This window comes from Canis aureus, chromosome 12, assembly GCF_053574225.1.
Source record: "Canis aureus isolate CA01 chromosome 12, VMU_Caureus_v.1.0, whole genome shotgun sequence".
In the NCBI taxonomy this organism is placed as follows: domain Eukaryota; kingdom Metazoa; phylum Chordata; class Mammalia; order Carnivora; family Canidae; genus Canis; species Canis aureus.
The window spans coordinates 12,236,575-12,485,811 of NC_135622.1; the positions used below are offsets into that span (position 1 = coordinate 12,236,575).

Consider the following 249,237-nt stretch of genomic DNA (forward strand, 5'->3'; position numbering starts at 1 on the left):
AAAAAAAATAAGAGCCCTCCCTGTCTGGTCAGGGAAAGAAAATTAGACCACAAAAAAGTAATCTTATGGGTAGAGATAATATGGACATATTCAAAAAAAGAAGAGCTAGATGAGGTCAAAGAGACAATAGTGGGAGAAAAGGCTGCAAGAACTAGACAGATTGACTACAAGTCAAACAATTAGACATGAAAGCTTACAACTTCTGATAAGGAACAATTCTTGGTGAATGATCAAGGGTATGACCATGAGAGCACCTAGGTGGTTGAGTGTCTTCCTTTGGCTCAGGTTGTGATCCTGGGGTTCTGGGATCCAGTCCCACATCGGGCTCCCTGCAGGGAGCCTGCTTCTCCCTCTGCCTGTGTCTCTGCCTCTCTCTGTGTGTCTCTCATAAATAAATAAATAAAATCTTTTATTTAAAAAAAAACGAGGGGTATGACCATGAACATCCAAAATAAGTTCAATGTCTCTAGAAATGAGGAGGCCAAGGAAGACTATTAGATAAATTATCCACATGGACGTGAATGTCACACAAAGCATGAAGAATTAAAAAGACTGCATGCCAATTCCTCAAATCTATGAATAAAGGAGAGTACCTAATGCAGAAGGTCAGTAATTGATTGCAATAAGGAGGAATAGAGGATTCTTCAGCTGGAAGATACAAACTTCAAATAAAGTAGAGGTTTTACAGAGTAGTGGGTATGAGTAATTGTCTGGCAGTGTCATTGGGGAATTAGAATGACCAGTGTAGTTCTCAGCCCTTATGTGGGCAGAGAAGAATAATTATCACCACTGAAAGGGCAGCAGCACTTGTGGTGTCCTTGTGGGAGAGCTATTAGAGGAGAAGGTGATTTGAGGTAGGGAGACCAGTTGGGAGACTGTTATTGCTTCATTTGGATGAGAAATGATGATGGCCCAACCTACCCAGTAGCAGTGAGAATACAAAGAAGGAAATATGTCCTAAAGACATAAAGGACATATATTGCTTTGATAACTAATTAAGTGTGAAGAATAACTAGAAAGAATAAAGGACAACTTTCAGGATTCTGTTTTGGGCAAATGGGTATGAATGTGCTCTTTACTGAAACAGATGGAGGAGCAGGTTTATAAACAACAATAATGAGATCAGGTTTTGACCTTGTTGTCCTTCTACAAATACCCTATAAGCAACCAAAAATATATACTCTAGGCTCATGAAAGAGGTTGGGGCCACAGAGATGGATTTGAGAACCACCATCCCTGAATGGAAGTCAAAGACAAGTAAGGGAAAGACATCACTTAGGGAAAGTGTTTTGTTTTAATGATTGAATGAAACCTCTTTATATCTGTGGTTCTTTGTTAATCTTTTCCCTGTTGGTCTGTAGTCCTGATTTGTTATTTTTGTTGAACTTGTTCCTGATCTCCATCTTGAGAAACAGTTATTGAATGTCTCCATTGTGCCAGCTATTGGGAATACAAAAGTAAAATGCACTGTTCTTTTCCTGCTGCTTCTCTAAACTCTCACTACTGCTCTGAGGCTCTTGCCCCCTAATCCTGTCATTACCTTCAATTATTTGAGTATGAACTCTTTCTCCCATTAGAATATTAATTCCTTAAGTGCAGATACCCTGTGTCATTGTCTGCCATGTTCTAGACACTAAACAGTGCCTGTAACAAAGCAGATCCTCCAAAAATACTTATTAAAGTAAGAATGAAAAAGGATGAAGTTTGATATACAAGCTTGACAAAGTAAACTCTTATAAACCAATATAACAAATAGTACAAAGGTCATTGCCTTTTTGGTTAATTTATTTTTTTAATATTTTATTTATTTATTCATGAGAGACACAGAGGCAGAGACCCGGGCAGAGGGGCAGGTTCCCTGCAGGGAGCCCAATGTTGGACTCCATTCCAGGACCCTGTGATCACGCCCTGAGTCAAAGGCAGACGCTCAACCACTGAGCCACCCAGGTGCCCCCTGGTTAATTTACTTTTAAGTTATTAATTGAATTAAGAGAGAAAAAATAGGCAAGTAGAAAATAATGACTATCTCACACCCATTAAGATGATCATCATTAACAACAACAGAAAACACCAGGTGTGGGCAAGGACTTGGAGAAATTAGAACCCTTGCGCACTGCTGCTAAAAAATGTAAAATGGTGCAGCCACTGTGGAAAACAGGATGATCTTTTCTCAAAAAATCCAAGGTAGATTTACCATATGACCCAGCAATTCCACTTTTGGGTACATAGCCAAAAGAACTGAAAGCTGGGATTCCTTCAGTGGATGGATAAACAAAACATACCATAGACATACAATGGGGTATAATTAATATTTTATATCCCATATAATGGGATATAATTCAGTCTTAAACAGGAAGGAAATTCTGATGTGCACGGACAGAACTCGAGGACACGTTCTGTGAAATAAGCTAGTCACAAAACAACAAATATGATTGACAGTGGCACCACTCACTGTATATAAGGTATCCGAAATAGTGAAATTCCTAAAGGCAGAAAGCAGAAGAGTGGCTGCCAGTGGCTGGGAGGAATAAGTAGTTAATATTTAACGGGTTAAGAGTTTCCATTTGGCAAGGTGAAGAGAGTTCTGGAAATGGATGTGGGGACGATTGCGTAACAGAGAAAGCCCCTTAATACTACCGGAGTGTACGTGTCAAAATGGTTAAGATGGTGCATTTTATTGTATTTTACCGTAGTTTTTAAAATTAATTTTAAAAAGAGACTAAGCACCAAAAAAAGATTTTAAAATCCGGTGACTGAAAAACAATCCCCATCAATCAAAACCCACAGGGAAGGAAGAAACCCGGGTCGCCCAGCCACACGCCACCTCGATCACCGCGGGAGCCGGAAGCCGAGGGCGGGGCCAGCCGGGCTGCCGGAAGCCGCTGGTTCAAGTAGGGCCACCCGCGGACTAGGCCCCACTGCGCAGGCGCATAGGGCGGCCGGAAGTGACGTCGATAACGCTGAGCCAGGTTCAGGGAAGAGTAGTGTAGGTGAGCAGGACGGGAGCAAGGATCCGGGGCCACTATGAGCTGCACCATCGAGAAGATCCTGACAGACGCCAAGACGCTGCTCGAGCGGCTACGGGAACACGACGCGGCCGCAGAGTCGCTCGTGGATCAGTCCGCCGCGCTGCACCGGCGGGTGGCCGCTATGCGGGAGGCGGGGACGGCGCTTCCGGACCAGGTCGGGCAGAGAGTAGGGGTCGGTGCCCGCAGGATCTGTGCACCCGAGGGGTGGAGGGCAAAGGAAAGCGGGAACTCGGCCTTAAACGTATGCCTGGTTTCAGAGGGTGGCGGTGAGACTTTCCTTCGGGGTCGGGGCTGAGCGTGCTGCCCTGGAGCTCCGACTCCTTCTTCAGTTGCATCCGCGGCTGTTCTCCTGTTAACGGCGCGCTTAGTCTGTCTCTGTTTGTCCAGTATCAAGAAGATGCATCCGATATAAAGGACATGTCCAAATTCAAACCTCACATTCTGCTGTCCCAAGAGAATACACAGATTAGAGACTTGCAGCAGGAAAACAGAGGTTAGTCAGGACTTTTTGTGTAGTTATGATTTTCTAACATCCAGTTATATTTCAAAAGTTCTTGCCAAACGAACTATTCACATCCTATATGTATCTCCAGATCAGTACTTTTAAAAGCGTTATCCTGCGATGGCCCAGTAACGATAAAGTTTGTTACTTTAAGGTCATCTGACTGACTTTGCATATATAGGCAAGCTTATCAAAGGGGAGCTTAGTGGAGTTGAATTGTTGCATGGTTTACTTTTTTATCCCCATATGGATACTTGCATAACAAGGTGTTAATATCCTCAAGGGCTTGGATTTTTTTATGTTCAAATATTAATTGAAATAAGCACTGACGCTAAGATTGAAGAGGGTTTTTTTTTTTTTAATGTTCTTGTGCAGGGTGGAAGAACTGAATTTTAGCCTCGGGGTATATATTCTCAGGCTTGATGTGTACATTATTAATAATAGCGGTATGAAGTTATTTGTATAGTAGTTTACAGTGCGCTTTCATTTATATTATCCCATTGTATTATCATATCTTCATTTTGAGGTAGATAAGCTGGTACTTAATATTACAGTGCAGTTAAGAAATAGGCTCAGAGAGGGTAATAATTTGCATAAGAGTAGTAGTAAGCTAGTAACTCACAGAACTGAACTGAAACCCTTGTCTCCTGATTCTACATCTCATGTTGTTTATACCAGATGAAGCTGCCTCTGCCTAGAAAGTTATTTTTCACATAGACCTAACTGTTGAGTTTTGTGGACTTAAACACTGATTTATAATTTTGCATTCATGGTATTTCATGGCGTGTCATAAAATTCTGTTAAAAGAGTTTTGGTTTTGGGAGCTATCTCTCAGACATCACTGCCAAGTGATTTTATTTTTTTTGGTAGAGCTATGGGTTTCCTTGGAGGAACACCAGGATGCTTTGGAACTCATCATGAGCAAGTACCGGAAACAGATGTTACAATTAATGGTTGCCAAAAAGGCTGTGGATGCTGAGCCTGTCCTGAAAGCTCACCAGTCTCACTCTGCAGTAAGAAACTTTAGTGAATAAATTCTGAATGAATGAGATTGAAATCTCTAATTATTTTAAATTGTTCACTTGTTTTTGAAGAAAACTAAGCTTGTCTTTCATATTTCTCACATTTGCTGTTGATTTTGCTGTATCTTGTAAGGATATGATTAGAAAGCAGGGGGTAAGGGGCTGCTCAGGAGCTTTTTTTCTTTGAGTGGGACTAAGGTAGGTTCCTCACCCCACCTGCCCCAAGATGTCTTTGCAAGATTAATGGATGCCTAGTTTTTCCACCAAACATAATGCAAGGTAGTGCTGAAGGTACTCAGTAAATACTTGGTTGGTTATTATTGTACTTTCACTAAACTATAAGCTCCTTGATTATAGGGAGCATGGATTCTTCTTTTATACCTAACACAGTACCTGGCATGTAGCAGACAGAAACCTTTATTAAACTGAACTACGGGGATCCCTGGGTGGCGCAGCGGTTTAGCGCCTGCCTTTGGCCCAGGGCGCGATCCTGGAGACCCAGGATCGAGTCCCACATCGGGCTCCCGGTGCATGGAGCCTGCTTCTCCCTCTGCCTATGTCTCTGCCTCTCTCTCTGTCTCTCTCTCTCTGTGACTATCATAAATAAATAAAAATTTAAAAAAAAAATAAATAAACTGAACTACGTAGCATCATATTATGTTAGAAGTATGGTTTTAAAAAAAATACATGGCATAGTTTCTACACTTTGATTGCTTATGCTTTAATTTGGGAGACCCAGTTATTGTGCTTATGTTTCTAGAGTGCTTCATGGGTGGCATTGTACATTTACATGTACTATATCATTTAAACCTGGATTAATGAATTGGCACCTCACTATTTGTTCCATGGAATTTATGAAACATAAACTTCATCTTAGAATCCTTTGAAAGCATTTTGCTGACTTAACAAAAGTCTTAGGGAACAGGAATACTTTCAATATGTGAGCAGCTCTCAAACATTTCTCATCTGGAAGAGAAAAACTATTTTTCTGTAATCTGGAGGAAAAAACTTTAAGATTAAAAGAGACAGTTTAGCTCATGTGAAAAACTTGGGAAGAGATATATCCAAAAAAAGAATAAAGTACCTTGGAAGCTTTGGTAAGCTGTGGTAAGCTTCCTGACAATAAAAGTATTCAATTTAAGTTAAACAGCCACATAGAGATATTGTCCATTGTCCAGTGGGTGGTTAGACTAGAATCAATCTTGAAAACAAATTGTAAATACTACAAGATAACTTTATTATAGCTTTGCCTCTAAGGACTCGGATTACAGTGAAATGCCTGTGTAATTTCTGTAGCATAGATTAAATGAACTTTCTAACATCATCATGCACATGTTCTCATGAACTTCATATCTGCCAAAAAGATAACTTTTTCACCTTTTTCTCTTTTCTTAATATCTTCACAGGAAATTGAGAGTCAGATTGACAGAATCTGTGAAATGGGAGAAGTGATGAGGAAAGCAGTTCAGGTGGATGATGACCAATTTTGTAAGATTCAGGAAAAACTAGCCCAATTAGAGGTAAGATTGTTGCTCACAATACTCAGGGAGTTTTCTCAGAGTCTGGAAGGTATGCCATCACTATCCTAGGCAGTATATTGATGTTTTCTGTGTATTCATGATTTAAAATTAAAACTCCCCCTCCAGGGGCATCTGGGTGGCTCAGTTGGTTGATTGTCCAGCTCTTGATTTCGGCTCGTCATGATCTCAGGGTTGTGAGATTGAGCCCCAGGTTGGGCTCCACACTCAGCCTCTTTCTCCTTAAGATTCTCTCACTCTTCCTCTGCCCCTTCCTTTACTCTCACACTCAGTCACTCCCTCCTTCTCATTCTCTGTCTAAAAAATAAGTCTTAAAGAAAAACCAACTCTTCCATACCCTTTTCAGGAAAGTAAATCTAATCAGCAACAAACAATGAAAATTTCAACTATGTATAGGCTAGAAATTGAGATATTGTCATATCAAGAGGGTAGAAAGAGTAGAAGAGACAAATTACATGTGAGTTAAAATCCCTCTGTCATAAAAGGAAATCAAATAGGTAATGTAAGAAATTGATAAGAAATAGTAGTTTAGGCATTTTAATAATTATTATTCCTCTATTAATTATGTAAGTAAGTACCTAAATAAATAGGTAAAAGTGGGTAGCCCAGCTGGCTCAGCGGTTTAGCGCCGCCTTCAGCCCAGGGCCTGATCCTGGAGACCTGGGATCAAGTCCCACGTCAGGCTCCCCGCATGGAGCCTGCTTCTCCCTTTGCCTGTGTCTCTGCCTCTCTCTCTCTCTCTCTGTCTCTCATGAATAAATAAAATCTTAAAAAAAAAAAAAAAGAAATAAGTAAAAGTTTTAAAAGTGGTTGCCTTTGGGGAACAAAACCAAGGGCCTGCTGTTTATTTTATAAACCTTATAGTCTTTATTTTTTTTTAAGTGATTTCGTGTAATATTTTGATTATAGCAGCAAAAATTTACCCAAAGAAGGCCTGGTGGTATTATTATGCCCAAAAATTATTAAGGAAACACAAAACAATAGATGGTTTGAATGTCGCTTATTATGAGATGCTAACTTGGGCCCTTTGAGAAATACCACAGAGAAAAAGAATATCCCTGCTCAGAGTCTAGTGAAAGGAGTAAGTCTAATACTTACATGATATGAAATGGTTTATACATACCAGGAGAGATGCAAAATACTAAGAGAAGTGGTTTATATGGTAGACAGTTTAATGACTATAGGCCCAAACTATAGATGAAGCCTAAAGATGCTGTGGTTTTACCAGAATTTCCTGCAGAATAAGGATGGAGAATGCAAGCTGCCCTACCTGGAAATCAAAGGGAGTGACAAGGTCCCAATTAGGAATTAGTTAAAATGATAAATGACCTTATCTACACTCTCCCTGATTTACTCAGATAAGAAAACAAGCCCTTAGGAAATGGACAAATTTTCCTTAATATTTTAAGTGGAGGGATGCCTGGGTGGCTCAGTGGTTGAGTGTCTGCCTTTGGCTCAGGTCATGATCCTAGGGTCCTGGGATCGAGTCCTGCATCGGGCTCCCTGCAGAGAGCCTGCTTCTCCCTCTGCCTATGTCTCTGCCTCTCTCGTTCTCTATCATGAATAAATAAATAAAATGTTTAAAATATATGTATATTTTAAGTGGAAAGAACACAGGCATCAGATTGAAACCCCAGCAATACCACATCCAAGTTGCCTGAGTTTGGACAAGTCTTTGGACTTTTGTGAGCCACAGTGTCTTCATCTTAAAAAGAGCATGGATGTGAGCAGTGATACCTGCCCTACAGGTTGTTTTGAAATGACAAATGTAAGACACCCAGGGGTACCTAGCTATGTCCCTAGTGAGTAGTTTCTTCCCCTTTTCTTCCTTTCTCCAAAACTGAAGGACATCCAGGAGAGAAGACTGAGCAAAGTGAAAATATTATTAGGAATTTAAAAGGTAGAAGAAATAGTATAACTTGAGGGAATCACAAAACGTATGACAAGTAGTGAATTCCTCAGGTGGAGAGAGGCTTCGTATTTTTCCTTGTTGTCCTAACACATGGCATATAGAAATTACTTAGTAATGAATGTATGTTAAATGATTAACAATTAGTGTTTTAGGAAATTCTTATTTTGTTTCCGTAAAATATTTAAAATTAAAATAACACGCCTTCTGTTCCTGGCCCAAAACAATTATTCTGATGCAGTTTAATGGTCAAAATACCTAAAATAAATGAACCTTTTTTTTTTTTCCAGCTTGAAAATAAGGAACTTCGAGAATTATTGTCCATCAGCAGTGAATCTCTACAGGTCAGGAAGGAAAACTCAATGGACACTGCTTCCCAAGCCATCAAATAACTCAACTTACAAATGACAGCTGGAGATTGTTTATCAAGGAAGGAAGTTATTATCTTTCTGTTCGAGTATTGTCCATTTAGTGTCTTGCCTCAGACTTGATATATTGTGGATTAAAGGTATCAGGTGGCAGTTTAGAATTTGCAGTCAAATTGGCTGTCCACAAAACAGTTTTTGGGTGTGTTTGTGAAAATACACACTGAGTTTCACCATTCCTTTCTCTAAGAGACTGTTTTTAATTTTCAGTTCTGGGACCTCAATTTATATAAACTGTGGTATCAGATCCTTTTTGTTTCTTCACATCTCTCAAACTTAGATCCTTTATTATAAGCCAGCAATTTTTATTTATATAGGATTGTAAGTTACAAGTCTAAAAAAAAAAAAAAGTCTAAAAATTTTTTTAAAGATACTAGCTTTTTAAATCTATTTGGCATAGCCTAGATTTTTTTTTTTCCCATTTGAGAAAAGGAATACAATTCCACAGAACTAGATTGGCAGATTCTCTGATTTGTAATGTCATTCACCTACTATGAAGTTTTAGGTCTCTGGTGCTAAGAGTTGGCACTTTATGACGTGGTGTCTTTACTCTTAATTTGAGAGAACCTACTGCTAGTGCCCAAGAAATATACTTGAAAATAGATCACCCTTTTCTTCTAGCGATAGTAGAGTCAGCATATTGTTCAAAGAATCCTGAGAAGTTTGTCCTGTGTGTGTGCACATACATTTGTACCCTTAGTTCAACTGCTGAAAGTAGCTGTTATTTATTCTATTAGATATTAGTAGTCAACTTTTCAATATTGTCCTAGGAAATCTTCAACTTGGGTGGTTTATTCAGTGGAAGAGCATACAATGGGTTTATTCACATCATAGTTTTTAGGTACTACATTCTATTTAATTTATATATAACTTCTGTCTTACAGTTAAGGACCATCACTTACTTAGATGTCTTTCATTATTAGTATGGATAGTTGGCTTTATTTTTAGATCCATTTTTCACGAGGCAGCAAAGTTTTATTACCTAATGAGAGTTATTACATTCATTGTGCTGTGTAGACAACAAAGCAATGTTGAGATTCAAATGCTGAGCGGTCAACTAGGCTCATTTATCAACCCATTTGCCCATCTCAGTTTAGTCACACATGACAAATTTACAAATTACTCCATGTAATTAATCAGTTTGGGTTTGCCCAAAAATAACTGAAATGATGAATCTTAAACCTATCCGTATTTTCCAGTAGCACTAAGCACCATACTGCATGGGAGAGACACAGTATTAAAGTTTTTGTTAATGCTTTGCGTGATGTAAAATTTCTTTAATACTGCCATAAAGAAATAACTCCAGTTAAAACAATAGAACCTCACTAAGATATCCTAAAAACATCTGATCCTAGTAATATTGAAAGAACTTTGCCAAAGTTCTTTAATGGTGGTCTTTAGTGATTAAGTATATGTCATTTTAGAAACTCGAATTTCTATTCAAAGTCCTGCATAGAATCTGAAAAACACTTTCACCCCCAGTGCAGGCATTTTTATCTTGTTTCCCAAGAGTAAGTAAAACTTTAGTCCAGCCATTTAGCTTGAAGTATATGCCCTAAGTGTCTCTGTGTGTCCCACGGTTCCACTTAGAACACAGGTACCCTTGTACAATATGTCAGCTGCCATAGCCAGTTTTCAGTAAAAATGATAGTCATCAAATGGCCCATTAAAGTATGACATGGTGTCTCCTTATCTACCTTCTGTTCCTTTAAAGTCATAAAGTTGTTTATGTCTTGGATATGAGGATAAACCTATATGTTAACTTTTCCCCTTGGCAAATCAAAAGCTTGGAGTTTGAGTTTAAAGAGCTCTCATTGCCCTACATAATGTAAATTCTGGCTAGTGTTAATACAAATACATCATTTCTAATAAAAACCTCACTTTGAGAATAACAGTTAATTTTACTCAGTAATGAGTCTTAATTAGGAAATTCAAAGGTTTATTTTTCATATACATATCAACCTGTCAGGTAGACAGGGCTTTTCATAAGTATCTTGTAATTAGCATAATGTAGTCAGCAGCATAACTAAAAATAGTTGTTTCTAAAATGGTAGTCTCATGATTAGAAATCCAAAATTATACAATTACAAATCAAATTATAAAATTAAGACTGAGTTTGTGAGTACCTTGAAAAATCTTTTATTATCGATTTTTACCTTAATAATACCTTACCTTTTACCTTGACTTATATTAATACATTATCTACAATTTGATTCAGATGTTGGAGGACTACTTCAGTGTTCCCCAAAATGGCTTGCAGACTACTAAAATAGAAATTTGGGAGTGGGATCCAGGAATTTGTATTTTAATAATCATCCCAGATAACGTCTAAGGTACTAGCTTGAGAATTCATCTAATCTATGTACCAGGCACTTCATTTGGAGTTATGAATAGAAAAAAGGTGGGGGAAAGGCCTTGATACTTTTTGAAGAAAAATTTGGTAGAGGAGATAAGTATACATATAATTACAGTGCAGTGATACATCCAATATGAGGATGAATACGATACAGAGGAGGGGCTATATGGAGGAGAAAGCTTGGTGCTTTTCATTTACCATATAATCTCCATTTCAGCTGTACCTCATTTTATGCATTCTTGTGCACAAGGAGGTTATGCTGTATGTCTAAACTGGAACTAAGACTCCAATCCAGAGAGACTCTTAAACATACTCTTAACCACTACATTAAGATGCCTTTAAATGCCAAATACTGGTCAGAGTTCAAGTGGTTCTTGATTAGCAAAATCTATTTTTACTAATAGTGCAAAAGAAACACCACAGCCCATTTATTAGAAAATATGAATTCAATAAATGGAGTCTTAACTAATGAGACGTATTTGTCATCTCTTTTCTAGAATGATGTAGCTGAGAGCATGTAACTGACATGGACAATATTTAATCAGTGGTCTTACCTATGTACAGAAGAATGCAGTTCTGTCTTTCACATCTGCCGTTTCTCATCCTTCATGTTCTTTTCTTGTGGTTACAAGAAGGTTGGTGCTGTACCAGATGTCTTGGCCATATTGAAGGCAGGAAGAAAAAGGGAAATGTCCTGTGCCAACTGTATGTACCCTCTTTTACGAAGAAAAGCAAAGCTTTCCCAGAAATTCCAGACATATTTCCCTGTCTTGCTTGCCTCTTTAAATTCGTACTTCTATCTGCAAAAGCTGGGTACATAGTTGCCTCAAATAAAATCAGTATTCCGTTAGCAAGGAGGAAAGAGTATTGAGAAAGCAATTAACAATGTCTGACAAGTCCTTTTATGTTGAAAGTTTTAACAAGTGAAGGCATTAGCTGAAGGTGTTGGGTAGTCAAGCGCAATATCCTTGTTCCTATCCTGTTTAGGGAATCCCTCACCTAATGAGGCAGAGCCTGCCTCCCTCCTAAGAAATTTGAAAGTGTCAGATACGTTTTCCCAGCCTCTTTTCAGCTAAGGAACTTGCAACCACCTTCAACTTTAAAATTTAGGCAAAGAAGCAAGAAACTATGCAGTATTCTCTGCGTAAAGGCCTACAACACTGGCTACTCTACGCAGTTTCACAAAGAAGCAGCAAAAGTGGCTTTAGTGACACTCAGTATCCAGTGTCAGCAGGGTCGCTGGTATAAGCTGCAGTGTCTCTGCCACACAGTGGGATCTTCACTGAAGCAATTATCTGAAGTAGATAATAGATTATCTGAAGTAGTAGTAGAGGCTCTGTAGCCTCTAATTCTGGTTTTTCTGGCTGTCTTAGACATCCTGAGGATGCTGATTAGCCTTTTTAAAAAACACTTTTTTGTTAAAGTTAACCTGAATTGCCTATAATTAAGAACACTGACTGGTAAAATAAGTATAGTTTTGAAAACAACCATGCAGCATGTGCTGTGGCTCAGTCAGTTAAGTGCCTAACTCTTGATCTCAGCTCAGGTCTTGATCTTAGAGTTGTGAGTTCAAGCCCCATGTTGGGCTTCATGCTGGGCATGGAGCCTACTTCAAAGCAAAACCAAAGGCAACCATGCAAATACAGATTTTGCCAACACTTTATACATAGTGTTATATTTTAATATTTAACACTTATAAAAGGATGTGTAACATACAAATAGATTATCAAACAATCATTTGTCACCTCACTTAAGAATTAGAACATTACCTGTACTTTGTATTTATCAATTTGAGCTCCTCTCCTGTCTCTCCCCACCTCCCTTCTCCCTTTTTGATAGTTTACCACATGCAAAAAAGACATAAAATATGTATGAATCCCTAAAGTGACATGTTCTAGATTTGTTCCTTTTTGAGCTGTATAAAAATGGTATATTTTACATAGTCTATAGGGATATGATTTTTTTCACTCAACATTATGTTTCTAAGATCCTTTTGTTACACATAGCTATTATTTATTTCCACTGGTCCATTATATTTCATTGTGACTATATAATAGATTATGATACATAAAGTACAATTAATGCATTTTTAAAACCCTTGCTGATATCGGACTTCTTAATTTTTAATTCTCCATCTAACTCATTTAGATTAGATATATTTCACAATAAGCAGTCATATTGCACATTTTTCAGTTATTTCATTTGCAGTTGTCTAAGCAACTTTCAGAGGGAATTAAGGACTATTATCTGTTAATACAATGGAAAGCAGATAATGCTTTTTCTTTTATCGCTCAACTAAAGAGGCAGAACCTTCAGAGCTTCTAAATGAACTACAATTCATTGAACATTTCATCTAGCCTCCTAAAAATACATGAGGAATGGATGGAAGTGGACTTCTGCATGATATCCTAAGATTCATTTATTTCATATTTTAACATATCTTACACATAAGTCTTACACATGTACAGGTTTGTGGTGTGGTTGATTCTAAGCATATGCAAAATTGGCTATGTTCCTGATGGCATGACTGGACAAAGGTAAGCTCTTGGTGTTTTGGTCAAGAAACTTTTAAGCACTATTTGAGAAGGGAGTTGAGGTTTAGCTGTTGTCTGAACTTTTCATTCATGTGAACCTTCTTGTAAGATCAAAAGAGTGTCAGTATAAGCACTTGGGAGTATGGCTATATTCATTCTCTACTGCTATGTAACATTACCACACATTTAACACTTCGAAGCAATGCCCATATATTCTCTTACAGTTCAGAAGTCAGAAGTCAATGCAGAGTTTAACTAGGTTCCCATCTAATGATCTCACAAGGCTGAAATCAAGGTGTCAACATAGGTTAGCATCTCCTCTGGGGCTCTGGGCCCTCTCTCAAGTTCACATGGTTGTTGGTAAAATTCATTTCTGTGCAGGTGTAAAACTCCTAGGACTTCAGGGCCAACAGGAGATCATCTCTCTGACCTCCCTTGTCTCCCACCTCTAGGCTCCCTTTTAAAAGCTCACCTGAGGGGTGCCTGGGTGGCTCAATGTTAAGTAACCAACTTTGGTTTCAGCTCAGGTAGTGACCTCAGGGTCCTGAGATCGAATCCTGCATCAGGCTCCACACTCAGCAGGGAGTCTGCTTGAGATTCTCTCCCCCCCGCCCCTCCCTTCAAACCCTTTCTCTTTCCCCTCCTCTTTCTCTAAAGATAAATAAAATCTTAAAAATAAATAAAAGCTCACCTGCTTAGGTTAGGCCTAACCAGAAGAATCTCCCTCTTGATTAACCCAACTGATTTGAGATCTTAATTAGAACTGCAGTAATCTCTTTACCATAAAGAAGGTATGAGGTAACCTCTAATACTCACAGGTCCAGCCTATGCTCAAGAACAGGGGATTATACACAGCATGTACACCAGCTGGTGGGATTCTTGGTAGCCATCTTAGAATTTTGCCAGCCACATGGCTCTTAGCAGGAATAAAATCCTGGATAAAACAATGAAGCACTCTTAGGAAATCCTGCATTACCAGTATTCTTGGTGGCCCAAGAATAATTCTGTGAGGAAAAACCTGCACAGCGATGAGTCAAAAAGAGATTCAGCAAGATCTATTAATGTAGGCTAAAACTAAAGTTCAAGCAGAAAAAGATTTGCCTAGTCTCTGTTAGTTTCCTAGAGATACCGTAACAAATTACTACAAACCAGATAGCTTAAAACAACAGACCTTTATTCTCTCACAGTTCTGGTGGCTAGAAGTCTGAAATTAAGGTGTTGACAAGGTTGATTCCTTCTGGAGGCTTGAAGGGAGAATGCGTTCCATTCCCTTTTCTAGCTTCTGGCAATTCTTGGCATTCATTGGCTTCTAGATCTATTACTGCAATTTCTGCCTCAGTCTTCACGTGATATTCTCCCTGTATGTCTGTGTCTGTGTCCAAATTCCCCTCTTCTAAGAAAATCAGTCATTGGATTAGTGTTTACCATAATCCAGTTATGACTTCATCTTAATTTGATTACATCTGCAAAGACCCTATTTCCAAACAAGGCCACATTCTAAGCTTCTGAGTAAACATGAATTTTGAGAGGACAATTCAACTAAGTATAGTCCCAAAGTATCTCCCTCCAAACATCAGTAATTGTAAAGGAAAAATAACAATTTTACTATGAATAATCCTGGCCGACTGCACTTTAACCAATTGATTAAGGTAAACATCACTAATACATTTCAACATCTTATGCATCCTGGTATTTTGCAGTGAGAAGGGTACATCATCACTGTAACATTCTTCAAAATAATGCATAACCTCAAACTAAGCAAGAGAAACATCAGATAAAAACAAGTTCAGGGATGTTTACAAAATAACTAACCAATGTTGTTCCAGAGTGTCCAGGTCATGAAAGATAAGGAACAGCCACAAAATGGAGGAGAGTAAGAAGACCTAACAACAGTGGACCAATCCATGGTGGGACCCAGATTTGATTCTGGAAAATAAAATGGATATTAGGGGGAAACCTGAATTAATTTTGTAATTTAGTTAATATTGTGTCAAGGTTAATTTCCTAGTTTTAAATATTGTTCTATGGTTAGGTAAGCTTAACATAAGGGGAAGGGACACCTGGGTGGCTCAGTGGCTGAGCATCTGCCTTTGGCTCACGTTGTGATCCCAGGGTCCTGGGATGGACTTCTGCGTCAGGCTCCCCATGGGGAGCCTGCTTCTCCCTCTGCCCATGTCTCTGCCTCTCTCTGTGTCTCTCAAGAATAACTAAATCTTTAAAAAAAAAAAGGCGGGGGGGGGGGGGAACTGGGTGAAGGGTTTATAAGAACTTTCTATACAATTTTTCTAATTCTTTTGTAAGTCTAAAATTAAATTATGTCAACAAATACACATTCCCTTGCTTACTGAGGCATAATTTCAAAAGTTTATTTGCCTATAAAATTTTTATTTTTTTAATTTTTAAAACTTAAAAATTATTTGAGAGAGAGCACGAGCAAGGGGAGTAGCAGAGGGAGAGGGAGAAGCAGGTTCTACACTGAGGAGGGAGCCCTAGGTGGGCTGAGCCGAAGGTAGATGAGCCGACGGCAGATGCTTAACTGACTGAGCCACCTAGGCACCGCTACACGGTTGTTTGTTTTTTTTAATGTATACACTCAAGTTGTTCTCTCACTTCTTTTCCTTGACTTTTTCTTATTCATATGTATTGATTTAGTATATAATCATGATACTATTACATTGTCAGTTTTAAACATGTTACAAACATAATTCTCCTAGTTTGTTGATTTTTAATTTTTAATGCTGTCTGTTGATCAATGACTATATTAAAATATAGTCAAATTTATTACTACAAAGAAAGAGATTCAGAAAAGTTAAGTTTTGTGAAGAAGTTTTAGGAATACCTTCACCAATTTACTTTTTTTTTACTTTTTACTTTTTACTATATACACATGAATGACACATGATAAAAACATTTTAAAACTTTTATCTAATTAGACCTAAACTATATCTAAATAAGTTTTAAAGAGCTCCATTCATAAATACAAAAATTCTAAGTAATAACAGTATTATGTCAGAGTGAAAATGGCAACATATTTTCTTTTTGCTGGTGCACAAATAATGATGTACAATCTATACTGTTTTAGATTTAATGAAATGTATAATTCATTAATTCATGAATATTTATTAAGTACTTAGTGTTATATTAGTCCCTGTCCTAGGTTTAGGAGATGCAATGATGAACCAGAGAACTGAAGCTTGGGCTATTGTTTAGGAAGAAGAGGAATTAACAAACCCATAAATGTGTTAATTTTGGATGGCAATACATGTTATGAAGACAATAAAGCCAGCTAATATTATAGAGAATGATGGCAATAATGGCTACTTTTACTTTAGAGAAGACTTTTGTGAGACTGTAACATTTGAGCTAAAAACTGAATGATGAGAAAGTCCCAAAAAGTGATGATGGGGTGGGGGTGCGTGCAGGGCACCTGGCTGGCTCTTGGCTTCTGCTCAGGTCATGATTTCAGGGGCCTGGAATTGAGCCCCAGGTTGGCCTCCACAGTCAGCAGGGAGTCAGCTTCAGGATTCTATCTCTGTTCCTCTGCCTCCCCCCCCGCCCCCCCACTCACCCACCCAGGGTGCACTCTCTAAAATGAATAAAATAAATCTATTAAAAAAAAAAAAAGGTGATGGTTTTAGGGAAAGAGCATTCCAGATGGAGGCAAAAGTAAATGTAAGACTTCTGAGTAGGAACAAATTTACAATGTTGGAAGAACCAAAATAGCAATGGAATTAAATCATGGTGAACTAGGGTTAGAGATTTAGTGGGAACTAAGTCACTTAGGGCCTTGTAGGCCATGGTAAAAGACTTTGGATTTTATCTTAAGTGCAATTGGTTTTCATTAGGATTTAATTTAAGTTGAATTGACAATATTATTTTGCTCTATCCTTCCCTATGGCTGATTCCCAGAGCTAAAGTGTTAAAATGACTACCTTTATAGTGCAGCAGCTTAGCATGTCCACATAATTCTTGCCTTACATGCAATGTTGACACTTTAAAGGGAAGCATTATAGTTTTTGCATTATTCTTATTTAAATTCTAACATTTTTATTACATATTGCTATTATATCATTCTTATTTACACAATGCATCTTAACTGTTGGGGGCTTATTAATGAATACAAAGTTTTGGAATGCATGGTTCTAGGACTAAATCTTAATTATTTCTTAATAATAAGAAATGATTATTCTTTATGAAAGTTTCTGCTCTAAATGTTTTCCTGTTCTAAAATCTTGAATGTGGATCCCTTTACCATCCACTATTACCAGAATTTTACAAAAGAAGTTCCCTTTACTTCCCTTAAATAGGAAGAACATAATGTCAGAGTAAAAACAGTCCTTAAAATTTTGAATAAATTTAGCCTTATTTTTAAAAAATCTCCACATTGACCTAATTTTTCACATTTCAATGAGAACTTACAAAAATCTCATCCTATACAGTTGCCATCCATCACTGCCCAAGAAAATCTTACGAATGTGTAAGAATGCTTACTTTCAATCTCAAATATATCCCAGAGATATGTGCTTATTGATAATTGTAGAGAGGAAAAAAAGCCCCACAATCATAATTAATTTCATTGTCTCTTTAAGTTTCTCAGAGAAGAAAAATTAGTATGATAAATACCAAAAAATAATGTATGCATTTTTTTGTTTCAGGTTATTCCTTTTTTTAAAAAAGATTTTATTTGACAGAGCGAGCGAGCAAGCAAGCAAGCACAAGCAGGGGGAGGGCCAGAGGGAGAGAGGGAGAGAGAGAGAGAGAGAGAGAGAGAGAAGCTGACTCCCTGCTGAGCAGGGAGCCCAATACAGGGCTCAATCCTAGGACCTGAGCCAAAAGCAGACACTTAACCGACTGAGCCACCCAGGAGCCCCTCAGGTTATTCCTTAATAGACTAAGTATCTCCTCAAAATCCAAGACTACCCCATGGTATAGGAGAAGGTTTCCCAAATGACTTCACCAGTTTCTGCTTTAACTTCTGTTTAAAATAATAAACATAACACCATAAGTATATTTTTTCATAAGTATATTTTTATAGCTTTTAAATTTGACTTCAAAATTAATCTGAAAAAATTGCCTTAAAATGTAGTGATCTTCTAAAAATGAAACCAACTTCTAGTTATGAGTAGTACTTGTAGAAAGAATAAATCACTTACACTAGTGATTTAAATCAAATAATTCCATCTTTTGCTTTCTTGAATGCATTGAAAGCTAAAATGTATGCCTCAGGATGTATGCATATTTGTATTTTGTATTAAGTGTAAACTGATAGTAATTATGGACTGAGGAGGAATTTATTTTTTTTAAGTTTTATTTATTCATGAGAGACAGAGAGAGAGAAAGAAAGAGGCAGAGGCAGAGCAAGAAGCAGCCTCCCCACAAGGAGCCGGATTTGGGGCTGGATCCTGGACCCTGAGATCACGCCCTGGGCTAAAGGCAGACACTCAACTGCTGAGCCACCCAGGTGTCCCCTGGGAGGAATTTAAAGGCAATTGAGACAAAATCAGAATGATGAGGATGAAATGATTATATGATTTAAGAAAGTATTTAGAAACTATGTGTAATGGTAGAAATCAAGACCCATTCTTCTGAATTAATTGCAATTGTATAGATAGAATTTAGTGAGACTATTATCTTTTTACATTTCCCATTACTGTGATATTTGAGAATGTGCACTCTTAGACCTAATTCTACTTTTAGCCCAGCTTCACATGACCTTGTTTCTAGTGCAAGAGCCCTGGGCAGTTTCTCTGTAACATTAGATTGGAATATCCAGACTAGATCTATTGCTGAGAAGAGATCTCAATTTAGGAAATGGACAAAGGAAACAAAACAGCTGGTTTGATATATCAAACGATTTGTACTGCCCCCAACAGAACATTCCAATTTCTAACAACTTCCTACACTGTTGTTCAGTGCTATTCATTCTACAAACTTTTGAGAGTTGTCTATGCCAAGCACTGCCAGGACCAAGGATACAAAGATGAATGTCACAGGCCCTGTCCTAAAAGTATCACTACCGAGTATAAACTAATAATTACAATTCAGTGAGCTAGGAAAGCATTGAAAGCAAATATGAAGCAAATATCTTGTGCCTAGGAAAACAGGGGAAGTCATTAAAGGGAACAAAGAGGCAGCTTGGAGGTGGAATGGAATTGGACCAATACCAACAGAGGTAAGAGAAAAAAATCTTTCAACATCCTAAATAGGATACTGCCTCCTCTTAGAATTCAAGATAATTTGCTGAGAATTGGAGGGTATTTACTCTCTTAACACTGCATTTACTTTGCTGTACACGTTTAAACTTGTTTTTGCGATTACTGAATGATGCTAGACTGAAAGTTCCTTGAGGACAGAAACATCCATTTATTTTGAGAACTGTACACACCCCAACGATGACATATAAGAGATGCAGGATAAATGTGTTGAAAGCGAAAATAAAGTGGGTAGCAGAGTTCTCAAGAGCATGACCGGTCATTGTTTACCCAATACTGTCAAGAGAGAGAGCCATGGAATCTGGGAAAAGCATTCCTCTCACCAGAGGGTACTGCTCCATTGTTTGACAAGGGATAATTCATTGAACTTTTCTGTGGACACAATTAACCATTTTCCTCCTTCCTCTTACCTCGTTGGATTAATCATCCATTTGCCCTGATTTCCACCTTTTGGTTACTGATTCAGCTTCTTTGATTACGGGATACAACACAAATATCTTCTGGTGACTACAAAGGTCAGTTGAAGGAGTTGTGGGGTTTTTTGTTTTGTTCTTTAATGATTATGCCGCTTTGCTCACTCTTGTCCATCTGTTGCAACCAATATAGTTTCTGGCAAACAAAGGTCTCGCGTAAAAGTTCCGAATTACCTTACTGAAAACCTACTCTATACTAATGAAAACTCCAGTGTATTATAGCAGACAGAAAAAAAAAGCTTGCACTGTGAGGAGAATCTGGGTCTGGGGCTTCCGGATTATCGCTGAGAAAAGCGAAATCCTTTATAAGACATTCCTTGATAAGTCCTCCAAATTGTTCGCCCTTAAAGTTTACCCTGGCCTCGCTGCTTTAGGCATATTCAGGTTTGCAAAGAGCAGAGACGCCCAAAGTTACCCGCCCCCCCGCCCCCGGCGTCCCAGCGGAGTCAGTAAACACCGAAATTGCTTCCCGCAGCTCCCAGGGGAGGGAACGTAGGGCTAACAGTGGCACCATCTTGGTTGTGGTTAGGCGCAGGGCACCGGTTGGCGTCACTCAACCCTCATGCGCAGGCGTATTAGGAGTACCTCCCCCCCCCCCAACACCCCGCCCCGCTTCCCGTGCACGCGCTCGGAGCCCGCAACTCTCGCGAGAGAAGCGAGATTTATTCCTACGTACCGGGCCGTGCTGCTTATGGCGGCGCTGGAGAGGGGGCGCTGAGCTGTTGGGGTGAGTACGACCTCGGGGTCCAGTTGGGGGTAGCAAGAAGCCAGTCTAGGGACAGATGAGAAGACCAAGACTAACGGGAGAGACTTCTGAGTCAAGGTGGGCACTCCTAGAGCTCCGGGCAGAGAAGATTTCCCCCTGAGTCTCTACCCTGGGCTTTTCCACCTGGCCCCCGTTTAACTGTCTAAGCTTCACGTCAGGCCTCAGAGCAGAAACGAAGAGCCTAGGCCAGGCAGCCGCGCGTGGTGGTGGTGGTGTCTACAGTGGGGGGAGGGAGCGAAAATGGAGGCTCCGACCGCAGCCAAGATGGAGGCAGGGGTGCGGGGCTCGGGCGCGGAGGCTGCTGGGAATTGTAGTCTAGCCACTTCCTCCTCTGCGGCTTGGTGGGGGAAACGGGAACTACAAGTCCCGGCGGGCGGGGCGAGGGGGTGGTGGCGCGGTCCTTTGTGTGAGACTGGAGGAGCCCGAGGCAGAGGGTGAGGGGCCTACTCTCACTGTGGACCGTATAGTTTACTGTCTTGTCACCTGCTCGAGGATCTGACTACGAGTATCAGAGCGCAGTGCGGTACTGGCGCCTCCTTCGTGTATGGACCGAGACCCTGCTCCATCTAAATGCTCAGAGCCTTTTCCCCGGCCACGTCTGGCACAGTAGCACACTCGAAGTGTCATCTTTACTTAGGCTCACCTGGAGCTGTCTGTCTTGAGTCTCAGCACCCAGCCTTCCCTTCTTGCTCCCCCTTCGGCTTCTTGAGAAAGGGAACCAATCTCTAATCTTAGGCACGTGGCTCCCTCTCTAATATCCTGGGATTAGGGCGTGCTGTTAGAGCTCAGTGGAGTCGTCCTTAACACCGTCTCTGGTTCTTTGGTGCAGGAGCCTGGCCTACATTGAGCAATGAACGACTTGGCTTCGTCATTCTTTGTAGTTTTTTAGAGCCCTGGTTGGAGACACTTGAGGTTTTTAACCGATATTTTATCAGTATAAAATTTTAGAGTCACAGTTCTTTTGCTTTAAGATTTTCCTTTAGAAACACCCAGACTGCTCCTTTCTTGCTTGACTCAAACGTGAGGCAGGGAACGCTCCCTAAAACAGCCTTCAGTCTGCAAACACAAAAAATCTGAACATTGTAGGATGAAATTATTTTGCACCTCAAATGAGTGAAAGAATGTGGGCCTTTTTAAAAGAGTTTGGAGACAGGGCTGGAGATGGAGGGAGGACGCCCAATGGCACTGTAAAAAAATTTCCTTTGATAGACTTAGTTTTTTATAAGGATGCTATATGAACTGGCAGCTCTTGGCCAGAGCCACCGGTTTATAAAACGTAGGTACTAAGCTATAGCTCATGAGTTATTCTATATCAAAATGCTGAGTAATTTTCGAGTTTCTAGAAGATAAGCATTCTCAATACTACATTGAGGGGCAGTATAATAGCTTGGTGCTTTTTGGGTACTAGTGAATAATAGATGTTCTTGGTGTGGATAAGGAGAGGGTTTTTATGCCTGAATGGGCATATGCCTGAGTCATAATATCTAGATAAATATTCAACCTTGTTTCTATTTGTTTCCTTTTAGCCTTAGGCCTGAAATAAAAGAGATGGTAGTGGTTTGAGTGATTTTGCAGCTGCTCTGGATGTTTACCATTGAGATGAGTATTTATAGCAGCTGAGTTGAAAAGTAAAGTATTTGAGGCGCAGAAGATAGGTTTTCTTTTTTTGTAAATAAGTTCTGACTTCCCAAGTATGACCTTTAGAGTGTGGTTCTAGTAAATTCCTGCGAATCAAAAATGAGAGCATGAAAGCTGGCATATAGTAGTCCTGCTTTATTCCATTCCTGCTTTCCCCTCCACCCATCTGAAGACACACTGTTTGGGGGCATCCAGCATTTTTTAAAAATTACTTTATTTTAAATTGTGGTAAAATATACATAACATAAAATTTACCATTTTAACTTTTTTTTTTAAGTGTATGGTTCAGAGTTACTAAGTTCATTCATGTTGTTGTAAGGACCATACTTTTGACAAGGTAGTTGAAACATGGAAATGCTGTTTTGACAGACTTTAAGGAGCTGAATTTTAAGACTGTATTACAAAATAATAGTATTTTGATTTTGTTAAATAAACACCAAAAGAATTGATGTGTCTTCTTAGCTTTGTTTTTTTTTTTTTAATTTTTATTTATTAAAGATTTTATTTATATTTCATGAGAAAGAGAGGCAGAGACACAGGCAGAGGGAGAAGCAGGCTCCCTGCAGGAAGCCCGATGTGGGACTTGACCCCAGGACCCTGGGATCACTCCCTGGGCCGAAGGCAGGCTCTAAACCACTGAGCCACCCAGGAATCCCTGTTTTGTTTTGTTTTGTTTTGTTTTGTTTTTTAAAACAAAAGGGAACCTACTTTGAGATCTTTGACTCGAACTATCTTATGGAGAGCTGTAAAACTTAGATTTTTCATAATAGAGAATTATGGCCACAAAAATTAATACTTTTGAAAGACTTAATGGCTAGAATGTCTCCAGGGTGAAATTGCTTTGGTAGGAATGATTTGTTTTCTTGTTTTCCATCATTTCTCGATGTTAAATTCTTTCTTGCCAAGTCAGGATTTTAAAAATTCCTTTGTCTACAAATTGGAATGTTTCCACTTTGATGTAGTTAAAAACCATGCAAAACTTTTTTTCAGTTAATCCTGCCATGTGCTACATTTTTCATTAGGGTTATTAAGCTCGAATATGATGTTCTGTAGGCAGCATTCTGTTCAGAAGTATTGAATGATAATTTTATTTTGGGGGTGCTTTTATATTATGTCCTTTAATGCTGAGGTAAAACTGTGTAGTTGAAAATAAACTGATTAGCAGTTTCTTCACAGTTACCATGTAGGCTGTCCATTGCTGTATCAAAAGGCCAGAAGATAACAAGTTTCTTATTTTCATTTCTGCTTCTCAAATGTAAGTTTAAGCTCCTGCTGTGGTCAGGTTTGCTGGATACTGCTCCTTTCATCTGTGAGAGTGTCTGCCCAAGAGCCTTTTGTTTGCTATTTATTGGGCATGCCAGTGCCTTTTGCCTTCCTGAGCCTATACTTGCTGTGACCAATACAGTAGACATTAGTTAGCCATGTGTGGCTGTTGTGCATTTATACTGTGAACATTCTGAAGTGAAATGTCTGTAACTGTAAATTAAACATTGGATTTCGAAGAAAACTTTTTTAAAGATTGATTACATACGGAAAATAACATTTTGGATATATTTCGTTAAATAGGAGACTTAAAGTCAGTTTCACCTGTTTCTTTCAATGTTACTTTGATTACCAGAAAAATTTTAATTATATGGCATGCACTATATTTCTGTTGGACAGTGCTGGTCTACACTATTTTCTTGTGTTTGGAGCATTCAGCTTCTTCCTACACTGGCATCTGTCCCATTTCAAAGTATTAGTATATTGTAAAAAACAGTTAAATAATAGATGGATATAGAACTTTAAATATCTTAGTAGCTGTTCAGGTAACTCAACCCATCATAATAGCTATTACTAAACATACAAAAAGATAGTTGCAACAATTTTTAATTTCTGCCTGACATGTTGCTGACTTTAATTATCTAAACTTTATCATTTTTGTAGATTCTAAAGTAAAAGTGAATTAAAGCCGATTAAGCACTTCGGTATACAAGTTATAGCAAAATATGACATACTTGTCTTGAGTTAAAGCATCAAGAAATAGGAATGGGGAAGTTAGGGTAATAATAATATTCATATACAACAGCAATAGAGACCTATGCTGCTTAATTGGATCTTTGCTCTTCTCAAAAAAAAAAAAAGTACTTTCTGAAGAAAGTGGGTTAGGTGGGGAGACTATAGACTGGTTTAGCCTTTCATTACCCTTCTTCCCAACTAAGTGTTGTACAAACTCTGAAAATAATTTGTCAAAATGACAAACTGGGTTGTGATACATTTTAGATGGATTGCTGGCCACATAAGTTTTAGTTCAACATATATTTAGTGCCTCATATGTGCTTGGTTTCTACTAGTCCTTTTGAGGTAAAGCAGCAAACTGGGGGGAAACTGTAAATAACAAAACAGGTGAGGATAATTTTGAGACAGGTGAAATAAGGAATAACTATTTGGGTTATCAGTGTAAGTAAAGGAATTAGCTTTAACTCCTAACTAAAACATTGACATAATAGTTGATTATTTACTAGGGATGCTACTGGGTGCAAACTGAGCAAAGGGAAAGGGAGTAGATTACTTAGCAATCAGAGAGACTCTCAGATCAACATTTAAATTGCCTTAGTATTTTGGTTGGTACTCTATTTCATGTGACTTGTGTCTAGCCTTTAAGGGTTACAGGGAATGCACTGTGTTTAGAGGGTTAAGGCAGAAGAGTTGTCAGCACCACTATGAATGTTAATAATCTTGGCATAAGTGCATAGCCAATTTTATTAAAATGCCCGGTGGGTACTTTTTAAGTGTTTCATTAAGCGTTAATTTGAATGAAAAGTGTTTAGTTAACCACAGAAATCTCATAGCTGTGAAGGTACTAATGAAGTGAAATTCTGCCACTTTCAGTTTTTCATGATAGTTGATGGGTTTGTTTGAGCTTTAATAGATCCTAATAGGCTTCATTAGTGCCCAAGACTGGCTCTGCAGTACTCCAGATTTAGATTCTGGAAGTCTCATTTCTGTGTTACTAAGTGACAGTACAGTTCTTAATACAATACCCTGGACTGGGTTCATCCAATTCAAGTTTTTCAAGATAGGTGGTTTTTCTTGATTTTTTCCCCCCATGATATATTCAGTATTGTCCTTAGCAGTTTGATAAAAATTTTTGCCTGTTTTATTAGATAGCAGTTTTGAGGTCTTTCGTTCATATATGGGTGTAAGATAGTAAAATTAAACCAGTGTATCGAATCTGTATTTTTAAAAGAAGAGGTTACTTCTTGATGTGATAAGTAAGACTTTATACAGTTAACCAAAACAAGAATTTCAGAAGTTGGTAGAACTGTCTGCACTTAAATTGTGGTATCTTTTTCCTATTATGGATTAACTACCTTTTTGCTTTTGTAGTTTTTGTTACGGTTAAGTTTGGTGGTGCTGAGGGGGCCTGTGATAAATAAACTTGAGTTTGTTTCATAATTGGAGGAACAAGATACATAGAAATATGAAGTCAGCAAAGGGCAGAAATGACTTGGTATCAGAATAATGAATGGGAGGTACTGCCTTACACAGTGGAAATTAGTAATAATGGAAGGGTCAAGACTTTTTTGTCACTTGGAAGATGGTAAAATTATCTTTTGGGAAGACTCATATGCATGAAGAAGACTAGAATTCAGGAATCTCGCAAGGGTTATATTTAAGGATTAAGCAGGAAAACGCACCTATCTAGGAGAACTGGAGAGCAGTCAAAAAAGTAAAAGAAGAAAAGGTAGAATAGAGAACATCTTAAATAATGGTTCTTAAATCCTGGCTGCAAGTCAGAAACACAGGGGCCCGAGTTGGAGGGAGGATAATAAACCAACTCCTGGGACCTAACCCTAGTGAAATTAAAATAGAATCTCGAGGTAGGATCCAGGCTTTGGTTTTGTTTTTGTGTTTTGTTTTGTTTTTTCACTTAAAGTAATCCAGGTGGTTGGGTAGGACATGCAGCCAGGATTAAGAACTTCCTATCTAGGATGCTGGAAAAACGACTAAAGATTTTGGACAAAAAAATGAGGTGAAATTGGGATTTTATATCGATCAGTCGGGCAGTGTTATGTGAAAGAAAATGGAAAGGATTGACAGTGGAAGTTAAAGATGCGTTAGATACTTGGACTAAAATATGGCATCATTTAGGACATAAGATCTCTTGAAGGAAATACTGATAAGACTTGAAACATTGGGGGTGGAGATGGAGTGGGAAGAATTAAAGATAACAGAAGTGGCCCTACTTCATCCAGTTAAATTATTCTTTAAGTGGGGACTGGGCATAAGTATTTTTTAAAGCTTCCCATATAATTGGCAACCATTGCTCTAAGAAGTCTTTAGTCTGGGAAATGGAATGATCCAAATAAAATTTGAAAGATGGGCAAATGTAGTATTTGATATTTGAAGTAATCTAAAGTCAGGGAATGTTAGGTATAGCCATAAGAAAATAAAACCCAGCCACCTATCTACTGTTGATAAGTTTTCATTTTACATAATGTGAAATTGAAATTTTGAGAGATGAAGTGACTTGTTTGTGGCATTTTACTAGGTTGTGTCAGTGAATGGACTTGAGCTCCCCTGGTCTAGACTATTTCACAAGCTCTAGCCTCTCACCATATAGTCATTTTTATTTCTGATTTTAAAATAAATACACTGTTCTTTTTTTTTTTTCATTTCTGAAACTAAGTCTATCCTTTTCTTCTCCCTGTGTAAATCATTTAGCTAATGGCACCGGTTTAGTTAATACTTGAATCAGTGCAAAAGAATCGTTTTTATGGTCGTATAAAACACAGTTCTGTGGCTTATGTATTTCACTTCCCTGTCTTTTCTCATCTTGTTTCTTTTTTATAGATATTTCTCATCTATTTCTGGCAACAGCTCAAACGAGATTTCTGTTTCCTTCACTAAATTATCTCCCATAGGATTTCAAGACTTAATACCCTTTCATCAAGAGCTAAGACTATTTCCTGTTGTATCAAGTTGAAATACTTCATAATCTGGCTCCACTACACCTGTCACACCGCATATCCCATTTCACTTAGAGCCAGCCCCTCTGTTCTGGCCAGACTAGCCTATTGATTCCTCTGAAACAACAAGCCACACTTGTTGTCACAGTCTTTCACATAATAAACCTCCCTTGATGTCAGGCATAGAAAATCATGGGACGCCTGAGTGGTTCATGGGTTGAACGTCTGCCTTCCGCTCACAGGATCCAGGATCGAGTCCTGTGTCGGGCTCCCTGCGGGAAGCCTGCTTCTCCCTCTGCCTATGTCTCTCCCTCTCTCTCCTTCTCTCCCTCGCTCTCTGTCTCATGTATAAATAAATAAATCCTTTAAAAAAAATCATATACATGGTCCCTGCTTTCAAGAACCTTAGAATTTAGTGGCATACCTGTGTTTGGCTTATGTGACATGCCTAGAATACTCAGCTGTTTTAATTCTCTTAAAAATTTACCTGTTTCTCCAGATTAAGCCTCCACTTCTGATTAAAAGTCTTCTCTGTGCTCACCATGTTGCTTCAATGTACATACAGTGGTGAATAATTAGTAGTTCTAGGAAATGGTATATGACACAGTACTTAGATATTGAGAAAATGAATTTTTGGCATTTTCTGTATTTTATATTCTGGTTTTTCTCCACCTGTAACTCTTGTCTTTTCAACAAGAGCGTAAATTATGCGATGACAGGAACTTCTTTTATTTTTCCTGTGTGGTAGCACGCCTACCACAGTGCTAGGTGCTTATAAAACATTTGCGTTAAGCTGAATATTATGCTGTATAACTTAGAATTTATGGTGTGGTGGTGTCACCAAGGAGTGTGAAATAATTTCCCATTCTGAGTGTGTGATACCAAAGGAGGTAGTATCCATTAGCACTTGAAAGATTTCTCAAATAACATCAAATGAATGTGCCTCCAGGTTTCCTGCATTACTTGTTTAACCAATGATACTAAGTTTATGAAGAAGTGAGCTTATCCCTCTACCAACCCTCTGTCCTGGTTTTTTATGTAAATTATACTTAATGTCTTCATTTTGTATCTCTAGTATGAAGTGTAACAGAACAGACTTTACCACCTGAAACTTGCTGCTTCAAGTTCAGATCAGACAAGGAACAAACCTCGAAACAACAAGACCAAAGAAGAGTACACTTAAGTTGAAGACACAACACTTGATCTGAAACAAGAAGTTTGTGCCTACTCAACAGCTTTGAAAGAGCACTTCCCAACGCTGCTAGTAGTCTTTGTTTTCTTCAGTGCTGTACTGTGAGATTGCCCGGTGCAGCAGCAGTTGTATTCTTTATTAGCTTGATAGATCATTTTCTCTCGCTCTTTTTTTTTTTTAATACTAGCAACTTTCATCCTTTGAAACGTGTGCTGAAAAAGAAGAATCAGCAAATACTACTGAAAGTGCAATATTTGATTATCACTGCGAGGTAGGTTTTTCGTTTTTTTTCCAGCAAGAATCAGTTTGTAAATTTTTAATTTCCTAATTGTTTTGGTCAAATATAAAATCTTTTTAATCTGTTCTCTTCTAACGGTATTCTAACAGTTTATATTCTCAACTAGTCTGAAAATATCAAGACTGGATTATTTAACTTATTGTCTTTTTATTAAACTAAAACAATATTTATGGCCAAACTATGGGATTTTTCACACAGGATTACATTTGTTAATATGTGTGTATCTCTCTTAATTTACTGGTCTCAGAAAGAAAAACTCACATCTGTACTGTTTCAAAGTTAGGGTTTCAGTTATGGATGCCCTTCACAGTCTGTGTTCAGAGGTCTCTCTAAAGGGATAGAGAAAGCTTAGAGAGAAGGGACATTTAAGAGGGAGAAGACTCCTCTGGTAGCAGCAACAGAATGACCAGATTCAGGGAGATCTGAAAGCATGTAGTATATAGTGAGTATTCCATTATAAACAGTAGGAAATACAGTTTTGTGGGTAGAGAGAGTAATTAGAAAGGAAAGTTTACTGGAGGCAGGCTCTGAAGGCCTAACTGTATTTGACTTTGTGGAGAAGTCATCAGATGTTTATATTTATAAACAAGGGCTTAATGGGCTTTTTAAATTTCAAAACTGATATCATTTAGTTGCTTCAGATTTTAAAGATACACTTAAAGTTAGATATTCAGAAGTGTATCTTTAAAAACATGGTGCAACTTTTAAATGGATACGCTAAAGACAGGAAGGCCTGTTGAGAGCAGTGGATAGAATATAAGGAGGATAAAGGCTAGGGTATAGGCAGAGAAAGAAGCAATAGATGTTTTGGTAGTAGAAGTAATAGGACTTGGTAACCAAGTAATTGAATGTGAAGATGAGCCTGGGGGGAATTGATCTAGTCTATCCAGTTGTACAAGCTCGAAACCTCTGTTCATAGGAATAGGGAAATTTAATAGGGCCTTGCTGAAAGCTTAAATATATTGTGGAAATCTATTGCATTGGTTAGTTAGTAATCTGAAGTTGAGAAAATGTACTAGCAGGGAATGCTAAACTGGTTATTTGGGGAGGGAGGATTAAGAAAGGTAATTTTCCTTTTTAATCTTTAGTTTTGATTTTCTAAATTGGATAGAAATAAAGGCTTGAAATTCAGAAAGGAGTCCTCACTTTATAGGTTATAAATGAAGTGCCAGAGAATGTTGAAAGAAATAGAGGTGGCCAGGAAGGAATACCAAGGAAGATAATTTCAAGGAGAATTTGGTGGTAAACCTTTTTTAAAATGTTGTAGCAATCAAATAGAATGAGGAATGAAAATAGTAGGTTACTCCTAGGTTGTTGTCTTATAAAAGCCTTATCACCATTTCAGGAAGCACTTGGGTCTTTAATCTGCAATTTATTTAAAGGTTGATGAGCCTACTATGGTAATGACCTTACTGTGGACCAAAATTACTCCTTAGCTGAAAACTACCAATAATACCAATTTACTTAAATGATCTCTGTTCTCTAAACAGTCATATACTCAGTTTTAAGGCTGTTTTATTGTTTGCTTTTTCTGTTTGTTTCTTCTTACCTCATCTGATTTTTAAAAATAATTTTAGCCTGTCTCTAATTGTGCTGGGTTAGATGAGATAATGCAGATCGAAACTGTACAAGTTTTTTTGTTTATTTTTTTAAGGTTTATTTATTTGAGAGAGAGCACAGGTATGGCTGGGAGGGTCAGAGGGAGAGGGAGAAGCAGACTTCCCACAGAGCAGGGTGCCCTGCTCTCAGGACCTGGGATCAGACCTGAACCAAAAGCAGATGCCTAACTGACTATGCTACCCAGGTGAAAACTGTACAGTTTTATCTTGACTGTTCAAATGGATAAAAAAGACTGGAACTAAAGCTTCCATTTCATTTCATTGAAATGAATTGTAGAAATGGATTTAAAGTAGAAGTGCTTTTTTTTTTTAGCCTAATCATCTCTTCGTGGAGTCTGCTTGTCCATGCAACCACCCCCAACCCCACACGCTCACACACGTGCACGTACACGCTTGCTTTCTCTCTCTCTCTCTCTCTCTCTCTCTCTCTCTCTCTCTCGGTCTCTCTCTCATTGAAATAAGTCTTGGGAAAAAAGACTGTGAGCCATGAAGTGAGTACTGGATTCTGTCCCCAATTACCATTTTAATATACCTTCCAAGTGTTTTCTTAAATCTGTGAGCATTAAACCAGATTTTTCTGGTCTTTTTTTTTTTCTAATACATTTAAAATCATACTGCATAGATATCTCTTTTGTCATTTCCTATTGTAGCATAAGCATACATCCTTTCTAATGACTGCAAAGCATTTATATAAATTAGTGTGATTTCTTGAACCAACTTTAGACTAGGTTGTTTTCAGGTACTTTTCTGTGAATACATTTGTGCATGAAGTGTTGTCTAGGATTGCTCCAGGATCGGTTTCCTGCATTGGGATTATTAAGGAAAACAACACCACATTTTGATAAATGTTGCTAAACTGCATTTTCAGAAAGGTTGCACCATTTTACCACCATAAAAATATTTGAGCATATTCTTAACCTACTTTCTCACTATTTTTAAATCTTTAATTTTGGGGCAGCCCAGGTGACTCAGCGGTTTAGCACCACCTTCAGCCCAGGGCCTGATCCTGGAGACCCAGGATTGAGTCCTACATCAGGCTCCCATCCCGGAGCCTGCTTCTCCTTCTGCCTGTGTCTCTGCACCCCCCCCCTCACCTCTCTCTCTCTCTCTCTCTCTCTCTCTCATTAATAAAATCTTTTTTTTTAAATCTTTGATTTTTGTTGGTTTGATGAATGATTGATTTGCTTTATCAAAATTTTTTATTGCCAGAACTTGAAGTTTTTCTTGTGTTTTGTGTATAATGTTTAATGAATGGTCTTTAAGACTAATTTGTCTTAATACTTTGAGTATTAAACAAATGAGTGCCTAATATGTGCCACTAAGTGTTTGTCTAGTAGACTTTAGGGATTTAGCTTTGAACAAGAAGTCCTTGCCTGCATGGAGCTTCTATTCTAGTACAGTTCAGACTCCCTCATACACAGGGTCTATGTTCTAAGACCCCCAGTGGATGCCCAAAACTGCGAATAGTATCAAACCCTGTATAGACTGTATTTTTTCCTATACCTTCATACATGTGATAAAGTTTAACATAAATTAGGTACAGTAAGATATTAATATAGAGCAATAATAAAAGTTATGTGACTGTGTCTCAGAATGTCGTATTGTACTGTACTTGCCCTTGTTGTAAGAAAGTAAGGTGCCTACATGATGAGATGAAAGAATGAATGACATACAAATAGTGATGTAGTGTGAGGCTGCTGTTGGCCTTCTGAGGTATGTCAGGAGGAATCACCTGCTTCCAGACTGCTGTTGGGGGGAAGGGGATAACAAATTGCAGACAGCAAAATATGGAAAGGGGCAACCATTAAGGAGTTCTTACTGATTTACTTAAATTTCTTTAATAATACGCTGAGGTATTTGTATTAGTTTTCCTTAAGTTTGAATATAAAAGCTTGTACTTTTCATATAATCAGTTATTTCAAATTTAGAAAGTCTTCCAAAACTTTTATTAGTAGATTTTTATTTGATATTTGTTGGAGTATTTAACTCTATCTTGAATATATATTTGTATGCTAAGGTGAGCAAATAAATTGATTTTTTCCCCTATTAAAAAAAAAGCCAAATAACGTTTATATTACTAGTCCTTTCCCTTCCACCCTTTTTTGTGGGTATATGTGCATCTTGATTTTTTTATAAAGAAGCGTCTGTTGAGCCTTCTACTTTTTCCATTGGAGTTACACTTTTATGTAATTGATGGTGCTATTTATTTGTTTATAGATTTCATTTATTTATTCATGGCAGAGATTGAGAGAGAGAGAGAGAGAGAGAGACAGGCAGAGGTTGAAGCAGGCTCCATGCAGGGAGCCTGACATAGGACTTACCCTGGGTCTTCTAGGATCACACCCCAGGCCAAAGGCAGCGCCAAACTGCTGGGCCACTGGGGCTGCCCTGATGGTGCTTTTTAAATGAACTTTCATTTGTTTAGTGGTGCTTCTTTAAAGTTTTAGTGGTACTGGTTAAGAAAATTTTACAGTACCATAGAAATGTAGTCTAGCCTGAATTGTGAGGAATTCTTTGAAGGGAAGGTTGTTAACCTATTGTTTTATCTGAAATTGCTTGAGTAATAGGTTTTTCCTTAAAGAAAAGAACCCCAAATGGATAAAGGCTAGAGAAAGAAACATCAATCAGCAAAGATGCTAGGAGAAAGGAAATGCCCTTTTTCAGTTGTGTTTTGATGTTCAGTTAGAGGTGAAGTGAGACTAGAGAGCAATACAACCTAAGTTCCAGAACCTTTGTTGGGAAACAATTTAATCTTAGAAGGAAAGGATAGCTCTAATTCCTTGTAATTCTGTCTCATTTTCCCTTAGAAAAACAAGAGTCTTACCTTATGCCTGCAGGAATGTATGGTAGGACTTGGAGACTTGAGATTTTGTGTGACTTCATGGCCTGTTATAAATCACAGTATTGTGTTCTTACCTGTATGGTAATTAGAACTGTCATCCAAATAAGAGAAAAGCCCAGCTTGAAAAAGTCATGATCCAAGATATATCTTAGACCTAGAATAGTATTCAAATTAATTTGATCAAATTGTTAGTAAATCTAATAGCATGTACAATGTGTACATGTGTATGTACTTAGAAATCGTGATTATACTTGTGTTGTAAAATCTAGTGATACAAATAAAGATGAAATAAGCAATATAAAGTTTACCTGTTAACAGTGCAGAAACTTTCCACTTTCACTTAAAAATACTATATCTAAATGCTTAGCTTTTTGTTTTTGTTTTTTAAAAGATTTTATTTATTCATGAGAGACACACAGAGAGAGAGGCAGAGACATAGGCAGAGGGAGAAGCAGGCTCAATGCAGGGAGCCTGATGTGGGACTCAGTCCTGGGACTCCAGGATCATGCACCCTGGGCCGAAGGTAGGTGCCAAACCGCTGAGTCACCCAGGTGGGAACCAGGTATCCCTAAATGCTTAGTTTTTAAGTGTTTAAAAACTTTATGCCATCATGAATTATTGTCTGAGGAACAGTATATACACATGTAGTGTGTTTTATTTTTCCTAGTATCCGTCTGTATCATAGTCTTGATATTAACATTTTGGCAGACTTGTTGAGATCTTATTAAATGGTCGTTTTATGTTAAGATTGGAGGTCAAAGAACTAGTACTAGGATTAGAAGTGTCTGGTCCATTCATTTTCTTTGCATGTGCTTGCCTTATTAGGATTATTTTCTATCTCAGATTCTTCAGTCATTTGCCTGTTTGTTAGGGCAATTTAGCTAAACTAGCTAAATCTGTATGTCCACTTAATTGGGCAAATACCAGTTGTAATATGCTGAAAGTAAATGAGTGAGGCTTTCACTTGTTGTCAGCCTCTTGTGGAGTTCTTCACCCTTCCTCACAACACCCAAGTAGTGTGTGTGATATGTGATGTGATCTCACCCACCAATTCAGTGAGTACTCTCTCGGAAGTGCATGGTAATATTTATAAAAGGTAAATTTTTTTATCTCTGGGCAAAATGAATACAGTTGTAATATTTTCTTCCCACACCCCCATTGGATTACCTTGTGTATACTCTAGGGAGACAGGTAATTGAGAATATTGGATTCTTTGTTAAATTGTGAGATGTTGAGAAGAAATCGGGCTGAATTGTGTCACTGTAGCAACCACCAGAGAATTTTTATGGCATTTAAAAAATTGTCAATGTTGTGGATTAGGAATTGTGAAAAGATTTTTAAAAATGTATTTCATCTTGACCTTTTAATGTTAACACAATAATTTCTTTCATCAATAGAAATCTGATTGAATGAGTTATATTTTTTTTTTTTTTTTTTTTTTTAAATTTATTTATTTATTTATTTATGATAGTCACAGAGAGAGAGAGAGAGAGGCAGAGACACAGGCAGAGGGAGAAGCAGGCTCCATGCACCGGGAGCCTGATGTGGGATTCGATCCCGGGTCTCCAGGATCGTGCCCTGGGCCAAAGGCAGGCGCCAAACCGCTGCGCCACCCAGGGATCCCTGATTGAATGAGTTATATTTTTGTTAAAGTAACCTGGTAAATCCGAAAAGATAAAGTTGATTGTCAAGTGTGTGCTAAATTGTTCTTGATCATAGTTATAAACATTGTGCTATGTTATCACAGCTGTTTGAGATGGAGAACGTTTTTACTGTATCATCAGATCCTCATCCCCCTCCTGCAGCCCCTCCTTCACTTTCTTTACCTTTATCTTCATCTTCTACCTCATCTGGGACTAAAAAACAAAAGAGGACCCCTACGTATCAGAGATCTGTAAGTCAGGAAAACAGTCATCCCAGCTTATTTTGCTTTGTGTTAAGAGCATGATTTAGGAGGACCACTCATTTTGGTTGAAATAACCTGCAAACTCACTTTCTAACGTCCCTTGCCATTTCCTTCACCTTCAGTCAGGAAAGTTAAGTTTAATCGTTTAGGGTCTTGCTACTCAAAGTGTGTCTGAGAACCTAAAGCATTGGTATCCCCTTGGGAGCTTGTTAGAAGTGGGGAATCTCAAACTCCTGCCCCTACTAACATCAGTATTTCGTATTTTAACCAGATTGCCAGGTAGTTGAAGTTTGAGGAGCCCTAGTTTAGAGCTCAGATTGTAGATAGGCCTTCCTAGTTTGAATCCTCTACCATTTGACTTTAGCAAATCATTTAACCTTTCTGTGTCTGTTACCTCATGGGTAAAATGAGGATAATACTACTTTCTCATGGGCTTTGTAAGTATACTATGTAAGTATATTCAGTGTTCAGAACGATGGCTTTGATTTGCATGATTTGGCCATCCCATACACTGTTTACTCATACTTGAGTTTATAGTTCCAGAATTTTAGTCATTCTTTTTTTTTTCCTGATGAAAAATATTTATATTAACGTCCAACATCACACTTAAAATGTTTAATAAGTCAAATTTTTAATGAAAGGGTCTAAAACTGATAGAGATGCGGATATGTTGCTGTCATAATAAATTAGTTGCACACCTAAACTTTGCTAGGGATTTTTCCTTTTGTATTCATCACTTACGTTAATAATTTGTTTTTATAATTTTACTCAAATAAGGCAAAATGAAATATCCAATGTGATAGACAATATTTGATGATATAAACAGGTTCCACTGCATTGTGTTTAAATAGCTCTTTTCACTAAAGGTTGTTTTCTTTTGCTTTATATGATCATAGAAGCAAATGGCAGTATTTAGAGATTTCATCAGCATCTGAAATAGATGAAAAGATTTCTTTCAATATACTTGTGAAATGATTAAACAGTTTTAGATTTGAAGAGCTTTTGTTGTCTTGGAATTTTGTCTTAGAAAAATCCTGTTTTACAGCTCACTTTTGTTGTCTTTCATTGAAGAATCTAAGTATACATTACTCTGATATTTTCTAGTTTGAAATAAGTGTTGCATACAAAGTTTCTTTTGTTTTCTTCTACTAATTTAAATAATTGCCTTAGGATGCATGGCTTACCAGATAATACTAAGGTTTCTATTTAAGTTTCAAAGTCATAAATCTTAGTTTCTTAAGTATTCTAGTAGTTTGGGTTGCCATCCCTTGAATATCAGTTACCTTTGTTCTAAAATTATTGTTTTAGCAATTTAAAGTTAACATAAAAGCAGTTTTTGCTTATGTGGTTGCTTTACCTTAACACTAAATTCCAGAAATCCTATTTGCTGGTAAGTGAAAATTCTATCATAAATTGGGGCAGTTCCCTAAAATAAATGCAATTATTATGTCTTCTGAAATGTTTTATTAGCTAAATTAATATTTCAGTAATAAAAGCCCATAAACTTCTTTACTTTTTTTAGTTGTTTTGTTGTTTTGCCCTTTTACATTAAAACTTTAGTGATTTGTTCATCAGATTTAGTATGCTATGGAGATAATGTACAGATCTGAACGTCTATTAAGTTCTTTTTCTTTTTAAAACAGATGAGCTTTGATCCAAACCTTCTCCATAACAATGGACACAATGGGTACCCTAATGGTACTTCAGCAGCACTGCGTGAAACTGGGGTTATTGAAAAACTGCTAACCTCTTATGGATTTATTCAGTGTTCAGAACGTCAAGCTAGACTTTTCTTCCACTGTTCACAGTATAATGGCAACCTGCAGGACTTAAAAGTAGGAGGTAATCTGTAATTGATTATCCTTTTTAAAGTAATTAATGACACATTTCTCTTCTGTATCAACTTGCTCATGACAGTGTCATAGTTTTGGTCTTTAAATTGTCCCAATTACAGAAGTGTGTTTCCATAAATTAGCAGAATCCTGTTTCTATTGTGGTGGGGTCTTCTTGGTTGGTGAAAGACTCATTGACCTAAAGATAATTGGAATATTTTTAAAAATACTTTTTAAATAGATGCTTGTAAGATCTAATTATTTTCCCCTATATTCATGACTTTAGTTATATTTTTGATTTTAAGCCAATGAAAATATTAAACTTTGATAATGTTAGCTTTGACTATTTTACCGGGTAGCATTTTTGGTTAGTACCTTAAAAAAAAAAAAAAAAAAACTTAGAATATCACCAGATGGACTATTCATCTTGGCAGACACCATCAAAATCATTTTCACATGTGAAAATGTGTGGCTTAGTAGAAGACTGAAATTATAAGCTCTCAGTGTTTGTTTTTTAGAATATCTTTGGGGGAAAAGTCAGAACAATATTTAACATGAGTATTTGGCATACGAAATACTCTAAATCCCACGAGCATTTTGGTTAGTCCTTATTTTGTGCATGAGGAAACTGAGATATAGAGAAGATTTTTAAGCTTTTTAAGATAAAAGAAAACTTGCCAGAAGTCATGATCATTATATTGCTTCATTTGCAGTATATGTAAATGCTATGAAAGTTAAGACTAAGATATTCCTATCTCACTCTAAAGCAGTGGTTCTGAAGCATTAGTATGTATCAGAATAACCTGGAAGGCTTGTTTAAACAAAGTGCTGTACCTGGTACCTAGAGTTTGTCTTTGAATAGGTTCTGGAGTGGGGCCCAGGAATTTGCATTTCTGCTAAGCTCCCGGGTGATGCTGCTGTTGCTGCTGCCGCTGCCGCCGCTGCTGGTCGAAGAACCACACTTTGAGAAATCACTGGTCTAAAGCAATTCAAATACTACATTGTTTGGCTTGAAAGTGAGATACCATTTTGTCAAAACTAGTCCAACAAATACAATACTTTATTTTAGATGATGTTGAATTCGAAGTATCATCTGACCGGCGGACTGGGAAACCCATTGCTGTTAAACTGGTGAAGATAAAACCAGAAATTCTCCCTGAAGAACGAATGAATGGACAAGTTAGTGGCTTTGATGCTTTGTGTTTTCTTAGGGCCCTGCATTTGCATATCTTTCACATTAGAAAAGGAAGATTCTCCCCATCTCCTCAGTTTGCACGCAAGAGAGTTGTAGTATATAAAGATTATTATTTTAAGATTTTATCAGAAGCACTGGCATTCTTGACCTGAAATAAAATATGGTCAAGACTCAATTTGGGTTTTTACATATAACCCTAAGTCTGTACTTACAGTCGATTTATGTACTGTAAGTTTGAAACTTGGCAGCATGACATCCTCTTGTGGATCATATTAAAATGCATCCCTATGTATAGTATAGAGGATATTAAAATTCAGTTAATATTGCACAGTGCTGCTCCTGAAATGATTAGCAATGGAAATTTTTTTTTTTTTGACTGGTAGGTTGTGTGCGCTGTTCCTCACAACTTAGAGAGTAAATCTCCAGCTGCCCCGGGTCAGAGTCCAACAGGGAGTGTATGCTACGAACGTAATGGGGTAAACTTGTGTATTTTTCTTAAACCTTTGCCTGATCCACCATGTGATCTATAAGCGTACTTTAAAATTCAAAATCGAAAACGTAAGCTGCAGTTAATAAATTCAGTTTTAAATTTGGTTTCTAAGAGGCTTTGAGTGCAGCATAATCAAAAACTTTAAAAAGAAAAAATCCTTAGAACTTCCAAGTGTCTTAGCTTGCCCAAGTGTGACCTTAGTTAGAACATTAAGGTAAAATGTTCTTTTTACTCACTTTTTTTGGGGGTGTGGGAGGGGATCTTTTTTCTGGTTCTTTTTAAGCACTAACTCCATCTTTTTTGTTTGGAATGCCTTACATAAAAATTGGTTTTTTTGAAATGTAACTACAGTCTCTGGGCAAATGCTTCCACGTGTGTAAGCTTTTTGAAGTTGGATTGCTGCTCAGCTGTGGACTCGCAGAAGTCATCAGCATCATGGAGGGGAAGTGTGTGTTTATATGAATAAAATGATGTATTTGTTATAAGGCATTTTTAAGAAATTTGGCTTAAAATGCCAGTTTAAGAGGTACTTAATGAAGTAAATCACAGTATACAGAGAACATGCATCCTGCCAATATAGTAATAACAACTTATTAATTCACAGGAAGTGTTTTATCTGACTTATACCCCCGAAGATGTCGAAGGGAATGTTCAGCTGGAAACTGGAGATAAAATAAACTTTGTAATTGATAACAATAAACAGTAAGTTCTCTTTTTCCACCTAAGATGGGAGGGTTTGGTTTCTTTTGTCCACCCCCTCCAGTAAGAAATTTGAAGTGAATTAAAACAAAACAAAACAAAAAACCTAACTTGTGAATCTGGATAATTTTCATGATATTTTCATGATCTTTTAAACTTCATTAGCTAAGCATTTGAGGGTCTATTCTATGCTGGGCACTTTATGGATGTCAAAAATAGGAATATAATTAAAATATGGTCAGAGCTTTCAAGGAGCTGTTCTAGAAGTCAGTGAAGGTTTTGTAAAAGTAGCAGTGCTAGAGAGAAGGTATTTAAAGTCACTGGGGAGACTGAGCGGTTGGAAGCATTCTAAGTAGAAATATCAGTTTGAGGAAATGGCTATAAGTTTGAATTGATTGAATTGACTGGATCATAGGAAGATGAAGTTTGAACTTTATCCCCTAGTCCCTAAGGACTCTGAAAGATTTTAAATGGGAGATAGGAGCAGGGTTGGAGGTGTGATCAGTGTAGATCACTGGAAGTGGTGGAGATGGTAGACTTTTGGAGAAGGGGGTACTTTAGAGTCAGTGACATGAGAGTTAATATGCAAGATGAGGGTCTAATATGCTAATGTGGTTAGGCCAGGGCTGTTCAGGTGGAGAAGTCAAGCTACACTGAAAAGATAATACCAAGTTTTGTGATCGATTAGGTAGAGGTGTATGTTGGAATTAATAACAGGGGAGTCCCAAATGCTACTTCTCTGGCTACTGGGCAGATGGTGATACTATTAACCAGACTAAGAAGATATTCTTAATATTAAGAAAGTATTAAGTGTGGAAAAATAATTCTCTTTACTTTGGCATTTTGAATTTGAGGTGTCTGGGTATGTCTAGATGAAGATACTGAACATGTAGTTGTATGTATAAGTCTGAAACAAGCTAGTAATAGGATGTATAGGTGTCAAATTCATCAGCATAAGCAGTTTAAGGAAAGTATAGTTAAGAAAACCTAGGGATAATTATTTTTATACAAGTACAGAAGGAAGTTAAAAGTAGGAAGTTGGAAAAATGCTAGGAATGCACCTTTGACAGCACAGAGAAAGCAGAGTCCCAAGAGCATGTGCAGAATTATTAGCCCTGAACCTTACCTCTTGTAAGACTTTATAGTCTTCATTTTAAGGAATCCGATTCAGAGGCACCTGCGTGGCTCAATCGGTTAAGTGTCAGACTCTTGATTTCATCTTGGGTCATGATCTCAGAGTTTTGGGAGCGTCACATCAGTCTCCATGTCAGCTTGTGTGCTCATCGGGGAACCGGCTCCTCTCCCTCTTCCTCTACCCCACAGGCTCTCTCTTGCTCTTACTCTCTTTCTAAAATAAATAAATATCTAAAAAATAAAAGGAATCAGATTGAGTTGGCGGATATACTAATAGTTCTAGTCTAAAGGCCTCAATCTGATCTCAAGAAATGAGCAGATAGGGCTTGAGTTTAAAAGTGGAGCCAGGGGCGTGATCCTGGAGTCCTTGGGATCGAGTCCCTGCCTTCGGCCCAGGGTATGATCCTGGAGTCCTGGATCGAGTCCCACATCGGGTTCCCTGCATGGAGCCTGCTTCTCCCTCTACCTGAGTCTCTGCCTCTCTGTGTGTGTGTGTGTCTCTCATGAATAAATAAATAAAATCTTTAAATAATAAAAGTGGAGCCAGTGAAAGTGCTTTATTTGACCTTTATTTAGTTCCTGTGTGTGCCAAGCAGTTGCATTAAATACTTTATGTATAGTTGTTAATCCTGAGAACAGCTTTACCTGACATCTTTTAGCTTGTAAAATTAAAGTATGTTCTCATAAAGTGAGTTGCCTAAAGTTATGCATCCTTGAAGTAGCAGACATTTGAGCCCCATTCTGTCTCTAAAGCCTTTCACTATAGCAGGTTACGAAGGCAAGTAGAATTTTTCCAGCATCTTCATTATTCTATATTTTTGAAGTAAAAAGCACAATTGGGCTACAGTTTGTCCATGAAAAATTAAGGGAAGTAATTGCTTAGTCTGCAGTTTTTCTTAAACCAATTACACCAACCAATTGCACCATCTTTAAAATGAAGTCTGGGTAGCCCTAGTGGCTCAGGTTTAGCGCTGCCTTCAGCCCAGGGCGTGATCCTGGAGACCCGGGATCGAGTCCTGCGTCAGGCTCTGCATGGAGCCTGCTTCTCTCTCTGCCCCCCCCCCCCCTCTCATTAATAAATCTTTTTAAAAAATAAATAAAATGAAGTCAGATTTACATTGCTTCCCACAGATGAGGATAGGATGACATAGTGCCTACCTGGTTTTCAGTGAAGGTGAATGTCATTTTAAAAAATGTAGCAAATTTCTCCTTTAATCACTGCATTTACTCAACTTTCTTTTATGTCTGTTTAGTCAAAAATAATTGATGGGATAGCTACTAAATATAGCACTCATTGAAAACAGGGACCATCTCTGTATCCCCAGGGCTTTTTGTTTGGTTGGTTTTTTTGGGGGGTTTTGCAGCATATAATACCTACTCAAATGTTTACCTAAGAAAATTACCTTCCTGAAACTTTAGATTCCCCATCTTTGGTTGCATTCAGCTTGTGACTTTATTTCTTCTGTTGGAATAGAAAAAGCTTACAGTGTCCATGATACTCCTTTAAGAGTATAAGAGAAAAATGATGTGTGTGCACCCAGTTGAGAAGGCTATGCATATGAAGCCATAAGAAACGGATCATGTGCCATAAACTACATTTGCTCTTCATGTTGACATAAAATTCTTCAGGCCTCAGAAAACTAGTTATTGTTTCTCTAGATTCATCATATCTAACCAAACCAATGCATTTTTCACCCCTCTTTGAATCCCCTCCCTCCCGTCCCTACCCAATTATTCCTTTCTAGTACTGGTGCTGTAAGTGCTCGTAACATTATGCTGTTGAAAAAGAAACAAGCCCGCTGTCAGGGAGTAGTTTGTGCCATGAAGGTAAGTGTCCTCAAATACGAGAAACTTGAGGTTTTTGCTTTGACTACTTTTAGTCTATACTTCATATCCAACCGTGGTTTTTTGTTTGTTTGTTTGTTTGTTTTAAATCATTGTCTTCCCTTTAAAAATATTTTACTGTTGGGATGCGTGGGTGGCAGTGGTGGAGTGTCTGCCTTTGGCTTGGGTTTTGATCCTGGAGTTCTGGGGTTGAGTCCCACATCAGGTTCCCCGCAGGGAAACCTGTGTGTCTGCCCCTCTCTCTCTGTGTCTCTCACAAATAAATCTTTATTAAAAAAAACAAAAACAAAAAACAAACAGGGCAGCCCTGGTGGCCTAGCGGTTTGGTGCCGCCTTTGGCCCGGGGCCTGATCCTGGAGACCCAGGATCAAGTCCCGCATCAGGCTCCCTGCGTGGAGCCTGCTTCTCCCTTTGCCTGTGTTTCTGCTCTTCTCTGTGTGTCTCTCATGAATAAATTTAAAAATACATATATTTCACTGTTAACATCAAAAGTAATTTCTTAAAATACCTTGGTTACTAATTCATTATGTCCTTTAAAATGGGCTATGAAATTTATACTGTTAGTATTAGAGCTAATCAAATATATTGTTTCTGGTACACTATAATTTTATGAAAAGACTTTTAATTGATTGCAAATTGTAATCATAAACATGTACACTGAATAAGTACCTAATGTTCCTATAATTTTTTGGGTTTTGCTTATTTTTCTTTAGGAGGCGTTTGGCTTTATTGAAAGAGGTGATATTGTAAAAGAGATATTCTTTCACTATAGTGAATTTAAGGGTGACTTAGAAACCTTACAGCCTGGAGATGACGTGGAATTCACAATCAAGGACAGAAATGTAAGATGGTTGACTAACTTGATTTTTGGCCGCCTTTTAAGATCAAAATGAATTATATTTTTCGGAAACACTTAAAATTACATAATTCCCCCCCTTCTGATTTAGGGGAAAGAAGTTGCAACAGATGTGAGACTATTGCCTCAAGGAACAGTCATTTTTGAAGATATCAGCATTGAACATTTTGAAGGAACTGTAACCAAAGTAATCCCAAAAGTACCCAGTAAAAACCAGGTAAGTAGTCTTTTTCAGGAGAAATTTGTCTCATCAGTAGTAGAATAATTTGGTATACAGAAATTTTACTTAATGTAATCTTACAGTGGTGGAACAATTGAATATTTCTTGATATATGTAATTAAACCAAATGAGAAACCAATGATTAATGTATCCATGAATATGTTTTCTTTTTTACTGGGTGATAAGGAGAAAGGAACAAAAATGCTGGCTAAAATTGGGGGGAAACAAGTTTGGGTGTGTGTTATTGGGGTTCTCCTACCCCCCCCCGCCTCCACCATCCCCCACCCCCATTTATTTCATTTGTGTCAGAAGTAAGGTGAGGAGAGGAGACTAATGTATCTCATTGCTAAAGAAATGTGAAACATAAAAAAGACTTGAAGTTCTTTTCCTTAAATAAAATATCTCTGTCAGAATGCAGGATCTTTACTGCAGTATTGTGATTTTATGGTTGTATCCTATGACCATAGAACACAAAGCTTTCAAATTGGACTTATGTTATCAACATCTTTTTTTCCCTGTAGGGAACTGTTTATTATAAATAACATGGGTTTGCTGTGTGTTCTTCTTGTTTGACTTAGAACTAGGAAGGATGAGAAATCTTCAGCTAAAATAGTTTTTCCTTCTCATCAGAATGACCCATTGCCAGGACGCATCAAAGTTGATTTTGTGATTCCTAAAGAACTTCCCTTTGGAGACAAAGATACAAAATCCAAGGTGACCCTGCTGGAAGGCGACCATGTTAGGTTTAATATTTCAACAGACCGACGTGACAAATTAGAACGAGCAACCAACATAGAAGTTCTGTCAAACACATTTCAGTTCACTAATGAAGCCAGAGAGATGGTAAGTGTTGGATCTGATTAGGTACTTACCTTGTATTCAGTTTGGGGTGAGTGTTATAATCAAATTTGTAATGTTCTACTGAGAAGTCTTTAAGGTAATTGCCCAAATGACATTGGGCAATTACCCTGTTAAGTGATTAAGAACACAGATATTTGAGTCAGTCTGGGTTTGATATCTGACTCTGGCAATCAGCTGGGAATAGATGTGAAAAATTTTTAGAAAAGAAAATGTGTACAGGATGAGTTCTAAGATCTTGGAGAGCCAGTGATTCTCTGGATCTTAAATAGGGAGACAGAAAATTCAAATGTCTCATTGTAGTAAATAGATTTTCCCAAACTGTTCCATAAGATGTTTAATAAACACTAGATAAAACCAATAGGTTTTGGGTTTGTTTTGTTTTTTGTTTTTTGGAGGTCTTTTTGGTTTTTACAGCAGGACTTTGCAAATTGTTTTTAGTGGATATAAGTCCAGGAATGACATATACCAGAATATTTCCCAAACATGTTTTACAAGCTTGGTTTTCATAAATTAACTTTCTTAGATATAATTTATAATTTATAGTTAATTCTGCTGGGAATTATAACGTGTGATGTATCTCAGTGCTGGCAGTGGAACTGTACATTTTAATGAAAATTTTAAGTTTCTTGGGACTTCGCTCTTGTTTGACACTTGTACTTTAAAAATCTTGAGAATCGAATGATTGTTTTTTAAAACTTCTCAGGTAGGATCTATTTTGCTTGACGGTATGCACTACATTGTTGAGTTGCTTGGCTGCCGTTAAGATTTATCAAGGATTAAATGTCAGAATATTATTTATACTGTGTTCAAAACTGGTTATGGAATAGTTATCATTGATAATGTAAATAAATATGCAATATATATAAGTCATTGGTAGGTTGATAATAATTATTTCAGTAAGCATTTGATTACCTGCGATGTGCCAGTTAACTCTGTATATAATGCCCTCACAAAGCTGATAATTAGTAAGAAGGGAGAAAAAAATCAGGAAAGGATTTCCTATATTTTATTCTTGAGACCTAAATCTTAAATTAAGCCTTTCTTTTGCCTAAACTCACAAAAAAATTTTGAGGTAAGAGACTATAAAGTTGCCTTTAGTTGACTTTGGAAGTATGTGAAGTATGTGTATAGATTTTTAAAATATCTGTATGTTGTGATAAAGCTTAGGCCTTATTTGGAATCTTTCTACCACTTAATTAAACTGTGTGCTTTGGACAAACTGCTTAACCTCTCTCAGCCTTGATTTCCTGATTTTGTAAAACAGGATAATACCAAATTCACAGATTTTTGAATTAAAAGGAATACATTTTATACATGTGTTTACATTCAAGTGAGATAAATTTTTTTGTGCATCCTGACCAAGAAGCAGCATCTCACACAATTGCTCAGAGGTTGACTTACTACTGAAAGACTGAAAGCATGAGTTTGTATTTAAATGGACAAATTAAAATGTAGATACAGAATTTGGGTCATTAAATAGAATTCCTAGTGAATTCAACTTGATGCTTCCATATTTGAGTGTTGTTTTCTTGGCAAAATTCACAGTCAGTGAAAATATTATCTGGATTTCAGGGTGTAATTGCTGCCATGAGAGATGGTTTTGGTTTCATCAAGTGTGTGGATCGCGATGCTCGTATGTTCTTCCACTTCAGTGAAATTCTGGATGGGAACCAGCTCCATATTGCAGATGAAGTAGAGTTTACTGTGGTTCCTGTGAGTACTTTTTGAGAAAAGAATTGGATGGTTTCTTGGTGCTTCCTTTTTCAGTTTAAAGTTACTTTTGTTTATCATTTGTAGGATATGCTCTCTGCCCAAAGAAATCATGCTATTAGGATTAAAAAACTTCCCAAGGGCACGGTTTCATTCCACTCCCATTCAGATCATCGTTTTCTGGGCACTGTTGAAAAAGAAGCCACTTTCTCCAATCCTAAAACCACTAGCCCAAATAAAGGCAAAGAAAAGGTAAGTTTTACATGATCAAAATGATATACGTAGGTTTTTTTTTTTTTAAGATTTATTTATTTTAGAAAGAGATGCACACACGAACAGGGGGAGGGTCTGAGGGGGAGAGGGAAGGAGAGAGAGAAGCAGACTCTGCGTTGAGCATGGAACCTGATGGGGGCTCAACCTCAAGACCCTGAGATCATGGCCTGAGCTGAAATCAAGAGTCGGACACTTAACCGAATGAGGCACCCAGGCGCCCCTGATATATGTAGCTCTTTGTCTTCTGCTTCAAGGAAACTACTGTCCACACAATAATGGAGTTGAGTAACGTCTCTTTTGAAATTCTCTGTGATATTAACAGTGGTGAACTAAACTAAAAGGATTTTTAACCCCAGCATTATTGACTTCTGTGTGGAGGTGGTGGCCATTCTGTGCATTGTTGGATGTTTGGTAGCATCCCTAGTCTTTACCCACTAGAGACCAATATGTGTCATCTCCCCCCTTTGTGACAGCTAAAAGTGTTACCATATACTGCCAGGCATCCCCAAATCACCCCTAGTTGAGAGCCGCTCATCTAAAATGGTAGTACTTGTCTTCCCAAGCAGTTTAATAGTTTCATATTTGAGTAGATTCCATTCACACATTTTAACTCCATTTATTGAATAGTTCACTGAATAGAAATACAAAGCTGTCTAGTCTAACATGGTTTTTGCTCTCAAGTAAATAATAAACTGAGGGCAGCCCCGGTGGCTCAGCGGTTTAGCGCCGCCTTCCACCTGGGGTGTGATTCTGGAGACCCAGGATTGAGTCCCGCGTCAGGCTTCCTACGGGGAGCCTGCTTCTGCTTCTCCCTCTGCCTGTGTCTCTGCCTTTCAGTGTCTCTCATGAATAAATAAAATCTTAAAAAAAAAAAGTAAATACTAAACTGAGAGTTGCGTAGAAGCAGGTAATTCATGCAAAATGTCTCCATAAAAGGTCAGTGAAAGTGCTATGGTGTAAATGAATTCTAGACTGTCTGGATCTGGGATGGTTTCACTAAGGCACTGACATTTAAATAGGTAGAGATAGGGCAGCCCAGGTGGCTCAGAGGTTTAGCACCACCTTCAGCCCCAGGTGTGATCCTGGAAACCCGAGATTAAGTCTCATATCAGACTCCCTGCATGGATCCTGCTTCTCCCTCTGCCTGTGTCTCTGCCCCTCTCTCTCTCTCTCTTTCTCTCATAAATAAATAAAATCTTTAAAAATAAATAGAGATAAATGAGGAAAGGACATTCCTCACAGAATAGATGTACAGATGAGAAAAATTCAGGGTTTCTTTAGAAAGCACTAAGTAGTTAAATAGGAAGATAGGATTTTCTTTGGTAGGGTTGAGTAGGGGAAACAAGGATGAAAAATCAGGATACAGCTAGATTGAGAAAGTTTGATTGCTACTCTGAAGAATTTATTTTTAAAAAATTTTATTTTTTTAAAGATTTTAAATATTCATTCATGAGAGACAGACACAGGCAGAGGGAGAGAAGCAGGCTCCATGCAGGGAGCCTGATGGAGGACTCCATCCCGGGTCCCCAGGATCCCACCTTGAGCCGAAGGCAGATGCTCAACCCCTGAGCCACTCAGGTGTCCCACTATTCTAAATAATTTAGACGTTATTCTGTACTCAGATTTCTTTTAGAAAGTGGCATTTGGTATGCACTTTAGGAAGAAATGGCAATAGATGAACCCTAGATGGGGGTGGAGAAAGACAAAAGATGAAGAGGCCTGATAGGAAATTTAGGTAGTCCTTGAACTGGGGAAGAGATCATGGATGTAGACAAGAGAAAGGTGCATGAGAGAGAAGGTAATTTTAGAAATAACTATTTAGGAGCCGATAAGAGTGGAATATCCTCGTTTACCATTTATTTTGTAGCCTAGGAAATCACCTCCAAGCCTAAGTTTTTAAACAAAAAAAATCATAGACACCTGGGTGGCTCAGTTCTTGAATGTCTGCCTTTGGCTCAGGTCATAATCCTGGGGTCCTGGGATTGAGTTCCACATCAGGTTTCCCGAAGAGAGCCTGCTTCTCTCTCTGCTTTTGTCTCTGCCTCTCTCTGTGTCTCTCTCATGAAGAAACAAATAAAATCTCTAAAAAAAAAAAAAAAGAAAAAATCATAGTCTCCTATTTCTTTGAAAAAGCTCTCACAGGGCCTGGCCCATAGTAGGAATTTCACAAGTGTTGCTGTTGACAATAATCATAAACAGAAGAAAACCAATGGGACTTATTTTTAATGGTTTTTAGCTCTTAGAATGCCCTGCTTTCCAAATGGCTGTGGCAAAATTGACTTGATCAAGACAGCCTTTGTATAAGATTTTTCCTGCCTTTCTATTGTTCTTTTCTTCACCAACACTGGACTCTAGTGAGTCCTTCTGTCATTGTTTACTTACAACAATGTGTTACGCTTGTTAATGAATCTGTTTTTGCTAAGCTGGGCTCTTCATAAGCAGGTATTGCCTTATCTCTATTTCCTATACTTGGTGTGTAGTACATTGTCAGATGTTGACTGAATATTGAGGTTAATGGCTGAGTTGAGAGCAAATTCGAATGCTGAGATTTTGAGTGTGGTTGACTTGCCAAAGAGTGTCAGTAGAGTCAGACCTGAAATCACTGACTTCCTTCTTCGTTTACCAAAGTCAGATCCTTAGCATTTTGTACTGACTATATAACCTTGGTCATATTTATTTTAGCTTCCTAAGACTTTCCTAATAGGGATAGGAGTAACTTTGGAGATGATTTTATCATAACATTAAATTTTATAATATAAAGTAAAATAATATCTGATAGTTTTAATGTTCAGTATGATTGCATAGCAGTTGTATAAGGAATATGAATGAATGGTAAGAGAAATTAATCGGTTTTGAATATTAATAATTAGTAATGTGTTCTGGAGCTTAGAAAAGGAGTTAGCTAGATTAGGGATGTGGGCAGTAATTCCCATAGGAATGATATTTAAGGGATCCCTGGGTGGCTCAGCAGTTTGGCTCCTGCCTTCGGCCCAGGGCGTAATCCTGGAGTCCTAGGATCGAGTCTCACATCCGGCTCCTTGCATGGAGCCTGCTTCTCCCTCTGCCTGTGTCTCTTCCTCTCTCTCTCTCTCTGTGTCTCTCATGAATAAGTGAATAAAATCTTTAAAAAAGAAAGAAAGGAATGATATTTAAAACCATAGGGGCACTATGATTTATGTAGTTGCTGTACAGTGTCACTGTTTATGATCCTGTGTGGCATATCCGAAATTTCTTAAGACTTTTGAAGAGCTAATCTTTCTGGTATTCAAAAATGTTTTAAAGTGTTACTATGGAAACATTTGGTGTATCATAATTTAATCTCCTATTTGAATATCACATTCTCTGAACTGTGCTAGATCCTATCAAAATTAAGTTCGCCTTCATTGGGGGTGCCTGGGTGGCTCAGTGATTTGAGCATCTATCTGCCTTTAGTTCAGGTCAGTGATCCTGGGATCAAGTCTCATATCAGGCTCCCTAAAGGGAGCCTGCTTCTCCCTCTGCCTGTCTGCCTCTCTGTCTCTCATGAATAAATAAATTTAAAAATTAGTTTTGTGTTTTGTTTTGTTTTGTTTTGTTTTGCAAAATAAGTAAATAAATTCTCATTTATTAGTTAAATATGTTTCACACAAAACACTGCACAGCACAATGGGAGATTCAAAATAGGTGATATAAAAGCTTCTTGCCCTGTAGAATTTCTACTTTGTTAAAAATACATGCTCAGTTTAGTTTCTGACTGGCTAAAGTATAGAGTAAGTGTGTGGTAAATTTTCAATTAGCTTACCCTCCTCAACAAAAAGATTAGGTTCTTGAGACTACGAGACCAAATTAACAGCAGATAGAGGTAAGACCACCTTTTATTCATATGAAAAATCTGTTACTGTTAGGGAACCCTAGAATAGGGTTTCTTTTTTTATAAGACCTTATTTATTTATTTGTGAGAGACATAGAGAGGCAGAGACATAGGGAGAGGGAGAAGCAGGCTCCCCATGGGGAGCCCGATGCAGGACTCGATCCCAGAACACTGGGATCACGCCCTGAGCTGAAGGCAGACACTCAACCACTGAGCCACCCAGAATAGGATATTTCTATAGCTGTGCCAGTTCTTAGCTCAGGGGTCTATAAAAATTATAGCTGTTAATTGCCTTTTTGTTCTTGATTCTTTTCATTGTATTCTTTTTTTAGGAGGCTGAGGATGGTGTTATTGCTTATGATGATTGTGGGGTGAAATTGACTATTGCTTTTCAAGCCAAGGATGTGGAAGGCTCTGCTTCTCCTCAAATAGGAGATAAGGCAAGATAATTCTGCTTATTTGAGAGGAGGGTTAAAGGTTGTCATCTTAATCATAAGTTTTTTACAGTGGTTTTTAATTTTACCCAAGTTTTGCTAAAATTATTTTGTGCTTAGGAGTTTAATACAGGAACATCTTCCCATTTGAAAACAGCTCATTGAATTAGAACAGGGTCTAGGAAATCCTTTATTAAAGCTTTTTTAAGGAGTTAGTATTTAAACACTAAGATATGCCTAAATCAATTAACTTAGATAAAAGTAAAAGTATTACAAACTAAAATAGCCACTGAAACATTATCAGAGTAAAATCACACCAAAAATTGTATAATGTGCATTTTTCTCATGCTTATTATGTCTGGTTTTCTGATAGCCCTGCTTTAGAGAAATTGAGATTTTGGAATAAATACACACTGGAGAACAAATCTTGAATCCCCCATGAAAAATGAGATGAGACCTAGAAGTGTTAGTTTTGATGAAAATCTATTCCATCAGAATATTTAATACAAAGGATATTTGGAGTACAAAGCATGGTCTGGGGAAGTTGTAGGTCCTGAGGTAAGGGACTTGGTGTGGAAAAGACATGGTATTAATGAGCATCCTTATATTTCACAGGTTGAATTTAGTATTAGTGACAAACAGAGGCCTGGCCAGCAGGTTGCAACTTGTGTGCGACTTTTAGGTCGTAATTCCAATTCCAAGAGGCTCTTGGGTTATGTGGCAACTCTGAAGGATAATTTTGGATTTATTGAAACAGCCAATCATGATAAGGAAATCTTTTTCCATTACAGGTAAGGAATGCCCTGTAGGAACTTAATACCTTAACATTCGTTGTTTGGTTTGAGAGTCCAAAACATTTAGTATGAGGTGATCAATATATTTTTTGATCCACATCTCATGTTAGTAAAATTATGGCAATATATAAACAAAACTTATATAGAGAACATGTGGCCAATAGATAAAGGCCTGTACCTGCTTTGAACATTGGACAAGAACTTTTCTGTTTCAGTGAAAGAATACAACAGAGTGTTGTACAATTGATTTGGTGTTGAGTGTAGGCTCTTAGGTGATTCACGTTTAAATCCAGTCTCTGCCACCTAACTCTTGGTATCTTAGCTCCATTGTCTTGAAGCTGGGGATAATCATACCTCCAAACGAATAGTTTCTGAGGATGAAATGAGTCAGTGCCTATAATGTGTTTAAAACAGTATCTAGCATAAGTAAGCACTCCATGAATGTTACTATAGAAGAAATAAAACTTATTTGCTACTATTATCTGTAGTGATTTCTTATTCAAATGTTTCCTTTCTTCCCAGTGAGTTCTCTGGTGATGTTGATAGCTTGGAACTGGGGGACATGGTCGAGTATAGCTTGTCCAAAGGCAAAGGCAACAAAGTCAGTGCAGAAAAAGTGAATAAAACACACTCAGGTAATGAATTGTGATTTTTACTTAATCAGTCTTTGCTTTTGGTGGAAAATACGGGGTAGGATGCAAGAGGAAGTGAAAACCAAATTGTTCTGGATTAGAAGATCCCCCAGGTATGATCCAGCAGCATCAGCTGGCCACAAGTTCTCTGATCCCACCCCAGACCTACTAAACTCAGAATGGGCGATCTGTCTTAACAAATCCTTTAGATAATTATGATGTACACTCAAGTTTGAGAAGTAGAACTAGATAGATGGTTTAGGTCATTTGTTTTATGCTTATTTTCAATTTAATATCTCTCTTTTTTTAAGATTTTATTTATTCGTGAGAGACACAGAGGCAGAGATATAGGCAGAGGGAGGAGAAGCAGGCTCCATGCAAGCAGCCCGATGTGGGACTTGATCCCAGGACTCCGGGATCACACCCTGAGTCAAAGGTAGATACTCAACTGCTGAGCCACCCAGGTGTCCCTGATATCTCTTTCTTAAAAAATAATTCTAAGATGTGGGATCCCTGGGTGGCTTAGCGGTTTAGCGCCTGCCTTTGGCCCAAGGCATGATCCTGGAGTCCCGGGATCGAGTCCCATGTCAAGCTCCCTGTATGGAGCCTGCTTCTCCCTCTGCCTATGTCTCTCTGCCTCTGTTTGTGTGTGTGTGTGTCTCTCATGAGTAAATAAATAAGATATTTAAAAAATAATAATAATAACTCTTAAGGTGTAATATCCATGGGGATGGAGAGAGATCCATTCCTCTAGGAGACTATTTTGGAAAAGAATGAAAAGCATTGGGAACTTGGGACGCCTGGCTGGCTCAGCAGTTGAGCGTCTGCCTTTGGCTGAGGGCAGGATCCTGGGTCCGGGGATCAGGTCCCACATCGGACTTCCTTGAGTGGAGCCTGCTTCTCCCTCTACCTATGTCTCTGCATCTCTCTCTCTCTCTCTCTCATGAATAAATAAATAAAATCTTTAAAAAAAAATAATGGGAACTTCAGAAAATTATTGCTATTTATGATCTCTAACTTTTATAAAACCTGCAACTTTGGCTTTCATTTCAACTCCCCAAATAATACTTTCTCTTGGTGAGACCTAGAGACAGGACAGCCAAGAATATTCATTTCAGTTCAGTAAATATCTAAGTGCATGCTGTGTTTTAGGTACTGGGGATATAGCAGTTAAGAAATTAGATCCTGCCTTTGTCAAGTTTATTTTTTAGTTTGTCTGTATTCACAGGCAAGTAAGATGATTGATGTTTAGAAAGATAATAAACTATATTATTAAGATTAAAATATAGGGAAGTATATATAAGAGTTGAGGTTGCCGTTTTAGAGACCAAGGAAGGCCCCTGCTAAAAGTAATATTTAGTCACCTGGAAAACGTGAAGAGAGCAAGACGTGTTTCAAATGCAAATACTTGCTAATTCCTTAAATTAAGGAATAATTTATTTTAATGGTAGTTTAGAAAAATTTCACAAATAGCAGACAAGCAGTCAGCCCTCTTAATATTTCTTGTGATGATCTTTGCTTTTTTTCCTCTGGAGTAGTTAAAAATTATTGAGTAAGAGGTTTATGTTTTATTGTTTGTTTTTTGTGGGTTTTTTTGGTAGTGAATGGCATTACTGAGGAAGCTGATCCCACCATCTACTCTGGTAAAGTCATTCGCCCCTTGAGGAGTGTTGATCCAACACAGACTGAGTACCAAGGAATGATTGAGATTGTGGAAGAAGGTAAGAGCATCCCTGTTAGATTTTGGAAATTTGTTTGTACCTTTACATGAGTACTTGGAACATTTTTAAGCATTGTTGGTGTTTGTTGCAGTTGTTTTCAGATTCCTTAAAAACTGAAATTAAGGAAAAGTGGCTCTTCCTCACCCCCCCCCCCCCCCCCATCCCCTGGCTTTTATTTTTATATGCTTTGGAAATTAGAATAGCCTGGGTTTATGTTGTGAACAGATGACTGAAAGGTGAGCAACTGAATGATATTAAAATAGACTGAAAACACAGTCTCACTCACTCTTAATAGGCATCTAGTGTGTGATAAGCAGATACTCATATTGGCTGTGTTTCGTACAACTTTATAGTTTTCCTGTATTATTCTCTGGTTATTTACATCAGTATTAACAAATTTTCCTAGCAGCTTTCACTTCTATAAACATTTTTCCTTTCTGTAAAAGTACTTTATTTATTCCTTAATAGCTAGGGTTCCATGTGGATCCTACTACTTGTCTCTGGGCCAGAGCTCTATTTTTCATTTTCTGCCTTTTTCTCCCCATCTTTAATAATTCCCTGAGTTCTGGTACCACCCCTAACCCCCCCACCACCACCACCACCAATTAGCACCAAAAAGACAACTTTGGGGTGCCTGGGTGGCACAGTTGATTGAGCATCCCACTCATGATTTCAGCTCAGGTCATGATCTCAGGGTCGTGAAATTGAACCCTGTGTGGAGTCTGCTTGAGCTTCTCTCTCCCTTTTTCCCCTTCTGGCTCTTAGTGTGCGTGCGCGTGCGCGTGTTCTCTCTCTCTCTCTCTCTCTCTCTCTCTTTCTCTCTCAAATAAATAAATCTTTAAAAAAAAAAAAAGACTACTTTGTACATAAGATAAGTTTGCATTAGGAATGCTAGTAGGAACCACTGGGTGATTAGTATAGTTGAACTATATCATACTGATGGGGTTGAGAGGTTTTGAATTTCCAACCGAAGATAATAGCTTGGTTCATAAAGAGAATAAATCTTGTGTCCTTTAGGACTCAAAGAGAATGAAGTAAGGAAGAACAGATCATTTGAAAGAAAGAAATAAACCTTGTTCACATGTTCCTTTTACCACATGATGTTCTTAGGAGTTTATTTTACATGGTACTCCCATCTCCCCCTTCCCTAGCCCCCCACACCCCTCCCAAGAGAAATAGATGTTACAGCAGATGAGTCCTTTAATCACCCCTTTTGGTAATTCAGATCTAATTCATATTAATTTAAAATGAACTTTTTTCTGCTTTTCCATCTTTTACGAACACTGGTGGTTAAACACACAGTGGTTAAAAAGAAATTCACTCAGTACAAACCTGGCCTTTTTCAAACCTAATATTCTAGATCAATGCCATGATTACACCATACTCCTAAAAGGGCCATGGAAGCTGGGCAGCTAACTCTTACAATACTGAACTGCCCTTCTTCCTTCTCTGTAACATGCCACTTCTGTTTGTGTTCCAATCCCCAATCCACTTATTCTTTAATACTGGCTCTAGGATACAGCCCAAAGCAAGGGTCTTATGGAAAAGGAAACTTTTCTGAAATCTATAAGCCTAGAGGTTTTTGAGACTAGACAGGTCACACTTTCCCACTTTGGTGAGAACAGCTGTTACTCAAGAATACAACAGCTCCATATAAGACCGTGGTCTTTGAAGTAGGGTAGGCCTAGACCTGAACACCAGCTTTTCCACTTCCTAGCTATATAATCTTAGATTACTTAAACCTCTCCTAGCTCGGTTTCTTCATCTTTTGAAATGAGGATAATATCTTCAATCTAAGAAGATTCTGGAACGATTAAATATGAATCTGTAAGGGTTTAATAAATGGTAGTATTAACACTGCATCGGACCAGGTGTTTCTAATCCTGCATGACTTTATCTGTTGGAAGTATCTCCTTAAAAGTTTGTGGTTCTTGTATGTTTGGCAAGAAAACCTTCACTTACCCTATAATCCTGAAGAGAATTGTTAAAAGCATTTTCAGTTCTGAAGCTTCCACTTCCACCTGGTTTTTCCTCTTAATTTTTTTTGATTCAGTGGCTTCACCATCCAGGTGAACTGAGAAGCCACTGAACCTTTGGCACAGTTTTTATTCATAGCCTGTGCTGACTTCCAGCCAACTTTTTTTTTTGTATTTAATTTGAAAATTTTCATTATTTGTTCATTTATCTTTTTAAGTAGGCTCCACACCCAGCATGGAGCCCAATCAGGACTTGAACTCAAGACCCTGAGATCCAGACTTGAGCTGAGATTAAGAGTTCGACACTTAACTGACGGAGCCACCCAGGTGCCCCTAGGGAAGAGTGCTACAAAAAATACGGTGGCTTGTTTCTATAAATAAAGTTTTCTAGAAACAGCCATAGCCATTCTTTTATATATTATCTTTGGTTGCTTTCTCACTACGACAGCAAAGTTGAGTAGTTGTGACAGAAATAGGATGACCTACAAGCCTAAAGTGTTCACTGTTTTTTTAAGAAAAAGTGTGCTGAGCTCTGAACTAGGAGAAAAGTACCTGTTGGTTTGGGGGAGCCACAGACAAAAGAGGTAGAATGCCAAAGAAATTCACCCACCCATGCCTGACTTGTTTAGTGCCCAGTTAGGTGTGGGTCAGAAATATTTTGGACTGGTTGGCTCATATTGTGAACTAGAGAAGAAGATAATCCAGTGGGTCATGTTAGCACCCTGTTCTGCTTAAAATGCCCAAATATTTAGATAGTAAGATTGTGAGTGCTATTATTTTTAATTTCATAACTGTGGTTTAAAACTGTTTATTAGGGGTCCCTGGCTACTAGTTCAGTCAGAAGAGCATGCAACTCTTAATCTCTCAGGGTCATGAATTTGAGCCCCATGTTGGGTATACAGATTACTAAAAAAATAAATTTTAAAACTGTTCATTAGCAAGTGTAGTATTACAAGTTCTCACTTGTTTTAATGATAGTATTTCATTGAAGCTTTTATAAATTTCTTAGGACCATCAGCATTAGAACTATTGTGAAAATTAGACTTTGTGCCTGTTTCTCCTTACAGGGGATATGAAAGGTGAGGTCTATCCATTTGGCATAGTTGGAATGGCCAACAAAGGGGATTGCCTACAGAAAGGAGAGAGTGTCAAGTTCCAGTTGTGTGTCCTGGGCCAGAATGCACAGACTATGGCCTACAACATCACACCCCTGCGTAGAGCCACAGTGGAGTGTGTGAAGGACCAGGTAAGTGGTAGTATCTCTGGACCTGAACTTGATTCTTTTAGGAGTTGGTATAGATGTTACCCAAAACTTAAAAATTTTTTCATCCAAAGGAGAACTGTCAATATTCACTTGGTTTTTATTTTCTACTCCACCCCTTTTCAATGATTGGAGGTAGCTTGTAAAAATGTGAAGAAAACCATCTGAAAAGACAGTGGCAATATGAGCTAAAAGGAAAGTTACAAGTACTATTGATAACATTACATGATAGGGAAAGTAAATTTGGAGTGAGCTTTTTCAGAATAGAAAGACAAAGATGTTGTGTATTACTTTAGCTCAGAGTTTCTTTTGCAGTGATTTCAAAGATAGATTTCTTCCCTTGCAAGTTTTTCAGAAGCATATGCTGTTACATTCTAGCACAAGCAGCTAAACTGGAGCATCATCGGCATTAACACCATGTTTTATAAATCGACTTCTAGTTAGGGTCAGGCATTGTGCTTCATTCAGAGCGGAGTACTTTTCTGCCTTGTAATATGTCCCTGTTTTTAGCTGTAGTTTTTTTTTTTTTTTTTTTTTTTTTTCCTCCTCCTCTTCCCCCCAGTTTGGCTTCATTAATTATGAAGTAGGAGATAGCAAGAAGCTCTTTTTCCATGTGAAAGAAGTTCAAGATGGCATTGAGCTACAGGCTGGAGATGAAGTGGAATTCTCAGTGATTCTCAATCAGCGCACTGGCAAGTGCAGTGCTTGTAATGTTTGGCGAGTCTGGTAAGTTGGGTTGGTAAACTCCCTGGACTGACTGTCTTTAAACTTCTGTAAACTCTGGTTTATCACACTTCTTCATTTTTCATGACTGCTTTTATTATCCTGCCACTTTCTGGTTATTTCTTGATCTTTCCTGTATCTTTTTTTTTTTTTTTTTTTTACCTCTAGTCTTCATTGTCTAAATTTTAGTCTTCATTGTCTAAATTTTAGTCTTCTAAATGTGGCCCAATGAAACATTAATTGGGTACATTGTATGTATTAGAACTTAAATATAGTAAAAAAAAAAAAACAAAAAAACAAAACAAAAACTTAAATATAGTAAGATTATATAGTCCTTGTTCTTAAAGGACTCTGTGTAGCTTTTTCTTCCATTAAACCATTTAAATGCTGCTTAAAATTCTAACTATATAGTTTAGCAATACTTTCTGTTTTAAAAATTTTTTAAATCCATAATGTTACCCTAAGAGGAGCTGGGAGTCTCCTGAAAATATTTCTACATACTTTTGTTCTCTAAGGTTTTTCACATCTACTACCTCATAAAGTGTCTGTGAAACTGGTTCTTCTAGTTGTGGACCAGTTCAGGAATGACCCTCACCCAAATGATCCTTCCAGTTCCTCCATAGTAATAAACCTTGAGTTAGTAATAAAAACATAAACAAAACTTGTCTGTCCTGTCTTGCTAGCTAGCTGGCTTGATGAGGCAAGAGTCCCCTCATTAAAACTGAGTCATTTCGGTAGAGAAAACACCTCTGCAAGTACTTGCTTTCTTCCCACCAAGAGTTCTTGCCTCTTGATTTCATTATAGCGAGGGCCCCAAGGCTGTTGCAGCCCCACGACCTGATAGGTTGGTCAATCGCTTGAAGAACATCACCCTGGATGATGCCAGTGCTCCTCGCCTAATGGTTCTTCGTCAGCCAAGGGGACCAGATAACTCAATGGTATGAGGGACATATACAAGGTGCTGGGATAGGTGGGGGCAGCTGATAGACCATTATGCTACTCAGGGTCCTATTTTGGCATAGCTCAGCATTCAATGAAGCAGGGAACTTAAGGATTCTTTTTCAGTATTCAGTATGCTTAAAACTAGTTAAAACATCCTACACATTGGTTCAGACCCTAACAATAATTGTTCACAGTGAAAAGCACATTTCATGGCCTTCCTGATACTCAGATTTTACGTAATAGATCAGGAGGGCTTACTATGGATTTCCTCATCTGGGAAAGAAACGGTCGTGGTTACGATGATTAAAAGTAATGCTTGTATAGCCATTAACTACAGTTTTACTTCTTCACAGGGATTTGGTGCAGAAAGAAAGATCCGTCAAGCTGGTGTCATTGACTAACCACATCCACAAAGCACATCATTAATCCACTATGATCAAGTTGGGGGGATTCTGGTGAAGGGTTCTGAATATCTCCCTCTTCATCCCTCCCAAAATCTGGAATACTTATTCTATTGAGCTATTACACCAGTTTTAACACCTTCCTCGTGTTATGTTTAAAAAATAAATAAATTTAAGAAAACCATTTTAAAAATTATGCACAGTTGCAGCCTGGAAAACTTAAGGTGGCGCCTTATAGTATCAATTTTAGGAGCTTTATTTGGTGCATTTAACGCAACTGGTAATTGCAAAATCCACTTCGCCTGTGTAAGTGAAAATATAGACTGTTATCTTGTTGGCCCTATGAAATTCTGCACTTGGTATTTAGCATATACTCTACCTTCATTACTATCTGGCACGATGTTCTGCCTTAGCACTCAGTTGCATTCTTTTCCTTTTCTTTCCTGTTCATTATGCTTTAATTCTGAGGACCATATGAAGGTAGAATATATTAAAAATTAACAAAAATTATAAAAATTTGTATAGGCAAACCATTTCCTTAAGTTGATGGCCAAATGTTAAAATGTTATTTTTCATATCATTTATAATCTTGTCACAGTCCACTTAACGAAGTTTGGTTAGATTTCAGTGAAAATTATCTTCCAGAGTAGTTTCTTTTTTCCTGGGATTGGGGAGGGGGGGTAACTTTACTACAATTAGTATGTATGGTGCAGAATTTCATGCAAATGAGGTGTGCCAGCAGTGTGGTAATTTAATCGTATTTAAACAACAACAAAAAAAGAATGCACAAACTTGCTGCTGCTTAGATCACTGCAGCTTCTAGGACCCAGTTTCTTTTACTGATTTAAAAACAAAACAAAAAAAAAAATAAAAAAGTTGTGCCTGAAATGAATCTTGTTTTTTTTATAAGTAGCCGCCTGGTTCCTGTGTCCTGTGAAATACAGGCACTTGACCCTTGGTGTAGCCTCTGTTCGACTTTATATCACGGGAACGGATTGGTCTGATTTCTTGGCCCTCATCTTGAATTGGCCACATCCAGGGCCCCTGGCCAGTGGACTGAAGGCTTTGTCTAAGATGACAAGGGCAGCTCAGGGGATGTGGGGGAGGGCGCTTTTATCTTCCCCGTTGTCATTTGAGGTTTTGATCTTCTCTGGGTAAAGAGGCCGTTTATCTTTGTAAACACGAAACATTTTTGCTTTCTCCAGTTTTCTGTTAATGGCGAAAGAATGGAAGCGAATAAAGTTTTACTGATTTTTGAGACTCTAGCACCTAGCGCTTTCATTTTTGAGGCGTCCTGTGTGGGAGGGGCGGGAATGGGTGCGGCCCGCCGCGTGACTCCTGGGTCGGGGGCCCACGTGGCCGGGGCGGGGACTCGGGCGCCCGGGGCGCCGACTGATTACGTAGCGGGCGGGGCCGGAAGTGCCGCTCCCTAGTGGGGGCTGTTCATGGCGGTTCCGGGGTCTCCAACCTTTCTCCTAGTTGTGGTCCTAAATACGTCGGAAGCGGAGGCGGCGAAGCTTGAGGTAAGGTTCTGCGGTGTGTAGCGTTCGTCTTTGGAGCATACGGGCGCCTCCTTGTTGCCCGGAATCGAACGGAGTCTGCAGACCGGAGACAAAGGCCCTTGGGCGGGGGTCCTTCGTTTTAAGCCCTATGGGGGAGATTTTTGAAGACTGGTGGGGGTGGAAGACGAGGGGCCGGGCTGGAGGCTTCCCCACCGGAGCTGAGAAGACTTGCGGGAGGTGGAGGAAGGGGGGGGGGGTTCCTTTACCTTAGGCTGAGGGCGGGGCCCACGGACTGTTGAAAAATAGAGCAGGGTGGGGGTAGCCAGGCGACTAACCACCATTCGGAGGCCCGCAGTAACCTGCGAGGGTTTCTGCGCTCCGGAATCACCTTGAGAGCCGAGTGGAAGTTCACGTGTATGCAGCCGATACATTTCAAACTCAACGTTTTAGTTACTATTGATTATAGAAAGCTTTTGAAGTTCTCTAGTTGTGGCTCGCCCATTAAACCTAATTGCTGCTTTCCCACAGGTTCTTGCTGGTGTGAAATGACTGAGTACAAACTGGTGGTGGTTGGAGCAGGTGGTGTTGGGAAAAGCGCACTGACAATCCAGCTAATCCAGAACCACTTTGTAGATGAATATGATCCCACCATAGAGGTGAGGCCGGGTGGTAGTGTGCTGACTGACCCTACCTCTGGCTTTTGGTTCCCCCCTGCACGTATCCTTTAGCCAAAGTAATCATCAAGAGAGAAAGTAGAAGTTATTTGGGGTGCTGCATTCAGGAGTACAATAACGAAGCTTTCCATGTTTGTGGAGAAGAGCTCATTTTTATTAATTGGTAAAGATTTTCTTAAAAATCGGCAGTTTAGTAAACTGTTGCATATTCATTGTTGAACTCATGACAGCTCTATTGAAAAGAAACAGGCCATACGTAGTAAGAGTGACTGAGTAATAGGATGTAGATAAAGATTCAAAAATCTAGGTGTTCTTCAATTTTAATTAGCTGGTTGAAGCAGCTGAGACTGGGCTGAAGTGGAAAGAACATGAGATTTTGAGTCACTGCCTAGATTTCTTTCAGTCCCTGTTTGTAGTTTATTTCATTTTGTTATATTGAGCAAATCACTTAAACTCTGAGCCTCATTTTCCTCATTTTTTTAAAGTACCATAAACATGTCCTGCCTATCACACACACAAGAATGTTGAGGAAAAATCAGTATAAGTTTTTGTGTGCGTTCATGTTATATATTGGCTTGAATAAATGGCATCTTAGGTCCTTTAAATAGAAGATTTATTCAGCTTAGAAATGTCTGACTAGAGATTTATTTTAATCCACACTGTGGTCTTTCTACTGCCTTGCCACTGAGTGTTTAATAGAAGCTAGCTATCATGGCAATTATTAAAAATTAATCATTAGTCCTTGGCAGAAATTTCATTTTAAGCTTAGCAGCTTTAGCATTAATAATTAGGACCTTTTAATATTCTTCTGAGTTGTGTTTATTGAAGGGTAATATACAGTAAAATACACAAATGGCGTAGCTATAGCTCAAGAACCAAAATTTTTTAAGTCCACAACTCAGAAATATAGACCATTTCCAGTGCCCCAGAGAGTTCTCCCATGCCACATTCCAGTCAGTAAACCCCCACCTTGCCAGGAAATAACCACTTCTCTGACTTCTGTTATTGTACATTAGTTTGACTAACACCCACCTATATCATTTTAATTTTGCTCGTTTTCTTGGAACACTCATACACTTTATCATATTTTGTGCTTCCAGTTTTGGCAATGTGAGTTCTATGTTAATTTGAAAGTGTATTACAGTCCAATAGTGAAGTTGAGTTACAGACACCAATCAGTAAACTGGGAAACCAAGTCCCATTCTGTTTCTGGAGCCAGATCTTTACCAAGTGTGATGGGTTTTCTTTGAATTGAATTCCCAAAACATAACTATTAAAATACAAGTAAAAATTTTGTCTTAGGGCCAAATTGAAAACTTTTGAAACATGGGATCCCTGGGTGGCTCAACGGTTTGGCATCTGTCTTGGCCCAGGGCACGATCCTGGAGACCCAGGATAGAGTCCCACATCGGGGTCCCTGCATGGAGCCTGCTTCTCCCTCTGCCTGTGTCTCTGCCTCTCCCTCCCTCCCTCCCTCTCTGTCTCTCATGAATAAATAAAATCTTTAAAAAAACAAAACGAAACACCTTTGAAACATAAATATGTATGATCTATGCATGTTTTTCTTCCTGAAGAATTATAATTATATACCTTATTTGAAACCTTTAGGAATTTGATTCAGGAATATTTCCCAAAGGTAAAAATCCACCATGATTAGAAAAAGATTTTTATGGTATAATCTTGTTCAAAATAAAAGGTATTTGTATATTTAGTCATAAATGTAAATGACACTGTGCCCAGGGCCAGGTATAATTGGTGGAGGTATGTTTAGAATTTTAAATGTATAATAATTAAGAAAAGTCCAGTTCATACCTTAGTAAAATACATTGTGAAACCTAATCCCGAGTCTAACTTTAATAGAGCTGTCTGAATTACCACATTTTTTTCTCTTTCCAGGAACAGAATGGCCACATTTTCCTTTCTGCAGGCATATAGGATTTGGGGATTTTTTTCCTAGGGTGACATTAAGTATGTTCTCTTGTGATTATATATTAGGAGTTTGAGGGACAAATTCCTAATAGAGATGGAAAGAACTCAGCTAGGAGCTTATCTAACCTTGGCAATAGCATTGCATTCCCTATGGTTTCTAATAAAAATGAAATTTTCCTCTCTCATTGCCATCTCCTACCCTCCACACCCCCAGGATTCTTACCGAAAACAGGTGGTTATAGACGGTGAAACCTGTCTGTTGGATATACTGGATACAGCTGGTCAAGAAGAGTACAGTGCCATGAGAGACCAATACATGAGGACAGGCGAAGGCTTCCTCTGTGTATTTGCCATCAATAATAGCAAATCATTTGCAGACATTAACCTCTACAGGTACTAGGAACATTTTTCTGAAAGAATGATCTATAAGTGTATTCTGAAGCTTTGTGGGGGAACAGGAAATGAGGATACCGCATTAGGGAATATAGCGTTTTTAATCATGAGAAGAGTTGGTTTCAGATTGTTTAACATTGAGGATCTGGGGTTATCACTGAAAGTTAATATTGGAATTTATTTTATATAATACACTATGGCTAGAATGTGTGATAATACTTAAATTAAGCTTACTAATGAGATAATTCAGAACTAAAGGTATTGGTATGAGAGGTCACAAAGGAATTTCAGAGAGGAAAACGTGTCTGAAAAATAGTTGTCAGTCATAGAAAAGAGAAAATGATAGGAAGAAATGGATGGGAGTAGATAAAGAGGAAAGATGGTCTTTCTCAATAGAACCATAAAGTTTCAAAGCTCACTCAGACCATAAAAAATTCTAGTACAACATCCTTGTTCAGATTCTGATAGAGTTGCAGGAAGTGGTTTGTTAGGTTTTCAAAGTCATAGTTGTTACTAGTAGCAGAGCCAGCACCAAAAACCCAGGGCTCCATTTTCTTAGCTCTATGTTCCTTGAGCAGAATAATATAATGGGTTGAAATTTGGCCCCATCATCTGTTGCCCATGGGACTTTGGGGCAAACTCTCAAATGTATGTGCCTCAGTGTCATTATCTATAATATGGAGAGAATAGTACCTGCCAAGAGTTGTAAAAATTACAAGTTAATAAACATGTTAATAACCCAGAAAAGTATCTAGCACATAGTAAATGCTATGCAAGTGTTTTCCTGACAGCCTGCAGTCCTGGCTTGTGCTCTGTCGGTATGGTATGATGATGTCTGCTCATGGAAACAAGCTAGTCCAAAACTTCAGTGAGGTTTTTTCCTGCCTAAACCTGCTCTATTCTTCATTTGCTCTCTGGAAATAATAAACAATATGTAAGAAAATGTCCCAACACTTGTCAAGTGTCCAACACTTGTCAAACATCTAATATTTGTTGAATTTCTAGAAGTCTTTTTCCCTCTTAGGTGGTCTTAAATTATGCTTTATAATAGGCCACTGCCATTACACCAAAGGTCAGTTCTGCAGACAGCCATTGTAACACAGGTTCAGCACATGACTTTGTAATCCAAGGGTAGGGTCTGGAACAGTACTGTGCAGTATGGTAGCCACAACCTTATGTGATTATTTCAATTAATTAAAGTTAAATAAAATTGAAAAATCAGTTCCTTGACCATATAGCAAATGACTTCTCAAGTGTCCAGCAGCTATACATATGACTAGTGGATATAGTTGGACAGTGCAGATAGAACCTTTCCATCATCGTGAAAAGTTCCATTGGACAGTATTGGTCAAGAGGATCTAGAGCAAAGTTTCCAAACTGCTGTATGGTATGTCTTATATGTTATTGAGGGGAGTGCTGTAAATTGGGAGTTCCAGATCCTTTAGTTACCCTTTAATAACAGTTCTGGTGTTTTCTATTTGGTATCTTGGACTTCCAGCTATAATATTGTTGGAAGAAAATGTTTGGATACCACCTACCTAGAGAAGTGGATAGACTGCCTTTGATTAAATATGGTCATTCTCAAGAAAACCTCAAAAAGTTATTTTGAGGCAGTAAGCTTTACTTTTTATACTTCAGATCTTAATCTAGAGTGTGATTTCAAATTGCCAGTTAAATCCAGAGCCAAGCTCTTTGGAGAATCAAGGAGCCTAACAAGGGTGTGTGTCAAAAAAGAATAGAATAGGGGCGCCTGGATGACTCAGATGATTAAGCGTCTGCCTTCAGCTCAAGTCATGATCCCAGGACCTGGAATTGAGCCCTACATCAGGCTCCCTGCTCAGCCAAGGGTCTGCTGCTCCCTCTGCCCCTCCTCCCCATTTGTGCTCTCTCTCTCTCTCACTTAAATAAAATCTTTAAAAAAAAAAAAAAAGAACAGCCATCCATTTCCACTAGAAGGTGAACCAGAACTTGGCTTCCCTATGGCTGCTGCATCAAACCTAAACCAGTCTACCTAGTATGCATGGTCCCTTATAATTAGGGAAAAAAGTGAAACTCCATACTAGACAATAATAGGGCTAAATAAAATTCATTAGAATCTTTTTTTTTTCTTACCTGCTCATGCTTTCCTAAAAACCTACTCTTACGTTATGATAACATAATCCTTTTTTTTATTTTTTAAGGGAACAGATTAAGCGAGTAAAAGATTCAGATGATGTACCTATGGTGCTAGTAGGAAACAAGTGTGATTTGCCAACAAGGACAGTTGACACAAAACAAGCCCATGAACTGGCCAAGAGTTATGGGATTCCATTCATTGAAACCTCAGCCAAGACCAGACAGGTACAGCAGAGCTTTGAGCATCTGGCGTGGGTTTGTTTAATGCAGAAAAAGTGTTAATACAGAGATAGGATCCATAGTCTTTGTTCTTACGGATTTTCAATATTCTGTTTTTAATCTTCTGTTTAAATGCAAAATGAACTGATGAATATTCTGGTGTGGTATCTTACTCATTAACATGCTAATATTACTAAATATTACTAAGATGAAGACTCTTGATTAAAGATACTTAGAAATATTAGACATTTCTTCATCAGCACCAGCCAGTGTTTAGGGCTTTTGCTCTCCTGAATCGATTATTTAGATCTGATAGTTCAGTATGACCCATGTTACCCATCTCCCTGTACTTGAATGTTATTTTTGCAAAATAGGCCATTCGTATATTAGTCTTTTAATGTGATTCAATAAGAATGCTAAATTTGGTGTCCTCTTCTTAAATCACCCTATCTTCATCAGCTAATTGGAATTTTAAAGCCACATAAAGAAGTACAAAAGAAAGAGCTTACAACTCGGATTGTGTCTATTAAGCCGTCATTATTATGTTCTTTTATAGGGTGTCGAGGATGCCTTTTACACACTGGTAAGAGAAATACGTCAGTACCGAATGAAGAAACTCAACAGCAGTGATGATGGGACTCAAGGTTGTATGGGGTTACCATGTGTGGTGATGTAACAAGGTGAGCATGTGGTCTCCTGACACAATTATGAATTTTATGATTTAGCATCGGACAATTTGGAGGATTTGCTGTTATATTTTCTATGTTGCTATTTAACCAAGAGTGTCTGCTCATTTACAGTTGTAAAATATTTTCCTGATGGCATGCTTTCTGAGAGTACTGAAGTCTAAATTTTTTAAAGCATTGATGTGTTTTATAGACATTATTAAATAATATTGGACACTAGACGGTGTTATGAAAAGTATGCTACCTTACCACATTCTTGGCACAGATTAGGAGTTGGAAGAATCACTACATCAAATCCCGATTATAATGACGTGGTATGTGTTCTTTTCTTATAGACACTTTTAAAGTTCTAGCATCAGAAAAGAGCCACTGTCAAGGTAGGACAGGTTTGGAAATGAATATATTATCATTCCTGTTGATTTCTTAGCCTTGTTTTTCTTATATTCTCTATGCTACTTACACAAATCCTGTCTTCATTTTAGCTGCACTGACACCCTGGTCCTGACTTCCCTGGAGGAGAAGTATTCCTGTTGCTATCTTCAGTCTCACAAAGAAGCTCCTGCTACTTCCCCAACTCTCAGTAGATCAGTACAATGTTCTCTATTTGAGAAGTTCTCCGAACAACTACCTCCTCACTTGGTTGTCTGACCAGAGAAATGAACCTCTTGTTCCTTCCCGCTGTTTTTCCACCCTGAATTCTCCCCCAACACACATAAACAAACCTCTGCCATCCCAGGTTTTTCATCTGAAAAATAATTCATGCTCTGAAACAGAGAACAAAACTGTAGACATGAAATTCTGTAGGAAACAAGGTCTTGAGCTCAAAAGTAGCAACTGCTGGTGACCTTTTTTTCCCCCCTTTTTACTGTTGAACTTGGAACTATGTTGGTTTTTGGAGAAATGTCATAAGTTACTGTTTTCCTGAGAATATAGTTAAGTTGACATTTGGTTTGTTTGTAATATCATTAGCTATTTTCTATAAATTGGCATCTGCTCTGCATTCATAAATACACGAGTGAATTCTGACTTTTGAGTCTATTCTAGTGTTCTTGACTTTCACATAATTAAATCTAACTCTTGCAGCAAAGTGCCTTTTTCTTAGAAGTGGTTTGTAGACTTGCTTTATAATACTTCAGTGGAATAGATGTCTCAAAAACCATAATACATGGAAATGAATGTCTGAGACACATCTATAACCTGTCTACCTTTGAGGGAAAGACATACCGATGTGATAGCAGATGCCATTTCTTATGTGTATGAAGTTGGATTTCCAGAGACCTGATTTGGGTCTCTTCCAAGAGAAAGGTGAAACTGGAAACAATTATGAATAATTTCACTTAATTTTTACTTAATCTCTACTTTGGGGGAGGGCAGGGGGTAGGTTACCACTTAAAAATGTATGCAATTTGTTTCTTCTAGCTTACTGATAATGAACTTCCATTCATATTTAAATTTAGGTCATATATGAAAGCTCTGCATTTGCTGCAGGTGTTCAAAATTGAAACACTTTAATGCAGTTTTATTTAATAGCTATGATTAATGATTTTCAAGCCTCAGATGTATTAACACAAATTTTCACAGCATATCATGGTATTTTAATTATGTATATAATTGCCCTCATTCCCTTTCTCACCCCACCCTGTCCCTCACCCCACCACAGTGGCGGCTTGGTGTTTCAGTTGAGTAAAGCATGGTGCTAAGAGCCCAGGGTCACAGTTTCAAAACTTGAGCAAGCCAATTAGCATCACAGAGAGAGAAATCCTTCCATGTTTGCTTATTGCACCAATAACTCCAGCTAGTAGTTTTGCCAGATGCATAATGTTAGTCCTGTAAGGAAGGAAGAGGTCAGTTAGCACAAATCCTTTACCATGCATGACTGGAAAACTTGCCATCTTGAGGAGGGTCAACCTAGAGGTTTTTATATATAAAGTATTTAGACTTTTTTCAGCCATGTGGAAACTCTGAATTAAACCAATTCTTTTTTCGTTATTTTGAAAATGAGGATGCCTCAGATCAAAAATTTTTTAATTATCTCTATTCATAATATTCTTTGAAGGGCTCAAAACAGGATGTTGATGAATTAGTCTGTGCATACCAGATAATAAGCTGATGAGTTTGTTCAAAACAAGGATAGCCTTTCTATTGAAATTGCTGTTTGAGAAGGCAATGGAAAATAGAATTAATTGCTAGTTATGAGGATTTGGAGGTAGAGCTTTTCTGTTTACAGATAATTTCATGGTAATTCTAATGAAAAATAGACTTGGAAAACTTTTGGTAAAAAAGACTAGTTCCAAAATGGCTACTTTCTGTTCTGGTCTTCTGATGTGTAAATATTTAGTGAGGTCCTCCATCTTCTAAAATGAATTTTCCTATAAGTAAACTCCACATTGCCTTGAAATGAATTCTGCAGAGGGGAAGAAACATCAACTGTGCCCAGAGTGGAATAAATCCAGAGAGTTGTATTCCTCAGTAATTTTGAGAGCTTTCACATAATAGTCAACACCTGTAGACAGAAACTCGGCTGCTCTGTTTCCACTTCTCGTGGAACCTAGATTGAGGCTTATCACCTCTGTCCTTGTCCTTGTCTTCCACCTCTTCCTCCTCTGCTCTGTGTGACTGACAGTAGGATTCTTTTTTTAAATATCAAATTTAGGGGAAAAGATACTCATTTTAGCCCTAATAAGGATGTACTTTACGGTTTTTTTCAAGTATGTTCTAAGCACAGAAGTATATAAATGGGGCCAAGATTCAGACTTCAAAATGTTCTTTTAATAGCTTCTTAAGAAGTTAGGTGTAGGTGTGAATTTTGGCGCAATAGAGTGACAGACTTATAAATGCTGAATGACTTCAGTTGGTGTGAAATAAAGTGTTGTTTTTAGAATATGTTTGTAATTGCTGAAAACAATTGCAGTTTACCTCAAAATCTGAAGAGTCTCTTTCCCCCAAGTTAAGTGCCTGGCCAGCTGTTATGAATTACATACTACTTTGTGTGTGTTTGTGTTTTAAAGGTTGCACCTTCAAGAGTGTGAAAATAAGATGCTCTGTCTAAAGGCTACCATGCCTAATCTGTAAATGAAACTGTTAAGTGCTGTATTTGCTCCAGCAGCATACTCTAGAATGTTACTTGCTAATATAATATCATACTTATTACAGTTTTCACTTTGGTGTAATAGATAAAATTATTCCCGGTATGTATTTTAGTGGGCCCATGTTTAGTCTTTCATCATCCTTTAAACTGCTGTGAATTTTTTGTCTTGACTTGAAAGCAAGGATAGAGAAACACTTTAAAGAGATATTTTGGTTTTTTCCCATTCCAGAATTTGTGAGCATAGTCATATTTTGCTTTGCATTTACAGTCATAAACTCTCAAGCTGGCAGCTACAACCAAGAACCAAAAAATGGTGCATCCTGCTTCTTGTAATTCATCTCTGCTAATAAATTATGAGAAGCAAGGATAATTAATTAGGGGAAATATGTTATTTAGGTGGTTTCTATAAGCAAGGGACTATAATTCTTGTACATTGTTTTTCATCTTTGCTGTTTCTTTAAGCAGTCTAATGTGCCACAAAATTATTTTTTAAGGTGTTTCCTGTAAGGATTGTTTTAAAGGTGTTCTCATTATGAGTAGTTGTAGATATGTTTCAAAATATAACTGGTGATTTTTAAAGGCCTGAGTACTGACCTAAGAAGCAATTATATGAATTCTACTCTGGAGGGAAGAGAGGATGTTAATGGAAATTGTTTGACTTTTACATTTCTGTGCCATCGAATATAGGTAAAAATACCAATTGTGCAATTCTGCTGTTTAAACAGAAACTATTGGCCTCCTTGGCCCTAAATAAAAGGGGCTGATATTTTAAGTTGACTATTTTATTGTAAATTAATCCATCCTAATTTTTAAAAATTGATTGAATGTTTTTCTTGTTATATGTTGAAAAATAAAAACTGGAAGTTCTTTGCTTAGTCATAATTCTTTTTTCGACTGAAGTGCCTGTATTGAAAGCTAATATCAGTTTTAGACTTTGGGATATGACATTTGGACAATGTTTGGAAGACCCACGTTTGTAAAATATATCAAAACCTGCTTTTAAACTATTACCTTGGGGGTGATTCATAGCCATGATCCATAGCTATGATCCATAGCTATATGTACTAATATGAAGTGCTTGAAACTATCTTTGGAAATCTTTTGTTCTATTTTTGCATTACTGTACAATCTGCCAATCTTAGTATCATTAGAAGAATGTTGGTATAGGAGTCAAAGAACGTGGGTTCCAACTATAATTTTACTACTCTGGCCCATAGTTTCCTCATTTGCGGAATAGTAAAGTTGAATTAGTATATCTCCGATTCCCAGCCCTAATTGAGATGTAATTACTTAAAAAAACAAAAAACTTCATACCTAGTATTTTCCACCTAATACTGGACTACTGTGATTACGAGGATTTTGGTTTATTCTACCAAAAACATTTTTACTTTCACTTTTTCTTTAAAAGAGGACAAGGAAGGAGGATATCATTAATATTTGGCTGAATTAAGCGCAAAAATAAATGTAAATGACAAAATACTGTTTCTATATAGGACTAGTAGGAACTACAAACATTTTAGATTATAAAATGTAAGTGAAACACAGATTATGGGCTTTGTATATCTAAAATATTTCCCCCTTAAATCAATCACCTGTGCCTACTATCATTTATTTTCTGCTAATATTTGATCCCTTAGTAGAGAAAAAAGAAAGAAAAGGATGTTTTCTGGCTTCTGCTGATGGCTGCTATTCTGTTTGTCAAAATGAAGCTACAAAGAGACATGATGAAAAGGTAGCTTAGGAAGCTTGTTTATTTGTAATATGTGGAGACCTTCCATGCATCTTCTGTGTTGTTAAGATTTCTGTTCTTAGAAAAGCAAAACCCAAGGTCATTAAAAGGCTAACATAGTTAGATGAGCTATTTGATATCCCTAAGTATGGATAAAAGGGCCAAGAGGCCATGCTAGTGACTGAGCATTTTGCAAAACTGCTAAAGAGACATTTCAGAGTGTCTAACTTCATGACTTAAGAGCACAAGATCGGTGTCCATTGTATCCAAGTGGGTAAATATGCCTTGTATTGCTTTAAAAATAACTGAGCACTGAAATGTGGTAAGAGCAAACTGGAACTCTAGGAACATAGGAAGTACAGGAAACAAATCCCTTTTGCAGTGCCAAAAGGAGCACTAAAAAGGTTCAGATTCATGAACTGGAAGTAAACCTCACAAATGGATCATTCTTACCTGGAGATTCTGTATTCGTGATTACTTCACACTTGTGCCAAAACAGTTTATTAACCCACCACATGTAATTTTTCAACTTAAAAGACTTAAAGTAGTATAAATACTCCAGTATAAATACAGTGTACCACCAATTTGTGGGAGTGTAGAAAGAGAACAAGAAGTAGCACTCACCCCGTTGGGAGTTAAAGTGATATTAAATGTTTCTCAAATGTTTCTAAAGATAGAGGTGGCTACCAGCCTGACTGCCTACCAAGGGAGGACTAGGTTGGGGCCTAGCACTTGCCTCCTAGAGCCTTTAAGCACAGGAGCCTGAAATACTATCCAACTTAGGAAAAGAACTCTAGAATGGCTGCTGTGAAAGGGATACAATTTGGCACTATTGACCCTTTCTCTAGACTCTACAGATGTGTGAGTTACATCTAAGTCCCAAAGAAAACTTGCACATCGTTTTAAAACATCTTAGTACAAGTTGATTCTCTACATTTATAGCTGAGACCTGACAGCCCTGATTTTTTTTTTTAATCAATGGAATGAAATTTAAAGACACCTTCAAAGTTAGATCAAGAACTCTCATAAATGTATGCTTGTTTTGCCTGTGAATTTGAGGAGTTTGACATTTAATAAAGTCCAAAATGAAACTCTAGTATATGAACTAAAGTTACCAACACCTGTGCCTGTGCCACCCCACTGTACCTGGTGTGACACTTCCTCTCAGAGAACCACATTTGGATCCCCACTGTACGGCAGAGCCACATGCCCTAGCAAAATATATTTGGTTCAGTGGCTCACTAAATTTTCCCTATAACTTTCCTTCCTAATTCCTTTAGCAAGTTTTTATTGAATATCTATTATGTGCTTGGACGCACAGTAGCGAACCAGATAGACATTGGTTCCTTATTCATCTGTTATGTTCTATTGAGAGATCACTAAAACAAAACTTCTTAGTTGGAATTTGGTGGTCATTTCAAAGACTCTACCCAGTTTTCCTGACTCCTTCCCAGTCTTTCTCAGAATGCTGAAGGCTACCCAAGACACACAGAAATTTTTCATGCCTCATTGCCATTTGGGCCTCTCCGTTTCAAATCAGGGTTCTGTAGAAACACAAACTACTATATAGCTACACGACTTCAAAGTGCTCTTACGAACCTCATCTCACATACTCCTCAACAGCAAGGTGATACAGAAATGGTCTCCATTTCACTGCTGGGAAAACCAAATCTCCTAAAAATGGATGGATTTATTTAGATTTGAGCCCAGGTCTCCTGATTTCAGGTCCTGTGCTCTTTTTGGTTCACTTAATGTTGAAACCATGCTTCTCAAAGCCCTTGAAGTCTCATAAAGAAGACTTCTGAGGAAGCCTGAGTGAATGGAGCCTGAGTGAATGCTCTCTCTCCTTTGTCCCCCTAATTCAACCAAAGCAGTCCACTTTCATCCATTTTTCATGTTGGGCTTTCATTCAAGATTTAGTTTGAAGATTTCATAAGAAAAAGTTCAAACACCACTTGACTTCACCAATCTACTTCTACAAACATCTCTCAGTGGGGAATCACTAGGTCACATCCTCATATCCAGTCCAGAACACAGTACCCTCTAGGCACAGTCATGGTCATTGCACAACTAAGCAATAGTGAGGCAGGATATAACACCTGGTTCAGAGCCCCCACTCGAGCCAGAATACCTGAACTACTGCTTACCAGTAACTGTAAGCTTTTGGGCAAGTCAACCTCTCTATATCTAAATTTCTTCCACTGTAAAACAGAGGTAATAATAGTTCCTCAAAAGACGATCGTAAAGGGGCACCTGGGTGGCTCAGTTGGTTAAGTGTCTGACTCTTGATTTCAGCTCAGGTCATGATCACAGGGTTGTGAAATCAAGCCCCACAGGGGGCTCCATGCTGGGCATGAAGCCTGCTTAAGATTCTCTGTGCCCACCCTCCTCCAGGCGCATGTGCACATGCACTCGCTCTCTCCCTCTCTGAATCTCCCTCCCTCTCTCTCTCAAAAAAAAAAAAAAAAGACTATTATGAAAATTAGATTAGTTAATACATGTTTAAGGAAAAAAAAAAAAAAAAGCTTGGAACAGTCCTCAGTGCAATTCCCATCGCAGGAACCCCAAAGGATGCCTCCCTCTCACTTCCAACAGAACACTCTACACTGTTAGGTTTAGATTGTTATGTTAAAAGCAAATTGCTAAATTTAGCATTTACAATTCCATTCAAGAGACAGAAAACAAAGTTTGTCTCACGGAAAAGGATGAGTCTTATACATTTGACTTCTTTATTTTTAGGCATGTATGGGAAATTATTACGGACAGGAAAATGAGGCTGAATCCAGTAGAATTCCACAGGTTTTGTTATACTCCAAACGAAAACTGATTACTTAGATATTAAGTAACTCTTACATACTTCTAACAGGGTGACAAAAACAGTCCATAGATGCTGCTGGCAAAAGAGTTGTGTTCCCAAACCAGAACTTGTAATGAACTCAGAACCGCTCCCACTAAGGCGATGGAACAGAAGGTGCAGTTAGTTGATCCTGAGAGCACACTTAGGGCCCCCCCCCCTCCAGCCCCATTGGCAACTTTGGCATCTCTGAGCCGATGAGTAATGGGGGACACGGAGAAGGGTGGGGTGAAAGGCAGGCTGGAAAGGGGTGGGAGCTAGCTCCCAGCGGGTTCCACAGCAGGAAGGGAGACCTGCTAAAGCAGAAGGGCTCTGTATAGATCACAGCTCCCAGCTGCCATGCCTTTTTGTCTAACCCTGAAGCCATGGTCAGTACCCATCCTCCCTATCTGACAGTGACTGAACATAGTAGGGTACTAGAGTTGGGCCAATTCTGCTCCCTACATGACTCCTTGAATGGGCAGTCCTTGTGAGGAACTCCCCATGGGCCTGGCCAAAACTTTCCCAGACTACAATCTGAGGCTCTTTCTATTTATCCTCCTCCTTTCCCTCTCTCCTCTTATACCTGTCAGATCGCATCGCACTATGGTCTGAAGACTTTCCCTGCTGACTACTGCTCCCTCCTCTTTTATCTTTCACAGGCGTTACCCCAATAAATTTCTTGTATGTCTCACTTCTATCTCCAGTTCAGGATTCCCTTCTGAGCTCCAAAGCCAAATACCTAACTGCTGACTGGACATTTCCACTTTGATGAGTTAAGCCAGATATTATTGGTTTTGGCCTTAATCCTAACTATCCTGTTGTATTATCTTCCTACAATCACAAGAAAACTTGAGACTTATTCTTGACAGCTCCTCTTCCATCACCATCCATATCCAATTTGTGGTTTGATGGTCTTGTCCTCAAAATAGGTCACATCTGTCACTTCCACTGCAGTTCTACAGTGATTGTCTCAGTTTAAGCCTTTCTCATCTTCAACCAAAATTTCCAAAAATGACCTTTTAATGGTTTTCCTTCCTCCAGCTTTTCTCCCTTCCTAACCATACTGTCACCAAAGGGATCTCCTGAAATGCAATTTCCTGCAATGCAAATAGGTCATACAAGAGACAGGAGACAATACAATACAGAAGCAACACACGAAGGCTTTGGCTTAGAATGAATCTAAGTTCAAACCCTGACTCTGCCTCTCTTGATTAGCCTCAGTTACTTCATTTGAAAAATGAAGATTGGGGATGGCTCAGTGATTGAGTGTCTGCCTTTGGCTCAGGTTGTGATCCCGGGGTCTTGGGATCAAGTCCTGCTTTGGGCTCCCTGCAGGGAGCCTGCTTCTCCCTCTGCCTGTGTTTCTGCCTCTCTCTCTCTGTGTCTCTCATGAATGGATAGATAAAATCTTTATTTAAAAAAAAAGAAAAAATGAAGATTAATAATAATAGCTACCACATAGAAACGTTGTGAAGATTAAATGAGATAATAAACATAGGTTAATTGGGGAAAGTTATATGGTCAAAATATATTTTAACTCATTTTTTATTCATTGGTTTTTTTTTTTTTTTAGTAAGCTCACACCCAGCATGGAGTCCAACATGGGGCTCAAACTCACAACCCTGAGCTGAGATCAAGAGTCAGACACTTAACTGAGCCACCCAGATGCCCCTGTTATTACTTCATATTGTTCCTGAAAACTTTTCAGTGGTTCAGCCCCAGGGCTATAATGATTACATTCAAAATCCTTAGTATGGGGCACCTCCGTGGCTCAGTTGGTTAAGCATCCGCCTTCAGCTCAGGTCATGATCTCAGGGTCCTGGGATTGAGTCCCATATCAGGCTCCCTGCTCAGCAAGGAGTCTGCTTCTCCCTCTACCCATCCCTCTGCTTGTGCTCTCTCTCTCTCTCTCTCTCTCTCAAATAAATAAATTAAATCTTTAAGAAAAAAAAAAAAAAAAAAACATGGTACGATTTTGCCTCAGTTTTCTCCCTGTATCTTGGCAGGAATCTTCTCAAACTCTATCCTTCCATCACAACCATACTGAACCTATTGCAATTCCACAAATGAGTCATGAATTCTTGAAAATAGTGCATTTTTAAAAAAGGGTCTGGGCCCTGCAACAGATTGGTATATAAGCCTTTGAAGTTGGGTGATGGGGAATGCTGATAGGATAAGAGCATGAAGTAACTAGGGCAATCCCATAAATTTGAGGAAATCTGTTTTCTCTATAGCATTACACAGTCATGGAAATTTACTCAAGAAGTTCTTAAATTATCTTTTTGAGGGGAGAGTGGGCAATTTTCTATAAGTGCATTATAATATTTATGTGGAAAGAGGTCTTGGTGACCCACTAGAGACTTGTATGAGGTATCTAAATATCTACCGAAATCTAAACAGTTCTGAGAAGAGATCTACTTCTGTCCTCTGTTCTCAGTTACAGAATTGCTTGAAAACCATCTCCCATCATTAGAAATCATGTCATTTTGTTCTCTTCATAGCACCCATTACTACCTGAAATTACATTGCCCATTAGAATATAGAAAGAGGCCTTGTCTTTCTTGTTCACTATACATATGCCATTGCCCAGGACAATATCTGGTTAGGTTTTCAAAAATTGAGGCCACACAACTAGTAAGAATTGAGATATGTCTAGAACCGAAGTCTCTCTGACCTTACCCACTAAACTTGAGTGTCCTTGAGTATCCAAGAAATACTTATTGATCCAATAAATGAAGAGTCAATGAATGGGCTTTTTTTAAAAGATTTATTTATTTATTTATTTGAGTGAGAGAGAGAAAATCTCAAGCAGACTTGGCACTGAGCATGGAGCCCAATATGGGGCTCAATCCTATTACTCTGAGATCACGACCTGAGCCGAAACCAAAAGTCAGACGCTCAACCAACAGAGTCACCTCAATGAATGTTTTTAAGTGGTGAATATAAGGATCAAAGTAGTGTTTTATAAAGATATAATCTGGTAGTATTACAATATGGTTTGGAAGCAGGGAAAATAATTAAGAATCTATTGCAGTCATCTGAATTTGAGGTGACTAATGACTTCTCAGAATTACATTAGCTGCCAGTAGCCAAAAACCTGACTAATCAGTGCCAAAAACAAATTTATTTTTCTTATATACAGTTAACTCTTGAGCAACATGAATTTGAACTGCCCACATCCACTTATACACAGATTTTTTTATAGATACTGTACTGTAGATGGATTTCCTTTGCTTTATGATTTTTCTCTTCTTGAGCTTACTCTTTATATTATATAGAGTATATATTACATATAACATATATGCAATATAATGTAATTATAGCACATATAATTGTATATATGTATATATAATTATATATGTATGTATTATATTACATATAACACACAAAATATGTGTTATCAACTCTTTATGTCATCGGTAAAGCTTCTGGTCAGCAGTAGGCAATTAGTAAAGTTTTGGGGAAGTCAAAAGTTCATGTGGATTTTCGACCACGCAAGGGGGTGCGAAGAAGGCTATCAGTACCCCTGACTCCAGCACTGTCTGAGGATAAACTGTATTAGGAAGTCTGCAGGTGTGTTGTCCGGAGCTAATATGGTGACTTCTGGGTGTCATCAGGGACTCTGGCTCTTTCTTTATGCTCAGGCATTCTTTACATCTGGCCTTTGTCCTGTTTGTCATTTGTGCTACAACAATGATTGATTTGCACCCACACCAATTTTTAAAATTTCAGACAGGAAGAAGAAGCAAAAGGACAAAAGGCAGAACATATGCCAGCTAAGCTGACCTCTTTTAAAAGAGCGTTTTTAGACATGCCACGCAGCAATTCTGTTTATATCCCATTGGCCAGACTGTGCTATGTGGCCACCTCTAGTTGCATGGAAGTTTAGCAAATACAGTTTTGCTGAGTACCTTAGTGTCCAAACCAAAGAAGGTTTTACCAATAAGAAAAAAAAGGGAAAATGACTTTTGCATAGACAACCAGAAAGGGAATGGGAAAATTGGAGGGTAACATATAAAGATAAAAATCACTAAGGAGACATGAGATTGGGGAAGGAAATGTTTGGTTTGGATATATCAATTAGTAGATACCACTGGGAAATCCAGGTGGAAATATTGCCCCCAAAATTGGAAAAGGATGAAAAAATGTTTTGGTTCAGTAACAGCATTGTAATATGTTCTGATGTTGTCAGTTAAAAGGAGATGATTACCATAAAGGTGGGCAACAATTCAGTTTTGCCAACAGAGAGGCTTGTCCCAATTTTTAATAGGAAATACTAGTAGAAAAATCACCCAGTCTATGTCCATTCAGTCTATTTCAAATCTGAAGTTCCAATCTTTGCTACTTTTTTTTTTTAAGATTTTATTTATTTATTCATGAGAGACACAGAGAGAGAGAGAGAGAGAGGCAGAGACACAGACAGAGGAGAAGCTCCATGCCGGAAGCCTGATGCGGGACTGGATCCTGGGACTCCAGGATTACGCCCCGGGCCGAAGGCAGGCGCCAAACCGCTGAGCCACCCAGGGATCCCCTTTACTACTGTCTTTAATAAAAACTGTTACAGAGGTGCCTGGGTGGTGCAGTTGGTTGGGCATCCAACTCTTGGTTTTGGCTCAGGTCATGATCTCAGGGTCGTGAGATCCATCTCCTCTTCTCTGTGCTCAGCGGGGAGTCAGCTTGGGTTGCTCTCTCCCTCTGCCCCTCCCCCTCAAATAAATAAATACATCTTTTTACCTGGCAGTAATTATCACTTTGCTATAATTAGCCATAGCAAAGACTATATATTATTGTGGAAAGATCATGATATTTTGGTCCAGAGAGCATCAGCTTTGCCATTTATGAGCAGAATGGTTCTGGGAAGGTCACTTCACTTCTCTGAGCCTCAGTTTTCTCATTTTGGGAAGCAGGGACAAAGTACTTCCAAGATTGTCATTAAGATCAAATAGATTGGGATCCCTGGGTAGCGCAGCGGTTTGGCGCCTGCCTTTGGCCCAGGGCGTGATCCTGGAGACCCGGGATTGAATCCCATATCGGGCTCCCGATGCATGGAGCCTGCTTCTCCCTCTGCCTGTGTCTCTGCCTCTCTCTCTCTCTCTCTCTGTGACTATCATAAGTAAATAAATAAAAATTAAAAAAAAAAAAGATCAAATAGATTATGTCTGGAAAATACTCTATGTACTATAAAATGCATCCTTAAAAGAAAGAAATTAGTCCTTTTGTAACAATATACAGAGTAGAAGTAACTGCACTCCAGATGGCAGTTGACTTTTCTCTAAGATTTGAAGTAAGTTTACTACCTAATTTATTGAATAAATTCTGTTGGGTGAATTTTTGTTAAATATAGGGTATCTCTAATGAAAGTGTGTGCGTGTGTGTGTGTGTGTGTGTACGTGTGTACGTGTGTATGTGTGTGAGCTGAGAACTCAATGAATACACTAGCATATTCATCAACCACAGAAAGCTTTTCTCATGACTGAAATTTTGAGGGCTTTGACATTCAGACCCTGGAAGACTTCACTGTATTTCATGGGGCAGGAGGCGGGGGGGTGGTGAAAAATAATCATCAGTGGTGAGATCATGCAAGAAAACTACACTTGAGGAGAATCCAGTCTGTAGGAAGATTTAGAAAGTAATGAAGAGCAGTTCCTGACCGAGCACATATCTTCTCTGAAATCCCTGAGTAAAGACTGGAGGCTTCACCTGTTTTTCACTGTCCATTGCCTAAAGCTATAAATAGGACTGAAACTCATCTCTCTCTTTTTAGCAGAGAAGGGTCAGATTACAGGTGCAAAGCAAAATCATAAAATGACTGTCAGGGTATTTTATAGTCAGGCAGTCATCCCCACAGCCTCCTCTCTCCTCCTTCCTACTGTGCTATCCTAGAATCAAGGACCCCGGCAACAATGCCTCTGTTGAAACTTCCAGGTAGGTGTGCAAAAGTGTTTGGAGAGCTCAATTCTTTTAAATGCAACCATTCCTTTAAGTATCTTGACAGCCTTGACGATCCTTTACTTAGGATCAGAGTAGCTTTGATAATACTTTTCAGGAAGAAGCATGACATGATTTTCAAGGATTTTTTTTTTCTTTTTAGTTCTGGAAGGGAGGCAATTTCCTAAAACTGTGTCATGTGGTAGCATTTTTGATGATCCCAGTTTGAAAACTGGAAGATATTTAAAATCTACTCTGCTCGTCTAAACAAAGCCTGTGCCAGTCACTGTTCTGCGAAGGGTCCCGTACATGTCTCTAGCTATAGGATTAGTTGACAACCATGAGCATAGTGGAAATATTAACCCAATCATGATCCAGGTTTGTACGCATAGTAATTTTTTAGACTAATAATGTCTTTTTCATTATGAAAGAAATACATGTCTCCTGTGAAATACGAAAGAGAAATTACACTGAAAATAAAAGTAGTAACACTCATGTAGAGAAAGTGGGAAATCTAGGAAAGTAGTAGTAAGAAAAAAACAATTACAGTCCCATTATCCAAAGATACCACTTTTCACATGTCAATCTATTTTCTATGCAAACTTAATGTATGTTTAAAAACATTGTTGTGATTATACTATATATGTCACTTTATATCTTGCCTTTTTTTTTTTTGGCTTACCATTATGACTTAATATTTTACCATGGTATTTTAAACTCTTCCTAAACACCATTGTGAATGGCTGTGTAATAATCTAGTTTTCTTAACTAATCCCTTAGGTCCTTTACAGTTTGGGTAAGTATAATTATACTTTGAGAACAATATTTGCACCTAAAGCTTTTTCCTTTTTTAAGGATGAAAATCAGTAGGATAGATTCTCAGTAATGGCTGTTTAGTAGGTGTTACTAAGTTGTTTACCAAATGGGCTATTTTAGTTTACCTGCAACCAGCATTGTAAGAGTATCCATTTCTCTAGATCAGATTTCTTTAAAATCACATATTACAAAGAGTACCTCTTTAAGATTATAAACATAAATTTAAAAAAACACATTAGAAAGGGAAAGAAGTGAAAGGGAGTGTTATGGCCATACTCCTAAGATTATTTTATGGCAGCAAACTGTAGGTGAGTGGAAGAATGAGCTATGATAACACACTCCATCACACCCTTTTCTTGTACCAGTCTATATGTTTCTATTCCAAAGCACTGATTAACAGCCACTATGACTTCTGAAGGTTGTTTATATTTTTTACCTTGTTTTATTTTACTTTATACAGCTAAAGAAAAACGTGAGTATGTTGGACTATTTTTCCTGCTATTTGCCAAAGTATCGATTTAAAAAATGATACTATTCATTAATTCAGAAACATGAGTATTTTTCAGCAGTGTTTATTAAATGATACCATTGAAAGCCAACAAAGATTAATAATGACTGGGGTTCCTGGGTGGCTCAGTCGGTTAAGCATCTGCCTTGGGCTCAGGTCATGATCCTGGGATAGAGCCCCTGGCATAAGGCTCCCTGCTCAGCGGGGAGTCTGCTTCTCCCTCTGCCCCTCCCCCTGCTTATGCTCTCTCTCTCTCTCTCAAATAAATAAAATCATTTGAAAAGAAAAAGATTAATAGTGACCATAGATATTACATAGAATAGCAAATGAACTCACAGATTTTCTGGACTCCCCCCAAAAAAACCATTTTTTAAAGAGAACTTCAGGGGATCCCTGGGTGGTGCAGTGGTTTGGCGCCTGCCTTTGGCCCAGGGCGCAATCCTGGAGACCAGGGATCGAATCCCACATCAGGCTCCCGGTGCATGGAGCCTGCTTCTCCCTCTGCCTGTGTCTCTGCCTCTCTCTCTCTCTCTGTGACTATCATAAATAAATAAAATTTAAAAAAAAAATTAAAAAAATAAATAAATAAAGAGAACTTCATGGGGCATTCGTTTGATTTTTTAAAATAAAATAAAATGATGTTCTTCTTTAGATATAGATTAGCCAAGGGGGTCTATTGGATATTGCCTTAGGAAATCCTCAGCTCCAAGGCAAAACATTTCATGGTCAATTTTTGTGACCAGATAAAATAAAATCTTGCTTTAGATAAAACCATAACTCTATGTTCCCCTCCATCCTTTAGCTAACGGATAAGTAGGTCTGCCTTGGAATTCCTCTCTGAGATGAAATGTAGCAGACAAAACACCTACGACCTGTCTTTCCCACACCCCTGAAGCACTGCTGGGAAATAAGCATGCTTTTCTGGATTTGCTGAGTGAAGAGGCAAGCATGATACTTTTTTTCTCAAGAATCTTGCACTTCCCATGTTGGTAATAATAATTCCCAACTTCTTAATAGTACTGTGTAGTTTTTACAGTATTTCTTGTTTAATTTTTATAACAGTTCTCTGAAGTTGACATTATTATTATTAGCATTCTCCTGTTATGATGATGAACATCAAGGCACCCTGTGATTATGTGGTTTGCCCAAGATCACACAGCCGCCACAGGCACGTTTTCTCACTCCTTGTTTAGTGTTCTGGCTCAATCTTTCCATATGTAAATCTAGATGTCCTATCCTCAAGACATTTCCGCTTAGATGTTCCATTCTCTCAAATGCAATATGTTCAAAAAAGAATTCAACAATTATCTATCTATACAGACCCAAGGGAGTCATCTCTCCTTTATTATCCCATGGATTCAGATTGTCATCAGATCTTATCTACTCATCTTGGAAATACCAGTTTCACTCTTTCCTTCCCACAGTCATCACCACTCCCTGAAATATTTTTGAAAGGCAGAATTCATGAATTAGGAGTCAAATTTCAGCTGTGGTTTCATGAAGTCCAAACAACTGGTTGATTCAGTGGAAGGAAACGTCAACCATATAATTTGGGGGCATCATGTAAACCACTTCTTGAGAGAAGAGTTTCTAGTTTTCAACTGTCTATAGTGGCCTAGGGAGATGCAACCTTAGTAAAAATAGTAATGTTTAAAAATATGAAACAAATGAATATGTGCAGTCTTAGGTAATTACTTCTTGTTCCAGAAGAGCCAGATCTCAAGCAAGTAGGATTTGGTTTCTGGGCATCCATTTCCCTACTGTCCCTGAGACTTCCAACAGCATTGCCACAGACCCACTATGACAAGCCAGTTGTGTTCTCATCCTCATCCTCATCCTCATCCTCATCCTCCTCATAATCATCATAACCAACTAGCCTAATTTTATTTGCCTTTCATGGTGCATGAAGCCTCCTCTGACTTCTGCTTGCTATTCATCCTTGAGGTGCATGTGCTTGCTTGTGATTCTCATGGACGAGTGATATTAATTTCTGGGGATCAGTTAGTAGTGGGATTGGGAGGCATTCTCAGGCTATCAAATGTATCTACGTGGGGTTCTATTTGGTCCTTTGTGGATTGTGATACTTATCAAAGAACCACTCCATAGCATCCAAAGATAATTTTCAGCTTCAGGCAGTGCTTGAGTTTAATGAGGCAAATAGACACATGAAGTTCAGCCAGTATAGTGGATTTCTGTTATTCTCCTGTGACAAGTCAGGTTTTGAAAGCAGTCTGATTCGACAGTGTTGGTGAAGTTATGAATCAATTGCTATAATTTCCAATGTATGCTTCAGCCTACACTAAATCATATCATTTATCCTTTCCTTAATGGCCCAAAGCTAATCCCGAATATCTGTCTGACCAATGCTATCAAATTGCACTATTCAGTTTGAGCTGGTGCTTTTTCCTCTGTAAAGCATTTTCATGTACATTGCAACAGCCTATGAGTGAGGTTTTGTAGGTATTAGTATTACCACTTAACAGATAAGGAAACTAAGACAGAGGAAGACAAAGGTGTTGGTAAGTGCAGAACAGGGACTTGAGCATATCACACTTGGTTAAAATTGAAAATGTGGCACTTTGGAAATCTGTATAGATATTAATGGGGCGGAATTGAAGGGATCTTTCTTTTTGCATGCAGTTTGCTTTGTCATTTTATGAAGAATGTTCCATCCTCTGTTGTTTCAAATAGATAGCTGTTTGCCATCCTCATTATTTGCTTCCGGCTCTTTTCTGAAAATGTCAAGAGATTTTTAAGTATTAGAGGTAATGACTATTCAGATGAAAACAACTGGGTATGTGGAAAATGCAGTGGAACCTAACAGAAGAGCAGATACTTGATGGCCATCATGACCCTAAGTACTGAAATTAGTACATCTTGAGAGTCTTGGGGCTAGTCATTGCCACACTAAAGGTCACTCCTCCACCCATTCTAAGAATGGCACCTCAGTTGGAAGAGCTTGCAACTCTTGATCTCAGGGTTGTGAGGTCAAGTCCCACAGTTGAGTGTAGAGATTACTTAAAATAAATGAATAATTTTAAAAAAAAAGGATGGAAAATTAAGGCATATAAAAGTAAAATTGGCTTTCTAAGGGCTATGTGTCCACAAGAAATGGATCTGAGTAGTAAATTTCTGAGCCTCCCTTTCCGCACATACCAGCATATCAAGTTGTCAGGATTTGAAATTATGTGTGAGAGAAACACAGTATGTGTTCTATGGGGAAGAAAGACCCAAAGGACACATTTATTTCTCAGAACTACCTACTTCCCTGATTCTATTTATGAAGAAAAACTCCAAGGACTGACTGACAATCCTATTCACATCTTCACAACCATCAGACTCTGCCAATCTGATGAGAAGGACTATGTTGCGTGGTTACTATGAAGTCAGATTTAGCCCTGCCAGAGGCAGGTGATCTTATATTAAGTGCTAGTCCCACAAGAAGCCAATCCCATCTTTAGGACCTCTTGAGATGTGCTATAAGAATCTGCCCTGTGTCTCTGAGAATGGATTTCCAAGATACTCGCCCAGAAACCTCTAAAGAGAGAGCAGGCATTGAGCTCCAACACGTTTCTGAGACACTAGTTAGAATATAGGAGACCCACACCCCCAGGGCAGTCGTTAACACTGTGCCTTACACACAGCAGGAACTCTCTGACGATTTCTGACAAAGGGCTTACATGCTAATCTGTGAAAACTTCTTTTAGAAATTGATGACACATTACGCAGCTTTGCTGAAAAAGTGTTTGCCTCTGAAGTCAAAGATGAGGGAGGCCGGCATGAAATTTCCCCCTTTGATGTGGATGAAGTCTGCCCAATTTCTCATCATGAGATGCAAGAACACATATTCCACCTGGAGGCCATGTCCACCTCTGTAGAAGGCAGGAGGTAAGCAGTATAAGGGGCTTGTTGGGACACAGAGACACCGGAAGGGGAAATGTCAGGGCAGATGGTTCAGTCTGAATGATGATTCAATATGGAGGAGAACCTCTGCTAGAGCTAAAAACTCCTCCTCACTCTCCCCAATACCCGCCCCCCAGCCCTGTATAAGCTATGACAAGGTTAACAATGACTACAAAGAAGACAGTAGACCTCTTGTGCTCATCCATCTTCCTTTCGTTGAAACCTCCCTCTCTACCTAAGCAAGAGGACATGAGCTCTTATGCAATTGTTCCAAACCACAATGGGCTGATGGCGGCTGGGCAGACACTCAGTTTACACACAACAGGTATAGAAACCAGAACTCAAGAGCCTCATCTTCAGAGTTCGGTTTGAGCCAAACTTAGCATTGTGCTGTCTGATATGAATATTGCCCTCCAACCAGTCTGACACCCTCCAGGCGATAGAACACTCATTTCTGCCCTCCTGCCCTGGCCATCCTTTGCTTTTATGTCTTTAAGGAAAGAACAACAATCCACCTTCTTGGGCATGCCCCGTATGACCTAACTAAAGTCTTGGGTCAAAGCAGAAACTCAATAAATACTTGTTGATCTGAGAAAGTAATACTAATTAAGCAACTTATAAGTTCCACACACTAAATCTCACCAAGTTCTTATAAGGTAGGCATTATTACACTATTTTTTCAAACGAGGCAACTGAGGCGCACAGAATTTAGGAATAAACACAGAATGACACAGGTAGTAACTGACATAACCTATCCTAATGGTGGTGCCCAGTCTGCCCATCTGCTAAGAGCAGATTGCCTGTGAAGAACAAGATCATGCTGAAAGCCTTCTAGCATGTTCCCGAAGGCCCACTGTTCCAAGGGGTACCAGGAAGAAGGGAATAGTCATATAGATACCTCTTCCCATATGGCTGGATCCTGTTTCTGATACCCCACTGACATTTTAATTTTCACATTTTGTCCCGAAAATGAAATTGGAAAGTGAAATATCAATCTATTACAATGAAACTCCCAAGGAGGACAAAGTTAAATCCTTTTGTTTTTGCATTTCAAACCCAGAAAAAGGCGTTTCAAAGGACGAAAGACCGTTAATTTGTCCATTCCACAAAGTGAAGCGTCTTCCACCAAACTGTCCCACATCGATGAATACATTTCTTCATCTCCAACCTACCAGACTGTGCCTGATTTCCAGAGAGTGCAGATCACTGGTGATTATGCCTCGGGGGTGAGTTGCTCCTTGCCTCTCAGATACAGCTGCTGGGAAGACACAGCTGGATTGTTTCAGCTTCCTTCCCTTTCTCCCCTTCCTACTGAGGAAGGCGAGAACTAACTTGTCCTTTGTTATACTTCCTAATTGCCTCTCAATACCAATAAGCTATAACTGATATTTGTTTTACATCATTTACCCTCCTTATCTCATTTGCTCATTTACCAACCACATGGAGAATATGTGGTAAAATGCAGAATAGACAAATTCTGGCACAGGAGGCAATGTGAACAACTGGTGGACTAGTCTCACTGAGGATATGACAAAGACAGAGAGTGAGCCTTGGGAGGCACAGAGCTCTTGGGAAAAGATGGGCCCTAGTATAAAGAGAAGGGCTGCTGGTAGCATAAACCAATCAATGAAAACCGATTGGAAGAAAGACAGGGAAATGAGACAAGAAGAGTGGAGAGCTCCGAGAAAAGAAGGAAGATGAGAGAGAATCTAGAAAACTCTAACTGGGCTATTGTTTTGTTTTTTGTTTTGTTTTTATTTTGACCAACGGTCATCTCCGATTTCATTGCATATGCTTACACAGTAGATGATTGCCTGGAATAGACTTGAGTTATGCCACAGGGATAGTAAACTCATGTCACAAATAACTTGACCTGCCTGTCCTATCCAGAACAGTTGGCAATTAATAAATCTCTGCCACATGGACTTGCAGAATCAGCATCATATTGGTGAAACTGATGGTTAGCTATCAGTCTCTGCTCCAAATATAGTTTTAATGACCAGTCCTAAGCCCCCTTCTCATGTAACTGACCCACTTTGGGTCAGTCCCAAGATACTGAAAAGTGACAGAGCAGGGAAATGAACATGATTCTTGTTTGTTCACTTTCTGTATGATAACATGGGTGCTCTGTATATGACAGGTGTTTTCTATGGTACATAACTGAAAGGAGATGTTTAATAAAGAGACAGGGAAAACAAAGTTTGGAGAACTCTGGAGTTTAAAAAAAAATAACATAAAGACGAAGAGACAAACAGGTACCTCTGTGCTTGATAGAAAAAAAAAATGAAAAGAAAGAAGAAGGTTGGAAGGACAAGGTTTACAGAAACCAAGGAGTAGCTGCTTCTCCTCTGAAAGCTGGAGGGCACCTGAAACCTGGCCTGGAGTCTTTGAAGAACTAATGTGTTGCTATACCTGTTGGCTGAATGTGACTGAACTGATGAGCAACACTCTACCACACTATAGCCTGTGCTGCATAGGTCTTCTCCCTTGTAATTGAACAGAGAGGCAGAGGGATCAGAACTAAGTTTCCAAAGCCATTGATCCCTGATAATCAAATGATTCCATTTAACCAGGTCTTATCGAGCACCTACCCTGCGCTAGGCATTGTGTGCTAAGTGCCGAAGACACCTAGGTGAATAAGATCCAACTCTTATTCTGGAAAAGATAGATTGGTGGTCCCTACATGGCAAAGGAAAATGCATGCCACATTGAAAGCAGAACTCTAACTCTAGCACCTGTGCCAGACTCTCTTGGTCAAGGTCAGCAGGCCTTTAAAGAGTTCAACTGATTAAGATAAATATCTGGACCTCAAACACTGGGAACACGCTTATATTGGTCCCAGAAGGTCTTTGGGCTCTGATGATGAGCATTCAATGATTTCAAGTTAGGATTCCTTGGGCATGCCAGGCCCAGCCAGGACTTGGGGATGAGGCATGGGACATGCCAGTTTAGGAAATTTCCAGCAATTCTAAGAAAATGTTACTCTAGAATCTTGCTATTTTTAGCCGCTGATAAAAATCTCCTTAAAACCATCTGGAGGGGATCCCTGGGTGGCTCGGCGGTTTAGTGCCTGCCTTTGGCCTAGGGCACGATCCTGGAGTCCCGGGATCGAGTCCCGCGTCAGGCTCCTGGCATGGAGGCTGCTTCTCCCTCCTCCTGTGTCTCTGCCTCTCTCTCTATCATAAATAAATATTTTTTAAAAATTAAAAAATTAAAAAAATAAAACCATCTGGAAGAGGGGTGGCCAAGTAGTGAAGTTGGTTAAGCGTCTGACTCTTGGTTTTGGCTCAGGTCCTGATATCAGTGTCCTGGGAGCAAGCCCCATGTCAGCTTCTGTGCTCAGCGGGGAATCTGCTTAAAGATTCTCTCTTCCTTTCCCTCTGCCCCTCCCCGCTCTCTCCTAAATAAATAAATAAATAAATAAATAAATAAATATTTTTTTAAAAGTTTAAAACCATCCAAAAGAATAAATGATGCTCTGATCCATCTATAGCTACAGAAGGCAGGGCATGACAGGGTTGGAGGGATGTGTGATACTTTATTCATCCCTGAATATTGCCCTCATTGCCCAAAAAGTAGTTTGAATTCTCAAATTAGAGTCATATCATCATCTTTCAGTTGAAATATTGTCTTCAGAAGCCCATACGTAAAACATCCAGATACTACCTAGAAGGAAGAAAGTACTCTCCATGTTAGAATGGGATCTTTTCATCACATTTGCTAGATAATCATTGGTTTCTGGCAAAAGCCCCAAACAAGACAAGTTGTAAAGAATTGTAGAACAGGTGAGTTTTAGTGGAAATGGAAGAATTGGACAAACTTCAAGACCTGCTCCTGGAGGAGGACCCAGGGCCCAAGTCAAGTAGGAAGCAGCCGGGTAGGCAGGCAACGCTCGGCATGGGCAGCGACAGCCAGGAGAGAGAGGACCTACCAAAGACAAACTGCACTCACTTCTTGGATTTTCACAGGAACAACTCTGATACTCTGACATTTTCTTGGCAGGTGACAGTTGAAGACTTCGAAGTGGTTTGCAAAGGTCTATATAGGGCATTGTGTATACGGGAGAAGTATATGCAGAAGTCATTTCAAAGGTTCCCTAAAACTCCTTCCAAGTACTTACGGAACATTGAGGGTGAGGCTTGGGTAACAAATGAGAGCTTCTATCCAGGTAAGTAATTTTCTTATGAGGTGTATGAAATAGATCTTTAGATTTAACTACTAAACATCAAATATGCCCCTAGATTGTGGTAGTGCCCCCTCCCCCTTACCCATGGTTTGGCTTTCTGCAGTTTCAGTTACCCAAGGTCAACTAAGGTCCATAAGCAGATGGTCCTCCTGATTTATTGTCAGGTCAGTAGTAGTGGTCTAACACTTCACAATGCCTATTTCATGCACCTCACTTCATCTCATGTAGGCATTTTACCACCTAGCATCGTCATAAGAGGAAGGGTGAGTATGGGGCAATAAGATATTTTGAGAGAGGCACCTGGGTGGCTCAGCTGATTAATCATCTGACTCTTGATTTTAGGTCAAGTCATGATCTCAGGAGTCGTGAAATTGAGTCCCACGTTGGGCTCTGCGTTCAGCAGGGAGTTTGCTTGAGATTCTCTCTCTCCTTCTCCCTCTGTCCCTCCCCGCACTTACACTCTCTCCCTCTATCTCTCAAAAGAAACAAAATCTTAAAAAAATACATTTTGAGACCATATTCTCTTAACTTGTATTATAGTAAATTGTTCTAATAGTTCTTTTTTTTTTAATTTTTATTTATTTATGATAGTCACAGAGAGAGAGAGGCGCAGAGACACAGGCAGAGGGAGAAGCAGGCTCCATGCACCGGGAGCCCGATGTGGGATTCGATCCCGGGTCTCCAGGATCGCGCCCTGGGCCAAAGGCAGGCGCCAAACCGCTGCGCCACCCAGGGATCCCTGTTCTAATAGTTCTATTTTATTATTTGGTGGTGTTGTTAATCTCTTACTGTACCTAATCTATACAAAAATGAGTAAGTTGATAGACCAGGAGCCCATTAATAGGTATATGTGTATGTAGGAAAAGGCATAGTATATACAGGGTTCAGTACTATCCACAGTTTCAGTCATCCACGAGGGGTCTTGGAACATATATCCTACGGATAAAGAGGGATTATTGCATAAATAATCAAGTCTAAAAATAGTCGTCTTTGGCTCCATTGCCTCTCTTGCCCACATGCATAATCACATGATTAATTCCATATAAATTCTCTCAAAATGTGCCCTCTTGGCTATTCCCCAAACTCTGATTTAGGCCTCTATTTCACCTTGTCCAGATAATTTCCATCGTTTCTGACCTACTCTGTTAAATTTTATCTCACTCCCTTTTGATTCATTTTCACTTTAGTGCCAGTTATTAAAACACAGATCTGAGCATATCCTTCTCCTAACAAAAACCTTAATTGCTGCCCATTACCCACAAAAATAAGTCCAGTCTTTACCCTGGCAGTCAAGGCCTCCCATCAGCTGCCCTCCGAACTCCATTTTATTTATTGATTTTTGGACTTGCACCCTAAACCTATTTATAAACTGACCTTACCTCCCCCACCTCTGTTCTGGTTGGAAGTATTTCCTGTTCTCCATTTGGCTCAGAACTTTCCTAACCCTGGACTGTTGTCATGGCATTCCCCATGCCCGAAAAGGGGAATAGTACGTTTTTTCACCATATGTCCAAATATTCAGATACAACGTCATCTTTCAATGTACAGCCCAGATCCTATCATTTCCTGCTTTCCTCTTACCTCTGAATAAATCTAAACTATATGTTTTCACTTTCCATAGTACTTTGTTTGCATACCTCACTTTTTACTTCCTGCTTACATTATAAAACCTTATATAATCAGGTTTTAATAATTATACAGATTTCTATTGTATCACTGTATTATAATTTGTTTAACCAATTCTCATTTTAAGGCATTTAGATTCCTAACTTTTAAAAATTTACTTCCAATAAGACTACAATAAACAGCTTTGTATAAACATCTTTGTGCAGTTGCTTTACATCTTTCAGATTATACTTCTAGGATTGAAATTTCAAGGGAGGCAAATATTAAAGTATTTCTGACCTTCAGATTGTTCTATCATTAAAGATTTCCAGTTCTGTAACTTCTTCTCTATAATTCCTTTTAATATTAAAATCATATTAAACATGTATCCAATTTGGTAATGTGTATAACCAGTTTACCTATTTTCTATAATATCGACACATAGGATATCTGTTTTGCCTCTGTTTCTAATAAATTATGCTTTACTTCTCTAGGAAGTTTAAGTGTAAAGTTTTGAAAATTAAGATTTGACACAGCAACATATTGTTTCACTTCTTTCATGTACCTTAGGTCCCAGTTTTGAATAGAAAATACATGACTTTTTCTTTCTATACTATTTTTCCCATTCTGGCCATTAGTCATCCCTTGCAAACTGGAGACTTTCCGATGCCTTGGGCACATACTTGTTGAAAGTAAAGGCTAAGTGCATTACAGGCCATGACAACATAAAATTTGTTCTTGACTTTTTTTTTTTAATTTTTATTTATTTATGATAGTCACACGGAGAGAGAGAGAAAGAGAGAGAGAGGCAGAGACATAGGCAGAGGGAGAAGCAGGCTCCATGCACCGAGAGCCCAACGTGGGATTCGATCCCGGGTCTCCAGGATCACGCCCTGGGCCAAAGGCAGGCGCTAAACCGCTGCGCCACCCAGGGATCCCTGTTCTTGACTTTCTTAGACTGAAATTGTTAGCACTGGAAAGAAGGGGATATTTACACAAAATCCCATCTCAATTCCTTTGGTAGAAATTGTATGTGCTTTAAAAGGTGGGCAACATGTTATAGTTATAATAAGAACTATGATTCTTATGGTAAGAATTTATTTTATATTTCCATTTAAACCACTCTAGGTGGAGCACAAAAGGTCTTTAGTGAGACTATTCTGTATGATACTATTAGAGTGGATACAGGGGCACCTGGGTGGCTCAGTGGTTGAGCATCTGCCTTTTGACTCAGTGCATGATCCCGGGGTCCCCGTAGGCAGCCTGCTTCTTCCTCTGCCTGTGTCTCTGCCTCTCTCTGTGTGTCTCTTATGAATAAATAAATACAATCATCAAAAAAAAGAGTAGATACATGTCATTATACATTTGTCAAAACCCACAGCATATACAACCCCAAGAGTGAACTCTAAGGTCAACTATGGATTTTGGGTAATTAGAACCTGTCAGTGTCTGTAACAAATGTACCACTCTGGTGGAGGGTATGGATAGTGGGGAAGGCAGTGCCTGGGGTGGGGGTGATTAGGACTGTGTACTTGGTGCTCAATTTTGCTATGAATCTACAATGCTCTAAAAAACAAAGTCTATTAAAAATAACCACTCTAAATTAAATCTTGCAGAGAAGGTTGGCTTTATTAAAATTCTTTTTAATTCTACTTTTTAATTGTAGTTTGAATTTTACTTCTATGCAATTATTATAAGCTAATAAAATGTTCTAAACAAGAAGTCTTTGATAACCTATTTTAATAAATAAAATTATTTGTGAGTTGTATATGAATTATGTGAACAGTACTTCTAAAAAACTGGAAAATCATTCTTACACTACATAAAATCTTATAGTTATTTTACACTACTAATTTAGTCACCTTTGAAAATAATATAAAAATAAACTCTAGCTTAGCACTGGATAATTATAACTTATGACATACAGGATTCCAAACGAATGAGCTCTTACAGCATTTCATATTTTGGTTCTTTTTATGTGGCCATTTATCATATTTCTTGATATATTACTCTGTGTTCTATTGAAAAAGTCTTTACCCCTCCTACGAAGAATGGAGAAGACCCCTTCCGAACAGATGACCTCCCGGAAAACCTCGGTTATCATCTCAAAATGAAGGATGGTATAGTGTATGTCTATCCTAATGAAGCAGCAGCCAGCAAAGATGAGCCCAAGCTACTTCCTTATCTAAATTTGGACACCTTCTTAGATGACATGAATTTTTTACTTGCTTTAATTGCCCAAGGACCTGTGTAAGTGTTTAATGATGCCTGAACTACTCCTCCTACCACTACTACCCCCATCCCTACCACTAGCACTACTACAACTCCTAGTAAGAATGAATATATACTATGTTCAAACACTATGTTAAAGCGTTCGTGCACATTATTTCCTCCCTCCTCACCATGATTCTATGAGGCGGGTATTTTTATAATTGGAGTTTTATAAGCTGAAACTTTGATGAGTTAAGTGATGTGCCCAAAGTTACACAGCTGGCTGAGCCAGGATTCAAGCCCAAATCCTCCACCTCCAAAGCCAGGGCCCTCTGCTCTGAGCAACATTTTCTTTTGCCTGGCCTTTTATTTTTATTATTTTATTTATTTATTTTTATTTATGATAGTCACAGAGAGAGAGAGAGAGAGGCAGAGACATAGGCAGAGGGAGAAGCAGGCTCCATGCACTGGGAACCCGACGTGGGATTCGATCCCGGGTCTCTAGGATCGCGCCCTGGGCCAAAGGCAGGCGCTAAACCGCTGCACCACCCAGGGATCCCTGCCTGGCCTTTTATTATGATGATGATTATTTAAGTAATCCCTACACCCAATGTGGGGCTCAAACTCACGACCCTGAGATCAAGAGTTGCATGTTCGTCTGACTGAGCCAGCCAGGCACCCTTCTCCCCTGGCTTTTCAATGCCTTCCCAAACCCCCCCTCATTATTTTGTCCAATTTTGATGAAAAAGATTGAGCCCCCCAGGAGCTCAATACTCTTCAAATGAGATTAGCTGCAAGCTGAAATGTTTGTTCCCATAATTATTTCTTGTAGGTCATAAGGGTCGTGATGGTTTGAAATTGTGTCTATCTCCCTTCAGTGTCTGAATGTTTCAGAGTTACATGATTTAATTTTTCACAGTAAGACCTACACCCACCGGCGCCTGAAGTTCCTCTCCTCTAAGTTCCAGGTCCATCAGATGCTCAACGAGATGGATGAGTTAAAGGAGCTAAAGAACAACCCCCACCGAGATTTTTATAACTGCAGGAAGGTAAAACACTGTCACTGCTCAGAGGTCCCTGCTGGGCAAAAACACGAACCCAATTAGTTCTTGAGTGGGATGAGAAAGATAGTTTCTCTGTAATAATTGTAAGATTCCCAGAGGTCCAGTGGATTTAGCAAAAGCAGATGAATTATTCTAAAAGGTTAAAATGCCATTTCTGCTGTTTTCCACACAGACAGGTGTGCTACATTCTTGCCATAAAAAGTTACAATGATTGTGAACAACAAAAATAACAAAACAAATGAAATCTCAAAAACTGCTGTTTTAGGATTTGGAAGATCTTTATTCTTGTCCTTTTCCTTCTACTTCCTGACTCTAAGATATTGGGGGAAGTGATGAAATATTTCTGAGTTTCAGTTTCCTCATTTGTAAAGTTGGGAAATATATCTGCTCAGTCTAGCTCACGAGGACTATGAGAAGAATCAAATGCGCTAAGGATATGGAAAACTAATCAACTTAGAAATACTTGCGAGATGTGTTCTGGGCATGTAAGTCACTGCAAGTGAGGACAGACCATACACAAGCAGATACTTGGGACCAAATCATGGCTCAGCCACCTGCATAACCTTGTGTAATCTATCAAATGTCCAGCTTATAAAATTGCAATCATAAATATATTCAACTCCTAAATGCCACCACCAGGCCATGGCTTCATCATTTCGATTCTTTCTCCCTTTGGGGCTGACAGCTGTGGTAGTTATTTCATTTGGGGGGTGGAGAATCGTCCTCAAGAATTTTCTGTGGATCAAATGTGGGGAGTAAATTGGACGTACAGATATATCCAAGAGAAATGGGTATTACTATTACATCCACCTAACTGGTCACATTCTCTCAACCGTAAAAAAAGGTGCTATGGGTTCTTTTCTGCTGGGACACCTTCACCAGCTGTCAGGTCACACCCCACTATTTATTCCTTTCTCCTGCCTTAGTGGGGTTTGCAGGCGCCATAGCCTCTAACAGAGCAGGGTAACTAAGGCTGATTGCTGGTTTTCTTTCTCTGAATGTACATGCAGGTAGACACCCATATCCATGCAGCTGCTTGCATGAACCAGAAACATCTGCTGCGCTTTATTAAGAAATCTTACCACATTGATGCTGACAGAGTGGTCCACAGCACGAAGGAGAAAAATCTGACCCTGAAGGAACTTTTTGCCAAATTAAAAATGCATCCCTATGACCTGACTGTTGATTCTCTGGATGTTCATGCTGTAGGTTGAAAAGATCATGCCAGTTTCATGCTCATACCCATACCCCACATGCCTTTCTCCTAAAAACTACCCCCTTCTCAGAGCCTCCTTAAACCATGTTGGCTGACCATGCTGGCTGAAAGCACCCACAGACAATTTTGAGGTTCACTCATTGTCAAATGTCCCAGACTCCATTCTTGGAGCCCAACCCCTTGCCCTGTTCCCAGGCCCCTGCTGCTTGTGGCCATTCCCCAGCTCTCTATGTCCTAGCAGCTCTGATAATGATACACTTGCTTTCCAATCCAGGGACGCCAGACCTTCCAGCGTTTTGATAAGTTCAATGACAAATACAATCCTGTAGGAGCAAGTGAGCTAAGAGACCTCTATCTAAAGACAGACAATTATATTGATGGAGAATATTTTGCCACTATCATCAAGGTGAGGAGGAACCAACCAGATCTCTGGTACTTGGCCTGGTTCTTGAGGAGGGGGAGGAAGGGAGGGAGGGAGAGAAGGAAGGAAGGAAAGGTAGGAGACAAAGGAAGGGGGAGGTGTGCTATCCCTGAGGCCAAGCATCACAGACATGAATATAAGAATGGAAATGCCCACTGTAATGATTTTTAAAAGACTTCTGTTCCGAGGCTAGAGAAGCTGAGGGTGTGGACTTGGGCTGATTAAGGACTCTTCTGGGCTCTGGGAGTTGTAAGCCTGGAAAGAGGTGGGATCGGAATTCACTCTCATCTTCAAAGCCCGAGCACTAGGACACAGAAATGACATGGTGGGCTTGGGAGATGTGTGCTTCGGAAAATAGAAGGCATAAGAACAACTGAACATCTTTTGCAAGTGCCATGGATAGGATACCTCAGCATCCTTTGTCTGACGTTTTTACTTTCTGGACTCCATTACGTCTGATCAATCCCTCACTGATTAGATTCCCTTCATCTCTCAATTTCCTTAGATCTTAACGTGGAATAGTTTCCCTCTGACTTCCTTTCCACATCCTCTGATCTCCTTATTATCTACCTCCTCTCCCCAGACCCCACAGGTTGAGATCCCTGAGGGACTTGTGCGAATTCCTGGCTTTGGACTATTCTCTTGGCTTTGCAGGAAGTAGGTGCAGACCTATTGGAGGCCAAGTACCAGCACGCAGAGCCCCGCCTGTCAATCTACGGCCGCAGTCCTGATGAGTGGGACAAACTGTCCACTTGGTTCGTCCGTAACCGCATCTACTGCCACAACATGACATGGATGATCCAGGTCCCCAGGATCTAGTATGTATCTTCCCATTGGAACCCCTAAAGCCTGACTTCATCCCACCTGTCTCACCTCCTCCACCCACACAAAGAATAGGCAGCAGCACCTGTAGACACAAACAAGCTTTGTTAAAGTGGCACTCGCTGCCGGGCCCTGGGTGCCTGCTTTTGTCCACTCTGGGTTCAGCACTCTTGACCAGAGACAGGAGTTAGGAAGATCATTTCAGTTCAGTTTTCTAACCAGAAAGTTTTTGGGTTTTGTGGTTTTGAAACACAGGACTTGGGCATCTGGGTGGCTCAGTCGGTTAAGCCCCCATCTTTGGCTCAAGTCATGATCCAGGGTCCTATGATCGAGCCCCACATCAGGCTCCCTGCTCAGCAAGGTGTCTGCTTCTCCCTCTGCCTCCACCCTGTTTGTGTTCTCTCTCGCTCTCAAATAACTAAAGTCTTTTAAAATATTTTAAAATAAATAAAACACAGGACTTTAGGCAGAGCACAGAATAACTTAGAATATTTAAAACTTAGCTAGGATAAGAACTATGTACATTTTATTATATTTTTTCTTTCTCTTGGTCTTCCTCTTGGTACCCCATTCATTCTTTCCCATGCTTCTCTGGACTGGGATGTAGCCTTCTTGTATCAGAATCTCTACTACCGGGATCCCTGGGTGGCGCAGCGGTTTAGCGCCTGCCTTTGGCCCAGGGCACGGTCCTGGAGACCTGGGATCGAGTCCCACGTCGGGCTCCCAGTGCATGGAGCCTGCTTCTCCCTCTGCCTGTGTCTCTGCCTCTCTCTCTCTCTCTCTCTCTCACTGTGTGCCTATCATAAATAAATAAAGTAAAATTAAAAATTAAAAAAAAAGAACCTCTACTACCATCTGCTGATTGTCTCATGCCCAAGTGTTCAAGATCTCCATAACCAATGAGTATTTATCAATGGTATTACCACCTGCTAATTGCTCAGGGATGCTCAGTGTCATTGATCTTTTATCCAACTTAAGGGTTTATATATTTTCTGGTCACCTGCCTCTGTGTTCTATGTTTCCTGGCAATGCAAGAATTTTTTTCCTGTTTCTTTAGGCAAAAAAGTAACTTTTTAACTGGAGTAGAACTTCCTGTCTAGTATCATTAAAGCAGAGAGGCAGTAGTTGTGGTAGTGAGAAGCATGGACTCTGAACCTAGGCTGGCTGTATCCGAATCCTGGTTCTACTACTTATTAGCTGTGTGACCTTAGGCAAGTTTCAGGAGCTCTCTCTGCCTTTGTTTCATCATCTTTAAAATGGGGGTGCCTGACTGGCTCAATCAGTAGAGCAAGTGCCCCTTGATCTCTAGATGGTGAATTCAAGTCTCACATCTGGCATAGAGCTTATTTAAAAAATTTTTTAAAATAGAGTCATAATGGTACCTAACGTATTGAGTTGTTATGAGGATTTAATTCACCAATATTTCTGGCCACTTAAAAGAGTGCATGGCATATATTTGAGTGTTGTATTAGTTTCTTAGATTGCCCCTGACTTCAGGACATCAGAAGTATTTTTTTTTAATATTTTTTATTTTATTTATTTATGATAGTCACACAGAGAGAGAGAGAGAGAGAGAGGCAGAGACACAGGCAGAGGGAGAAGCAGGCTCCATGCACCGGGAGCCCGATGTGGGATTCGATCCCGGGTCTCCAGGATCGCGCCCTGGGCCAAAGGCAGGCGCCAAACCGCGGAGCCACCCAGGGATCCCAGAAGTGTTCTTAATAACTAGTTCATGCTCACCATCTTACACACCACAAATAAATCCCTGAATCTTCTGTGACATAGTTCCTATACTCTTCATTTTTTATCTGGACTTAGCTGGGAAGGTTAATGTTTTTACCACAGAGGGTCTGTAGAAGAGAGGGGAACAACTGGTACAGCAAGAAATTTGTATCTCTATGCCTATTCTAAACTGAATCCCTCCTATGGCTAACCAAGAAGTGTGTACCTAGAATGGACACAGTCTTTTCCTGAACATGGCATTTGGCCTTGTGATTCCCTCATCCAGGGGCTATCAATACGAAAAATATTTTTCTCCTAAATTCTCTTCATTCTTGCCTCTAGTGATGTGTTTCGATCTAAGAATTTCCTTCCACACTTTGGAAAGATGCTGGAGAATGTTTTCATGCCGGTGTTTGAGGCCACCATCAACCCCCAGGCTCATCCAAACCTCAGTGTCTTCCTCAAGCATGTAAGCATGACCCATTAGGCCTTCCGATTGCTGTGCATGAACCCATACTCCCACCTAGCTGTGATTCATTTTTGCTGCCTTTGGGAGCTGAAAGCTTGTCTGAGGAGTTGGATTGACCCCATTACATGGCTCACTTTTCTGGACAGATTACTGGCTTTGACAGTGTGGATGATGAATCCAAACACAGTGGCCACATGTTTTCCTCCAAGAGCCCCAAGCCCCAGGAGTGGACAATGGTAAAGAATCCATCTTACACCTACTATGCCTACTACATGTATGCAAACATCGTGGTGCTCAACAGCCTGAGAAAGTAAGTAGACGAGAACTGGAGCTGGAAGGAGAGGATTCTATTTGACACATCTCTTTGCTCAGACATTGGTCCCTGGGTGGTCATCCCACTGTCCTGATGGGATGCTTCTGACTGGCCCAAATCAGACATTTCTTTCCCTTGTCTTTTTTGTTCAGTTTCTTTATTTAGTAGCAGGAATGGACATTTTGGAGCTGTCAGTAACTTTCACAGTCCCTTTTCTTTGGAAATTTGGGAATTGATACTAATCACTGTACAATTATAAAACTCCACACATTACCCTTCTTGATAAACTTGGGTAAGGAATAGAAGACTGTTATAACAGGGTTTTCTGGAAACATTTCCCCCTCAAAAGTGTGAGTAGGAGAAATGAGAACATGGTAATATTGGTAAATTTCCTGCTGAAACTGAAGGTAATCAGATCTTGACTTTCCTCCATACCCTCATATCCTTCGCTGCCTCTTTTTTCATAAGTCTGTGTTCAGGAAGAATTAAGATTATGATTTGGAATTGTCCATTTTACTGAATCCTTTAGAGGCCCCCACTTCCTTTTAGAATGTTAATTTTTTTCAACCAGATTTTCTTGTAAATCACTCCATGCCCAGAATTGCTACCAGGTCCTAGTCAGCCACCTGTGATTACTATGCCAATTCCCTTTCCCTAGGGAACGAGGCATGAATACATTCCTGTTCCGACCTCACTGTGGGGAAGCTGGGGCTATCACCCATCTCATGACAGCATTCATGACAGCAGATAATATCTCTCATGGCCTGAATTTAAAAAAGGTGAGTTGGAGACTCTCTTCCGAATATTAACTTTCATATTGGAGCTAGAGGAGTAATTTTTTTTCCCTTATCATTTTGTCACAAGTCATTATCAACACCAGAATCAAAGCAGAGCAAAAAAGATTTTTGAGGTTATGAAGTACAGTTCATTTTACAGAGAGGCCAGAGAAGTCAAAGGAGCTGCTCAAGACTACCTAACCAGTTAATGGCAGAGATGAATTAATGCAGGTCTTTGGATTTTCATTTTAGAACTCTGACAAGGGATAATTCAGAGGCACTTGGCTTACCTTAAACTGGTTTTTGCCAGATTTCTTGTTATATCATGTTTTCAAACGCCTCTTTTGAGAGTCAGAACTTTCTTGTAGAGAAAAAAAACAAAAAGCAAAAAACAATTGAGGGCATCCCAGGTGTCTCAGGGGTTTAGCGCTGCCTTCAGCCCAGGGCGTGATCCTGGAGACCGGGGATTGCGTCCCACATCGGGCTCCCTGCATGGAGCCTGCTTCTCCCTCTGCCTGTGTCTCTTCCTCTCTCTCTCTATGTCTCTCATGAATAAATAAATAAAATCTTTAAAAAATAAATTAAAAAAATAAAAAGTAAAGGTTGAATAAGCTCTGAGTTAAAAAAAAAAAAGCAAAAAACGTTTCAAGGTGAAGTCTTTTCCCTGAGACAGACCATCTAACTTAGGCAAGTAAAAAAAACATTTGGTTTGACCCAATGCTTCTGAAAGCTGATGATCCCAAATAAATTTATTCTAACTAGTGTTTATATTTAAAAAAAACTATTATTCTTCTTTACTAAGGGATTTAAAGAACATGTGATCATTCCGTTCAAAGCTAAAACTTGAGGGAATAACATTTCTAGTTTGTATCCCTTTTTCAACACCCTTAAATATTGTTTTTCACTTTTCCTTTTCAGAGTCCTGTGTTACAGTACTTGTTTTTCTTAGCCCAGATTCCCATCGCTATGTCGCCATTAAGTAACAACAGCTTATTTCTAGAATATGCCAAAAATCCTTTTCTAGATTTCCTCCAGAAGGGATTAATGATCTCGCTGTCGACAGATGACCCAATGCAATTCCACTTCACCAAGGTAAACATATGGAATCTTGAGTAATACAAGCATATTTGGTGGGATTGTTGTTGCCCATCCAGAATTTTAAAGTCAAATCAAGGGATTTCATTATAGTTTTTCTGCAGGACGCATGCTATTTAAAAATATATATGTTTGTTCTTTTCTTTCATTCATTCATTCATTCTTTTTCTTTCCTTCTTTTTTTTTTTTTTTGCCTCGTTTAAATATCAATCCAAGGAGCCCCTAATGGAGGAATATGCCATTGCTGCACAAGTGTTCAAGCTTAGTACCTGTGATATGTGTGAAGTGGCAAGAAACAGTGTTCTGCAATGTGGAATTTCTCATGAGGTAGACCTGTCCTTGACTGGTTGCCCTTCTGTATACGGGATCTGGTAACTGAGTACTGAAAAGACAGTACTGAACATGTAGAAAAATTATTCCACAAATCATATGCCATTACTATGGATACACTGGAAAGAATTCTTCTATTGCTCTGGCTGTGCCTTTGGCAAGGCAAAGAAAATACACTTGACTTCTCAGCAGACCATGCACATTGAGGCACTGGATGAGTGCTCTTAATGTTTTATTTTTTCCTTTTGTCAGCAAGCAGTATAGGGGAGGAAGAAGATATAATTATAGTCTGTATCAGGATAAAGGGACAACAATCATTCTGCTTCCTTTTTTCTCTTACAGGAGAAAGTAAAGTTTCTGGGTGACAATTACCTTGAGGAAGGCCCTATGGGAAATGATATCCGGAAGACAAATGTTGCCCAAATCCGCATGGCCTATCGCTATGAAACCTGGTGTTATGAACTTAATTTAATTGCTGAAGGCCTTAAATCGGGAGAATAAAATAAATAAACCAAGTAATAATGTGGGTGAGATTTTCTTTAGAGACTATGAATAATAACAGTTACCAGTTATTGAATCCTTACTATAAACCAATGATTGTACTAGATATTATTCCACTGACATTATTTCATTTAATCATTTTCACTTTATGAAGTAGATAATATTATCCTCATTTGGGGGAAGATGAGTAAACTGAGGTTAATGAAGTTAATAACCTGCACAGGGACACATCCATTGAGTGATAGCAATGGAGACATGGGTTTGGTTGCCTCCAGAGTCTCCATGACTTTCAGGCAAAACATTTGCTGGTATTTTTGCCTCATCTTAAAAACTATAAATAACTATGGAGGTGGGGCAAAAAATTGAGCAAGTGACTTTGGGAGAATGTAGGCTTTTGGTTTATAGAATGAAATGTGCTTAAGGCACTTAGGCCATTGAAAAGTCCTTCTGATAGGATGCAACAGGAGACTGGCATTCTTAGACAAACACAGGTGTTGCTCAATATAGAAAAATCTGTACTTAGGGAGAATTTATCTTACAAAAAGGATTCTTAGTTGTAAGGATATAATTGGCAATAAAGTTATAGTCATCTGTTCTTGTAGGTTCTAAATAACTTCACTTACCAAAATAAGACGTACACATAACTTTTTAGAAACCTGCCTGTTTACTCAAGGCCAGGTAGAATTCCAATTAGCTAGACTATACTTCTACACATACAACTGTGTTGCCATCTAGTGGCTGGGCTGATAGTAATTATTAAAGAACTACTGATTGAACAGCTCAAGTATCAGGTACAATTTACACAACAAAGGTATCAAGAATAAGATTTCATTTCTACTCTCAAGTTGTTCACAGTGTGAAGTGGTAGGATGGGTGGATACAAATGTGAAAAAGAAGATTTTAAAACATCTCAGTGGGTAAAGACTTTTCAAATGGAAAAAAATTTAAAGGCAAATTCCTGCTTGTTTCCACATTCTATACAAGTAACCCTAAGCATGGGTGTGATCCTGACTGCGTGTTTATACTAGTCCTAGTGTAAGAATCCTCTCTCTGGTTTCTGAAGTTGAACTCTGTTTACTGAGTATTTAAGTCCCTTAGAGAACCTGATTTGATTTTACCTTGTCCTCTATGTCATCAAAGTAATACAGATTGCTAAGACTTAAAAGGCATTCTATTCTCAGACTTAAAAGGCATTCTCAGACTTAAAAGGCATTAACTACTGTCAGTTATATCTCCATCTTACCCATGAGGGGGCAGTAGAATACATACATCTTAATTCTTTTATTACAGCCATAGAACCTAGGCCAGATTTGATTTTATATTTGGGTACTTGGAATTCATTTGGCCTCATTTTGCCAAATAATTTTCCTGAATGCAAAGTCTGAACTCTGAAATCAATTTGAATTTTGAAATAAGTTTTAAAATCACACCATTCTAGTTTAAAAGTTCATCTTGAACAACTGTTTGGGAAGTTTTCTAAATATAGGAAGATTTGGGGAGGCTGAGGGGGGTAGTCCATGAAGATCATTGTTCAGAATTTACTACAAACAATATTGACATTCATTTCCTCATCAAGACACGATTTTTTAAATGTCTTGTCAATACTTTTTTTTTTTTTTTCTCTCCCATCATAGAAGGCAATTCCTGTTGCATTGTCCACAGCTCATAGTTTCACAATGGTGTGGGGCATGCGGCTTTTACTGCTTTGGCTAAGTTGGCTTGTGACAGTCATCTGTGATGTGTAACTAAACACCTCTCTTCCTGGCAGGCAGTCTTCTATTTTGGTACCTCTCTGTGAACAGATGTAGGAAGATTTTGGTCATCAGACCCTAGAGACTCTGGTGGGGTGCGGTGGGGTGGGGTGGGGTGAGGTGGAATGGGGCGGGACGAGGTGGGGTGGGGTGGTTACCGAGTGCCTGGGAAACAGGCTCAACGCATCCGGACTCGCAGCCTCAGTGAAACTGGGCTGCCGCTCGCGGTGGGCACCGCGCCATGCACATACCTGAGCAAGAGCGTGTAGGAGGCGTAGTGCCTAGGCGTGTGTATCGCAACAGGGCGTGGGGGCCGACCTCAGGCACTGGGAGTATCAAAGGCCTCCCAGTGCTGGGGCTTCAAACCTCAGGCGTTCGGAGCGTTATTTGCATCTACTTTCCAAGGTGGCACTGGACTGCAACTGCGGTGGCAGGAGAGAGTTTTATGGTTTCCTTGAACGAGGTGCCATTTGGATTCCTCGATCAACTAGGTGGCTGTGGAGCGTCAGCTTTCATGTGAAGTTCAGGTCCATCGCCGTGGGGCTAGTAGGGCCGCAGGCACGGCGACCCCATGGGGCTCTGGCTTGAGGCCTCTGCCGGCGGCGGGGCGGCGGGGGCGTCCGGGGGCGTCCGGGGTCCGGGGCACGGTTCCGGCTCCGCGCGGGCTCGCACGGGGAGGTCCGCCTCTCGACGGTTCCCGGGCGGTGCCGGGGGCGGGCCGAGGCGTGGGGGCGCAGAGAGGAGCCAATAAGAGCCCGGGTGGGCCGGGCGGGGGCGGGGCCTCGGCGGGGCCTGCGGGGGCGGGACGGAGCCGACCGCGAGTGCGAGCGCGGGGACCTGGCGCCTCGGCGGAGGGACGGGAGCTGCGCGGCGCGGCCGCGGGGGCGGCGTGGACGCCGAGGGCAGGTAGGCGCGGGGCGGCGCGGGGCGGGCTCTGCTGCGGCCGGGGGCCTCGCTCCCTCGCGGCGGTGGCGGTCGCTCGCCGGGCGTCGGGCGTCGGGCGTCGGGCGCGCGGAGGGGTCGGCGCCGAGGTGTGGGGTCTGGGCTCCCCTGGCCCCGGGGGACCGCGACGACGGGCCCCGGGAGCCCTGCGGGCGGGCCGCGGCGGCTGTGGCGGAGCCCGCGGGGCGTCTCGGCGCCGCTCACCCACCTCGGGGGCCGGGAGTGCGCTGCGGGGCGGGGGCGCCCTCCACGAGGAGCCGCGCTGGGCGCCTGAGCGTCCGCGGGCTGAGGCGGTGCACTTTTACGCGTTTCTTGCTTTTTTCTGAGTTTTGATTCTTAACAGAATCTGACGAGCACAGCATGGAAAGTCGGTAGAATTTTGATCTTACAATCGGACAATGGAAACTCCAAGAACTTTTGAGTAACTGGGATCGCGGATGGTGATTCGATGAGTCAGGGGCCGGAGTGGCGGCCAGGACCACAGAACAGATGCGATACCTCGGGCGGGTCGGCTTTTCTGGGCCTCTTTTCCTCAACTGGAAATCTGGGATGCTCACGCCCAGGGGTGTTCTGAGGGTCAAAGGAGATAAATGAGAGCAATCCGTAAATAAATGTTAGGTTTTGTCATTTGTGCACCGACAGCAGGCATATTCTGTAAAGCAACTACTAAATGCCGGGCGCACAGTAGGCACTCTGTAAACCTTTATCCCAAAGCTAGTGTTTCACCTCCGGTGTTTTAGATAAAGCCCAAAATCTCTGTTACTGAGTAAATAAATTGTTTAACCCCCCCCCCCTCATCACCATTGTTCGGAGTGTGGTCCATTTTTAACTGATCAATGAACTTTTCTAGAATGGCACATATTATCCACGCACTGTTACTGAATTATTTATCCTTAAGTTCGGTACCAATCAAATAATCTTTTTTTTTTTTAAGATTTTTAATTTATTTATTTATGAGACACACACACACACAGAGACAGAGACACAGAGGGAGAAGCAGGCTCCATGCAGGGAACCCGACGTGGGACTCAATCCCAGGTCTCCAGGATCAGGCCCTGGGCTGAAGGCGGTGCTAAACTGCTGAGCCACCCAGGAATCCCCTCAAATAATCTTTTTTGCTTTAAGTAATTATACTTTGTTACCTAGTAAAGTAAGCTGGGAGTATTGCTTCAAATCAAGACTTTCATAAGATTTTAGTCCTTCAAAACAAAATTAATGTGTAGCTCTTTTTTTTTTTTTTTTTGGTACAATCTTTATTATAGATATTTGCTTTCTTTTCCTTGGGTATGAAGGAGTGAGGGGTTTTAGGGAGAAAGTGGAAATAAAAAAGGGAATAGCAGTTTGTAACCAGCAGACATTTACTGGGGATACTTGTAGGTGTGTTCTGAAGTAGTTTCCCAGGCAGAAACCAGGAAATGTAGTAATTGTGTCTGGTGGCCTTTCGTTAGCGTTTTTATGTTGACGGTGGCAATAGATTTCTTAAGATGCAGATCTAAAGGAACAGTGTTAGTGTTTTTGATGTGACAATAATAGAATTTTCTAAACCTGGGAATTGCATTTTAAATGATCTATAACATGTCTTCTAGACAAGAATTTTAGACCATTGGATAGATACCATTGGTTAAGAGCAAATCAGATGGTGTAGAGGGAAAGTTCCTAGTGAATATAATTTTTGTGTTGTCTTAAAAGCTTTACGTTTCAGCAGTTCAGTGGAAGATGAGTGTTTTGAAACTACTTAAAACATCATTTTAAATATGTACTCCATATATAAATTTTGCTGTAATTTAAATTTGCCGCTCTTGGAGGTCTGAAGCCTTTATGGTCACATTGTTTATTGAGCATCTGTTATATTCGAAGGCACAGTTTTAGCGCTTCCCTAGTATTCCTGTATGAGCAGAATACAATTCCTTCCTTCTAGGACATTAACACTACCAAGTGGGCTAAAATAAGTAGCAAGAAAACTGTTTTTAAAACTGATGATTACACCAGTCAGTATTTATTGGGACCTACTCTGAGCCAGGCAGTATTCTAAATTCTCTACATGGATTAGCTTATTTAATCCTTACAACAGCACCATGAGAGGTGTCATTATTTTGGTGTCCTCATTGAGAGACATGAGGTTGAGTAACACCCCTATCAAACAGCCTAGGCAGCAGAGCTAGTATTCAGACCAGTTAGACTCCAGAAGTCCTAATCCAAACTTTTGCATTATACTGAATTTCAAGTTCTGTGAGTGAAATACTAATAAAATCCAATGTGTATTTAAAAGAGAGTTCTAGAAATAACTTCTTCACAAAGGAGAGAAAGAGACATAGAAAGAAACTGGTGTTGGGGATCCCTGGGTGGCTCAGCAGTTTAGCGCCTGCCTTTGGCCCAGGGCATGATCCTGGAGTCCCAGAATCAAGTCCCAGGATCCAGTCCCAGGATCCAGTCCCAGGTCAGGCTCCCTGCATGGAGCCTGCTTTTTCCCTCTGCCTGCGTCTCTGCCTCTCTTTCTCTTTCTCTCTGTCTCTCATGAATAAATAAATAAATAGAATCTTAAAAAGAAAAAAAGAAAGAAACTGGTGTTACAAGATGTGGATGGAGGTTTGTCCAAGCCACAATTTAATTATATTTTGTATAGAAGACTATTACCCCACCCCCACCCCCACCACCCATGAATGACTTGGGATTCTTTCTGTTTCTAAACTTGCAGTCACAGTGCTCCTGGGTGGCTCGATGGTTAAGTGTCTGCCCTTTGGCTCAGGTCATGATCCCAGGGTCCTGGGATCGAGTCCCCTATCAGGTTCCCTGCTTTGTGGGGAACCTGTTTCTCCTTTTCCTCTCTTCTTGTGCTCTATCTCTGTGTCTCTCTCTCAAATAAAATCTTAAAAAAAAAAAAAAAAAAAAAAAAAAAACCTCAGTCACTCATACTACAATTATGGCATTATCTTATCAATAGAAGAAGTGATTATTTTTCAACAAGAAGTTTAAAATGTCTGTTCTCAGACCATAGGTTAAATGTTAGATTCAAGAAAAGACGCTTCCCTGCCTTCAAGAAGCTTATAACCAGACATGTAAAGGAGTCCCTGCAATTTTAGTGTGCTGAGTTATATAGAGATAGAATTTAGTGGGAACAATGATGAGGGAAAATAATTCTATATATGATAAGGAGGAAGATTAGAGAGAAGATACCATAATTGAATTTGGCTTTGAAGGGTGAATAAGAGTTAACTGAGTCAGGGAAGGGAGCAGAAGATATGGATGATGTGAAAGTATATGGCATTTGTGAGGAATATGTTGTAGTTTATTGACTAAAGGTCAGAGTTTATGGAGGTGAGAAGCTGGGCTAGAGGGCATGGTGCCTGGAAATAACCTAGAAAAAGAAATATGCTGAGCTTGCTTGCTAACTGGGTTAGGATCACTGAAATTGCTAGAAATGAGGTAAGCATTGGGGTTTTGGTGCCTCTCATTTGGAATAATGAAGATTTGTCCAGTTTGGCAAAATCTCTCACTATAGAATGTGTTAAAGGTGGTTTTAAAACTTTAAAATAGGGGCAGCCCGGGTGGCTCAGCGGTTTAGCGCCGCCTTCAGCCCAGGGCCTGATTCTGGAGACCTGGGATTGAGTCCCACGTCAGGCTCCATACAGGGAGCCTCTGCCTTTGCGCCCCACCCCACCCCCCCCCCCCGTCTCTCATGAATAAATAAATAAAATATTTAAAAAAGAGAGAGAGAGAGAGAGAGAGAAAAGTCTGCTGGTGCCACAGAGTAAAAAGCTTGTGTTTCATGCTGGGAACTTTGGACTTGATTCTAAAGACAATAGAGAGCCAGGGAAGGATTTGAGGTAATGAAGACAGATAACATGGTGGGGTATGGATGGAGGCTGGACTGGATGGAGACAAGCAAAAGGTAGAGAGATAAGTTAGGAGGCTAATGGTATTGAAATGGTCCAGATAAGAGAGGATAAATAAGGGCCTGGAGCGGAAAAATCCTCATAGAGGTGAAGAGGAGAGGACAGGATGATCAAGATACAGAATTGACTCTGCTTAAAAAGTGATTGGCTTTGGAGGTGAACAGAAAAGTAAATGACTTCGTTTCTTGGCTTGGGAAACTGGATAGAGGAACTTGTTTTATTTTTTTTCTTGTGGGAGGAAGAGCACTGTTTCAGTTTTGAACATGCTGAGTTTGAAGTGCCTCTGGACACTTAAGGTAGAAATGTCAGGGGGGATCAAGAGCCTAGGAGGAGGCTGAGATTAGTGATGCAAATTTCAGAGTTAGCCAGTAAAGTGGTCATTGAAACCTTAAGAGCAGATGAAATTGCTCAGGGAAAGCATATGGAATTAGAAATGAAGAGGGCCAGGGATAAATGGTTTGCTTTGTTTGAGTGAAAAGAATTATTGATTGATTTATTGATGCTAATTTTGTCTTCTAAATTGTGATTATAAATCAATAATATGGGTTTTAATTGAAGGATTAAGCAGCAATTTTTACAACCCAATGAATCCTGTTCTTTTAAAACTTTATTTGGGGGTCATGCCTGGCTGGTTTGGGATTTTGAGTTCGGGCCCCATGTTGGGTATAGAGATTACTTCAAAATAAAATATAAAAGTAAATAAAAAATAAACTACATAAAATAAAATTTTATTTGGGAGTCACTCATTAATTCCAAAAGCATATTGCCTGAAGTATTATCAGAGTTCCTCTTTGTAAAAATAACACAACTTTACAGCATATTCACAGCCACACAGGAAAGTAGATCTTCTAGTTTTATTACAGAATTACTTTTCCTCCTCTGTTCTTTCTTCCTTCCTTTCTTCCTTTCTTTCTTTCTTTTTGACTCACGACCCTGAGACCAAGACCTGAGCTAGGATCAGAAATCTGATGCATAACTGACTGAGCCACCCAGGTGCTCCCCTTCCTCTGTGCTTTGTATTTCTATGCCTATATAGCTTATATACCTTTAGTCAAAGCTATGAAAACATGACTATACCTTCACGTGATTGGAAGTCAGAGATACTGCTTTTTTTTTTTCAGAAGAGATCTTCACTTCCCATAAATATATACATATTTTTTAAGATTTCATTTATTTATTCATGAGAGACACAAAAACACAGGCAGAGGGCAGCCCTGGTGGCTCAGCGGTTTAAGCGCCGCCTTCAGTCCAGGGCGTGATCCTGCAGACCCGGGATCAAGTCCCACATCGGGCTCCCTGCATGGAGCCTGCTTCTCCCTCTGCCTGTGTCTCTGCCTCTCTCTCTCTGTGTCTCTAATGAATAAATAAATAACATCTTTAAAAAAAACACACACACACACATACAGGCAGAGGAAGAAGCAGGCTTCTTGTAGGGAGCTCCATCTGGGACTTGATCCAGGGACTCTGGCTGGGATCACATCCTGAGCTGAAGGCAGACACACTCAACTGCTGAGCCACCCAGGCATCCCAAATATAGATTTTTTATTAAAGATTTTATTTGTCCACGAGAGACATAGAAGGAGAGAGAGGAGGCAGAGACACAGGCAGAGGGAGAAGCAGGCTCCTTGCAGGGAGCCCGACTGTGGGACTCAATCCTGGGTCTCCAGGATCACACCCTGGGCTGAAGGCGTCGCTAAACTGCTGAGCCACCCGGGCTGCCCCCAAATATAGATTATTAATAAATGTTTGTTGGTTGATTCATCTTGATAACCAATCTTATTCAACTTTGGCTCCAAGTGGCTTACCCATCTCCAAAATTCATACTCACTTTCAAAGAATGAAGATTTGCCATGACTGAAGAGACTCAAAAGAATGTGTTATGGCTTTGAAAGCATTTTCAAAAACAGACTCAAAAATATTTTCCTAATTTGTAGTATCATTCAAATAAATGTATGGTCTCTTAAGGCAGGGAATGGCAAACTTTTTCTGTAAAGGGCTAGATAGTAAATATTTTAGACTCTGTGGGCCATACATCTCTCTAAGTACTCAATTCTGCTGAAAAGAGCCAGAGACAATACTTCAATAAATGAGCATGGGCTGTGTTCCAATAAAAATTTATTTACGGACACTGAAATTTGAATTTCATATAATTTTCATGTGTCACAGAATATTATGCTTTTTTAATTTTTTTTCAGCCGTTTAAAAATCATAAAAACCAGTCTTTTCTCAGAGACCATACAAATACAAGTGGTGGGCCACATTTGGCTGATCCTCTCATAAGGGGTGTTCTTTTCAAGTATTTAGATTTGTAAGTTGAGTTAAAAAAATTTTAAAAAGTTCTTCAATGTTGCACCTCCTGCAGGCAACATGAAAATTTTAAATTCATCCCTCCATATGTCATATAGAGTAGGTGGAATGTATTCCCTTTATTGTTTTGGGACCTGAGATACAGAGAAATAGACTAAGTTGTACAATGTCAGGACCAAAACTATGTTTGAAAATATATTTCAGTATTCAGTGCTCCTCATTAAACCAGTAAAATAGTGATCTGTTTGCCTCAATTAAAGTGGGGAATATTGAACACTGCGTGGAATAAAAAACCAAAACTTGAAGGAGTGCCTGCACTGGGACCCAGAGGGTTAGACAGGATGGAATCTTTTTTGTCTTTTTCCTCTCTGACTTAAATGAGTAATTTTTATCCTAAGGAAAAGAAAACATGAAGTTTTCCTCTTCACTTCTTAGGCATTATAGCAGATTGTAAGATTGAAGGATTAAGTAGTAAATCATGGTGAGATAGGAGAAGGAAATACAAAGGACTTACTTTGTAAGCTAGATGTATAAACATCTAGCTATCCCAGATGTTTCTCTTGCATTCTCTATTTTTGAGGAAGAAATTCAGTATTTTTTTCCTTATTAGATTCCTGGATAGCAGCCTGAAAATAGACTTTTTGGCATTCAATTCAGGTAGCATAAAGCCACTTATATTAGTTAAAGGTTATCATTTATGCTCTATTTTTTTAAAAAAGATTTTATTTATTTATTTGAGAGAGAAAGCAAAAGAACACAAGCAGAGGGGAGGGGTAGAGGAGAGAGAGAAACAGACTCCCCTGCAAAGCAGGAAGCCCAACCCTGTGCCCAGGACCCCGAGACCCTGACCTGAGCCAAAGGCAGACATTGAACTGACTGAGCCACCCAGGCACCCCATGCTCTATTTTTTTAAGTTATATTTTGAGGTTTTTATAACAGTGATAAACGTTTTTACAACAGATATAGAGGAAAATTATCAATTTTCCTTTGAAGTTTAAATTCATAGAAATGGCATGTGTCTGGATTTTTTGCTTTGTGGATGTTAAAATTTAGAACAGATTGGGTTATGTGTGTATGATTCTTGCAGCTACTTAGATGTGCTTTTTCTTCTCTTTCTTTTTTTCCACCAGAGTGAAAAAACAAAAAACTCTGGTTATCTAGGATATGTCTGAATTGGTTACTTAGCAATGTGAAGTATAATTTTATTTTGAAATATTTATCTGTATTCTTTAATACTCTGATTATATAAGGGTCTGTTAAGGCCAATGATAAGATGACCTGCTGAGAGGAAATGCCACAGCCTGCTCTGCAACAGTGTTTATTGAAACTCCATTTTCTCTGGTTCCTACTTCAACTGTAAGGGGTAACATGGAACAAAAGAGGAACGTTATGTGAATTAAAGGGATGGTCCATTTGCACATGATCATAATGCAGTGGTTCTCATTGCACCGTTCATTTAGACTAGCATAATTCAAGGTCAAGCAAAATGTAGCAAAATCGTAAAATTAAAAAGATACTAGACTTTTCAGTAAGCCTTTTCAAGTATTTTCAAAGAAAAAAAGTAAAATTTTCTCAGTTTTCTTTTCCCAGGACCATTCCTGGGAAAGATTCATTATTGTTTTATTTAGTTGCCTATCACTGGCATAAGAGAAAAATGGCTACATACCTGTTGGAAAAAAATATTCATCTAGAATGCATGGATGTTATGTTTATTACTTTTGATGATAAATCAACTGAACACTAAGATTTCACCTCTTAGCGATGATATACCTCCATTCTGTACCATTATGGGATGTTTCATCAATGCTGATAAGGTGGCTGTAGTCTGGTACAGATACCACAGTCCAAAGTGGTGTGATCACAGATATTCTAAGTTGCACGGGGCTTTTAGTTTGTCAAGAAAATGAATTTTTGTGGCTTAGATCTTCAACTACTCTGAAGAATGATTATATGACATTGCTTATCATCATTTTCTATTAAGACCAAAGAATCCATTGCAAAGTAGAAAGAATGTAGTACTATTTTTGCCATTCACATCAACTTATTGTTTCAACTAGGATTTTCAACCCTGACCCAATTTAAAGCAAAAGAATAAAAGACTCTGTAGTGAACCTGATAAGTATGTACTGTTTTTGTGTTTTTCAGACTGTAATTAATTTATGAACAGGAAAGGTCACTTGTTGCATTACATTGAATCTTTTCTAATTTTAATTTTTATATTACTTATTTTGGAATTTTAGATGTATTTGTATCATGGTAACATAATATTTTATGTTAACTTTATGTTTTACTTTATCGTATTGTAGTAAGGGTAATTGTTTTGTGCAACTTCTGTTTCTGAGGTGTGTGTGTGTGTGCGCGCGCGCGCGTGTGTGGTGACAACAAATGTATTTCTTGCCCTGGGTTTGGTTAGGACAGTTCATTAAACATTGACCTATAGTGCAGGAGGAAGGACTCGATTCAATAGGCAGTCCTCTCTCACTAAGCAGGCTCCAGAATCTTGGGCATGGTGTGTGCCTAGTCTGTGAAGCCAGGTCAACATATGCTTCTGCTGTTCCTGCCCTTAAATGATCCCTCTTTGATTCCCCCGACCCCAAAAATTTATGATCATTCACCCTATCTCTTCTCCTGTTAATATTATGTGTTCCTACTTTTCTTGTGTTTGTTGATTCCCTTAAGCCCAGTTTCTCCCCAACAAACATGCCTCTCCCCCACAAACATGCCTCTCCTTCACCTGGTATCTGAGACTTCAGTTTTGCCCTCATCATATCACCAGATTGCTTGGCTCCACTGATCTTCCATTATGCACACCAAGAAGCGAGTCTTTCCCCTGAGTGGAGAAAAATCCTAGTTTTCCTGTCTTTGGCCCCAGCTTATTTTGTTCACTCTCATGTCCAGCTTTAGGAGGGAGATGAAGAATCACATAGGCCAGACCCTCTATGAATCATGCTATAACTTCAGTCCAATGTCCAACCATTAAGCAGCTCTTAAAGACTTTATCCTCAAGTAGCCAGGCTTTTTTCTCTAAAATAGCCAGGCTATTTTATTTTCATAGATTAAGGCCTAGTACCTCATGAGCAAGCTTCTCTGACTTGGTATGAGAGAGTTTACCTGACTTGGTCTGAGTCTTCATTATGCTACACACACCCTCTTGTCTTTCTTCCACTTCCATCAGAGCTGCCATCCTTCTCCGACTCCTAAGCCTCTTTCTTCCATGAAGAAGCTTCACTGAACTTTCCCCAAGCCCTCTTCCATGTATTTATCCTTCTTTTTTTTTGGCTGCACTTTTTAAAAATATATAGGTTTCTTCCCCCAACTTAAAAACATTGTGTTTGAAGTTAATTAGTCCTTTTGTCTTTAATCTTCTCACTGACTTTACAGTAGATGTTGTATCAGTCGTTGCTCCATTTGCTCACTGATTATCTTCCTAAGCTTTAGCTACCTGTTATCTGTCCTTGCTGACCTTTCTCAGTCTTTAGTCTTCTTACTTAGAAGACACTGATGTGCCTCATCCTTTTCTTTTTAGGACATTTTCCTTCCATGGTATCTGTGGTCCACATTATCCTGATCCTGTTAGCTCTCCCTAGGCTTTCGCCCAGTCATTACTTGGTTTTGTCCTTTCTGCTCATTTAGTTTCCCATCAGGATGCCTGGGTGGCTCAGTGGTTGAGTGTCTGCCTTGGCTCAGGTCATGATCCTGGGGTCCTGCGATCGAGTCCTGCATTGGGCTCCCCACAGGGAGTCTGCTTCTCCCTCTGCCTGTGTATCTGCCTCTCTCTCACTGTGTCACTCATGGATAAATGAGTAAAATCTTAAAAAAAAAAAAAAGTTTCATGTTCTCAAAGGTTTAGTTCCTAACTCTTCTTTTTAAGAACTCTCTGCTTAGGGAACCTGGAGATTCTTGCTTCTTTTTTCTACACCATGCCTATCTTAAACTTTCTCTACCTCTGTTTTTTCCCCTCTCAAGTTACTGTCAGCAGGTAATCTCACCTGTAATTTCAAAGGGAGAAGAGCAGTCATCAGAGGGGACATTCATCAGTGTACAGCCCTTCCACCTTCAAATGCACATCCTTACCTTTCTTTCCTCATTCCCTTCTGTTCCAGTGGAAGAGCTGTCCCTCTTCCTGTCACATGCTAATCCCTGCAGCTCCAGTCGGGTGCTGCACCCTCTCTCCCTTTTTGGCTTAGCTCTCAGACCTTTGTTTTTCTCTTCTCTCCTGACTCCTTTCTACTAGTGTTTAAACAAGCTTAATTCTTCTCTATTCCCACCCCAAAAAGCTTTCCTGAACCGTGTGTTCCTGGTTAGCTGAACCCTACTCTGTTGTCCACTTGCCTAACGTGGATAAACTCCTTGAAAGGATTGTATCCAGTTGCTGTTCCCATTCTTTTTTTTCCCCATCCACTTCTTAGTTCCTCATGCCATTGACCCTGCTCTTGCCCAGATCCTAATGACCAATAGACACTCAAGTCTTTACCTTTTTAAAAAAATTTTTTTAAAAGATTTTATTTATTTATTCATGAGAGGCACAGAGAGAGAGAGAGAGAGGCAGAGACACAGGCAGAGGGAGAAGCAGGCTCCCTGCAGGGAGTTGATCCCAGGACCCCCGGGATCATGACATGAGCCAAAGGCAGACATTGAACCACTGGGCCACCAAGGTATTCCTTTTATAAAATGATTCTTAAAAACCTGTCTTATGGATGTCTTACAAACCGAACTTGGCCGCGCACATGCCCACCGCCTCCCTCAGCGCCGCTGGGAGTGTCCACCCACCCTCCACCAGTATGGCCACATCCTCCCAGTACCGCCAGCTGCTGAGTGACTACAGGCCACCATCTCTAGGTTATACTCAGGGAACTGGGAACAGCCAGGTACCCCAAAGCAAATATGCTGAGCTGCTGGCCATCATTGAAGAGTTGGGGAAAGAGATTAGACCCACCTATGCAGGGAGCAAGAGCCCCATGGAGAGACTAAAACGAGGCATCATTCACGCCAGAGGACTGGTTCGAGAGTGCTTGGCTGAGACGGAACGGAAGGCCAGGTCCTAGCTGCCTATCAGCGTGGAAGGTTTTCCATCTTCTTCCAAGACCAGAAGTTACAGCTCATCTCCCATGTTCAGATGAAACTCTTGTTTTCAAAACGGTAACAGTTTGGTTTCTCCTTCCCGTGTCCCTCCCATGGTTCATGAGTCTCTGAGATTGAGAAATACTTTGCAGTTGACTAGGATTTACATTTTAAATAGGAATTACCCAGGGTTTTTTGTTTTTATTTTTATTTTTATTTTTGAAGCATTTTTATTTTTTTGTTTTCTTTTTTTTAAGCATTGATTTAAAAGATGCACGTAAAAGATCCCTATCTCACAGCAGATATCCCAGCTCCTTTCATCCTCTTTTTGGAGTAGACTTAAGTTACTCAGATTGTTTTACATTATCTTTCATAAGCTAATACAACTCTGAGGGTTTTGTTTTGAGTGCATACGTTTGCCACATGGTGTGGATTCTGCTTAATGTAACTTCTTTTGAGCTTAATTAAGCATTTGCTTGCATGACTATTAGTGCTTTGAGGTCAATTTAAAAAATGCACAAGTTATAAATACAGAAGAAAGAGCAACCTACCAAACCTAACCTAACAAGAACCCCCCTCCCCCACCAAAATTTTCCTACTAAGACTGTGGATTTCAGTTCTGCTTTTCCTGTAAGTTGATCCAAACATCTGGAAGAAAATGACTAAAACTGTTTGCATCTTTGTATGTATTTATTACTTGATTTAATAAAGCTTATTTTCATTAAAAAAAAACTGTCCTATCTATCTATCTATCTATCTATCTATCTATCTATCTATCTATCAAGAGAATGCACACTCACATACGCAAGCAGGGTGAGGAGGGACAAGGGGAGAGAGAATCCTTAAGCAGACTCCCTGCTGAGTGGGAAGTCTGACACAGAGCTGAATCCCAGGACCCTGAGGTCAAAACCTGAGCCAAAACTGAGAGTCAGTTGCTCAACGACTGAGGCACTCAGGTATTTCTATCTTATTGGACCTTTTGATGGTGTATCTGTCACTATTAACCATTCTTTTCTGTTTGAAGGATTCTCTTCCTTTGGCTTCCATGATTCCACACACTCCTGGCTTTTCTGTCATCTTTTATTTATATTTATGACTGAAATTGCCATCTATAGTGGAAGAGGACTGACCTAGAATGTTCTCCAACTGACCTGTTTTGGATAGTAATGTTTTTGGAATTTATTATGCTTAATTCCAAGAGAGCATGATGATCTGTAAAAGTCACTTTAAAAAATAAAGCATGGAAAAAAAATAAATAAAGCATGGGGCAGCACCTGGGTGGCTCAGTCAGTTGAGTGTCTGCCTTTGGCTCAGGTCATAATCCTAGGGTCCTGGGATTGAGCCCTGCATTAGGCTCCCTGCTCAGCAGGGAGCCTGCTTCTCCCTTTCCCTCTGCCTGTTGCTCCTCCTGCCTGTGCTCTCTTGCTCTCTCTCTGTGTCAAGTAAATAAATAAAATATTCTAAAAATTTTTTTAAAAAGACAGAGTATGATTCTATGGTGATAGAGGATGTGTGGCATGGCATGGTAAGAGATAAATGAGTTTGTAAAGTTTACATGGAAACCACAACGATATGCCACTGCATAACAGAGTGGCCAAAATGGAGAAGACTAACAGTGTAAGTGCTGGGGTCTGAGATTGTGGCAGTCTCTACCACTTAACCATGTGACCATCTCAGCCTCCAGCCACCATGACTTTGCACTGCATCTGTAAGCTTTAGCTCAGTTTATTTTGTGCATCTGTTAGCAAGATGTGTCCTAAGGTATCAGAAAAGCCTAACAGGTTATTTTTGGGGGGTCTGGGAAAGCTCAATTTTCCATGTACATTAATGATAAGTGAGTCTTCACTTGACACCAATTTGGGTTATGAAAGGCTTCACAGAAAGGTTTCCCACTGTGCTTGGGACACCTGAGTGGCTCAGCGGTTGAGCATCTGCCTTCTGCTCAGTGTGTGATCCTGGGGTCCTGGGAGCAAGTTCCACATTGGGCTTCCTATGAAGAGCCTGCTTCTCTCTCTGCCTGTGCCTCTTCCTCTCTTCCTCTCTCTCTGTGTCTCTCATGAATAAATAAATAAAATCTTAAAAAAAAAAAAACAAAAAAACAAAAAAACGCTCTACTTTCAGCTGGGGGGAAGCCTGGATTCAGTCAAGGTGTTCTGTTTGAGTAGCTTGTCTGTTACATGTTGGCACCCAGCTAATGGGCTGAAGTCCAGCGTGAGGTTCACTTGTCAATACCCTGTGCCGGTGTGCCCAGCTCTGATGACCCACCAGGCTACCCGTCAGCCTGGCTACCCCTTCACTTTGCTCAGCGCTAACATCCTGTGGTGGGCTGTGCTTCTGCAGGGCCTGCCCTCTTGATCTCATTCAGGCCCCTGCTGGCCACACCAACCGCACTCCTACACGGATGCTGCCCTGGCTTCTCAAGCTCTGGTGCCTCTGATCCCCTGCTCTGGTCTCTCTCGGCTCCTGAGCATCAGGCATGGGTGCCTGCCTTACTCTGTTCCACCAAAGGGCTTTAGGGCTGAATTGTCCAGGGAAGAAGAGGGGAAGGGAAGTAACTTTGTTGCTTCTAAGTGATCATTGTTGGGCCTGAAGGTTAATATATTACAGACCTAATACTTCATGTGTTTTAAATGGCAATTTGAGGAATAAGAGACATGTTTAATAACTATGTGAAAGTAGTTTTACTTTCTGCTGCTTTTATATCATCAAGGGAGATAAAATAACAGTTGAATGTATAATTTGGGGATGATTTGAAAACTTGAGAAATGGGTCTTCTGGCTATTTGGCTTTAGAGTTAGATTGGAAGTTACATTATTCAGTGGATGCGGATGTATGTTTTTAGGAGAGCTTGTTATGTCTATACTTTTAAACCCCTGAAAAGTGCTTTTTTTTTTACTTAACACTAAAAAAGGGCAGGATGTGAATACATATATACTGTAATTGCTACTATATAAAAATATACTTATGAAAAAAGACAGGGAGGAAATAGACCAAAATACACCAGTGATTGTGCTGGAGGTGGTAGACTTAGAAGTGTTTTCCCCTCATTTTCTCTATTTTCAAAATTTCTAAAAAGTAGTAGTAGTTTATAGTATTTAAAACTTAAAAACAGGGATCCCTGGGTGGCGCAGCGGTTTGGCGCCTGCCTTTGGCCCAGGGCGCGATCCTGGAGACCCGGGATCGAATCCCGCGTCAGGCTCCCGGTGCATGGAGCCTGCTTCTCCCTCTGCCTATGTCTCTGCCTCTCTCTCTCTCTCTCTCTCTCTCTCTGTATATCATAAATAAAATAAAATAAAATAAAAATTAAAAAAAAACAAACCTTAAAAACAATTTTTTTTCTTTTTACTTTCTGGAATTTTTTTCCAACATTTGCACACTATAAGAAGTAAGAATTTTGCTACTAAGAAGAACTTAGCTAAGCATGAGTTTGTGGTTTAAAAACTATGTTACTGGAGCACCTGGGTGGCTCAGACAATGAAGCATCTGCCTTCTGCTCAGGTCATGATGCCTAGGTCCTGAGCCTGCTTCTCCCTCTCCCAATGCCCACCCTCATGCTGGCTCTATCTCGAATAAATAAATAAAATATTTTAAAAATAAAATTAAATTAAAACTATGTTACTATAGAGTTATTTTGAAGCTATTTTGTAAAGTTTAAAAGTTCTAATTTGGGACAGTTATTTCTTACTATAGAAGAGGTTTCAAAAAGGATAATTAGATCAAAAAGTTAAGATACACTTCATGTGATTATATGGACTAACACTGCATTAATTTAATGAAATTGTGAAGTTTCGTGTGATTAAAGTTACTTTTATATGTCATTTTCCACATTCTGGAGTTTCATAAAACTTCCTCTTCTGCCGAAACATTTAATTTGACTGTTTACCTAAGCAATCTTTAAAATTCAGCAGCACCTTTTCTCCCCCTGGATGGGAGTGGTTCCCAGTCCCTGTGTCTCTCCTGTTCTGGGTATAAGTTAAGCACTTGGGAGTGATTATTCTGAGCTCCTAGTCCCTGGGTTTGAGATAGGCAGGAAGTACCTCCTCCTTTTCCCTTGGGAGGCAAGGAAATACACACCGCCTAATTTTTTAAAAGAAGTTGTCTATATTGTCCCTTATAATCCTTATAATGAATGAACTAATTATGATTCTTTTTACACTGTTGTGACAAGGGTAATGAACTGATGTTAGCAGAGCCTATTTTTGGCTGCCCCACTTTATAAGCCTTGGAGTTCTCTATAGAATATGGAAGTATTTGACTCCTATTGTTTTGATCTTGGCCTATGAGGCCCCTGCTGAAACCCTGAGAGGACAGGAAAAGTTGCATTTGACATCCTGTTATATTGGTTGATATTATTGTTATGTCTACCCACAGACAAGTAATGCATACGGGTTAAATGCAGAAGCTTTGGAGTAAAGAGGAACTAAGCTTGTGTTACCTGGGTAACTTACCGAACCAGTTCATTCTCAGTTTCCTCATCTGCAAAAGGAAGGTAATAATACCGTCAGAGCTGTTGAGAATTAAATGTAATAACGAATGTAGGGACTAAGCACAATGCTTGGCATCTGGAGCACTTAAGAAATGATGATGATTGTCATTTAGATATCCCATGAGTATGCAAACAGACTTCTTCTGTGCCACCTGGACTTTTTTCCTCTTTACTTTTTTTTTTTTTTCTGAACGTATTTGGGTCGTGGGAATTAGGTTCTACTGCAGATGAGAAATAGAAGAACTAACTTAAGTCAGAGAGGACTGATGTGACCTTAGTCATGCTATTACATGACATTAAATACTCTCCTGTTAACTTATAGCTGTCTTTATGGGACAAGGACGGTGGTATGGATAACGAACAATATCATTAGCTTATTTGGAAGATATCTTGTAAAACTTAGGGGTAGTATTATGTTGGTTTTTTTTTCAAAGTATCTTTTGAAATTTATTTTTCTTGAGTAAATCTAGTTGAATGTCTTTAAAATATATTTGGTGGGCAGCCCCAGTGGCACAGCGGTTTAGCGCCGCCTGCAGCCCGGCGTGTGATCCTGGAGACCCAGGATTGAGTCCTACATCCGGCTCCCTGCGTGGAGCCTGCTTCTCCCTCTGCCTGTGTCTCTGCCTCTCTCTCTCTCTCTCTCTCTGTATGTGTGTGTGTGTCTCTATGAATAAATAAAATCTTAAAACAAATAAAATAAATTTGGTAAAACATTACTTTATAGGCTAACTGCATTATACCACTCTTTCATTTTGTATTATGTTTCAGTCCTAGAATATGGTCTCAATAGTGTGCTAATTAACATGTATAACAGGGGCACTACATTAAGAAAATTAGTTTTCATTCTTTTCAGAAACATCACCTACTAGCAGGAAGAGCTGATGTAGAAACCAATGAAATGCCTTGACAAAGTCGAGCGAATATTAGAGATTTGAACAGGGCGTTGTCATATTGTGGGTCAACTAGACAGTCGTCATCTGGTTTTGACTGTTAAGAGTCCTCACTGTACAAATTAAATTGTCCTCATCCTCTTTGGCCTGAACAATATTTTATGTCTCTGTTTTGCTACCTCTAACATCTACATCTCTGTTTTGCTCCATATGCGTTTCATCCATGAATGAAACATTTTTACACTTTTCACGTCAAAATTTGAAGAGCATCCCAAGGAGATTTCAAGGTTTATAAAGGAGACATTTAGGAAAAGGTAAGAACTGGGCAGCCCGGGTGGCTCAGAGGTTTAGTGCCTGCCTTCAGCCCAGGGTCTAATCCTGGAGCCCCGGGATCAAGTCCCACATCCGGCTCCCTGCATGGAGCCTGCTTCTCCCTCTGCCTCTCTCTCTCTCTCTCTCTCTCTCTCATGAATAAATAAATAAAATCTTTAAAAAGGAAAAGGTAAGAACTGCTGAGAACTTGGCCCCTGGACTCCTGATACAGAAATCAGATAAGGATTTTTAGTGTACACAGCACTCTTGGCTCCTGTGAATTGAATTTCCAACTCCATATTGGAATCTGTGCTCCAGAGTAACTCTTTGGAAATCAGAATTGTCTCCTAAGTTTTAAGAGGTTTAGTTAGCTGAAGAGACTGCTTCTATACTCCTAGGGACTTAGGATTCTTCCGTAAGTCCTGATATAAACTTGGCTAACTATGCAGTATAAGATGCTAGTTTGGGAAGTTAGTTCTACTTTTTGTAAGGCCTGTTTTACCAGGAGCCCATCTAGCCTCTTAGGACTGGAACATTTCTGGATATAGTCCAATGTACAGTTAACCATACCCAGCTTGCTTTTAACTAGATTATTAGCTGGAGCACTAGATTAAAGTCTAGCTGCAACAGAAGCACAGCTACTAATGGTTTTGTCAGCCTCCTTGTTATTTAGTCTGAGGAACACTTTTCCTAAGTACCATTCTTCTTTCCTCCTGCCTCTAGTGCATATCTCCCCGGCTTCTCCTAGGCTTCTTTTGTGTTTCCCAGTCATTCAAGAAAGCCTAAGGGCTGTCCAGATATAAATGACCTCTGTAAGGCATAAGTATTTCCAGCCTTTTAAAAAATAGTTCTTAAAAATAAAATAAAATAATAAAAAAATAAAAATAAAAAATAGTTCTTGGTGGGGCACCTGTGCCTCAGTCAGTGAAGCAGTCTGTCTTCAGCTCAGGTCATGATCTCAAGGTCCTGGGATCAAGCCCCGCATCAGGCTTCCTGCTCAGCGGGGAGCCTGCTTCTTCTTCTTGTGCTCCCCCTGCTTGTGCTCACTCTCTGTCAAATAAATAAATAAAATCTTTAAAAAAAATAGTTCTTGATAATTAGTTAACAATGTTGTTGCTAAGAGAGTGGATCTTAAATATTCTCACTACAAAATAAAATAGTAGTAGTGAGGTGATGAATGTGTTAACTAACTTTATTGTGGTAATCATTTCATAATATATATACTTCTCAGGTCACATTGTGCTTCTTAAATTTATACAATGTTATATGTCAGTTATATGGATAACTTTATTTCATGCTCAGTTCTAAGGGTGTTATGAGCCAAATTGTGTCTCCCCACCCATTCATATATTTATAATAAGTAAACAAATAATGGAATTTCAGGTAAATGATAAGCTCTGTGGAGAAAATATAGTGGAGTGAAGGCATATGTAGGGAAAGAAACCTTATTTATTTTTATTTTTATTTTTTTAAAGATTTTATTTTTAGAGAGAGTGGGAGTGTGTGTGACCAGGAGGAGGGGTAAAGGGAATGGGAGAGAGAGAATCTGAAGTAGGTTCTGTGCTCAGTATGGAGCCTGATTTGGGGCTCAATCCCATGACCCTGAGATCATGACCTGAGCTGAAATGAAGAGTCAGATGCTTAAGCAACTGAGCCACCCAGGCAACCCAAGAAGCCTTATTTTAGGTAAGATGGACAGGAAAGGTGAATATTGAATAGAAATTTAAAAATGAGAGAGGGAGAAATGATGCGGTGGCGTTGATTAGTGTGGTAGCCGTGAAGATGGTAAGTGGTTGGAGTTAGAGATATGTTTTGAAGGTGGAACTACCATTTGTCTAGTCAGTTCATGCTGCTATAACAAAACTAGCATAGACTGGGTAGCTTAACAAAAATTTATTTCTCATAAATTGGCTGGAAAGTCCAAGACCAAGCTGCCATCCAGTTTGGTTCCTGGTGAGAGCCCTTTTCCTGGTTTGCTTATGGCCATCTTGTTGTTGTATCTTCTTGTGGAAAGAGAGCTCATCTCTCTTATGTCTTTTCTGATAAGGGGACTAATCCTGTTCATGAGTCCTCCATCCTTATGACTTCCCAAAGGCCTCGCCTCCAATACCATTGCACCGAGGATTGTGGCTTCAACATAGAAATGGAGGGGGACGGCATGTGAGCATTCAGCCCATAACATCGGGTTAGTTGTGAGGATAGCTCCAAGGGTCATGCAGCTTTGTTAAATAAAATCTCCAGCAAAGAAGAATCAGTGAACAGCAAAGAAGAATTGTCATTTGGAAGTTTTTAAAATAGGGGATCCCTTGGGGGGGGGGTGTCAGAGATTTAGCGCCTACCTTCGGCATGATCCTGGGGTCCCGGGATCGAGTTCCACATCAGACTCCCTGCATGGAGCCTGCTTCTCCCTCTGCCTCTCTCTCCTCTCATGAATAAATAAATAAAATCTTTTTAATAATAAATAAAATAATGTGAGTAACCAACCATGTAACACAATTATGAAATTAGTGTTATTCCAGTTCTTTGGCTTGTGCATCAAAACCTTGAATATATTGTATTTCATTCTTTCATTAAAGAAAAAAAACCTCAGAAAGTTTCCATGACAGATGTCTTAAGAGAGTTGACAGACCTGGTAAAGAATTAAATATATTTTTTAAAGAATCCTAGTGCTTGCTTTGCAGTTAGGCGCAATAACTGCTGAGCAGTTTATGTTGTCTATTATTAGTAATATTAGGGTGTGTGTTTTTTTTAAGTTTCTGTGCTATTTTGGGAATCATTTTTAGTTACCTATAAGGCTGTTTCCTCTGATAGGACTGAGATAAAAGGCTGATATCCTGTATGTGCTTGCTTTGAAGATTTGTTATTCAAAGAACAGTTAACAAGATGATAAAAGTTTGAAAGGTAGAAACCAGTTCGACATTTTTTTTCTCTTTTGCTTTAAAATTTTTTTAAGCAAATTCAGTTAAGAATTTTATTCAGGATTTATTTCTATGGCCTTTATTAAAAATTTATCCAGAGGCAAGGCACCTGGTGGCTAAGGCGGTTAAGTGGCTGACTCTTAGTTTGGGCTCAGGTCATGATCTCAGGGTTATGTGTTGGGCTTTTCCATACTCAGCGGGGAGTCTACTTGAGATTCCTTCTCTCTCTAAAATAAATAGATAAATGTTTTCAAAAAATTATCCAGAGGTTTACAAATTAAATACTATGTTAGTATTTTTAAAAATTATTTTATTTATTTATGATAGTCACAGAGAGAGAGAGAGAGAGAGAGAGAGGCAGAGACACAGGCAGAGGGAGAAGCAGGCTTCATGCACCGGGAGCCCGACGTGGGATTCGATCCCGGGTCTTCAGGATCGCGCCTTGGGCCAAAGGCAGGCGCCAAACCACTGCGCCACCCAGGGATCCCCACTATGTTAGTATTTTAATTAAATATACCTACTAGAAAATTCCGAAAAGCAAATAATGTGAGCAGTTCAAATTCCTACCCATCTTCCTGAGCAGATTTTATTATATTCCATGTTTCTCTCTCTCTCTTCTCTCTTTTTAAGATTTTATTTACTTATTTGAGAGAGAGAAAGAGAGAGAGAGAGCCTATGAGCAGCATTGGTGGGGGAGGGAGAGGAAGAGGCAGACTCCCCATGAGCAGGGAACCATGCAGGGCTTAGTCCCAGGAACCTGAGATCATGACCCGAGCCAGAGGCAAATGCTTCACTGACTGAGCCACCAGGCGCCCCTGCATCCAATATTTCTGTAACACATGTCTTAGCATCCTCTGCAATAGCAAATAGAGGAGTTACATTCTGAGATTTAGGTTTACTTTAGGGCTTTCAAGACAGCATTGCAGAAGCATTTATTCCTCTCTGGCTGTCAATGTTACCTCTCTTCATTTTCGCCCTTAAGCTTCCTGTTTTTCTAAGTATTCCCAGCAAGAATGACTCTAGAGCACTGAGATTCTTGAGGCCATGGAAAATGTATGCAGAAGTATTTGTTGTAAGAGGAATTTAACATTGGAAAAGGATTACAGAATATTAACAGGTGTAATGGGAGCACCCAGGAGTAATTAACTCAGGGTCAAAGTCTAAGGAAGGTTTCACTGAAAAATTTTGAATGGGTCTTGAAAGTACATTGTGTGTTCAGGAAATAATTAATAGCTGTCTTTTTTTTTTAAAGTAAACTCCACACTGAGCATGGAGCCCAGGGCAGTGGGACTTGAACTCATGACCCTAAGCTAAGATCAAGAGTCGGACGCTTAACTGATTGAGCCATCCAGGTGCACCGATAGCTATAATTTATTGAGCAATTACTATATGCCAGCAATTGTCTCAAGCATCTTTTTTTTTTACATCATTTCATATTTAATTGTTACAACAACCTTATAGGATGGATACCTGTGTCCTTTGTGGCAGAGAGTAGCAAGAGCCGTATCAGTTATACTTAACCTCTTTGTGCCTCTTCATCTGCAAAACAAGGATAATGACAGTATATACATACCTTATGGGTTGTTTAAAAAAAATGAGATGAGTTCATATTGGTAAAATGATTAGAATTATCCCTGACTCATAGTAAGTGCTTGATAAGTGTTATCTATAATATGATTCATCCTATAGCTCAGGAAGCAGGCTTAGAAGGATTAAGTAATTTGACTGAGATTGCACAGCCAGGAACCAAGTCCGGTGGTATTTGAACACTGTAACTCCAGTATGCTAGTTCTGAACCACTGATAGATGCAAATTATTTGATGTTTGTGGAATGTAGCATGCAAGCAAGGCAAATCACAGGAATCAAGTGGAATCAGAGACCTTATGTATCATGCTAAGAGGTATGGACTTGATCTTGCTTGTCTCTGGACACCATGAAATACGTACTTGTTTGCTTTTATCATTTAAACCAAAAACTATTTGAGTAGCAAACTTATGACCATATTTTGTGTATGCACTATAAAAGCACACACATATGTACGTATGACATTTTTAAAAAGCTTTAAAACTCTTCATGATTGGCTTATCCCAATTTTTTTTGCTAATTTTTGTTGGCCATGTGTTTATTTGTTTTGCCATTTTGTTAGAATTGACCAGTACCACAAACAGTAGCAAGGGTGAAATGTTTAAGGTATATTTGTGGAGGAAAAAAACTTAGTATCAAGTAAATTTTATCCACAAACTTAACTTCTTTCTGAAAACTAGTGTGTGGAGGGTATTATTCAATTTTTATATCAGATCTTCATTCAGTTCTTGGAAGTCCATTGTTCCTTGGGAGTATGTTTTGATAGCCACTTTGGCAATGTATGAAGCACCAGAAACCAGCAAAGGTTTTCACTGGTTTATGATTTGATCATATCTAAATTTTAGAAATATCATTTTGGCAACAGTATGGGAACGGAGTTGATATTAGAGGCAGAGAGGCCATATAGGAGCCTATATTTTATGGTAATTCTAGGAAAAGAATGGTAAGTACATAAGGTGAGGTTGTTGTAATAAGGATAGAAATAAAGAGAGACATTCAGGAGGTTAGATTGGTGAGGATGTATACTGACAGTTATATGCATATAATATTTAAATAGGTTGTGACAGTAATGTCATAACTATTCTTGGGCACTTACCTTATACAAGAGACTTTATATATTATTTCACTTGATCCTTCTAACAATAACTCTACTGGTGTGTGTTATTCCCTTGTTTTGGAGTAAGGTTTGGATTGGTTAAGAGTACAAGGCCCACTGCTAAGTAAGTTGCAGAAGATTAGAATCCAGGTGTCTGGCTCCAGAACCTGCACTCTTTGTATCCTGTACCATGATGCCTTCCTTATAAATACTATGGTCTCTACCTGTGTTTTATAACATGCCTTTTCAATGGTTTGTTTCATTTATGCTGAGTAAAAGGTGATTTATTCTATTCACCTAGGAAAGCTTTCTTACATTCAGAGAATCTTCTCATCTCTTACCCCAACTCCAAAAAAAGAAATTTTAAAAATACTTTTGTAAATAAATAAATTAAATAAATAAATAAATAAATAAATAAATAAATAAAATAAAAATACTTTTGTTAAAGAAGCCAGATATAAAAGGAGACATTTTTCTCTCCAGAATCTTTCTTTGCAGTCTTAATCTAATAATAACAATCAGTAAGCAGCACATTGAATTATAGCACATAGGCCCAGGGAACTGGCTTTAATAAAAACGAAAGGATGTTTTTGTTATTAAAATATCTGGATGTATTTTATTCTCTTCTAACAGCAGTTGCCTACTGTGATAATATATGCTTTGTGTACTTCTACAGGGACTTACTTTGTTCTGTGTTGATATGTAAAAGCCTGTATGTTTCTGAACTGTTTCATGCCTGAAATTCAGGTAGCAGTAAACAATTCTCTTTAAAGATTAGTATCCTGATAGCCTTTCTCTAAACTCCTTGCCTGCACTGAAGTGGACTTCACTGTCTCTAGACAGACTTTCCAAAATTTTTTTACCACACCTCACCATAATAAATACATTTACAATCCATTACACATACATACACACACACACACACCTGAAACAGTCTGAAGCAATACCTGCCCTTACCTTCATGCAGTGTATTCTGATTTGTACTATTGTTCACTATTCTATTTCACCAAAAACATTTTAAGACTTCCCCTTCCAGTTAGGGTGTAGGACTTGAAAAACATTTGTTCCCATAGTAACAAGAAAATTCTGGACAAAATAAAAGTCATGTATTTCTCTGGGGCTAGTGAATAGTGGATGCAAGGAAATTTTGATGAACTGAATTCCAAAGTGAATTCCTTTATAAGTGAGCAAAGAGCCATAACAGCTTTCATACCTGAGGACAAGCATATAGTCTGGATACAAGTAGCCCTGGCAAAGATGATGAGGCTTTACAGAGGGAAGGAAAAATCTGCCAAGTCTTAGTTATCTGTATGCACTGTTGGAATTGGAGTGTGGTGCTTGCTTCGGCAGCACATGTACTAAAATTGGAATTGGAGTGTGGATTGGAATCTGGAAGAATCTCAAATGCATAAACAAACTGCTTGGCCCAATAATTATCTGCTGTTCCAGTTTTTACTAAGACAGCAGCATTGCAGGGGGTATGGGAGGCACAAAGAAGTTTTATAATCCCACATATTTGTGCAGTGATATCCTGCCAGGGTTGAATCCAGAGTTGAACCAAAAATAATTGAAACTGTAGCCATGCTTTTTCCAGCTCAAATATTGACAATATATAAAAGGTAGCAGCAGCTTGGGGGGTTAGAGGTTGAACTAATCCCAGGTGAATTCCATGTAATAAGACCTACTACCCAGCCTCAGCTCAACTTGACTCTAGGAGGAATCTGAATGATCAGCCCCTCACTCTAATTACTAGAGAGAGGAATGTTTATAGTCTCAGAAATAATATAAAGCAAAATAAATACAAAGTATATTATCTTTTCCTCTACTGTTCTTTTACAGGTAGTGTCAAGATTATGATTAAAAATTACAAGGCACAATAGGATGCCTGGATGGTTCAGTTGGTTAGGTGTCTGCCTTTGGTTTAGGTCATGATCCTGGGCTCCTGAGATTGAGCCCCACATTGGACTCCCTGCTCAGCGGGGAGCCTGCTTCTCTCTCTCCCTGCCTCCCTGCCCATGCTTTCTCTCACTATCTCGCTCTCCCTCTCAAATGGATAAATTAAATTTTTTTTAAGTTACAAGGGACTAGGGGTGCTTGGCTGGCTCAGTGGAAGAGTGTACAACTCTTCATCTTGGGGTCATGAGTTCTAGCCTTACTTTGGGGATAGAGATTGCTTAAATACATATATATATGCATAAATTAAAATTACAAGGCTCTAGAATAAATAGAAACTGTGAACCATAATGAAGAGAAAAAAGAGTCAATAAAAGGAAACCTAAAGATAACCCAGTGGTTAGCATTACCCAACAAGGACTTTAAGATTATTGTAAATAGGGACGCCTGGGTGGCTCAGCAGTTGAGTGCCTACCTTTGGCTTAGGGAGTGATCTGGGAGTCCTGGGATCGAGTCCCGTATCTGGCTTCCTGCATGGAGACTGCTTCTCCCTCTGCCTATGTCTCTGCCTCTCTCTGTGTGTGTGTGTGTCTCATGAATAAATAAATAAAATATTTTTTAAAAAGATTATTGTAAATAAATTATATACAATAAGAAAATATAATGGGTGAAGGGATGGAGTATTTCAGAAGAGGAATGGAAATGTTAGAAGAACCAGATAGAAAATTTGAAGCTGAAAAATACAGTATCTGAAATAAGAATTATTAGATGGGCTTAAAATCAGATTGGACTTTGCTCTGTAGAATGTTTAGTGAACTTGAAAACAAGTCAAAAGAATTTATCTAAACTGAAGCAGAGAAAGAAGGAAAAAGTAAAAAAATAAATGAATAGAGCACAAGTAACTTGTGGAATAGTATTAAATCATCTAACATATGTGTAATTAGAATCTCAAAAGGAGAAGAGAAAGAATCAGGCAGAGGTAAAAATGGATTCAATGGAAAAACATCAGCTCACCATCTAAGAAGCTCTACAAACCTCAAGCAGGATAAATACAAAGAAGACCACAGTTAGAATTAGCATAGTCAAATTGCTGAAAAGTAAAGATAAAGAGTAAATCTTAAAAGCAGTTAGAGAAAAGAAGCTACATAACATACAGGGGAACTAAACACAGAATGACTGCAAACTTCTCATTAGAAACAATGCAGGGGTTGCTTGGGTGGTAGAGTTGTTTGAGTCTCCAACTCCTGATTTCTGCTTAGGTCGTGGTCTCAGGGTCATGAGATCGAGTTCCACACAAGACTCCAACACTCAGTGGGGAGTCTGCTTGAGATTCTCTTTCTCCTTCTCACCCCACCACCTGAGCATGTGTGCTCTCTCTTTCTCTCTTAAATGCATAAATAAATCTTTTTAAAAAAAGAAGCTATGCAAACTTCAAGCCAAAAAATAACGACCTTAGACTAAAGAAAATATTATCAATCTAGAATTCTATGTCCAGCAAAAATAACTTCTAAAACTGAAGGTGAAATAAAATTATTTTATTTTATTTTATTTTATTTTTTTATAAAATTATTTTAGATTAATAAAAGGAGAAAATTTCTTGACCACAGATCTGCACTACAAGGAATGTTAAAGGAAGTACACAGAAATCAATGATTAAAGAATTTTCAGATGAGAAAACTGAAACCCATAAAGGTAAAATGACTTTCCTATGATCACACAGCTAGTAAATTGCAGGGTTAGGACTTAACTCCATTTCTTCTGATTTCTAGTCCAGTGTACTTTGTTTGGGGGACAGTATAGCATAGTGAGTAGGAAAAGCAAATGACTTTGGAGCAGTCATACTTAAGTCTGAATCTCATCTCCACTGGCTGTTAGAACCTTGGACTAACAGGGAAGTCACTCCTCCCCATTTTTCAGATGGAGAATATGGTACAGAGAGATTAATATATACACGATATAGTTGAGAAGAAAAGTATAGTGTTTGTTAAAGTACCTTGCACAGTGTAGGCATAAAATAAATGAGAATTATCTTCCCTTCTTAGTAATGCTACCTTTTTTTTTTTTTTTTTAATCAGTAGCAGTTTTTTGGGGAAGGGAGGATGGAGGTGGTTATCTTTCCTAGAGATTTTATCTTTTGTCTGTATCTTTCCTGAATTAAGTCACCCTTATGACACATATAGTGATTCTGATTCCATTTGGTTGTGTTCCTTCTAGTAGATTAGTAATTTGAGTCCTTTTGGCACCCATTTTTTTTCGGGTAAACAGGCACTAAACCTGAAACTTGCATTTTATTTTATTTTGTTAAGATTTTTATTTATATGAGAGAGAGAACACATGCTCAAGTGGGGGGAGGGGCAGAGAGGAGGGGTGGAGAATCCTAAGCAGGCTCTGAGTGGAGCTCAGAGGAGCCCTACACAGGGCTTAAGATCATGACCTGAGATGAAATCAAGAGTCAGATGCCCAACTGACTGACTGAATCACCCAGGTACCCCCTGAAATTTGCATTATTTTATTTTATTTACTTATTTTTTAAATATTTTATTTATTCATGAGAGACACAGAGAGGCAGAGACATAGGCAGAGGGAGAGGCAGGCACCCTGCAGGGAGCCTGATTCAGGACTCAATCCTAGGACCCAGGATCATGATCCTGGCCGGAGGCAGACGCTTAACCACTGAACCACCCAGATGCCCCTAAAACTTGCATTTTAAACATAGGCATTTATGCAGCTCTTCACAAAAGAACAGCTAAGAGCTTAAAGTAAATCTGCAATGGATAGTGTAATATTCTTGGGGGTTAAATTCATTGAGGAAGAAATCTCAGATTATTTATCTGGTTAAGAATATGGTGGTATGAAAAAAAAAAAAAAGAATATGGTGGTATGATAACTTGTTTTAGATTTCCTGATCAAAATCTGTTGTTCAGAGAAAGGTGATACTGGTTCTACAGAATGTAGACTAGAATACAAAAAGTGATTTTTGTTTAAAATAATTAACATAGGGATGCCTGGGTGGCTCGGCGGTTGAGCATCTGCCTTCAGCTCAGGGAGTGATCCTGGAGTCCTGGGATCAAGTCCCACATCAGGCTCCCCATAGGAAGCCTGCTTCTCCCTCTGCCTATGTCTCTGCCTCTCTATCAGTGTCTCTCATGAATAAATAAATAAAATCTTAAAAAAAAAAGATTTCTCTCAATTTCACTACGTGATATAATGTATCTAAGATGAAAGAGGAAGAGATGCCTGCGTGGCTCAGTTGGCTGAATGTCTGACTCTTGATTTAAAAAAAAAAAAATTTAACATATTTTATTCAGCCTATATTCACTGTTCCCAAAAGTTCTGGAATTCATACAAATATGGACCCTTGTTAAGTCCTTTGTCCCCAAGCATTTAATCTTACTTGAAAATTAAATAGAGCATTGTTTTTGCTGAAAGATAGTTGAATTGTCCCCAAAGTGAAATTCACTTTTGGATTTTGTTTGTTCAGTAACAAATTTATTAATGCTATTTAATTAAATGATTGTCACTTGTTATTAAGGGTACAGAAGACCAGTAGCACCTACTTTGAGGGGGTGCTTCAACCAAGGAGACCATTTGTTGTTGTTTTTTTAAGATTTTATTTATTTGAGAGAGAGAGCACAAGTGAGGAGGAGAGGGAGAAGTAGAATCTCCATTGAGCAGGGAAACCAGTGGAGGGCTCAATCCCAGGACCCTGGGATCATGATCTGAGCTGAAGTCAGATGGTTAACCAACTGAGCCACCCGGGTGCACTCGCCCTTTGTTTTTAAATTTGCTTTTAGCATTGTTTTCCCTTAAAGGTTCAGATTCAGGAAATCACATCCTGTTGCCTTTTGTTTTTTGTTTTTTTTCTTTATTGCATGGGAAACAATTAGAATACTCCTTGGCTCTGGCTCTGGCAGAGGAAAAAGTTGAAATTATTGTCAAAATTTTTAAAGTAGCTGTGATATAGAAGAAAACTTTGGGCTTTGTATCCTAGGCCATTCATTTATCTTCTCTGAGCTTAAGTAGCCTCACCTTTAAAAACAGATACAATAATATGTATCAAGGTTGTTATGAAAAAGAGAAGAGATGGATTAACTGAAATTGCTTTGTAATTGAAAATATTATACAAATCAATGCCAAAATTACATATTTTAAACATTTAAAAAAAATATTCTATTTTTTCATGAGAGGCACAGAGAGAGGCAGAGACACCGGCAGAGGGAGAAGCAGGCTTCCGGCAGGGAGCCTGATGCAGGACTCCATCCAAGGACCCCAGGATCATGCCCTGGGCTGAAGACAGAAACTCAACCACTGAGCCACCCAGGTGCTCGTTTTAAACCTTTTTTTAAATTTATTGTATTTATTTTTTTAAAGATTTATTTATTTATTTATTCATGATAGACAGAGAGAGAGAGAGAGAGAGGCAGAGACTCAGGCAGAGGGAGAAGCAGGCTCCATGAAGGGAGCCCAACACAGGACTCAATCCCGGGGCTCCAGGATCGCACCCTGGGCCAAAGGCAGGTGCCAGACTGTTGAGCCACCCAGGGATCCCCCTTAAACCTTTTTTTAAAAGTCAGGTTGATTTTCTCATTTGTCTTAAGAGCAAAAATGCATAGAATTTTCAGAGTGTACTAGGTATTTTACCTTTTATCATTTTTTTTTGCGTTAATTTATTGAGATATAATTTATCTTTATTTTTTAAATTTATTTTTATTTTTTAAAGTAATCTCTGCACCCTACATGGGACTTGAATTCAAAACCCCAAGGTAAAGAGTTGGATGCTCTTTTGACTGAGCTGCCCAGTTGCCCCAGGATATAATTTCATACAATAAAATGCACCCATTTTAAGTGTATGGTCAATTACTTTTGACAAATGTATACACTTGGAACTACCATATGTAATATTTTCATCACCCCTAAAAGTTCCCTTATACTCTTTTGTGATTAGTTCTCACCCTCCTGGCCCTAGACAACCACAGATCAGCTTTCTTTCTTTTAGATTAGATTAATTAATTAGATTAATTTTGGCTGTTCTTGAATTTCATATGAGTGGGATCATACTGTATGTACTTTTTTGTTTCTTCATGTTTTGGGGAGATGTCTGCATTGTGCGTATTGTTGGTTTTGTTTCTTTTTATTACTGAAAAATATCTGATTGTATGAATATATTACACTTTGTTTATGCATTCAATGTTGATGGCCTTTTGGTTTCTAGTTTGGGCTATTCTGAATAAAGATGCTGTGAATATATTCATGTAGAAGTATGTGTGTAAACATAACACTTTTCTTTCATATTAAATACCTGCAAGTGAAATTGCTACTTCATATGGCAATTGTATGTTGAATTTTATAGGAAACTGCCAAACTGTTTTCCAAAGTGATTGTACCATATTATAGCAGCAGTGTTTGAGAGTTCTAGGTTCTCCGATACTTAGTATTCTTTTAAATTTTAGTCATTCTAATGGGTATGTAGTGGTATCTTGTGTTTTAATTTCAGGTTTTTAATGACTAATGATAGTCATTTTCAGGTGCTTTTCAGGTGCTTAATGATACTTACTGGCTACCTATAACATCTTTTGTAAAATGTCTGTTCACATATGATGCATATTTTCATTGTATTGTTTACCATATCATTGATTTATAATAGTTCCTTATATCATGGAATTAAGTGCTTGTCAGATATATATATTTTGAATATTCTCTCCCTGTCTCATTTTTAAAACATCTTAAGAAAAGCACAAGATCTTAACTTTGAAGTCCAATTTGTCAGTTTGTCTCTATAGATTAGTTCTTTTTCGTGTCCTAGTAAATCTTTTCTTCCTCTACAGATATTTTTGTCTATTTTTTTCTTCTAGGAGGTTTGTAGTTTTATCTATTAGATTTAGGTTTATGATATATTTCAAGTTAATTTTTGTAAATGATGTGGGTGAAGGTCGAGGTTAATTTTTTCCATATAGATATCCATTTGTTCCAAAGCCATCTACTGAAAAGATTATTTTCCCCCAAAATGGGACATTTTTCCATTTTGTGGAAATCAATTGATACTATAAGTGTGGGTCAGTTTCTAGACTTTGTACTGTTCCATTGATCCATTTGTCTCTAATACGCATTGTCTTGCTTACTATAGCTTTATAGTGTCTTGAAATCAGTAGTATATGTTCAACTTTCTTATTATTGAAAAAAATTAGGCTACTTGAATTCCTTTGCATTTCCAGATAAATTTGAGAATCAGTTTGTCAATTTCTGCAACAAAGCCTGCCGTGTTTTTTATTAGAACTGTGTTGAATCTATAGATCAATTTTGAGAGAATTTGATGTCTTAACAAAATTGAATCTTCTAGTTCATTAATGTGATGGATCTCTTTGTTTATTTAGTAGTTCTTTAATTTTTTTTCTTAGCAGTGTCTTGTAGTTTTCAACGTACAAATTTTGTACCCCTATGTATTTCATGATTTTTGTGTGACTTTTTGAATATTATTTTACATTTCATTTTCCAATTGTTTAAAGAGATTGCACCTCTTAAATGCTCCTTTTCACATCTATTTAATGGATTAATTAAAATATCCTTATTTCTTAAGCAGCTGGGTCTTACTATAAAAAAGAAGGTGCAGCAAATCCAGATCCAAAGTACACAGTCATCAAAATTAGTAACGCTATTTGTTTTCCATTGAAAATGACAAATTCTTCCCTAGGCCCTCCTCATGCTGGCTCTTACAGACCACATACATTGTGAACCTCTGGATGCTCTGTCCCAACATAGTGCTGTTGGAAGTTCTGCAAAAGGTGCAGAGTCCCAAGACATTAGAAATGGCAGCACCACACCAAGCCCTCCTTTTTTCATGACCTTATTTCTCAGTGTTAACAAGCCGAAAGGGCACTTTGCCAATCTAAATACCTTTTATTTAATTTGTCATGCCCTATTGCATTGATTATGACTTCTCATACAGTGTTGTTGAATAAAAGCAGTGAAAGAAAATATCCTTGCCCTTTTCCCAGTCTTAAGGGAAAGGTGTTAAATCTTTTACCTTAGTGAGATTTTGCAGTAGTTTTTTCATAGTTGCCATTTATCAGATTGTGGAAATTCAATTTCCTATTTGCTAGAGGGTTTTTTTTCCCCCAATAATGAATGAGTACATTTTTTTTAAAGATTTTATTTATTTACTCATGAGAGACACAGAGAGGGAGAGAGAGAGAAAGAGAGGCAGAGACACAGGCAGAGGGAGATGCAGGCTCCACATAGGAAGCCTGACATGGGACTCCATCACAGGTCTCTAGGATCACGTCCCGGACTGAAGGCACTGAGCCACCCGGGCTGCCCAGTAAATTTTTTTCAAATGCTTTTTTGCATCTACTTAGGTAATTACAAGTGGTTTTTTAATTATCTGATAAATATGATGATTTTTAATGTTAAAGCTACTTTGCATTTTCTTATAAACTACTTAGTCATGACTTAGTACCTTTTATATTTATCTATGAATTTTATTTGCTAATATTTCTAAAGGACATTCACATTTATGTTCATGAGTTCTATTCTATATTTTTCTTCTCTTATAGTGTCTTTGGTTTTCTAACAAGGTAAAGTTGGTCTCAGAAAATGAATTGGAAAATATTTCGTCTTCTATTTTCTGAAAGAGTTTGTGTAAGATTAATATTATTTCTTTGGATGTTTAATAAAATTAACCAGTGAAGCTACATGGACCTGCAAAAGCTTTTACTTAAAATTTTAATTTAAAAAATAAATATAAAGATACTCAGAATTCCTGTATCTTCTTGTGTTTCTTTTGGCGATTTGTATCTTTCAAGGAATTTGTCCATTTCATTTAAGTTGTCAAATTTACTAAAACAAATTTATTCATAATCATACTTTATATCCTTTAATGTAAGATCTACGGTAATGGCCCCTTTTTCATTCTTCATATTGCTAATTTGTGCTTTTTCTTTTTTTATTTGTTCAGTCCACCTAAATTTATCAATCTGTTGATGTTATCAAAAAACTTTATGTTGCATTGATTTCTCTGTTCAGTTGTTGCTATTTCATTAATATTTATGTTTTAGTATTTTCTTTCTTCTATTTGCTTTGAGATTAACTTACTTTTTTTTGCTTCTTAAGAAACAACCTTAAGTCATTGAGGTTTTTTTGTTTGTTTGTTTGTTTTTTAGATATTAAGTGATATAATGACATTCAGATTTCACTATAGGATTTAGAAGGATGTAATATTGAAAAGGATGGTTTGTTTTGTGCAGAATTGGCAGTAAGATAATTTAAACAGATGTTAACCTAGAGCATTTAATCTGAGGGATAATTTAAAACAATAACTTGGGCACCTGGGTGGCTCAGTGGTTGAGTGTCTGTCTTTGGCACAGGTTGTGATCTTGGGTTCCTGGGATCAAGTTCCCCATCAGGCTGCTCATAGGGAGTCTGCTTCTCCCCTATGTCTCTGCCTCTCTCTGTGTCTCTCATAAATAAATAAATGAAATATTTTAAAAAAATAAAATAATAACTTGAAATTTAATAGGATAAAATGTGTTTCAATTTAAAACACCAAGATATAGTGTCCTCATTCATTGTTTCCAAACTTTTTTCTTTTATAGCATAAGCATTATTTCCAAATATTTTGGCATTTGCCAGATGTCTTTTGACAATTTATTTTTAGTTATGTTCCATTGTGAGTTAGAGAAACATTCTCAGAATGACTTTAATCATTTAAAACTCATTAAGTTTTATTTTATGGCCCAACATAAAGTTTACTGGTAAATATTCCATGTATACTTGAATATATATTTCATTTTTTTGAATATATATTTTATTGTTGGATATAGAGTTCTAAAATGTTACTTAGGTCAAGTTAATTACTGGTAGTATTCAATTCTTTTATATATTTCCTGATTTTCTGTCAATTTGGCTATTACTCATGAAGACTGATGAAATCCTCAGAAAAATTACAAACTTGTCCATTTGTTCTTTTGGTTCTGACATATTTTGCTTCTTACATTTTGAAACTCTGTTTTTAGGTACATGAACATTTAGGATTATTCAATCTTCTCAATGAATTGACTCCATTTTTGTTTAAAATGTCTTTATCTCTGCTAGTATTTCTTGGCTAGAAGTCTGCTTTGTCTGATATTAATACGATTAATCCAGTGTTCTTTTTTTGTTTTGTTTTGTTTTTTTTTTTTTAATCCAGTGTTCTGATGATAATGTTTACTTTAGTGTTTGAACCTCTTTAACAGATCTGTATCTTTAAATTCAAGGCATAGATTTTAAAGAAGTGCAGAGTTAGATCTTGCATTTTTTATCAAGTATGATCATCTTTGCCTTTTATTTAGAGTTTAACTTCATTTACATTTAACATAATTATTGGTATGGTCAGATTTAAGTGTACAGCTTTGCTATTCATTTTCTGTTTCTGTTGGTTTTACGGTCGTGATGGTGGTTGTTCTTGTGGTTCTTCCTCCTCTCCCCCAACCCCACTTTTTTCTACACTGACTATTTTTAAGAATTCCATTCTTTTAGTGATTGCTTTAGAGTTCACAACATACAACTTTAATCTTTCCCCTTCAAATAATGTACTACATTGGACTCCTGGCTAGCTCAGTCAGAGGAACATGCAACTCTTGATTTTGGGGTTGTGAGTTGAAGCCCTGTGTTAGGTGTAGAGATTACTTAAAAATCTTAAAAAAAATAATGTAATACTTCATATATAAATTTATGGTACTGTATTTCCATTTTTCTTTCCCTCCTTTGTGCTCTTCTTACATCTCATTACCACATTGTTATAAATTCCACAATATATTATTATGTTTAGTTTGCAATCATCTTTTTCTTTTAAAGATTTATTTATTCATGAGAGACACAGAGAGACAGAGACAAAAGCAGAGGCAGAAGTAGGCTCCATGCAGGGACCCTGATGTGGGACTCAATCCCGGGTCTCCAGGATCACAGCCTGGGCTGAAGGCAGCACTAAACCGCTGAGCCACTGGGCTGCCCCAATCATCTTTTTAAAGAAATTCATAATGAAAAAAGTATGTTTTTAAATTTACCCATGTGTACCATTTTTGGTTCTCATCATTTCTTTGTTCATATCTAGATTTCCATCTGGTGTCATTTTTCTTCAATTTGTATAACTTTCTATAACATTTTGTATAGTGTATATAGGGCCAACTTAATGAGCAGACAATCAGTGTATAGGATCCTGCACTCAGAAGGGCCCTGTGAGGTTTTATGCTCTGTGGTAGCCATCTTGAAATTCTGATAACTTAATCTTTGAATTTGTGAGGGTTTTTTTAAAGATTTTATTTATTTGAGAGACAGTGCATGCATATGCACATGAGGTAGGGGGAGGGGCAGAGGGATAAGGAGAAGCAGACACCCCGCTGAGCAGGGAGCCCAATGCAGAACTCAATGCCAGGGCCCCAAGAGCATGACCTGAGCTGAAGGCAGACACTTAAATGACTGAGCCACCCAGGGTCCCTAAAGATTTTATTTTTAAGTAATCTCTACACCCACTGTGGGACTTAAACCCACAACCCTAAGATCAAGAGTTGCATGCTCTACCAACTGAACCAGCCAGGCACCCTTGATTTTGTGTTTCGTATGTGAAGTCTGATTGGACAATACAGTGTACCAGGATTTGAAGTCTCAATTCACACGGGGCCCTGCCTCCTGCCACCTCCTGAAGTTGGGTTCTCAGCTGCCCTCTCTCTTTTTTTGTCTTTTTCTTTTTAAGATTTTATTTATTCATGAGAAACAGAGAGAGAGGCAGAGACACGGGCAGAGGGAGAAGCAGGCTCCATGCAGGGAGCTGATGCGGGACTCAATCCCGGGTCTCCAGGATCACACCCTGGGCTGAAGGCGGCGCTAAACCACTGAGCCATCCCGGCTGCCCTCAGCTGCCCTCTCTCTAGCTAGCCCTGCGTGGCCCTTCCCTACCTACAGTCTGTGACCACTGTCACTCTGTTCTTAGCAAAAGCCTGGCCTGTCAGGGTTGAAGTTGCGCATGTACACTCATGGTGTCTTGAAACAGGGCATGACAATGGCTACCTCACTCCACATTGTCAGCACCATGGTATATCTGGTGAACAGCCAAGGGGAGGCCTTGGTTTTAGAGAGGTGAGCCTATCACCCACCCGATCCCGATTATCAAGTGTGTTCTGGGCAGAGGTTTATAGATACTTGGGGGTTACCTGTCTGGCACAAGTTGGGGAGGTGTGCCTGTTGGATGTCATTTTACCTTTCTGGGTTTCAGTTTTCTCATCTGAAAATTCTGATTAATCATTGCTTTCTGTGTACTTCCTTTAACATTCCTTGTAGTGCAGATCTGTGGTCAAGAAATTTTCTCCTTTTATTAATCTAAAATAATTTTATTTCACCTTCAGTTTTAGAAGTTATTTTTGCTGGACATAGAATTCTAGATTGATAGTATTTTCTTTAGTCTAAGGTCGTTATTTTTTGGCTTGTAGTTTGCATAGTTTCTTTTTTTTTTTTAAAGATCTATTTGTTTATGCATTTAAGAGAGAAAGAGAGAGAGAAAGAGGGACAGATATCTGGCTGTACTTCCCCAGACCCTGCCTCAGCCAGCGCCTGGCATGTTGTGTGGTGGCTGGCAGGAGGGGCATTCTGGCAGCCATTAGGCCCAAGGAAGCCTGGGCATGCCCCACACTGCAGCTAGGCTTCCAGGTTCCTGGGAGAATCTGTGCTCATTCCACAAATATCCCTAGATCTGACAGCTTCCTCTTGGCTGGTTCCAGGCCTGAACAAACCCTCCCTTGTTCCTTCCAATCTTCTGAATCTGGCTATTTCTCTCTTTCAGCCAGCCTTGAAGCACCCTTCAGGACAAGCCAAAAATAGGAATTGTTTTATTTTCAGTGATTCTGCATATAAGTTAAATGCTCTGATATTTAAAATGGCATTGCACACATGAATGGGAAAGTCATGCTAATTTAAATTTTTAAACTTAGAACTTTAGTAAATTAAAGAACACTGTGATGAATTCAAAGAGACTGCAGGAAAAAAGGAAAAAAAACTTCATATCTACCTTTAAAGCACTTTTCCTGCATTTTGAACAAGGGGCCCCACATTTTCAGTTTGCACTGGGACCCACGAATTATGTCACTGGCCCTGTCTGCAGGTCTGCTGCTCACAAATTTTCACAGCTTTTGTCAGTTGAAAATGTGTTTATTTCAACCCTCATTTTGAAGGATAAGTCTAGAATTCTGTATTCACAGACCTGTCCACCTCCCCTGTCAACACTTTAAATATTTTCTGTTGTATCCTGCTTACCCTTTTCTCTATATGTGATATGTAATTTTGTTGTTGTTGTTCTAGCCACTTAAGAATTTTCTCTTTGTCACTGATTCTCAGCAGCTTGATTATGGTTTGACTTGAAAAGGCTTTCTTTGTGTTTATCTTGTTTGAGATATGTTGACTCTTTTAAATCTACAGATTTAGAATTTTCATGAGATTTAGAAAAATTTCAGCTATTATTTTTTTAAAGATTTTTATTTATTTATTCATGAGAGACAGAGAGAGAGACAGAGAGAGAGAGAGGCAGAGACATAGGCAGAGGGAGAAGCAGACTCCATGCAGGGAGCCCGACGTGGGACTCGATCCCGGGTCTCCAGGATCACGCCCTGGGCTGAAAGTGGCGCTAAACTGCTGAGCCACCCAGGCTGCCCAGCTATTATTTTTTGAAATATTGTTCTGTCTTCCTTCCCCCTTCATGTGTGGGATTCCAAATGTATGTAAGGTAAACTGCTTGATACTGTTTTAGGAAGAACCTGGTTTGGGGTTTTGTTTTAGCATTAGCTTTTCTTCTCTCTGTGCTTCACTTTTGTTTTTAACAATTTCTATTGGTCCTTATTTTACTTCATTGATCATCCTTCTTCAGTATCTAAAATCTGCTATTCAAGGCACCTGGGTGGCTCAGTGGTTGAGCGTCTGCCTTTGGCTCAGGGCGTGATCCCGGGGTCCTGGGATCGAGTCCCACATCAGGCTTCCCTCAAGGAATCTGTTTCTCCCTCTGCCTGTGTCTCTGCCTCTCTCTGTGTGTCTCTCATGAATAAATAAATAAAATCTGGGATGCCTGGGTGGCTCAGCGGTTAAGCCTCTGCCTTTGGCTCAGGGCGTGATCCTGGGGTCCCAGGATCAAGTCCCACATCAGGCTCCCTGCGTGGAGCTTGCTTCTCCCTCTGCCTGTGTTTGCCTTTCTCTTTCTGTGTCTCTCATGAATAAATAAATAAAATCTTTAAAAAGAAAAATAAATAAATAAAATCTTTAAAAATAAAATAAAATCTGCTGTTCAGCCCATCCAGTGAATTTTTCATTTCAGATAGGGCATTTTTTTTTTAAGTTCCAGAGGCTCTGTTTTTCCTTTTTTCTTATATCTTAATTTCACTACTGATTATGTTCATGTTTTCCTTTAAGTTGATGAATGTATTTAAAGTATCTGACCTGAGATTTTTGTCTGCCAACTCTATTGTGTCTGTCATTTTTGGTTCTGTTTCTCTTGACTGATTTTTCTCCTGATTTTTCTCACTTTTAGGCTTCTTTACATGTTTTGTAATTTTGAATGGATGCTTCACATTGTGAATGTTACATTGCTGAGTGTCTAGATTTAGTTTTTAGTAAAAACTACTGAGTTTTATTTTGGTGGGTACTTTAGTTCCTTATGAATCAGCTTGATTGTTTTAAGACTTTTTAAAATTTTTTATTTATCTGAAAGAGAGTGTGAGCAAACAAGCATGAGCAGGCAGGAGAGGGGCAGAGGGAGAGGGAGAAGCAGACTCTCTGCTGAGCAGATAGCCCAATGCAGAGTTCGATTCCAAGAGTCTGAGATCATGACCTGAGCCGAAGGTCAGGTATTAAGATAAGCCATTAAAGCAGGGAAAAGCAGGCCCCATGCAAGGAGCCCGATGTGGGACCCCATCCCAGGACTCTGGGACCAAGCCCTGGGCCGAAGGCAGGCGCCAAACCGCTGAGCCACCCAGGAATCCCCCTGGAAATTGTTCTTTTCCCAGTAATTTGTTTCTACCCTTGTGAAGTGTTACCCTGTGCAGTATTAAAAACTTAGTATTCAAACAAGACTCAAGGGGATCCTATGTAGATTTCTAGAGCTTTTTCCCTGTTGCTCCCTCCTTTATGATATGCTGCCCTGAAAATTCCATCTTTCCTAACCTCTTCAAACTCCGATCTCTTAATCTGTAATTCAGCAAAGTTATCTTGTTCTCGGCTGTTTTCTGGAAAGAGCCTCCAGCATGAAAACTGAGCCAGCGTAGTGCCAGCCTCATTTGTTTTCCTTTATTCAGAGATCACAGTCCTGTATTACCTGTTATCCAGTATCTGAAAGCATTTGTTTTATTTACTATATAAGTAAAGTTTTATAGTTATATTGGGAAGACAAGTCTAGTTCAATGACTCTATTGTAGCCAGTAGTGAGTCTTCCTCATCCCTTTCATCAATATTCTAATTGAGGTATAAAATGCACATTAAAAATATTAATCATTTAATAGCATATCCTTGGGACGCTGGGGTGACTCAGTCAGTTGAGTGTCCAACTTGGTTTCAGCTCAGGTCTTGATCTCATGGTTTGTGAGTTGAGCCCACACCCTCCCACCCCCTGTCTGGGCTCCACACTCAGTAAGGAGTCTGCTTGAAGATTCTCTCCCCCCCCGCCATTTCTCACGCATGCCCCCCCAAATAAATATATCTTTAAAAGCATATCCTTTCATCAGTTTTTAAATCAACTTTTAGAATATTACACATTCTTCCTGTTTTGTCAGATATTTAATGTTTGATCAAATAAAATATTTAAAGGATTTGGAGTGAGAAGCTTTCCATGTAAGGCTTGAGTTAGTGAAATAGAGCATCAGCATTCTCTTTTCCAAAGAGAATTTCACCTACCCAGATGGACTCAAACTGATTTCTTTTCATATGCTAAAAACACAGAATCCTATATATAAGTTATATGATGCATTATATTTTAAGCTGATAAAACTTCTATTGATGTGTTTCTTGGATGAAAGTAAATACTAAGAAAATAAAAACCAGGAGACAGGGCAGCCCAGGTGGCTCAGTGGTTTAGCGCTGCCTTCAGCCCAGGGTGTGATCCTGGAGACCCAGAATCAAGTCCTGCGTTGGGATCCCTGCATAGAGCCTGCTTCTTCCTCGGCCTGTGTCTGTGTGTGTGTGAGTCTCTCTCTCTGTCATGCTCTCTCTGTGTCGCTCATAAATAAAGAAAGAAAAAAATTATTAAAAACCAGGATACATGATGAAGGATCACCTCTTTGGGAACAAAGAATAGAAAAAAAAAAAGTTTGGTTAGTGCTCTTTATTCCAGTCATGCTGTTTTATTATACTTTTAAAAGCATGCTTGATTTTTCAGATTTGTTCATCTTTTGTTCACTCAAGGACCTGAATGACTGTTGCTGTTGTTTTGTCTGTTGAGATGTCCACTGTGGTTATTGAGTGCTCTCCTGCCCCTTTAAATTGTGAGTCCTGCCTGCCTTAGTCATCTTTAATGGGTAGGGAAGTCTGACTCATTTCGTGGTATTAAGTTAGAGAAAAAAATTCTAAAAATTATTGAAGTTGTCATATTTTCTCAGTCTATGTTTTTGTTTGAACTGTTGCAGCAAACTTGAAGCAGTCTCTAGGAACAAATGTATGAGTTGGCTTTAGGAGTTTTCAAAAGATGCAGCTGTGGAGAGATCTAGGACTTGAAAACTGGGCCAGAACTTAGGGCTTAGAATGTTCATGTTCAACTTAGAACTTAGTAGTGGAGGTCAACCCAAGAAACTGGGGAGGTGGGAAGTGGGATATAAAGTATCTCACAGACCAGGAGAGCCCTTGGAGGTGGTGTTGGGGAGCAAGGTACCTCCCCAGTTGGACATGAGATACCTATAAGAAAACAATGGATGCAAATCTTGGTTTGGTGAGTGATTCTGATTTTTTAGATGGAACAGAATCAGAGTTTGTATATAAGAATAAGCAAGCCACATTATGAAGAGTTTAATCTGTCAAAAATTGGAATTGTGCAATCAGATAAAAGGTAAATTCTCTGTACTACCTATGTAGGTAATCTATCTAGTTAGGTGCATTAAAACTTTCCTGTTTCTGAAATCCTTTGTCCATGTTTTGAAAGCTACAGTATATTAATACATACATGTAGGAGCAAGTAGCATTTCTGTTTATAATGCCTGCTTATGTTAGGAGTGTCTTATGTTGCTATGCTACTCCATTGCCCCTGAAACACCATCAATACACATCATTCATCTTTGTGTGTGAAGTCCATAAATTTAGCATTTGTGGCTAGTGATTTTCAAGTTAAAAATTTTTTAAAAATATTTTATTTATTTATTCATGAGAAACACACACAGAGAGGCAGAGACACAGGCAGAGGGAGAAGCAGGCTCCATGCAAGGAACCAGATGTGGAACTCGATCCCGGGTCTCCAGGATCACTCCCTGGGCTGCATGCAGGAGGCGCTGAACCGCTGGGGCACCAGGGCTGCCCTCAAGTTAAAAATTTCTTTAGCCCTAGCAAATTTTATCTTTTTTCCCAGTTCAACACATTCATACCTTACATTCACATATTAATTTTTCCTTTTAACAAAGGAAAAGTAAAGAAAGCATTAACAATGACGGCTAGAAACCTCTACTAGGCTCCTAGGAGAGAGAAAAATACAGTTGACTCTTGAATGGCACAGGTTTGAATTGTTTGGGTTCACTTATAGGTGGATATTTTGCGATAAGTACAGTACAGCACTAAATATATTTTCTCATCTTTAGGATATTTCTTAATATTTTCTTTTCTCTAGTTTGATGTGAGAGTACAGTATATTTTTAAGAAACAGTATATAATACATAAAACATACAAAATATGTGTTAATCAGCTGTTAATGTTATTGCTGAGGCTTCCTACCATCTGTAGGCTGTTGGTAATTAAATTTTGAAGGAGTCAAAAGTTATACACAAATTTTCAACTGCGGGAGGAGGTCAGCACCACTCACCCTGGCCTTGTTCAAGGGTCAACTGTACTCCCATGTTGTCTGTAGTGAGGAAAATGTGAGTCTCAAGGACACCCTAAAATCCTTAGGAATCCTCTATAAACATCAGAAGCAACAAAATGATTTAAAGTTTTAATAATGAGCAGTAGCTGATTGTACCTTCAAACTGTATGCATTAATCTTTTTTTAATTTTTAAAAAATTTTTATTTATTTATGATAGTCACAGAGAGAGAGAGAGAGGCAGAGACACAGGCAGAGTGAGAAGCAGGCTCCATGCACCGGGAGCCCGACGTGGGATTCGATCCCTGGTCTCCAGGATCGCGCCCTGGGCCAAAGGCAGGCGCTAAACCGCTGCGCCACCCAGGGATCCCATTATGCATTAATCTTTTATCGAAGGCACTGTGTGGCCCAATGGTTGAGTGTCTGCATTTGGCTCAGGTCATGATCCCGGGGTCCTGGTATCAAGTCCCACATTGGGCTCCCCACAGGAAGCCTGCTTCTCCTCTGCCTGTGTCTCTGCATATTCTCATGAATAAATAGATGATAGATAGATAGATAGATAGATAGATAGATAGATAGATAGATAATCCACAAAAAATCTTTTATTGAGAGTTCTGGGCCTGGGTGCCAGATAGTGCGGGCAGGTCATGCGGAGCAGGGGCTGGGAGCTGTGGTGACGGTGGCAGCAGCCAAAAAACAAAAACAAAAACCAGGGTTCTGCAACAACAGTTTTGGTATTTCAGGGCTTTGGGGTTTTTTTCCACCCACATTAGTTTAATTTCTTATGATTATTTAGAATGGTTTTTTGTTTTTATTTTGTTTTTTTTTTTGCCTTAGATCCTCATCAAAGTTTATTTGCCAGCAAAGCTGGTTTTCCTACTGACTTGTAGGAATGGTTTAAAAGAAAGTTGGTATAACTCTGGGAAACGAACTAGGGGTGGTGGAAGGGGAGGAGGGCGGGGGGTGGGGGTGAATGGGTGACGGGCACTGAGGGGGGCACTTGACGGGATGAGCACTGGGTGTTATTCTTCTGTATGTTGGTAAATTGAACACCAATAAAAAATAAATTTATTATAAAAAAAAAGAAAGAAAGTTGGTAGAAGTCCTGGTTAGCAGTTGCCCTGCCTAGAATAAATTTTGAGTGTGAACTGTGTAGCAGTTTTGGTCAGCTGCTCTGACAGAACCCGGCCAAGATATTTTCCTGCCTGTTAATCAGGGTCCCACAGACAAAGCTCAAGGAAGGATGACCCCTGCCTCAGGAAGTTTTGAATCAGTTGCTATTTATAACCAGTATACAGTAGAATGTGAGATCAGGTCTTTACTCAACTAACAAGAATAGTTCTATGCCAAATTTTACATTTGAGGAAACATTTATGAGCCTAAATGAGTGAAGCCTGTATGGGAAGGGAAGGAATGTGACAGTGGCTGTAAGTATTTTTGCTGATTTGGGTCCAAGGTGTGGTGGCAGAGATGTGCAAAATTCAGTCAGTGATGATATTTTATTTATTTTTATTTTTTTAAGATTTTATTTATTCATGAGAGACACAGAGAGAGAGGCAGAGACACAGGCAGAGGGAGAAGCAGGTTCTCCCGCGAGAAGCCCAATGTGGGACTCGATCCCGGGACCCCAGGATCACACCCTGAGTCAAAGGCAGATGCTCAACCACTGAGCCACCCAGGTGCCCCAATGACAATATTTTAAAGTAACTGTTAAATAATGACACATTGGATTGTCATTAGCACTGCGCCTATGGAATCCTGTGCTGCTAATAGTAAAGTTGAAATAAGGGTGTGTTAAAATGAAAGCTAATATTTGTCTCCCAACATAGGGTAGAAGAAAGATATTAGGTATTGATGTATTTCCGGACTAAAGGGCTCTTGCTCTGGATGCATATATGTACTTTTTAGTTACTTGAGATGATACTTTGCTGGTCTTTGTTTCACTGAGAAGATTTCATAAAGAATTGATGTTGTAACATTGTATACTACTATGTGTAATCTCTTATAAAACCTCATTCTCCGTAACTTTAGGAAATTACATATGGCAGAACATTGACGCTGACAATCTGAAAAATATCACAAGTGATATTTTCTCTGTGTTACATCACCATCTTAGGAATGCCTCTGTGGAGCTGAATTACTTAATGGGTGACAGGTACATTTTTACCTAGGCAATGTAAATGGATTATTTCGGGATAGATAGGCAGTGTTTTAGTGGACTTTAAATTGGGAGATTATAAAACTGTGTTAACACAGGATTGTCCCTTTTTAATAGGAATATTCAAGATAAAATCACAGCCATTTTCAGCAAGGTCCCATGATCAAGATTTTTCTATTTAAAAAGAGATTTCCAAGTTAAAGATGAAAGGTAAATACTGGAATTGTTTGGATTCTAACGGACAGGATAAAAAGAATACAGTATTTCACAGTTCCTTGTAATGGAGCCTCAGTGAAATTCATGCTTTGTCATGCACCCAACTGGGAACATGGATGCTGGTTTTTCTCGTTCTGCTGTTCAGACACTGTCAAGAAGCCACTGCAAAAACATCAAACAAAAAATTTCTCAGTGGGAAGGAAGAACTAATGGTATATCTCATGCAGAGAAGTGGCAGCCAAAGGACTTTGGAGTGAGATACAATAACTATCATCAAGAGATTCTTCTTAAGAAAACTCCTGTTGCTGAAGGAAAGAGCATAAAGTTGGATGTAACCAACTCTCATAATGTTGGCCTGGATACTAACAAAGATGCTACAAGGCACGATCAAGCTGAGGATGAAAGCGAGAAACATGGCAATGATGATGATGCTCACCCCTTTAGAAAGGAATCGGAATCCAGTTGGGTATGTTCTCGGGTCAAACAGATTGAAAACGGGAAAGAAGTTGCTTTGGATCCAGAGACTTCCTTACCTCCTGGAAATTTCTATACCTCACAGATACTGTGGAAGAAAATAGAAGCACTCCCCCCAGATAAAGTCTTCACTTTGTCTTTAGAACATTGTGATTCTTCAGAAAAAGAACTGGATTTCCGAGTTTTGGATGGCTCATATGGAATAACCAAGAGCTTAGAAAATGTTTACTCTGAACCCGAGGGACAAGAATGTGGACCTTCTATAAATCCTCTGCCCAAACCTCGTAGGACATTCAGATATTTGTCTGAATCCGGTGATATGCCATGTAAAGAAAGAAACTGTGACAGAAAATACTGTGAAAATAATTCTTGTGCAGAGTCTTCTTTGGCCTCTTCTCAGGAACCTGAACCAAAGAAATATGGCAGAAAAATCAGAGGGAGATCTAAAAGGTATGTTTTTATTTGCTTCGTAATGATTTCTATGTATTGTCCTTTCAGAACTACTGAGCTGCTTTTTTCTTTTCAAAGCCATTTTCATTTCCCTGTCTGGGTTACAGGCCTAGTTTGATTTTACAGATGTTGATGAACCCAAGGGAGAAGTACCTACAAAAGGAGATAATTTCTAAGACAATCTGCTGACATCAGAACATCAGAAAAACTTGCGTTTTTTAATCTGTAAGAATGTGTAGGGAAGTACGTACATTCTTCTGCTTCATTTAGGGCATGCTGGTCTTGGCTTCACTTTTCATTAGAGAGGGAATTTAATAAAGGTACGTAATAAAGAACATGAATATCATTGGCCCAAAGAAGTCTCCAATTTTCTCCTGGTGTGTATAAGGTACCAGCCTAGTCTGTTATTATTAGGTATCTGATAAAAGAAAAAAACTCTGTAATTTTGCATACAAGTCCTTTACTTTAAAAAAAAAAGTTTTATTTGTTTATTTGACAGAGAGAGCACAAACAGGGGGGTGGTGGGGAGGGGCAGAAGCAGGCTTCCAGCTGAACAGGAAGCCTGATGAAGGACTCGATCCCAGGACCCTGAGATCATGACCTGAACCAAAGGCAGATACTTAACTGACTGAGCCACCCAGGCGCCCCACAAGTCCTTTACTTAATGATTTCTCTTTATCATACCAATTTAAAGAAGACTAGAGTTTTAAAACATATAACTTTAAAACATATCTCCTTTCTTAAGGAAATCCTTTGAGTTTGAGGATATTCAGCACTTTCGAAATCGGAACTCACAGAAGATTCATGAAGAACTTGGAAGAAATTCTGGCTCAGCACTTTATTACACACAGTCGGAGGACAATATCTATGAGGATATCATATGTACGTGTCTGCAAACTTTGCAATTAAATTTAATGAGTATATAGTTGATGGGGCCCTTCGCTACAGGATGGTATTTTCTTTTATAATCAAGCATCTTTTGCTGTGGATATTTCTTTTAAACAGGGAAACTTTTGTCATATAAATTCTTTTATTCTTGAATGGTTTTTATAGCTAGCTTAGTGGACTGCTGAGTTCAGAAGTAGATGTTTATAGTATAGTATTTTGAGAATTTTCTTAGCTTGGTTGGACACCTGAGTGGTTTACAAGCTTAAAGTGTCAGTATTATAGAATAGGAAGCTGAACATAGTTCTTTATTTCTTTTCCTAGCTGTAGTCACTTTGTTTCCATTTAACTACATTTCTCTAAACTTTTGTTTTCCCATTATTTTTGAAGATCCCACCAAAGAAAATCCATATGAAGATATTCCAGTGCAGCCTTTGCCCATGTGGAGATCCCCTTCGGCATGGAAGCTACCACCCCCTAAAAGTGCTTTCAGAGCACCAAAGGTATAACCAAATAATTAATATAAGAAAACATGATATATGATTAACAAGAATTTTGTTTATGATCTCCACAAGAAGGCTAATATGGTTTATTTAACTAGGACCTAGATTAAGAGGCACTGAAATATGGGTTTTGTTGGTAGTGGTGGTTTTTGTGTTCTTTGGCGGTGGGGGGGTTGGTTTGGGCAGCACAACAGTTTTTTGTTTCTTTGGTTTGGGGTTTTTTGTTTGTTCATTTACTAACACTTCAACAAAAAAATGAGAATATGAACACCTTTAGACAAGCCATGAGCTTTTCATGTCACTGTAGTTAGCACAGCTCCCTATTGGTCCCATTACAGTCTATGGCCTAAATTACCTGCCCTGCCCCTGAAAGCATTTGTCACCCCTGCAAGCAAAGGCTGCCTTGAATTAACGAGGATTCTGAGCTGTTGTTTTCTGGAAATGTGATGATGAAGTATGATGAATGTAGTAGACCCTTCGATTAGAAACCTTAGAAACGACTTTACAAATAGTAAAAAGGAAATTCTGGTGTCCTTGAATGAGGTGACTTTAAAGACAATATAAATTGTCAAGACAAGATATGCAAGCATAAACTTAAAGACAAGATAAATCTTTTTCTAAGACAACTTGATCCTGAGAACATCTGCATTACCTAGACATCTGCATTACCAATTCATCTCCTCCTATTGTAGCTTCCTCCCAAACCTCAGTTCCTCCACCGGAAGACTATGGAACTGAAAACCTCCCAAGCTTATTTACGGTCAAAGCTTACAAAGGATACCACTTTGCCTGTCACTTTAACTGAATGGAAGCTTTTCCGAGCTGGAGAAGTTGCAAACAGGAAAAAGAAAAATCTTCCAAGGGTAAGGACTCTAGTACTTTCATTCTTTGACTCTTACTTCATTTCCATAAATGAGAATAAATAAACTTTAGACTGAAATGAATAATAGGTTAGAACTGATCTACTGGAATGAGAAGATTTGGAAGGCCGCCTTAAGTTTTAGGTTTTTTGCTCATACACGAAAAATGCTGAGTGGCTTTTGCCAGGGCTTCTTTATGGATTTGAAAAATTGATTTTAGATGGAAGGTTTCACTTTGGTTATCTTAGTTCTCATTAAAATCAGCTGCCTGTTTGAAGGAAGCACTAGACTCTCATGTAAGAGGACATTCTATTAAACTGGCTTCTGTGTTATTTTCGCTCATTTATTTAAATGCCAAAGTAAACAAGTTTTGTGCCTGAGTTTACAGATTTTCAGTAATAACAAAGTATATGCCTTTAATTTGGGGAAAAAATTTCCATTTGGCAGAAAAAATAAATTTGACTCTTACTTGGAAATAGAAATTATCAGCAATTACATTAAATAAATGATTTCTCTCTCAAGGGAGAAAAGGCAGTAAATCTAAATCATCTCCACCAGAACTATTAGAACCAAAATGAAGAAATTGAGATTATTTGTAGACAGATATATTTTTTTAAGGAGAGACACTTAAGTTGCATGAAAATATTTTAAAATTCTTTGTTACTTCATTCTTCTATGATTTAGAATGTTTTCAGAAATGAAAAAATAATTTAAATAGTATTTTTTCTGCATAAATGAAAAAAAAATCAAATCATTTAAGTAGTATTCCTTCCCTTAATCCCATCTGAATTAGTTAATGTATTCATTTGGCACACTATTTTTGTGCCTGATTTTAACATTAAACGAAAGTCCCAGCTGTTTTTTGGTTTAGTAACTGCTAATTGGTTCCTTGGGAAATATTCTGTTCCACAATACTTTAATTCTTCTGATCTGTTTCCTGCCCCTCCCTCTTTAATATGTGAAGAGTTAAAGACACATGGTTTTAAAAAAGCACTAAACACATCTCTCAGTGAAAAAATAAAAACAAAACACACAACTCTTTAGCTGTTTACTGTCCTGCGTATGGTGAGGAATATGTAAGAATCAGATATTTAGAGAATTGCTAGGCATTCTACAGTAGTTCTCTCCTCTGGTAGATCATGCTGACACAACAAAGCAGCCTCCTTACATGACCCAGAGATGACAGATCATGTGTTCACAGGGGTTGAGACTACAAACACATAAGGGATTGCATTTAAGACATTCTTGGAATGACATTAACCAATATTTGGGAATAATGAATTGTAGATTTTAATGAGACCCAAGGAAATTTGCTGTGCTTTTAATTTCTGCTTCTGTGTTTTAGGTACTGTGGATCCCCCAAGTACTCAAAGCTTGTTCTCTTTCTAACCATAGGTGATATGATCCAACTTTTCTTCTTCTAGTATTGCTTCAAAGGTCTTTTGAGAAGTGAGGTGGGAAAATCTGGTGATGAACTCTTGCTGATCAAGCAGGAATAAACTGTTAGCGACCCTCTTTGGATTAAATCCTATTAGGATGTCCTATTTACAGTACAAATTTTGACTGTTGAGTATCTTCAGCAACAGCATTCCATGAGGAAAGCAGTTTTCTTTTACTTCCCCTTTGATGACTAGAACTATCCCTGGAAGGAAAACTAGTTTCATAGTTTGAAGATCACTGATGTAGTCCATATGCCTCTCCCCACCCTTCTTTTTTTTCCCTACTGTGAGAGCCTGTGTGGGATTGTTTGCAAGAGTAGATTTCCTAATGTCTCACATTGTTCGTTGCAACTGTGTATAGCAATATGGTTTCTATAATTTCTTAGGAAGAATATTCTACAGTATTTCCTTCTGTATCCTACAGTATTTACCAGACAGTAAATGTAAGCTCCTCTTCCTAACTCATAACCAAAATTTCAATTTTATTACTTTATCTTCTATTTCTACAACAGATAATTCCCTTTCCTTTAAAATATTTGAGTCTCTTTGAGTATAATTTTCAAATGCTCATTAATAATTACACAATTTTTAAGGGGACCCAGGTGGTGCTAAGTTAAGCATACAATTCTTGGTTTCAGCTCCAGTCATGCTCTCGGTCATCAGACCGAGCCTCATGTCAGGCTCTGCACTCAGCGTCATGTCTACTTAAGATTCTCTCTCCCTCTCCCTCTGCCCCTAATACCCCTTGAGCTCACACTCTCTTTTTCTAAAATAAATAAATAAATCTTAAAGGCAAAATAATAATTACACTATTTTTGGTCATTATGTCTCAAAATACATGTTTACTCTCTATGTCTTTCCTAAGCCCCTAACAATACCTTTTTATTTTGGATTCTCTTGTTTTTTTCATAATGGTAATACTTAAGAATATTGGTAAATTTTCACTTGAATGGAAGCCACCAAATCTTTAAAAGAATAAACTCATCCAAAAATGTGGGAATAATCTGCATATTGGAAGCACATGTTTCTCACATGTTATTTTTTCTTGGTCTGGACTGATTCGCTGCCTATGGATTGCCAGGATTGCTAGAGAAACAAGACAAAAGAGAAAAGAGGAACATTTTTCTCAAGCAACTGTTGGTTCTTATGTTCCTAACAGTTGTAATTCTGGTATTAAATATGTTAAATCAGGATTAATGATTAATGCAAAGCTTGGAATTTTAAGAAGAATGATAAATATGTGTGAAAAACTAATGAATTCCTCCTTTTATTTATTTTTTAAGTTTATTTATTTAAGCAGTCTCTACACCCACCGTGGGGCCCAAACTCACAACCGCAAGATCAAGAGCTGCATGTTCCGGCGACTGAGCTGACCAGATGCCCCAAATTCGTCCTTTTAAAAATGGCTGTTCATCAGCTTGATTTTTTTCCTCTTTTTTTTTTTTTTTTAAGATTTTATTTATTTATTCATGAGAGACACACAGAGAGAGAGGCAGGCAGAGACAGAGCAGAGGGAGAAGCATGCTCCATTCAGGGAGCCTGATGTGGGACTCGATCCCAGGCCTGAGGGATCACACCCTGAGCCAAAGGCAGATAGTCAACCACTAAGCCACCCAGGCGTCCCTATTTTTTCCTCTTTTTAAAAGACTTTTTGAGTTTTGTTGACACATCTTTACTCTTTTTTAACCCTACTCTGTGTGTGTGTGTGTGTGTGTGTGTCTGTCTCTTTCATGCACACCTCCCAGCAGCGAAGAAAAACATTCTAAGTCACGCTTATTAAGTGAAGCCTAGTTTTTTTGTTTTTGTTTTTGTTTTTGTTCTTTAAGATTTTAATTATTTATCTGAGAGAGAGGGAGAGAGTGCATACATGCACAAGCCAGGGAAGAGGCAGAGGATGAGGGAGAAGCAGGCTCCCCTTGGAGCAGGGAGCCCGATGCAGGACTTGATCCCAGGGCCCTGAGATCATGACCCTAGCTGAAGGCAGATGCTAAACTGACTGTGCCACCCAGGCGCCCTGAAGCCTGGTTTTTATACTAAAGCGTATTTGAGAGGCTCCTATTTTTATGACATTTCTAAAATAAATTACGATATTAGTGCTCCTGACAGCAAAGAGTTTTTTGCTTTGACAAAAACTTGGTCAGCATGATTATCTTCTTTTTGCAGAGAATTCCTGGGAACAGAAATAACTGAGCCTTATCCTGCCTTCCAAGTGGAATGAGTATTCCTCTTCCTACTCTGGGCAACAGGAAAGGTTTGGTCAACAAATAGAGCGCAGTAGGCAGATATCTTGCATGTTGTGACGTAGAGTGACAAGGAATCTAAGAGCCTGTGCTTGGTTCTTCTGGAAAGGAGATACCCTTTTCTCCTCTTCTTACTCATGATGTATGGACTTTGTATTGAAACATTTTATCTTAATATAAAATTCCACTTTAGATTCAAAATGAAAAAATGTAAAGGCTTTTATTTATCAAGTGGATCTTTCTCTAATGAGAATCACTAATAAATTAATATCATCAAAACTTGGTATTTAATCTTTAAAAAAAAAAAGTGAGGGGCACCTGGCTAGTACAGGCAGTAGAGTGTGCGACTCTTGATCTAGGGGTTGTGAGTTGGAACCCCGAGGTGGGTATAGAGATTAAAAAATAGTCTTTAGGGCAGCCCGGCTGGCTTAGCGGTTTAGCGCCGCCTTCAGCCCAGGGCCTGATCCTGGAGACCTGGGATTGAGTCCTGCGTCGGGCTCCCTGCATAGAACCTGCTTCTCCCTCTGCCTGTGTCTCTGCCTCTCTCTCTCTCTCTGTGTCTCTCATGAATAAATAAATAAAATCTTTTAAAAGTAAATAAATAAAAATAAATAATAACAAAAATAAAAATAGTCTTTAAAAAAACCAAGTTGGTGTTGATATTAACTTGTACTTTGTTGGTCTTTTTTCAGCTTGTATTGAAAATTGCTGACATATTTGAATCTAAGAGAGGGAAAAAGAGGGTAAAGTTACACCCATATACTGGAAAAGAAGTACCTCCTTCAAAAGGTAAGAATTGTTCCAGCTGTCCATTGACTATCAGCATTTGGGGAGGGAATCATATAACTTAATGTTTATGTGAATTACAATTTTGGGTTTACTTTCCTATTCCATTTAAATGTAACTTCTTTAGGATAAGAGATTATTTCTTATTCTTCCTCAAATCCCTTTTATTTAGTTTGGCACCAAGTAAAAACAAAGTTAAAAAATAAATAAGTTAAAAAATAATTAGAAACCAATAAGACTAATTTTCATAGGCAGATTGCATCATTATTTTATAATCATACTTTGATTTATAGTCATTCATCAGTATAGACTTTTTTAGTGGAGAAATGGGCATGTTATATATATGTAGACCACACATATGTGGTGCTAAACTGGTAATCATCTACTCAGTTCAATAGTTTTATCCTTCAGATGTCTAGATAAAGCATATGTTGTCTTTTTAAGTTTGTTGTTTGTTTTTTTTTCCAAGAGAACATGTGTGGAAGAGACAGAGGTAGAGGGAGAGAGAATCTAAACAGACTCCAAGCTGAGTGCTGAGCCTGACAGCGATGGGGGGGGGGGGGGGCGGGAGTTGATCTTACAACCCTGAGATCACAACCTGAGCTGAAACAAAGACTTGGACACTTAACCAACTGAGCCACTCAGGCACCCCAAAACTTGTATTGTCTTAATACAGAAACTTTCAGCATCCATAGTGAATTATTAGAATTTCATGTAGACTCATGCAAGATCCTTGACTTGGTTGTCTGGCAAAGAATATGTAGAATTTAGCAGTCTTTGTCAAGTGAGAAACAACAGCCAAGTCATACCAGAGAAGAATGTTTCCTATTTGTACAGACGTCCAAAAACAGCAATTTCTTAATTTCCCTTGAAAATCTGTTCTGCATTCCAACAATTACTATCTGAAAATAAAATTCTCCAGTGCTACAATTTAAGACTCTCTTTCCTTTTTTTTAAGACTCTCTTTCCTTACTCTAAAAGCAACTAGTCACCATTTTAGATACAAGTTTTCATATTTTTTTCAAATTTTCATATTTTCAGAAGCAGTTATCAAAACATGTTATAATCTTCTGCAGAAGAAAAAGAAAACTTCTGCAGAAGAAATCATTTTGGTTATGGTTACTAACAGGTACCATTTACCAAATGAAGTATTCGTTTTTATATGTACTTTATCCCATGGACAACATACGATAGCACTAAGAGGCAGAGACTATCCTAATTTTATAGAGGAGGAAGTGTCAGTACCAGGAAATTTTATCCTTTCTATCATCACTTACTCTCAATATTTCTCATAACCTTTGATTTTTATTTTTTAAAAGATTTTATTTATTTCAGATAGAGCATGAGAGCGGAGTGTGAGCAGGGGTGAGGGACAGAGGGAGAAGCAGACTCCCGCTGAGCTGGGAGCCCAATGAGGGGCTTGTTCCCAAGACCTTGGTATCACGACCTGACCTGAAGGCAGACCCTTAACCGACTGAGACACCCAGGAGCCCCTAGCAGTTTATTTCTTCTCCATGTGTATTTCTTATCCTCAACAAGAGTATTGTCAAAAGCCTTTTATTGGTATAATTCAGAACAAGATACAGAAGATGAAAGCTGTTGTCAAATATGCTGGACCCTTATAGACTCATTATCTTTCATTTTCTCGATACCCTATGTGGCCAATATTGTCACTGTTTCTAAATAAGGAAATACATTATGAATTGCAAATTAGGTAAAATTTCAAGATCCTGGGGCCAGGACAAATTCTTACAAAACTTTATCATTTTCCCAGATTAATAGCAGTCTGCTGACAACTACACTGTCAAGGTCTGCTGTGAAATAGGCTCTTACTGATCTCTTATTTTATTTGTATGCCTTATTTATGCCTAATGGATTAGCAACATTTTAGTAAATTTGGCTCTAAAATAAGTTTTTGGAGAGCCAAGCCCTTTTTTCCCACTGTGTCATTATTGGAAAAAAAAATTCAACAGCATGGACTGCTAACTTCTAACAACAAAAACGAAGAAAAAAACAAAAACAAAGAAAAGAACAGTCCCTAAATTGTAACCCTTCCCCACAACTGTGTTTTTCTTTTGCATGGCTCAAAGAGAATATACAATTATCCAGTCTCTGTCACCAACTCCTCTAGTGGGCGCCAGGAATTTCTGTCCTGCCTGAGGAACTTCTGGCGCCATGGTCACATTCTCAGATTTTTGTTTTCTTCCTTAAGCTTTTTGTCTATAGATCAACAATGACTAGTAGAACCAGGTAATTCTATTTACCTACCCTGTCAGTACATGCTAGGTTTTACTAAATCTGTTCCAATATAAACATTTCTTAACTTTTAGTTATCAGCTGTTACAAAATGATTCTTTGCCCTTCTTCAATTGTGTCACTATAATTTTGTGTGTTGAAATCACATATAAAATAGGGACAATCTGTTTCTTTTCTGATCCCTACAGATTGTCAGCAGATTTTCCTATTGCCTTATCAACCCCTTAACCTTCATTCAGTGTCTTGGAATGGAGATCATCAAAACCTACAGATGTGAATATATTAAAGCCACCTAAATGAGCTTCCATAGGGTTTTTTTTTTTTTTTCCAGTTGTATTACTTTTCCTTCCTTTTCCCTGTCTTTCCTTTCTTTCCAGATGCTTAATAGGCCCCTGAGAAGTACCTGATCCTAAGGACACAAACAGGACGCAGGAGTTCAGTGTTTGTTCCTTCATACTGAGTTCCTAGCTCCAGTATGTTTTCTATCAGGGTGCTTAATTTGAAGTTATAAAGCCTATAAGATGATAGCGACCACTTGCAGTGAGCAGAGCACTTGTCAAATCACTGTATTGTACACATGAAACTAATGTAACATTGTGCATCAACTATACCCAAATTAAAAAAAAATTGGGGGCGCCTGGCTGGCTCACTCAGTAGAGTATGTGATCCTTGATCTCCAGGTCATGAGTTCAAGCCCCACATTGTGTGTGGAACCTGCTCTAAACAAACAAATTAAAGATTTTTTTTTTTTAATTAAAAAAAAAGTGACGCCTGGCTTGCTCAGTCGGTAGAGCATCAACTCTTGATCTCAGGGTTATGGGTTCATGCCCCATGTTTGGGCATGGAGCCTACTTAAAGAAAAAAAAAATCCAACCCCCCCCCCACTCAAACCTATACAGTATACAGTATTTAAATAGCTACTTTTTCTATTACATCTCTTATGAAGAAGCAGCGTTTTTTAATGTTCTCTTACTCTTTATCATTAAATTTAAATAAGTGAAGCAAGAAATTACAATAATAATATAGAATAAGAAAAAAAGAAAACCCAAAGTTTCGCAAACCCTACTACTCCCAGAAAATTTTATGCACATGCAAATATTTTTTTCTACCCAAATAATTTTTTAAAAGATTTATTTATTCATGAGAGACATGGGAGGGCGGGCAGAGACACAGGCAGAGGGAAAAGTAGGCTCCCTATGGGGAGCCCGATGTGGGTTCCAGGATCACACCCTGAGCCAGAGGCAGATGCAACCACTGAGCCACCCAGGTGTCCCTACCTAAATAATTTTTTACACTATACAGACTTTGTATGTCTTGCTTAAAAAAAAAAGTAATTATTTCATAGTTCTTTCAGTATCAACACATAGAGATCCACATAGCTGTATTGTATGTAGTTCATTGTATGGATGCAGGAGGATTTTATTTAAGCTGGTAGACATTAAAATCGTTTCACATTTTATTTAACCTATGGATTTATATATGTTTTCTCTCTTCAAACAATGCTGCATCATTACATCTTTTTTGTATATGTCTTTCTATATTGATAAGAATACATCTGTAGAATAAGTTCCTAGCAGTGGACTTAACCAAAGAACATGAACATTTAAAATTTTTTAACTGCTGCCAAATTGTCCCACAGATTGTGACTGCTTATATTTCTGTGAACAGCATTCAAAAATGACTTTTTTCTCATTGTTTTCACTAATACTGTGTTATATAAAGCTTTTTATTTTTGCCAATAGCATAGTTTAATATTGTAGCTTATTTTAATTTACATTTCTTTATTTTTTTTATTTTTTTAAATTTACATTTCTTTAATTATACATTTGGACGGTTATCACACTTATCAATAGTTATGTCTTTTTCTATGGATTGCCTATTCCTGCCCTGTATTCATTTTTCTATTGTGCTGTAATTTTTCATATTCATTCATAACAGTCATTTGAATATGAAGAAATTTATTCTTGTGTCTACAATGTATATTACAAATATCTTCCCAGTTTATTGTTTCCTTTTCAAATTTAGTAATTTTTTATTAGATAGAAATTTCATACATTATATAATTAAACTTATATGCATTTTTCATTTATGACTCCTAGCCTTGTTTTTTCTTGATACAGGAAGTCCTGTTTGTGTCCTTAGCATCAGGTATTTCTTAGGAAACTATGGAAGTGTCTGGAAAGAAAGAAAAGAAAGGGGAAAGGGAGGAAAGTTACAGAAAGATTTTCCCTTCTGTACGTTTTTAAATTTTGCTTTAACTTTTCAGACCTAGAAATTTTTCACTTACTTGTTCAGAAAGTTGTGTGTGTGTGTGTGTGTGTGTGTATAAGTAAATTAGCCATGTGCCTAGCATTGTGGTATAAAACACTCCCTTGTAAAAGCATAGCTCTTTATTACCAAGGTACTTAAAATCCGATTGGGGAGAGTCAGAGCAGTTCAAAGCAGTCTTAGTACTGTAAGAATTCAGAGTAAAGGAACACTGAGTTTGGCCTAGCAGTAGCTCAGAAGCATTGTAAAAGAGGTTGGTGTTTCTTTATAAATTTATGTGGTTATCCCCCTGAGCCCCACACTTTCCTATTACTCTAAATTCATTGTTGGTTCTCTGTTGAGATTTTTATTCAGCCAGGCTGGTGTCTACCTTTGGTATCTTATTTGGGAATAAAGACAAGGCAATGAATGTAGAAATAAAATCTACTCTGAGCCAGACTTCATAGAATTAGGGATGAGCTGGGAGCTGAGGAGGGAGGGAAATAGGGTGTGGGAAGCATCTAGAGTGGATTAGTTGCTTCTCTGAGCTATCTCTTCCCTTTCATGACTTCCTTACCCTGTTGTAACTAAGTGGCCTGCAGAAAGGCTCAGCCTCCTTAATACTCCTGACTCCCAAGTCTCCAGGTCAATGGAGGCTTTCCACTGTTCCCAGTCCCAGGGACTTCCTACTGTTGGACAATACAAATAGGAACTCTCTCTCTCTTTTTTTTTCAGGCGAAACCAGTGGGAACGAAAGTGATGCCGAGTATCTGCCAAAGAGTGAGTGAGTCAATGGGGCTGCTCCCTTTCTCATGATGATCCTGGTTATGGGTGGAGTGGTACCTTCCTTTGTGACTGAGCGTGTTTTTCCCACATTAAACTTTATTTTGTAGGCGATTTCTTCGATATAAGGACCTGTTGAGATCTGGGGAACTAAACAGGACGCTGTCAGATGTTTGACAGCATTAAAAATCTCCCATGTTGACATGAGGCAAACAGTCTGGTTCTTTAGATGGAATGTTTTTAGGGGAGCGGTGGGGTGCATGTTCAGACATATGTGCACTAGTTTCCCAGCAGCCAAAATAGTATGTGAATCATCTTTTGAGACAAGTACATACCATTAAATATCTGATCTTTCACAGTCGCTCATGTGTACTTATTTAAGTACCTTTGATATCTCTTAACACTGAGACAGGAAACATTGATCTATTTCTTATTCGTAGGCATTTATTTATATTTCAAATTATTGTGCCATTTACTTTCTGTTAGGATATAGAATCTGCCACGTACTTTTGGCTATTTGTTCAAGCCCTTTCTCGTGCTCTGTATCCTTCATCTAATGGATTTTTGCAGCAAATTACACAGTTCCTATTGAACTCACTGACATATTGAGGCATGAGAAAAGTCAGAGATGTGAATTACCAAAGCTGAGTACCAGGCATTTCCAAGTCCAATATTCTGCTCTTATGATTTTTTTTAAAGATTTTATTTATTTATTCATGAGACACACAGAGAGAAAGAGAGGCAGAGACACAGGCAGAGGGAGAAGCAGGCTCCATGCAGGGAACCCGACGTGGGACTCAATCCCAGGTCTCCAGGATCACGCCCTGGGCTGAAAGTAGTCACCAAACCGCTGAGCCACCGGGGCTGCCCTGCTCTTATGATTAATAGTCATGTGCTCTCTCCATTGGCCTGAATTGCTTCAGGTGTTTGATTCTGTAGCCATCATGACTGAAGGTGAAACTTAAGTCATCATCAGGTTCAGCCTGGATATGTAAAGATGACGAATATTACAGTGTTGCTACTGAGAAACAGGACCTAAAACTTTCTTGACTTGAACTGGGCCCTTTGGAGTGTGAAGCTTTGCCTAGAGCACTAAATGTACTGGATAATTCCAGGGAGCCATTGCAAGATGAATTTTTTTTTTAAAGATTTTATTTATTTATTCATGAGAGACAGAGAGAGAGGGGCAAAGAGGGAGAAGCAGGCTCCCTTAGACTCCATCTCAGGACTCCAGGATCACACCTGAGCCAAAGACAGACATTCAACCACTGAGCTACCCAGGTGCCCCCAAATCATTCACAACTTAGAAATAAGTGAGAATAAAGGCTAAATGCTATCCAGTTTTGAATGAAACTGCTCATTCTGTTTAAATATTTAGTATGCTTCCATAATTTCATTATTTGAAGAAATAGTCTGTTGATAGATGTCTTCTGTTGCTTCATTTTTTTCCCTCTTCATTTAGCACCATATACTGATATATAAGCAAATGCCCATTATTAGTAATATATGCCAAGGAGAGAAGGGAAAAGAACAGTTCCCTTAATGGGAGGATAGTTATTGTTTTAATTTTATAAGACTCATCCCTTTATGTACTTAGCCTATGTAGGACTCAGTTCTTTTATCAAATCCCACCCCCCCAAAACACATACACATGTGTGTGGGGTTTTGTGTGTGTGTGTGTGTGTGTGTGTGTATGAGATAATTCAGGGTCCCAACAATGGTGTCTCTTGTTGGGCCAGTGCCTTCACCTGACGTTTTCCATGTGTTATGCCATGAAAGATGGGACAGTGTAGAAATACGTGTTGGGACATACATAGAGTATAGGTTGGGACATGGAATCTCACCGCTGGGCCCCTAGGTGCTCGTGAGAATCCGCACTTGTTCCTTGAGTATGTCACAGCCCTCCCAGGTCTGTGTGGCCAGCACTGGTTAGTCAGTACTCAGTCATCAGTGACTGAGTGGAAATTAGTCATTATGGTTCATGACCTCTGGGTGCTAGAGGGAAGACTAAGGAATAACAAGGCTCCCTGCTTTCATTGCAGATCGCCACAAACGCTTAGCGCAATTGCAGCAGTCTTCCAAGAGGAACCCTCACTACCAGACCTTGGAGAGGGATCTCATTGAGTTACAGGAGCAGCAGCTCTTTGAACTTTTTGTGGTGGTGTCTCTACAGAAGAAACCATCAGAAATAAGCTACATTCCCCAGGTCATACAGCAGTTCCCTAGCAAGGTAGGTGCAAGGAGACCAAGAGGCATTTGGGAATGTTATGCCTCTGTGTGTATTTTATTTCCTGTCTTCTTTTTATTGTGATTTCAAGCAGCTTTTGCTACTACTGTACCTCTTGTAGGATCTGGTAGATGGTTCTGATGACATCTCCTGTCAGGCTTGAGCTTCAAACAAGGGCAAAAAAAGAACTCATTATCCAAGTTGGTTTTTTATTTTTTGCTCTGCTGTTTACTAAGTGCCCCTTAGCAAGTTGCAAAGCCTCAGTTTTCTCATTCTTAATGAGGAGAATGATAAATATGGCACACTAAGGGTAGCAGTTTAGAGCATGAACTCTAAGCCAACTCTTGCATCTGCCACTTACTAGCTCTTAAGTTTGAGCAGTTATTTAACTGCTCTGTGCTTTGGTTTCTTTATTTGTAAAATAGAGGTAATCATAATAGTGTCTATCCCATTGAGTTGTAGTGAAGATTAAATGAGCTATATAAGGCACTTAGGATAGTGTTTAGCATATAGTTAGCACTATAGAATGTTACCCGTTATTAGTAAGGGTTTAATGAGATAATATATGTAAAGTGCTTAATGCAATTCCTGGCGTATCGTAAGCACTTGATAAGTGGTACTGTTACTAATAATATTATTTGTTTTTTTCCTACCTTATGCCTGAGGGAGCATAATATTAAATAGCAAATAGAAATCCCACTGTAGGTTGGGACACCCTAGAAGAGAAGAAAAAGTTTTATATTTTATTGTCTATTTAATTTTTCCTGCTTTTTATTTGTTTTTGTTTTTTTTTTTTTAATTTATTTATTATAGTCACACACACACACAGAGAGAGAGAGAGAGAGAGAGAGAGGCAGAGACACAGGCAGAGGGAGAAGCAGGCTCCATGCACCAGGAGCCCGACATGGGATTCGATCCCGGGTCTCCAGGATTGCGCCCTGGGCCAAAGGCAGGCGCTAAACCGCTGCGCCACCCAGGGATCCCTTTCCTGCTTTTTAAAAAAGATTTTATTATTTGACACACAGAGAGAGAGAGAGAGAGGGAGAAAACACAAGCAGGGGGAGCAGGAGAGGGAGAAGCAGGCTCCCCACTGAACAGCAATCCCCATGCAGGGCTTGATCCTGGAACTGGATCAGGGCCTGAGCCAAAGGCAGATGCTCAACTGACTGAGCCAGTCAGGCAGCCCCTTTTTCCTGCTGTTTGAACAAGGGGTCCACAGTTTGATCTTGCACTATGCTCTGCAGATTATCTAGCTGGCCTTGGTAAGGAGTGATCCCTTTACATAGGGACATTTACTCACACTCCATCTTCCTGTGTGGACCACTTCTCTCGTTTAAGTTAATATGCTCAGTTGCTTTAGGATTTGGGGTTTAAACCCTGAGTTACATGTTTCACCAAAAAAGTCAGTGTACACCACGACTGTACTGGAATGAAATCTAAGAGACATTTCCTGTATAACCTTTCATTTAAAAAAAAAAAAAAGTGCTCAACAACATTCCCACTGTAAATAAATCAGTGGTTAATTTCTTATAAAATTCTTCAGTGTAGCCTGAGAGAGCACAGTGTCACAACACTGAGCCATAGAAGTCTAAAATAACGCAATCCAGGGATCCCTGGGTGGCTCAGTGCTTTGGCGCCTGCTTTCGGCCCATGGCGTGATCCTGGAGACCCGGGATCGAGTCCCACATCAGGCTCCCCTCATGGAGCCTGCTTCTCCCTCTGCCTGTGTCTCTGCTTCTCTCTCTCTTTCTCTGTGTATCTTTCATGAATGAATAAATAAAATCTTAAAAATAAATAAATAAATAAAATAATGCAATCCAGATAGTCTTGAGGAATCAAATTTCCCATAAAGAGCTTAATTTTTTCCCTATTTTCAATTAGTCTTACATTTGCAGAAAGCAAGCTTGAGGTTGAACCTGTTTTCAACAAAGCCTGAATTAAGGGACTCAGAACCAGATAAGGGCGCAGTTGACTCTGGCAGTGATCCAGAAATGTTTCTAAACAAGTTACTTAGCATCTTTGTGCTTTAGGCTCCTTAAAAGTTAAGGTGGGAAAGAGCTGATCAAGTCTCTCTTGATTGTGTTGTGGAAAACCTTAGATGAAGATGATTGTGAGTCATTTAATAATATTAAAATAACAGAGTATGAGACAACTAAAATTTTGTTATAATGCTTTTCTGTTTCTGAAGAGCTTAATATTCAAGTGACTCAGAATGGCTGCATGGTCTGTTTAGAAATTAAATTAAAGGATACATTGTATTAGTTACAAGATGGTAATATGGTTAGTAGACTTATTATCTGCTTGTTTTATACTAATTTTTAAATATCTCTTGGTTTAACTAATTTTAGATTGTTCTTTGGCATACAATACCAGACTTGCATGGAAGGGTCTTCTATGCTAAAATTTTATAGGAAGTTGTAAACCCATAATTAGTTAGAAAAGATTATATGCTAAGGGGAATGATTATATATGGGATAGACTCTAAAAATAATATCTTTTCTAAATAACATTCATTTGCTTTTTCAAAACATCTTTAATTATTGATCAGACTATCTGGTGCTAACTGGGTTTTTGCTATTATAGAATCAATTTTTATTTGTTGTGTTTCCTCTAGTATGTGAATCCTAAAATAAGATTCTACTTCTAGACTAGAAACTATTTCCAGGCACCTCTCCAACATCAGATTATAGGATTTCCACAAGTAACCATTTCTATGTAAAAATAGGATTTTTTATTCTTAGTAACTCTGTTCTCAGTTGCGTCTTCAGTGATTATTGGTCTTGGCCTTCCTGTTGTATTAAACAACACAAAACCATGCTGAGATGACTACTCAGGCTTATCAGAGACCTCTTTTCCTGAGACAAGGCCGTTTTGTATTTCTAGTCTCCACTTACATAGACTATTAGCCACCTATCACATTATCTTTTTCAGGGTGATCATGGCTTTAAGCAGTCCAAAGACACAGAAGAGAGGCTCAAAGTCATTCCCAAATTTTGTTTTCCCGACTCAAAGGACTGGGTGCCAACCTCAGAACTCAAGAGGTAAATAGGCTCCTTTACCTGATTTCTGTTTGTTAGAACTGCAAAAGTAGAATCAGAATGTTTGAGAAAAGGGTAAAGCCAGCAGTTATACAGCTGTGTGGACACCGTGGCAGGTCAAGGATGCTGTGGGAGGACAGGAACAAACGGAATTAGAACATTTCCTATGTGCATACAAAAAGAAAAACATGGAATGGTTTCAGTGTCAAAGGGAAAACAAGTTTGAGAATCTCTGTAGTGTGCCAGTTCTACAGAAGGGAAAAAAAGTTCCGTTTTACATACACTCAGAAATGCCAGCAAGTGAACAAAAGGAAAAAAGACTTGAGCTTTGGAACCCTCCTTAGAAGGAGATGAAACAGAACAGCATCTGTACCTTGTTTGTCTTTCAAGTGGACAGAAGCCACAGCCCATGGTGTACCTCCCGCTGTGGGTCTTGTACAAATGGAGGCTCCAGGTTGGGAGGTATGAGTATATTGAGAAGGAAAGATAAAGAATTTCTTCCTGGTATCTCAAGGGAACCATGTTCAATTAATAAACAGTCAGCATCTCTGAATCCTGCTTGTTAGTACATACCTGCTTTGTTCAGAACCGTAATTACTGACCATGCTCTTAAGGCTGAAAAACATAACTCTGGGAACCATGTGACATGTAGATACCCTGCTGGCGGACAGTCTCACCCATTGCCTGAGTAGCTGCTTTGCCCTTCCACCTACATTGCCTCTCATCTGAGCTGCTGTGTCTCCTAACCAGTTTGGCCTGATGGCCACTCTCCTTTCTGAGCCATCAGTCCTGACACTCTCATGGTGTCAGGTGTACTGCTTACGGCACAGACAGCTTCTTTCACACTGACCTGGCTGCTCCATAACTGTGCCCACTTCTGCCACCCAACAAGTTTTATGGGACTTTTTCCTGGAACATTTGGAAAATACAGAAGAGTAAATAAAAAGCAGAAATTACAATTCACTGGTATTCTGGTACTCAGAGATGATAATTAAATATTTTGACATATTTATTTTCCATCTTTATTTTTGGCCATATATAGGCATATATATATTGGCTGTTCAGATTTGTACTTCTTTGATTATTAGTGAATTTCTTTCTTGGTCTTCTTTCTGAAAATTACCTATGTAGATCTTTTGCCTGTGTTTCCAGTGAGGAGTTGATAATTTTCCTATTAACTTTTTTACATCAAGAATATAATCCTGGGGGGCAGCCCGGGTGGCTCAGCGGTTTAGAGCCGCCTTCAGCTCAGGGTATGATCCTGGAGACCCGGGATCGAGTCCCTCATCGGGCTCCCTGCATGGAGCCTGCTTCTCCCTCTGCCTGTGTCTCTGCCTCTCTCTCTGTGTCTCTCATGAATGAATTAATAAATAAAATCTTTAAAAAAAAAAGAATATAATCCTTTACCTATCACTGTTCCATAGGGACCTCTCAGAACTAAGTAGAAGAATTTGGAAGGGAAAAATAACTTATCCAAGTCCTTCACAGCTTATCTAAACGTTAGACTAAATTGGATATTTACAAAAGGAAAGTAGACTTGATTAATAGCTACACTGGATGAATAAGAAAGTAAAAGCAGACAGTGGCATCAGCAGTTCCTCCTGTAAATATGCTCTCACTTCAGTGCAAGGCAAGATGTTCTCAGGCTTGGACATTTCCTCTCAGGAGGAAGGTGACTTGTAATAAATGTAATATTAATGGCTCCTCTCACATCACAAAATGACTGCTATTGGACATTAATTTTCGATTATCTGTTCCATGAAGAATGGTATAAGCAGTGTGTAGATCTCAAACTATTGACTATTTTTTTCAGTGAAACATTCTCCTTTGTCTTAACTGGTGAAGATGGGAGCCGTTGGTTTGGTTACTGTAAGAAGCTCTTGGTAAGTACCAGATTTGTGCTACAGGCAGGGTTGGTCAAGTCAGACTAAGAACTTCAGAAACCTGATTTCTAGGTGACTTTGAGGGCTGCTTAATGATCCATGTATTAAAGAAACTATGTTAGCTTTAAATAGTAAGAGCAAGTTTGGAGTTAGCTGCAGTATTCCAGAATAAGAGGGGTATGGACTTATTTTATTTATTGGTTTGCCTGTTTTTTATTTGTTTGTAATAGACGAAGAAATCATGACAGAGTGGCTGATTATCAGTCTGGGTCTATTCAAGGGATGGACCTCCATGAGCCAATCATGGGAGCCCTGAGTTACTTTCTTCTTGCTTAGATGCCTCCACTAAACCTGGAATAAATCATGCTATCATATTTTAGCATTTCCCCATTCGTCAGTGGGGATGAGAGCCTTGGTTACTACTCTGTTACTAAGAGAGCATTAATAGTTAGAATGAACAGATGTGCTTCATATTTGCTTTGTTTTTTTCTTTTAGCCAGAAGGCAAAGGGAAGCGACTACCTGAGGTGTACTGCATGGTTAGTCGCCTCGGCTGCTTCAACCTTTTTTCCAAGGTGAGAGCAGCATGAACTCTAGGGAAAGTGCTGTGCTTTTCTGAGTAAGTTTTTGTTTCTGATGATGTCACTAGGCAACGTTTAGTGACAGAGACTCTAACATACTACTCTAGAAAAGGTTCTCAGTAGGAGAGTAGAGCTGCGGGTCTAGAGACTCTCAGGCCTCTAATCCAGATACTCTTGTCATGTCATCCTCGTTTTGGCTTGCCAAACCTCCCAGCTTCAAGGAGAACATGGCCTGAGGCTTATCTTGTCTCCTGTCTTTCCCAGACCCCACCCAGCAAGATTATCTTCTCTGCCCTTACCTTAGTGAGATGAAAGGGGCTTCTCTTCTAAAAATGAGTTGATTTATTTGAGTAATTTTTCTTGTGGATGTAAAGATATCCCCAAGAGAGATGATGCCTTTAATTGACATTTATTTGTGGAGAAATTTGCCTTAAAATCTTTTGGTGTGATTTTCAAGTTTGTGCATCATGTTTGGCAGTTCCTTGCATTTTCAAATCCCTAAAAAAATAACATATGTTGCATGTGCAGATTTTGGATGAGGTAGAGAAGAGAAGAGAAATGTCTCCAGCCCTGGTTTACCCATTCATGCGAAGTGTCATGGAAGCTCCTTTCCCGGCTCCTGGACGCACCATCACAGTTAAGAGTTACCTCCCTGGCGCTGGTGATGGGGTAAGTTAGCTCACTTTGAAAAGATTTTTTTTTAGGATTTTTATTTATTCATGAGAGACATACACACACAGAGGCAGAGATACAGGCAGAGGGAGAAGCAGGCTTCTTGCAAGGAGCCTGATGTGGGATTCAGTTCTGGATCCTGGGATCACACGCTGAGCCAAAGGCAGACACTCAACCATTGAGCCACCCAGGCGTCCCCAAAAGATTTGATAGCCACCAAATAGCAGGGCTAACACTAATAGACAGTTTCCAGAAGCCTCATGGCATAGTTTTCTCTTTTCCATTAACTAACTGTGCAGAATGTTTTAGTCTTACAGAACACTGGAGAAATGTCCGGGTGATCTGTGAGATAGTTGACCCTCCAGACCCAGGAGCCACAGTTTTTCTGTCTTTCATAGATTGAGCCCCTTCGCAATAATTTCAGTGTGACAAATGAAGATTATATATGCCATTATCAGGTGGGATTAAAGATTTTAGCTGAAATTTATAGGGCAAAATAAATTTTGCTCCATCTTGAGGTTATGAGTTCAGGCCCCATGTTCAGTGTAGAGATTACTTAAAAAAATAAAGGTCTTTTAAAAATCATATTAATAATAAGGTGTTGGCTCTTGGGATTAGTATAGGCAGCTTCACAAACTCTGTGGCAAAATCTCTGTCTAGAATTTAACCTGTAAGAGAATGACAGGATCCATTGATGATATTGTTAGAGATTGTTTTCCGATCTGAACTCCCCTGATTCAGATGCTTTCATTTTAGTCAATTGAACTCTGCCGACCGCTGGATTCCCGATTGGAGCATGTTGACTTTGAATGTCTCTTTAAGTGCTTGAGTGTGTGCCATCTCATCCGGGTCTGTGCCTCCCTCCTGTTGGAACGGAGGGTAATCTTTGTTGCCAACAGCCTAAGGTGATAAATATGTAAAATATGTCACTTCCTACTGGTATTTTACTCGTTCTCACTATTTTAAGATTTGGGCATATTAAAAAAACTGTAGATCTCAGTTACCTAATGACATGGATAATTCCAAATGGTAAATAATCCAAAAGCTATTTGCATTAGGCTATAGCAGTGACTTTGGGATTACAATTCATATATCTTTCTAAATGTGTTTTACTTAAACTGTTGTTAAAAATTCATGTTAATGAAAAAATTCATATTGCTGGAATGAATAAGTCATGGGAATAAAAGGTACAGCATAGGAAATATAGTCAGTGATAGTGTGACATTATAAGGTGACAGATGGTAACTATGCTTGTGAGCATAGCAGAATGTATAGAGACTTTGAATCACTACATTTACACCTGAAAATAATATAACATTGTACGTCAACTATACTCAGATTTTTTTTTTAAGAATATCTTTTTTTTTCTTTTTTTTTTTTAATTTTTATTTATTTATGATAGTCACACAGAGAGAGAGAGAGAGAGAGTCAGAGACATAGGCAGAGGGAGAAGCAGGCTCCATGCAGGGAGCCCGACGTGGGATTCGATCCTGGGTCTCCAGGATCGCGCCCTGGGCCAAAGGCAGGCGCCAAACTGCTGCGCCACCCAGGGATCCCTCAGATTTTTTTAAAAATTGGTATTGCTTTTCTAAGTACACACTACTTTTTAGCAACATAAATTATGGGAAAAAACTGGTTAAGACAAAAATTTTTCAGTAAATTAAGTTAAAAATTTAAATAAAATGTTAAAAATTAATGGGTAATCACAGAATCATTAATCTGTCATCACTGATCATTAAGCAGTGTCAGTTTGTAATTCTGTAACATAATATCTGAACCATTCTCCTTGTGTTGCTCAGTAAGTGACACCATTTGCTTTCTTCTCTGGCTAGCACCCTGTCAAAATGTGGCCATGCTGTAGTTGCCACACTATATCCATTCACCTGGCAGCATACCTACATTCCAGTCCTACCAGCATCTATGATTGACATTGTGTGCTCACCTACTCCATTCCTTATTGGAATCCTGTCTTGTTCCTTACCGCAACTCCAGGACCTACCCATTGAAGAGGTGAGATGGGAGAAATAGTACCTATGGAAAACACAAGGCACTGATAAATGAAAGCAAATCGCCTTTAAGAATGATGGAGCTGGGGCAGCCCTGGTGGCTCAGCGGTTTAGCGCCGCCTTCAGCCCAGGGCGTGATCCTGGAGACCTGGGATCAAATCCCACAGCAGGCTCCCTCATGGAGCCTGCTTCTCCCTCTGCCTGTGTCTGTGCCTTTCTCTCTCTCTCTCTCTCTCTCTCTCTCTCTCTCAGGAATAAATAAATAAAATCTTAAAAAGAATGATGGAGCTGTCATTAATATTAATACATAGTCATTATGAATATTAATGCATAGTCATTAATATACTATGCTATCATATTTTTTCTATCTTTTTATTAAAGTGAGAAAAATTCTGTAGTACACAGGAATCCAAATTTGGATCTTGTTTACAATAGATGGGCTAATTCTTGTGTTGTTCTGAAAGTAGGTCTTTTTGTTTAAGTCAAACACAAGAACTACTTTGGGTTAACTTAAAAAATTGTTTCAGGGTTGCCTAGTGGCTTAGTCGGTTAAGTGACTTTGATTTCAGCTCAGATCATGATCCTGAGGGTTGTGAGATGGAGCCCCGAGTCGGGCTCCATGCTGGATATGGAGCCTCTTAAGATTCTCTCTCTCTCCCTCTTCCTTTACCCCCCACAATTTAGTGGTCAAAACAAAATGTATAGCTCTGTGAATTCACAAAGTGAATGCTTATGTAACTCATGTTGGAAAAGAAGGAAAACATCACAGCCCTGGAAGTAGTGCTAGCACCTTGAGAAGTCTCCATCATGCCACCTTCTATCACTGTTCCCTTCCCCACACTCCGTGAAAGGTGACCACTGTCTTGACCTTTATAGGGATCATTTACTTGTTTTTCTTTATAATTTTACATCCTAGGCATTTATTACTAAACAGTGTAGTTCAGCTTTGCCTGGTTTTATGCTTGTTATAAATGGATTCACATATATTTTGTATGGCTTCCTTTGATTAACATTATGTCTCTAAGATTCATCCATGTTGGTGAGTTTAATAGTCATTCGATCATTTTAATTGTGGATAGTGTTCTGTTGTGTGAATGTACCATAACTTTTTATCCAATCTGCAGTTGATAGGCATTTGAGTTGTTTCCAATTTAGGATTATTACAAATTATGCTGCTCTAAATATTCTTGTGTATGTCCCTTGGTACATATGTGCATGCAGTTCTAGGGTATATACTTGGAATTCCTGGATTATAGGTTAAGCGTATCTTCAACTTCAGTAAATACAGTAAAATTTTTTCCAAAGTAGTTCTGCCAAGTTAAATCCCCACCACCAAAGCACAAGGGTTCCTGTTGTTCCTGTTTACTTTTGGGAGTGAGCATCTTTCTGTGTTTATTGGCCATTTGAATATCATCTGTTAAAAATTCATTGTCTATTTCTACTGGATTATTTACCCTCATTGACTTGTAAGAGGTATTTTTATATTCTGGATATCAGCTTCTTTGTGACATACCTTTTTATTCTCCAAAATTATGTTTTTTAATGTACAGAAGTTCTTCATTTTAACATAGTATAATTATCATTCTTTTCCTTTGTGGTTAGTGTGAGGTTTTATTTTATTTTATTTTTGTGAACTGTTTGTTTTTCTTTATATTAACTTCATGGAGATACCCTCCTATTTCATCTCCTGGAAATTTTGGTAGCTTTATTATAGTGACTTTAATTTTTGGTTCTGAATCCTGGGACTTGATTTTTTTGTATATGATAGGAGGTAGGGGTCATTTTTTAAAATATGGATAGCCAACTATCCTACTACCATTTATTGGAAAGATTGTTCTTCCCCAATACTCTGTTATGTTAACCCCCACCTTTTTCCCCACCTTTTTTATATTGAGCTATAACTGAAATATAACATTGTATTAAGGTTAAGGTATACAACATAATAATTTATATGTGTAAATGTTGTGAAATGATTACCACAATAAACTACAACTCACGCAATTAACAATTTTTTGTTCTTGTGTTGAGAACTTTTTTTTTTTTTTTTAAGATTTTATTTATTTATTCATGAGAGAGAGGGAGAGACACAGACAGAGGGAGAAGCAGGCTCCATGCAGGGAGCCCGATGTGGGACCCGATCTGGGGACTCTAGGATCACACCCTGAGCCAAAGGCAGAGGCTTAACCGCTGAGCCATCCAGGTGTTCTGTTGAGAACTTTTAAGCTCTGTTCTCTTAGCAACTTTCAGATATACAATACAGTATTGTTAACTATCGTCACCAGGTTATACATTACAACCCCAGGTCTTATTTATCTTATAACTGAAAGTTTGTGCTTTTGACCACCTTCACTCATTTCACCCATCATCCACCCCCACCTCTGACAACCACCAATCTGTTTTTTGTATCTATGCATTCAGTTTTTTTAGATTCCACATACGTTCGTTCTTTTTCTCTGCCTTATTTCTTTAAAAAAAAAAAAAAAGATTTTATTTTATTTATTTGACAGAGAGCACAAGCAGGAGGAGTGACAGGCAGAGGGAGAGGGAGAAGCAGCCTCCCGGCTGAGCAGAGAACCTGAAATGGGACTCAATCCCAGGAACCCCAGGATCATGACCTGAGTCAGAGACAGTTGCTGAACCCACTGAACCACCCAGGCACCCCTCTGCCTGACTTATTTCACTTAGCATAATGCCCTCTAGGTCCATCAATGTTGTCACAAATGGCAGGATTTTTCTGTTTTATGGCTGAATAATATTCCATTGTGTGTTTGTGTTACATTTTCTTTATCTGTTCATCTACCAGTGGACACTTAGGTTATGTCCATGTCTTAGCTTTTGTAAATAATGCTGTACTGAATGTGGGGGTGCCCATCTCTTTTCAAGATCTTCTTTCTTTCTTTCTTTCTTTCTTTCTTTCTTTCTTTCTTTCTTTCTTTCTCTCTCTCTCTCTTTCTTCTTCTTCTTCTTCTTCTTCTTCTTCTTCTTCTTCTTCTTCTTCTTCTTCTTCTTCTTCTTCCTCTTCCTCCTCCTCCTCCTCCTCCTCCTCCTCCTCCTCCTTTCTTCTTCCTTCTTTCTTCTTCTTCTTCCTTTTTTTTTTTTTTTGGATATATGCCCAGAAGTGGGATTGCTGGATCACATCCACATGTTAGTTCTATTTTTGATTTCTTGGACCTCCATACTGTTTTCCATAGTAGTTGCACCAGTTTACATTCCCACAAACAATATACAAAGCTTCCTTTTTCCTCCATATTCTCACCAACACTTGTTATTTCTTGTCTTTTTGATAATAGCCATTCTGACTGAGGTGATATCTCATTGTGGTTTTGATTTGTATTTCCGTGACGATCAGTGACATTGAGCATCTTTTCATGTGCCCTTGGCTAATTTGTGTGTATTTGGAAAAATGTCTATTCAATTCCTCTGCTCATTTTTTTAAGTGAACTCACTTCTAATGTGGGGCTTGAGCTCAAGATCCCACCCAAGATCAAGAGTCACATGCTGTACCAACTGAGCCAGCTAGGCATGCCCCTCCTGTGTTCATTTTTAATAGGATTATTTAGCGTTTTTTTTTTTTTTGCTGTCCTATGAATTCTTTATGTATTTTAGATATTAGCCCTTTATCAGATATATAATTTGCAAGTATTTTCTCCCATTTTGTAGGTTTCCTTATGACTTTATTGATGGTTTTGATAGGGATTACGTTGAATCTGTAAATTACTTTGAATAGTATGAAAATTTTAACTATATCAGTTTTTCTCATCTTTGAGCTCAGAATATCTTACCACTTACTTGCATTCTTCAGTTTCTTTTATCAATGCTTACTGTTTTCAATGTACAGATCTTTCACTTCCTTGGTTAAATTTATTCCTAGGTATTTTATTCGTTTCAATGCAGTTGAAAATGGGATTGTTTTTTTAATTTCTTTTTCAGATAGTTCATTATTAGTGTATAGGCACACAGCTGATTTTTGTATTAACCTTTTTTTAAACTTTTTATTATGGAAAATTTCAAATATATATATAAAGTAAACAAAAGGTTAAAATAACTCCAATTACCCTACTTCATTCAGTACTTACCAACTCATGGCCCATCTTTACCCTTACCCATTCCTCTCTCCCATATTTTGAAGCATATCCTGATGAAATTTCATTGTTAAATATTACACTATAAATCTCTGTAACATAAAGGCATTTTTAACAAAATCACAATAGCATTATCACACCTAAAAAATTTAAGACTTTTTTAACATTTATTTATTCATGAGACACACAAAGAGAGAGGCAGAGAAATAGGCAGAGAAGAAGCAGGCTTCCTGTGGGGAGCCTGATACAGGACTCGATCCGGATCAGGACTGAGCCAAAGGCAGATGCTCAACCACTGAGCTACCCAGGTGCCCACACCTAAAAAATTTAATAACAATTCTTTAATATTAGCACAACCCAGTGTTCAAACCTCCATTTTGTAAATGTTTAATGGTTTGTTTGAATCAAATCCCAAATAAAGTGCACACATTACATTTGGTTGGCATGGTCTCTTTGTAAATTTTAATGTATAGATGTTATCGGTTTTTTTTACTTGCAATTGACTTCTTGATGTGTTGAAGAGTTAACTTTTAAATGGGCTGTAACTTGAACTTAATTTTTTTAAGATTTGATTTATTTATATGAGAGAGAGCACGAGCAGGCGAAGGGTCAGAGGGAGAAGCAGACTCCCCACTGATCAGGGAGGCCAATGTGGGGCTTGATCCCAATACCCTAAGATCATGACCAACTGAGCCGCCCAGGCATCCCTGAACTTAATTTTGTTTAAAACTATTTCCATTTCTTGAAAGAATCAACATCCTCTTCCTAAACTAGCAGTGCCTAATGTATGTCTCTGAATGTCTCTGGTTTGACTTAGCTGGCTCCTTTATCCCCTAGGTGCTGATAGTTGATCTCTGTGCAGACAAGTTCTTACAGGAGGTAAGTGACAAATGAGGTGATTACATAATGTTTGGGGATAATTGGACAGAAAATATGTGAAAGTTCTTAGAGAAGATGACTCAGGCAAGACTTTTAGTTCCTACACATACTTGACATTGTGGCCAATCATACAAGATTGACTTGAAAATTGGGTTAGGTTTATAGCTGTCTCTCCCAAAGAAGGAAGGAGGAAAGAGATCAAATGTCATTTTCAAGAAAGGTAACCCTCCTTTGATGTCCAGATAGGTTGATGTATAAGCCTCTAATTTAATTAAATTTAACAGGCATTCAGCATTGATTATTTCTAGATACTGTTAGTCAGAATCTAAAAATGCGTATGACACAGTTTGAGCCCTCAGACCTTATAATCTAACAATGGGAAGGGACAGCAGACATATCTGTAAGGTTTTGGAAATGGTATAATAGAAATTTCTACAGGGTACAATAGAGGCAAAAAAAAAAAAAAGTGGTCATTTATTGTGGGCATTGAAAGTGGAAGGAAGAGTTAGCAAAGCCTTTTTAGAACAAGCGCCCTGTATGGAACCTGTATATAAGTTGGTGAGCACTGAACACAGGGAGAAAAGAATGTTTCCCAAGAATTAGCTCATAACATTTGAAACACTGCTTATTTGTGGATGATCCTTGTAATATAGTGTAAGACTTGTAGGTGAGAGATATTTGGTGTAAAGGTATGAGAAAATGTCATAAGACATTATTATTTTTTTATGTAATTAAGATATGTGTACCATAAACATACTGAATTTTGCTCAGTATAGGGAAGGAAGGTTCAGATTAGATGTTTAGCCATAATCTATACAAAATCGCCTGTAGAATGTTGGGGACTTTTATTAGTGTGTTTGAGATTGTCTCTCTCACAGGTCATGAAATACCTCAATTTCTTCTCTTAAGGTATCTGATGAGGACGAAATTCTGCCTCCTAAACTCCAGGCTGCCCTGTTGCAGATTTTGGAAGAACGAAATGAAATCTTGGCTCAGGAGCAGAATTTTTCACAAGGTATGAGATAAATGGTCTGAGAACTCAAAATCAAGGCAGTAAATAATTGACTAAATTCCCAGCATCCTGCTAAAGGATGTACAGAAGTATGAGATTGCCTATGATGTGGAAAGCCTATAATCAGCTTCCTGGCCAACCCTCAGATGTCCTGGTCCCCTTCTGGGTTCTATTTATGGAATGCTATTCCCCTAGATGTCCGAGACGTCCAACATGCCTCGTGCTCTTTTTTTTCCTGAAGGTCCATACACATGTCACCTTCTCAGTGAGGCCTTTCCTGATATTCCTTTTTATTTTATTTTATTTTTAAGATTTTATTTATTTATTTAGAAGGCACGAGCAAGGGGGAGGAGCAAGGAAAGAGGGAGAAGCAGGCTTTCTACTAAACAGGGACCCCCCCCCCCCACACACACACACACACATATGCAGGGCTCAATCCCAGGACCCCCGAGATCATGATCTGAGCCCAAGTTAGATGCTTAACCGACCGAGCCACCCAGGCACCCTCCTGACCATCCTCTTTAAAATTGTACCCGTTCCCTTAGTGCTCTCTACCCTCTTCCCCTACCTTAGTTTTTTTTCTCCAGGGCTTTTTTCATCACATGTGTTAGAAATGTAAGGTCCATGAGAGCAGCAACAATTTGTTTTTCTTTATCTCCAGTACTTTAAACAACAGGAAATAAGTAGGTACTCCATAAGTATTTGTTGAATAAGGATGAAAAATATTTACTGACTAGCTTACTCTGTACTAGGCATTGTGCTCAGCACTTAGCATACATCCTCCTTCATTCTTGTAATGTCTTTATGAAGCAGGTATCTTTATTTATTTAATCTCCATTTTACAGATGAGAAAACTAAAGCTATTTACGATAGGGACCATTAAGAGAGGAGCAGGTTTAGAGAAATAATGAAAAGATTCATTTTGAATATTGAGATACCTATTGGACATTCAACATGTAGCGGACATTCAACATGTAGCAGACATTCAACTAAAGATAACAAGTAGGCATTTATATACATGAATTTAGGATTCAGGGGAAAGAGTTGAACTAAAGACATACATTTAGAAGTTGCTGTTTTGGGGTGCCTGGGAGGCTCAGTCTGTTAGGCATCTGCCTTCTGCTCAGGTCATGATCCCAGAGTCCAGGGATGGAGCCCCGAGTCAGGCTCTCTGCTTGGCCTAGAAGCCTGCTTCTCCCCTTGCTTGTGCGCTCTCTTTCTCTCTCTCTCTGTCAAATAAATAAATAAAATCTTAAAAAGAAGGAGAAGAAGAAGAAGTTGCTGTTTTAAAGCTGTGGGACCAGATGAGATAACCCTACAGAATGAATATAGATAGAAAATAATAGATTTAAGGGTTGAGCCCTGGGTTGGCTGGTAATGGTGGGGTCAGATTTCCAATGTTTGGCAGTAGTAGGGAGGAGGAAGAGGATCCAGCAAAAGGTGACTACAAAAGCAGCTAGTGAAGGAGAAGAAAAAAACAGAGGAGTAATATTAGAGAAATTGAAAGAAGAGCTTATTTTACCCAGGAAAGTAAATAGTTATTATGTCTAATGTATGAAGAGGTCAAGTGAGATGAAGACCAAGGATTGACTGGTGGATTTGACAATGAGAAGGGCTTCTAAGCCCTTGGTAACAGCAGATTCAGTGAGATGATGGGAAGAAAGTGAGATTGGGGAAGGTTCAAGAGAAAATTGGAGAGGGAGACAGATCATAACAGACTTAATCATAGGAAACTAAGAGGGGTGCTGGAAGGGAGAGGGTGGAGGGATGGGGTAACTGGGTGGTGGGGAGTTGAGGAGGGCACATGATATAATGAGCACTGGGGGTTATATGAGACTGATGAATAACTGATCTCTACTTCAGAAACCAATAATATATGTTAATTGGATTTAAATAAAAAATAAATAAACAATAAATAAATAAACAAACAAACAGGGAAAAAAAGAGAATTGGAATGTCACTCAGCTTTTTATAAAATTTTTTTGGAATTACAAAGGAATTACAAAAATAGTTAAGACACTTCTGTAAAAGAACAACAACATTGAAGGGGCTGCCCTAAAAAACATCAATTAATCATAAAATCATAGTAATTAAGACTGTTTGGTTTTGGTTCCAAAATAAATAGAGCAAAGGGAAGAATAGAGAGTGCACAAGCATAAGGAAACTTAATTTGTGTCAGTACCAGCATTGCATATCAGCAAGAAAAGAATGAACCATTCAGTAAACAAGAGGAGGGCAATTGGTTTTCCATATGAAAAGAAATGAATAGGATCTATACCTCACCCTATCACAAAACTAATTCTGATGATTTAAAGATATATATGTTAAAAGTAGGGGCTCTCAGGCCTGCTCAGTCTGCTCAGTTGGTAGAGTGGGCAGTGGGCGACTCTTGATCTGGGGGTTATGACTCTGAGCCCCACCCTGGGTGTAGAGGTTACTTAAAAATAAAATCTTTAAAATAAATAAATAAATAAAGTTTAAAGTTAAACATTAAAAGTTTAGAGAAGAATAGAGGAAAATATCATGTTTTGGACAGTAATGGATTTCTTAAATGTGGCACAAACAGCACGAAATTTTTAAAAAGACTAATTTGACACTTTAAATTTTTTTAAGACTTTATTTGAGAGAGAGAGAGAATGCATGTGAGAGTGCAAGCCATGAAGGGGGCAGAAGCAGACTCCCTGTCAAGCAGCGAGCCCTATGCAGGGCTGGATCCCAGGACTCTGGGATCATGATCTGAGCGGAAGGCAGATGCTTAACTGACTGAGCCACCCAGGTGCCCCTGACACTGTGAAGTTTTTTAAATTTCTGATCATTAAGGGACACCATGGAAAAGAAACGAAAGACAAGCTATAAACTAGGTGAAGATACTTTCAACAAATATAACCAACAAAGGAATAGTATCCAGAGGGATGCCTGGGTGGCTCAGTGGTTGAGTGCCTGCCTTTGGCCCAGGGTGTGATCCTGGAGTCCCAGGATTGAGTCCCACATCAGGCTACCTGCATGGAGCTTGTTTCTCCCTCTGCCTATGTCTCTGCCTCTCTCTTTCTGTGTCTCTCATGAATAAAATAAATAATCTTTTCAAAAAGACTTTTAAAAAAAAGTAACAGTATCCAGAATTTATTTTCAAAAATTCCTACAATTGAATAATAAAAAGATGAACAACCCAATAGAAAAATGAGGAAAAGATGTGAACAATCATTTCACAGAAGAGGAAAAGTGAAAGGCCGATAAATATATGAAGAGGTGTACAACCTCATCAGAATCTGGGAAATGTAAATTTAAACCACAGTGAGACACCATTTTATACCCACCATATTAGCAAAACTTAAAAAGTCTAACAAGGTCAGGCGTTGGTGAGAATGTGCAAATTACTTCAGCTGCTTTGGAAAAACAATTAGGCATCATCTAGTAAACTCAAAGGTGTATATATCCTACAGCCTGACAATTCAACTTTTGGATATATACCCTAGAGAAACTCTTCCACATGATAATTAGGAAATAAGCAAATAGTTTTCAAAGTAGCAGCAGTGTATGTGATAGCAAAAATTAAAAACAACCTAACCGTACACTGACAGAACATAACATTAAAAAAAGCATCGTAAAACATATATTGAAGAAAACAAATTACAGAAGAGTATGTGTTACATAATATTGAAAGATGTACAAGACCTAATAGTATGTTATTGGGGTTGCCTATGTATATAGTGAAAGTGTAACCTAAAACTAGGGAATGAAAAAATAAATAAATAAATAAATAAAACTAGGGAATGATAAACACAGTATTGCTGATAATGGTCGCCCTCTATTGGAGAGTAGGAGAAGAACACCTCAGAGAGGTTTGGAGATAACCTTGATACTGTGTTTCAAGCTTTGTGGTTGAGTACTGGTGTGTTCATTTCACTGATGACCTTATGAAATATTTATACATGTAAAAGAATATACGTTAAAACAGAACCAAGTAATTTAAGATAAGTTCTAGAAAAGCATTATTTTAAAAACAAAGGGAGTTAGATTAAGAAAGGGTACAACAGGTATAAACAACTCTTCCAAGAAGTTTTGCTCTGGGGACATTTGGATGGCTCAGTGGTTGAGCATCAGCCTTCAGCTCAGGGCATGATCTTGGATTCCTGGGATGGAGTCCCACATTGGGCTCCCTGTGGGGAACCTACTTCTGTCTCTGCCTCTCTCTCTCTCTTTTTTTTTTTTTAATAAATAAAATCTTTAAAAAAAAAAAAAAAGAAAGAAAGAAAAAGAAATTTTGCTGTAAAGTGGGAGAGAAATGGCACAGTAACTGGGAGGCTGGGGAAAAAGTGTTGACAGCAAAAGCAGTGATGGACCGTGGATTCTCAGCTGCAGAAGGAAAGTGATGAGAAGGACATCTGTTGAGCAAAATATAACAAAAATCTAGTTTATATCAAATGGAATGCCAGAAGAGGCCTTAGAGGTCATCTAATCAGCCCCCTCATTATACAGATACGGGAAGAGAAGTCACAAGGGGTAAAGCGAATTGCCCACCATTATGCTGTTGCTTCATGGTAGAACTCTGACTAAACCTAAGTCCCTGATTCCCAGTCCAGTACGGAGCCTATAGAAAGAGCAAGTGACAATTTCAAGAGGGAAAGAAAAACTATTAGGTGTGGAAGAAAAAGGAGGACTCTAAGTTGATTCTGAGTTTTGATCCTAGAACCTGAAAGGCAAAGTATTTCATATCATAATGGTTAAGAATCAACTGACTTGGAAGTCTGGCAGCTTCTGTACCCTGTACCAGATGAGCTGACCCTGGAGAATGTCTTTGTTTTGAGCCTGTTTCCTCAGCTGTAAAAAAGAAATAATACTGACTTCACTGGATTATTATATTTTTAAAAGCTCTAAATACAGTGCCTGACCTGTCTTAAACATTTAGTAAATTATTATGGAATAATGGTTGCAGTATGAAATGAGAAAGTTGAGAGAGAACAGATTTGGTGGAGAAATAGAATTAATTTGGTTTCATATGTATATTTTTTATTTATTTGATTCATATTTTACTCATTTCCAAAGGACCTGAGTTGACTTTTAGACAGACGGCATTTAAACAGTGATGGGACAAGCAAATGATGATTACCTGTAGGTAGCCTAAAAATGTCGAAGGTTGGGATCCCTGGGTGGCGCAGCGGTTTGGCGCCTGCCTTTGGCCCAGGGCGCGATCCTGGAGACCCAGGATCGAATCCCATGTCAGGCTCCCGGTGCATGGAGCCTGCTTCTCCCTCTGCCTGTGTCTCTGCCTCTCTCTCTCTCTCTCTCTCTCTCTCTGTGTGACTATCATAAATAAATAAAAAAAAAAATGTCAAAGGTCAGTTCCGGTGACATCAGGTCTGGAGAGATAGAGTTGCATATTATCAACATGGAAAGCCAGCTCTATCTCTCTGCTGGTTAACTATTTAAGGATGAGAATGCTGAAAAGTGGTCTGAGGACCATCCTTAGGGAGAGGAAGAAGAGGCAAGAGAAGAACAAATGTGTTTGGTCATAAAACCAGGAGAGGAATCCAGAAATCAGGAAAGTCTAAAATTATGGGAGAAGAGGAATGAGGAGTAGGTTAGCACAAATGCAGCACAGAGTTTAAAGGAGAGACAAATAGAAAAGCGGATTAAATTTGGCTGGCTCTCAGGCACCTGGGTGGCTCAGTGGTTGAGCATCTGCCTTTGGCTCAGGTCATGATCCCAGGGTTCTGGGATCGAGTCCTGTATTAGGCTTCCCTCAGGGAGCCTGCTTCTCCCTCTGCTTGTGTCTCTGCCTCTGTGTGTGTGTGTGTGTGTCTCATGAATAAATAAAATATTTTTTAAAAATAAATAAATTTGGCTGGCTCTCACTGGTGGCCTTTGAAAGAGTGGATGTGCAAGTCAGGCTGAAAGATGTAATACTAGTATGTGTAGGAAGAAAATAAAAATACTAGCCATTGGCTTTTTGTGGATGGTGCAAGGAAGCTAAGAATGAGGAGTCTCAGTCCTTCAATCCATTTCCTATGCATCACTTTCATAACAATTTCCCATAAACACAAAGCTTGGGGTTTTTTCTTTTCTTTCTTCCTTATTTTTCTTTCATTTTGCAGTAGATGTGACACTTAACTCGCTGGTATCTGAGGCATTTGTGAGGTTTTTTGTGGAGCTGGTGGGACATTATTCCTTGAGCATGACTGTCACGGAGCATGGGGAACGTGTATTCCAAAGGGAACCATTCCGTAAATCCCACACCTCCCGAAGTGTACGCCACTTCCTGGATCTCTTCATGGAAACGCAGATGTTTGCAGGCTTCATCCAGGACCGAGAGCTTCGGAAAACTGGGGTGAAAGGTCAGTTTATCATCAGGTCTTCCTCAGTATTTAGTGAGCACTTGGAAGGTTTGAAATCCGTGGTATACTGATTTCAGTATGAAATGTTATGAAGCTTCATGGGCTCAAAATCTGAGTTGTTTTATGATGGAAAATACTTCTTTCTGTAATTTTGTTTTAACTATGGAAGCACATTGGCATTAAGCACAGAGTTTTACTTAAGTGATTTTTAGTAAGTATTGGACAATTTCACCAACATGAGTTTTCCTTGTAGGTTTGTTTGAGGTCCGGGCCCTCCAGTATTTGGAAACAATTCCAGAGTCTGAGCCCAGCGGGGTGAATAGAATTTTGCGGAGTCTTGGTGAGTTGCATATTCTTGATAGATAATGTGACTAAAAAGCCTTTTGCAAAAAGTGTGCCTCATCACAAAAGCTTTGTAATCAAATCAATAATGTAACCTCAGACAGACTGACCAAACACCATGACTGTAGTTCCAAAGTGTTTTGGAGAAAAAGAAGTCTTTTTCAGAGGTTGAAGTCTTTTTCAACTCTCCATCAGAGTTGTCCTTGGGTCTGTTTTCCTCGGATGACATGAGAATTTGCTTATCATAATTATTAATCTTTTCTACGTCACATCACAGGGAAAATCTCATAAAAACTTTTCTTTTTCCCAGAAAAGTATGCTTGGAACATGCAAATTTTGCACATAATTATAGAGTATTCAGGGACTCTCCTGAGCCCATCCAAGGACTCCAGATTAAAAACACCTGGTTTAGGGGGCGCCTGGGTGGCTCAGCTGGTTAAGTATTTGCCTTCGCCTCAGGTCATGATCCCAGGGTCCTGGGATCAAGCTCTGCATCAGGCTCCCTGTTTCTCCCTCTTCCTCTGCTTGCTGCTCCCCCTCCTTGTGCAAGGGAGCTCTGTCAAATAAATAAATAAAATCTTAAAAACAACACCTAATTTAGAGGGCATCTGAGGCAAAAGAGGATATCCTACAAGACTAATTTTACACTTCAGAAAGAAACACAGGGGATCCCTGGGTGGCTCGGCGGTTTGGCGCCTGCCTTTGGCCCACGGCGCAATCCTGGAGTCCCAGGATTGAGTTCCACATCGGGCTCCCTGCATGGAGCCTGCTTCTCCCTCCTCCTGTGTCTCTGCCCCTCTCTCTCTTTCTATGTCTATCATAAATAAATGAATAAATCTTAAAAAAAAATTAAAAAAAAAAAACAGAAACACAGATGTTTATGATTTTTCGATTATTATTAACTTTTTATTATCCTTTGTGATATTGGAGAACAGTGATGTGATAGGCCAAAACAATGAAGGACCTATATTCCATGGTGTTTATATTGGTCATTAAAATATATACCCCCTGGTGACCAGACTTATCATAGGGTCATTTTGTAATGTATAAAGATACCAAACCACTATGATGTACACCTGAATCTAATAGGACATTGTCTGCCAATTATACTTCAATACAAAAGGAAAAATATGCCCCTAATTAAAATTAGGCCTTGTCCTTAGCTAGCTGAGAGACCATGGACAAATTATGCCTTGGGCTGTTATTTCATCTTTATACCATGAGGTTAGATCAAATCAGTGGTGCTGAACTCTGACTACAATATTTTAATCTCTGGGGAATGTAAATGAAAATTTTCCCCACCCCTGGCTCAAGAAATCTCTAGGGATCAGGCCAAGCAATTTTTAACTATAGTCAAGGTTGAAAACCACTGGATTAGGTGATGTCTGAGTTCTCTTCTACCTCTACAATTAGACACTTGGGGTTTGTTTGTTTGGTAGTTAAATCACATGCCAGCTTGAGATGGCAGGTTACTCCTGGGCCATTCTGAATGACTAAGTTGTTAATCCCTTGCCTCAAGTAATGTACAGTAAATAAAAAATAAACTAATGAGAGTTCACTCTACTTCTTTCTCCCTTTAGGAAGTAAAATGAAATTCCTGCAGAAGAAATGAAACCTTTGATTGACTGTCTCCATCCTAAATAGAACAGAAAGTGCCAAAGAAATACTTTTCCAAGAGTCAGGATGCCCTAAAGTAGCCTACAAAATCCTGGAAAGTTGAAATGGTTACAAAGTGGGCCAGGTTCTTGGAGAATTCTCCTGTTGCTGCTGTAGTAATCACTAGAGGATTGTTGGGAGTAGTCTAGAACCAATGTTCTCATTACTCTGCCTCCAATTTTTTTTTCAGTGGCCTTTTCTATTTGATTCTTGGGCTCATTTTTTGTGTTATGTGCTTATTAGTCTGTGAAGGCACTTGTCTTTTACTAGGGAAAGATTTGTTGTTCCATTTCTTAAAAAACAGCTCAAAGATGAGCACGATGAGAGAAAGGTACTGGGGAAACATGATAGAAGTGCAGAGTAGGCCCCGCACACATAATTCTCATCACTGAAATACCATGGCAGTTTTAAACCTATAGGCTCTTTGAGCTGAGCTAAGGAATATACATATCATGTATCTCCAGTTTTTATTTTTTAGTCTAATGTTCTGTCTGGGGGAATCTCACTTATGTGGAAGCCCTTATTTGTTAACACTGTTATTGAGTATCTTAAACAAGTAGACACCTTGCAGCTCCTCCTCCACATTGTGTGGCACTTGAATAGCTTGTCAACATTAACTTTGTGGGATTATGGCTGGTAGGAAGATATCCTTTCAAGGGCATGAGAACTACCCCCCCCCCTTTCTTAATGTCCCCAAGGTGCCATACATGGGGTACATGTATGTCCTATTATTCAGTTTTTAGGTCAACCTGAAATACTTGCACCTCTGTTTTACGAATGAGGCGACTGGACTCCAAAGAGGTTAAGTAACTTGCCCAAAGTTATACAACAGAGCCAGAAACTGAAGCCAGGATTATTCATTCACAAACGCAGAGGAAATTGGGTAGTTCTGCAGATGGAAATATGAGCTGTGGGATTATAACTATTGAAAAGGTTTTCTTTTAAGCTGAAGTGTACCAGAGCCAATTTTCAGCTCTGATGATAAGGACTTCAAACTATAGGTGCCTACGTGAGACTCTTTTTGGTTCCCCTAGAATTGTTGTCTTTTTGCCCTAATTAAATGGGACGCAGACTACAAACATTCCTGGGCACTCACCACATAATCCCCCCAACCCTTAATATCTAAAATACTAGTGACTAGAAGGAGGAACTTCTCAGTGATGGTATAATTTTCACTGATAAATGTTACAGCAGATGTCAGTTTGTTCTCTTCAATTCCTGCTGATGGTTTTAGCTGGCATAAAAATATCTATTTAGACTTAAAACCTTACAAGTTGTATTATGATACAGTTTATTGACTTGTACAGTATTGTCCTCACAACCCATTCAGGTGTGCATGAATGAATCTGAAGCATACCCCATTTAAGACCGGTGCTATGTAATTCTTACGACTCTAGAAAATGGAACTGAGCCTATGTCTTATTAAAAAAAAAAAAAAAAAAAAGTTTATTAAGCATCTTACTCCAGCAGGGCTCTTACCAGACATCTCTGTCCATGTGCCACTCCAACCCTGAGGGGAGACTTAGTAATTGGGACTTGTTTATACAACGAGGGTGGGCATTACCGTGGTGAATCCTGACCGTCCCTCTGTGAGGAGACCTTTGCTTCAGCGATGGGTCTTATTTTATCCCCGTGACCTGAAGCTGCCTCCTTTTCTTAGGTCTGTTTTATTTTTTGTAAAGTATTGAGTGCTGGACATACTTGTAAAAGAGTTGCTCAAGATTTGTACAAAGTGTCGTTTACAGATCTTTTAATGAATAAACACAAAAATTCCATGGGTCTCTTGGATAATTTTAAATAAAGTTACTTACGACGTAAAGGTCTTATACTTCGCTTAAACCGATAGCACGTTTGTCTCATGAGCGGTTTCAGCGTAGCCTAAGCCGACTCCAGCCGTGGGCAGCGCTTCCAGGCGCCGGCCGGTGTAGACCGCTCTGCGGGCGGGGCGTGCAGCCCGGGTCCCTGCTTGGTCTCGGGCCGCGGCGGGGGGCCGGGGGCCGGGAGGCAACGACTGGCTCTCGGGTACGCCCCGACGGCGAAGGGGCCGCGGTTTGTCGGAGCTGAGTCGGTGCGCGGCTCACGTTAGAGCAACAGGGCGGCTCCTGTTGCTGCGCAGACCCTAAAGCTTCGCGATTTTGACGGGCGACTGGCGCCGACGTGCAGAATCTGTCCAGTAACTGCCTTTGCCCAAGGCAAGGGTTCTCGCGGAGCCGACGACTAAGGGGGGGGCGGTACAGCAAGTAGCGCAAGGAGAAGAGAGAAACCGCCACAAACAGAAAAGATAAGGGTTGTAGGTGGTAGGTCAGGGGAGTGGGAAACCAGCGTCCTCTCCCCGCCAAGTCCCTGCAGCCAGTTTCCTGCAAAAGTCTTTTAAAGCTTTCCACTCCCAGATACCAGCCTCCTGCGGGGAACGAAAAGTCCCACTCCCCCTCCAAACTGCTCCCAGTCGGAGGCAAAAAGTGGGAGCACACTGGGGGGAAAGGAAATAGAGACGGTCTGCTGATTCCGGGAACTCGCGACGTGACGTCACGTCCGACCAAAACAAAATGGCCGGGCACTGCCGAGCCGCTGGGCGGGCGCGCCTCCGGAGGTGACAGTTGAGCATGCGCCAGAGCGCTGCGCAGGCGACGTGCAGAACCTCAGTGGCCAGCGCGGCGCAAGCGTAATGAAATGGGCCCGAGTCTGCGCAGATACAGAAGACTCAGGCGAGGCCGAGAATGGCGGGCACAGGTTTAGTCGCCGGAGAGGTGGTGGTAGATGCGCTGCCGTATTTTGACCAAGGTTATGAGGCGCCGGGTGTGCGGGAAGCGGTGAGTTCGGGCCGTGTAGCGGACTCAGCGCTCTCGGGCCCTTAGTGCTGGAAGAAGCACTTACGAGTCGCTGCCCCGACCCCTGCCCCGGCCCCTGTTCTCGTTTCTAGGCTGCAGCGCTGGTGGAGGAGGAAACCCGCAGATACCGACCCACTAAGAACTACCTGAGCTACTTGACAGCCCCGGATTACTCAGCTTTCGAAGTAAGTGTGGCGTCTTGAGGCCACCGTGGGAGCCAGGACCCTGCGAACCTCTTGACAGTCGTAGCCACGTAAAAGTGCATTTTAAGTTCTGGCTTTAACTATTGCTTGCTTAGCTAATAGTTACTCCACTAGATTTGTGTTATCGGCGCATTGAAAACAGCTGGGTAAGCCTTCTCCGGCGTTCTTACTCTGGGTCGCACTGGAAGCCTCTGGGGCTTCGCGAACTAACAATGCAAACATGAGTGTGCACGCTTTTCAGAGGTGGGCTCCTTGCGTTAATTCTCAGAGGCATCGCCTCTACTAAGATCTACTCTAGAACAAGTGATAAGGAATTTTTAATATATATAAGCCGAGGCTCCTGAGAACCACTGTAGGGCGGCCTTGGTGTCACAGCCTACACACTTACCGAATGTATGTGAATGACGGGAGTGACAGGCCACTTGTAAGTACGATGCTATTTAAATATTTAGCCTGGAAGTGCACCCAAGATGATACTTGGTGTGTAATCAGCTAAAGAAATGTGAAGTATCATCTCTGAGTTAATAGATTCTGTTGGGCGTTTTAGTATATACGTGTTTGGGATTTTTTTCCCCCAGTTATAGGTAACTATATATCTAATGAAAGAATTCTGTTATTAAAATACAGTATTTATATTGAAGTAACATGAAAAGTCGGTTAAGTTTTAAATAGGCACTAAGAGATCATGGGCAAGATTTTCTTATGGGCAATGGGCTGAGCTGGGTACACAGCTCCTTGAAGTCGTCCTTAATGGCTGAAGAGTGCAAACCCAGTGTCCTCGCAAGGCTTCCCTCTGCTACAGGAATTCAAGGCCATAATCAGCTACGTTCCCACAGTTCAAAAATTTCTCCAGCCTGGAAGCCAGAGGAAGCCTCCACTAGATGAAAGCTCCATTGGGAGCGTGAAGAACGTATTCAGATTTGAACATGGCATGTTTCTCAAAAACATGAGCACTATCATAGCCGAGTATTAACAAATGAAGAGGTCTAAAGAATTTGACAAATATTTCACTTTGCATTTGTAGCGGTGCTCAGGAAGATATCATGAGGCCACTTTAATAAAGTCATAAGCAAAAGGAAATACACTACCTAATACTTTGTAAATCGGACAACCCTTTTTCATAAAACACCAATCACTCATCAAAATTAAAAGAGAAATGATACGTCGTTTTCCCCTGGTTTTCTAAATGTTCTAAATGTTACCCTGTTGTTATAGATGGTACCATGTTAAGAAGTAAGTATAGTAATGCTTTCTTACTAGATCGGCTTCCAAACATTTCAGATAACTGCGTTCAATCACAAACATTTAAATATTTAAACTAGTTTTCTTTTTAGCTCTCTTAAATACAGCATATGCCTCCTATCTTTATAATTAGTATGCTCATCATTTAACTTTTTCATCATAGGGATTAATATTATATTGGGCTCACCATCTCAGTCCTGAAAATAGCCCTGTGAAGTACATAACTACATACTTATTATCCTAATATTTTAAATGGGAAAACTGCAGCTTAGAGAAGCTGTTTTGCCCAAGACCTTAAACACTCCTCAAATTGCTTCTGAAATAGCTCTTCGATTAATTCATTTAACAACTATTTATGAAGGTCTGTTCTAGCCAGAAATTGGGGGACTATCTGAACTTTTTGGTCTAATTGTTAATGTAGTTGAAGCCTTCAAAAAAATTGAAATTACACAGGATAACTGAAATACTAATAACTGATGAATACTTAAGCAGTGCCTTGTACTCAGGCCAGGAAATGTGCAAAACAGAAATGGAATAGGATATTGACCAAAACATTGGACCTCAAGAAGTAGAGCGCTACCGTGTATTTTTAAATTTTTATCTTGTTCACCATGCATTTTTTTTAATCGTAAAATTGTTAGAGTAGATAGCAGAACTGGTTTCTTTTACCCCTTCCCCATTTCTCATTCTTTGCAAAGAGTGAAGTGTGAAAACAGCGGCCAGGACCAAAAAGAAAGTATAGGTTTAGGCCCAAAGCCCTAAAGTAAATTACTTTATGTCCAAGTCCTCTCCTCCCTTCCCCCCACCCCCAGTGAATAGTTGGATCTGTGGTCCTCAACACTGGCTTCACTCTGCAGTTAACTGATGAGTTAAAAACAAGTTATGATCATGTCCAGTCTCCACCTCAGAACAATTAAATGGGAATGAGGGAGAGGGTTAAGATGTGGTCAGGATTGAAATTGTTCTCAAAGCTTCTAGCTGATTTTTATTTGCTGCTAGGACTGAGAACCACTGATCTAGAATTAATCCTTTTCTCTGTGGGTCTCCTTACTTAGGAAGTATGTGTATTCTGATCTTTGGGAGCATTGAACCCAGAGAAGACTTGGTGGGAAGGGAAATGATTTATTTTATTTTATTTTTGAATTTTTTGAAAATGATCCATTTTAATGGAAAGCATAAAGAAATATTTAAGCAAGTTAGATTCGTTATTTGGTGGGTATCAGTTGCAATTTGTTGATATGATTTTGGAAATAATTCTTTCTCCAAATTAGACTGACATAATGAGAAATGAATTTGAAAGACTGGCTGCTCGACAACCGATAGAATTACTCAGTATGAAACGGTAAGTTGTATTTCTGGTTTCCGCTGGACCCAAATCATTGCTTAATTTTAAGTTACTAGTAAAACTGCCACAGCTATTGCTCTTAAAATGTTGAAAAGAAAAAAATCTTGTCTGGCTTTATGTTTATGTTTCTTCATGTAATAGTGGTTCCTATAATCCTTTGTTAATGTTCAAATGTATTCTTTGCACCATCATTTAAAAAGGCAAAATAGGGGTGCCTGGATGGCTCAGTTGGTTAAGCATCCCACTCTTGATTTTGGCTCAGGTCATGATCTTGGGGCTGTGAGGTCAGTTCCCTGTGTAGGACTCCACACTGGGTGTGGAGCCTACTTAAGATTCTCCCTCTGCCCCTCTACCTCCACTCACATGAACCCATGCACGTGGGTGTACTCTCTTTCTTTAAAAAAAAAACGCAAAATGTAAAATCCAACAACAGAGGAATGGTAAATTGTGTTGAAGTGCATGTTCTTAAGAATTTTCAAGGAGGAGTGCCTGGGTAGCACAGTTGGTGAGCATCCAAATCTTGGTTTCGGCTCAGGTCATGAGATCAAGTCCCGCAAAGGACTCCACACACAGCATGGAGTCGACTTGGGATTCTCTCTCCCTCTACCCCTCCACCCCTCCACCTGTGCTTGCTTGCTCCCTTTCTCTAAAATAAATATTAAAAAAAAAAAAAAAAGACATTTTTAAGGAAATGTTCCTGATTAGATGTCTAGTTCTTCACTGATCACATCTCTGGATGAAACCACGTTATGGTTTATAATGATCCTTGCTTCACTCTTGCCAAAGCAACATTAGTGAACACGGAGTGCTCACGTAGTCTGACATTGGTTCCACTGTCTTCCGTCCTGTGCCACTTTACTACAAAACTGCTCTCTGAGGAACAAATATCCAAATATCCTTTATTTTCTCTAAAATGGAGAATTGGATTGCTTTATGACTGAGATCCTTTCAATTTTAAGATAACTATGGAATTATGAGAAGCACTAAGTAATCTGTCAGAGCAGAGTCCTTTGAGAGAGGGCCACATGCACAGCAGGTCTGTCCTCTCAGCAAATGAGTAGGTTAGAAGAGGGATTTGAGTTTGTAGAACCAGAGTACCATATTGCTTCTCTTGGGCTCCATTTCCTGTCTCGCCTAAGTGGTAAAGGCAGGAGAAGATCCAGGATTCCTTAGTTCTTCCATTTCTGGGCGCTTCTGCTCTATAGATAATCATGACAGTACCTCCTTTATGGCACTGTGTCTCAAAGCAGAAGTAATGAGTCACTAAGCAATGGATTATGAAGGAAACTTAGCAGGTTGTCACAGTACTTTTCTAAGGAAATAGAATAGAAAATACCAGAATATACTGCATGTAAAGGTGAGTACTGTTTTGTGAAACTTCTGTTGAAGTATATGTATTTTGTGTACTGGATCACAAATATTTCTTAGTGTGGGTTATAATCAGAAGTTTGAAAACTGCCACATTTATTGCATATGTGTAAAGTTTTTTGTTTTTTTAACAAAATGGTTTGTCACTTCTATTTTTTGAGAGAAAGAAGGGGCAAGAGAATTTAAGTAGGCTCCACGCTCAGTATGGAAGCTGATACAGGGTGTCAAGGAATTGATCTCACAACACTGACTTGAGCACAAATCAAGAGTTAGAATGCTTAACCCACTGAGCCACCCAAGTTACCCTGGTTTATCACTTTTTTTTTTTTAAGATTTTATTTTCTTATTTGACAGGGTGAGAGAGCACAAGCAGTAGGAGAGGGAGAAGCAGGCTCCCAGCTGAGCAGGGACCCCAGTGTGGGGCTCTACCCCAGGACCCTGGGATCAGGACCCTTATGACCTGAGCTGTATGCAGACACTCAACCAACTGAGCCACCAGGCACCCCAGTTTATCACTTCTTGATCCCAGTTGCATACCCCTCAGTTTTTCATAGGAATAACTTGGAGTTTTTACAATTATCTAGTCAAAATATTAAAATGGAAATTAAAACTAAGTTTGTAGTAACTCATCAGTAATGAGCTGAGATTTATGAAGAGTGTACTTACTGGCTGTTGAAGGACTGTGTAGTGTGAAGAGAGAGAGTAGAATGAAGTCCAAATGCAAAGAATTACTATATTCCTTACCGTTGTTTTGTCTAGAGTGGCCTGGGTGTATGGATGGGAAGCTGGCTGAATATAGGTGTGTTTTACAAAAATGATAGCATAGGTTTTTTTGTATCCTATAATATACTCCAGTTGATTGTGTTCACATTGAAATAAACAGTTTTTTGGTACTGTGTAGAATGACGTTAAATCTTACCTGTAGGGCAGCCCTGGTGGTGCACCGGTTTGGTGCCGCCTGCAGCCGGGGGTGTGATCCTGGAGACCCGGGATCGAGTCCCACATCAGGCTTCTTGCATGGAGCCTGCTTCTCCCTCTGCCTGTGTCTCTGCGCCTCTCTCTCTCTCTCTCTGTGTCTCTAATGAATAAATAAATAGAATCTTTAAAAAAAAAAATCTTACCTGTAATGAGTTGTTTCTTAGGAGGATAAATAGGTTCTTATTATTGCACAATCTGATCTTTAATCTTCCATGGATTTTACATTGTGCATAGACCTGTGAGACCTTCTGTTGGAAGGAAGGAAAGATTTAGGGGAATATATGGTTTCATTTTATTTTTGTTTAATTTCAGATATGAACTTCCAGCCCCTTCCTCGGGTCAGAAAAATGACATTACTGCATGGCAAGAATGTGTAAACAATTCTATGGCCCAGTTAGAGCATCAGGCAGTTCGAATTGAGAATCTGGAACTAATGTCACAGCATGGATGCAATGCCTGGAAAGTATATAATGAGTAAGAAGCTTTGGTCTTTTTTTAAATACAGGAATGGGGCTTGGGTGGCTCAGTCAGTTGAGTGTCTGACTGTTGGTTTCAGCTCAGGTCATGATCTCAGAGTCATGGGATCAAACTCCATGTCAGGCTCCATGCTCAGCAGAGTGTCTGCTTGAAGATTCTCTCTCTCTTTCCCTCTGCTCCTCCCCCTGCTCACTCTCTCCCAAATTAATAAATCTTTTTTTAAAAAACGGGAAGTGGAATAAAAATAGTATAGTGAACTTTAATGTGGGATCATGTCCTAGAACTATTAAAACCCATATGAAAAGCCATTGCTTTGAGACCCACTGCCAAGAGTATGGAGGGGACTTAAACCTAACTATATTTATTGTATGACATTGTAATTAAATGAGTTCTGAGGTCTGAGTGACAAATTACTACATGGTGTAATGTAATCCTTAACGTGGGGGATTGCTCATACATTCGATTCTCATTAATTACATGTTATGGCCACTTTATAGTGGCCTTGAATACTGAATTAGCCAATACTGTACCATTTTTCCTGGGAGAAATAATATATGTGCGTGTATATATATACATCTCATATAGACTTCAGCCTTAAATCCTAAAAACAACTCATTCGGGCAGATTCTGTTTTCTTTCATAAAAAATAAAGCAAAGTTCAGAAGTGTTAAGTAATTTGGCAAAGTTGGAAATTAAACTCCATCCTTTGGTCATCTCTGTATGGGAGCTGAAACAATAAGTCAGAGTGCCTCCTTGCTCCACTTCAGTTGAGAATCTACACGTCCAGCAACTCAAATTTTGTGCTGCTCCTAGCATGCTGTTAATGATCCCAAAACATCGAGTATTGATGTTTAACAAATAAATTTGAGTGGGGAAGTAAGTTCACAAGTACAGAATCTGCAAATAATGAGAATCGGCTATAAGTAGAAAATTAACATGGGAAGCAAGGTGCCCACACAAGCCACCGAGCTCTTTCTACTCCACGTAACTAGCTTTAGCTTTAGGTTTTGTTATCTGCCTAGGGCTCGATTTTCTTATTTGGAAAATTTGATGGTTAGATGATCTCTATGATGCTTTTGAGTCCTAAAATCCCCTGAGTCTCTATTAACACTTAATAGTTTAAGGAGTTTAACAATTTAAGGAGAAAAAGCCATTGAACCTCATGATACTGCATCAAACTATTTGCTAGAGTATGTTTCCTGGAATAATAAAGCAAAATCACAAAGTGATAAGTACCTTTTCTCAATTTTTCAGAATTATGTTCTAAATTTCTGTGGCCATATAAGGATTCAGTGGGCAAAATCCAGAATTTGGGAACCTATAGAACAAAAAGTTCCCTTTTTTTGTGAATATGTTGCAGGGGAGATATAGGAAAAATGGGATTGGGATGATTAAGAAACAGGTCAATCAAAAAAAAAAAGCGTATATTTCACAAAGAGGAAAAATGTGATCTTTGTCCTCAAGAAGCGTTATCTAGTAAAGAAAAGATATTCTATGCCAGATAACCAGTAGTCCATTTCTAGCAGTATGGAGGTACGAGCTATATTGTGTACTGTGCTCTATAAATTACAGAAATGCACAGAAGAAACATTAAGAGTTAAGGTCACTTAAAAATGGTGAGATTTGGAGGCGCCTGAGTGGCTCAGTTGGTTAAATGTCCAGCTCTTAATTTCAGCTCAGGTCGTGATCTCAGGGTTGTGAGATCTAGACCTTTGTCAGGTTCCTTGCTCATCGGGGAGTCTACTTCAGATTCTTTCTCTCCCTCTTCCTCTGCCCTTCTCCCCCACCCCCATGTACATTCTCTCTCTCTCTTTCTCAAATAATTTTTTTTAAATGATAAGATTTGGACATTTAGAAGAGAACAACACAAGAAGGGAGGAGAACATAGGTGCAGGGAAAAAAAATATTGCATTGAAGAAAACATGCTTTCAACTAGCCTAGAAACCTTTAATAATTTCCCATTTGTTGCAAGGTATAGTCCAGACTATTTAACATGTTGTTCAAGTCAGAACGGTGTATCTCAATGATAGATTTTCACTCCAGCCAAAGGAATCCTCTCTCTCGTAATTATCATAACTTTGCCTCTGGGCCTTTACTCATGTCTCACTTCCTCCTAGAATGCCTTTACCTGGTCTACCCAAATTCAGTTTATTCAAGGCTCTCAATCCACTTTTTTGTCTTCTTTGTCTTTAAAGTAAGTTTTCTTTCTTTATGAAAGGATTCTAAGGCATAGACCATGCTGGGCAGAAAGCTTTTAGCTCTAAGTAGGTCTTGGGTCGTGACTGCTAAAAAAGAAATATTTCATTAACGAGGAGATAATTATGTACTTGAAATTAAAGGGAAAACTTTGAAGTCAGCCCTCAATTTTATGGATAAGCAGGGTTAGCCTCATTGATGTCAAGTGACTCATTCAAGGACAGGGCTGGGACTAGAACCCAAGTCTTGTGACTTGTGATACAGTGCCATAAGTTTTAACAAATATTTCAGAGTACTTGAGGAGAGGTATGTATATGGGCATACTTCATTTCATTACACTTTGCTGTATTGCATTTTTTTACAAATTGAAAGTTTCTGACAACCTCCAAGCCTCAGCAAGTCTGTGGCACAGTTTTCCAGTAGCATTTTGCCACTTCCTATCTTGGTATCACAATTTAGTAATTCTCTCAGTATTTCAAACTTTTCCATTATATATATATTTTTAAAGATTTCGTGGCTCAGCGGTTTGGCGCCTGCCTTTGGCCCAGGGCACAATCCTGGAGTCCCGGGATCGAGTCCCGCGTCGGGCTCCCGGCATGGAGCCTGTTTCTCCCTCCTCCTCTGCCTCTCTCTCTCTCTCTCTCTCTCTCTCTCTCTATGTCTATCATAAATAAATAAATAAATATTTTTAAAAAAAGATTTTGTTTATTCATGAGAGAGAGAGAGACACACGCAGAGACACAGGCAGAGGGAGAAGCAGGCTCCATGCAGGGAGCCTGATGTGGGACTCGATCCCGGGACTCCAGGATCATGCCCTGGGCGGAAGGCAGGCACTAAACTTCTGAGCCACCCATGGATCCCCTCCATTATATTTCTTGAATTGAGCTGTGGTTGGTGATTACGACTCACTGAAAACTCAGAATAGTGGTTAGCAATTTCTAGTAATAAAGTATTTTTTAATAAAGGCAAGTACGGGGATTCCTGGGTGGCTTAGCGGTTTAGTCCCTGCCTTCGGCCCAGGGCATGATCCTGGAGTCCCAGGATCGAGTCCCACATCAGGCTCCCTGCATGGAACCTGCTTCTTTGTCCTTCTGCCTGTGTCTCTGCGTCTCTCTCTCTCTGTCTCTCATGAATAAATAAATAAAATCTTTAAAAAAAAAAAGGCGGGATCCCTGGGTGGTACAGCGGTTTGGTGCCTGCCTTTGGCCCAGGGTGTGATCCTGGAGACCCGGGATCGAATCCCACGTCGGACTCCCGGTGCATGGAGCCTGCTTGTGTCTCTGCCTCTCTCTCTCTCTCTCTCTCTGACTATAAAAAAAAAAAAAAAAAAGGCAGGTATATATATATTTTTACATAATGCTATTACACATTTAGTAGACTAAAACATAACTTTTATATGCATAGGGGAACAAATTCATTTAGTTTGGTTTATTGCTATATTTTATTGCAGTGGTCTGGAACTGAACCTGCAATATCTCTGAGGTATGCTTGTACTTATGGAGGATGAAAGAAAGGAGAAGACAACAAATACACTGAGCTTTCAGGAAGAGATCATTCAAGGGGAAGCTTCCTGTTAAAGGTCAGAGGTCAGGACTTAGAGTGCCAAGCTTGAATTGTCCTCAGGAGCACAGAGTGATCATTGAGATCAAGGAAAAGGGAATGAGCTGTAGGTAAGCCTGGAGAGCACAGGTGTTTGAAGACTGAATCTTGAGAGAATTGCAGTTAGAAAAAAAATCAGGCAAATAATTTAGGAGAAAAGAAGGATATTTGAGTCACAAAAGCCAGGAAACAATATTGGATCTAGAGCAAGAGAATAATAGGGTCTATGTGGTTGAAATGGATCCTAAAGGCAATTCTGTACTGCCGTAAGAGGAAATTGATATAGTTGTGTGAGTTACATCTCAGTAAAGCTATTTTTTTTATTTTATTTTATTTTATTTATTTATGATAGTCACACAGAGAGAGAGAGAGAGAGAGGCAGAGACACAGGCAGAGGGAGAAGCAGGCTCCATGCACCGGGAGCCTGACGTGGGATTCGATCCCGGGTCTCCAGGATCGCGCCCTGGGCCAAAGACAGGCGCCAAACCGCTGTGCCACCCAGGGATCCCAGTAAAGCTATTATTTAAGGGAGGGGAGGTGACCTCTACCCTTGAATTGCATGACAGTAATCACATGACACTCTGTATTGCTCAGCTTTTCCCCTGTGCCAGCAAGAGCCAACTTGTACTGGAACCACGATTTCCCCTTCCATTTTTCTCTTCTCTCTCTAGTTAGCAATAGACAGGGGAGAATGGCAGGATAAATGGAAGTACAGAAATATGGAGATAATAAGGGTTCAAATGAATACACTCATGAGTTATTTTCCATGTCTCCATGAAAAGAAGTAATGACAATTTAAGAAGTAACCTAAGTATAGGAAATCAGAGTGTCCGTAAACTGGTTGGACTTGAGAGGTTAAAAGAGCTAAACTGGGGGGCAGCCCTGGTGGCGCAGCAGTTTAGCACTGCCTGCAGCCCCGGGTGTGATCCTGGAGTCTCGGGATCGAGTCCCACGTCGGGCTGCCTGCCCGTGTGTCTGCCTCCCCCACCCCCTCTCTCTCTCTCTCAGTAAATAAATAAATAAATCTTAAAAAAAAAAAAAAAAAAAAAGGAGCTAAACTGGAATTCAGCTCTGACATTCACCTAGGTTCCCTTGACCAAATTACTTAAATCTTTCTAAGCTTGTAATGTCCTCACATGTGAAATAGGTATAATCATAACTACTCAAAGAATTCTTGAGTAATATTCAATATTCTAGATAATATTTATAGAGTGTCCAACATGGTGTTTGGCACAGAGCTCAATAGCAGAAGAACTTGAACTTGAATCGACTAGATGGTTCGCTTCTAGTTGGTATTATTAAATTTTAATGTATATTAATCTTATTTTTTCCTTTTCCTTCCTTAGAAATCTAGTTCACATGATTGAACATGCACAGAAAGAGCTCCAGAAGTTAAGGTAAGTTGGTTTTTTTCCTCTTATTTTGATACACCCAGTGTCAGGCTCAAACTCACAACCCTGAGATTAAGAGTCATGTGTTCTTCTGACTGAGCCAGCCAGGTGCCCCTATATTCCTCTTATTTTAGAGTAAAGTTTAGGTGAACCCTCAGTAAACAGAATGAGGAGAAAAAGGAACCAAAGAACTGTAGTCATATGAGAGTAATGCTTGATGATCCACTGTGTCTAGTATCTGCTCTTGGGTTTGCCCAACTGGAATGGCAGAGAAATAGACTTAACATCTGAAAGCATCTCTAGCAGGTCATTTGCAATTTACAAATCTGCAGGCAATTTACAAATCTGCAGCCACTTTTAGGAGAAAATGTTGCAGAACAACACGTATAATCTGATTTAGGTTAAAAAAAATTTTCATCTTAAGTTGCCTGACTGAATCATTCATTCAGTAGAGCATAACTCCTGATCTCGAGTTGTGAGCTTGAGCCCTACACAGGGCGTAGAGATTACTTAAAAAAAATTTAACCTCTACTTGTACATATACATAAAGGAAAGAATTTGGGGACACACCCACCAAAAACTGAATAGTAAGAAGGAAAAGCACATGGGAGGAAGGACTTCTGCTTTTTAATCTCTGTGTGCATGTTATGTGTGTTTAATTTTTCATGGTGAGCATGTTTTATGAAATTTGTAATTGAAAATAGAAAAAAGTTAATTCCTGGAATTAATAATCCATTACTGTATACATCTGTTCTCAGGGGATTAAAGATGTGTTTCGTTGATTATAGGTTTTTCTGTTGATTTTAGTCTTACGTTAAAATGTAGGTGGGTTGTATGAATAATGTTTTACAGGAAACATATTCAAGATTTAAACTGGCAGCGAAAGAACATGCAGCTCACAGCTGGATCTAAATTAAGGGAAATGGAGTCCACGTGAGTATCTTTACTTCTTTAAATCATTTAGCACATTTTAAGATCAGGATTTAACTATGATTCAACAGTATTCAAATGGGATACCACAAGTGTGAAAGAAATGCTCTTTTATGAATTCTGCTCTTTACTGCCTCTGCCTATTTCTGATGTGTGGGCTTGGAAGGCAATGAGAGGGACAGAACCACTGTTCCTTGATTCTGGTCTCAGTGTTTCAGTTCAGTATTTCTGCTCTGAATAGGATTCTACTTATACTCTCCTTTTAGAAGGAAAAAAAATTAATCTATTTTTTTTTAATTCATGAGGGAGGGAGATTTCATACTTCGATAATTTGTCTCTGAGGTTTTTTCCTATTTATATACTTTACTTTTAAAATATTCTTCATATGCATAAATAAGTTAATATGAATCCTTATAATCATGAATTTTATATCATTTCTCTTTTTTACTTTGTTATTTCCCTTCCTCTACCCCATGATTTCCCTTGTTCCACCTTCACCTCCGTGATTCCATGTTATCAATCTATTCATCTTTTCACATTTTTCTTCAAGCTACTATAATCTCCCAAATATACATGTGTGTTTCTTTACATTTGTCCTACTAGAGATTTTTTCTGGGGAAGGGGAAGTCTGCTTGATCTGTAGAATTTTCTCTTGTTCTAGAAATTTCTCTACCATTTTTAACTACTGACTCTGCCCTATTTTTTCTCCTTTTGTGTTAATGCCATTAAATACAATCTTCTATCACCTTGTCCTATCCAACTATTTCTAATTTGGTTTTTAAAGGTTTTTTTTGTTGTTGTTTTGAAATAATTGTAGATTTCCAGTTGTAAGAGATAATATAGTTAGAATTCTTTTTAAGATTTTATTTATTTTAGAGAGAGAAAGTCCAAGTGGGGAGAAGGTCAGAGGGGAAGGGAGAGAATCTCAAGCTGACTCAGCATGTAGCCTGGTGTGGGGCTCGATCTCATGACCCCAAGATCATGACCTGACTCAAAACCAGACTCTTAACTGATTGAGCCACCCAGGCGTCCCATACAGCTTAAATATTATGTACCCTTTACCCACTTTCCCCCAATTATGCCTCAGTTTTTTTTAAATGGAAAGTTAGAAGTGAAGGTTCACATTATGACCCTGAGTGAAAACATATATATGGTAAAATCTTCTAAGAGAAATTTTATATTGAGTAATTTTTCCTTTTTTTTTTTTTTTTTTTTTTTTTTTACTTTTCTAGTTGGGTATCCCTGGTCAGTAAGAATTATGAGATTGAAAGGACTATTGTGCAATTAGAAAATGAAATATTTCAAATGAAGCAGCAACATGGCGAGGCAAACAAGGAAAACATCCGGCAAGACTTCTAACAGACAGATGAATTCGGTGGGAAGCAAGGAAGGCAAGCTGGGCTTTCACAGATTAGGCATCTCAGCTGTCAGGGAGAACAGCATCTTAGGGGAACCATTATGGTTAAATGTGTATTGTAGAGTGTGGACTGTTAGATTTGTGCATTTTAGCAAAATAAAAACTTTAAGCTTGGTGGGTTGGGTTTTGTGTGTGTGTGTGTGTGTTTTTTTTTTTCTGTTTTAAAAACACCTACGCTTTCAAAATAAGTATGATAGAATAATATTATATCATAGAATTTATTTTGAACCACTGGAACATATTTTGTATCTAAGAGATCTTTATTGAAACTTTTTAACATGTAGAAGAAGTTGAAAACTTTTGGTTTTTATATTTTCAAATAAAAAGGTAGTTCTAAACAAAATTTTGACTACCAAGCAAGTCTTCCACAATATGATGGCTCCACCATCATCATCATCGTCATCATCATCATCATTGTAGGTAACAGTTTGAAAAAGCTGCTTGTTACGTGCTGAGCCCTCTTCTAAACACTTTAGGTGGATGAACTACTAGGAATAAAAAAATAATTTGATCCTCCCAAAAAGGAGGTAGGTCCTGTTGTTCCCATACACAGACTTGTAGTGGGTGCTGATGAAGTAACTTGTTGGGAGTTGTATAGCTAGAAAGTCATCCAGGTGTTCAGTCATGTAGCGCCAGAGTTGTGTTTTAACCCTCTGCCTATAAGGAATTAACAAGGATAAAAGATTACTGCCCGATTCAGAAAAAATATTTTCAGTCTCCTGTAATCTTTGTGCTCTCACTGCTCTTTGGGTTCCAGGTTTTCCTTATCCCAAGTCTAGCTGTCATGCAGAGTTAAGTTTATGATTATGAAATAAAAAACAACAATAAAGCCCATTATTGTAGGAGGGAGGAAGATGGAGTGTTAAAACAGTGTTACTCCAAGTTTTTCTTAATGGAGGAGAGAGAGTACCCCCCTTGGGAGCACAGGGTTGCTGGTTTAAAGTCATAACTTGCTGTGAGCACCAAATATTGCAATCTTTTATTTTTTATTTTATGTAAGTAAACTACATCCAACGTGAGGCTCAGACTCACAACCCCAAGATCAAGAATCGCATGCTCTTCTCACTGAGCCAGCCAGGCACCCCTGCAATCTTTTAACTTTTCTTTTTTGGTAAAGATTTCATTTATTTATGAGACAAAGAGGCAGAGGAAGAAGCAGGCTCCCTACAGGGAGCCCGATGTGGGACTCGGGCTCGATCCCAGGACCCCAGGAACATGCCCTGGGCTAAAGGCAGATGCTCAACTGCTGAGCTACCCAGGCGTCCCTTAACTTTTTTTTTATAGTAGTATTGCCCCATGGGAGCATTCATTCCACTATTGCCTAATCCAATTTGCTGTACCTTCTACTCAGCCTCTAGAAATTGTATCTTCTGTTGTTCCCTGCCTGCCTGAGAGAGGAGACTTCAGGTAATCGCTGTGCCTTGCCACACTACTCTTCCCAGTGATACTCCCTCAAATCCTCCTCCACCTTTTGCCATTTTGCTAGTAAATCCCGGTCTGGTATAGTGACCAGGCTGCGGGGCTTGCATGTTTCCTTGGCCAAGGTGAACTTGGAGTCCCTGGTTCAGAGTGCATTTCTCCACAGAAAGCAGCAGCTCTCGTCAATGGCAAATCACTAAATTAAGATTGAGAGCGCTCATTCTTTAGACTGATCGAACTCATAAAATTTGTCCCATTAGTTGAGATTCCTATCTTGTTCATAAATAACTATGTAGAGCTTGAGGATGATGCCAACAAGGCTAAGAAAACAAGTCTGTAGGACATTGGATAAACTGCAGCAACCTAACTAGCCCCAGCACTAGGTTGACCTGTGAGCCAAGACTGCCTATTTTGCAAGTCAGTTTCAGTTGGATTTTCTGTCACATCATAAACCATCCTAACTTACGGCAAGATAAATAACCAGGTATTTTATTCCTGAAAATATATAACATATGCAGCAAAACACCTGATTTTTGCAATGTTTATCTCACAGCATACAATGTAGATTGTGGTCTCATGTTGTGAGCCTATAAGGGAAAATATTGAACAGAGATAAGCGTGAAATAGTTACCCTTCTCTATCAAATTTAAGAGAAATTGAGCTTTCTAGCCCATATGAAAGAAATCTTTCAGCTACCATCAAGTTCACTGGCATGTTTGTAAGTTCTCTTAAATATTTTAATCTCCAGGGTGTCTGGCTGGCTTAGTCAGTAGAGCATGTGACTCTTGATCTCAAGGTTGTGCAGTTGTGCCCAATGTTAGGTGTAGAGAGAACTTAAAAAAATAAAATCTTTAGGGATGCCTGGGTGGCTCAGTAAGGCGCCTACCTTCGGCTTGAGTCCTGATTCCAGGGTCCTGGGATCCAACCCCATTTCAGGCTCTGCTCAGTAGGAATTCTGCTTCTCCCTCTCCCTCTGTCTGCAGGTCCCCCCTGCTTGTGCTCTCTCTTGCTCTCTGTCAAATAAGTCATTTATTTATTTATTTTTTAAGATTTAATTAATTTATTCATGGGAGACACAGAGCCAGAGACACAGGCAGATTGAGAAGCAGGCCCTTCATAGGGAACCTGATGGAGGACTTGATCCTAGGACCCCGGGATCATGATCCGAGCCAAAGGCACACACTCAACCACTGGGCCACCCAGGTATCCCCAAATCTTTTAAAATAAAAATAAAATGTTGAGAAGGTATATTTTAATCTCATTACCCTTAGTCTTAAAAATTGTTTTAAATTTTTGTAAAAAATCCGTACTTTCTTCCTTTACCCCTCCACCCTCTTCTCCATTTTTACTATTCTATTCCAATCCAGTATGATGCCACCCCAAACTTAGTGGTATGAAACGATAACAAGCATTTATGTTCTCTTTCACAGTTCTGGGGATTTACCTGGCTCAAGTAGAGTGTATGATCAGAAACCCAGAACTCCGGGAATCTCTGGGTTACCTCTTTCTACTGTTGTTTCTCTGGCATAGAGACTTCAGGGTAACCAGACTTCTTCCATGACAGCCCAAGACTCCAAAAGCCTGTATCAGGGAGTCCAGCATAAGCTGTATTACCTTCTATGACTTGGCCCCGGAAGTCACACTTAACTTCTGATGTTCTGTATTTGTTAGAAGCAAGTCAGTCCATGAGGCCAGCCCATATTCAAGGGAGAGGAATTAGATTCCACGTCAGTTGGGGATAGTGTTTAAGAATTTGTGGACATACTTGGTTTTTCTAAACTTAGGTTTTAATATCCCTCCCACTCCCTTTCCAGTGATTCACCCCTAAAGTCATTAGATGAGGCTGAACAAAATAAGCATCCACATAGAAGATGGGCCCTAAATCCATTCTGGCTACTGTCCTTAGAGGAAGAGACATACACATACACACATGGAAGGCATTGTGAAGACACCAAGAGAAGACCACATAAAGACAGATTGTGTGAGAAGTCTACATGCCAAGGAATGCCAAGGATTGCTGGCAACCACGAGAAACTGGGAGGGAAGCATGGAATGGATTCTTCCTAAAACCTTCAGAAAGAACATGGCCATGCTGACGCCTTGACTTCAGACTTCAGGCTCCAGAACTGGGAGACAGTAAATTTCTGTTGTTTTAAGCCACGCTGTGTGTGGTATGTAGGTTGCTAGAGCAGCCCTAAGAAACTAAAACAGATACATCATGACAAAGTTGAGAGCCACAGTTCTGAAAAGGATTATACATTGAGCCTGTTCTCCATCCTTCCATCCCTTGCTCTCTGCCCTTTCTCAGCAAGAAATTAGGGAGTCTTTGGAGAAACTTTGGAAGTTGGAAAGTCTTTGGACCCCAAGAGAAAAAAAACCTAGAGGTTGTTGAAATTGGCAGTTTTTCAACAAATGACCAACCAAGTCACTTAGCAGTGAGGCTCAACAACCCCAAACCCTCACACTCCAGCACAGAGCTTCTAATCCGTGTTTTATTTCCCCACTTTTTTTTTTTGCAGAAATTATTTTTATTACATTAAAGTATTCCTTAATGACCTCTTAATTATTCACATGAAGGAAGTTCAGAAAGCAGATTTATGACTGTATGAGCCATGTCTTTGGAGATTTATTAATTTTCTACAAAATATTATTCCCTAGAGTAGGTTACTCTAGAAGTGGTAGTAGATGAGGTCTAAGAGGCTGTGGACTTGGGAGAGCTTATCCCTGTTTATCCGGCTGTCCAGTTGGACCACAAGACTTAGGGACAAGGACAGACATGTTTTCTCTGTTGAATTTAAAGTTTTAAAATGGTTTGCATGCACTTTCCTGCATGCATCAGTTTAAAGGCTTCATTTGAGAGGACATGAGAAGGCAGATTGTGAGGCACAAATTCATCAACTTGAATCTTTTTGGACATGTATTCGGACACCAACTTTTGGACACTTTCCACACTCTTGCATTCTCCAAAGGCAGTGCCTTTCCGCCTGTGGCGTTTTACCAGCTGAAACAGGCGAGTGGCGATTTCTTCACCTGAAGCAGCTACACCAACTACCACGCTGATGCCCCAGCCTTTGTGGCAGTCCACTGGTGCTGCTCTCATGACCATCAGGTTACCAGTACGCTCAGAGGACTAATCTACTTCCTCATCCAGTGACCACTTCCTCTATGGGTTTACTGAAGTCCTGGGGTTAATACATTCAGAGACTCCAAACTTCTTAACCCTGGAGAATTTATCAGTGTCCAGACCCATGATCTGGGATGCACCAGCCACCTTACAGCCCATGATAGCTGCCAACCCAACTCCACCTAGGCTAAAGGTGGCACAATGTAAGCCAGGCTCTGCCCTGGCAGTGGTCACACCAGCACCATAACCAGTCGAAATGCCAGAACCCAGAAGGCAGACTTTATCCAAAGGTGCTAAAGGATCAATTTTAGCAACAGAGATATCAGCCATGACTGGATATTCAGAAAATGTGCTGGTTCCCATGTAATGTAGAGTTGTCTTTCCTTTGCAAGTAAATCTGCTAGTACCATCTGGCATTAATCCTTTCTCCTGAGTAACTCTTATCTTCTGGCAAGGATTTGTTTTAGGGTTTAGATAAAACTTATGTTCTCCACACTGGGGGATGTGAAACGGGATGACAGTATCAACTGCCTTCAGCATAGCATAGTATTGGTCCTTTGCCAATACTTTCCATGATTCTAGCACCTTCGTGTCCCAAGATCACTGGAAAACTCCCTTCAGGATCAGCCTCTCTCTACCTGCCTCTCTCTCTCTCTCTCTCATGAATAAAATCTTTAAAAAAAAAAAATGTGGGGATCCCTGGGTGGCGCAGCGGTTTGGCGCCTGCCTTTGGCCCAGGGCGTGATCCTGGAGACCCGGGATCGAATCCCACGTCGGGCTCCTGGTGCATGGAGCCTGCTTCTCCCTCTGCCTGTGTCTCTGCCTCTCTCTCTCTCTCTCTCTCTGTTACTATCATAAATAAATAAAATAATAATAATAATAATAAATGTGAAGACATTTCCTATAGAAGAAGAGAATACAGAAACAACTTTGAAAAAAAAATCTAGAATCTATCTTCAGGCTTCTCAAAATTAACTCGAAGCTAGAAAGACAAGCAGTGCCTTCGGAATTCTTTTATTTATTTATTTTTTTAAATATTTTATTTATTCATGAGACAGAGAGAGAGGCAGAGACAGGTAGAGGAAGAAGCAGGCTCCATGCAGGCAGCCCGATGTGGGACTTGATCCCAGGATTCCAGGATCACACCCTGGGCCAAAGGCAGGCACTAAACCACTGAGCCACCCAGGGATCCCCATGCCTTTGGAATTCTTATGAAAATTTCCAACCTAGGACTCTATGTATAATCAAATTATTAGTTAAGTTGAGGATGGAGTAAAGACATTTTCAGTCAAGTGAGAGCTCTAAAACAGTTATTACCTGAGTATCTTAAGGAGCTGCTGGAGAATGTGCTCTTCTGATCCAACAAAGGGAAGAGGTATTGGCAAACTTCGAGATTAATGAAAGAGAATCCCAGGATCATATTTGTACACTCAATGGAGAGCAACCAGTCCCAGATTAGAACAGCGTGACTCCAGAAACAAACATTTTAAGAGCTCCCATCACAAAGATGATCCCCATCATGGTACAATGTTTTTATGCTCAGGAGCAGAATGCCCAGGTAAGCCTGGCCCATGTTTCTATCCTACAGTTGGCTTGCCCTGTGTCCTCATGAAGGTCCTGGTCTTCCCTCCTTGATCTGCTGGAAGTGTTCTGCTCTGTCTTACCCCCAGAGAGTTTAGAAGTAGAAACTTCATATGAGTTCATCTGAACATATTCCTCCCAAATGTGCTGTACGTAGCCTGCATCCCAGCCTTATCAGAAACCCCAACAATGCCAAACCCTTTGTTTCCCAGGATTAGTTTATAACCTTTCCCCCTAATTTCCCCAGAATAGACTTTTGTAGCTGTCAGGAAAGCTGTAACCAGAACATGACCCAGAGATTGTTTATTTTCTCATATGGGTCTTTGTCCAAGCATTGAAATATTGCCTTCTGCTATAGACTGAATATTGGTGTCCTCTCCCTGCCCCCCTGCAAATTTGTATGTTGAAATCTAATCCCCCTGCAGCCCGGGGGGCTCAGCAGTTTAGCACTGCCTGCAGCCTGCAGCCGGGGATGTGATCCTGGAGACCCGGAATCGAGTTCGGTGTCAGGCTTCCTGCATGGAGCCTGCTTCTCCCTCTGCCTCTCTCTCTCTCTCTCCCTCTCTCTGAATGAATGAATGAATGAATGAATGAATGAATGAATAAATAAATAAATAAATAAATAAATAAATAAATAAATAAATAAATATTTTTTAAATGAAATCTAATCCCCGATGTGATGGTTTTTGGATGTGAGGCCTTTGGGAGGTGATTAGGTCATGAGGGCGGAGCACCCAGGAGTAGGATTAGTGCCTCTATGAAAGAGACCCCAGAGAGTTTCCTCCCCTCTTCTGCATATATGACACAGTGAGAGGACTGCTGTCTATGAGCCGGGAAGTGGGCTCTCACTAGACACCAAATCTGCTGATGCCATTGTCTTGGATTGCCAGCCTCCAGAACTCCAGAACATTGAGGAATCAGTATTTGTTGTTTAATGTAACCAGACTGGTATTTTTGTTATAGTAACCTGAGGAGTCTAAGGCACCTCCGCTGAACATAGCTAGGTTGTGCTTGTTTCTTAGTTTTTATATTAATTGCCTTAATTAATTAATTGCTAATTATTTGAGAGAAAGAACACAAGCAGGGAGAGCACAGGCAGAGGCAGGGGGAGAAGCAGGCTCCCCACTGAGCAAGGAGCCTGATGCAGAGCTCGATCTCAGGACCCTGGGATCATGACCTGAGCAGAAGGCAGACTTCCAACTGACTGAGGCACCCAGGCACCTCAATAAATAAAAATTTTTTTAAAAATTTAAATTAAGTTTCACAAGATAGGAGAAATTATCCTGGATTAATCTAGGTCCCAATGTAATCACAAGAGTCCTTACAGGAGGGAAGTTAGACGTTAGAGAGGGGAGAAAATGCTAAATGGCTGGCTCTGAAGATGAGGGAAGGAAACCATGAGCCAAGGAATGGGTAGCTTCCTGAAACTGGAAAAGACAAGGAAACAAATCATTCCCAGAATGTTCTGAAGAAACTCAGCCTTATAAATCCCGTTTTAGGCTTCTGACCTCCAAAACTATAAAATATAAATTTGTTTTTCTTTAAGCCACTAAGTTTGTGCTAATTTGCCACACCACCAATAGAAAACTAATATAACAATACATTATAATAACTGTTTGATTAATATGGTTAAAAATGTGTTTATTGTAGGCAATTTAGAAAATACAGCAAAAAGGAAAAAAATTATTCAGAAGCTCATCATCAGGATAGCCTTTCTATATCAAAGGGTACTGTATTTTATTTTATTTCATTTCATTTAATTTTATATTTTACAGAGAGAGAGAGCACAAACAGAGGGAGCAGCAGGCAGAAGGAGAGGGAGAGGGGGATCCCTGGGTGGTGCAGCGGTTTAGCGCCTGCCTTTGGCCCAGGGCGCGATCTTGGAGACCCGGGATCGAGTCCCACGTCGGGCTCCTGGTGCATGGAGCCTGCTTCTCCCTCTGCCTGTGTCTCTGCCTCTCTCTCTCTCTGTCTCTGTGTGACTATCATAAATAAATAAAAAATTAAAAAAAAAAAAAAAAAAAAGAAGGAGAGGGAGAAGCAGGGAGCCAATGTGGGACTCGATCCTAGGACCCTGGGATCATGACCTCAGCCAAAGGCATAGGCTTAACCCAATTGAGCCACCCAGGCATCCTGAGGGTACTGTTTTTAATACCAGTAGAGTATATAGTCACAGAGAAAAACTCAACATTTTATTCAATTTCAATACAAATTTGTTGCATACCAATGGGATAAAAAATAAGAAAAAAAGATAGGGATGCCTGGGTGGCTCAGCAGTTGAGCATCTGCCTTTGACTCAGGTCGTGATCCCGGGTCTGGGGATCAAGTCCCGCGTCAAGCTCCCTGCAGGGAGCCTGCTTCTCCCTCTACCTCTGTCTCTGCCTCTCTGTGTGTGTCTCTCATGAATAAATAAAATCTTAAAAAAAAAAAAAAAAGACTACGGGGGCACTATAAACTTATTTATGAATGGATGTTTATCTATCTATTTTACCATGCTTCCTACCATGAGGACTAATGTTTATTATATTAGATCCTCTTTGCTTCTTCTATCTTTAGAATATATTGTTGCATATTGGAACTCTATTTCCAAGTGACAGAAAGCTAACTAAAAATATCTTAAGCAATAAAAGGGTATTTATTGGTTCATTTAACTGGTAAGGACAGAGTACAGCTAGGTGCAGGGTCAACTAAATCCAGGGATTCTGGGTCATCCTAATTGTTTTTCATCTCTCTTTTTCCTTTTCTGGCCTTATTCTCTCCTGCTATGGAGAGCCTTCCTCTGTACAACAGGAGCCAAGGCCAAGGCAGCTCCAGACTTAACATCAGCCCACTTTAGTATCTCGGAGGAAACAAGTATATCAGTATATACAATTCCAGAGAAGGGTTTTGGTTGATCTGGTTGGGATTTCATGTTCAGTCCTTGGACTCAGAGGTATGGCCAGGGGTTGGGGTCATGTGATTAGCCAGGCCTGGGGCGTGTACCTGACTGTGGTCTTGGTGGTAGATACTGTAGTTGGCAGTTGATTCAACTGGAGTGATAGTTTTCCCAAAGCAGGATGGGGATGGTTCTTCCACCAGCAGAAGGAGAGAAAGAAGTTAGGCAGATAAAAATGTTATCTATTATACTTTAAATCTTCCCTAGGTTAAAAGATAACCCATTTGATTCAGCTGGCCCAGTATGGTAAACAGTTCACCCACCTACCCACTTACTCCCCATGATGTTTTCTTTATAGAGAAAAGTATAATAGACATGTAATATTTATTATGCTATAATTTTAGTAGTGGAGAATGGGGATGTTTTTACAGATCTATTATATAGTTTAGGCTGGGAAATAGCCATAAAAGTTGAGAGATGAGAGATAAGTAATTTGTTATTAACAGTAGGTCAAGATCTGAAATTTCCTATATATGTTAGAGATTTTTAAATATATTCTACATGGGGCTCCTGGGTGGCTCAGTGGTTGAGCATTTGTCTTCAGCTCAGGTCCTGATCCTGGGTCTGGGGATCGAGTCTCGTATCAGGCCCCCTGCAAGGAGCCTGTTTCTCCCTCTGCCTATGTCTCTGCTTCTCTCTGTGTGTCTCTCATGAATAAATAAATAAAATCTTTTAAAAAATAAAAATTTAAAAAATAAATATATTCTACAGATTCAAGATTATTCCTCTAATGTCTGTCTTACTTGGATGGATTCCTATAAGTTTTCTGAGAGGAAAAGGGGATTAACTCAGAGCATACTGTTTCAGTGACTCATTGTAGCAGGAACTACTACTTGTCCCTCAAACATATGTTGTCCCTTTCTATGATAATGGAAGTTTTAGCTGGGCACATAGCTGCTTAGCCAAAGACTCATCTCCCCATTTCCCATCAAATCATGTGCATACCTCCACGTGACTAGGTTGTATTCAGTGAGATAGGGACAGTTGTGATGTATGCAACTTGCAAATCGTGCCCTTAATTTCCACATTCACCAACCAGGAACCTTACAGCTGGACAGTGATGACTTATCTAACATCACAACATCAATTACTGTCAAGCCAACATTGGAAGAAAGGGTGGCAGATAGAAAAGGGAAAAGGAGGTTACTGGGCTGATAACGATGTGAACCATATGCTTTGTATTTATTTTATGTAATGATTAAATAGCCTATGTTCAGTGGCTATAAATTTCCATTTTAATGAGATTTGGTTCCAACACAGCATTTTATATTCATTCCAATGAAATTTTACTGTACATTAAAGACCATTAATACCGATTGCAACATTTTGACTTAACTTCAGTTAAACTTTGGTTACACACACACACACACACACACACACACACAAAAACACTTTGGTTTCACAATGCTGATTCTGCACCATCACAAAAATATTAATTACAAGAGAATGTTGAATCAATTGAGAATAGAACAAAGTACACTAGTAATACTAGTTTATATACAATTTGCTACAATTAGAAATGCCCTTAAAATGGATATTAACAGGGACACCTGGGTGGCTCAGTTGGTTAAGAATTCGACTCTTGGTTAAGCGTCTGACTCTTGATCTTAGCTTGGATCTTGATCTCAGGATTGTGAGTTCAAGCCCTGCACTGGGCTCCACATTGAGCTTGGCGCCTGCTTTAAAAATAAAAAAAAAAAAGTACAATCGATATTCACATCTTGTTACAATGAAATTGTGTTCCTGTGAATACATAATCTTATTTCAGTTCTAAGGTGACTTAGAAGGGATCTTAGAAGGGACCCCAAATGTCCCATTGTATGTCAATAAGTGAAAAGAAATGTTTAAATATAATAAGAGGAGGAGAGGTGTTAACATCCTACTATAATTTTCTTTCTCCAGATGGTGAAAATTTTTGGCCAAGTAATGTGAGTATGGAGTTTAAGCTTACAGAATCAGGACACTTAAAAGCTCAGCTTCACCATACTTCAGTGTTCCCTACTCCTACTGTACAATCAAATTCTTGCAAAAAGGAAAGATGTGTGTCCAGCCTGGAAAATAGCTTTCTTAAACTGAATTCTGTTAATGACCGTGTATGTTAGGCTTTTGCTGATAATTATAATTAAATTTTAACCACTCACTAAAATGGCCCTAAGAACATCTACTTGGCCACACTTAAATGTCTTTTCCTTATTTTATGTCTTGTGCTTTTCACTAAGTTTGAAGATTCTCCCTTCAATCCAGATTTTGGTATTCTCTCCTAATTTTGTTGTTGTTATTGTTTTAAGATTTTATTTATTCATTCATGAGAAACACAGAGAGAGGCAGAGACACAGACAGAGGGAGAAGCAGACTCCCTGCAGGGAGCCTGATGTGGGACTTGATCCCAGGACCCCAGGATCACACCCTGAGCTAAAGGCAAAAAGAAACTGCCAATTTCTTTTCTAAAAAGAAACTGCCAATTTCTTGTAGTATTCTTGTTTGACCATAGAGGGCACAAGGTCATTAAAAAGTTAAATAAATTGCTCATGGAGCAATTCATAGTACCTGTCGGCTCTCTACTTCATGATGTGAGAAAATGGAGATAATTTACTCTGATGTTTTAAATACTGAAAATCCTGTTTTTTCCCCAGAGGTTAAATTTAATTTCAGATAGACTTTGCTTTCATTGTTCAAAATATAAAGGATACTCAACTCACCAGAAAAATAAAAAATGATGAACTTGACCTCCTAGACTGTCAGATTCACACTGGAGATCAACAAAGAAACAGTGCTACTGAATCTAAATTAGCAATTACTTTGCCACCATTAATCTCAATTTCTAACAAAAAATAATAAAAGATATTGATGTACTACATTTATTACAGTGATTTTGCATTATTTTGTTCTATAAAAAGATGCAAAAAATGCAGTGGCAGTATTACAGTAGCACAGGAAAAACAGATTAGAAAATTAGAAACTAGGGGATCCCTGGGTGGCGCAGTGGTTTGGCGCCTGCCTTTGGCCCAGGGCGCGATCCTGGAGACCCGGGATCGAATCCCACGTCGGGCTCCCGGAGCATGGAGCCTGTTTCTCTCTCTGCCTGTGTCTCTGCCTCTCTCTCTCTGTGTGACTATCATAAGTAAAAAAAAAAAAAAAAAAAAAAAAAAATTAGAAACTAGTAGCATAAAATGATGAAAATTGTAGGATAACTAAAAGAAACTTTTATCATGGGCAACAATACAAATTCCTGGTATTCTTCTAAATGTGCTGAATTTAATCAAATATAAAAAGAAATCTTAGGGGTGCCTGACTGGCTCAGTCTGTGGAGCATGAAACTCTTGATCTCAGGGCTGTGAGTTTGAGCCCCCTCTTGGGTATAGATATTACTTAAAACCTTAAAAAAAAAGAAAGGGGGAAAAAAGGTGGGGGGGGGTTAAATAAATAAATAAATAAATAAATAAATAAATAAATAAGAAAGGGGGCAGCCCTGGTGGCTCAGTGGTTAAGTGCCGCCTTCGGCCCAGGGCCTGATCCTGGAGTCCCAGGATCCGAATTCCACATCAGGCTCCCCTGCAGGGAGCCTGCCTCTCCTTCTGCCTGGGTCTCTGCCTCTCTGTGTCTCTCATGAATAAATAAATAAAATCTTTTAAAAAAAAATTAGAATGACCATGTTTTGTTGCCCATTCATATTCCAACTTTTGAATTTCTGAACTTTGTTCATAGTGCTTTTAAACTCAGGGAGAGTAATGCACTCAGCTGAGAGACATCTGGTAGTATAATGGTTGGTGAGTTTTTAGAAAGTGGTGCTAAGCACAAGATATTTTGGAACATTGCAACAATAAAACATCAAATGGTGTCACAATTTCTTTGTGACCTGAAAAAGCACTTTTAAAAATTTCCAGCTATGGACTGACCACTTCTGCACAACACCTGTGACCTCCAGGTGTATTGCTATACAAGGCACCCTGCAATGTGCTCCATTAGCCAAGAGTATATCCTGCCAAGACATGGTTACCACTAACTCATTTCATTTTGATTGGTATTCATTATTTATGCTTAGCTGTTTGTGGCTGTACTCTCCTCACAAACTGCACTGACATATATTGCCAAAGAGGTATGTGATCTTAGATATTGCAAGTTTTATAAAAGGTAGATCTTAGTGTCCTAAACTGTAAACGTCAAAGTTATTGAGGAAAACTGCTCAAACCAAAATCTGGGTTTATAATTTTTTTACACTTAGATTGTTAAGCAGCACAGATGAAAAGTGTGAAAATATAATTATCCTGTGTGTTGCAGTTCAGTTCCCCAGGAAAAAAAAAATCTGAGATGGAAATTAGCATGCAGAAAGTTTAGCCGGAAGTGTTCTTGGCATCAGCACCTGCAGGAGAAAGAAAGAAGGAGGATTAGGCAAGAGTTGAACTGTGATGTGGCAACAAAAGCCTCAGTTAATCCCTACTGGAAGCTCTGGAGCTCAGATAACACTTTTGAGTCTTTCTGCACCGGGGTGAGGTGGATGGGCCTTTGTAAACCTCATCAGCCAGTTATTGAACGTGGGCTGCTTCTGGTGAAGTGGCATGCCATTGGAGAAGGTAGCTCTCCTCAGCCAAGGGCAAGTTTCAGAGAGGAACTTAGCTGAGAGTTGCTTGCTAGCTGTCTACTGTCCCAGAAGCTGGAGTGAATCAGACCTACAGGGGGGTGATCTGGGCAGCACACTGCAGCATCCACAACAGTGTGAGATTGGTGATGGGAAGAAGTGTAATAGTGGCAGACATTTTGTGTAGTAAAAAGAGCTGAGATCAAATTACCTACATCCTGTACCTTAAATATGTCACAACCCTGCCCAAGAATCTACGATAGCTCCCTACTGCCTCCATTCAGTTCTAAACCCCATTCTCTGGTTTATAAGAACCACCACAATCCGCCTTACCCTAACTATCCAAACTTCTACTCCTCATGTGTTCCCAGCTGAGATCTTCAAGTGCTGTGAAGTCAGTGGACTCACTTCTTTGTTTCTGCCCATACTCTTCTCTCCCCTACCTAAATTCAGTAAGCCTCCATATACATATTATGGTAGTCTCTTCCCTCTCTGGGTTTGCAGCGCACAGCCTATGCCACAAATTCCCCCCCCCCTTAATAATAAATGATCTCTATCTCCAGTAGTTTTCGGTGTGTGTTGAGGGGAGGTAGGGGCAGGCATAGGATCCACAGTAGATTGAAAGATCCTCCACAGCAAGGTTTGTGCCTTGTTATCTTCCCATATCATCTACCAGGTTAGTTGGCCTATGATTAGACATTGAATAGATTCAGAGGTTAGAGAAGAAAGAGGCTTCAGGGACCACTTAGTCCAGCCTAATTTTACAGATGGTTTAACAGAGGCTCAGAAAGATTAAGTTGCAATCCTCCTCTGAACTCCCACATTACTTTGTATTTTGTAATGGTATTTAATGCTTTCTATTTTTTACATTAATTATCTTCTTACCTGTTCTACCAGTCTTTATCTATATCTTTATGAGCTTTTTCTCCCTGCCTTACTTACATGCTGGTGTTCCCTAAGGGTCTGTTGGGCTCTTTTACCTGAACCATCCATTCCCATAGGCATCAATTACCACCAATAAATTGAATGACTCACTGATTCGTAATCTTTAGCTGTGTGACTCTACCCCAGTAAGCCTTAGAAAACTCCACTGGATGCTCTACAAGATTCTCATACCCAACTTGTCGTCCGTACCTCCCTGATCCTTGTATCCGACTAACCACCAAATTCTATTCATTTACTTTGGAAATGTCACACAAATCCCAACCCCCTCTGCATTCACTGCCACATGTCATGAATTCAGGTCTTCCTTATCTCTGAATACTAGGAGCATCCCTTTCCCTGTTCTCTGTATAACCATTCTTTTCCTACTACTTCACCCTCAAAGCTGCTACCAAAGTAATCCTCCAAACTTGACCTAATATGTCACTCCTTTCTAAATCTTCTTTAAATTTTCCTTTAAAAATCTTCATTGGTGGGGTGCCTGGGTGGCTCATTCAGCTAAGATTCTGACTCTTGATACCAGCTGAGGTCATGATCTCAGGGTAGTAAGATGGAGCCCTACATTGGGCTATGTGCTGGGCTTTGGAGCCTGCTTGGGATTCTCTCTCTCTCTCCCTCTGCCAATACACACCCTAAAATAAAATGTTCATTGGCTCTTTGTAACCTATAATTAAAAGCTAAACTTCTTTTTTTTTTTTAAAGATTTTATTTATTCATAGACACAGAGAGAGAGGGGCAGAGACACAGAGGGAGAAGCAGGCTCCACACAGGAAGCCCGATGTGGGACTGGATCCTGGGTCTTCAGGATCACATCCCAGGCTGCAGGCGGCGCCAAATCGCTGCGCCACTGGGGCTGCCCAAAAGCTAAACTTCTTAACAAAGCATACAAAGCTTTTCAAAGAAAGGCAGTGAGCAAATATCCAGGAGTAAATTTTGATTATGACTTAGAGCTATGGGACCTCAGGCAAGTTTACATATTCTTTCTCTCTATGTCCCATGTGAAAAATATGCAGTATCTGATAAGATTGTTGTAAGGAATGCATAAATTGATAATATTAAGTGCATAGAACAGTGCCGGGTGTGTATTAAATTCTGCTATTATTTCTAAATCTAAGACAAGGTATCTTTTCAGTCTCATCTGGCAGTTCATTATTTGAACCCAATTCTCAAGCCATAGTAAATTTTCATATTTAAACCAACTATGACATACCTTTTCATTATTTTGTCCCTTTTTATACACTTTTTCCTCAAAATAGTTTCCCAACTTTGCTCCTAATGAATTTAGTGCTCGTCCTTCAAGAAACAGGTAAGGGTCATAGCCTCCTTAGACTATAAGACTTCCTTGCTACCCTTATCCGTGAGGCACTTATAGTCTTCTTTATCAATGTTCTCTAAGTTGTAAACATACTTTTATGTTTACTTATCACACATTATATTATATTAATGCTACTTTTTTGTTAGTCCTCTGAACCAGGATATGAGTTTCCAGAGGCCATGTCTTAATTTTTGTGTCACTGATGCCTTGTACAGCTCCTAATATATATTGGGCACTCAAGAACTGTTTATTAAAATGAACTATGGGGCAGCCTGGGTGGCTCAGCAGTTTGGCGCCTCCTGCAACCCAGAACATGAGCCTGGAGACTCAGGATCGAGTCCCATGTCGGGCTCCCTGCATGGAGCCTGCTTCTCCCTCTGCCTGTGTCTCTGCTTCTCTCTCTCTCTCTCTCTCTCTGTCTCTCATGAATAAATATATAAAATCTTTAAAAAAAAGAGTTTAAAAAAATAAAAACTAAAGTGAACTATGTTTTTTAAAAAAGAATTGGGGGCACCTGGGTGGCTCATTTGGTGGAGCATACAACCCTTGATATTGGGGTTGTGAATTTGAGCCCCATGTGGAGTGTAGGGATTACTTTATTTATTTATTTATGTATTTATGTATTTATTTATTTAAAGATTTTATTTATTTCTCCATGGGAGACACACACACACACACACACAGAGAGAGAGAGAGAGAGAGAGAGAGAGAGGCAGAGACCCAGGAGGAGGGAGAAGCAGGCTCCATGCTGGGAGCCCGACGTGGGACTCGATCCTGGAACTCCAGGATCGCGCCCTGGGCCAAAGGCAGGCGCCAAACCACTGAGCCACCCAGGGATCCCCTTAAGATTTTTTTTTTTAAGTAAACTCTACACCCAACATCATGCTCAAACTCATCACCCCCTATCAACTGAACCAGCCAGTTGCTCTGAGTCTTCTCCAGTCTTTTCTGGTCCTGTACCTTTCCCTGGGCATTCAAAATGACTTTATAAATTCCCTCATATATGTATTTACTTTGGAACGTCCTAGTCCTTAAATGTCTTCAAGTGTCCTAGTGTGGCTCCTAAAAGAGGGGGAAAAATAGAGTTTAAAAAGAAAGAAAAAGGCATCAGCCCTTTAAATCCTCTGGAAGTCCCTTTTTCTTCTTCTTCTTCTTCTTTTTTTTTTTTTTTTTTTTTTTAAGATTTTATTTTTTTATTCATGAGAGACACACAGAGGCAGAGACACAGGCAGAGGGAGAAGCAGGCCCCATGCAGGGAGCCCAATGTGGTACTTGATCCCAGGACTCCAGGATTATGCCCTGGGCCAAAGGCAGGCACTAAACCACTGAGTCACCCAGGGATCCCTGGAAGTCCCTTCAGCTAGAGCTAGAAGAGTGTATAACTGTGCTGGGGAGGGTACAGTAAAGTCTGCCTAAATCTGTGTCTGCACCTTGATGATTAGAACCAATAATCATTGATCAGAACACAGATCCCCCACAGATTATTAGGGGACATGGTCTCTATTGCCTACCCTGGTTTCCACAGGCTGCCTACAAGCTGCTCCTGGAATGTATGTACACTTGCCTGTAATAGGGCTGGGATGTAAGGCATAAGTAGCTGCTACTTAGCTTGGAGCTTAAATTGACCAAAGTTAACCACAATCTACTTCCAAGACTTCCCCTGGAAGTTGCAAGCCTTGAGATAGACTCCAGAGTTCCAAAATAGCTACACCAGACAGATTTTGCCTGCCTCTTTCTCAGAAAGAGAAGAAATGGTTAAATGAGGCTGTCAAGGAGGATCATGTGCAGTCGACGTAGGGACAGATTCCTGGTGCTTTGTACTCTGCCATCTTCCCAGAAACCTCCTTCTAATGCATCACTTTCATTCAATCAGATTGATCAATACAAAAGTAATTGATAATGCTCAGTGTTGCGGAAAATTGGGGGGAAAAGGAACTTTCAGAATATTGAGGGTAAGAATAGAGAAAAAAAGTGCTATAAATTGCTACAGCCTTTTGACAAAGCAATTTTTTAAATTTCTTTTTTTTTAATATGATCTCTACATACAACAAGGGGCTCGAAAGCACAACCCTGAGATCAAGAGTTATGTGCTCTATCAACTGAGCCAGCCAAAGACCCCCAAGAAGGCAATTTGATAATACCTATAACCATTTTTTGAATTCACATACTCTTTGATCCAAGAGTGAACTCCATAGGTTTATTTGCACAAAAACCCAATGATACATGTGCATTGATGTTCATAGTATTGTTTGTAACAGTGGAAAACTGGCAACATCCTAAATGAGTGTTAATGGAGAACTGGTTAAACTATAGAACATCCATACTGTGAAATACTTACAACTGTTAAAAAATAATGAACACACAAAATATTTAGTAACTACAAAGAACAATGAAAAGTTATTTTATAGACTGTCCTGCACTTGGGACAATCAGCCCGCAGTTGTCTGATTTTTGTTTTAAGATTTAATTTATTTATTCATGAGAGACACACACAGAGATGCAGAGACATAGGCAGAGGGAGAGGCAGGCTCCTTGCAGGGAGCCCGATGTGGGACTCGATCCCAGGACACTGGGATCACGCCCTGAGCCAAAGGCAGATGCTCAACTGCTGAGCCACCCAGGCGTCCCTGTCTGATGTGTTTTATGATTACTGAGATTCTGCATTTTTGGGAAGAATACCACAAGGTAATGTGCCCTTCTCAATGTATCACGTCTGGGATACAACATGATTTTACTGTATCTTACTGGTGATGTTTACCTTGATCACTTGGTGTCCACTAGTATTCTCTACTATAAAGTATTTGTTTCATAAGAGGATAAAAATCTCTGGGGAAGAGATTTCCCAAAAATGCCTGGGAATTAGTTACAAATACATAAGAAAATACAGGGCAGCCCGGGTGGCTCAGCGGTTTAGTGCGGCCTTCGGCCCAGGGCCTAATCCTGGAGACCTGGGATCGGGTCCCGTGTTGGGCTCCCTGCATGGAGCCTGCTTCTCCCTCTGCCTGTGTCTCTGCCTCTCTCTCTCTCTGTGTATCTCTCATGAATGAATAAATAAAATCTTAAAAAAAAACATAAGAAAATACATATATGTTAATATGAACACATTATGTTCATGTTAATATGAACATAAAACTATAACTTAAATATTTGTAATCCACAAGAGCTATGGTTTTTAATAAGCTATGTCTTTCAGCACCATTTACCAACATTAAAAAAATATGGGTCTCTGTACAGTTTAAGGGAATGTGATGATTCTTTTATCATTGTGATAAGTTGTATTTTCTAAATTATTTTTTTTAAAGATTTTATTTATTTAAGACAGAGAGAGAGAACAAATGGGGGTACGGGTCAGAAGGAGATGGAGAAAAAAGAAGGAGATGGAGAAGCATACTCCCCACTGAGCAGGGAGCCTTCATCAGGTTCCCTGCTCAGTGGAAAGCCTGCTTCTTCCTCTCCCTCTGCTGCTCCTGTGCTTGTGCTCTTTCACTCTCTCTGTCAAGTAAATGAATACAATCTAATAAAAAAAAAAAAAAGAAAGAAAGAAATTGGATCTAGAGAGAAAAAAGTGAGACAGGAGGAAGAGAATACAAGCTCATGTTGTGCAAGGCAGGGAGGTAATAGATATTGCTTACACAAAGAAGGAAAAAATATCATATAAAGGTGTAATTATAATCATGAGAAAAATAAAACAGAGCATTTTAAAAAATGTTTTTTCTTAAGTGACCTTCACACCCAAGTGGAGCTCAAACTTGTGACTCCAAGATCAAGAGTCACATGCTCTACCTACTGAGCCAGGTGCTCCAAACAGTGTTTTTTTTTTTTTTTTTAGATTTTTAATTTATTTATTCATGATAGAGAGAGAGAGAGAGAGAGGCAGAGATACAGGTAGAGGGAGAAGCAGGCTCCATGCAGGGAGCCCGACATGGAACTCGATCCCAGGTCTCCAGGATCAGGCTCTGAGCCAAAGGCAGATGCTCAACCGCTGAGCCACCCAGGTGCCCTTTAAAGATTTTATTTTGAGGACAGCCCGGGTGGCGCAGCGGTTTAGCGCTGCCTTCAGCCCAGGATGTGATCCTGGAGACCAAGGATCGAGTTCCATGTCAGGCTCCCTGCATGGAGTCTGCTCCTCCCTCTGCCTGTGTCTCTGCCTCTCTCTCTATCCTCTCTGTGTTTCTCATGAATAAATAAATAAAATCTTAAAAAAAAAAAAAAAAGATTTTATTTTGAGGTAATTTCCACACCCAATGTGGGACTCAATCCCCATGTTGGGCATAGAGTTTACTAAGAAAATAAATAAACTTTAAAAACACAAGCTTGTTATGCTCTAAATTATACCCATATGTCTTATTCATTTTATAACTGGAAGTTTGTACCTTTTGATTCCCTTCACTCATTTGCCCAAACTCCTGCATCTAGCAATGGACGATCTATTTTTTCTTTTGTATATGTGAGCTTAGACTATTTTTTATTCCACATATAAGTGAGATCATGTATTATTTGTCTTTCTCTGATTTATTTCACTTAGCATAATATGCTTGAGGTCCATTCTTGCAAATGTCAAGCTTTCATTCTTTTTTTATAGCTGAGTAATACTCCATTGTACATATCTACCACCTTTTCTTTGTCTATTCTTTCATCCCACTGACAGATACTTAGGTTGTTTCCATATCTTGACTATTATAAGTAGTGCTGCAGGGGATTCCTGGGTGATTCAACGGTTTGGCCCCTGCCTTTGGCCCAGGGCATGATCCTGGAGTCCTGGGATCAAGTCCCACATCAGGCTCCCTGCATGGAGCCTGCTTCTCCCTCTGCCTATGTCTCTGCCTCTCCCTCTGTGTATCTCTCATGAATAAATAAATAAAATCTTTAAAAATATATATAAATAGTGCTGCAGTTGACATGGAGGTGCAAATATCTTTGCACGTCAGCCCTCACTGCTATAATGTAATACCATAGACTGAGTGGCTTAATGGGAATTTATTTTCACAGTTTTGGAGGCTAGGGTGTCAAGATCAAGATCCCACCCAATTGAGTTCCTGGTGAGAGCTCTCCTCTTGGCTTACAGAGGGCCACCTTCTTGCTGTGTTCTCTCTTAGCACAGAGAGAGAGGAAGCAAGCTTTCTGATATCTCTTTTTAGAAGGGCACTAATCCCACAATGATGACTTCAACTTCATGAACTTATCTAAACCTAATTAGCTCCCAAAAGCCCCACTTCCAAATACCATCACATTGCAGATTAGGGTTTCAACTTACGAATTTTGGTCAGATACCATTCAGTTCCCAGCACCAGTGATCACACTTAGCACCCCCACAGTTAGACAACCTGACATTGCCCTCTGATATATCCCCTCTGATGTTATACAAAACATTTAGGAGCTACGAGAGAAAAAAGCCCTGCTCATACCTTGACTGTAGCCAAGGGAGACCCATTTCAGACTTCTCACCTCCCCAATTGTAAGAGAACACATCTGTGTTAAGTCACTAAGTCTGTGGTTGTCACAACAGTAGTTGGAAACTGTTACAGGCATTTCCTGGAAGTAGTAAATATTTATATACCATATTAACTGAGATATAAATCACACTAAGATTTTAGAAGGTTTTTAAACATAGGGGTGCCTGGCTGGCCCACTTGGAACATATGATCTTGATCTCAGTGTTATGAGTTTGAGCCCCACATTGGATGTAGAGATTACTTAAAAATAAAATCTTGAAAAAAAAAAAAGATCTTAAACACAAAACAATAAGAATTTTGGGGTTATTCCTAACTTATTAAGAAAATTCTGTTACCAAAATACCATCCTTCCCAAGCCCTCTAATAAATTAAATTTCTGCTGAATTCTATTTAAGAATGAAAGTGTAGTTGTATGTTAAAAAAAAAAATCACTTCCTTAATTTTTATTTCGTTATGTTTAGATTTGGGTGTCCTAGGCTTGATGTTCTGACTTCTCCATTCTTCTCCCCAAAATTTCCCATAGCAAAGACAATTCAATGTATTTACTAGACCAGTTCATTTTCCTCTTGAGAACACAGAAAAGTTACAGGTCCCAGTTGATCTTTCAGTTAAGTGGGGCGATGTGACCAGTTCTGCCCCCATGGGAACCAGGCAGGGGTGATATTTGGGCCTCCATGCACAAGCCCACTCATCTGTCTCTCCCTTGTCAGTGGTCTTAAAGACCATCTGTTGATCACTCCCACAGAAATCAGCCTAAATGTAACCCCATCTCCTACTTGCCTACTCCTGCACTGTATTGAGATATGAAAGAGGAGAAAACATTTTTCTTGAGTTGAGCTACTGGAATTTTGGGGATTGTTATAGCAGTTAGCCTACTCTAGTGTATATTCTAATATTTTGTTAAATTCTTTTAAAGTATACTACATGTACATATGTATCTGTACCTATATGTGTATATAACTTTGACATATGATTTTTACATTAGTTAAAACTACAGTTATGGAGGACACCTTGGTGGCTCAGTGGTTGAATGTCTGCCTTTGGCTCAGGTCATGATCCCAGGGTTCTGAGATCGAGTCCCACATCAGGCTCCTGCAGGAAGCCTGCTTCTCCCTCTGCCTATGTCTCTACCCCTTTCTCTGTGTCTCTCATGAGTAAATAAATAAAATCTTTTTCAAAAAGTACACTTATGGGCATTAAGGAGAGTGATGAGCACCAGGTGTTCTATGTACATTTTAATCACTAAATTCTACACCTTAAACTAATATTACACTGCTAACTGAAATTTAAATAAGACTGAAATTTAAATAAAAACTTGAAAGAAAAAAAAAACTACAGTTAGCTGTGCATTACCAGAAAGCTTTCATTTTATTAAAAAAGATTTATTTATTTATTTGAGAGAGAGAAAGCACATGTGCAAGTTGGGGGAAGGGCAGAGGGAGAGAATCTTCAGACAGATTCCCTGCTGAGCGTGGAGCCCCACGTGGGATCCCACAATCCATGAGATCCTGACCTGAGCCAAGACCGAGTCTGAAGCTCAACTACTGAGCCACCGAGGCCCCCCGACCAGAGAGCTTTCTTAAACAAGAAAAAGATTTGCTTTACATGTCTATTGGTAGGTAGGACCAGGGCTGGTATTGGAAATTTAAAGATGTCATCAAAGAACCAGTCTTCTTCTGTCTTCCTATTCTGCTTTCTTGCTAATGGTTGCTCAGCAACAAATATTTTATACATTCTAAGCAGGAAGGAGGAAAAGGAAGAAGTAGCAGCAGACTTCTACTTAAATATCATTAACCAGAATCGAGTCACATGATCACAATTAGCAACAAGATGGCCTGGGAGCATAGGTTTTTATTAGAATAAGCAAGCAAAATATGTTGGAATGAAGGCTGAGTGAGCCAATCTACTGTATCTGTTATTACTTCCTTTTTAGATTTTAACATAAGTAAACAAACAAGAACCTAAAGAGCTAACAATAGAATTTTCCAAGCTGTTAAAGTAGCTGTAATAAAATCTGTAAAGCTGAAGCAGATGAAGAGAAAATTTAGTGGATTATATTATACTATAAAATAGGTACCAGGCAGCTGAGCTGGGGTGGCTCAGCGGTTTAGCGCCGCCTTCAGTCCAGGGCATGATCCTGGAGACCCAGGATGGAGTCCCATGTCGGGCTCCCTGAATGGAGTCTGCTTCTCCCTCTGCCTGTGTCTCTGCCTCTCTCTCTCTGTTTCTCACGAATAAAGAAATAAAACCTTTAAAAATAAAATAAAATAAAATGGGTACCTATTGGGGCACCCAGCTGGCTCAGTGGGTAGATCAAGCTGGCCCAGCTTGATCTGCGGGGTTGTGAGTTCATACATTGGATATGGAGTTTACTTAAATAAAATATAAATAAAATGGGCATCTATTAAAATTATTGTGCCATGTGTGTCTACATCTTACACAAATCAATATCTATATCTCTAGCTAGGTAACTATCTGATTTGTACTTAAATTTATATATACTAATATCTGAAGTCAATTAGATCTATTCTTCTCAAGTATGGCAAAATCATATGGCAGATAGAGTAACTGTATGCTTTGGTTTTCCGAGGACAATCACAGAGTAATTATTAATAGCATGCCCTTTCATTCTCAAGTGTTTTGATTTAGATGATAAATTATATGATTTCCCTTATATCTAAAGAACAAGTGCAAATGAACTGTTAGCAATGACCTGGAAGGGGTCAGGAAAGCATTTACTTTCTGGAAATGAGTAAATTACATTTACATTTTATTTGAATCCCACCAGGATTTCCCTTGTACTAATACAGAAGATCCAGAGGCATCCTTCAGTTTGGGGCATTCCATATAGCCATTAAAAAAGCCAAAATTCGGGATCCGAATGGGTGGGTGGCGCAGCGGTTTGGCGCCTGCCTTTGGCCCAGGGCGCGATCCTGGAGACCCGGGATCGAATCCCACATTGGGCTCCCGGTGCATGGAGCCTGCTTCTCCCTCTGCCTCTCTCTCTCTCTCTCTCTCTCTCTCTCTCTGTGACTATCACAAATAAATAAAAAATTTTAAAAAAAAAGCCAAAATTCCTGGAGACTGGGAAATACCAATTTCTCCCCTTTTTTCCCTTCTTCTCATACAACTTTGATACAATGGTTTCCTTTGTTCTTAAGAATGGCTGACATGGTCATGGTAGAACATGCCACCCTTGATTTCAGGGTCTTGAGTTCAATCCCCACGTTGGGCCTAGAGCTTACTTTAAAAAAATACCTGAGAGAATTTGCAGCAATTTAGGCATAGTTGGGGATGGGAGTTGGTGACGGAGAGCAGTGAATAAGCCTCCTAGACTTTAAAACAGAAGGGAAATCTTAGGACACTCATAAGTTTGGAAGGCGTTGCACAAACCTCTTTTATTGGACTCACTCCAAAGCATGATAAATCCACTGTACTCATGAATCATATATATTACTTAGCAGTGCTATAACAAGGGGCACCTGGGTGGCTCAGTTGGTGAGTGTCTGACTCTTGGTTTCAGCTTAGGTTAAGATCTCAGGGTCCTGGGATCAAGCCCTGAGTCAGGCATGCTCAGTGGGGAGGCTATTTCTCTCCCTCTGAGTATACACACACTCTCTCTCTTTCAAATAAATAAATACATGTTAAAAAAAATCCTACAATAAATATTTTTATACCTTTGGGCACTTCCCAATTATTTCCTTAGAAATCCCACTTCTAAAAAAAAAGAAAATTCTCACTTCTATTTATTTTTAGAAATTAAACAAATATACATATTCAATTTTTAATATATAATGACAACCTGGTGTACCTCTTATACTATATGGAAGTATATATTTTTCTCACATCTTCTACAATACTGAATAATATTTTCTTTGACCATCTAATCTGTGACAACTACCACTTTTTATTTCTTTGGTTTTTTGATTACCAGTATACATTAAACATTTTTCATCCATTCAATAGCCAATTGTTATTTTTATCCTTCCAAAATTGGTTGGTCATGTTTTTTGTCTATTTTATATTGAATGTCTTTTTCCTCTTGGTTTATAAAAGAGTTTTTCTATACTAGTGTAACAGTAGAACAGTAATGATCTGTTCTACAAATTCAAGGTACAAATGTGGTCACTTACATAGGTTAATTTTCTCTATCATAGTTAAGACCTTTCCCATGCCCTATTAGAAGAAAGTCCAGTTTTTCCCATTGTGGTGTCCCCTGCTCTCCACTGATTGTCCAAGAATTTTGAGAGGGGGCTTTACTTAGCCCAAGATTGAAAGAATTCTCATATATATCTATACCTATATTTAGATTTTATCTACTTATTTGAGAGAGAGAGAGAGAGAGAGAGAGAGCAGGCACGCATGAGCGCACAAGCAGGGAAGGGGTAGAGGGAAACGGAGAAGCAGACTCCCTGCTGAACAGTGAGCCAGGGCCCAAGGCAGGGCTGAATCTCAGAACCCTGGGAACTTGACCTGAGTTGAAGGCAGACACTTAAACGCCTAGAGCCACGCAGGTACCTGCCCCCCACCCCCAAATTCTCTTCTAAATGCCAAATACAAAGAGAGCTAAAACCGGGGTCTACTCAGTCTTCCTGGCCACTCACTGGGTCTTTTTGTACATGTACATAAGTCTCCTTAAATTCAGAACTTGGTGAGCAGAAACTGGGTCTTGGTCCCCTCTTTCCAAAAGATACTGGATTCCTATGACAAACTGATCCACCTCTTTCCAGTGGTTAGGCAAAACAAAGGGTGAGACAGCTTGTGCCAATTAGGAGAGGAAAACACACACACATACACACACACACACATCCCCCAAAAAGTTTTGTTAGAACCTTCTTAAGGTCACTGGTGCCTTTACCAATTATATTTGCATAACTGAGACAGTCCTTTCAATTGACTCTTCACAGAACAAAGAATATCAACTTCATCTGATAAAAAATGTAAAAATATTAAAAAATGTTGTTAAGAGATACAACCCTAACCCTTTAGTATGTGTGTTGTGTCTATATATACATACATATATGTGTTTCCATCTGTGGGTTGCTTCTTAGCCTTGTTTGTTTTGTTTGTTTTTAATGGAGAAGATTATATCTGTTTTAAATTTTGTATGTAGTCAAACATAAAATCCTGGGTGGCTCAGTCCATTAAGCATCTGGCACTTGATCTTAGGGTTGAGAGTTCAAGCCCTCAAGCCCTGCATTGGGTTCTGCACTGGGTGTGGAGCCTACTTTAAAAAAAGCAAAATAACCATTCAGGCTCAACATTTGTTTCTTAATTCTTCAAGTTTCAAAAGACCTTTCTCATCCCAAATTTATGAAAGATACTTATCCAAACTTTCTTTTGGTACTTTAATGTTCTAATTTTCTCACATTTAAAGTTATAAGTGGGCAGCCCCAGTGGCTCAGCAGTTTAGCGCCTGCCTTCAGCCCAGGGCCTGATCCTGGAGACCCGGGATCAAGTCCCACATCAGGCTCCCTGCATGGAGCCTGCTTCTCCCTCTGCCTGTATCTCTGCCTCTCTCTCTCTCTCTCTCTCTCTCTCTCTCTGTGTGTGTGTGTGTGTCTGTTATGAATAAATAAATAAAATATTTAAAAATAAAATAAAATAAAATTATAAGTAAGTAAGTAAGTAAATAAATAAGATTTACATCTTATGTAAAGTTTATTTGGTGAAGGAGTGAGGTAATGATCTTTTTTGTGGTGTGTGTGACTAGCCAGTTGCACATATATCACTTAATAAGAATCTAATACTTTGGGGATCCCTGGGTGGCTCAGAGGTTTAGTGTCTGCCTTCAGCCCAGGGTGTGGTCCTGGAGGCTGGGGATCCATTCCCACATTGGGCTCCCTGCATGGAGCCTGCTTCTCCCTCTGCCTGTGTCTCTGCCTCTTTCTCTGTCTCTCATGAATAAATAAATAAAATCTTAAGAAAAAAAGAATCTAATACTTCCTCATGATTTGAATTGTCCTTTTATCATATACAGGAAGTTCCCACAGCAATTATTTCAAAATTTGATGACTGTTTTAGCCTAAATCAGCCACTTTTCTCACAATCTCAGCAGACAACTTCTTGCAAATAATTAAGTCTGTCAAAAACTCCTTCAACTTTACCACAACTCCACTCTTCATGTGAACACAGACCATCATTTATTTCTAGAACAAGCGTCTGCAAATATTTTCTGTAAAGGGAGAGTGAATATTTTTTTAAGTTTATTTATTTATTTAAGTAATCTCTACACCCAACATGGGGCTCAGACTCACAACCCCAAGATGGAGAGTCATACCCTCTTCTGACTGTGCCAGCCAGGCACCCAGTTTTTAAAAGTTTTTTTTAAAAAAAAATAAAAAATAAAAAAAATAAAAGTTTTTTTTTTTAAAGTTTATCAGTAAATATTTTAGATTTTGAAGGCCAACGGTGAAATCGAAGATATTATGTAGGTATTTATAGACTTTAAAATATACCTACATATATTATAACATATATTTTTATTATGTAGGCATATATATATTTTTTTATTTTTATTTTTTTTCATATATATATATTTTTAAATTTTATTTATTTATTCATGAGAGACAGAGAGAGGCAGAGACATAGGCAGAAGGAGAAGCTGTCTCCCTGTGGGGAGCCTGATAAGGGACTTGATGCCAGGACCCTGGGATCAGGACCTGAGCCAAAGGTAACCACTCAACCACTGAGACACCCAGGTGCCCAGTAAGTATATTTATATATATATTTCTGCCCATGAGAGGAAGAGAATTTTTTAATTAAAAAAATTTTTTTTAATAATAACATTTTCTTAATTGGGACTCAAAACAGTTGCAAATATTCATTCATTAAAACCATTTATCCTTCCTAAGGTCATGCAAAAATGGATTTGGCTCTGACCTTTGACATCTTCTCTCTGACTTTAAATGAAGAACTGCTTATGAGAGTCCCTCCTACCCCCCTCAAGGTCAGTTCCTGAACTCAATTCTTCTGGACTCTTCAGTGACATTAGCCATAAATCTAATTAGCAATTCTATTCCAATCCCAAAGCAGCTTTCTAAACTCCTTTTTTCAGTGATTAATTTATATATTTACATAATAAAAGCAGCTGTGTAAAGTCAAAGAAAATATAAAAGTAATTTAAATATGTAGGCAGCAAATCCTGTTTGGCCACAGCATATTTACAACTACAGGAAGTTATAAAGCACATCCTCTGGTAAATCCACACATTTCTGTGACAAATATAATACAAAAAATATTTAAATCATTTATAGTTTCAGAATACAGGTATAATTTTTTGTTCATCAGACTTGCTTTTCTATTTCCATCCTCTCTCTCTCTCTCTCTCTTTTTTTTTTTTTTTTTAAAGATTTTATTTATTCATTCATGAGAGACACAGAGAAAGAGAGAGGCAGAGACATAGGCAGAGGCAGAAGCAGGCTCCATGCAGGGAGCGTATGTGGGACATGATCCTGGGACTCCAGGATCACACCCAGGGCCAAAGGCAGGCCCTAAACTGATGAGCCACCCAGGGATCCCCTCCATCCTCTCTCTTAATAATAATTTATGATATCTCATGAGGATGGTGACTCATAACACAATAATGTGCTAGGTAGGTAGAAAAATCCAATCTTAAAAAAAAAAATCCAATCTTTCACAAAGAAAACTTCATATATCCAAAATACATACTACACATATACACTGGAGTGTATATTATAGTAACATTGCATAGACCTTATGGGAAAGTGCTCCAGGAGACCCGTGCTCAAATTCTGATGCTAACACTAGCCCAGGACTCATTTTTCTCAACTGTTTGATAACTGCTATTTTTCATTTTTTATTTTACCTTTAAAATTTTTGGAAATAATCTAAAGCATACAGAAAAGGTATAAGTACAGCACAAAAACTTTTTTCCCCTGGGATCACTTGAGAGCAAACAGCAATATGATGCCTTGTCATTCTCAAACACTTCCATGTATTTCCCACCAGCAAGAATATTCTAAATAGGTATAGCACAACCATCAAAATCAGGAAATTAATATCCATACATTACTATTACTTCAGATCTCATTCAGGTTTTACTACTTGTTCCAGAAATGTCCTTTGTGTAAAAACAAATTTACCATCTTAATCTTTTTTTTTTTTTAAGATTTTATTCATTTACTCATGAGAGAGACAGAGAGAGAGAGGCAGAGACACAGGCAGAGGGAGAAGGCTCCAGGCAGGAAGCCGAATGTGGGACTCGATCCAGGGACTCCAGGATCACACCCTGAGCCAAAGGCAGCCGCTTAACTGCTGAGTCACCCAGGCATCCCAACCATCTTAACCATTTTTAAATGTACAGTTAGTTCAATTGAATTAATATATTCACATTGTTGTGCAACTATCACCATCAACTATCCTGACTTTTTCATCTTTCCAAATAAAACTCCATACCCATTAAACAATAACTCTCCATTTTCTCCTTTCCCTGACCCCTGGCAACCACCATTCTACTTTTTGACTTTAGAAATGTGGCCACACTAGGTGCCTCGTATAAATAGAATCATACAATGTTTGTCCTTTTGTGTCTGGCTTATTTCACTTAGCATACTGTCTTCAATGTTCATTCATGTTGTGGCATGTGTCAGGATTTCCTTTCTTCTTAAAGCTCAATACTATTCTATTGAATGTATTACTACATTTTGTTTATACATTCATCCATCAATGAACACTTAAGTTTTTCCCACAGTTTCGGTATTGTTAATAATGCTGCTATGAGCACTCGTGTACAAATATCTGTTCAAGTTCCTGCTTTCAATACTTTTGGGCGTATACTCAGAAGTAGTATTGTTGGATCACATTATAATTCTGTTTAATTTTTTGAGGAACTGCTATAATGTTTTCAAGAGTACCTATACCATTTTACATTCCCACCAGCAATACACAGAGGTTCCAATTTCTCTCTTTTTTTTTCTTCCGATTTCTCTACATCATAACCACCACTTGTTACTTTCTGTTTCTTTTCTTTCTTTTTCTTTTTTTTTTTTTAAAGATTTTATTTATTTAGGGATGCCCGGTGGCTCAGTTGGTTAAGTGGCTATTTTTGGCTCAGGTCATGATCCCAGGGTCCTGGGAGGATTGAGCCCCACATCATGCTCCCTGCTTAGCAGAGAGTCTGCTTCTCCCTCTGCCTCTGGCTGCTGCTCCCCCTGCTTGTACCTGCACTCTGTCAAATAAATAACATCTTTTTAAAATTTTATATATATATAAAAAGATGTTATTTATTTACTTTTTTGAGAGAGAGAGTGTGAGTGAGCACATAAGCAGAGGGAGAGCCAGAGGAAGAGGCTGAGGAAGAAAGAGAGAGAGAATCCCAAGCAGACTCTGTGCTGAGCACGGACCCTTCACACGGCTCAATCTCACTACCCTGAGATCATGACCTGAGCTGAAATCAAGAGTCTGATGCTTAACTGACTGACCCAGGCGCCCCTGTTGTGTTTATATATTTTTTTTATAATAGCTATCCTAATAGGTATGAAGCAGTATCTCTTTATGGTTTTTTAGTTTTGTTTTTGTTTTTCATTGTGGTTTGCATTTGCATTTTGTCATGTCTTTTTAATCTCTTTCAATCTGGAATAATTCCCCAGTCTCTCCTTGACTTTCATGACCTTGATGATTTTTATTGTTGTTTTTCCCCCAAATGAATGGTGGCTGAAACAGAAGTTTACTTATCACTCCCATAAATTCCAAAACCAGTGTTCCTACTAGGTAGGACCTAGGTAGTGATTCAAGAGTCCAGGCTTCTTCCATCTTGTGTCTCTGTCATCTTCTTCTTCTTCTTTTTTTTTTTTTTTTAAGATTTGTATTTATTTATTCATGAGAGACACACAGAGAGAGGCAGAGACACAGGCAGAGGGAAAAGCAAGCTTCCCACAAGAAGCCTGATGCAAGACTTGATCCCGGACCTTGGGATCACACCCTGAGCCAAAGGCAGATGCTCAACCTCTGAGCCACTCAGGCATCCTGTCTTTGTCACCTTCTTATGTGGTTTCCAAACGACGGTGAAATTTATGAAGATTAGAGATATGCTATTTTGTAGAATATCACTTGGTTTGGGTTTCTGTGATGTTTCCTCATGATTAGATGCAGATTATAGAATTTTAGCAGGAGTATAAAAGAAATGATTCTGTATTCTCATGCTTTCCTAACATGATTTTCATTTGTTTCATTACTGGTGACTTAAATTCAATTCCTTGATTAAGTCAGTGTCTGCTAGCCTTCTCCACTATAAAGTTACTCTTTTTCACTTTATAATTTTTATCTTAATTCTAATATAGTTAGCATACAGTGTTATATTAGTTTCAGATGTATTTACTAATAAATATTAACAAATATTTTGTGAGTAATACTTTGACACTATGTAAGTATGTAAGTGCCATATGAAATTATGCAAGTAGTAAACTATGGGGTATGTTAATAAAATTTCCTCAACAAACTTTTAATTTATTCTCTTATTTTCATTAGTTTGGATTCATGGTTTTCTATTTTATTCAGTGAGTTATAAGTTATAATCTGCTACATTAATTTATTTTGATACTCAGATTATTCCAAATTTGGCTACTGGAAGTTCATTTAAGCTTGTTTCTTTTATCTTTTAATGTATTGTCCTCATTCTGTGAGGACTTCCTTACTTCCTACACCAACAAGATATTTCAGGCTCATCTTGTATTTTCTCTGCTTGAGCCTTAGAATCAGCAATTTCACCAAGGGGGCATTAGTTCTTTTTAAAAGAGGAAGGGCATTTAGGGGCACCTGGGTGGCTCAGTCAGTTGGGCATCTATCTGCCTATGGCTCAGGTCATGATCTCAAGGTCCTGGAATTGAGACCCACATTGGGCTCCCTGATCAGTGGGGAGTCTGCTTCTCCTCCCTGTCCCTCTGCCCCTTATCCCTGATTATGCTCTTTCTCTTTCTCCCTCTCTCAAATAGGTAAATAAAATCTTTTTAAAAAATAAAATAGAAGAGCATTTAAAAGCCAAGATCTAGGTACTCGGGGTATTTTTTGCTCTTGGAGTATGGTTGTTCCCAAGCCTCTCTTGGGTAGGCCTAAGGAATATATGTATTTATATCACATACATATACGTATGCATATATATAAATTAAAGTTGGCCGAATTGCCGCCCCCAAATACAATGCTTTGGTAGAAGGATTCCTTTTTTTTTTTTTTTAAGGTTTTATTTATTTATTCATGAGAGACACAGAGAGAGAGAGGCAGAGAGAGACACAGGCAGAGGGAGAAGCAGGCTCCATGCAGGGAGCCCGACATGGGACTCGATCCCGGGACTCCAGGATCAGGGCCTGGGCCGAAGGCAGGTGCCAAACTGCTGAGCCACCCAGGGATCCCAAGTAGAAGGATTCCTTTAAGCAAAAGGCACTTAAGAAACAGCAGGTGCAGAAAGGGTGCTGTGACCACCACCTTCCTTTTCTTCCTGAAAGCAGGAGATGAAACTCCCATGTGAAACATAAACGTGCCCTCCCTATACCAGGAGAAAAGGAACATTCTTATCACCAGAGATGGGGAGCTAGGGCTTTGAGAATTCTATACAAACACACCTTGCTTTTTTAAAAAGGATTTTATTTATTTATTTGTGAGACAGAGAGAAAGAGTGCACAGGAGTATTAGTGGGGGGAGGGATGAAAAGAGGAGAGGAAGACTCCCTCGCTGAGCAGGGAGCCTGACTTTGGGCCTTGTTAAACTCCTGTGTGCCCTATTGTGGGCTTGGCTCCTAATGGGGCACCTGGCTGGTGACCGGGCAGCAGTTTACCCTTCATGCCCACACTGAACCCCTTCCTGGGGCACTAGGGTGCGTGTCTGACATTGCCTCCACCTCCTCCTCTCTCTCAAGAGGCACCGAAGTCCTAACAGATCCTTGTTCCTACAGCTGATTGAACCTCAGGGCCCCAGTGGGGATGATGACATAAGGGCCCAGCTAACCTACCCTCTGGACATGAATGAAGAAGATCTTAGACAAGTTTTACAAGAGGAAAGAAATTCGGAAACTAGGTGCTGATTATGGACTCAATGCTCCTCTCCTCCACCAAGCTTTCATAAGCTTTAGAAATTATATCATGCAGTCTCATTCCCTGGATGTGGACATTTGCAAAATGATATTTGCTTCAGTGTACGTCATTGTGGATGGTACATTTCCATTTTTCTGGAGACCAGAGAAGTGACCTAAGAATACCATCCGGGCATCTGGGTGGCTCAGTTGATTATCTGCCTTCAGCTCAGATCATGATCCCAGGGTCCTGGGATCAAGCCCCAAGTCAGGTCTCTGCTCATTGGGGAGCCTGCTTCTCCCTCTCTCTCTGCTGCTCTGGTGCGCTCTCTCTCTCTCTCTCTCTCTCAGATAAATAAATAAAATCTTTAAAAAAAATAAGAATACCACCTAACTGGTACCTGGAAGCCAGAGCCATACAGTGAAAGATAATATTCCATTCAGGTCCTACAAACAGTGGGAAGACTTATCATGCAATCCCGAAATACTTGTCAGCAAAATCTGGATGTTTTGTGGCCCTTTAAAATGACTTGTGTATGAGATTGTTGAAGAGAGTGAAACTGCTGTCAGTATGTCACCAAATATTTGCTCTTTTTCTTGTTAATTTGGGAGGGCTGGGCAGAGTGAAGGTGGGAGGTGGGAAAGGGCATATATGGTAACTTACCATTAATAAAGGTTGCCATACTTCATTGTAAAAAACAGACCTTGCTAAAATAAAATAATTCTTATCAGGGCACCCGTGGAGTGGGAGGAAGGAGGGAGGAAGGGATGACTCTTGATCTGGGGGTTGTGAATTTGAACCCCATGTTGGATGTAGAGATTCCAAAAATAAATAAATAAGCTTTAAAAAATACATAAATAGGGCAGCCCCAGTGGCGCAGCGGTTTAGCACCACCTGCAGCCCAGGGCGTGATCCTGGAGACCCGGGATCGAGTCCCACATCAGGCTCCCTGCATGGGTGCCTGCTTCTCCCTCTGCCTGTGTTTCTGCCTCTCTCTCTAGCTGTGTCTCTACGAATAAATAAATAAAATCTTAAAAAAAATACATAAATAGAGGCACTGGGGTGGCTCGGTTGGGCGTCTGCCTTCAGCCAAGGTCATGACTCCAGGGTCCTGGTATCCAGGCTTGCATCAGGCTCCCTGCTCAGTAGGGAGTCTACTTCTCCTTCTTCCTCTGCCTGCTGCTCCCCCTGCTTGTGCTTTCTTTCTCTCTCTCACTCATTTTTTCTTTCTCAAATAAACAAACAAAATCTTTTTAAAAAATAAAAAATAAAGTAACTCCTATCTTCCTGTATATTTTTGTTTCTCTTCCACAATTGCCTCTCTTTGTTCAAATTAATATATAAGCCCTTAGATTTTTGTTACTTCTTTGGGTCTTCATTTACTGCTAAAGGCTCCCATGTTATGTAAAACTTATGTTAAATAAATTTTTTGCTTTTCTCCTGCTAATCTGTCTTAAATCCATTTAATTCTCAGGCTCAGCCAGAGATGTGAAGAGGGTAACATTTTTGCCTCCCTTTCATATACATGCGCATGCAAGTACACAGGTCTCTCTGTCTTTCCTTCCTTCCTCTCTTTCTCCCTTTCCCCCTCTCTTTATCCCTTTCTCTCTCTCTCTCTCTTTTTAAAATATTTTATTTATTTATTCATGAGAGACACAGAGAGAAGCAGAGACACAGGCAGAGGGAGAAGCAGGCTTCTTGCAGGGAGCCCGATGTGGGACTTGATTCCGGATCCCAGGATCATGCCCTGAGCCAAAGGGAGACGCTCAACCATCATGCCACCCAGGAGTCCCATCTCTCTTTCTTTTCTTTCTTGAGTAATCACTACCCCTAACATGGGGCTGGAACTCATGACCCTGAGATCGAGTCACATCTCTCCCACTGAGCTAGCCAGGTGCTCCTGTCTATATTTATTTTCATACTATCTCTGTGTATTGACACCCACAAGGACCAATAGATATCACAATTCTAACCCAGCACTGCAGAGTTTATTTTAGTTTTTTCCTTCCATATTTGTAACTGAAGAGGCTCTTCTTCTCACCTTACTGGGGCTCTGACATTTTATGACAGTCCCATTCCTATACTGATGTCCTTCTTAACCTTCTTGAGCTATGCTGTGCTGGCCTAACCCCTAAACATGCAAGACTGTCCTGTCATTGAGTGTCTTCCTTAATCTGCTTAGGATCCAATGCCTTACACTGGACCTTCCTCCTACAGAGATGCCTTCCTCATCCACTTTCTCACAGTACTCAATTTTCTTTCCCATAATTTTGAGGTAGTGATATCCTTTCTCTTATCCTAGGCTGATGACCCATCTGTGTTCTACAGCCTGTTTTCTCCCAGATTCTTTGAAAGTCTGCTGGAAGCTTCCTGTCTTTCTTTTAATTTCAACTCTGGATTATCATTAGTTCTTTCCTTTAAGCAGAAACATGGTCAAGTTTTCCCTTCTTAGAAACAAAATAAACCCTCCTGTGAGCATGGGGATGATGAGTATCAAAAAATATGTAACACATGCAAAATTTTTGATCCAATAATTCTAAAAATCACTTATTAATTTATCAAATATTTATGAGCACCCATGTGCCAGGCAATATTAATAAAATCGTAAACAGAAGTAGATATAATCCCTGTTTTCATGGACCTTATTTAGAGAAACAAATATCAGGGTACCTGGGCTCAATCACTAAAGCATGCAACTCTTGATCTCAGGGTTCTGAGTCCAAGCCCCATGTTGGGTGTGGAGCTTAATTGAAAGAAAAGGAAGAGAGATCCCTGGGTGGCTTGGCGGCGGTTAAGCACCTGCCTTTGGCCCGGGGCATGATTCTGGAGTCCCCTGATCGAGTCCCACATCGGGTTCCCTGTGTGGAGCCTGCTTCTCCCTCTGTCTGTGTCTCTGCCTTTCTCTCTCTCTCTCTCTCTCATGAATAAATAAAATCTTTAAAAAAAAAAAAGATCTTAAAAAGAGACATTTAAACAAAAGAGACACATATCAATCAGATAATCATGCTAATGAATGCATTATTGCAAATTGAGAACTTAATGATAAAAGGAAATGTTGTGTACTTTATATTTGTTGGTCTGTATTCCAAACTCTATGTATTAATTTAATCACATAAAATTACTTATTATATGCAATATAATATGTATATAGTTTTATTTTGTCCATCACTATTTTACCCATTTGTACATAATGAAATTTAGGCAGAGACAGGTTAAGTAACTTGTTCAAGGTCACACAGCTAATAAGTAGAGCTGGAATTCAAACCCAGATAGTGTGGTTCCTGTCTCTAACCATTATACTAAGGTGCTTCTCACAGTAGCTCTGAAGAAAAGAAACAGGTGTCTGTGAGAACATCTAAGAACAAAAACTGATTTAATGTTTGTTTGTTTATTTATTTATTTATTTATTTATTTATTTATTTATTTATTTATTTATTTTAAAGTAATCTCTACACCCAACATTGGGCTCAAACCCAGAACCCAAGATCAAGAGCCGCACTCTCTTCCAGCTGAGCCAGCCAGGGGCCCCATAAAGAAAACTGATTTAGACAGAAGCTTTCTGAGGAAGTATTTCTTTCTTTTTTTTTTTTTTTTTAAGATTTTTTATTTATTTGTTCATAGAGATGCAGAGAGAGAGGCAGAGACACAGGCAGAGGGAGAAGCAGGCTCCACTCAGCCCGACATGGGACTCGATCCAGGGTCTCCAGGATCACGCCCTGGGCTGCAGGTGGCGCTAAACCGCTGCGCCACCGGGGCTGCCTGAGGAAGTATTTCTTAAGCCTAGACCCGAAAGTTTAAGTAGGAATTAACTCTGGAGAGTGGATGGTGGTAATAGGAGAAATGATCATTCAAGCCTGAGGATATCATGTGCAAAGTCTCTGAGGCAAGATGGAACACGGCACAGTGAAGAAACTGAAACACCAGTGTAGCTACATTGTAAGAATCATGGGGAAAGTGGGGTATTATGTGGCTAAAAATGTAGCCCAGGCCCAAATGAAAGGGTCTTTTAGGCCCTTAAGGATTTTGTTTTTCATCCCTAAAGCAAGAGAAAGTCATGGAGAGGAGGGCTCAGAAACCAGGGATCAGTTTCCCTTTGAAAAAATTACTCTTACTGCACTTTAGACAATGAATTGCAAAGGAGTCACAAGTGCAGGTGGAGGTGAAGGTGGTGGTATCTTGAGGGTGGTGAGTTGATTTACCATGTGACAATGGAAATAGAGACAAATGGAGGGATTTGAAGAAATGTTAAAAGTCAAATTGAGGGGCACCTGGGTGGCTCAGTGGTTGAGCATCTGCCTTTGGCTCAGGTCATGATCCTGAGTCCTGGGATCTAGTCCCATATCAGGTTCCCCATGGGGATCCTGCTTCTCCCTCTGCCTATGTCTCTGCCTCTCTCTGTGTGTCTCTCATGAATAAATAACTAAAATATTTTTTTAAAAAAAAGAGGTCAAATTGACAGGACTGGGTAATAGGTTGGATATGAGGGGCAAGAAGTTGTAGGTTTTAAGGTTGACCCCTTCCTATAGCCAATCTATTAGTAAAATCAGTTAACTTAACTCCTAAATGTTTTTCTTTCTAGTGCAACTAAGTGAATAAATAACAGCATTTTTTGAAAATCTTCATTTATTTGAGAGTGTGAGCAGGAGGGAGAGGAAAAGGGAGAGAGAATATGAAGCAGACTCTGGCCTGACCCAGGGTTCAGTCTCATCACTGTGAGATCATGATCTGAGCCAAAAACCAGGAGTCAGATACTCAACTGATTGAGCCACCCAGACACCCCAGTGACAACATTCACTGAGGTAGGGACTGTGGAAGAAGATGAAGAGGTTGAGGGAGAAGATTATTGAGTCTTGGGCATGCTCAATTTGAGGTGCCTTTGAGACATTCATGTGGAGATATTAAATAGGCAGTTGTCAAGATGGATCTAGACTTCAAAGGTTAGACCTGGGCTGAAACTACACACTTAGAAATTATCACTGCATTCATGGCAAGTAAAGCTGTAACACGGATGAGTTTGCCTAGGGGCAAAGAAAATGGATTGAGAAGATAAGGGGTCTAGAGTCAGTATTTGAGAAAATCTAACATTAAATAAGAGTGAGGGGTTCAGGAAAGGGCTAGCTTAGTAGGCCTGGATGGCTTAAACCCCGCACATTCCAAAGAAATGCCTGTCTTTAATCAAACTGGTGCTTCACTGACTCCTAGGAGATAGTATCTGAGTCCTTGGAATACTCTGTGTAATGAGAGTGTTTTGTATGCCTGAGGCCCAGGCCATGTTGTACCAGTTTCCCCTCTATAGGCTGGAGACCAAGTAGCTGGGATCAGTTAGGCACGTGCTCCATGCTTACATGGCAGCTCCCCAATAAAAACCCTGTACACCAAGGCTTGGGTGAGTTTCCCCATTTGGCAACCTGTGTGTTGTCACACGTCACTGCTGGGAGAATTAATGCCTGTGCAATTCCACTGGGAGAGGATACCTAGAACCCTATGTCTTTTGCCTCCTGGACTTTACTCCATGTACCTTTTCCCTCTGGTGATTTTAATCTGTATCATTTCACTGTAATAAACCATAACCATGAGTATAATAGCTTTTCTGAGTCCTGTGAATTCTTCTTGTCTGGTCTTGGGAACCCCTGACAATGTCTGCAAGAGAAACAGCAGGGGAGCCCGGGTGGCTCAGCGGTTTAGCGCCACCTTTGGTCCAGGGTGTGATCCTGGAGACCCAAGATCGAGTCCTATATCGGGCTCCCTGCATGGAGCCTGCTTCTCCTTCTGCCTGTGTCTCTGCCTCTCTCTCTCCCTCTCTGTCTTTCATGAATAAATAAATAAAATCTTTAAAAAAAAAAAAAAAAAAGAAAGAGAAACAGCAGTCTAAGAGGTAGTAGGAAAACCAAGAGAGTGGAGTGTCATGAAAGCCAAGGAAGTTAAGTGATTCCAGATGATGAATGGCCAACAGTGTTAAACCCCACGGAAGATGAATAAGCTTAGGCACTAAACTATGTCTGCTGGATTTCAAAACGTGGAGGTCACTGATGACTTTACCAAGAGGTGTTTTGGTTGTGATAGTGGAAGCCAGGCCACGGTGGACTGAGGGATGATGCTCTGTAAGGAGAGATTTTTGGAGAAACAAATTGAAATTTGAAGAAAAGAATGCATGTTAATTCCACCTTATTTATAGTAGCAAAATACATTTAAAAACAATCTAGTTATCTGATAACCTAAAAGGAAGCCTTCAAATTTATTTACTAAAAACTTTTATAGGGGCAGCCCAGGTGGCTCAGTGGTTTAGCGCCACCTTTGGCCCAGGGCGTGATCCTGGAGACTCGGGATCGAGTCCCACATCGGGATCCCTGCATGGAGCCTGCTTCTCCCTCTGCCTGTGTCCCTGCCTCTCTCTCTGTGTCTCTCATGAATAAATAAATAAAATATATATATAAAAAAGACTTTTATAGTGGGTATACTTGTTGAATCAGTGATTCTATTTTTAGGTACATTCAAGAGAAATAATTCTAGACATGCAAAGATTTATTCATCATAATGTTTATCACAGTATTGTTAAAATAGAAAAATGAAAACCTTATTGTGTAACAACAGCTAATACATTATGGTAAACTCAAGTGATGTCTCTTTATTGTCTAATTTGGGATGTATCTTACTGGATGCAAGAATTAGAGATAATGTGGGGCACCTGGGTGGCTCAGGAGTTGAGCATCTGCTTTTGGCTTAGGGTATGATCCTGGAGTCCTGGGATTGAGTCCCACATCAGGCTTCCTGTGAGGAGCCTGCTTCTCCCTCAGCCTACGTCTTTGCCTGTGTGTGTCTCTCATGAATAAATACATAAAATCTCAAAAAAAAAAAAGAGATAATGTATGTGAAAGTACTTTGTAAATTGTAAACTCCTGTTTCAATGTCATGTTTATTACTAAGATTACTAATGTGCTGCTGGAAGGCCTTAGAAATACAGAAAAAACAAGAGTTAGCAATTAGGCTCAACTCTGCCATCATTTCCTTTTAGTTGGTACTAGTACTTCTCAACTCAGACAACATAGAACCTGGAATTTGAAGTGTACTTTAAACAACATCATAAAATGCTGATGGTGAACTTCATTTTTTCATTATCTATGATTTTCATTATATTAAGCCTTCTGAGTACATAATTTACAGATCTGTGCTGATGGTTATATCCTCTACTTTAATCCATCTAATGACTTGACAAAAATACCAATACCAGTCATACGTATATATAGGAGTTCTACAATTTTGTTTGTGAATAGCTGTTTATTTTAATTAATTAATTAATTAATTAATGAGACACACACACACACACAGAGAAGCAGAGACATAGGCAGAGGGAGAAGCAGACTCCCCGCAGGGAGCCAATGAGGGACTTGATCCCAGGTTCCAGGATCATGCCCTGAACCAAAGGCTCAATCACCAAACCACCCAGGCATCCCTGTTAATAGCTATTTAAAGATAGCTTTAAAATTTTTTTTTTCTTTTAAGTAATTTCTACACCCAACGTGGGGCTCAAACTCACAGCCTGAGATCAAGTAGCATGCTCCACCAACTCAGCCAGCCAGGCATTCCAAAAGAATCCTGAATTATAGCTTAGTCTTACTTAGATAATAAAGGATTTAAAAGCAAAGTGTAACTTGCTATTAGATCTGTCATGCTGATTTTTAAAAGCATGTGATCTTATAGATTATTTATAAAATGTGAGAAGTGTTAAATATTCTCTTAAATAATACATAAGTCACACTAAAGTGCCTTTCATTAAATAAAAGGCAACATTTTAGATACAGGGAATTTTAATTCGCATAGTTAAGACTGAAAAGATAAACTGGGGACACCTGGATGGTTCAGTGGTTGAGCGTCTGCTTTTGGCTTGGGTTGTGATCCTGGTAAAGGGATCAAGTCCCACATCGGGCTCTCTGTGAGGAGCCTACTTCTCCTGTCTATGTCTCTGCTTCTCTCTGTGTCTCTCAGGAATAAATAAATAAATTAAAAAAAAGATAAACGGGACATTACTACCTTATCTTCAGCTCTTAAACAGCCTAATGAACACTGATAGAAAGATGAGTCTTGCTCAGTTCTATGAGGCAGTGAAGATATTTCCTCAGTATTTAAATATATTAATATAGCCAGCTATGTAAATCTAAAAAAGCAATCTCCTATAAGGTTTGAGATGGCATTCACCATCTTTGTAAAAAGTTGAACATATTACTAATCAAGTCTTTATATCTTTAGAAGGGAAAACAGTGCTAGCACTTGCTGATTTGAATTGCTACCAAAATTTAAAAAGCTGATTGTATTAATTTAACCATAAGCCAGTTTTATTTAAATCAGAACTAACAAAAATATTGCTAGCCATTCAAGATCAGAATTCTACTGTATGAAGTCAATTTTTTTGTAAGCTCTACCCCCAACATGGGGCTTGAACTCAGAAACCCAAGATCAAGAGTTACATGCTCTATAGACTAAGCCAGCCAGGTGTCCCTGCATGAGGTCAATTTAAGTATGTACTCTTAAAAGAAGTTAAGACATTTTTTTAAAAAAAGATTTTATGATTTTATTTTATTTATTCATGAGAGACACAGAGAGGCAGAGACATAGAGAAGCAGGCTCCATGCAGGGAGCCCGATGTGGGATTCGATCCCTGGACCCAGGATCACACCCTGAGCCAAAGGCAGTTGTTCTACCGCTGAGCCACCCAGGCATCCCGACACTTCTGTTTTGTAAGAAATAAGGCAGTGGCCAACTATTTAATACTCATTAATAGCTTTTTTGAGATAAGCTGTCAAGTCTGCCCTTTTAGCCTTCTTAATGCTAGCCAATTATTTTTGTTTCAGGTATGTACTACTTTGGGATACTCTATACCTCTCCTCAGGTGATCCTTTGTTCTGTTGGTGTCAGTGAATCCAGGGGCCTGACTGGTCTTCTACCCAAATAAACTATGAGGATTATTGTGCTGGTCTTCCTTTTCCTCAGTGTGGCACTGGACTCACTTCTGGATTAAAAATCTTGTTCTTCTCAATATCACCCCTTTTTATTTCCTCTTTCAACAATCATGTTAGGAAGGTTCCTGCTCTGAAGCTGGACATCCCACTAAGTCCAAGGTGCATGTGCCTATGAATCTATGTTGAGAAGTGAACTTTAAATCACAAAATTCCACCTTCAAGACTTGTTGGCTTTGCTCACTCATGAGAATAAGTATGACATTCAAGAAATGCCCCAAATCTCAAGGACAGTTCAGCATTCCTCTGCTGGCGCCCAGGCACTCTTCTGCTCCTTCTGTTGACCATGTTTGCTCTGCCCCAGAGCTGTAGAACCTGCCCTTACAAGTCTTCATGCTCCTCTTGGGCTGCTGTCTTATCACAAACCTCCTGTGCCCAGCCATGGATTATGCTCTCACCATCATTCACCTTTTTTTTTTGAGATTTATTTATTTATTTATTTATTTATTTATTTATTTATTTATTCATTCATTCATTCATTCATTCATGATAGACAGAGAGAGAGAGAGAGAGAGAGGCAGAGACACAGGCAGAGGGAGAAGCAGCCTCCATGGGACTCCAGGATTGTGCCCTAGGACAAAGGCAGGCGCTAAACCGCTGAGCCACCCAGGGATCCCCATCGTTCACCTATCTAACATCATTCACTTCTAGTGCTCTTCCTCTTTTCTGGACAACTGGAAAGTTCCTTCCGCTTCTGGTTACCAAGAATTTCAGGGGAGGTTTTCTGTATGGCAGAGCTGCCAGGCACCTACAGATAGCTCTCCTTTATTTCAGAATTGTTTTTCTCATAATGCTCGTGCAAGAGGGTCAGAAGTAAAAAGTAGCCTTGGCCAGGGGAATAGCTGGACACAACCTCTACTTATATCCACTGATAAGTTTAGCACATAGCATAATTTCTCTTTTTGAGATTTTTCTCTGAGGTACCTGTTTCTCCCTCTAGTTCAGTCCCTTTAGGGAACTCTGAGTCTACTTTTACATTCATTTTAGGTTTACTGTAATGTGCCAGGTACTGTAAGTACTCTACAAGTGTTTGTCCAACAACCTTAAGGTAGGTCCTACTAGGATCAAACACCTTTTTACAATTGAGGAAACTAAGGCAAGTTAACTAAGTTATCATACAGCTAGTAGGCGGAGGAACGAGGCTTCAAATCAGGCATTTTGCCTCCAGGGTATATATTCAGCCTCTATGCTATGCATTCTCCATCTGACAGATTTGTATATATGGTGTCTCAGCCTCATGAATGATTTCAGTTTTTCCCCTAAGACTTCTGAGCTACTATTGCAAATCAAGGACATACCCGGGTGTCTGTCTGCTGGTTTATTTATTTAAAGACTTTATTTATTCATGAGAGACAGAATGTGGCAGAGACACAGGCAGAGGGAGAAGCAGGCTCCTCACAAGGAGCCCGATGTGGGACTTGATCCTGGGACTCTGGGATCACACCCTAAGCTGAAGGCAGATGCTCAACCACTGAGCCACCCAGGCGTCCCGGTTTATTTATTTTTAAAATAAGCTCTACACCCAACATGGGGCTTGAACTCACAACCCCAAGATCAAGAGTCACACGCTGAGCCAGCCAGGTGTCTCAAGATGTACCTGGGCATATTTAAATGTCCCCAAATATTGTGTGACAGTTTAATTCCAGGGATTGCCATTTCAGAGCACACAGTAAATTTCACAAAGGGTAATTTCTAGAAAATTATGTAGTTTTCAAAAACACTTTCATACTAGCTCTTAATAAATAAAGGCAAGTGATAGGCATCAAAAGGTTAAGAAAAAATTCAAGGAAGCAAAACTTTTGGTTGAGAGATTCAGCCCCATTATTTATTTAAAATGAATTTGGAGAAAATTCTTTATTTGCTCTTTATTATATATACTCAGTATTTTTCACCATTTGCACATATACCATGGAGGTCCAAAAACCCAGTATTCTTTGACTATTATTCTAGTAACAGCCTAACTGGTCTTTCTTCTGCTCTGAACCCCGACATGTGATCCCTCTAGGAAGCAGTCATAGTGACTCTTCACTACTTTGAGTCTTTGCTCAAAACTCATCCAAGCCTTCCCATCCCACTCAGCATCTTAAAACTAGGTTAGGAGTAGTCCTTGGATGCTCCAGCAGAGGAAATTTTTCCAATGGGTACAAGTTAAGGATAGATTTTTTTTTTGTTTTAAGACTTTGTTTATTTGATAGAAAGCATAGAGAGAGAGAACAAGCAGAAGCTGGGGGCAAAGGGATAGGGAGAAGCAGGCTCCCTGCTGAGCAAGGAGCCTGACATGGGGCTCAATCCCAGGACCTTGGGATCATGACCTGAGCCCAAGGCAGATGCTTAACCAACTGAGCCAGGTGCCCCAAGTTAAGAATAGTTTTAAGAGAATTAGTCACACATATATATAAATAAATATGTACAGACACATTTTTAATGCATTTTAAAATACATCTATAAAAATGAAAAATGGAATCGACACCACACCCTGTCTCTTCATAGAAATGTTATACACATCCAGATTTACATGAACTAATTGAAAAATAAAACTATCAGCCATCTCATTAAGACATTCCCAGTAACAACTTATTTTTTTCCGTGTTTAACAAAATACATTAAAAAAATTTTTTTTAGAGAGCACTTGAGTTGGCAGGGGGAGGGACAGAGGGAGAGAAAGAATCTGAAGCGGACTCCCACTGAGCCCTGGGCCCAGCCTGAGGCTGGATCTCAACCCTTGAATTCATGACCTGAACCAAAGTCAAGTGATGGAGGCTAGTGGACAAGCCACCCAGGCGCCCCCAAGATATATTTTTTGATGGATGTTGGTGCTTAAACTGCATGGTGGTGTTTGTTAAACCACTTTAGTGTTTACTTTTCCACTGGGTAGATTTTTTTTTTTTAAAGATTTTATTTATTTATTCATGATAGACACAGAGAGAGAGAGGCAGAGACACAAGCAGAGGGAGAAGCAGGCTCCATGCACGGGCACGGGGAGCCCGACGTGGGATTCGATCCCGGGTCTCCATGATCGCGCCCTGGGTCAAAGGCAGGCGCCAAACCCCTGCGCCACCCAGGGATCCCTCCACTGGGTAGATTTAAAAGTAATTTAACAATTTTAAAATGTCAGTGTTCCAAAATGTCAGTAACTGCACTCTTGGCAACTAACATGCATGAGGAAATATTTCAGAGTCAACTACTTACAGAGGTTTGAGAAAATAATTTGTCAAAGTTGTTCTCAAGGGCACAGAAGTTTAAAAATTTGAGGATCATTTCTGCCTATGACCTGGCCCCCTTAATTTTCTTATCTCATGTTCTACTACTGTCTCCCTTGTTCAAACCACTCAAGGCCCACTGACTCCTCCCTGTTCCTCTAACAAGCCAAGAATCCCTGTCTGCCTCAGATCATTTGTACTTACTGTTTGTTCCTCTGCCTGGTACACTCTTCTGCAAGAACCCACAAGTATTGTTCATCTATCAGCGGAGGCCTTCCTCAGTCATCTCTTATTTCTTTTACTCTTATTTGGTCTTCATAGTATTTATCACTCCCTGGCATAAATTTACTGTCAATTTACCGTCAATCTCCGTTAGACTGCAAGTTCCTTGAAGGCACAGATCTCCTTTGCTTTCTGCTGTAATCTCTGAAAACACTCCCCAATACATAGTTAAGAGGTCGGTATTTTTGAGCCAGGAGATAAAAAAAAAATGTTTCGAGGTGGTTTACTTTAAGGACTTGTACGAGCTCAAAGAGTTAACAGTTCCTTGGGGACACTGTCAGAAGGCGAAAGCACTTCATGATCCCAACATTAAAACAGCCGCTGCTCCACATAAACCTCCCCAGTACTTGTTTTCAAATAAAGACAAACCTTTCTGAAAGCGCCTATTGCCGATATTACTAGGGCATTTGGAAGCCCCCCCCCTCCCCCAAGACACTTAAGTGAGACTCTCAGGACCTGATACCGGTGCACCACGGAATCCGCCGAAGCGACTTTTCAACATCCACCAGCCCTCCCCCACAACCCTCACTTCCTGATTGCAGGTCTGGGGTGTGGCCCTGGCATCTCTGCTTTGAGCAAGCTCCTCAGGGGGCGCCTGGGTGGCTCAGGGCGGGATCCTGGGGTCCAGGATCCAGTCCCCATGGGGCTCCTTGGGGGAAGCCTGCTTCTCCCCCTGCCCGTGTCTCTGCCTCTCTCTGTGCGTCTCAAGAATAAGTAAAATCCTAAAGAAAAAGCTCCTCAGTAGGTTTTCTGACACGCAGCAACGTCTGAGAATCAACCACCTCAAGAAGCTAAAAATAGCTGTTAAAGAGTTTCTTCCTCACGGGATCTTTTCAGCCGGTTTCTGCTGGCAGGCCTCCAGAGGAAGGCCCCTCTTCACGACTCCCCATGGCACAACCACCCAAAGGAACGCAGCCGGCACAGGCACGGAGCCCCAGGAGGGGCGCGCCTCGGAGCCGGCGGGCTGCGGCGTCCGACCGTGCAACGAGCGAGGTGCGCGCCGAGACGCGCCCGCCCCCGGGGACGGCGCCCCCCGGGAGTCGCCGGCTCGAGCGGTCCGGGCCTCCCCGCCTCCTACCCTTTCCCGCTTTTCGCCCCGCACCACCGCCGCGTCCGGCTTCACAACCACTGCCGCCGACTAAGCGC

The 249,237-nt window shown here is 39.3% G+C and overlaps 7 protein-coding genes, 3 long non-coding RNA genes and 2 pseudogenes across 28 annotated transcripts; 7 read left to right on the plus strand and 5 right to left on the minus strand.

The window, feature by feature from the left end:
- Positions 1-2,846: 2,846 nt before the first annotated feature.
- Positions 2,847-16,742, plus strand: SIKE1 (suppressor of IKBKE 1). 5 transcript variants are annotated; one of them, XM_077842777.1, is made up of 7 exons: positions 2,879-3,183; positions 3,417-3,522; positions 4,402-4,544; positions 5,960-6,073; positions 8,291-8,344; positions 10,644-10,758; positions 11,279-16,742. In XM_077842777.1, the coding sequence occupies exons 1-6, from the start codon at positions 3,025-3,027 to the stop codon at positions 10,755-10,757; spliced, it is 690 nt and encodes a 229-aa protein (XP_077698903.1). In that variant the 5' UTR covers positions 2,879-3,024; the 3' UTR covers position 10,758; positions 11,279-16,742. The 5 variants fall into 5 exon arrangements, with proteins under 5 accessions (XP_077698906.1, XP_077698903.1, XP_077698902.1 ...); XM_077842780.1 differs by lacking the exon at positions 11,279-16,742 and having other exon boundaries at positions 2,847-2,990; positions 10,644-11,250; XM_077842776.1 differs by lacking the exon at positions 11,279-16,742 and having other exon boundaries at positions 10,644-11,250.
- Positions 14,473-20,543, minus strand: LOC144280590 (uncharacterized). 2 transcript variants are annotated; one of them, XR_013349013.1, is made up of 3 exons: positions 19,938-20,537; positions 15,128-15,241; positions 14,473-14,708 (listed from the first exon to the last, which is right to left on the minus strand). It is a non-coding gene; the product is annotated as an uncharacterized LOC144280590 (long non-coding RNA). The 2 variants fall into 2 exon arrangements; XR_013349012.1 differs by having other exon boundaries at positions 14,473-15,241; positions 19,938-20,543.
- A 33-nt stretch (positions 20,544-20,576) lies between these two features.
- Positions 20,577-60,327, plus strand: CSDE1 (cold shock domain containing E1). Of its 3 annotated transcripts, XM_077842770.1 has the most exons (21): positions 20,577-20,727; positions 28,432-28,819; positions 35,055-35,201; positions 36,857-37,055; positions 38,115-38,224; positions 38,624-38,716; positions 39,335-39,432; positions 42,309-42,390; positions 43,122-43,250; positions 43,356-43,481; positions 44,115-44,327; positions 45,918-46,058; positions 46,143-46,307; positions 50,511-50,618; positions 51,228-51,403; positions 51,929-52,041; positions 53,640-53,759; positions 56,803-56,981; positions 57,559-57,722; positions 58,525-58,657; positions 59,015-60,327. In XM_077842770.1, the coding sequence occupies exons 3-21, from the start codon at positions 35,064-35,066 to the stop codon at positions 59,060-59,062; spliced, it is 2,535 nt and encodes an 844-aa protein (XP_077698896.1). In that variant the 5' UTR covers positions 20,577-20,727; positions 28,432-28,819; positions 35,055-35,063; the 3' UTR covers positions 59,063-60,327. The 3 variants fall into 3 exon arrangements, with proteins under 3 accessions (XP_077698896.1, XP_077698898.1, XP_077698899.1); XM_077842772.1 differs by lacking the exon at positions 38,624-38,716; XM_077842773.1 differs by lacking the exon at positions 35,055-35,201.
- Positions 60,328-60,427: 100 nt separating this feature from the next.
- Positions 60,428-70,550, plus strand: NRAS (NRAS proto-oncogene, GTPase). The gene is made up of 7 exons (XM_077842785.1): positions 60,428-60,585; positions 61,093-61,220; positions 63,382-63,560; positions 65,741-65,900; positions 66,451-66,574; positions 66,916-66,957; positions 67,063-70,550. Exons 2-5 carry the CDS (start codon positions 61,110-61,112, stop codon positions 66,568-66,570), a joined length of 570 nt encoding a protein of 189 aa, XP_077698911.1. The 5' UTR covers positions 60,428-60,585; positions 61,093-61,109; the 3' UTR covers positions 66,571-66,574; positions 66,916-66,957; positions 67,063-70,550.
- A 9,486-nt stretch (positions 70,551-80,036) lies between these two features.
- On the plus strand, positions 80,037-102,140 carry AMPD1 (adenosine monophosphate deaminase 1). 2 transcript variants are annotated; one of them, XM_077842774.1, is made up of 16 exons: positions 80,122-80,158; positions 81,438-81,449; positions 85,193-85,373; positions 86,449-86,614; positions 89,391-89,556; positions 93,210-93,429; positions 94,310-94,439; positions 95,465-95,659; positions 95,945-96,076; positions 96,746-96,909; positions 98,978-99,104; positions 99,251-99,414; positions 100,076-100,196; positions 101,112-101,285; positions 101,505-101,615; positions 101,961-102,140. In XM_077842774.1, exons 1-16 carry the CDS (start codon positions 80,137-80,139, stop codon positions 102,117-102,119), a joined length of 2,244 nt encoding a protein of 747 aa, XP_077698900.1. In that variant the 5' UTR covers positions 80,122-80,136; the 3' UTR covers positions 102,120-102,140. The 2 variants fall into 2 exon arrangements, with proteins under 2 accessions (XP_077698901.1, XP_077698900.1); XM_077842775.1 differs by lacking the exon at positions 81,438-81,449 and having other exon boundaries at positions 80,037-80,158.
- On the minus strand, positions 101,449-114,196 carry LOC144281404 (uncharacterized). Its single transcript, XM_077844347.1, has 3 exons — positions 114,124-114,196; positions 104,122-105,147; positions 101,449-103,911 (listed from the first exon to the last, which is right to left on the minus strand). The coding sequence occupies exons 1-2, from the start codon at positions 114,194-114,196 to the stop codon at positions 104,414-104,416; spliced, it is 807 nt and encodes a 268-aa protein (XP_077700473.1). The 3' UTR covers positions 101,449-103,911; positions 104,122-104,413.
- Positions 104,654-188,031, plus strand: DENND2C (DENN domain containing 2C). 9 transcript variants are annotated; one of them, XM_077842762.1, is made up of 21 exons: positions 104,702-104,776; positions 130,861-130,945; positions 133,441-133,574; positions 148,526-149,548; positions 150,294-150,430; positions 150,824-150,936; positions 151,629-151,799; positions 156,168-156,264; positions 161,500-161,544; positions 163,590-163,777; positions 166,706-166,815; positions 168,626-168,695; positions 169,192-169,269; positions 169,804-169,944; positions 170,704-170,852; positions 171,780-171,957; positions 176,873-176,914; positions 177,824-177,929; positions 184,019-184,258; positions 184,512-184,598; positions 186,181-188,031. In XM_077842762.1, exons 4-21 carry the CDS (start codon positions 148,719-148,721, stop codon positions 186,210-186,212), a joined length of 2,814 nt encoding a protein of 937 aa, XP_077698888.1. In that variant the 5' UTR covers positions 104,702-104,776; positions 130,861-130,945; positions 133,441-133,574; positions 148,526-148,718; the 3' UTR covers positions 186,213-188,031. The 9 variants fall into 9 exon arrangements, with proteins under 9 accessions (XP_077698887.1, XP_077698894.1, XP_077698895.1 ...); XM_077842766.1 differs by lacking the exons at positions 130,861-130,945; positions 133,441-133,574 and adding an exon at positions 120,445-120,562 and having other exon boundaries at positions 104,701-104,776; XM_077842764.1 differs by lacking the exon at positions 133,441-133,574.
- LOC144280581 (cyclin-dependent kinase 2-associated protein 1 pseudogene) lies at positions 114,804-116,813 on the plus strand (annotated as a pseudogene).
- On the minus strand, positions 162,537-188,772 carry LOC144280589 (uncharacterized). The gene is made up of 4 exons (XR_013349011.1): positions 188,068-188,772; positions 166,834-166,938; positions 164,428-164,490; positions 162,537-163,938 (listed from the first exon to the last, which is right to left on the minus strand). It is a non-coding gene; the product is annotated as an uncharacterized LOC144280589 (long non-coding RNA).
- A 61-nt stretch (positions 188,773-188,833) lies between these two features.
- On the plus strand, positions 188,834-213,463 carry BCAS2 (BCAS2 pre-mRNA processing factor). Of its 3 annotated transcripts, none has more exons than XM_077842784.1 (7): positions 188,834-189,066; positions 189,177-189,269; positions 191,801-191,871; positions 194,533-194,694; positions 199,839-199,889; positions 200,736-200,816; positions 213,192-213,463. In XM_077842784.1, the coding sequence occupies exons 1-7, from the start codon at positions 188,974-188,976 to the stop codon at positions 213,196-213,198; spliced, it is 558 nt and encodes a 185-aa protein (XP_077698910.1). In that variant the 5' UTR covers positions 188,834-188,973; the 3' UTR covers positions 213,199-213,463. The 3 variants fall into 3 exon arrangements, with proteins under 3 accessions (XP_077698910.1, XP_077698908.1, XP_077698909.1); XM_077842782.1 differs by lacking the exon at positions 213,192-213,463 and adding an exon at positions 202,046-202,344 and having other exon boundaries at positions 188,841-189,066; XM_077842783.1 differs by lacking the exon at positions 213,192-213,463 and adding an exon at positions 202,046-202,344 and having other exon boundaries at positions 188,863-189,037.
- On the minus strand, positions 205,227-207,401 carry LOC144281360 (alcohol dehydrogenase class-3 pseudogene; annotated as a pseudogene).
- Positions 212,837-225,287, minus strand: LOC144280591 (uncharacterized). The gene is made up of 3 exons (XR_013349014.1): positions 225,181-225,287; positions 215,506-215,649; positions 212,837-212,968 (listed from the first exon to the last, which is right to left on the minus strand). It is a non-coding gene; the product is annotated as an uncharacterized LOC144280591 (long non-coding RNA).
- Between the last annotated feature and the right edge of the window lie 23,950 nt (positions 225,288-249,237).

What these genes read in the sequence shown, in the direction of transcription:
- SIKE1 (XM_077842777.1), top strand. Translation starts at nt 3,025, where the DNA reads ATGAGCTGCACCATCGAGAAGATCCTGACAGACGCCAAGACGCTGCTC. An exon ending in GGACGGCGCTTCCGGACCAG is followed by an intron (nt 3,184 to 3,416) that starts GTCGGGCAGAGA and finishes CTGTTTGTCCAG; the next exon opens with TATCAAGAAGATGCATCCGA. An exon ending in AAAAACTAGCCCAATTAGAG is followed by an intron (nt 6,074 to 8,290) that starts GTAAGATTGTTG and finishes TTTTTTTTCCAG; the next exon opens with CTTGAAAATAAGGAACTTCG.
- CSDE1 (XM_077842770.1), top strand. Translation starts at nt 35,064, where the DNA reads ATGGAGAACGTTTTTACTGTATCATCAGATCCTCATCCCCCTCCTGCA. An exon ending in GAGTAGTTTGTGCCATGAAG is followed by an intron (nt 42,391 to 43,121) that starts GTAAGTGTCCTC and finishes ATTTTTCTTTAG; the next exon opens with GAGGCGTTTGGCTTTATTGA. An exon ending in GAAATCTTTTTCCATTACAG is followed by an intron (nt 51,404 to 51,928) that starts GTAAGGAATGCC and finishes CTTTCTTCCCAG; the next exon opens with TGAGTTCTCTGGTGATGTTG.
- NRAS (XM_077842785.1), top strand. Translation starts at nt 61,110, where the DNA reads ATGACTGAGTACAAACTGGTGGTGGTTGGAGCAGGTGGTGTTGGGAAA. An exon ending in AATATGATCCCACCATAGAG is followed by an intron (nt 61,221 to 63,381) that starts GTGAGGCCGGGT and finishes CCACACCCCCAG; the next exon opens with GATTCTTACCGAAAACAGGT. An exon ending in GCAGACATTAACCTCTACAG is followed by an intron (nt 63,561 to 65,740) that starts GTACTAGGAACA and finishes TTATTTTTTAAG; the next exon opens with GGAACAGATTAAGCGAGTAA.
- AMPD1 (XM_077842774.1), top strand. Translation starts at nt 80,137, where the DNA reads ATGCCTCTGTTGAAACTTCCAG. An exon ending in ATTTTGCCACTATCATCAAG is followed by an intron (nt 96,077 to 96,745) that starts GTGAGGAGGAAC and finishes TTGGCTTTGCAG; the next exon opens with GAAGTAGGTGCAGACCTATT. An exon ending in TGCAATTCCACTTCACCAAG is followed by an intron (nt 101,286 to 101,504) that starts GTAAACATATGG and finishes TATCAATCCAAG; the next exon opens with GAGCCCCTAATGGAGGAATA.
- LOC144281404 (XM_077844347.1), bottom strand. Translation starts at nt 114,196, where the DNA reads ATGGCAGCTCTGATGGAAGTGGAAGAAAGACAAGAGGGTGTGTGTAGC. An exon ending in GAAGACTCAGACCAAGTCAG is followed by an intron (nt 105,148 to 114,123) that starts GTAAACTCTCTC and finishes GATTCTGTTAAG; the next exon opens with AATCAAAACTCAGAAAAAAG.
- DENND2C (XM_077842761.1), top strand. Translation starts at nt 148,719, where the DNA reads ATGCACCCAACTGGGAACATGGATGCTGGTTTTTCTCGTTCTGCTGTT. An exon ending in GTGCTTTCAGAGCACCAAAG is followed by an intron (nt 150,937 to 151,628) that starts GTATAACCAAAT and finishes CTCCTATTGTAG; the next exon opens with CTTCCTCCCAAACCTCAGTT. An exon ending in CAGACAAGTTCTTACAGGAG is followed by an intron (nt 176,915 to 177,823) that starts GTAAGTGACAAA and finishes TCTTCTCTTAAG; the next exon opens with GTATCTGATGAGGACGAAAT.
- BCAS2 (XM_077842782.1), top strand. Translation starts at nt 188,974, where the DNA reads ATGGCGGGCACAGGTTTAGTCGCCGGAGAGGTGGTGGTAGATGCGCTG. An exon ending in CGGATTACTCAGCTTTCGAA is followed by an intron (nt 189,270 to 191,800) that starts GTAAGTGTGGCG and finishes TCTCCAAATTAG; the next exon opens with ACTGACATAATGAGAAATGA. An exon ending in GCCTGGAAAGTATATAATGA is followed by an intron (nt 194,695 to 199,838) that starts GTAAGAAGCTTT and finishes TTCCTTCCTTAG; the next exon opens with AAATCTAGTTCACATGATTG.